The sequence below is a fragment of the Hippopotamus amphibius genome, chromosome 11 (genome assembly GCF_030028045.1).
Source record: "Hippopotamus amphibius kiboko isolate mHipAmp2 chromosome 11, mHipAmp2.hap2, whole genome shotgun sequence".
Taxonomy (NCBI): Eukaryota; Metazoa; Chordata; class Mammalia; order Artiodactyla; family Hippopotamidae; genus Hippopotamus; species Hippopotamus amphibius.
In genome coordinates this window covers 112,957,815-113,246,172 of record NC_080196.1, presented here as the reverse complement: position 1 = coordinate 113,246,172, position 288,358 = coordinate 112,957,815, and the positions used below count along the sequence as shown (strand labels likewise).

General features: G+C 49.2%; 3 protein-coding genes and 2 long non-coding RNA genes across 16 annotated transcripts; 3 read left to right on the top strand and 2 right to left on the bottom strand.

The window, feature by feature from the left end:
• Positions 1–28,947: 28,947 nt before the first annotated feature.
• On the top strand, positions 28,948–30,002 carry LOC130831602 (microtubule-associated proteins 1A/1B light chain 3B-like). The gene has a single exon (XM_057699867.1). The coding sequence runs from the start codon at positions 28,948–28,950 to the stop codon at positions 29,323–29,325; it is 378 nt and encodes a 125-aa protein (XP_057555850.1). The 3' UTR covers positions 29,326–30,002.
• A 45,712-nt stretch (positions 30,003–75,714) lies between these two features.
• On the bottom strand, positions 75,715–87,311 carry GALR1 (galanin receptor 1). The gene is made up of 3 exons (XM_057700515.1): positions 86,646–87,311; positions 82,375–82,440; positions 75,715–76,032 (listed from the first exon to the last, which is right to left on the bottom strand). The coding sequence occupies exons 1-3, from the start codon at positions 87,309–87,311 to the stop codon at positions 75,715–75,717; spliced, it is 1,050 nt and encodes a 349-aa protein (XP_057556498.1).
• A 53,766-nt stretch (positions 87,312–141,077) lies between these two features.
• LOC130831753 (uncharacterized) lies at positions 141,078–157,879 on the bottom strand. Of its 2 annotated transcripts, none has more exons than XR_009048104.1 (3): positions 157,848–157,879; positions 152,198–152,312; positions 141,078–141,604 (listed from the first exon to the last, which is right to left on the bottom strand). It is a non-coding gene; the product is annotated as an uncharacterized LOC130831753 (long non-coding RNA). The 2 variants fall into 2 exon arrangements; XR_009048105.1 differs by lacking the exon at positions 157,848–157,879 and adding an exon at positions 153,880–154,416.
• Positions 157,880–158,057: 178 nt separating this feature from the next.
• LOC130831954 (uncharacterized) lies at positions 158,058–163,266 on the top strand. Its single transcript, XR_009048150.1, has 3 exons — positions 158,058–158,391; positions 161,104–161,325; positions 162,660–163,266. It is a non-coding gene; the product is annotated as an uncharacterized LOC130831954 (long non-coding RNA).
• Positions 163,267–171,933: 8,667 nt separating this feature from the next.
• Positions 171,934–285,376, top strand: MBP (myelin basic protein). 11 transcript variants are annotated; one of them, XM_057698252.1, is made up of 11 exons: positions 171,934–172,098; positions 197,591–197,666; positions 225,592–225,679; positions 252,521–252,951; positions 259,458–259,535; positions 273,655–273,762; positions 275,027–275,062; positions 275,465–275,497; positions 278,777–278,896; positions 284,127–284,491; positions 284,845–285,376. In XM_057698252.1, exons 2-10 carry the CDS (start codon positions 197,616–197,618, stop codon positions 284,169–284,171), a joined length of 990 nt encoding a protein of 329 aa, XP_057554235.1. In that variant the 5' UTR covers positions 171,934–172,098; positions 197,591–197,615; the 3' UTR covers positions 284,172–284,491; positions 284,845–285,376. The 11 variants fall into 11 exon arrangements, with proteins under 11 accessions (XP_057554235.1, XP_057554228.1, XP_057554229.1 ...); XM_057698245.1 differs by lacking the exon at positions 259,458–259,535 and adding an exon at positions 225,805–225,904; XM_057698246.1 differs by lacking the exon at positions 259,458–259,535.
• The last annotated feature ends 2,982 nt before the right edge of the window (positions 285,377–288,358 follow it).

The window sequence follows — 288,358 nt, the reverse complement described above, 5'->3', positions numbered from 1 at the left end:
AGGCAGGAAATCCTGGGTGGTGGAGGTGAGAACACTGTGAGGAGGGGCCAGGACAGGACTAGCACCCTCTGGAAAAGGAGGAGGAGAGGGAGCAGCTCACAGGGCAGAGCCAGAGGCAGAAATGGAGTTGAGCTTCCTGTGGGGCACAGAGGGAGGGGCTGCCGGCCATCGAGGTCAGGATGTGGGGCAGGTGAGTCCAGCTGGGAATTTTAGGAGTGAAATGCTCGCTGCTGTATAACCATGGTGATACTTCATCATGCACCTGACCTTTATTGGGGGGAAACTCGAAGAAGAGGAGAGGGCTGGCTAAATTGGAGTGAACACCTTAGACATTCAGTTAAGTCTCTTCTTTTTTCCTGTTTCTAAGCTTATCAAGAAGCTTCCTGAATAGGCTCTGAGTCCCCGAAAGCGTTTTCCTGCAACCAAAGAAGGCAGCAGTCTATGGGCTCTGAGCCCTCCTGGTCGCTGTGGCAGTGAATCTGCACTTTGTGAAGCTGAACTGTCCTCTCCTGATGCTGAGAAGTGGTTTTCCACTTGGGTGGGTGGTACTGACAGATGTCATGTGACTGGTAAATCATGTGAGCTCGTTGCAAACAAATATGCTGAAATGTGGGTTTTCTATATCAATATTGCCAGCTTGATTAAATTGTGTCTCCCACTGAGAAATGCATTTGCTCTTGTGTGTTAACTGAATCAGAGCCCAGATAAGGGTGAACTGAAGAAGTTAATGAACGCCACCCCAGGAGCCCTTTGGGAAGCCAGCCTGAAAGCTTTGCCCACTTGCTATTAGCTGCACACCCCAGCTCCCTAATGGTCAGGCCCCATGATTCTCTTTGCATAGATTTAGGGTGTGTTCCAAAGAGGCCACTCAGTGGTCCCCAGGAATATTTCCTTTCCTGCTGCACACTGAGCTCCTGGCCCCCGCAGTGCACCCCAGAGTCCAGTGGCACAGCCAGGAACAGCTTGATCACATTAACCTTTATACAGGAAAAATAAGACCTTCTGCAAATGGCACACGCGGGTGATTTTTTAAATGGTGATATTGGTATATGAGTGGCAGCACTGTGGTGAAGTGGTTCCCTCACCCACAAAGAGCAATTGCAGGAAATTATTGGGATGCTGTCTTAGCATCTGTGCTTGAGTGATGTGTGTGACATTATGACGATCACAGGCTTTTTCACTTAGTATAATGTCCCCCAGGTCCATCCAAATACTGCATGACTCCACTTATATGAGGTGTATAAAATAGCCAAAGGCAGAGAAGCAGAGGGTAAAATGGTGGTTGCAGGGGCTGGGGCAGGAGGGGGAAATGGGGAATTGCTGTTCAAATAGATGTAAAGTTTTAGTTATTCAACAATAAGATCTAGAGATCTGCTATACAGCGTGGTCACTAGTTAACAACTTTACATTGCGCAATTTAAAATTTTGTTAAGAGGGTAGATCTCATTTAAAGTGTTCTTACCACCAAGAGGCACGTGAAGAGCTGCTCAACATCACTAATTATTAGATAAATGCAAATCAAAACTACAATGAGGGGGCTTCCTAGGTGGCGCAGTGGTTGAGAATCCGCCTGCCAACGCAGGGGACATGGGTTCGATCCCTGCTCCAGGAAGATCCCACATGCCGTGGAACAGCTAAGCCCATGTGCCACAACTATTGAGTCCATGTGCTGCAACTACTGAAGCCCACGCGCCTAGAGCCCGTGCTCTGCAACAAGAGAAGCCATGGCAATGAGGAGCCCACGCACCACAACGAAGAGTAGCCCCCACTCACCGCAACTAAAGAAATCCCACGCACAGCAGCAAAGACCCAACACAGTCAATAAAATAAATAAATAAATAAATAAATAAATTTATTTTTAAAAAAAACTACAATGAGGTATCACCTCACACTGGTTAGAATGGGCATCATCAGAAAATCTACAAAGAGTAAATGCTGGAGAGGGTGTGGAGAAAAGGGAATGCTCTTGCACTGCTGGTGGGAATGTAAATTGATACAGCCACTAGAGAGAACAGTATGGAGGTTCCTTGAAAAATGAAAAATAGAACTACCATATGACCCAGCAATCCCACTCCTGGGCATATATCCAGAGAACACCATAATTCAAAAAGACACATGCACCCCAATGTTCATTGCAGCACTGTTTACAATAGCCAGGACATGGAAGCAACCTAAATGTCCATCAACAGAGGAAGGGATAAAAAAGATGTGGTACATACATACAATGGAATATTACTCAGCTGTAAAAAGGAATGAAACTGGGACATTTGTAGAGATATGGATGGCCCTAGAGACTGTCATACAGAGTGAAGTGAGTCAGAAAGAGAAAAACAAATATCGTATATTAACACATATGCGGAATCTAGACAAATGGTACAAAGCAACTGGTTTGCAAGGCAGAAATAGAGACACAGATGTAGAGGACAAACATATGGACACCAAGTGGGGAAAGTGGGGGGAGTTGGGATGGGAAGAACTGGAAGACTGGGATTGCCATATATACATTACTAATAAAAAATTATCAAATTGTACACAAATATGTGCAGTTTATTGTATGTCAATTATATCTCAAAACAAGTTCTTAAAAAATAAAGTGTTCTTATCACAAAGGAAAGGGAAACACAAGAAAACTTGCAGAGGTGACAGTATGTTTATTATCTTGATTGTGGTGATGGTCCCACAGGTATACGCATGTGTCCACACTGATCACATCCCATGCATTAAATGTATGCAGTTTTTTGTACATCAGTCTTGTTTCAATAAAGCTGCTGAAAAGGAGTGAATGGCCTGTTGCAGCTCACAGCGCAGAGGAAAGACATTCACTACATCAAAAGTTACTGAGCGTGAGGACTTCCCTGGGGTGCAGGGATTGAGAATCCACCTGCCAATGCCGGGGATACGGGTTTGATCCCTGGTCCAGGAAGATCCCACATGCCGCGGAGCAACTAAGCCCATGCGTCACAACTGCTGAGCATGTGCTCTAGAGCCCTCAAGCCACAACTACTGAGCCTGTGTGCCACAACTAGTGAAGCATGCATACCTAACAAGAGAAGCCACCACACTAAGAAGCCTGTACACTGCAACGAAGACTCAGAGCAGTCAAAAAAAAAAAAAAAAATCAAGTTACTGAGCATGAGCCACGTGCTACGGTCTAGTCCAGGCACTGAGATTAAGCACTGAAACCTTCAGCAGGTGTGGACAGACAAATAAGGTAAATTCACTGTGTATTACATCAGAAGGTGCTATGTGCTTTGCAGACAGGAGGAAAGAGGGTGGATAACAGGCGTGCATGTTTAATCATGTTGAAAGGGCAACACAGCACTTGATCAAGGCTTGGAGGCGCTGCAGGAGCAAGTCTAGCAGGTATCTGGGGAGGGAAGAGTCCAGGGCAGACAGAATGTTCCAGAAGCTGTGTTCATGATTTAGCAAGGAGGCCAGGGGAGCTGGAGCTGACGGAGCAGGAGGTACAGGTCAGAGAGGGGACCCAGAGAAGGGGCTGCATCGTGCCCACCCTGTAGGTCACGTGAAGGACGCTTGTTTTATCCTGACTGAATCAGAGACCAATGCAAGTCTGCAGCAGAAGACACTCGGCTGCAGGAAAATGCTCCTCTCTGTGATCCAGCAGCTGTGCTCCTTGTTGTCTGTCCAAATGAGCTGAACACTTATGTCTACACAAAACCCTGCCATGAATGTTTGGAGCAGCCGTGTTCATGATCACCACCAACTGACGGCAACCAGGATGTCCTGTCAGCAGGTGAGTGAGCACGTACACGTACACCGGTAAATCCAGACTGCGCGGCAATGATGTTTTTAATGAGCTGTCAAGCCACAAAAAGACGCGGAGTAAACTGACACGCATGTTACTAAGAGGAAGAAGTCCATTTGAAAAGGCCGCACGCTGTGTGGACCCAACTATAGAACAGCCCGGAAAAGGCAAACCGGTGGAGACAAAAGCATCCGTCGTTTGCCAGGGGCTGGGGGAGAGAAGGGTGAATAGATGGGGCTCAGGGCATCTGGGGGCAGCGCAAGTCTCCTGTATGGTGCGGTGATGGTGAATACACGGCACTGCATATTTGCCAAACCCGTAGAAGGTTCCACACCAAGGGTGCACCCTAACACGCGCCACGGACTTTAGCCTATAATGATATGTCAGTATTGGTTATCAGCTGTAATAAACATACTACAGGGCAAGGCGTTAATGACAGGACGAACCGCGGGGAGGAGGAGAGGGTGTACACGGAACCTCTGCGCTTTCTGCACAATTCTTCTGGAAGCCCAAAACTGCTCTGAAAAAAAAGTGTACTAGATTTATTCAAATTTTAAAACATAGGGTTAACAATAAGAAAAAAAATTTTTTTAAGTGCATTTTAGGTTCTGTCTTGGGAATTGTAACTTGCATTTCAATGATTCCCGCCTAAACCAGGACTCCAAGGAGGAAATGGGGTGGAATGTGAGAATGAGAGAAAATAAATTTTGTTTGGAGCAGGTCAAGTTTAGTTTCCATCGGACTATGCAAAACCACCCCTTTTTAAATAATGGTTTAATTACCATTTACCTCTCCCACTTTCAGCAATTCTTTCTGATCAGGGCATCATTGTGACTCAGCAAAATGATATATTGTAGTAGAACCACACTATTTCATTACATTGAAAAAACCAATAAGTGCTAAGCAATATTAATCCATTTATCACAAAAATTGTAAATTATATATGCATCCCATTTTACAGCATGCTTTATAACTATGCTCAATAACTCACAAAAGCCCCCTAGATATTTTTAAAATAAGATCTACTGGGCCGGCATTGAAAATTGTCTAAGTCCCTGGGTTATTGCAAACATCATCTTTGCTTTGGCAATGTGGATACCTCGATTTATGGATTAAACCTCTCAGAGTTTTGGATTTTCACCAAATAATTGGATGAACCTGAAATAAATCCAGAATTCAATCAGCATATTTAAGGAAATTTTTAAGCACAGAATGCCTGTAAGAGGGGAAAAGCGGCTCCTTTTTGGGAAGAGAAATGGTGTTCAGTACAGTTGGCGCAGTTGGTTCTGGCACAAATGGAAAAGCATTACGTTTCTGTCTCCACTGTACACACGCACAGAACCACAGAACCGCACTATCCAGTTAGTGCAAGTATGAATGAAAAGACCTAATGACTTTTCTGGTCATAAATACTGTTTAGGTGGTTTATAATATCTCTGGGTATTACAGAATTCCACGAAGACTCCGTGCAGCCTAAATCACCAACCCATCTTTCTGCCATCACTGTAGCTCACTGTTTATTTTGATTAATTTTAGTTGGAGGCAGCCTGGTCAATAGGTCTGTAAGGGCAATTACTTCTCAGATTAATTATTTTTGGGGGGAAGAGTTAAATCTAATAAACTAGAACATTTTGGGCAATAGGACTGCTTGGATAGGAGTAATTAAAACCTGATTAGCTGTGAGCTGCAACTTTCCTTATACTATCTCTCTTTGCCAGTTCATGGTGGCCTGACCTGGAATTTGCTCTTTTCAAAGACAGGTGGTGATTTGAGGAGTAGGTTTTTGAACCAGTGACCACATGACCACCCTGGGGGTGCTTTTCTCTTAGGACTCTGGTTTTGGACTTTGAGGTCACACATGATGCTTGCAGAAATCATCTCCTGCTTCTGCAACAAGGAACATGGACTCAGTGCCTTTAATAAGAAAATAGCGCACTGTCTTAAAAGTAATAATAACAGGATGAGCATGGAAACCTCCGGGGGATGGGAATACACTCGTTCATCCAGGGCTTTACTGCGTCTATGATAACTGTCACATCAATTTTAAAATGAAATTTAGAGCAATTATAGAAATTTTATAATAAGCAGTAACAAAGCAAAAAGCATTCAAATATAATTCTAAAGACAGGAAGTACTTACGTTTAATACATTCATAAAATAAATACGCAAGCAGACAGAAATTATTTAAACAGTACCAAACCTCAAGGTATTTTGCAGAATTCTGTGTCATTATGGAATTTTCCATAACCTACTAAGTCAAGTTGTTTCTGCCAACAGACCAGCCAGTTCTGCCCTTTCCCTATAAATGTCACCTCCCCGGTGATGGGTAATCATCTTTAAAATGGGTGGCGCTCACTGCAGAGGATGACAGAAGAGTCTCAGCGGATCAAAACGAATGTGTCCCTTTCGGAAAATCCACCGAAAGTGGCATGCCTAACCAGCCGCACTGTGAATGTTTAGGTAGAGAAATCTCCAAAGAGTAGGTCTCAGTTAACGGAGACTGATTAAAGCTGTTCAGATGGACAGTTACTGGTGCTATGTAAAATGACAGGTGCAGGTGACAGTGTTAAAAATATATTTTAGGAGCCTTAAATAACCCTCATTTTTAACACCAAAGATCCTATAGATAAAGAGAACATAATACCTATGCGTGGGGAGAAAAGCATGGCCTCCAAAACAGACAAGTCTGTTTGCTAAGACAAAAAAAAAAAAAAAAAATTTGATTTTCAACTTCTTGCTAAACAAAATTTAGTTCTTAATTTACTAAATCTGAAGACCTAGGGCAAGTGACCCATGAAGGCCTGTTGGTATAACAGACCCCAGAGAGCCAGGACAGGACCGTCCCTTGAGACCCAAGTTGTCCCTGAACTTTCCAAGTAGCGCAGGGCTGCCGCATGAGTGCTTAGAGAAGAGATCCGCCTGATCACTGAAAGCGACGAATCTGTCTGACTTTGTCAGATGATATATAACATCCAAAATGTGTATCATCGATGTTTCATAAAGGGAAGAAAAGAGAGTGGGACTGAAAGTTTTTTGAAGGAAAAAAAACTGGCTGGAAACTTCCCAAATTTGGCAAAAGATATAAACTACAGATTCAAGAAGCTAAACAAACCCCAACCTGATCCACCTGAGTAGATCCGGCCAGGACACAGATGATGGGCAAAATTCTGAAAAGTGAAGTCAAGGAAAACATCTTGAGCACAGCCACAGAGCAAGGGCATGTTGACTGATGGGAAAACACCACTTCAAATGGCAGCAGACTTTCCATCTCAGGCAATGGAGACCAGAAGGAAGAGACACCAAAGAAAGGACGGAAAGGAAACAGCTGTGAATGTTACGTCAGGTGAAACTACATGAAGACATCCTCAGAGAAAGGAAAACTAAAAGCATTTGTCACTCGGATGGCGATAAACGGGTCACTACCCCAGGAAGAAACACAACAAACAATAGAGCCTTGAAATATGTGAAGAGTAAACCTGATGGAGCTGAACAGAAATGAACAAGTCCACAGCTGTAGCTGGGGACCTCCGCAGCCCCCACCCTCAGTAACTGATGGAACCATTGGACAGAAACCCAGCAAGCGTGTAGACAATGCAAACAGCACATCAACCAACAGGACCTAGCCAGACCTCCACTCTGCAGCCATCTGGAGTGGACGCCTCCAGGCCCCAGGTCTGGAGGCCAGTGGGATTATAATTGCAGCCTCACAAAACTGTATTCATCTACCCGCCTTAAATCTGCTGCCTGAGCATCTCATATCCAATCAGCCTGAAAGCAGTTGCTAAAGGACATTCTTCCCCTTGGAGCGCTGACCGGCGTCCGTTGGGGAGGATGTGGAGAAAAGGGAAGCCTCGTACACTTTTGGTGGGAATGTAAATTGGTGTAACCACCATGGAAAACAGTATGGAGTTTCCTCAGAGAAACTGAGAAAAGAGCTACCATGTGATCCAGCAATTCCACTTCTGAGTGTTTATCTAAAGAAAGTGAAAACACAACTTTGAAAAGATATATGTACCCCTAGGTCATAGCAACAAGCTGAAAAGGAAAAATTACATGATCATAACAATTGATGCACAAAAGGCATTTGACAAATCCAACACCCATTCATGATAAAAATTCTCAGCAAACTAGGAATACAGGGAATTATATCAACGTGTTAAAGATTATCTACAAAAACCCTACAAGCTTATATTATACTTAATTGTGAATTCTGTCTCCCAATATTAAGAAAAAATGAAGATATCTGCTCTCACCACTCATTCAAAATGGTCCTGGGAGTTTAACCACTGCAAAAGCAAGACAGGGAAACTAGAGGCATACAGATGGAAAAGGGAGAAGGGAAACTGTGACCATTTGCAGATGACATGCTTGTAGGTGTAAAAAAAACCCACGGAATTTACAAAAACTCTGATAACTAATAAATGAGTTCAGTAAAACCAGAGGATACGAAATAAAGTACAAAAATTACTTGCATTTTTATCACTCACAGTGAACATGAAGGAAATGACATTAAAAGCACAATACCTTTTATATTCACGAAAAAAAATGAAATCCTTTGTAAAACACGTCACAAAACAGACACAGGATCTTCATCCTGAAATTACAAAATGCCAACAGTGATGATTTTGGGGAAGTGATCATCTAGCCCTTGTCTGGATTTGACCAGAATGACATGGTCTTTTCAACATCCTTCCTGATACACGATATTGAAAACGCATCTTCCACTTCAGAAGGTTAAGGGAAGAAATTTAACTTCACATAGATCTTTTTAAATACCCCGAGTCAAGGTTACTTTATATAGAAAATTCATTCATTTATTCATTTATACAGTCAGTCAATATTTATTCAAATTGATCATATAATATGTGCTATGGGAAAACAGTAAAAATGTAAGAAGCAGCTCATCGTTTCAACAAGCTTTCCAAGGGAATACGAGACACGGGTAATAACAAAACTACCCATAAGAAAACGGTCCTTCTCGGGGATTTAATTGTACCTTTGGAAGGTTGATCGGCATGTAAGTATATATTCCAAGTCACATAACGTAAACAGTAGTGATGAAAGTTATATGTTTATAATCTCTTTGATTGCTTTCCTGCCAAAACCATAACTATGGACAAATTTATCCTCACATAAGCATCTGTGTATATTTCACTATAATTGTCTTCAAAGACTATTTAAAACCCTGGTTTCCATATCTAGCGAAGAGAGATATTCTTTCTTTTATTCACTAAACATTTTTTATATACATAAAACATTTTTTAATACACGCCTACCATATATTCTAGGCACCAAGGACAAAAAAAAAAATTCTTTATCTAAAAGCTCTGGTCATGCTGTCCTCTTCTTCCAGTTACCTTTACAAAATGTTTCAAAATATTCTAAATAAGTCCAGAATAATTTATTAAACATTCATTTGCACCCAACACAATCTGAGTAGAGTTAAATCAGTGAGTCCAGCTTTGGACATTTGTAGTCTAATACTAATGATGAAAAAAAAAAATGATGAATAGGAAACACAGTGAAGTTATAACCTTTGTTCATAAAAAAGCCACATGCATATTATGGGACTAGTTCAAAGTTTAGACCAAAGAAGACCTTACGGAGCAGGCAGTCTAAGAGCCTGTGAGCTGCTGCGATTCGGCTGCATCCCGAAGCGCTCCGAGACCGCAGCTCTAATTGAAGCTCTGGGCGGGTCATTAACGACTTGCTATCTCTGGCCCCCTCTGCGCTGTAGGCTTAATGAATGAGGGCGAGAATCTCATCGCGCGCTCTCTCTGTTTCTGCATCCGTAGAAGGCAGCCCTGCGCGCCGTGCAGCCCAGGCACCAGCGGAACCAGAGAGGATGGAACGTGAGGAGCGCCGCGCAGGTACCTCGCCCGGGAGAAGGTTTGCTCAGCTTCCCTGCAACATCAGACCCAGCTTCTCTCCTCCTCATCACACTGAGGCCCTGACAGCACCTGTGCGACTGATTCCTTCGTGATCTTTTTCTCAGCAGATGTGTGCCCACCTCCAACGTGGACCAGACAGCGCTGGCCATGTCCCCACGCCCCCTGGCCCAGAGCCTTGCCGCCATCCCCAAGGCATCCGAACCTCGGCCCCACCGGGAGCCTCCTGCCCTCGGTTAACCTGGGGAGACATCCTCCAGGTCCCTGATATCACACTTGCTGGCGCCCTCCATCGTGCAGACACACGCAGCCCCCGGCCAGAGTTGAGGATGCGAAGCTCCTTACATCTACCCAGACCTCAGTCTCTACTTGTGTCCCTGAATATTAGGAAACTACCTCCCCCCCCCACACCACCCCCGCAAATAATCCCTCAGCCTCTTATTCTTCCATGGATTTGTACTTTCTCATTCCTGGTTCTTCTCAGTATCAACACACACACCCCAGTGATACCTCCTGGAATCATCCTTACATTATAAACAAACTTCACTTTATCCTCTCATTTTTGCAGAAAAATCTCTCTATTTCTTGCCTGGCTGAAACCTGGCACTTCCCTGCAGCCCTTGAACGTGGACGCTTCTAATCCTCCCAGGCTCTACAGCCCCCAAAGTCAGAGAGGGCAATGGGAGAGGGACAGAGCTGGCATTTTCCTAACACCCCCTCACCCCACCCCCACCTCAGACTCACTCCATCCATCCAGAGCATCTTCTAACCATGACCATCGTATCACCTCCTGACCTCCTAGTCAGTGTCCCCAGCCATTCTCCACTGGAGACTGAAACCCTCTTCTGTACCCAAATCCTGTAAACGATCTCAGTGGTTTGTGAAGCCTCACTTTACTAGTCCCATTGCCACAACCCAAGTCATCCTTACCCTGGAAATACTCCCCAAAATGCTAAGCTCCAATGCTTATTCTCGACTATAACTTTGTTTTCTTGTAATGCTCTCTGATCCCCATTACTTATGGAGTCCTTAATCTCAGACTCTCAGCACATGACTGTAACTCAGCCTTCCTTACTCGGTCTCCTCAATCAGGTGAACTGCTCTTAAACGTGCTAAAATAACCCCATTTCTTCACCGTATTTGCCCAGGAAAAAAATGACCCCCAGTTAATGCTGAAACTTACCCTTTATGGATTCTACCACTAGGTATTCAGTAAAACAAATAAACAAACAAAAACCACACATGCATTAGAATGTCAATAAATACATACAGAGAGAGGCAGACCCCACAATATCCCCAGCACCATAGGTACTATGAAAAAGCTAGTGACAAAGATGTAATCCACAACTTCATAAAACTTACAGTTTAGGGACCAGATCGCTATAAAGCAAATAATTATAAAATATGAATCAATGACTGTAAGTCAAAGTGCTATAGATGAAAATGTTCTACCACCTTATTTTCAAACTTACTTTCAAGGTCAGGGAAGGTTTGCTTTATGAATAACTTTTTAAGTTGAGACCTGAAGATGTCTTAAAAGTCAACCAGGGAGAGAAATTAAAGAAACAATCTCCTTCACCACTGCAACAAAAAGAATAAAATACCTAGGAATAAACCTAACCAAGGAGGTAAAAGACCTATACTCAGAAAACTACAAGACACTAATGAAAGAAATCAAAGATGACACAAACAGATGGAGAGATATACCATGTTCTTGGATTGGAAGAATCAACATTGTGAAAATGACTATACCACCCAAAGCAATTTACAGATTCAATACGATCCCTATCAAATTACCAATGGCATTTTTTACAGAACTAGAACAAAAAAATCCTAAAATTTTTACGGAGACACAAAAGACCCCGAATAGCCAAAGCAATCTTGAGGGGAAAAAATGGAGCTGGGAAGAATCAGACTCCCTGACTCCAGACTATACTACAAAGTTACAGTAATCAAGAGAGTATGGTACTGGTGCAAAAACAGAAATATAGATCAATGGAACAGGATAGAAAGCCCAGAGATAAACTATGGTCAACTAGTCTATGACAAAGGAGGCAAGGATATACAATGGAGAAAAGGCAGCCTCTTCAATAAGTGGTGCTGGGAAAACTAGACAGCTACATGTAAAAGAATGAAATTAGAACACTCTCTAACACCATACACAAAAATAAACTCAAAATGGATTCAAGACCTAAATGTAAGGCCAGACACTATAAAACTCCTAGAGGAAAACATAGCAAGAACACTCTTTGACGTAAATAACAGAAAGATCTTTTTTGACCCACCTCCTAGAGTAATGAACATAAAAACAAAAATAAATAAGTGGGACCTAATGAAACTTATAAGCTTTTTCACAGCAAAGGAAACTATAAGCATGACGAAAAGACAACCCTCAGAATGGGAGAAAATATTTGTAAATGAATCAACAGACAAAGGATTAATCTCCAAAATATGGAAACAGTTCATGCAGCTCAATATCAAAAAAACAAACAACCCAATCCAAAAATGGGCAGAAGACCTAAATAGGCATTTCTCCAAAGAAGACATATGGATGGCCAAGAGGCACATGAAAAGCTGCTCAACCTCACTAATTATTAGAGAAATGCAAATCAAAATGACAATGAGGTATCACCTCACACCAGTTAGAATGGGCATCAGCAGAAAATCTACAAATAATAAATGCTGGAGAGGGTGTGGAGAAAAGGGAACCCTCTTGCACTGCTGGTGGGAATGTAAATTGATACAGCCACTAGGGAGAACAGTATGGAGGTTCCTTGAAAAATGAAAAATAGAACTACCACATGACCCAGCAATCCCACTGCTGGGCATATACCCAGAGAACACCATGATTCAAAAAGACACATGCACTCCAATGTTCATTGCAGCACTGTTTACAATAGCCAGGACATGGAAACAACCTAAATGTCCATCAACAGATGAATGGATAAAGAAGATGTGGTACATATGTACAATGGAATATTACTCAGCTGTAGAAAGGAATGAAACTGGGACATTTGTAGAGATATGGATGGACCTAGAGACTGTCATACAGAGTGAAGTGAGTCAGAAAGAGAAAAACAAATATTGTATATTAACACATATGCAGAATTTAGAAAAACGGTACAAATCACCCGGTTTGCAGGGCAGACATAGAGACACAGATGTAGAGAACAAACATATGGACACCAAGTGGGGAAAGCGGCAGTGGGAGGCTGGGGTGGAGGGGGATGAATTGGGAGATGGGGGTTGCTGTACATACATTACTAATGAGAAAAATATATCAAATTGTACACTTTAAATATATGCAGTTTATATGTCAAAAAAAAAAGAGTTAACCAGGGAAAAATAAGACAGAAGGCATTGTAGGTGTAGGGAGGAGAGTGCGTGAAGGGCCAGGGTGAGACACGCAGGGAGAGTGAAGCCAGGTGACAGAGCAGGATGCTCACGGGAGGAGCTGGGTGAGGGTCCGTCAGTGACTAGCGTGGGCTCCCCTCGGAGGCCCGGGTGTGGGAGAGCTTGCAAGAGCAGTGATGACCTCGCTCATTTTCAGAAGTCAGAGAATTCCTCAAACGGAGATGTCGTGTCGAGAAGGCAGGTGGAGCAAGGGGCTCAGGCGAGGGAGGCACAGGTAGAGATGTGGACACCTGGGTGCTATGGGAGCAAGAAGACTGGATGGGGACGTGCGGGGGAAGAGAGAAGGGGCCCACAGCCACGGGCTCCCACCGCGCCTTCCAGAGCCTCGGGGGCGGGGGTGGTGGTGAGCGAAACACAGGAGGGCATTCCAGCAGGTGAGGGACCTGCTCACAGGGTAAGCCGAGCACATTTCTTCCCTAATCACGAAAACAGTTCAACACCCGGAGGCTGCAGGGAAGGGGTGAAGGACGAAACAGACTGGAGTAAACATAGAAGAGAGAGAAAGGGAGGGAGAGACAGACAGACGGACACAGAGAGGGGGAGGGAGAGGAGGAAATGACACAGGGTTCAGGCAATATTCTTGGTTTGAAGAAATGGAAAAAGACAAAAGATAAAAAGGATGAGAACTGAGGAGAGGAGACAAGAGAGGCAAAAGGAGGGCTTTGTTTACATACAGGGAAGCACTTCAGTGCGGGTGAAGAGCTGGCACAGAAGGAGAGGAGACAGAAATGGCCTCAGAATACGGGGAGGGATCCCTTCCCCGCCGTGAACAAAACAGGAAAGATGCAGAGGCGCTTACAGATGCTCTGGAAAGAGGCTGAGCTACCTCATGTGTGGTATTTTTAATTTAGTAATGAACTAGGAGATGACTTCCTCTGCTGAGCGTGAAGGGGAAGGTTGGAGTGATGACTAGCGAGGTTGGAGGGGGTGCAGGAGGGAGACAGAGCCTGGGCGCGAGAACAGCTCATTTCTCCTTGATTCTGGTTGAATTCAGCCCCGTAAACAAGGAAAGAGAACTCTGTGACTCTGGAAACTGCTAACTTGCAAATAAGGTGTACCCTGGCCTTGGAGGGACGCACTCAGCTTACACTGCAAGTCGTGGGCAATGACATTCATCTAAGAAAACGTCCTCTCTCAGAGAAGCTTCACGTTAAAAGGGCCCACTCGGGCCAGAACACTGGGCACCGACGTCCTGCCCGCCTTTCTCGGGGCCTCAGCACCGCTGTCCTGAGAAGCTGCCCTCTGTCATCTTAGCTTTTCAAACGCTGCGCATCACTGTTCTGTCTCGCTCCAGACCATCGCAGGGGAAGGGAGTGTCATCTCAATCCTCCTCGCTTCCCGTCTCAACCAGGAGGAGAAATCAGCATTCCTCAGCCGGCAGAGCACTTTGTGTTTTCGTTAATAACGTCCCGGGGTGATTCGCGGAAACATCATGCCCCATGTCGAGTGCTTCAGGCTGAAGTCCAAGGACAGCCGTCAGGCCGCTCACCGTCATTTATCAGAAGAGAGCTGCTTCTTCTGACCGATTCTGAGAACGGCAGCATCACGTCTGCTCTCCCGCCAGGCGCCCGTCACCCACGGGTCCCCCTGCAGCCTTTGACTGCTGGACAGGACCAGCCGCGGTCCTCCTGGTGCTCCTGCCCCACGTGGGAGGCGGGGCCCCTCTCGCACCCTGCCTGTGCTGAGAGCTGTCCTCGCCGCATCTCACCACGAAGCCGTGTTAAGTCATCAGGGCTCAGGTGCTCCTCCCATCACGGGGGCATCTGTAACACGTGGGGAACAGGAGACAGGCACACGTCAGATCACAGCACAAAGGTCTGAGAGTGAATAAAAGCCACCTTCTTTTTCAGAGAAAGACAAGAGCAGGAGACTTTCGGTACCTTTTTTATTTATCACTCCTGCAGAGGACAGACAGAAAAATCTACAGACAAACAGCGACTCTCTGGTCATTGAATTCACCCGTGACATGCGACAGCCAGGGGGTCTCCCAGGCGCGGATTAGGCTTCAGCCCCTGCTCCAGACTAAACGGGGCGGGGCATTCAAGCCACCCCTCCCCCTGAACCAGTGCAGGAGCGGGGAGGGGACCGCCACTCTCCACAGGCTGTGGGGACAGGACAGCGTTAACCAGGATCCCACGGGGTAGTGACTGTCACTGTCACCTCTTACAGCCACAGGCGTGGAGGCGCAGAAGCTCCTGTGAGTTTCCGAAGCCGCATCGTTGCTGGTACGTGGTGGGAACAGGACTCAGCCTCAGCTGGCCTGCGCCTGCATGCCTCCCCACGCTGTGCGGTCTTCCTGTCGCAGGTGAACTCACCCTTTGTGTCCTGATACATGTGGACCTGTTGGCACAAGAGCCCAGTGCTGTTTCCTGGGGACCCGGGAGCCTCGAGGGCCTTCCCTGCCTGGAACCCCGGGCTGACGCACCAAAGGCAGCGCGGACGGAGGGCTCCGAGCCCGCCGCTCCCACAGGGGCTGGAGATTTTCCACTCGCACAGCAAGCAGACCCCCGGAAAGAAGAACTCGGGGAGTGAGAGCTCGTGGAGCAGAAACACAGGCCGCAGCCCTTCCCCGCCCCCAGGCTTCACTCCTGGTCGGCCCACCTTAGCTCACCATCAGCCTTCCAGGGAGGACAGCAAAGAACCTGGAGTCAGGTGGGAGAAACGCCGTCTGATCACGACACTCGCTGCACAGGACAGACTGCAAAGAAGGCAAATCCCTGTGACCAAAAAAAGAAAAATTAAAATAAAATAGGCCATTTCACAGGGAACTCAGAGCTTTTACGCCAAAAGTCCCACCTTCACGCCACCACCCATGGTGACTGGATCAAAGTAGAGCTTCTCCTGAAGGTACAAGGGTGGCCTTGAACTGCCTCCGCCCGGAAGTCGCTGTGCCCTGACTCCTTGGGGAGGAGACTGGCAGACTTGGCCACCTGAAAGCACCACTGGCCCCCTGCCATCACAGGATGAAGGCACCAGGGCCTGCGGCGGCTGAGCTTCAACACCCCCGCAAGGAGTTCAGGGTGGAGAGCAGGAGTGAGGCCTCTGTGCTCCAGGAAAACTGGCAGAACAGGCCTGCAGAGAGTTGGATGTTTTCAGAAGAATTTATGACCCAAGTTTCTTGCATCTTCCGACATCTAGAGAAACACTAACCTCCTTGATGAAGATGTCGGCTCCCCAGGACGGGCAGCAGTCTTCTGCCGAAACGCCAGCTGGACTGCATGCACCGCCCTTCCTAAAATCACGTCGACACTGCCCTCACCCCACCTCTCCGGAGCCGTTCCTCACAGCCGTCTGAGGCTCTGTCTCCTGGGCTATCGTCCTGATTTTGCCCCAAACAAAAGCTAACTCACAACTCTCACACGGTGCATTTTTTTTTTCAGTCAACAGATCAAAATGCTAGTGAGGTGCCGCAGAGATTTCAATACTGACATTTCTGAATTTTTTTAACAGGGTACAGTTGTTAGTTTCTACTGTACAGCAAAGTGAAGTAGAGTTCCCTGTGCTCTACAGCAGGTTGACATTTCTGACTTTGAGCTGCAACGTTTTACTGCCCCTGCCCCATCCTCTGAAACAGAACAAGGTACGAGAGGATGCGTGCGCAGAGCGAACGGCCGTCTCCGGGCCTCAGCTCCGCGGACGCTGTGGCTGGGGAAGAGCGGCGTCCCTGGGCCCCGCCCGCCCCTGCGGCAGCACCCCCTTCTCCCTGTCCTAACAATCAAGGGCGTCTCCAGACCTTGACTTCGCGTGTCCCCTCTATGGCAAAATCCACCCCGTTCAGAAGCACGGGAAGAAGCAACAGTGGAGAGAATATTGTCTCTGAGAGAACCCAGCCCTTCAGCCTCTCGCCTCTCCCGGCCGCGCGTGGACCGAGGGTGAGCTGAACAGCCCGTGAAGCTGGTCGCTGTTACACCGGTCCAGGGAAAACCGGGAAGCTCCGGCTTCTCCGCGCACGTCCTGCTCTGTGACTTTCCCCTTCCGCTGAGTCTCTCTTAGCACGTTCCAAGTTCAGTCAACCAGTGTGATGCTGGACATCCCGGGGCCTCCCCTGTGTAGAAGGAAGTGTTGACCTCTGCTCCCCAGGGAGCCCCCCAAGGGCCGTGTGGCTGTGAAGTCCCCAGGGCCTTCTGGGGAAAATGGCATTAGTCTCACTGCCTTAGGTCTTAGGGAGAAATAGTCTGCTTTTCCATCAATCCAAAAGTGGTTCTGTATAAAAGAATCACAAGCACCTGCTAGTAAACCAAACGCGTGCTCTCCGATAAAGCGCGTAGGCACCCTGCGGCTGCTGCTGACACCCCCAGGAACGCAGTTCTTCTCAAGAAGACGTCCAGCCCACCCACGTGTACTGCTGGCGAGCCTGCAGAGAAGGCTTGACATCACCATGACCCGACCGGCTCACCAGCACTAGGAACTGAACCAGTGACAGGCCAGAGGGCCAACCAGCAGAGGAAACACAGCGCTTGTATCCGCATCTAGTCTTCTGGGCAGATCTTAGGCGGGAATCAAGGGGCTGGAAGGAGTGAAGAGCGGGCCCCATTCATGGAGGCTTCGTGGTTCCGTGGTGCAGCCATCTCTGTAGAAAGCTCTACGCTGGATGTGATCAATAAATGCCTGGTGGTCGTGCCACACTCTGGGTGCAGGATGGGTGAAAAAGATGTTGTTGGCAGACCCAGAGGTTAATTCTCACAGCATGTTTTTTTCTATAGGAGAAAACAGCTGACATCACACAGCTTAATTGCTCGGGGGCTTTTAGGATCCAGCTCATGTGTAGCCGGTCATTTTCTGTAAATTGTGAGCTAGAAAGCACTTCAAATTTGGCCTGAATTTTGTGCAGATAATTGTTGTCATTAGAAGGTAATGCAGCTTAGAAAACCTGCATGTAAATGTGCCATAAAATCATCTCCGTATTGAGTGACAAGGACATAGACACGGTCACATGTAATTCTGGTGTGGAAAGCCTTCAGAAAAATGGGGGGGGGGGGCACCATTAACGAAACCGTCTGCTTTACTCTGAGAGTAGGACTTTATGCACATGCATATATATACTGTGTTAAAGCAAAGTTTTCTTTCCAGAAAGGAAACCTGAAATAATAGTAAGACATTCTACCCACGTAGGCCAAATTTATGAAAACCATGTGGTTGTTTTCCCTTTAAACTACATCACACCATTATTAAAAAAACATACCTATCAAGTTACTGAATAACCACAATGCAGGGTGACATTTTCATGAAAGGAACAAGAGCAGATCATTATGCCTGTGATATTCATTCAATAAATAGATTCGACCGACCTCTCATATGTGAAAGTCCATGACATTTTCAAATTTTGCATATTTGGGACTTTCAGAAAAGGAAAGCTAACAAAAAGTGGATTTTAAGCTCCAACATTTAAAACACTTACTGAGAAATTGGAGTGTGTCAAAAACTGAGAATATAAAGTATTTGAGGGGCTTCCCTGGTGGTGGCGCAGTGGTTAAGAATCCACCTGCCAATGCAGGGGACATGGGTTTGACCCCTGGTCCAAGAAGATCGCACATGCTGCGGAGCAACTAAGCCCGTGAGCCACAACTACTGAAGCCCGCACGCCTAGAGCCCGTGCTCCGCAACAAGAAGCCACGGCTCATCGGAACTAGAGAAAGCCCGTGCGCATCAACAAACACCCAACGCAGCCAATAAAAATAAATAAATAAATTTATTTTAAAAATAAAAATATAGCATTTGAGTACTTTTAATACCTATCTGCATACATGAATTTCACAACCTTGAAATACAGCTTTTACACTTGTAATGTTGGGACTCATGATCCTTCGAAGAGATGTCGTCGGAGTTTGGCTGCTGCTGGGGATGTGGAAAGCGAGTGGCTGATGTCACCCTGTGCTTGGAGGGGCCAGAGTCCTGGGGAGTTTCCCACAGGGCCTTGTCCACCTGCCGCTTGCAGCTGGGCCCAGACACACCTGCTCCAGAGGTAGCATCTTTCTTCAGGCTCGAGGTCCCCCCCTCGCGCGTGGGCTACGGAGCACCAGGTGCCAGGAACCTCAGCAGCAGGCGGGTGTGCCCCCAGGCTGTGGGGACAGCGCTCCTCTCCGCTTCCCCAGGGCAGACGGACTAGCTGGTGTTTCTGGTGGGTGCAGGAGGGAGAGGGTTTCCTTCCAGCAGCTGACACAATAGCCCATGACCTTGATGCTCGGTTAATAAAAGTTATATAAACTAACATACAAAGTGAAAAAAAAAAAAGAGTGAGGAAATTTAAACTAATAATAAGTGCAGAACCAGTGGGACACCACAGATGATTGCACACACGTGGGGTTGGTGTCCTCGGAGGAAAAGTGAGAATGAACAGGACCAAAGCAATATTTTCCAAAATTAAAGAAAAACCACAGATCTAAGAAGCTCAGGATATCCTGAGCAGGATAAATAAACAAACAAACAGACAAACACTTTCAGGTAAATGCTGAGGGGAGGAAAGGAAGGCGACAGAGAGAGCAGCCGGGAAAAAGAAACACTGCACGTTCTGTACGGAGGACACAGAACGTGGGCTGACGTCCCCCCACCAGCCATGTGAGCCGGGAGCCAGCACAGGATGCCTGTAAAATAATGAAAGAGGAAGTAATTGCCGGAGATCATTTTAAGCTCAGAGAGAAATTTTTTCAAAGAAAAGGTGAAATACGTTACCAGAGAGATAGAGGCTTTTCTCACAGGCTCCCAGGACAGGGGCACATGGTGCTGCTGAGAAGAACCAAGAAAGGTGTCAGAATTCGCCGTGTGTCACGTGTCGGTCCATGTATCCAAGCACAGAGACGCCAGGTCAGGCAGCACTTACAGCAGATAACAGGTTCACTCTTTTCACAAATTGTTTCTTAGCTGATATAACGTTTGCATGTGATCAGCCTGCTGGGTACGAGTCCCTGGGTATCCATGGGACGGGCCTGAGCGGGGCGCACCCTCACTGACGTTCGCCCGGAGGATGAGATATTCCTTGGTGACGCCTCCACGCAGCTCACTGATCGCAAACTCTTCCAACCTTAGCAATGGTGCGGCGGTGTACGCACAGCTGCTCCCACCTAAAGGGACAGTTTGTTCTTACAGGCTGACTAGACCTTAATCGGTCCATCAGTACTGTTCACATCTGGCCACCAGCTGACTGAAAGCGAACCACTCAGCAGTAAAAAAGTGCAACCCCGCAGGCCAGGCTGTTTGGAACATTCTTTTATGAGAGAAAGAAAAGTCTCTCAATTATGTACCTTTTGTACAAAAAATAGGAAGTTAATCTCTGTGCCGTATAGGTAACCACAACCTGAGTTTGAACCAGTATGTTTTGCAGAATTCAAATTTCGATAAATGAGTAAGAGTTTGCTCTTTCCACTGATTGAATAAATGCTGTTTGCAATTCAATTTCAATAACTACAGATTAATTCAATTTTATATAAATCATGCTGAAATGCGTTAATAAGAAAGAAATGCAAATTTTAAGGAGAAAGTTTACCAAAGATTTAGCAAGGGATTATTTTTGCTGTTTTTAATTGTTTTCTTTATTAAATATTTTTAAAGTATTTTTCTACGGAGATGTCCTAGGAATTCAGTATCACTCATAGGTTAGGCAGAACCTGATGTTCGATATGAAGGGATTTCTAGATATAATAGAGTCATAGGACCTGAAAGAACTCCAAGCTAGTCAATCGAAACATCTCCCAGGAGGCATTGCTCAGAGAAGTGAATGTCCATTTTCTTTAGAAAATGAGACTCTTTTAAATCAATCACAGTAATTGTGAGCCATAGGAAACACATAGGACCAGTCCATGATGTAAAATAACACCATACAACCATCAAGTGGAAGAGACAACTGTGCAACCTGGGACGTGTGAGGAGAGAGCCCTGGTGGACAGGAATAGCCTTAAGTAGAAAGAAAGTAGAGGGTAGCCACAGAGACACACCAGGATCCTGGGATAAGCCAGCAGCTTCCATGTCTGCTCTACTCTCCTGCCTCAGCGCCCTAGAGTCCACCATTAGATAGGCATTTCTTCTTATTTAAGGCATTATTTTCTCCTAGAGTTATTTAAAATGCAAAACTCACTCAACATTCTGACATGAACACGCTGGGTGAATTACTTCATTGGATCACTTTCTTCCATGAATGAAAGGGGCCTGTCTAAGGAATTCCTTGGGATAATTGGACAGCAGGCTTGAAGGAAGCTGGAAGTTGGGCTGTAAAACATGCACATGCCAGGTGTGTGGGAGGGAGGTGCCCCCCAGGCTCTCGAGATGCAAAGAAGAAAGCGTGGTCCTTGTTGCCAGAGGCTCACGGTCTCATTCCAAATACCAGACGCGCACAAAAGAGAACTAAACCCGGAAACGTACCATTTTCTGTGCCCATGATTGGTGCAAACAAGACCCTCCATAGAGAAGGGAAGGATGAAAAGATGACAAGAAAGTTTGCAAGGAACATTGGGTGATGAAGAAGCGCTGGCGGGGGAGTATTCTGACCCTCACTGAGGCATGACCAGCTCTGATCCTTGGCGTTTGAGAGGACATTTAACAGAGATTTGTTACAATGTAGCCTGTGTTCAAAGGCGCAGCCTCTGGCTGGACCTGCCTGTGCCTTTGAACATCTATCTCCAGGCAGGAAAGGTACTTCTTGAGCAGCTGATTCCAGTCCTGTTGTTAGAAAGGTCTTCCTGCCTTTACCTTTACTTCCTCCCCTTACACTTCGCCAGAGATGTCAGTGACCCTCGGGAGTTACAAGCATTTGGACATTCCTGTTCCCACTTGATATCCTTCAAATAGTTGAAGAAACGTGCAATGTCCTTTAGAATCTCCCCTTTCTAGGCTAAGCTTACGGGACATTTTCCACCAGTTTTTCCTTGGGATGACCCTGCAACTTGTCATCATCCCAAAGGTGATCCGTAACAGGGTAGGAAAAAAGCACGACCTGGTCCCTTTCTGTTTGGGCTTGGAGAAGGTTTGCAACTGTTAGTAAGAGCCAGAAAGGACGGGGACTTGAATGTCTGGCTGAGAAGCTTCTGCTTGGTCCACAGGCAGAGGTAGGTGCTAAATCCTAGCTACTGGAGGATGTGCGGTTGGAGAGGGACTTTTCAAAACGTATGCCAGAGGTCAACCTAGATATCAGAATTTTTGAGTTTCAGATGAGATTGGCCCCGATGCTATTCTTCCTTTGAAAACAAATCTCCTTTTATCCAGAAGAAGCGGGGCTGGCCAGCATCCTGCCTCCTCATCTCCGAGCTGAGTTAAGTTAATACACGCACACCACTGTTGAACAGTCTTCCCATTTCTGCACCACTTCACTTCAGGGGGACTAAGGATCCCTTTCCACGCCTTCCCTACAAAGGTCCTACCACGAAGCATTTGTGGGTGTTGCCAACCTCACTGGGTGTCTGTGACAACCACGGCTCCTCCGTCACTGTGTGGCCCTGTCCTCTCGCTTCCCGCCCCCCAACTCTGTTTCCCACGGTCAGCTCCCTCCCTTTAGGTTTTCTCAATAAACTAATTACCCTGGATTCCTGTTCCAAGGACATCAGGGTCACCTCCTCCGGGGCTCTGACTGAGTGACACAGGTGAGCGGATGACAGAGCAAGGAGACGTGACAGGTGTAAAATGCACAGTACCCTAAGACGGCAAAAGATATGCAACGTCAACACGTGGAAATCCCATGTGCATCTTTAAAACTGTCATTCTAAAAATAATGTCCATATGCCATCACCGTAGGCTCTAAACACTGGCCTGTCGGATTGAAACCAAAAGCAGAAGAACTTCTATTCCGCTGTGTTGGGTTTTTGTCTGTCTTTGAATGGAGTGGGGAGACGCTTCAGTGCAATAGAAACAGCCTCACGAAAGACCAGGCAACAATGTGGAAGGTCACCAAGGGCCGGTTAGGAAAGTGGTAAGTGCGGTTCCGTTGGCCATTTACAGTCAAGAAATAAGAGCAAACTGCAAGAAAGTAAGACACACTGGTCTCTGCAAAAGGCGAAGAGATTATTAAAGTCGACAGCTTCCCACTCTGGAATCCTTGCTTGATAACCCCACGGTGTGGAGACATGTCCCCTGCACACTGTGACAGGGGATGAAAAGCTTCTACACATGTAAATTGGAATCTTCGCAAACATCAAGAGAAAGGCAGACATTGTAAGGATTCTAGATGGAGCTGCTTTTATAAAAAAGACATACAAAAGAAGAAACATTCTTTACATTCAATAATCAAAACAGGTATATTTGGAGAAAGGCGGGCTTCACAGTGAATCTAGTCATAATTAGACTCTAATCATCCTGAGTCAGGGGCTTGTGGAGGCTCTCAGAGCTGACCCTTGGACTCAAGGCCTGGAAGTGCATAGTTTATTACTGCTTAAGCAATGACCTGCCCTTGGTTAGGTAGACACATAATTGGCCTGCTGTAAAATTGTCCCAAATCTTGTGTCCTAATGTAATTTATGTAGCGGATCGAGTTCTTATCATGTTAGATCTATTCACAATGAAGTCAGTTTTCTGGGGTTTCATCAATTTAATCTACAAGCACATCCATTCAAACAACGTGCAGAACAAAAGGGATATTTTTGCTTTGTTTAAAAACTAAAAATAAAAACAGAAACCATGCAGCTGTCTGGAGGTCTTGGGATGATTTTAAAACCCTCAAAAGAAAATGATGGAAGTCCTCAGTGGAACTGTAGCAGGTGGGGTTTGTAACCGGTTACATCTATTAATTAAGTTAAAAAATACAGTGACAATCAGAGACCAGGCCACAATACGGACGGGTCGTTTTGTGTGTGGGTTGGACCCAGAGCAAAGCCACAGCTCTCGGCGGCCGGGGGGATGGCTCCATCACTGTCATGGAAAGTGAACTTGACACACGCGCCCCACCCGCAGAGGGATGCAGACAGACAGACAGACAGACGGGAGGGACATGCCCCCCAGTCCTCCTGAAAGGGCAGAAGCAAGTCAAAGCAGGCCCACCTTTCAACTCTGCCTTGGTTTCCACTTCTCCACCTTTCCCCTCCCCACCCCTAGTCCCAGGAGTACTAGGGCACCAGGCACCACGAGTTGGATGGCTTCCAGAAGACCTGACGGACTTAGTAGAGTCACACAGAATTGAACAGTAGCTTCCCCCACTGAGACCCATGAGTCAACAGGGAAGATTCATAACATTCAATTTAGATTTTCTCCTTGGTTTTGTTACCAAGTCCAAGCTCGCTCTGCTCGCCACCGTGCGACAGGCCAATGAATCGGAGGTGAGGTGTTGAGGCAAGGGATACGGCTGACGGAGAAGATGGCAGACTAGTGTTTCCAAGCAAGCATCTTATCCGGGTTTGGGTGCCAGCTTCTTTTATAGCACAGGCAGGGGGACGGAGGTGAGGAAGCAAAGTAAAAAGGCCATAAGATTTGCAGATATCCCCTGGAATGGCCAGCCTCAGGGAGGGGACGTGTTCATTTCTTCGCTCCTGCAGCATCCACAGGTGCACAGGGCCCGGATGCTTCCCTGAACAAAGGTTCTTTGGTTTAACCTTCAGGCAGAGGGACAGGGTTCCCCAAGGCAGGCCATTGTATACAGACAGTGTCCTTTTAGTGAACAAAAGCAATGGGAAGCAAAGGTTAAAATAAAAGAAACAGATCCCACACGCGGTCAGATTTGGCTCTTCCCTGTTACAAGTTTACAATCTTAATGTCAAGAAAGCTTGAAAAGCCCAGGTTCATATTACAAGAGGCAATGCTGTCAAAGGTGATTTGGTGGCATCGCCTAAAGTAACACAAAGACACGGTCTTCCTCTTGAAACCTTAGGATCCAGGAAACAATGGCAGGAACCAGCACCATTTTTTTCCCAAGGATTCTCTGAATCCATAAAACATCTCTTAAGGAAAAGTGCCCAAATACTCCCAAATCACTCTTCCCAGATCCCGAAGAGCTATGTGAATCTTCTTCGTGGTCAGCCATGGCAAAGGTAGAAAAGCCATAGAACCACAGAATTTTAGAGCCTGAAAGACGTTACTGACCTGCAGACCAACTGCCTAATTTTACCAGAGAACCTGCTAAAATCTAGAGCAGAGAACTCAAATGCACCTGCAAGTTAAAAACTAAATTTGGGCAAGAGCCTAGGGACCGAGACTCTGATTTCTTATTTTCCATCCTGATGTTACTTGTATAATAAAGAACATCTCACCACTAATTTCAAGGTTTTTAGATTCCAATTACCTTTATCCTTCATGCCTAAATTTAACAGAAATAGTTATGGTAAGAGTTCACAGAGAGGACAGAAAGTCCCTCTTCAAATATCTCTTCTGGGTGACTTTCATGACATTAAAATCACTGGTAATTATGACAGAGAAAGAACTGGCCACTGATGGAACTTTTCTGGCACAGACATGATGAAAATGTGACTCTCACATGGGAATTTCCTCATTTTTGGAGAGACAGGAGGAAGAAATGCATACTGCACTGTAATTACGGTCAGAAATGGAAGGTTCACCCTTGTTGTGGACAGTGAAGCCCATTCTGGCCTCTGTACCCCGACACTATAAATCTCGGACACAGAGTTTTGGGTGAAGTAGAAAAGGATAACTTCATTGCTTTGCCAGGCAAAGGGGGCCACCGCGGGCTAATGCCCTCAAGACTGTGTGTCCGGCCCTGGAGGGGGTGGTGAGGACTTTTATAGTCATGGTTCAAAGAGGGCGTGGTCAGCTCACGGACACTCTTCTGATTGGCTGGTGGTGAGGTGATGGGGAGTCAGTATCATCAACTTTGTGATTCCAGTGGTCTGGGGTCTACATGCTGGTGGGCAGCATACAGTTAACTTCTCCCACCTGGCGGGGTTTCCGTATCTGCAGAAAAGCTCGAAGACATCATGTGTATCCCTTGAGAGGGGACCAGGACCTGCCCAAGGCTGCACTGTTGTTTCTTTCGAGTGCTCCTGCCTGGTCTCCGAATCCCCTCCTTCCCTGATGAGCACCTGTTTGAACCTGCCCGTTGGAACTCAGGGGAGGTCATGGAGGCTGCATGAAGCCTATTTCCTATAATCAAGAAACAGGGGACAAAGAAAGGCTTTTGGGCCCAGGAGCCCCCAGTGTCCTGCTCAGTTTCAATAACAAGGGGCCTGGCTGCCACACTCACTGTCCAAGTCCCCCACAGAGTGGACACCTGTGCCCTGTGCTACAGCATCCTCTTATGCTGACTTGATCATCAAGACTGAGTCAATCAGATGTTCTCTCCCAGTAAATTAAACTTTAGAATAAAAGTGCTCAGAAGCTGAGACTCCTCAGGGGTGCGTTGCATGTGTGGCAGCATCTTAGAAATCAAATATAAATGGATTAAAGAATTCAATGGAAAAGAAGCTAGACAAACTATAAGAGCACAGAGGAAAATAACAGAGAAAAGACTGATATATTCGACCACACAAATGCAAAACTTCTGTATACAGGAGATGGCACTAAAAAATTACAACATGAGGAATAGAATGGATGGAAATAGATACTATATGCATATCAGAGAATAGATCAATATAAAACACAACCTACAGACCCCTACTAAAATATCTACCAAAAATAGCCAAAAGGTATAAATTTTCCATGTCCACACACGAATCAAAAATGGACAAGAACAGATGGAGGGAACTAGGTGGGCTGCTGCAGTCTCTGGACAGGATGACTTGACCAGCCTGAGAACAAGGCAGGCAGAGTACTGAGGAATGTTCAGGAAATACTGTAGAAGATAACCATATCTTTGAGTGGAGGGTTAAACATCTAAGGGTGGCAGGAAAAGGAGGTCTCATCAAGGACAACTCCAGGTCAGCGTGAGCACCTGGGTAGGTGACAGCACATTTACTGAGAACACGGGCAGGGAGGCAGTGTGGTCTTGGCCGTGTTGCTGCAGCTCATTTTGAGAAGGCTTGGTAAATATGCACGTGAGGCTTCATTTTAGTCTGCATACCCTAGAAGAGTTAGTAAATATTTGAATTATTCTAATCCAGAATACACAGCCTAAAACCACCCTGGAGAGCTGCAAACACTTCAATTTGTTTGACCAGGGTGTGTGAATCAGCACAACAGATGTTAGAAGTAAGTCTTCACAGGTGAGGCCAGGCGCATTCAAGATCTAGGAACGGGACAGACACACCGCACGGCACTGCCGCCCGCGCACACACAGCATGGAGCGCTCCGGCAGGCGGCTGCACACCGGGACAGCTCCTCGCGCTCACGATCCCTGTGTCTGATACTTGTCACTCACAGAAAGTCATTCCTCTGGCCCTGAGCAGAAGGCGCCACATCCTGCCCCTAATACGGCTACATTTATCTCGAGGAAACCCTTGTCAGAGAGACTAAAAGAACAGAGGTGCTTCTTTATTCATTCTACCTCGGAATAAGGGAACTGAAGCAGAGAGTGGAGGAAAATCAATGAGAAATGGCAAGACGTGGGCTGGGAAAGTAAGTGATGGACGTACTGAGAAGCAGAAAAATGGAATACACACATCACGTTTAAGAGCTCAGGGCACGGCTTCCCTCTTGGAGGGCATGTGCTCCAAAGCAAGATGAGCCACCTGGAGGTCCTGCTCTGCAACCTGGTCCAGGCAAGTCTACCGCCGCCAGCTGGAGGCCGGGCCTGAGATCTTCTGGGACCAAGCCCCTCGGGGACAGTCATGATGCCTGAAAGCAGGTGTTCATAGCGAGTGATGTCTGCTGTCTGAGCGGTGCATCCCAAGGTTTACCAGAATCCCCTGGACGGCTTATTAGAACGCAGGTCACATGGCCCCAGTTTCTGACTCAGCAGGCCTGAGGTGGAGCCCGAGACCCTGCATTTCTGACAAGGTCCCTGGAGAGGCTGGTCCTCCTGGTTTGGAGACTTCACGTTGAGAACCTCTGGTTCTGGGAATCTGAGCAGCTTGCCTCGCGAAGAGGACCGTGGGTGCAGGTGTGACCTCAATGCACAGCGAGGATCCAGGTGTTCTCAGGGTCCCCCCCACAGAATCGCATCCCTGGGAGCTCGTGATGGACGTAGGCACTCAGATCCACCTCCGCTCTGCCCACCCGCATCTGTACGTGAACGAGATCCCAGGCGACCCTGGCTCCCTGGAGCCTGCCGTGTGCCACATCCCATGTGATGGGGAGGACGCAGTGCTGCAGGAGGGCTCCCTCGCTGGGTCTTGCCAGGTTAACCTTCCCCGCAGAGTGGGCCGCTGGCGAGGATAAACAGTGGCCGTCAGCGACTGCCGACGCCGGCCCGGCCCTCCCGGCACCTCGCTGGGGGCCCAGGTGCTCGGAGACACAGCCCCTCCCTGAGCCGCCTGCCGCTCCCCAGGCCGAGTTTGCAGCAACTGGAGACACGGCGTCCTCGTCAACCAGGAGCCGGAGGGTGTCCTGAGCCACCTTCCCCACCCCCGGGGCTGGTGAACGGCCTCGGTCACGGAAACGCGGCCAGGAGCCTCGGGGGAGGGGAGCAGGGCAGAGCTGGGCGGCCCCCCATCAGCAGGCTCTGGGTAGAGCCCACCGCGCTCTGCCGGCCCCTGACACCCGCCAGCCTCGGCCCGGCCTCCGACCCTGCAGGGCCGGAGCCGGTCCTGGGCACCGGCTTCAGGCAGAGACTCTGTGCTACCCCGTCACACGGGCTCCCCAAGGGCTCCCACGGCAGCTACACGACCTTCCTACGGCCGGTGTCCCTTCCTGGTCTCCCTGGCTTTCGGTGCCGGAGCTCACAGGCCTGTGCCCTCCAAGGCCCCCGTCCAGGACCTAAGCTTGACCGGGGCGGGCTGGACATCAACACAGTTCCCGCCGCTGAGGATGCCCTGAGTGTCCGCTCCGGGGGTCCCGTCAAGTCTGGGGCAAAATAGCCTGAGGGCTGGTCCATCCTGTGCCCACCAACAACCTCGCCGCCCCCGCCCAGCCTGCCGCGCCATGCCGTCGGAGAAGACCTGCAAACAGCGCCGAACCTTCGAACAAAGAGTAGAAGATGTCCCACTTATCCGAGAGCAGCATCCTACCAAAATCCCGGTAATAATAGAACGATACAAAGGTGAGAAGCAGCTTCCAGTCCTGGATAAAACAAAGTTCCTGGTGCCTGACCATGTCAACATGAGTGAGCTCATCAAGATAATTAGAAGGCGCTTACAGCTCAACGCTAATCAAGCCTTCTTCCTGTTAGTGAATGGACATAGCATGGTGAGTGTGTCCACACCGATTTGTGAAGTGTATGAGAGTGAGAAGGATGAAGATGGATTCCTGTATATGGTATACGCCTCTCAGGAGACTTTTGGAATGAAATTGTCTGTGTAAGAGTTTAAAAAAAAAAAAAAAAAAAGCATCTGTTCTAGAATTTTTTAAACCCTTATTTACCAAGGAATAAAAAAGGGATGTTACCAACTGATTGATCAGTTCATCTAATCACAGATCATCCAAACAGTAGTGTTCCTGCCTAGGAGTTTTAGGAAGTTGTTTTTTGGGACTTCAAGCAGAAAAACTGAGCTCCAAATGAGCACATTCAGCTTTGGGAAACTTTATTATTATTTAACCTACGCTGTCTTGCTTTCACATTTCAAGTTTAAAAATAAAATACTTTGCATTCTAAGTTGCCAATAAAATAGACCTTCAAGTTATTTTAATGTTTTTTTTCCCCCAAAAGGAACTTGCAATTTGAGCATTCAGAGAGACATTAACTCTTCTCTTTAGGTTCACAGAATCTGCCAACTTTTTATAGAAGGGTTTCTACTCACCTAGAGAAATCTCCTTTAGAAGGATCTTTAAGCATAAGTTGTCAGGCATAGCCACCCCGCCCCCACCACCCCCAATACATTTGCCATAATAGTTGGCAAAAAGCGGGGTGGATGTGGGTGTAATAGGAAATAAGAGAACAGACCTCTTGTCCAGGGTTCCTGATTGCTAATAAGTGTATTTCAAGACAGTGCTCTTGTTATGAAGTTTTCATTTGGTTTGTTCTCTAGACAGCTGTAACAGAAAAACAGCACTGCTCAACAGGAACCTTGAATAATTTATATAGTTTTGGCCAAGTTTCTCAAAAGGCCTAGAGAAAGAATGACATGTTTTTGTTTTGAATATTCTCTTAAGAGCTCAAAATAGTGCCTGCTTTGGCAAATAATCAGTTACATGGGTTTCATTCTTTGGGACAAAGGTAGAACGCTACAGGATACTGAAACTAAAAGCGTTAAAATTCAGATACACTTCCTCTACCTTTTGGCTTAAAGCTGTAGATGATCCATGTTTTATGTTAAGTATGTGACTAAAATATGTTATTAAAAAGCATTTTTAAGAGTATTTCAGTTCACTCTTAGGTCAGACAGTCATCAGAATTCCCCCACTCCCGTGTGCATGTCAGTTTTGAAAATAGCGAAAGGAAACACAGATTAATGACAAACTAAACATTTTCAGAGTCCAACTAGGATAAGTAACCAGTGCTTCCGACTACCTGCATGGGGTTTACTATGTACTATTTTTGTGAGAGCTGTCGCAGAAGGATCACAGACCCACTTGAGACTGTACGTGTAGCAGGTCACCATTTACCCTGTGTATTTAGATGTGTGTGGAAAACTTGTATCTGTTAGTGGCAGTTATTTACTGTAATTGAGGAAGAAAAAGCAATATTACTGCATATGGGCCCTCAACCCCGATCAACTACTCTTCCTGATGCATGCATCTGTCCACATGGCTAACTTTTAATATGTATATTTTTACATTATGTAAATTCTTAATTAGCCTGTCTTGTTTAGATTGTATACATCATTATATCTGACATTCTTGTAACGACTGTGTGATCAATAAGATTCCTATAAGAAACTCTGCTTTTTAAAGACAAAAATACCATGCTGAGAGGGGTGACTTACTTATAATCCCACATTAGTGCGTGGTTACTCTATTTATAGGATCTTTAAAACAAGTCCATTTTTAATGAACTAAGGTGAATAAAGGCACAACTAAAAACTGTCAAAAAAAAAAAAAAAAAAAAAACATTGATCCCTTGAGCACCAGGATATAATTCCACCCACAAACTAAAGTCCTCCATCACGTATATATTTTAAATATAATGTAGGAATTCAGGAGTTGAAAAAAATTACTATTAAAGAAAACTTCATGAATATCATTTTTCCTGAGATGATTTTATAGGGATCTTGGATCTTTCCAGAACTCTTCAGGTCTTGCCACAGTCTCTTCCCTTCCCTGAAGCATCCTCCCACCCATCACACGGCTCTTTAGTATGTGCTCTGCGTTTCCTTTAGTGCAATTTTCACACACACCCTTCGATTCTGTTGTCTTAACGATGAACTCCTGCAAAGACAACATTAGGCTTTTTTCTAGATGAAGGAAACGTTACTGTGAATAATCAATGAACTTCCAAACACCCTGCATATTCAACCTCATTCAAATTGACCACAGGTGGGGTCTCTTTCTTTTACTTCAACCTTTACCTCCGGTTGCTTTTGCTCACTAAAAGGACACTGTCTATACCTAATGGCCTGCCTCGGGGAGTGAAGGCACCCTGCCCCTCTGCCTGAGTGTTAAACCAAGGAGCCTTTGTTCAGGGATGCATCCGGACCCTGCGCACCTGTGGATGGCTGCAGGAGAGAAGAAATGAACACGTCCCCTCCCCAAGGCTGGCCGTCCCAGGGGACGTTTGCAAGACGTATGGGCTTTTTACTTTACTTCCTCACCTCCTCCCCCTCCCTGCTCAATAAGAGAAACTGGCATCCAGACCTGATAAGATGATTGTTCAGAGACACTAGTCTGCCATCTTCTCGGTCTGCCGGCTTTCCGAATGAAGTCCTGTTCCTGGCCTCCACACCTCGTCTCCGATTGTTAGCCGGTCGTGCGGCAAGCAGATTGAGCTCGGACTTGGTAGCAAACCTGCTTTCCTTCTCCCAACTAACATAACACATAAAACTCTCAACACATGCAACTTCCAGGCGCTGCTGATGTGCTTCTCATCGTGAGACACCTTCACGTGCTCCTCACTGCCCTCTCATACTGTTCACTGCGTAGGCTCCGTCCAGGAAAGAATGCGTCCCCAAAATATTGGTTTGCATTATTTGCTTTACCTGAGGGTGCAGCAACTAACAAGAGTTCAACAGAAAGACTCTCTCAGAATTAGTCGGCTCTTTTCCTTCACACCACTGTATACCGATAACTTTTGTCTCCACGTATACCTCTGCCATACTTAAAATGTTGACCCCAACAAACTGTATATTTGTTAAAGTTTGATCTTCCAACTTGCATTTTACAGAAATGAAATCCCTCCCTTATGTATGTTTCATGACATGATCTCCCAGATCAGTACAAGTTTACAATTTTAAATGAATTTTTTTCTGATCTTATTTTACTGTAAAATCACCAGAGATTGGGAAAATGTTTCCACCCAGTTGCTTGTTCCTGGAGAGGCAGAGTTACAATTGCATAGGCTCGGGGAATGCCCACCTATATATAAATCTCAGCTCTGTAATTTACTAGCTGGGAGATTTGGGGCAAATTATTGCATAAAGGGGATCAAAATGCCTGCATCACTGAATTGATAACATGACCCGAGGGCTCTCGAGCGCTGACCCTGTATGCCGTGAGCACCCGACACGTTACTACCTTGATGTCTCCCGATCCCAGGCTGCACGTGAGATGTTCACCCACACTCACCCTTCTCAGAAGACATCCTTGGACCCTGTACCAGCTCCTCCCCACACCTCGCCTTTCAGGGCTCTGGCGTGGGGTAGGCTCACGGGATCCGAGGGACTCTGTTGGTCATCACCAGGGAAGCGTGGACAAAGCAACAATGAGCGGACTCTTTCAACAAGGCGGAGTCAGTCTCCTCCCGGTTCTACCCACTGTCATCCGCGTCGCCAGGCACATCCAGTCCATTAGCAAAGCAGCCCCGAGACCGTCTCCTGGGAGGGGTCTTTGGGTCTTGCAGAATTTGATCCCACGAGAAACCAAGCACCACACTCAGAGAGTTGGGAAACTCAGGTTTATTGAGCCGTCGGCACCAGACGAGCTAACGCTCCAAAAATTCTGGGCCCCGTTTTGGGCCTGTTTTCTCCTTTTATAGATGAAGACATATAGCTACAGTCGGCACTAACTGATTGGTTACACAGTGTCTATACATTACAGGTGGTTACAGAACACGGGGGTTGCTAAGGGCTACAGGACGGGCGGGAGTTGCTGGGGTTACAGGATGCGGGAGTCCAGACAAAGGCGAGCAGAGGCAAGAACAGTGCATTTTATACTTATATCAATCATTCCTATGCAATTATGAACAGGCAGGGTTCACACAGCAGACCTCAAACCATAGATTTCAGATCCTCCTCATCATGGGGAAGCTTACCTCCTTTTCTGACACCGCCCATATCCAGCCCGATGTGGTGTCGCCAGTTACGGCAGGCTTTTCTGCCTGCACCCCTGGTGTTGTACATGGTCTTCCCCACGTCCAGGACACATGCACTGAAAACTAAATAACTGCACTGCAATGAGAGGGTTTTCTAAACAGACCCTGGAAGCATCTTGTGAGTGGTATACAGCCCCCTCCTCGGCACAGGCACGTAACCCACACTCAGCTTCCCACCGCCAGGGCTCCCTTCCTGCCACAGGAGGGGCCGTCAAAGCCACAGAACCCAGGATCTGCAAGGACTGACCTTCCAAAGCCCTGTCAGCAGCTGGCACCTCACATCCAGACAGCCTGGCCCCGCGGCGACGGCAGGTGCCCCCAGCAAGGGCACGTCCTCACCCGCAGGGGCGGTCCCTCCCCCAGCAGCAGACCCTCCCTCAGTGCCTGCCCACCCCTCAGACTCTGCTGAAGGAGATGGAGGGTGCGGACCCCCGGCTTCTCTTGGTGCCTCTTGGTCTAATGAAAGCCCCCGAAGACCTGCTCCTCCGGCCTCACCACGGGCTTTTGCAGACTTCACCCCACAGACGGTGCAGTTCAGGGGGTGACCCTCCAGCTCGCCCCGGCAGGCGGTGTCCACCACAGACACCCCGCCCGAGGGGACAGCTGCAGGACCAAGGAGACCAGGACCCCTGACCAGACACCCCGAGATGCGGCCTGTGGAGGTCCAGCCTGGACACACGCAGGGCCCAGAGCCCCGGGGGGAAGGAGAGGCCCCTGAGGCCCCGTCCTGCTGACCCTCTGAACTTCTCTCTGCTCCAAACTGAGCCCCCCTAACTCTGTGGACCCTGAGGAACCCACCCACTGGCTCATGGCTTCCAGAGGGGTCCCAGCACGGAAGCCCCGGTGGTTAAGGATGAGACTTAGGACATTTTGCAGGGGAACATGCGGGGGACCAGGAGACAAGTATGGTTTCAGGGATTTTCTTTTTTCCTTTTTTGCTTTGCTTTGTTCCCATGGTGGAGTCACTTAATCTCTGAATCTCCGTTCCTGATCTAAATAAAAGACAGATACAGCATCCTGCTTCTGCCACCCTTGTCTATTGAGAAACCCAAATCCCAACGAAACAGATCCCGCAGACGGGACCGCAGAACCCAGGAAGCCCCCAGGCGGCTCAGGGCAGGCCCCGTGGGTGTCAGCGCGCTCTCCCCGCTGGCCGGGAGGGGTCCTCGCCCACCAGCCCCGGGAGCCACCTGGCACCCAGCCCCAGGCCTCTGCAGGGCCCAGTCACCAGGCCCTGCTTTCCCGACAGACAAAACGCAGCTTTGGAAATCGGTGCCTCTTTAAATCCTTTCCATCTCTAGAATTCAGTTAATTCTGTTCCACCAAATGGAAGTGTCTGAGAGGCCATAAATGATTTAAATTGTCATTATTGCTGTTGTGGCTGAGTTAGCGGGCAATCTGGGCTTCCTCGGCGTGACCAGATTTTCCACCGCAGAATCCCCGGCAGGGTCCCCCGGGGGCTGGCATCGGAGCGCCATTAGCATTTTAATAGGAAGCTTGTGAAACCCGGAGGCCTCAGGACGCCAGGAGAGCCTGTCAGGTGTGTCCCTCGGGAACTGTTTGGGGAACGGGGCTCCCAGCTCCATCTAGGGGACCACCTGTTCCCCAGCTCAGTGCTGTAACCAGAAGGTCACGGCTGCCCCAGGGTCTGCACTCTGCCCTGTGGAAGCAGCGTTAACCCTGGGCCCTGGGGCCCTGCAGGCATCACACCTGCACTGGAAACCCACCTCCCTGCCTCTCTTTGCCCCCCACCCCCAATCAAGTGCTTCCCTGGTCCACTGGGAGGCAGCCCCACTTCTGGACAAAAGCCCTGACATCTTCACTCTCTCACCAAGTGCATGGCTTATCAAAGCCCAAGGTCAACCTTTGTCTTCCTCAAGAAGGGAAACAAGATGCAGAATCCTGTGATGTCCGATGGCACGGTGCTCTGTTCTTGGCCGTAACTTGAAACTAAACATTACGTTGTTTTCAGTTTTCTAAGCGTTTTGCATACTTTCCACAGCTGTTACATGTCATTTCCTCTTGCTCTTCCAACACCTCTTTATGAGAATAAAATCCCTGTCCCAGGCTTTCACCAGTGACATTTTGTGTGTGTTGGATACATTTCCAGTTTGCTGCTGCCCGTCTGTGATTAACCACAGGATTTACTGAGGAGTTATTGCATCACGTTCTCAGCTAAGGATGGACGCTCCCACTGAGTCAATAAAATCATTGCAATCACTTCCATCAAGCACTCAGACTTTCACCTAAGAAACAGCCAGGCTGCCTCCCCGTGCTGAGTGCACCCGCGTTGAGTGAACGGATTGCGTGTGGCTTAAAGGCACTGAAATAGCTGTTCGCTTCCTCATTAGAAAGTAGAATGTAGAATAAAGGCGGCGGCTCGCACCCTGCTGGGCAGAGTAGTTGTTTTTTTTTTTTAATTTTTATTGGATCATAGTGATTTTGGACGCAGGCAGCAGGAAGTGGCAGCGAGCCGTCGTTGGAATCAAGATCTTCATTCTTAGTTCCCAGACCGGGAGTCCTAACCACTGGAGCGCAGGGGCCAGCGGCCAGGGCCTGGGTCCCTAGGTCTTGCCGGCCTTGTCAGGAATGAATTCAGGCGAGGAGGCAGAAGGTAAAGAGAAAAGGAAAACAGTTTATTGGAAAAGCAAAGCACATGCGGAAAGACGCACAGGCGAGCTCAGGGAGAGTCCCCAGAGTCACGCCTTTGGGGAGTTTAAATTCTTTATAAAGGGGTGGTCTTCAGGGTCTTTGTCTTCTTCTTGGCCAGTCATATTGTTTTGCCCCCAGGGTTAATTTGCCTCTGGACCCTCGCCTGGGTATGCACGCACCCCTCTATTAAGATGGATCTTATCGCAAAGACCTCTGGGAAGGAGATAGCAAGACTTATTATGGTCTGGCATCCCCTGCCTTTTTGACCCCTTGAAGGCTTTTACGCGTGCATAGTGTCTCCCTTGTCCCAGGGGTGGGGAGGGTATGACCTCTTGATCTCTTAATAGGGTTTAGCGCCTCTCTGTCCCTGCCATAAAAGTGTCCAAATGTCCAGTTATTTACCCTATTTCTGTTGCTGTTTCTTCTATCGAGGTGCAGCTCTCAAAATAGAGACAGGAGTCTGGTCATAAACATGTAATCCGGAGCCCAGGTGTCTCTTGCCTTAGGAAATGTAAACAGGGGGCTGGTAACGGATGTCCGGCCTGGAGCTCATCTTCCTCTCACCTCAGAGGTGTGAACGGGCCAGTTGTAGACGCCCAGCCTGGATCCCATCCATCTCCCACCTAGTAGCTGATTCACAGCGTTGTGCCAGGTTCAGGTGCGCAGCACAGTGAATCATTATGCATATGTGTGTGTTTGTGTATGTGTATCTCTGTTCTTTTTTGGATTCTTCTCCCACGTAAGCTATCACAGAGCACTGAGCGGAACTCCCTGTGCTGGTCCACAGGTCCAGGCTGGAGAAAGCCCAGGACCTCAAAGCCTGGAGTGAGTGCTCAGTGCCCGCTCGCCTGCCGGGGGCACCTCAGGAGTGAGGGTCGGGTTGTTCCGGCAGAGGTTTTGTCCGTGCCCCGCAGACAGGCAGGATGGGCCGCGAGCTCCCTTCCAGAAACACAAAGGCCCACGATTCGGCTATTATGGCGCGAGTCAGAGCCAGGTTTCCTGTTAAGTCGAACATTCAGTCTGTCCGTACCGGACCGGCAAGGTCACATTGTTCCCTGGTGAACAACCACCTCCAGACCCAGGAAGAGAAAAGGAAAAGGCTTCAGATCAGAGCACAGGAGGCAAAGCCAGGCTCGCCACCCACCCCCCGCCCCCCCACACTGTCGGATCAGAACCGGGAGGGGGACGTGGGGTCCAGGTGCCCCCTGCTGTCCCGCAGCCCTGCCTCCCAGGGACCGGGTCCTCGGAACGCTGGTGGGCTTAGGATGAAGGTCCCTTAGGTCGGCTCCCAGTGACTAAGACGGTCCCGTGCCTACCGCTGGGTTCTAGTTTCTTCTATAGAGAACCCTCTCTCTGGTCGGGCTTCTCCCGAATCTGTGGCCGTGTTTCCTCCCCCGGGCAGGAGTGTTGTGACGGCAGGTCAAGTTCACCTCCCCCAAATGCTACGTCCCCAGCCTCCAGGACATCTTCTGAAGAAAGCTGCCTCTGGTTAACTCACACACAAAGCCGCTCACAGTGGCAATGATGACACAGGGAGCATTCATCCCTGAGTTAGCGAGCACACGGGCTCCTCCGTCTGTGCACACCCAGAGAGCAATGCTTTGCTACAGGGCCGTTCTGGTAAAGATGTCCGTGGTTTGGAGCTCGGGACAGGATATATTGAAGCTTATACGATTCTGGTGGCTCGAAGGACCACATGTGAGTTATCTGTGGCTGTGTAACAACTTACCCCCAACGCGAAGGCTTACACAGCAGTCACTTATTCTCTCACAGTTGTCCTGAATCACTGTCACTGAGCTGAAGGGAAGGGGACGGCTGGCAGGTTCCTTCTGGAGGCTCTTGCCTTTCCAGGGTCCAGAGGCTGCCTGCATCTTTGGTCCACGGCCTCTTCCTCCATCTCCAAAGCCAGCATTGCAACATCTTCCAAACTCTGTCCTCTCTCTCTGCTTCCATCTCCAAATCCCCTGCTCTGACTCCACCCCTCCTGTGTTCATTTCATAAGGGGCCTTGGGGCCACCCTGGTCCCCATGAGCATCCAGGAGAATCTTCCCATTTAGGATCTAATTTAAGAATAAAGTATCAAATTGTACACTTTAAATATATGCAGTTTATTGTATGTCAACTGTATCTCAATAAAAGTTCTTTAAAAAAAAAAGCAATGAAAAAAAAAGATCTAATTTAATCCTATATACAGAGTACAATACCTGTTTCCAGGAAAGACATCACTCGGTCCTGTGCTGACAGCATTCCTATTTCTTCTATCTCCAAAACACCTCCCAATGTTATGTCTCCTTGGACTATTGCAAGAGCTGCTGACGAGTTTCCCACACTCCGTTCTCCCTCCTCCCAGTCGTCCTCCGTCTTCCTGCTTCCAAGTCACAAGTCTGACAGGGAAGTCACACGGAGGGTAACGCGCACGGAGAGTAAGTCACTGCCCTGGGTCCCCATGGGCCGATCACTCCATTACACTCATTTCGCCCTGTGTTTACACACACGTCCCCAGTTAAATGATGACGCGGTTGAGGGTGACTGCGTTGCACAACTGTGGCCCAGCTGCTCCCTGTGGGGCAACCCCGGCTGAGCGGCACCGGGGCAGCCTCCTCAGAGCCAAGAACGCGGCTCTGGGACGCCCTGGCCCCTCACGGGGCGTCTGCGCGGCCCCCGGGCCTCACCTCGGGGACCACCCTCTCCTCCCAGTGCTGCTGTGCACGTTTCCTCTGTATCAGGACATGTGCGGTGTTCTGCCCCCTGACAGCCACCAGCACAGGGTCTGCACACACTTTACAATTTTTAGCCCAAGTCATAGCATCCTGATTGAAATACAGGCTCTGAAGATTTCCTTTACTTTCATTTTAGTTATGGTTTTTAATTACAAAATTCATATATTCTCGTGGTTTAAAAACAGTACAGGAATTTTAGAATAATAGTCAAAGCCCCTTCTTTTACCTTCTTTTCATCTCTGTGACCCTACCCTGGAGATGATCACTGTCGTCTTTTGAGAACTTATCTTTGTACGTATTTCCGACTAGAATATATGCGACGTAGTTCCAATATGCATTTCCAAACATGCCATTTTGTTTATAGGTGTGTATATTTATAAACAGAAATTCTGATATTCAGAATTTTCCATACAGCGTTGCGGTGAAGGCCAGCGTGCCTGCATCTCTCTGGGGCTGTGGCTCTTGTGCAGGAGAGCTTCCTGAAAGCACAGTGGGTGGGTCAAAGGATGCAGGGGTTGCAAAGCTGATAGAGTTAAATTAATCTTCCAAAAGACTGTACCAGTTTCTATTCCCACAAACAATGTGTGTGTGTTTTCTCATATGCTTATCAATCTGATGGAAGAAAAATGCATCCCACGGTTTCTAAAATTTACTGATTACTGGAGAGGTTGTAAAACTTCTCATATGTGTGATGTCCAGAAGATTTCATTTTGTCCAAGACAGGAAGTGGTGAAGGAAGGCTGGTGAACAAAATGTATGCGGTACCAAGGGCCAGGCCCTGACACAAGCGTTACACACAGGCGGTCAGTGACTGGTTAGTCCTTTCACAGGATGGCTCTCAGCTTGAGCTGCATCAGCATCGCCTGGAGGGCAGGTTACAGCACCGGCTGCCCAGCCCCTCCAGAGATGCGGCCCAGTACGTGGGGTGGGGTCTGGTGAGGCCCAGGGAGGCTGCCTTTGTTGTTCCTGGGAGCACCTTTCGAGAACCGCCCATCGAAAACAGATTTAAGAGTCAAAATAATTGCCACATCCAGCATGCATTTTTTTTCTTTATAAGAATTGGTACCTTTTTTACAATGAAATCCAATAAATACCTGAATCCAAAAGAAAACACATCAGGTAGGTGAGAAGAGCGCCTCTGGGGTGTAAAATGAACTCAGGCTCATTCATTGCACCTTTACTTGGGCAGTTTCCACACACTACAAATATCGTGCAAGTCAGTAAAACAATCCCTTTCTATTTATGAGTAAACTATGGGGGGAAACGCAACGTCAAGTCAGCTCACAAGGGTGGGTTGAGATGGCAGCTGACCTTTCTAGATCCTTCGGGGAGGAGTCACATTCGGTTTTGAGTTTTCCAGGTTAGCAGTAAGTGTACTTCTCATTTATCTGGTATTTTTCCCTCTTTACAGGTTTAAAGGAACGGAGGACTTCATGATAATTTCTACCTCCCTATGGTGTGTGGATGTGTATCTGTCTGTCTGTCTCTTCCACATGACCATATAAAACGTTGTTGGAAATCCTGTATGACAGTTTCTGAAAAATTCATTTCTGCTTTTAAAAATCCCATGAATGATTTTCAGTTCTCATTAAAATACTTAGCCTTAATAATACAGATCCTTTACTGAGAATATAAACCTAATGACCTAGACGTTTTGGAAGAAGGCATTCTTTTCCCAAAATTGTGCAGTCTATGAAACAGGGAATTTTTCATTTTATTTTTACCAGTTAGTAACCAACATGTCCTGAGATTTTACTGTAAAATGAACAATGTATTGTTGACGTAAAAATATATATATGCACAATGTGAGAGTTGCGAGTTAAGTTTTATTTGGGGCAAAATGAGGACTGCAGCCGGGAGGCAGCATCTCAGACAGCTCTGAGAAACTGCTCCCAGGAGGCGAGGGCAGGAGCCAGGATATGCAGGGGTTTTGCAACAAAGGACAGGTCGTCAGGAACCTCAAGAGAGTATTGTTAATTAAAGGAAACCAGAGGTCTCAAGTGAAGGAATTTGGCGCTTTTCTGTGTGTGGGAGGATGCGAGCTCTGGGCTCACTGAACTCCTTGCTTTGATGTGTACCTCAGCTCTCTGGGGCCCCGCATCCTGCATCCTCACATCCTGGGTGTCCTCAGGGCTCCCCGCAGGGAGTGACGGGCGGTGTGATGGCAGGTGTTCCCTTCAGCCAGGGCTCAATCTTTGATGACATGACATCCTCTGTTTATTGATATGGCAGGCAACATTCCATGTATAAATATTCCATTCATCAGTATTCAGTGCTTTGAAGAGACACACAAAAAAGTTTCCCTTCACACCTCACTTAAGCAAATAACCTGTTAAAATATGAATTAGATAGAAAAGTCAACCGTGGGACAAATAGGTATATATCACCAGCAGCTGCGACCACAGCCCCCACACGCGGGGGAGGAAGTGGCCCAGAAGAGAGTGAACAGCAAGCACACAAGAAATGCGGGGCAAACCTGCCTCCGCGTCGCCAGAGCTGTCCTGACATCGCCGCAATGAACATCAACCAATGAAGCAAAGAAGCAAAAGTAAAAACAGGTAAGAGAAGAAAAAATACATTACAAATTTAGATACGCATAAAAGCTGAATACGCCTGAAATCTAGAACCTGTCCTGGAGACACATATGTGGTTCGTCTGTTCAGATTCAGAGACACTGAAGCAAAGACACTGAGTTACAATATGTATTTATAGTCCAGAGATGCACGATAAAAGGAAAAATTGCATTGTTTTGAGGCAACCATGGAAAATTCATATATTAGACTAAAAAATGACTGAATGGTTTTGATCCAGAGGGAAAAAAATTTAACCCAAAATGATATTGTAATACTATAATGAAAAGACACAGGTCAGAAACAATAGTCTGTATTTAAAGTGAACAGTGATGCCAAGCTCAATGAGTTCATACATTGGTCTTCAAAATTAAAAGGTATTGCTCCTCTAAAGACACTTGTAAGAAAATGAAAAGATGAGAGCCAGACTGAGAGAACATCTTCACAAGCCCAGCATCTGAAAATAATCTGTTTCCAGAACAAAGAACTCTCAAAATCAACAATGTGAAAAACAGCAACTCAGTATTTAAAAATGGGCAAAAAATTTGAACAGGCTTTTCACCAAGGAAGATACTATATACGGATCACCAAAACCATACACGGCAAAGATGCCAGCGTCAGCAACCCGTAGGAAACGGTAGGTTAAAACGAGGAGACCCCACCGTCCAGCCGCTGGGAAGGAAAAACCCCCGACAGTCAAGTCCTGGAGACGATGCTGAACAGACCTCCCAGGCGCTGCTGCCGAAAGCGGAGCGTGCCGCGGCCTCGGGGATGAGCCGCCGGCCGTGCCTCAGCCGTCAGGCACCCTCGCTGGACAAGCGAGTCCCCGTGCAGGTGTTCACCCACGTGAAACGAAAACCGGTGCTCGTGCAGACACCTGGACGCGAAGGTTCACAATTTCATCAGTTTCCGCACACTGGGAGATCCGGTGCCCACCCTCCCTTCCTGGGGCGCGGCTCCCCAGCACGGGCCCCTCCTCAGGGATGGGACAAACCACAGCGCGCTGAGCCTCTGCCCGTCGCACCAGGGGAAAGAGGCCCCGAGGGCTGCGCACCGCCGGATGCATTTCCACGACGCGCTGCAAGGGCAGGATCGCAGGGACAAGGACCAGACCAGTCGCTGCCACGGGTCTGAGGGAACCAGGGATGGGCCTGCCGTGGGGCCTTCCCCACCCCTGCTCTGTCTGGCCATGCTGCAACCCCTCCCCACGTCCCTTAGTTAGAATCCCTCGTACGAGTTCACGGAAGGGAAATCCTGATTCCCTCAGCCAATCTTTCAAGTCAGGCCACCAGGCTCGGCCCCGGACGGCAACTGGCCAGCCTGGTTAGTACACAGGACATGCAGTAGGGCCACTCACGTAGAACGTGCAGACAGCCGACCCGAGCAGAGCAGTCACCCTGCTTTGTCTGAGACATTCAGAATATGCCCCTCACATTGCTAAGAAAAACAGCCAAAGAAATCACAATTCATATTGCAAAAGAAATAAAGTCAAAGAAACTGCCACGAGATACAAGCAAAACCAAACAGAAAAAACAACCCATCAATTACAAGTCCATATGAATGAGCTACTTTACAGCTTGAACTAAAATACTCATCATGAGAAAAAAAATCTCCAAAGAAAAGCAAGCATGTGGAAATTCTGCAAAATCTACTACCCAGGGCCCTCAAAACACAAAGCTAGTACAGCCAATATTTTATAACAACTATACATGGGGTGTAACCTATACAAATGTTGAATCACTGTGCTGTACACCTGAAACTAATACAATATTATAAATCAACCAAACCTTAAATAAAAAAAAAACCCACAAAGCTAAAATAAAAGAGGGAATTTAAAACTTAAAGAAGAGGTGAGTTAAACCAGTAAATGCAAACCAATAGGAAGGAAGTTCAGAACATTAATATCAGAAAATGCAGAATTCAAAATTCAGTGTATTAATCGGTACGTCAAAAGGTCGTTCTTATTGAAAAAAAAATGCCATTTGGACGTTAGGATAAAAGAATCACGATTTTTCTCTCTATCCAATTAAAGGGAAAAAAAAGGGAAAGAAGCCCAATAGCGGTGAGACTCATCTCTCAGCGGAGCAGACAAAATAAAGGTGAGGATTTGCACTGCAGGTCAGCTTGCTGCAGCTCACGAGCTAAATCCCGCCTTCCTGCTACAGGCGTGTGTCACGCCCGTGCTGTCAAAGCTGCTTTCGCTCTCCCGCCGTCAAGCTGAGTGGTCGAGAGGGAGATTTCATGTCTGGCCCGGTAGGTAAATCAGTCACCAACCCCTGATTTACACTGAAGGCTGATTTGAGAGAGAGCCTTGGACCTTCCTTCCCAGAAACCACCTCTCAGGCCACACAGAGAATCTCAATAAACTCCAAAATAGGGAAACTGTATAAGTTGTGTTTTTCTAGCCACACACAACAAGAATAAAAATTTATAACAAAAACACAAAGGGAAAAAAATCTCCACCATCAGAAGTTCTAAAAACACCAGCCTTGTTCTGACATTACCATAATTAGGATCAATAATAAAGTAAAGAAGTAAATGTAAAAATAAAGAGAACAAGAAAAAATACATTAAAAATGTACTATGCATGATATAGGCCTCATCACCTCTATACTTATCATAAAGTGAAAACAAATTTTGATAAAAGATTTAGTTTCTGTGAACTTCACTGTATTTTTATTTACAAAAGAAAAGAAAGAAAAGAAATCTAGTTATGAAACAATCGGTTGCATTAATTACTGTAAACCCATGCAAAGGAACAATGCAGGGTGCATCGATTAACAACACAGAAAAATGATCGAAACCCTATAAGTGGAAAGCAGATTATCAAACGCTGATAATGTAATTATGGGTAGTTTTCGATTGTCCTGTTCAAGCATTTCGGCCTATACTTGTCTTCTATAATCACATGAAAGCCATCGATATATTTTATTGTCACCAGAAATAAGCACAGTAGAAAATAATATGATAAAACTCTCAGCACATAGAATAGAATGAACTCTATTTGAATTGCATATTTTCTTATTCATATGGCCATTGAAATCCTTGAAAGTGAAAGTCATTTACATCAAAAGCTGTTTTTGATGTAATGTGACTTACATTTCCAATTATAGTTTCAAAGTTAAAAATACTCCCAGCAACAACAACAAAAAAGCAATATTGCATCTAATATAAATGTGATGTTTCTCTTTAGACGTGAAAGAATTTTTACTCTCAGGAAAAGCATAATTTACCGGTGGCTTTGCTAGGGGCTCGTTCCCCAAAATGGTAAGACCAGTTTGTGCTGGGGCTGGGAGGAGAGTTCAGTGGTCAGATGGCTGGAAGATGCTGAATCTAAGCCGGCTTCTTTCCTACAGCGTGTGAGGATGCTCACAGACTAAGAACACAGCCTACATCTCCAGGAGGGGGTACCGGATTCAGGGGCACGCAAAGCTTTTAGGTTTTGCTCAATTTTTGATTTTGGTTTTGGTTTTAATCCCGGACCCATTTTTTAGGAAGTAAGTAACTCTCACAGTTGGTATCCTGGCAAACGTGCGTTGGCAAACCCAGCCCTAAACAAATAATTCGGGCTTCTAAAAATGCTAGAGGATTTCTGGCAAGTCAACGGCAATAATTGGCTTTCTGGGTTTTACAAGCCCCTTGTCCCCGGCCTCCCACCATCACATCCATGGGCCTGGGGAGAACGATGTAAAAGTACCCAAAGCAAACCAGCCCCGGGCAAGCTCCCCACTGGACCAGAGCCTGAGGACCTCGGCAAGGATGCCGAGGGAGCCTGGGATCCACCAGACATGTGATCTGGGCTCAGAGGAGCCATGTTCTTCCAGAGTCACTGCACCATTGGTGGTGCCCAGGCACAGCCCTCACTCACATCCGCCTCACTCACACCCCCTCCACTCACACCTGTCTCACTCACACCCTCCTCACCCACACCTGCATCAGGACCCTTCCTTAGCAAAGACCCATTACCTGAGCGCTTCCTGGAGAACCGGGTACATCAGGTGTCGCGAACATTTTCTGCGAAGGGCTTATGGTACCTATATTGGGCTTTGCCTAAACATAGAACTTACTTTAGGCCCTGTGCTCTCTGACACACTGCTCGACCCTGCCTCGTGGCCCAGAAGCACCAACAGACAATGGACACGCCTGGCTGGGTCCCAGGAACATTTACGCAGGGGCGCTGAGATTCAAATTTCACGTCATTTTCTTGTGTCACCAAAGCTTCCTCCTCTGGCTGAGTGTTCTGGGCTGGAGGTGAGGGAAAAGGCAGCTCTCCTGAGGGCCGCACTCGAGCCAGATTCCCTCTGAGATCACAGCCGCTGCCCGTCGGTTGGTGTTTCCTCTGAGTGGGGTTGAGAGCACGACCGGTGCTGGGCGATGGAGGGAATGCCAAACACAGAGGCGTTTTCTGACCACCTCCACCTTTTATAAACAGTATTTGCTAAAGAATATGGGCGGTTTTGCCAAATAAACTTCTCCCATTCCTGTGTGCCTGAGACATTCCAAGCTGTGCTCAGAGCAGGCACACCCCTTTCAGCTCTCTGTTGCGTTCACTTTACAGACACACGTTCAGTGACGGACCCAGCCCACGCGGTCACCCGTGCGCGCTGTGGCCGTCCCTGCCTCGTCAGAACAGGCCCTGTCCCAATATGCCATGGGGGGTTATTTTGAGGCTTCTTCTGCTCTTACGGGATTACCATGAATATATTTGTTTAACTTTATATGGCCTTTTTCCTTGAGACTTATTCCCTGAGGTTGAACTTCAAATGAAAAAGTACTAGCAGTACTTACAGATAGACAGAACTGTCATTTTTTTTATATATTGCCACATATTTTTAAAAAGTGGATTCTGAAGGACCACACACGTGCATGACTAGAAAATATGGTCTTATACCTGAGAAGACGTTCAGTAAGGACACAAATGGAAAAAAAAAATCCCAGAAAATTAAAACACTCTAAAATCTGCTGGGGATAAATTGATAGTTTGCACACAAATACTTTTGTAATTGAGTTTCACTTGGGTTATTGTATTATTGTCTATAAAATGGAGCTGATATGTGACAACATGCAAAATCCCAAGGAATATTGGACACAGGCAAGTAACACTTACCCAGAGCAACTGTGAAAACTTCACATGCAAAAAAGAAACGGTAAAATATATTAGAATTTCACAGTTATGCAAACTAGCATGTCCGAAGGGGTTTGGTCACAGTTTATTTGCATTTTTACTTAGTTTTTATTCATAAAGTAATCAGGTGGGTGTGTGCCTTGTGGGTACAAGGAATAAGTTCTTAAATGAATAAGGGAATGATAAAAAAAAAATACAGATACTCACCGGGGCTGCTATCAAATGAACAAAAAAGTCTAATAACCCGGAGTGCCACAGGGAGGCAGTTTGGAAGCCAGTTATGGCTCCTTGCCTTGGTGGAAACCGGGTCTTTCCCTGTGTCTTGGGCCATCAAATAATGATTACATGTTATTAAAGCAAAATCAAATGTTAAAGTACATTTGTCAACAAGAACACAGCAGTATTCAGGGCGCCCCTCTTCCGAGAATCATGTTGTTATTACCGTAAAGCCCCCAGCGTTAAAGCTGGAGGGAGTCTGGGGAACACCCTCCTTCCTGTGCAGGTGAAACGAAGCCCACAGCTGCCCTGGGACCCGCCCGTGTCCCTGGGGAGCTGGCGGCAGGAGGGACAGACTGCCCTGGCCTCCTGCCTCCCAGACGTGCTCTCCTTCCATCCAGCTCCCCAGGAGGACCAGCAAGGGTACCACGGAGAAAGCTGACTTCTCTGGACTCCCCGGCACAATATGGGTTCCAAACACAGGAAGCTCTTATGGAACCGTCCACCATCGAGATTTTCTAAACAGTACTGGGCTTCAGTCTCCGGCAGAGCACTGGCTTCTTGAGCGGTAAAATGATTCAAATTGCGCAGAATCGGTCATTCTGCTGCTGTTAGTGCCAGCTGCAGACAAGGAGAGGGGAGGAGGCCTTCCTCCCTCTGCCCTCTGCGCCCCATTCCCCCATCTGTGCCTCCCTGCAGGCATCCGTTTGTTCTGCCCTTGCTTTTCTGGGGGATCACAGCTCTCGCTCCCTAGAGGGTCTGTGCGCCTGCTCCGGGTGAGGCCCAGGACCAGAGGGCAGGAGCAGAGGGGCCCGTCTCAGAGGTGGGGTCTGGCCAAAGGCAGAAGGCACCTCCTGTCAGTCAGCTGCCTTAGGTGACTCGCTGTAACAGGAGCGGATTCTGGAGCATTTAAGGCTATAGGGAGGAAATTCCCAGAACCAGTTGAGGAAGGAAATCTAGTTAGAATGACAGACAAAGAGGAAAGGAAGGAAGGAAGGGAGGGAGGGAGGGAGGGAGGCAGGGAAGACCTGGGCACCCTATGGTCCAGCAGGAAGGAGCTCAATCTATTATTATTTGCACATGAGAAGGACAGATAATATCTTTATGCTGAAGAAGCTTGGGGCACCTGGGTTACACGTTATATATACACACATATATTCCTTTTCCATTTTTTAAAACTATCGAGGTAGGTGAAGTATTTGCAGATACACAAACAGAAACTCAAACTAAGACCCATGCAGAAGGCAGACAGGGCACAGCCCCCATGGAACCTGCCTTATAGTGCTGCACAGACAATATGCATAAAATAGAAAGGTAAACAACGCACATTTCTTTGTGTGTGTGTATGTATGTGAACATGCATATTTCACATAGATGTGTTTTCACAACAGTTGGCAAGGGATTGCGGATCATTTTTACATTCCTCTTTGGGCTATAATGCATTTTCCAAATTAAGTTAAGAAATAATAATTTTCTAATTAGAAAAGCAAGACATCTGGTCTTTAAAAAAAAAAACAGAAAGCTAATTCGGGAGCAGAATTTCAGGTCGCAGCATGCTGGAGAGGGAGTAGGCTGAGGTCGGGCATCTTTGCTCCTTGTCAAGTAACCTGTTTTCCAACCTGGAAATTTCTACAAATTTTCCTTATTTTGAATTCAGAACAAGGTGCAAAGTTTGTCTTGGTATCGGGTTTTTTGTCCTGCTATTTCCTGGAATATACAAGACCCATTTAATATCCAGTTTTCTTTGGATCCGAAATTTTTTTCTTGTATTTCTTGATAAGTGTTTCTCTTCTACGATCCAGTTTCTCCCAGGGAAGCACACTGTGATCTCTCTTTTACCATCCTGCTCTCAGAGTTTTTAACTCTTAATTATTTTGTGAGCGTTTCTCGGATTTCTTCTCCACACCCAGTGTCCACTGCACACTCCCGGTCATGCTTTCATCCTTGTTAATGATGTTTTAGTTTCCTTCCCGTCCTTCCTCACATCTGTCTCCCTCTTTAGCTGACAGGGTTGTCTTTCCAACCCAGTCACCTACTGGTAACGCTTTATCCCTATAGTTGAGGTCTTCTTACATTCTATTAAGGAGTCCAGTTTCCCAACATTTTTAAGAAAGACTTAAGATTTCCTCCTTTTGTCCTATCCAATTGTTTTCTGGTATTTATTCTCTCAGACAGGATACAGAGAGCTGCAGAATTTAGGTTGAAGAGAAGAGAATCCTGATACTTGAGGTTACACATCTTCCCAGGTGATGCAGCGCTGGGTCTTTGCAAAGATCACGACGACGGTGACAGGTCTCCGTCCCTTCCATCAGACAGTCTCTGCTTCACGAGGCAAAACCAGGATGCAATGAATGAAAGCCTACATGTCAATCCAGCTGTTTTTAGATGGTAAAGTTTCCTCAGGAACTGGACATCAGGATGCCTGTTAGCTTTCAGTAATATTTCAAATTTCTAACTTTTTTTCCGTGAAGATATTTTACAGGAAAAATGAGGAAATTGCTATCAGAATTGACTCTCATCCAACCCAGTAATTCTACTTTCTAAGCCATCCAATTTACCTGATGTAGTACAATATATTACACTGCAGATAATTGAAAATGTTTAAATAATTCACCTAAAAACTAAGAATACATTAAACTCAAAGAAGGGTTTAATGACACCGTAATTCTATTAATGGTTTTGGTTACATGAAAACAAGCCAAGACTGTAACAATGGACAATTAATTGAAGGTGAATATGATATCAACGAGGAAAGTAACTTTTCCTTCCACTAGTAGACTTTGATAAGCTGACTTTCACCCAAAAGTTCCACGGAAGGGGACTTTCCTGGTGGAGCTGTGGTTAAGAATCTGCCTGCCAACGCAGGAGACATGGGTTCGAGCCCTGCCCCCGGAAGATATCACATAACACGGAACAGCTAAGCCTGGGTGCCACAACTCCTGAGCTCTCATGCCACAACTACTGAAGCCCACGCGCCTAAAGCCAGTGCTCTGAACAAGAGAAGCCACCATACTGAGAAGCCGGTGCACCTCAACGAAGAGTAGCCCCTGCTCTCCACAACTAGAGAAAGCCCGTGGGCGGCAACAAAGACCCAACTCAGCCAATCAGTCAACCAATCAATCAATTTTTTACGAAAGAACAGGGAAGAATAGAGCAACCCTTGTTCTGTCAATAGCTGTAAGCCTGTGTGGACAATTTCCTTAACTTCTGAGCCCAATTTCCTTCATCTTTAAACATGGAAGTCGATGGGGATATGTGTATAAAAACGGATGATTGAATCTGGTGTACCCCCCCAAAAAATAAATAAATAAATAAATAAATAAATTAAAAAAAAAAAAAAAAACATGGAAGTCTTTAGCAGGCTGATCCTTGAAGTCTTACTCGGCTAACCTTCCATCATTTCCCCCACACTTTCCTCATTATTTTATTTCTTCAAGTGAATCAAATATCTATGATGAGATCACCTGACATGAAGCTAGGAAGCATCTCACTCCTGTTGTAATGCAAAGCCACCCCAGAGAACGTTTTTATTTTCCAGAAAAACAGCTTTTGATTGAAAGGTTTGGATGGTGGCTTTGTTTCAGCACAAGCGATGCTGTCTGGATACCAGCGGAGCCATTTTGAGGGAACCTGGTTCCTGGTGACAGGCATTCCCCCAAGCTCCTTCACCAGGTCAGGACCCTGGACCACGCAGGCTCGGGGTCCCGGAGGGCACCGGTGCTCTAGCCCTCCACGTCACTGAGCTGGACCAGGGCGACTTCACACGGGAAATGCTGACAGTAGACTGGTGGTTTCTCCTCATCTTGGGGGAAATACATATAATAGCCTCCTCACACTGCATAATTAACAGGATCGTGTTAGTATTGTATACGCCATTGAGTGAGGTCCACGACACTTTACAGATTTCAAGAACTTTTTTCCACCTAACTCTGGAAAGGAGAAATTCACACACAAGAAACAGCAAACATTTCCAATATAATAAAAAAACATTTCTAAACACTCCACTTGGAATTAGAAAATTTAATTCAAACCTCACGAAAAATACCCTTGAGGACCAAAGTAGACCAGAAGCAAATGACCTCGTTTCCCTCAATTCTTAGGGCTGGGCAAGGGGACCTGGTAAGATTGTCCTCACGCTTGTCAGACCCCACAGCACCAATTACCTGCTTCTCGGTGTGTGTGTGTGTTTTCTTCCCGTCGGTCTCTATCACCAGGACATAAACCCCGGGGACTCTACTACCCTCCTCTCTCCTGTGCCCATCACTGCTTCTGCCACACAGTGTATCCAAAACACTGTTGAACAGATAAATGAACGCGAAGTATGAATGACTTCACAGTTGTGCCAAGACATTTTTCTTGTTGCAAAGGAATGGGATTATAGCTGTGACATTTTCTTGAGTGCACGGTTACACCAGAGGAGTCCTGTGGACATGACGGCTAAAAGATGCTGGCCAATTGAGGTTCACCGCAGGCCAGAACATTCCAGTTATGTCAGAGTTACAGCACGCTAAGTTCAAGGGATTAGAGTCAAGTTCCTACTCATTTCTGTCTGTTCCTGAGGATGCCTTCTGTAACACTCCTTCACTACAGGGATGCCAGTGAGAGGAAAGGATACAAATGATTAAGTATTTGGAGAGTTGGTGAAGTGGAACAAATACCTATGAAAAGTTACCTGGAAATTCAGTGATTTATAAATGCCTAGAATGGTATTCCCATCACATGAGTGACGTCCCAACAAGGGACACGCAGGTGAACTGGAATTGTAGGTGAAGTTTGGCAAAGAAGAGGCTGGGTCCCTAGATTTGTCACCCACCCTGACTAATTGGAATTTCGTAATCCTTTTCTCTTCATCCAAACCTCCATTCTCCAAATAGTATGACCTGATCATGTATGGCAGAATGTGGCCATCTCACCGTGGAAAACAGCATGGAGGGTCCTCAGGTAACTGAAGGTAGGGTTACCATGTGACCCTGCCACCCCACTCCCGGGTGTGTATCCAGAGAAAACTCTAAATCAAAAAGACACGTGCCCCACTGTGTTCACAGCAGCACTATGCACAACAGCCAGGACATGGAAGCAACCTAAGTGCTCAGTGGCAGATGACCGGATAAAGAAGCTGTAGCACATTTATACAATGGAATACCACTCAGCCATAAAAAAGGAGTGAAATAATGCCATTTGCAGCAACGTGGATGGATCCAGAGATTGTCACAAGTGAAATAAGCCAAAGACAACTATCTTATGACATCACCCATGTGTGGAATCCAAAATATGATACAAATGAACTTATTTACAAAACAGAAACAGAGTCACAGACACAGAACACCACCTACGTGTACCAAAGGGAAAGGGTGGGGGAGAGATAGGTTAGGAGTGTGGGGTTAACATATAGACGCGACTCTATATAAGACAGATAACCAGCCAGGGCCTCCTGTGCAGCACAGGGAGCTCTACTCAGTACCTTGTCATAACCTATAATGAAAAAGGTTATATATACAAATACATACGTATGTATAACTGAATCACTTTGCTGTACACTTGAATTAACTACACTTCAATTTTTTTTTTAAAGTAAAAAAAAAGAAAATAGAAAATCTCTATGTTTTTAAGCCAGCACCTTAAAGTGCAGAGAACCAGGAAACTTTAAGAAGTGAATGTCTTTTTGTATATCACTGTATGGAAGGGATATGGAATGTGGTAGTGTTGTTTAATAAATAATGTTAGGACAATAATTTTTAAAATATTGTCACGTCACTATACCTCATTGGTCAATGCGATGCATTCAAGAACACTGAAATTATAAATGTGAATCAACTAGACATATAAAAGTGCTGGAGCAGACTGCGGGTGAGTTGGGATTAAGCTTTGGTAGAGAAAGGCCTTTCAAAGCATCATACCAAAGACAGGAAAACCTAAAGGAAAGTATAAAGAAACTCAGCTGCATAAAATCACAATTTTTTTATCAAAGCAGCATGCAATCAAATTAAGAGACACGCACCAAACCTTTCAGTACCAACAACAGAGGTGACAGAAAGAGAAGGCCACCCCAGGGTGGTCTCTGCACGCGTGCCCAAAGGAAAGGCCACGGGAGGCCGCGGCGAGAGGGAGACCCTCTGCAAGCCAGCGAGAGAGCTGCCACATGGGCCCGCCCCACAGACGCCTGCGTTTGGACTTGCAGTCTCCAGAACCACGAGAGAGGGAATCTCTGGGCTTTAAGCCACGGGGAGTTTGGTCTGGTGGCCGGAGCCTACACACCACGTGGCTCTGTGAAACGTGTCTGCTGCAGTGGGGCAACGAGCGGAGCGGAAACGGGACAATTTATGACTAAAACAGGCCCCGTTTTGTAAGGGTGCCCACGTGCTTCAGTTAGAGAGCTTACGCGTTGCGTCTGGGCCCGAGCACATCCTAACTCAGCAGGAGGGGCTGCAGCGCGCCGGCACCCCCGCACCGCTCCGTGCTTCTCCACTAGACGCTGCCACCCCTATCCCTGGATTACTGGGTGATGACCCCAGGTTCCTAAGGGCCCCTTTGTCTGACTTATCTAATGTGTCCGCTTCGGCCGCAGAGCCCTGTGTCTCGGTGTCACTCTGGCTATTTGTAAAGAACAGCTCTCAACTTGGGCTGAGCCCAGGAGGGGCGCCAGGCACTGTGCCAGCCTCACAACGGCGCAAGCACGGCCGTCCGGGTCCCACGGACAAGGAGGACATCAGGCGGAGGGCCCAGGGGACAAAGCCCCGCTGTTGTCAGGGTAGAGCCACGCCAGCAGCCCTGGGAGGTAGCGGGGCTCAGGGCCGTGTTTCAGGCCACTGCACAAGGCTGCAGAGGCCGCAGGATGTGGGAGAGGGGCAGAAACTGTGTTGCAGGGACTCGCGTCCACACGGCATTTTGTCACCTCCAGTCTCCCCTCCAGGGGACCGGCGTGTGCCCTGGACGTGCTTTCGGGTCCCCCCTTCTGACAGCTCCGGGCGTCGCCTGGCAGCGTGCCCGCTGGGAAGCCCTCTGCGCAGCACGACCACATCCTTCACGGGAGCCCGGCATCCTCACTTTCTAATCACCTTACTGCTCATTTCATGTGGGAGGCGCGCCCATGCACAAGCACACACATACACACAGACACACGCACACACACAGACACACACACACGGGGGTGGGGGGGGGCAGGGGGAAGAGATCCAATACAGGTTTTTCCATTATTTTGCTTGGTATCATTCTTAAGTGGTTTATTCAAAAGAAGCACTTTAAATAAACTTCAGCACTTTTCTGTAAAACATTAATGTACACACACCCACACCATACACATCTGCCCTCTGCGACTTCACGTGGTGCCGGGTTCCTCATCTTCCCGGAGCTTCTTAAGCCCCAGCTGGGTCTGCCTGTGGCTTTTGCTCCTAATCCGTGTGTACAGAGGAACCGACATTTTTAAAGATCATATAATCTTAATAATTAGAATGATTTACTATGTGGAGAACAGTTAGCAAAGGAACTGGGGGGATATTCTTCCCTTCAGATCTTTTTAGAAAGGTATATTTCCACTTTAATCTCTCAGGGCCTGTTTAAGTCATAATTTTAATGATGATTTGTGATAGTTGGGGTTTTTGAAACAACGGTGAGGTGTGTCTTCACCCAACTCTTGGGATTATTTTTTAAGAAATGTAATGACAAGTAATAATACGTGCTGCTGGAACCACCCGGGAAGGGATTCAGGCTGGAGAGAGGATTCCAAACACCAGGATGAGGCTTTCCTTTTTGCTCCCTGGGTTACACCCCAACCGGCACACAGGAGTCAGTCCCTCTGTTACAGAAAGGGACGTAGTTCTACTTTGGAGCAAAATGAAATGTATCGCGTGGGATGGTTTTGTTTTGTTTTTTGAAGGAATGTGAGTCTTCTAATTAAGATTCAAATGAAAACTCAAACTGTTTTGAGTTTTCTTATCATGCTAGGAATGTGAAAATATATCCTTTTAAAATTCTAACAGTTTCAAAGCTTATTTTAAAGTATCATCTGTTTCCCTTCAGACCAATGAAAATTATCCCCCCAAAATGCAAATTCCTGCAACTAAGTATAAAGCGAGAACTGGGGGAGGGACAAATCTGTATGAAATGCGGATATCGAATCCATTGCTCAACGTCTTTTTTTCCCGCCTGTTGTAAATTTCTTTCTTAGACAAATTTTCATGAAAAGAAATATGAAAATGCAGGGCAATGAATCTCTGACCTTCTTGCAGGGAACACTAGAATTGTGGCCCTAATCATCTGTCCTTTCACGTAGTTCCCAGCAGATAAAGATGGAAACAGCAAGACGGAGCTTGTGAGTTACCATTAATCCATCCGTGTTACCAGACATCATGCAGCGGTGGAACCGATGAGCGGATGGTGATGTATTCATCCAACGCGGTTTCAGAGCACTGAAGACAGCAATTCCTGAGCACATTTTACCAGCTTCCATAAGGAACCCAGCAGCACAGACCGTATTGCAATGTTGGAAGTTTTAGTGAACACTCTTGGCATCACGGTGAAAAATAGTATCCTTCAGGATGCTCCAGATCACTGGAAGTAATCCCAGTACGTGCATCATGTCCGCAAGTCACGACTGTCACGTCCCCCACCGGGTGTCATCCTGTCTGGTCCCCTCCACAAGGTTCATCTCGGCCCTTCCTCTCTCCCGTCTTCAGGAAGTAAAGAGTCTTCCTTTGTGCACACAAAACCTGGGCACACCCAACGATTTCTTCTACCCGGCAGTCGACTCACGAAAACATCTCAACAAAGCATTTCTCCTTCACGTAATTTCAGCTCCATCGTGTGTTAGCAGCATTTCAGAGTCTCAACACCCCAAATCCTCAAATCCTTCTCCTTTCTCAGTCCACTTCCTGCTTGAAGAAATTGTGGGCTCCAGTATCATTTGAGATGGTGACCACTCACACATTTCGCAGTCCTGCCTGGGGCTGTTTTAGGCTCTGCGGCCACCGACAACCTTTGGAGGCTTCTCACCCACTTCATGTAAGTCCGTTCTGCGGGCAGTGGCCACACCCAGGGGTCTCAGGGCGCCTGGATAGAGTTCCTGGCTCTCAGTCTTCATAGTCATGCCTCTTTTGACCAGAGTGTAATAGAGGAAGAACAGAACTAACACCATGCTGAAACGCTCTCCCTCATTCTTCAGCTTATATATTCCATCACTTCAGCCCCGCACATCAACAGTTAAACATGAGAGAAACATTACTTGTGCCCAAATAGCTCAGAAAATCCCCTGCAGAAAGTTCCCATCCCACGTGGTCATGGGCTAGTTATGGTTACCAGTTGTTGTAGATACGTTCACGTTCAGCCTCGAAACCTTGCTCATGAGCAGAGAGAAGGACGGTAAAGTGAAAATAACTGCTGACAACTTGAAGATTTGCAGGACCTTGTGATCCAGCCCACGTGACCAAGCCAAAGAGCAAAGAAACATTATGCTTCCCTAGAAGGCCAGGTGCTCCAGGACGTCCACAGTCAGCTTCTACCTTTTCATCCTAAGCCCACCTGCTTCCCCGTTTCCATTAGCAGAAAAGAAGCCTGAATTCTAGTCCCAGTTAAGATGCTTCTTTCTTTTTTGAAAATAAATTTTTATTTGTTATCCATTGTATACATATTAGTGTATATATGTCACCCCCAGTCTCCCAATTCATCGTCCCCCAACAATGCTTCCTTAGGACTATACTAGTCCGCCATCTCCCCCATTTGCTGCCTTTTCAGATAAAGCCGCTCTTCTTTGCCCCAACAATAAGCCTCTCAACTCACTGGCCTGTCCTGAGGCAAAACGGACGGGCTTGCACGGTAAGGGAACGCGACACCTTGAGGCTGTCTGGCTTCTGAAGGAAGCCTTATCCCGGTGTCTTTAATCTGACCCTTTGCCCCAAGTTATTTTACTAATTCATAGGATTTAGTGGTACCACATCCTCCGTCTCACCTTTGCCCTGAGACAGCTGGAAGATGTTATCGGGGTGTCTGTCCTCAAACGCTTCTCATCTCATCTATGTCCTCAGGAACCAGAGCCGCTGGCGCTTCCACACGCGAAGGGCCCGGAGTTACTGAAGTTCCTCTGCATCCTTTTATCCCTGCTTCCTCTCCCACGCACCAGCCTCACAAACGCAGCCAGGAGCGAATGATTTCCTGCCCCGGAGCCCCCCGCCAGCCCCAGCCCAGGCCCCCTCTCAAGTTCACGGGTGCTTCGGGTGACATGCGTGGCCGCGGCCACCGCTGTTCCATCACCCCCCGCTGCTGGACCCCGAACTGACGCCCGCTCTCCGGGACCTTGTGAAACGGTCTGCACATGCAGTTTCAGGATAAGCCACCAAAACCCCCTCGTGTCCGCGGCTCACAGCCCGAGTTCACGTCTCCCTCGCCCAGGGCTGGGGGCCCAGGCGTCCCCTTCCGGGAGCTGTGCCGCCTGCGGACAGGCCTCCCACAGGCCACACGCCAGCCTGGCCAGGTGGCCCGGTCTCTGCGGGGAGGGGCGGCCGCTGGGCTGTCAGCTCCACGGCTGCAGCTGCCTCTTCCTCCCTCTCCTCGGGGCCTCCTTCTTGGGCTTCCCATCCGTCAGGCTCATTAGGTCTACGTGTGCGTATGCGTGTGTGTGCGTGTGCGTGTGCGTGTGTGTGGTGTGTATGACGTGTGATACGTGTGTGTGAAGCAGGTGCAGCTGGGCCATCAGGGGTGGAAAGCTACGAGGGGAAGATGGTGAGCTTGCCCCAGTGAATACCCACTGAGCCCTGTGGGGCTACAAAGATCAGGAAGATGGGACTCCATCCTAAAGGAGTTCAGAAGGGAATTACAGGGAGAGAAGGCCCTGTTCCTTCTGCCAGGTGTGTAAACTTCACCACAACGGTGACAACAGCTAACATTCAGAGCTTTGGCGCTTGACGGCGCACTTTGTGATGTCCACTGGCTCCCGTGACCCTCGCGACCACCCCAGACAGAGGCTTCGTGACTGCACCCTGCGTCGTGCCCTTCTTCCTGTCCTGCAGCAAAGGGACAACGGATGCTCCATCCTGTGCATGTCACCTTGTCCAATCAGCTGGACCGAGGGCCAGCCTGGCCTCACTCTCTTCACTTACTGGGCAGATATTAGTGACTGCATGTTAATGTCAGAATAAAGTAAGAGACAGAATACGTACTGAACATGCGTTTGGCAAATGAAAATGTGATGAACAAATGTGCAAGTCTTCTGACTTGTTTTGAAATCATTTTTTCAAAAATAGCTGAAAATGACTAATGACAATCAGGGAAAGAACAAAACAAGAAAGAGAACATTAAACAAACAAAAAACCATACACATTTCTCTGGTCTTTCCTTGCAGAACGTGTCCTTCATAGGTAATTGCATTTTAGGATCCTCTCAGGCAGAAAGATCCCCATCACAAAACGCAGGGCTTCGTCTGGGTGGAAAACAAATGTTACTCTAAGGACAACGTCCCCCCGTGCTGAGTCCGTGCGGGGTTGTGTGCCCACCTATCTTTCCCCGTGGCGGGACTGTCCACCTCTTTCTACATCATCACATTTCTGTGTGCAAACAAATCAACAGACAAAGGATTAATCTCCAGAATATAGAAACAGTTCATGCAGCTCAATATCAAAAAAACAAACAATCCAATCCAAAAATGGGCAGAAGATCTAAATAGGCATTTCTCCAAAGAAGACATATGGATGGCCAAGAGGCACATGAAAAGCTGCTCAATCTCACTAATTATTAGAGAAATGCAAATTAAAACTACAGTGAGGTATCACCTCACACGGGTTAGAATGGACACCATCAGAAAATCTACAAACAGTAAATGCTGGAGAGGGTGTGGAGAAAAGGGAACACTCTTGCACTGTGGGTGGGAATGTAAATTGATGCAGCCACTATGGAGAATAGTATGGAGGTTCCTTGAAAAACTAAAAATAGAACTACCATATGACCCAGCAATCCCACTGTTGGGCATATACCCAGAGAACACCATAATTCAAAAAGACACATGCACTCCAATGTTCATTGCAGCACTGTTTACAATAGCCAGGACATGGAAGCAACCTAAATGTCCATCAACAGATGAATGGATAAAGAAGATGTGGTACATATATACAATGGAATATTACTCAGCTGTAAAAAGCAATGAAACTGGGACATTTGTAGAGACATGGATGGACCTCGAGACTGTCATACAGAGTGAAGTGAGTCAGAAAGAGGAAAACAAATATCGTATATTAACACACATATGCAGAATCTAGAAAAATGGTACAAATCAACCGGTGTGCAAGGCGGAAATAGAGACACAGATATAGAGAACAAATATATGGACGCCAAGGGGGGAAAGTGAGGGAGGGTAGGGTTGGGGTGAGATGAATTGGGAGATTGGGTTTGCCATATATACATTACTAATAAGAAAAAAAATATCAAATTGTACACTTTAAATATGTGCAGTTTATTGTATGTCAATTATATCTCAATAAAAGTTCTAAAAAAAAAAGAATCCTGAATGATAATTATCTTGGGTTTTGCGATGGTTAATTTCGAGCCCACATGACGGGCCCACGGGGTGATGCCTGTTGAACTTTATTCTGGGAGCGTCTGCATGGCATGAACACTTGAAAGCCAGCCTGAGCAAGCCCCCTGGACTTCCATGTGTGGGTGGGCCTCCTCCAGTCCACGGGTGCCTGAAGGAAACCAAAAGGAGGCAGAAGGGAGACTTTCTCTCTCTTCCTGACAGAGTCACAGGACAGAGACGGGAAGATCCGTCACTGTCTCCTGGTTCTCGGCCTTCAGGCTCAGACCGGCACTGGCCTCAGGTCTCCCCGGCCTCCCGAGGCTTCTTCTCAGCCCCCGTGGCCGTGGGCCGACTCCTTGTGATAAATCTTTGTGCGTGAACCTGGTTCTGTTCCTCGGGCAGCCCTGGCACGTGCAGTGCTGTGCAGGCTGCAGTCATGTCAGGTTCATGGGCCGCAAAGGAGTGAACTCCTATTGCAGAAATTTGACTTTGAATTGCCTGTGGAGGAGGAGAGGAGATACTTCTAGGCAAAGAACTTTAAAATGATGGCATTCAAATCAATCACAGAGCATTACCACCCAGAGCCGCTGACTCTTTCCCTGAAAGCCCTCAATTCACTCCTGAGGCCTCGTAGACGTTCCCACCTTGCCCTTCTGGCCTCTATAAGTGTCCCCGACTCCTCCCTCTTCCCCTTTCCCCATTGGGTCACCTCCTCACCCCAAAGCCACTTTCCAACCTCCTTTCTACACCATCTTCCCGCCACATCCTCCCCGTGGGTTCCCAGCTCAGGGCATCTGCTCTGCCCACGTCTCCTCCACTTCCCACCCACACCTGCTGGGGCCCCGTCATGTCCCCTGCCTCTCGTTTATAGAAACGCTTTAGCTTCCTAGGCCTTCCCTGCGTTCCAAAGAGCAAATTTAATCGTGGAAGTAAGAAAATGCAGAAACACAGGAAAGCAGTTGAGCAAGACAAAGTAATAATAGTATAGCCTTAAAGCAAAGGCTAGGACCTTTAGTTCCTCCTCAAGAGCTACAGATGATAATAAGCTGAGCCACATCCTTGAGCTGTTTTGCGGATGCGGAAACCCTCACCAGGTGGAGAAGTTAACTGTATGCTGACCATCAGCACAGAGACCCCAGACGGGTTGGAACCAGAAGGTTGATGATTGAGATTCTCAAAACACCACCCTGTTACCTCGCCGTCAACCAACCAGAGGTCCGTCCACGAGATGCTCAGGTACCCTGCAACCCACATCCCTCATCTTGCCTTCAAAACCCTTCCCTGAAAGCCATCAGGGAGTTCGGGTCTTTGGGGCACAAGCCACCTATTTTTCTTGCTTGGTGACTTGTAATAAATGCTGTACTTTCCTTCATCATAACCGGTGTCCCTAGATTGGCTTTACTGTCATGGGAGCCAAGTGTGGTTCAGTGATACTCTGAACATCTTTTCAAAAGAATGGTCAAAATTAATAGTGTCACATCTCTAAAATCTGGAAAAAGCAAGAAAATGGATTATTTTCGAGAGGCCCCAGAAAGAAATGCAGTCCTACTGATGCTTCAATTTTAGTCCAGCGAAATCTGTGTAGGTCTTCTGACCTACAGAACTGTAAGATAATGTATTTATATTGCTTAAACTGCTAAATATTTGGTTATTTGATATATCAGCAAGTGACTACCACTACATATTTTATATATATATATATATATACACACACACACACGTATATAATATATACATATATAGGCTGCTAACATCATTTGTATCAAATAGAGAGGAAACATGGTAGATTGGGAACAAATTTTGCCTCCTCAAATTTAGTAAACATAGGACCCAGAAAACTGATGTGTTTTGAAAGTTGAACTTGAAAACAGTAATATAGTAAGTTGGAATTTAATTTCACTGAAAAAAATTAATAGTGTCATGTTGTCACCTTCTATTCTTTCTCTGAAGTTGGATTTTTCACTTGCCTTTTCTGAATAACCCCACTGACATCCTCGGCCACTGTGAAAGCTATGTTTTATTAACTGCTTCTTGACCGCAAGTGGGCTTTTGCTGCTCCAAGTTCTAGAAACTGTGTTTTATCTGTGACACCTCTTTCTTCTGATTCTCCTGGTGTCTCTGCCATCCCTTTACAAAGGTCCTACAGGGCCACCTCCTCCTCTGCCTGCCTTGAGTGGGGTGGCTTCACCAATGATTACCCTTGACCCCCTGGGTCTCTTGTCAAACCTGCAAGGTGATGACACCTGAATCCAGGTCTCGACCCAGACTCTTCCCCCAAACTCTAGACCCGTGGTCGTCAGAATGCAGCCTGCAGAGGTCAGAACGGCTTTCACACTGACACTGAGGTGGAATTTGCCTTTCTCAGTGTGTCGACATTTGTCCTGCTAGAACGTCAGTGATGGCAGGTGAAACCACGGCCTCCCAGCGCCAATCAGGCCAGCGGCATCCACCTGTGCTAGGGTCACCAAGGAAATGGGGCGTAAAACAAGCCCACTCCTCGCACTGCGGTATATACGTTTATATATGCATTTTTTTACAAACATGATTATCTGGGTTAAAATGAGTTAATTATAGTTATTTGAATAAACTAATATAGATATTTTAAATTTTCTGTGTTAATTTCTAATGTTGTAAATATGGAAAGATACAGTCCACAGAATGGAAAGCTCTCTGGGTCCTCACATCTGTAAGAGACGCACTGCAGTACACGTGTGCACGGCCCTGACAGCTTTCACAGGCACCTTCTCCCTTATCAGCTAAACAGCAGACTCTTGAACGTGACCTAAAGGACTTTGTACTGTGGTCCCCTCCCACCCACGCCCCTTTCTGGCTCGACCACCGTCCAAACTGACCCCCAAAGCATAAACTGCTGTCTCACTCCCTGCTTCCTTCACCTCCTTGCCTTTCTCCTCTCCCTGAAATACCCGCCCTCCCTTTTTTGCAGGGGAGGCGAGGAGGATGCCCAGGTGTTATCACATCACTATGTGCGCTTCTCCACACAAACCTCCCCCAAAGGGCAGAGACAGAGGTGGGGCTGTGCTGGGCTCGCAGCACGAGCAGGTGCACATGGTAACTGCCTGCTTGTCCGAAGCTTTAGTGCGGTCGTCCCGGGACTGAAGGGCAGGTGGGTTTTCCTTACTTACAGCTCACATATTCCTGGCACGTAGTAAACTCTCAACAGTTATTGGATGAAGAATGAACTATAGCCTAGATCACTGTTTTTTTCACAAGCTTTCCAAATGAAATTGACACATTTGGAAAATCATGTCCTTACACAGTCCATTAATAGATTTTTGCTACAGGTCTGTGTGTTGAATAATCTATGGATATGCAAAACAGACACGGGAAATGAGTGGCTGTCACCTGCTGAACGCACCCTCTTTCTCTGTGACTTTGCCAAAATTGGATAATAATTGTCCTTTTCTTTGAAAGTGAGGAAGATTCCTCCACTTTCTTCCTAAGCACCAGTTGCCATGATTGCAGCAGTGGCTCCAACCACGACCGTCAGTCAAGGCCAGTGGGCTCCGGAGGCTGAGGGAGCAAAGGACGAAAATTCTGCATCGTTCCAGGGCCGTTCTAGGGTCAAAACTGAGACGCGCCACACGAGGTCTTCCTGGGGGCTCCGCTTCTCCGTGGTATCCCCTCTCAACACATGGCTTTCGCTTGGCCACTCCTTCGCCCCTTGATATTTTGGGGAATTTGTTTTATGAACAATTTATCTTCTCCTGTAAAACCATACGGTTACCTTGCTTGGGGGGACAAGGGTCATGTCTCACATGATATAATACGTATTATATATATTATAAATATATCTTGCTGTAGTACATCATATATTATATGTATTTTTATACTTGACAATGCTTACCATGCTGAATTACACACAAATGCTGTTCAAAAAATGTTTATGCATTAACTAAATATGAGTCAACATTTACCTTTAGACCACAAACTAGGATTCATTACGGTAATGCATCATTATGAAGCACTTTCTACAAATGACAGTAACTCACACATTCGTAAGCATCACCTCCGCACATTCTTTTGTTTGGCAATTATTCCAACAGTGTAACTCGAGGATATGGATACTTAAGCTGCCAGTATTCTATACCTAGAGTGTAACCTCCTCTCTAGAAACAAATTCCTAGAATTTCATTCATTCTCTCTCCACTGTTCTTAAGAGACACATCAAAAACTGTCTCGCTAAGAGGTTATAATACACATCCTGTGATTAAGTTAGGCTTCAGAGGGTAGAGTGGCCCTGTTACATATGAATACTTTGATGTCAAGTGTGCACAAACATCTCTCCTCTCACAGTCAGCCCCACACAGTCAAATATGCTCAAGCTGCATTTTACTTGATGGCATGAAAGACAACGAGCCGCTTTAAGTGCACCGATTTAAGGTTCCTAAATGAGAACTCTGAAATGCGGTGATACACGCCTGAGGAGAGCTTTATGCCCGGAAGAAGGTAACTACCCACACAGGATTATCTTGTGAACTCAGCATCTCCGGCCTGGTCCTCAAAAACTGGAACCATGAATCTCAGAGTTGGAGGTTAATTTAGCAGATGTGCTACATCTCTGCAGGGAAGGAGGGCACCTGGGCGAAACGGGGCCACCAGCCTCAGAAATGCATGTCCTCTTCACTGCCTCTGGGCGCCCTGTGGTCATCATTACTGATGGTCAGGAAGAAAGAATCCATCCAAAGTCTACCAATGACACAAAAGAGGTTCATCCCATCAGCACACGGATGAGTGTCCTGGATGAGCACAGGTGGTTCTGAATTCACCAGATGCTGTGCTGGACCTCGAGCTGGGGGATCCAGGACAGACAACAAGCAAACCGCACCTGGGGCGATTGCAAGGGGGGGGGGTGTGAAACCGTCATAGGATAAGCTCTGATCATCAAGGGGGTGCTATTCCCCCAAAAATTAGTTTGTTGAAACCTAATCCCCAGTGTGAGTGTATTTGGAGGTGGGGCCTTTGGGAGGTGACTGTGTCCTGAGGGCAGCTTTTAGGAATGGGAATAGCATCCTCATAAAAGAGGCTCCAGAGAGTTCCCTCCCCTCTGCCGTGCTAGGGCACAGCAGGAAGACAGCCACCCGCCAGGAAGCAAGCCCACACCAGACGCCAGATCTGCTGGCATCTTAACCTTGGACTTCCAGCCTTCAGAACTGTGAGAGACAAATTTCTGTAGGTTATAGGCCACTCAGTCTATAGCGTTTTGTTATAGCAGCCAAAACGGATGAAGACAGAGGACGACTGATCAAAAGAACCCAGTGGAGTCCTGGGAGATACAGATGATACAGTTGAGTAGGATAAAAGGGTGTGAAGCCAGGAAGATGGAACCAACGAGACATGCGACCACGATGCGGCAATGGAATCTCAGGGATGGGTGGTCCAAAATACACCCGCGTGTTTATGTTTTTATCACCAGCACTGGAAGTTTTTACATTTTCAAGTGATATTTTACTATATCGTTGAATAGTATCTATACCTGGGGAAAATGTATTTTAAAATAACATTTATTGAAGACATAATTTTCTCTTAACTACCCAGTCTATTAATTTTTCTTATTTTTTCGCTTAAAGGAAACACAAATGACTCTCTAGTGTTGTTCATACCATCATAATTATAGTAATCGTTGTGCTGCTTTTAAGAGTTATCTTGACAATGGATGATGAAATCCATGGATCGAGATCTTTTCTCTCGTATATATAAGGGAAGTCATATCAAATTTGTGTGTGTGTGCCAAAGGAAAATGTGGGGCTTCCTCTTACTAAATAAAAAAATAAACACGCCAGGAAGTGGGAAGGAAAATCCAGGTACGACTGAACCCTCTGCAGCACCACAGATTTGGACACAAGGATTTACTATAGAGCAGAAAATATTAAAAAGCATTATTGCTAATTAATTATCTCAAGACAAAGCTCATCTCAGGGTCCCTCAAAATCACAATCATGATAAGAAACTACAAAGGAAACGTGAAAGAAAGAGGAGACTAGACTGGATGAACCTGGGGACCCAAAGCCCCGTGACCATGGCCAAGACCCTCATCTTAGGGGTACAAACAAGTCCCATGGTTGGATGCAGGGTGCTCTGAAGTTTCATCAATGATCAAGTTAAGTTCGAAACAGCATTGTCTGTAGACTGAATAAATTAGTCTCACTTTGTATTACTAGTTTTAAGGTATGGAGACTGTCGTGATTAATAAAATATAAACCATTTAAATGTGTAACTGATTCACTGCTTCATTTTTTTCATTTTGTATTTTGTGTGTTGAACTTGTATCCCATGACTTTGCCTAAATCCCTCATTAGTTCAAGGAGTTTTTGGTAGAGTCATTGGGATTTTCTATGTAGACGATCATATTAGCTACAAATACAGTTTGACCCTTCCTTTCTGATTTTACGCCTTATATTTTTTTTCTTGCTTTTTTCGGTGGCTAGAACTTCTGTACTAAGTTGACTAAAAGCAGATGTCCTTGCCTTTTTCCTGACCGAAGGGGGAAAGCATTCAGTCTTCCTTTATTAAGTGTGATGTTTGCTGTAGGTTTTTTGTAGATGTTCTTTACCAACTTGAGAAAGCTTTCCTAGTTTCTGAGTTTACTGAGTTTTTAATCGTGAGTGAGTGCTGGATTTCATCAAATGCTTCTTCTATGCCAATTATGAGTCTTTGGTTTTGGGGTTTTTTTACGAGACGGTTAATGTGGTGGGTTACATTGATTTGCTTTTGATCCAACCTTGACTTTCTGGAATAAACCCTACTGGTCACAGTGTACAACGCTATGTAAACATTGCTGGATGTTATTTGCCAATATTTTACTGAGGATTTTTCTATGTTGATGAGAGATACTGGTCTTTTTCACTTTACATTTTCTGCATTAATATATACTAAAAGCATAATTGCTCTTATATGAAAGTCTGGTAATCATTTACATTTTAAAAAGTATCCTTACCCTCCAAATGGTTGAAAAATCACTGTCAATCCAAATGGTACATAATCACCAGTATCCCTTTCACTTTTGTGGAAACATAATTCAATTTGGGACGACTACTCAGACATTGGAGAGTGATGAAAAGACCCATCCTGGTGAAAATTCCAGGCATCAACAGTAACTTAAGCAGGCATCCAAGAAGAAAAAAAACACTGGTTACTTAAACTGCAGAGACTCAATGTACCTTCCAACTTCCTCCCAACATTGAAAATTCTGAGCAGAGTCTAACATGCGATAAATAACTCAGGCACGTAGTGCATTTGAGACCTTGGGGGAACCAAATACCGCTCAGTAAGGTGAGTCCAAATGCAGAGCTCATGAAAGGGGAGAACATTTTTAATGCAAACCATTGGCAAGCAATATATAAATTTAAATGTAGAATAAAGATTTTTGAAAGATAATTTTCCATGAGACAAAAAAATAGATGCCGTCTAAAACTAAAATGTTTTTATAGTTATAAACAATGACTGCAGTTCCTGTCAACATTTCACAATCGTTGTTTTTAACTTGTGATGACGAACCACTTAAAATCTAGCAATTCTCCCCATTTCACTTCATTTTGGTTTTTCTCAATTAAATTCAAGTAAAATTAAAGTTGATGGTTTTGTTTATGAATCATCTGCAGTGTGTGATGCAGTCTTTCAAAAATTCCTTCCCCTCCGTCCATCCCTCCCCCCCATTTTTATATTCTTTGCAGACAGGTCTAGACAGATACTCAGACGACGTTGGCAATGGCTATTTTTTGATAATAAAATTTTGGATTAATGCGTCTTTCTAATTTCTTGTAGTAATTTTGTGACTTTTTATAAATACAATAGACGTATTCTTTTTAAAAAATAAAGAGAAAAGGGAGAGGAAGGAGGAGGAGGAAACCTTTGCAGATGTAGGTACCAGCCTTCCACCCACGTGATCCGTCTGCGTTCCCCATGACAGCTCCCAATGTGAATGGAACTAATTTAGTCCAACGACTTCACACTGTGTTCCCATACTAGGGAAACACCTCACGAAATAGTGCAATCATGCTTTGTTTGAAAATAGCATACTCGTAGATAAGAACACTTTGAGGAACAACTTTTATTTTCACTTCAAGAAAATTGATCCAAATTCTAGATTCCAGCTAGATTTCATGTAGAACACAGAGGAAGGCTTTAGAATGACTATATTTGCTACCAAGTAAATTAACATCACCTCTTAATGTGGGGGTTTTGGCTTTGCAAGTTTACTGTCATTCACACTATGTTTATACATAATATTCATGCATAGAAGATGAAACACGTTTCAGAGAAACAAACTTTAGAGAAGAGCTGTGACATCGTCTAGGGTAAGAGCCATGCTAGGCGTCACTTACATAGCCGAGCGTAAACAATCACATCGGTAACCAAAGCACAACACACGTGGATTTCCTTCCTTATCCATGCTACTGTGTTATCAGGTGATATTTAACTGAGAAACTTTAAACATAAAGGTACATTTATCTCTTAGAGATCATAACCTAGTTAAAAATTAGCAGCCACACAGAAGGACATGCACATATTTAATTTAAACATTGAGTTCAAAAATTCACACATAACGACTTTGAATACTGTGTTGACCCCTCCATATTTTAGGGGAACAAAGTGAATGTACAGGTGCTCTTTTCCACCAAGTCATCTTACTTCATGCTCTCAAAGGAAAAATGACAATAACCTCTGAAAGTCCTGCATGTAAGTTATCAAACTCCTTCACGCTCTTGAAAACTGACAGATTTCTGCAGCTGTGGTCATGTAATCGTTGAACAGATATTTCATGAATTTGTTCAATGTAAGCTATAAAAATCTGAGTGATTTAGGTCCCACAGAAGCACTTTGTTTTCACAGAACCACAGAGGTTTCGACTTGTAAAGGGCCGTCTACTCAACCTGCTGATTCACAACACCTGCGGCGCACCTGCAGCCTCAAAAGTGCCTGCGCTCCACTTCTAGACCCATCACAGCAGGTGGCGGTTCTGAAAATGTGGTCCCTAGACCAGCAGCATCAGTGTTACCAAAGCGCTTGTTAGATAAGTAGATTTGGAGGGGCCCACCCCGTATCTACTGAATCAGACCCTGTGGGGGTGAAGCCCTGAATCCGAGTCTAACAAACTCTCCAGGTGGTCGGATGCTCGGGAAAGGGTAAAGTTTGGGAACCACTGCCCGAAGCTGAGGGCAGAGCAGCTGGACCTTCTGAAACTCCCCAGCTCATTCAAACGTGCTGCCCATCTGGGGACTCATTCCACCTTTCCAAATTCTTCTTTCATGTGAGGATATGGAAGACAGCATCTCCCGTAGCGATTTGCCAGAAGAATTCAACCAGATCTCAAGCCCTCTAATGTCTGTTACCTTTTCTACAACGCTCCAGAACTCTCTTCCTCACTGAGGCAGAGGTAGGGTGGGAAATGAAAAGCTGTGGTCAACCATATTCAAGAAATCTTTCGATTTCTATCCCCTGCTGTCAAATCTTCGATCGTTATAAAATATATGGCAGTAAAACATGGCTCTTGGAAAATCGACATATGTAAAATAATATTTATGTATCCCCTGCAGGCTCATAAATATTCCTAAACTATAATCAGATTTAATTTCAAGAGAAGTATGAAGTTTAATTCTTTATCCATGCTAGCCCTATTCTGAAAACATCACAAACCCAGGAGTCTGCTCATTCACTCAGTGTCTTCTGGCGAAAGTTCCTCTGTGGGGCCTGTGAGGCTGTGGAGGTGAGCAGGAATGGGTGCCCGAGACACCCCTGATCCCATTTTGTGTTCACTGACCTGAGCTGCAGCACTGAAACTGATTTTTTAGCTACATCTACATACGAGCAACAGTCTCTTTAGAAGAAAAGTGACTCACTTCCCATTTTAAACAATATCTTCTCACAGTGAAAGCTAGGAGGCCCTGACAAAATGCACCCAAACTGCACGCTTGTGCTGATTTTTTTTTCTTTCTAACGAGATGGGGAGATTTCCACTGGAAATCCATGTGACCCCCACCCACTTCTGCTTTCTCGGATCTTTGCTGTTTCTAAGTGGAGATCTTGCTTTACTAGTGGTACCTACGATATCAGGGGAAGGACAAGACACCTGTTCACGTTCTGATTCTGAGCCTCTCATGGTTGTTCTGTATCCCAAAGTCCCACCCATCCTTTATCCTCACTCACGAGAGACCAGAAAGTTCTAGCCCAGGGATGGCTGACTCTCCTCGGAGACGATTAGCAGCTGGAGCAGGTCAGGGACGAGGACCCACACAGCCTGACGGAGTAGCTCAGGGGACCCGCCACAGCCACGGGCAGAGCCCAGCCTCCTGGGTCATCCCGCCGTCCGCTGAGTCAGAACCTCTCAGAAGTGACCAAGGCCGCTCCCGGGAGAGGAGCTCATATAGGTGCAGCCCCAGAGAGGGCCCCTAGGATGGACCATGCCAGCACACCTCCTCCACAGCCTCTGACTCTGTGCAGAGATGGATCACTGGTGCTGCTTTAGAAAAGTGATTTGCTCTTAACACCTGTATCTCCGATACCTCACTGTTAAAGGAAGAAGTGTTGGCAGGGTAACCAGGAAAGTCATCTGCCTAGCCGAAAAAAACAAAATGAAGATATGGGAGGTCTAGGGTCCAGGCCATGCATGAGCCCATCGAAGATGACAAGATTCAGAAGATCTCAAGCGTAAAAGTAATGCTTGACCTTAAGGAGCCAGGAGAATGAAAAAGGGCGTCTACGAGTCGTCGAAGCAGGGAATGAAGGAGTCCTCAGAAACCGTCAACCTATTCAATGGGTGACAGAGGCCTCGGATGAGTGTTCTTTTCTTCTCAGTGAAGCATTGCGTGGAACCCGGAAGGCAGACTAAAGCAGAACTCCTCCGGCTGAGCTGGAGAGGAGGACCTGGAGCCTGCATCCCTCCCCCCCCAGCCCCCTTCCCGACTCCCCTCCTCAGCCAGCGGTCCCGAAGGAGACCTACGGATGCCCCAGGGCTCCAAGGAGCAGGCTCTGTGGCCAACATGTGGGTGATGCTCTGTGATTTCCTGAACAATCCGGCTGCCCTCTAGAGCCCTGGCCTAGCCCGCTCCATCCGGAGAGGCTTCACTGTCTCTTCATATCCCACACAGAAGCAGGGACACCAGGCTTTTTCCTAGAGTCTGACACTTCCTCGAGTTGTGACCAAGCTCTGGGCTTCCTTTGCTGCGTAAGCTCTGTGGTCACAGGTGCCGCTCACCACACAGATGCAGACTGTTCCCTCCAGGTTTGCCTTCACGGCCTCTGTGGGGCCCGAGGTCTGCGCTGCACTGGCTCTGATGCTGAAGGGCCGTGAAGGACACTCTCACATCGGGTTCAGCTCCTTCTCTGCAGCCCCGCTCCTGGACCATCCACGTGTCCACCCACCACGGGACACGTCAGCGTGATGGCCCCAAACAAGCTCATCAAATGGGGAAAATGAGCTTCATGGACCCACAATGGCCTTTAGAACATGAAGAGTTCCCGTTTCAATAGGCAACATCCCATCTTCTGAAATAAGGTTCTGTAATACATGCTGTCCCACAGAAAACCTACAGCAGACCACAAAATTCATCCCAAATTCTAAACCGCCTTACTGATCACCACTACCTAGGAGTCTAAAGAATCTGAGTGGTGGATTCCAGTTCTAACCTATTCCAGCAGCCAGTGGCCTGTGACTTCTCTGAATGCTGAGAATTGGGGGTTGTGCAATACACCTTAAGACTTCCAGAAAACTGTTCCCCAGCAAAAAGCATGGGGCTTGCATATGACCCAACAATCCCCCTCCTGGGCATATATCCAGAGAAAATTCTCATTTGAAAAGACACATGCATCCCAACATCCACAGCAGCACTGTGTACAACAGCCAGGACACGGAAGCAAGCTAACTGCCCACTGGCAGATGAAAGGATAAAGAAGATGTGGCACATATATACAATGGAATATGACTCAGCCATAAAAAGGAACAAAATAACGCCATTTGTAGTAACATGGATGGACCTAGAGATTCTCATTTTAAGTGAAGTCAGTCAGACAGAGAAAGACAAATATCATATGATATCACTTACATGTGGAATCTAAAATATGACACAAATGAATTTATTTCCAAAAAAGAAAGAGACAGACACAAAAAACACACTTATGGTTACCACAGGGCAAGGGGCAGAGGGATAAGTCAGGAGTTGGGATTAGCAGATCCACACGACTATATATAAACTAGATAAGCAGCAAGGCCCGACGGTAGAGCACAGGGAACCAAACTCAGTATCTTGTAATAAGCCATAAGGGAAAAGAATCTGAATCACTTTGCTCTACACCAGAAACTGACACAACATTGTGAATCAACTATATTTCAATGAAAAAAAAAAAAAAGGCAGAGAAGGATAGGCTTTCCACCCCAGAAGCTTTAGCTACAGGATCAGCTCTTCACACAATTGTCTGAACACGGCAGACTCGGACAGTGTTCAGACAGATCCGGAGAGAAAGTCCAGCTGAGGTATTTCACCAGGTACACAGAAATAGAGCACTTACTGGCCACCTTCCTCTCCCACCCTCCATCAGTGAGATGTCCCCACCGCTGCGGCTGCCGCCCTGGGGACAAAACCCGTGCTCTCAGGCCTGCGGGAGGCACAGAAGCATGAGCGCAGGACCCAGAGGAGGGGGCGGCGCCCAGGGCCTGCGAACATTCCTGCAAATCTTGTCACACAAGCAGAAAGGCCCACGTCCAAATCCCAGGATGGCAGTCCAGGTTCAGGAAGCGGGTGTGCGTGCACCTGACACTCACACTCACGTATGAAAGGAAACCGCCATCTGGACCATCTGTGGAGCTTTCAAGAGTGAATAAACAGACTCCTGAGCAGTGCAGTCAATGCACAGCATGCTCCCCTAGATACGTTCTCCTGACCTACACGCAGCCCACATCAAGGATGCTGAAGCTTTTAAACTGTTCTGCAGGCTTAATTTTCCACTTCGAAAAGAGAAAATATTAAAATACAGCATAAATTAAATCCATTTTGTAATTTGTTTTCTTTCCAAGACAACAAGTCACCATCAGCACTTTAGGCTACCTACCCTACACAGAGACTTTCTAAATAAACGCGTCCTTAGATAAACAAGTCATGAACACCTGCTTCACAAATAACTTAATATGTCAGGTTTTTTGATGGCCAAGGAGAATATGATTACCTTAAATAGAAAGTCACTTACAAATTTAAAACCGGAGGATATCTGTAATCAGTGCAGTTGGAAATTGACAGATTTCAGATGGTAAGTTTCCAGAAGTAGCCACCTTGATGTTTTGACTCAATTTACATGACTATGTGGTTTATATCCGTGTTTAATAAATTTTCAAGCAAAAACGTGATGAAGCTGCACAGTACTTTGCTTTACACAACGTAAGGCTGCTTGACCACAAGCACTTGGGATCATACCGGAATCTACAGCATCTGTGGAAAGGGAATGAATTCTCTCCTGCCCAGAAGCCTGACCTTGGGTTTCAGCTGACATCTCGGAATTATTTCTGCACCATCTCAATGCATCTGAGACACCGAGCACACGCAATTTTCTGCAGGATCACAATTCGAAGTTGAGTCACGAGAGGCTTTTAGCATCGCGTGACTCATGCAGTTCAGACATCCCTCCACGGGGACGCCTGGGTGAGGAGGAATTTTACTCTTGTCGGAGTGAGGGACTCCAGGTAGGAACAAGTGAGGGCAGAAGCACAGGAGTTGGGGATTCCGAACGTGTGCAGTAAACAATTCCATTACAGCAGAGATATTTCCCTAAGAAATTCAGAAAAGGGCCTCAGTCCCCAGGTTGCTGGGCACATACGTGGTCAGAACAGCGGAGAGACTACCTAAGCTCTTCCTGGGAACACAGGACGAGGCAGCCTCCTCAGCCGCGTCCCTGTGGTCCTCAGTAGGGAACCGGGACTGCTGCTTCTGCACAGGAAACAGCCAGCATGCCCGCTGTTTAAATATTCCAGAGCTGTCGCCCCACGTGAACGCAAAAGGCCCAGAAAAATAACAGCTGCCTTGGGGCACTAAGGCAGCCACATCTAAGGAGAAAGCATCAATTTTCTTTGAAGTTCACTGAAAAATAAGGTTTATCCAGAAGCCAGACTTCAAAGGCGCCCCGGCTGTCTCTCCTTCAGCCTGGCTGCTGGGAGGAAGGGGTGGGGGTGGGGGTCGGGTGAGTCAGGGAGAGGCAGCGGCCTCTGAATGGGTCCCCGTTAATTGCGCGTGAGGACGTCGGCGCCCCAGGGAGCAGCTGGTTGGCAGATGCAGTACAAGCGCTTCTGGAACCCCCCACTCAGGAAACTTTACGTGGTTTTACATCTTTGCAGGCCTATGTCATCATCAGCAACAAAACCCGTCAGAGGAGGAGACAACCTAAACCCTGAACAAGAGGGATCGATTAAAACGACGAAGGCAGGAAGAATACCCTACGTGACTATAAAATGACGCGCTCGGCGCTTACATCAGCACACTTGGGTTCTGCAAGGCAGTGATCACGTCATCTGGGAGGGACCGGCCATGAGAGGGGAAAATACATTGTGTCGAAGCCCATTCGCAACACTGCTTAGGAAAGAGCAGTACTGGCTACTGTATTTGTTTTAATACTTCGTGCTGGAAACAGAAGAGGAAAACAAGCGAACACGCGTGCAAGTCCGAAGGCAACCAGGAGGCACCTCTTTGTGCAGCTGCGTGTCCTCACACACCCAGAAGCTGTCCTGGCGATGGTAGCAGCAGCTTCGATGGTAACAGCAGCTTCGATGGTAACAGCAGCTTCGATGGTAATGGCAGCTTCGAGTTCCGCAAAGCACGTGAGGGATCATCGTCAGGACAGAATGTTTCCGCAGCTACATTTGAATAAAGTGCAAAAAAACTTTCCGTGCAAAGGACTTACATTGTTCTTAAAAATACTCACATTTATATACATATACACATTTTTCTCCCTGGCCATCAAACATGAAAGCTCAAGATTTCCCATCCTCTGACGATTTTCTCCTATTCTGTCCAGGGAACTATTTATACCATTGCAAATGTAAACGCAGTTTGCTGGAGGAATATAATTAGTGAAAATAAATCCATGAACTAGAGAGGTTAACATGCAAAGACTTACATCGAGTTGGGTTTTTTGATCTAAAATTTGGTATTTCACATGAAGTCCTGATTTTACACAGATGTACATACACAAAACTCTTTAAAAAATCTTCTTCCTTTTGTATCATCCTAAAATATATCAAAGCCTTGCAGTCTGAAAATTATTTTCTAATATAGGATCATTCAATCTTTTCATACCTTTTTCTCACTGTAAGTATGAAATCGTCACAAAAACTGCATTTGAAACTCAAGTCATGATGGTTTGAACCCCGAACTAACATTTCCAGAGGGAGTGATGTTTGGGGTAAATGTGCATTAGACTTCACTACAAATTTAATGGAAAAAAAGCATTTGTTTGTACAAGATAAGAGACCCCTAGGTATATCCATTCATAAGATTTGTTTTCTTTGCAATTTAAACCAAACATTTAGTATGCTTTTCTCACACGGCATGGCATTATGAGATGTGCCTTACTAAGTTCTGAATTCATGGAAATTATTTACTGTATATCATCTTCACTGACATTTTAAAAATTCTCTCCTTTGGGTAGTTTCCATTCAAGGCATAGCTAATACCTTGACCATATATATATATAATTTTAATGTCCAGTTTCATTCTCAGAAATCCATTCACAGCTTCCACTATTAGAATAGTTGCAGACGGTGTTTCCCCTGATTCTCTTAGTCAGCTCAACAAAGACTACGTTCACAGGATAGTTTTTAATTGACATCCCAATGGGTGACACCCAGGGTCATGGCTGCAGCACCTGCTGACCTCCTGAGATAAACCTAATGGACCTCATGATTGCAGACAGATGCAGCACACCTCAGAAGCCCTGTCCACTATTTACAACTGGGAGCACATGTGACCTGTGCACATAAACTTATTGCCATCAAATAGACGTGTCTCAATATAAATGGTCACAAAAATAAAACTCAGGGAAAACTTTCATGTGTCCATGATCATATTTTAACACATGCAGTTTTAATATTACCCCTTATTCTAAAATTGAAGGACTAAAGCATAAATGTGTTTTCTAAATAAATTTGCTTCAAAATGTAGATCAGAAATATTCCTGACCGTCTTTCTAGGTCCTTATTCCTTATCCTATGAAGAATTAAACAAATCTAGGGAATTCTATTAAACTTTCATTTCTTAAGAGGTATAAAACTATATTATTCTCTTTTGTTTATGCAATAGAATTTAGAAACAAAATAAAATTTAGAAATAATCTTCACTAGACCTAGGGATTTTCCAGGTAGATCAAAGTACTCTTTAAACACAAGTGGAATTTAATTAATGTAATATGAATTCAGATAACAAGTCGCTGTCTTGCATAACACCTTGTTGTATTTTTCGTGCGTCTAGTCCACATGTATGGAAACGCCATGAGAAGACTACTGTAATCTTTTTTCACACTTGAGTACAATTGGTTGATGGTGGGGTGTCTATTCGACTTTTATTCTCTTTAGTGTCATTAAGAGGTGACTTATTGCGAACGTGGCACTTGAACACTTGCTTATAAGCTTTCCTGAAATTTTCAGAAAGAAACGCGTAAATGATAGGATTCACAGACGAATTACTGTACGCCAGGCAGTGGGCGGTGATCCTGAAGAAGAAGGAGGCGGGGGTCAGTGGGAAGACCCCAAACTCAGCCCAGAGGTGGATGACGTGGTGTGGCAGCCAGGAGACCCCAAAAACCACGACCACCACCAGCACCGTCTGCGCCGTCTAGAGGAAGAAGGAGAGAGGAAAGGTGTCCATTACAGCAGCATTTCACTACACGCCCTGAGAGGATCTGCTGTATCACAGGATCAAGTAAGCACTAAACCTGCCATAGGTGTTAACCTTCACTTTGTGTAGCAGTTTTGTTCAAAACCTCCCCAGGACCGGTCTCGATCCTCCATAGGAACAATTCTACCATGCGTATGAATCACATGTGGAAACAGGAAGTGTGCTTTGGGCCATGGCATCAGGAACACATAGACTGAAACCGGAACTTTAAAACTCGATGCATGGCACACAGTGGGACCGTGTTCAGGGAGGCAGTGCGTGGACCCTGGTCTGAAGAGTTGCCTCAACAGACAAGAATAGATGTATATTTCTCTTCGTTGAACTCAGGAAAACTTGAAGACCCCAACACATGCAGTGGGTCCAGAAAGCCCTTTCAGGGTCCGTCTCAGGGCCCGTCAGCCCTGCTGCTCATCTCCTAACCCTTCCCCATTGCTCCTAAATCTGAAACACCTGGAAATCAGAGGCAGAGTCCATGCGGTCCTTTGAGATTTCTGCTGAGCACATGATGGGAGAAGATCTTGCCTGAGCAAGAACCTCGGCACGAGAGGAGCCTTCCCATGCACCTCGTGTGTGCATCTGTTTCCCCATCTGCATCTGCTCTGAGTGCCCGCACACGACCTCCTCTGCTGGCTGCAGACCTGAAGGGCTGGGATTCAGTCTTAGGACACCACCGAATCAGGACTCATTGAAAAGCTAACCACGTAATTAACTGAAAACTCCATCTCTAGAGATTCAAACAAAAGACAGTGGGCTATTAACATTTTTTAAACTATAAAATAAAAAATGATCAGCTGATTTCTTCCTTAAAAGACTGTAAGCTGGGCTCAACTGCCTTACGGCAGAACCAGGGCCGGGTAGGAGGCAACCTCGCTGACTGCTGGCTGTGCCTTCTCCACTCGCTGCCCCCACCAACCCAGGCAGACCCCATCATGATCCGGGTGTAGATGAGGACACTGAGGCTTAGCAAGGCTAGGACAGTGACTGGTGCGCCATGGTGGGATGTGAAGTGAGAGCTGCAAGCCGGTCTATGTGACCCCAAACTATGCTCTGAACAGCCAGGCTCAGGGAAAGAACATCCCACAAGATCTACCTGGTACCCGCAGCTGCCTCCCTGTCTCTGCGCACCCAGGGCTGCCTGGACCGCAGAGCCTTAGGGCAGCTACGTGGGCCCAGTCCTGTAACTGAATCACGGGGGGCATTTCCCAGCTGCCTGTCCTGCTCCAGGGCCCACACCCCCTACCCATTCTCTTCTAGGGCATTTGCTCCTCGAAGGTGAAGGGAATATTAAGGCCATAAGAGAGAGATGCTTTCAGCCCCTCGCTGGAGGTTGGGAATCCGGTAGCCTCTCTTCCTCCTCAGATCTGCTCTGCCCAGGCTGGGATGCTCTAAAGACTGTGCTGAATATGCAAAGTGGAGGCAGGACCGTCCGAAGCCCTGGTTGTCAGGGCACCTCCCGGACCAGGAGAGCGTGTGTGCACATCACCTCCTCCCAGTCACGACCCTAAAGCAACTGTAAGTGCTGCGGGGTGGTTCCCTGTCCACGTTCCCCCCTAGAGAGACACGATCCTGACTACTATGGGGGGGCAGGTCGAGGGGAAGGAGAGGGAGAAGGAAGGAGGCTTATTCCTCCTACAACCTTGCACCGTGAAGCAAAGTAATTCCACCACTAGGAAACCACTGTGGCCCCACACATTCTTCTACAGGAGAAGCCCGGATCCCCGCGCTGCAGGAATGCACCCACATGACAAAATGCCCTTCCTATAACTTCCCGGGAATTAGAATCCTGCTCTTACAGACAACAACACCCACCACGTAAGGACTAAGACAGCAGCTCCTCCAGCAGGGATGCGAGGTAGCAGACTGACTCGGAGAAGAAGTCTGTCCAAGAGACAGGCTGGAAGCCAGGAAACCCAGGCAGAGATGGGGGAGGACATGCTCAGACCTCAGGTCAAGGTCAAGGCAAAGGCGGTGGTCACGGGGCCCAGAGATGTGTTCACTTCACCATCGGAAGGTGCACGGATGGTGCAAAAGCCAAGGACCGACATCAGCCATAAACGGGTTTGACGACGTTTGAAAAATGATGTCACCTCCCTAGGCCTCACCTTCCTGGCCTGTGAAGTGGGTGACCCAGGGTTACGAATCCCTGACTGGGCCCGTCCACTTCAACACTTCAGACAACTCAGGTACACACCTGATGACAGGTTTTTATAGGGTGGCAGGTTTACAGATTGAAGCCACCCATTGCATGACAGGCAAAGCAAACAAGCATCTGCTCACATGTATTCAGGGACTGTCTGTGGTCAATCCATTTATGCATCAGCATATGGGATGCATTCCTAGATGATTTGATAAAAGCCATCTAGACATAATTACACCTACAAATAGAACGGAGCACGTCATATGTTCTTTCTAAGACAATAAACATCTCTGTGCGTCACAAAATGAAGACTCTCTGGGTATTGTGTTTCGCCGCTCCTTTTAGGAAGTTTCTACTAAGCACCAAGCTTAGGGCAGAAATACATCCCAGCAGCTTACTGCTCAGAGCCACACCGTATCCTTGTACCATTGTAGGGCGATGGTCAGTATGGTATGTTCTCTGCGGAGTGTTTGTTACTGTGCGTTTACCCAAGTTCATTCAGAATCTACCTTTTAGTTTTAGCAGTTCCACTGATCTTTTCAGAACCAAGAACGAGGTTCTTTTTCTTGGTCTACCTATAGCTTTGTAATGTGACTGGATTACAATTACAATATAAATCAGTAATAGAATGTTTGTTTAGTAGAGTGTCTGTGCTCCCAGCTAAGTGTCGGGAGGGTTTACTATTTGTTTTCTGCCTGTTTCACAGGCATCTCAGCCATCAGAGCTGGTTCAGCAGCGGGCATCCTGCTCACGGGCCCTGGCATGCGGCCCCGCAGCCTCACACCAGCCACAGCAACATGTTCGGGGAGCGTGTCCCTGAGAGAGGGTAGAGATGGAGCACAGCTTCTTCCTCTGTCTCCCTTGCCACAGAGGCTTGTTGCAGACCCCTGTGGGTCCAGGGACCTGGGAGGATGCGGGAGGGGCTGCAGGAAAGAAGTCCACACCCTCACCCACCCCTGCTTCCAACACCCAGCTCAGAAAACAGGTGCCTGGAACACGCCAGCTCAAGGTCAAGATCTGGTCAAAATAACACGTTGTACTAACAACCCCACACCCGGGCTTCCAGCAGATCATCGCACAGGGCAGAGCTCCACGAAAATGCAGGTGTCCAGGCCTCGTGCCCAACGGCTCTGCTTCCACGGGCTACAGGATGAGGGTAGCTGCCTGGGAACTTGCCTTTCTGAACATCTCAATCGGGTGTTTGAAGAACCGTGAAGAATTCCACAAAAGGCACAACAAAAGCACCCAAGTGAAAGGCCAAGGGACTTCCTCAATGTTGACAGCGCCTAGGCTGGCCCACACTATCTCCTAGGAAAGATTCTCAAAAGCTGCTTCCTCTCTATCCCTTTGACGTGTCGGCAGAGACGGAGACAAGTCCCCTCTGTGGGGAATGAGGCTGTCTTCATTTCTTCCAGTATCCTTTGCCTCAATCACAGATGGATTTACACCCAAAGCACCTCCTACTTTCCCCATTTGTCCGTGTAGAGTGTAGAACCACAGTATCACCTTCAGATAGAGAAGAAGTCATCATTTAAGGTTATGCGCTAAACCTCTATGCTAATTCTTATACTTGAGGTTGGGCCCTTTATCAGCCTGGCTTCTTTTTACTCCTCAAACTGAAAGTATCTGGAAAATAGTAACTTCTCCTCTTCTTGGGAGATGCTCTTTTTCAAGCCATTCTGAGCCATTTGGGTTTTCTTTCTTCGAATAATTTTACTCATAATCCGTCTAATGGAACTTGGCAGGGAAGAAAAAAGTAACTAAAAGATGACAGTGATGAAAAACATTTTGTAAATTGTATAAATGACAGCCAAAAAGCTTGCTGAATTACTTCAAGCCGGAAGGGGGGAGAAAAGAGCAGCTGTTAAAAGAGCCTTGTGGATGAGAGGGTACAAAAAGGGCCTCGAATCTACTTCCCTAACAGAAGGAACCATCCGGTGGGGATATCTATCCCACTAGGATGTCTTCTGGAAATTGTTTAAGAATCTCAACTTAGTCTCTCATCAGCCTTGTGCCAGAAAACGTCTCTTTGTGTCCAGCAGAGCCTGGACTTCATCAAGCACAGGGCTCTGTACTATGGTTACTACTATTTTGGCACCGGAAATCACACTCTTCTTTTGCATTTTCCTCCAAACATGCAGGATAACTGTTCAGCACGTTTGTGAGGAAAGACCTAGCCCTCCGCCCCGTGAGTGCTACCAGCCTTAACACTGAGGGGCCCCTGCGTGGGTGGGCATATCACAAAGCAGGCACCGCCCTCAACCACTGAGGGGGCAGCTGGAAACAGATGCAGGTGAGATGAATAAACTATCAAAATCACATCACATCAGCCCATCACCCACCAGGAACACTGTTCTGTGCCAAGCCCCGCGGGAGCATCACCGTGAGCCGGGGGTCGAGCTGGCTCTCCATTCGGGACCTGCCGCTCCTCCTCCTCTGCCTCCCCTCTCCTTGCCTGCCTTCCCCTCTCTCTCCCATCTGTCTCCCTCCCCCACCCCTGCGCCCCTGCCTAGACACAGGTGCGCACACACGCGCTCACACACACACACGCACACACACACACGCACCACACTCTATTTGTTCTGTGCAAACAAGGAGGCGATGAAATATATCAAAAGAGACCTGACATCTGTTCAGTGGTTATTAAAGGTCCAAGGTTGCGAGTGTGGAAGAGAAGATCTTCCTATGCCCTTCTCCCATGGTGAGACCTGCATTTACACATGCGCATATACTATGTACATACACCCCGCCCATACACACACATGTACAAACAAAACCAGACAATGTAAATGTGAAACTAACGCTCATCTTTAGACCTTTTTACTGTAAAACAGAAGCTTTTCTAATCATTTCTTCCAAGACCTATTTTCATTCTTGTAATCACTTTTTCTTCTCTGGGACTTCCACAGTTTCTCTCCAACACTTTTCAAATGGAGAGACTAAAACTAACCATAGCATGAAAATTAGATCCAGGAAATGCTAAAGAGACGTTTTATTTCCTTCCTTTCAGGAGGCGAGGATCTTTGGCATCTGTCACAAGCATGTGTCAGGTCCTAAGGGCATCACCTCTTCGGAAGTTCAGCAAGGACCCTCCCCCTGCAAAGGCGTTAACCTCTTCAGATGCGGCTAAAGCCTGGGCCTTTGAATGACCTGCCTGCCACTTCTTCTCATGGACTCTGGGAACAGATGTGTTTGTAGCCACATTATTGTTTATAAACAAGGAAAGTCAAGAAGGGCTGTGCTCTATTTATGCAGGTTTTTAAAAATAAATATGACGATTAAACTATCATTTGTGCAAATTATGTGTCTTTGACCATAATAAATATTTAGAAGGAAAAACAGGTATGTTAAGATGTTATGAGTAACATTTGTGGGTAAAATGTCCAGTTATAATCTCCTCCCTAATCACGTGGTCTAATAATCTCATTGACTTTCATTCGACTTCTAAAAATCAGAAATGATATAGATATTATCTGAGTAAGAGGTAAATGAATCCTGATTCATAAAATAGTTTTTCTTCAAAATGTGAAATGTAATAAACCACATGTAATACTCTTAAGGAGAAGCTTGTGGAATTCGGGATTCACTGGACCAGAAAGACCATTAAAACCTGGCTGAATTCCCCGGAGGCCCCTCCCAACTTTAGTACCCTCCCCTCGGGGCCAACGTCAGCTCAAGTCCGGGAGGAAGAGAAGAACATTGCCTCTGCTTCTGAGGCTTTAGGGAGAGATTATAACAACACTCTCCCGAAAGATAATTAAGGCAGGCTCTTCTGGAATCACACCAGAGAGGCTAACACACAGTACAAGGCTGCAGGTTCGTGCAAATTGTGGGTCCAGCCACCTGACACTGTCCCAGCCAACCTAGAGGCACACCTTCTCCAGAGGCTCAGAACCCGGAAAACACACATGTCCCCCCTCCCGAGAGCTCCACCCACGTTTTCGTTCCACACGGTCACCTGCCCCACCCTCAGCAGCTGACTCCCCATTTCTACCATCTGCCTCATGGTAGGAGGTGCATTTCAAATCTCTGTACCCAGGAAACAAAATGTCATAGGCATTGCGTGGATGTGAGGACAGCTAAGATCATATATAAACGGAGCTCTAGCAACGGCACATAGAACGTACGCCCATGAATTTTACCTTTTTCTTCGATGCCTCTGACTTCTTTGACACGTTCTTCAACTTTTTATGCAAGTGGTTAAGGACCTGAAAAACACAGACTAATCAAGTCGGTTTGCCTCAGACCGTACAGCTCATTGTCCATTTTGCATTGACATTTCTTGACGTTCTGCAATGGGACCACCAGCATTTACAAAATCATCCAAACTGAAAGAGGTGGTGGGGTGACAAGGACTGTGGGTTGCCTAGGACCCCGGTTCCTCTAACCCCGAGGTGCACCCAGGTGCCACCTGCGGCCACCGCACCTGTGGGCAGACAGTTCTGGTGCACGTAGCTCTTAGGTTTTGTCCAGAAAGAGCCACGCCGCCAGCCAAACACGCATCCTTGTCGGTCTCCCTGCTACCTGGATCCCTCTGAGAATCCTCAGGTCCTGCTGTATATTAAACCCTAGATATACAGAAAAGCGACAGACTGCCCTCCAGCGTCACTCATGACTCACAGACCATTCAGCAAGGTTCTCCAATTAGTGTCCGGTCGGGGAAGCTTCTGGGGAGACACTGGTTTCCCTTCTTAGAGAGACTAGCTTTGTCTTCTCTCGCCAGTGTAATACTCAGGAGAAATGATGTGAGTCACTTTGGTTCTGCGTAAGAATTTACAACATCAGCTATGTGACAGGGTAAGACGGTTGTACATACACCACACTGGTCTTGAGGTCTTTCTTATGTCCCATCTGCGTGGAAAATCTAAGGAAAATTAGCTCTGGGTGACGAAGAGCTTTAGACGGTCCATCAGTTGCTCTGTGAGTCTCTCCCAAAACTGGAAGCAGTGCTCCAGGCCCCTCTCTGCCCCCCAGTAGCACCGCAGCATGGAAATTAGTCAATCGAACTGGACTTCTTGTGAAAGGCCGCTCCGTCCGGTGGGGGCAGCCCTCCTAGAGTCATCAGCCACTCCCTGACTGCGAAGCCACAGGACTGACACACCCCCTTCACGATTCCCGTGCAGGTCCAGCAGCCGTCATGGGGGTGTGAATTTCTGGCTCCAAGTTCCCAGCTCTACGGAGATACGTCTCACTTCCTGCAGAGGCTCAGCTTCCTCTACGAGACAAGCCTTCCACTCGCTGCAGGGACCCTGGGAGCGCTCTCAGCACATTGGCGATGGGTTAGTTTACCGTTCTGCCAACAGAAACTGGGGTATTAAAAGCTGAATGTGAGGCAACGATAGAAGAGAGGCTTGTGCAGGAATAAATGAGGGGACATTTCAAGGGGAAGGAAAGGGCTGGACAGGGTCCTGCCTGGAGAGGACCCTCCTGGCCAGGTTCCTACGGGGCAGCCTTCCCAGAAGACGACAGGAGGACACTGGCCACTGAAAGCAAGGGCCGAGGGGTGGGGCAGCCAAACAAAATCAGGGAGGGCTGCCTGGAGGGGACTCCACACGGAAAAGTCAAATGTCACCTGCTTCATAACACCGCCCGGGGGGCTACTCATTCCTTCCACAAACTCGGTGGGGGGATCACATCTCGGTCACTGCGAAATGCATCAGGAGTGTTGCTCGGTGGTCAGTGGAGAAAACACCCAAGCATGTGGCTCTTTGCTCTGCTGCACTTCAAGAGCCCACACTAGGAACCACGTGACAAACTGGGATGGACCCCAGCCAAGGTCTTGTCACCAAAGGAGAAAACTGTGGGTCGCACGATGGGTTATGGCTACATTTCTCTGGAAGATGATGCCTGTGGCCTGGTGGCATTTTTCTCACCTTTCTGCACATTTAGGAGTATGTGTAGGAAACGCCACACTCACACCTGAGCCACGGTCATCCTGGGCGTCGGATGTCTCTGGGGATGTGGGGGAGCTTGGCGGGTGGGCCTGCCGAGAGTTCATCCTCTTGTCAGGCCAAAGGAGGGTCCAGGACAGGAATTCCCTTCTAGGGCAGCGAGCCCGGTGCCAGCCGTGGACAAGGCCAGGCCCACGCAGCAGAGGGAGCCCGGGAGCCACTCTCCAGCCCACGCGTCTGCGTTTCCCAGGGAGCCTCCGCTGCAGAGAACCTTCCACGCAACCCTCCTAAGTGCAGACGTCAACTCTGGAATGCAGTTCCTTTGTTAAGTTTATTAAGAAACATTGCGATGTTAGATACCTTCTGATCTTTGTGATTTTTCACAGTGGCTAGCAGACCTGGGCCTTGGAGAAATAATCAGTCCTGAACGTAACATTCAAGGAGCAAAATCCTTCAGTGCCGAGCAGACACTTAATGACTGAACCAAAGAAAAGCAACTGCAAGTTGTTAATCTCTACCTTTACAAGCCCTGGAATGAATATGCAAAGATTACCTTTTATTCCAAGGAAATTTCCAGTTATGCTTAAAACCAAACTATTTCCCTATAAAAAATATCCCAATGAATATTTATTTATTGAACTTTTGAAAATTTTAAAATTTTGCCCTATGTGTGATTTTACAAATTCTCAAAAGACAGAAAAGTAACCTAATTTATTCCTGGACATTTACCTTGTTGTTTCCATTAAGAAGACCTGCATCACGTTCCCCAAAGACTTTTGGGAAATGAAGGCAGGCTCTGCTTCAAGTCTAAGCCATGCAATGAGGAATGAAGAACCAATATTGTAAGAATCCCTCTAGTCCGGGGTCCATGCCCCCCAGACCCTCAGCACCTGCCCCTCCCTCAGGGGGCTGGGAATGGCTGCACTGAAACCCTCGGGAACCCTTCACCAGCTTCATAATCTGGGTCAGCTGCTTCACTCCTCCAAAACCCTCTCTCCTTTTCAATAAAATATGCACAATAGCTCCAACCCACTGAGTGGCCTGCAGATTAAGTGAGACAGTGCACACTTGAGACCACCGTGCTGTGGAGACCAAGCTTCGATGTGCATTTGCAGAAGCAAAGTGAATAAACCAGCCATTTACCAAAGAGCTAAGCTGCAGTGATCTCCCACTTTCCCTGTCTTTGCTGCATCTCTTTATGTATAATAACCCTTTGATGCAGGACATGCTTTCAGATCATATCCAGAAATACTACCATTCGAAATAGATGTTACTCTACATAGATGGCATGCGGGGAGGGGGCAGAGGCAGATAAAACCAACATATCTGCTGGGGAAAAAAAAAACTCTATGAATTGCATATGAGAAATGACTGCTGTTGTACCTCATCTGATTATTCAGAGCCCTGGAGTCACAGCCTTATCACAAATAGCATGAGAGACACGGAGAGAGAGATGAAGATAAAATGGTGGAAATTTCAGAATCTGGTTACAGAAGTGTTTTTCTAATGGTGATGGGACATGGGGAGGGTGTGTCACCCCATAAATCACATCTCATCATTGTTAAGCATATACTTTTAATTCAACAATGTGCAAAAGATGCAAGACTTTTAGATGAGTATAAAATCTTCAAAATCATGTGTTATTAATGAAAGAGAATGTGATTGTGCTGAGCTGGGGGGGCGGGGGGGGGGGGCTTGCACAGGGAAGTTGAGAGCAATTTTCCTAGCAAGGATGTGCAGGGGTAGGGGGACCAGAGGTGTGTCAGCAGGGTGTTTCTCAGCTGTGAGACTTTAGACCTGCCACCTGAATCACTTAATATTCCTCACCCTTTCCTAAAAGGACTGAAAAGGGAAACAGCAGCTGGAAATCCATCCATCCGAAGTTCTCTGGAGACTCCCTCAAGACTCCGTGAAGAAATGCTGTGTAACCACCTGGATCTGTAACGCCTAACTTGCGTATAAAATAAAATTCAAAGCTCTGTCGCCAAGAGCAGCTGTTTCGCGGAGCCGGTCCCCGCCAGCGCCCCGCTCGGCTTGCGTGCATCCCTCGGGCAGGGAAATCCCCCCCATCCGGCCCAGGTGAGGGCTGCGGAGGGACGCGGGCCCTCCACCCGGCAAAGGCGCGCGCTCAGGAGGATGGAGCGCTCGCCGTGACCCTGCGGCCGCGCGGGCTGCTCCTCGCGCAGGCTGAGCGGCCAAAACCGCGCGGGTTTCACCTACTGAGAAGTGCGCGCTGAAGCCGCCTTCCGCCGGGACAACCTCAGAGCCCAGGGCTGCGGGGGCAGGAAGGGCGCCCTGTAAGTGACCTGCAAACTTTCCCCGGCGTCGCCCAAACTCCGAGTAACTTTCGGGCGACATCCATCCAACCCGCGAGCCCAAGCCGAGGCGGGGGGAGAAGGAGCCGGTCCCCGCGCGGTCCCCGCAGAGACCTCGGACAAAGGGGCGAGGGCGCTGCGGGGCCCGGGAAGGGGTGCGGGGACGCAGGTGCCGCCTCGGGGCCCTCGGACCCGCCCCGCGCCCACCTTGGCGTAGCAGAAGCAAATGAGCAGGAGCGGCAGCAGGTAGCCGAAGACGAAGGTGCACACCACGTAGGCCTTCTTGTGGCGCTGGTTGGGCCACTGCTCCCAGCAGAAGGTCTGGTTGCTGACGTCCCGGTGGAAGAGGCGCTGGTGGTAGGCCACCGGCGAGGCCATGGCGATGGACAGCGCCCAGATGACGCCCACGCCCAGCAGCGCGTTGCGGGACACCCGCAGGGCTGAGGAGCGCCGCGAGTGCACGATGGCCACGTAGCGGTCCACCGACATCGCGGCCAGGGTGAAGATGCTGACCAGCATGGACACGGTGAAGAAGTAGTGGGTGAACTTGCAGGCGAAGGCGCCCAGCACCCAGGTGGGCAGCGCGTACACGGTGGCCTGGAAGGGGATGCAGAAGAGCAGGTAGGCCAGGTCGGCGATGCTCAGGTTGAGAATGAAGAGGTTGGTGGTGCTGCGCGGCTTCCCCGGCTTGCTGCGCGCCAGCACCGTGATCACCAGGCTGTTGCCGAGCACGCCGAGCGCGAAGATCAGGCCGAACACCACCAGCGTGATGAAGTTCTCCACGCCGATGCCGAAAAGCGGCCTGGGCTCCGGGGCCGGGGGCGCGGGCCCGCTCGCGTTCCCCTCGCTGAGGTTCCCGGCCGCCAGCTCCATGGCCCGCGGAGGCGCCCGGGTCGCGGCGGCGAGGGGTGCCGGCCCGGGGGGCGGAGGGCTCGGCGGGGCGCCGGGGCACCCAGCCGCTGGCACGCAGAGCGCGAGTTTCTGAGCCTGAGCCTCCCTGATGGGCACGCGCCCGGGCTCCCGTGCCTAGTGGCACCGTCTTTTTGGACAGGGCCGCCTGAGAGAGGACCCGGACGGGAGCCGGAGCTGGACCTTCCCGGACCGGGGCGGCTGTCCGGAGAGCGCGGGTCTCCCTTTGCCCAGGCACCACCGCCCGCTGATCCGCCCGAACCGGGGAGGAGGGACCTGCCGGTGCAGCCCCGGGGTGGAGAGAGCCCCCTCCGCGCCTTACCGGCTCCGAGCCCCTGCAGGTCGTCTCCCTCGTCCCGGGAGTGGCTGCCGGCTGCACCTGTTGCTCTGCGCCGCTCCCTTGCCGGGGCGCTCCGGGGACACAGCCCGGCGCGCAGCAACGCACCGCGGGGTTCGTGGAGAGGGCTCCGCGCGCCTCCCGCCCGGCCGGCGCCTCGCTCCCCTCGCAATTTTTGGTCAAACGGGCGAGCGCTCTGTCTGTGCCTTCGCGGTCATCGGCAGGGGGCTCTCCGTCACCACCGAGACGCAGCGAGGACTCAGCCCGGCTGAAATCCGCGCCCCCGGGGCCTCCCCGTCCCCCCGGAAGTCGAGGCGCGCGCAGAGACTGGACGGATCCTGATGGGATGGGTCGCCGCCCGCCTCCTCGCCACGATCGGCCGCGCGCGCTCTCCTCCGCGCGGTGCGGACCTGCTTGCGTCCAGCGAAGGCCGCAGGCGCCGGCTGCAGCCCCGGCCCCGGGGGGATGCGGAGCGCGCTCGGTGGCGCTGGGCGGGGAGGCGGCGGCGCGCAGGCCCCCTCATCCGTCCACACTGTTCACCTGCTCCCCCCGCGGGCGGCGGGCGGGGAGAGCGCTCCCAGCCCCAGAAATAAAGCCCGGGGAACCAGTGATTGGCCCTGAGGCAACCCGGAGTTTTGGAAAGTCCCGAATCCCCACCCCTCACCCCGCCCGCCTCTAGGGAGCAAATTAGCGCGAGAGGAAAAGGAGAGGCCTGTTTGAGTTTTCTTGATAAATGTGGATGAGATGAAAGAGGCAGATGTCACGTTTACATCGTCCACCTTTTGATGAGTTTTGCCTTATGTTGCTCACCTGAGTGACATAAATAGAAGACGTGAAGTATTGGTGAAGTGAAAAGAACATGTTTAATACCACTGTGGTAAAATGTGGGCCCGCAAAAAAAAAGGAGAGAGAGAGCTGTGTCCAGTAGTAGTGTCAGTAAACAGTACCCTTGTTTACAATCTTCTAGTTCCCAGCCAGAGAGCTGAAACTGATTCCTTTATTTGCAGTGTCTATGATTTGTCCATATTCACTTTCAAGAATCTGGGTACCCTGGACTTCCTAGGTGGCACAGTGGTTAAGAATCCGCCTGCCAATGCAGGGGACAGGGGTTCGATCCCTGTTCCAGGAAGATCCCACATGTTGCAGAGCAACAAAGCCTGTGTGCCACAACTATTGAGCCTGCACTGTAGAGCCCATGAGCCACAATTATTGAGACCATGTGCCGCAACTACGGAAGCCCATGCCTGTAAAGCCCGTGCTCCGCAACAAGAAAAGCCCACGCACCACAACGAACTAGAAAAAGCCTCTGTGCAGCAATGAAGACCCAACACAGCCAATTAATTAATTAATTAATTTTTTAAAAAAGTATTAAAAAGAATCACGGTATCCTTCAGCATTCTCCAGATGATGCCTGAGTGTCCATTATGCAGGCAGCAAGGAATACAAAGATGACCGGGGAGCAGCTTTCCCTCGGGCAGGTACTGCAGTGGAAGTGTGCACCCTGAGGCCGGGCTGCCTTTGCCTGGGGAAGTCTGGGAAGTATGTGGTACCTAATTTCTCGTTGACTCTTATCTCGCTATTTCTCTTCTGCTTCATTTCCAGAAAGATTGAACACTTACTGTGTACCAAGCAAGTAAACTTTACCTGCATTCATTGCTTCATTTAATACTCAAAATTCCCTTATGTCCACACACATTCCCCAAAGGACAAGATGGAGTTTAAGTAACTTGCTTATCCAAGTGTCCTGCTGAAGCAAGACCACCTTTGCCTTCCCCAGGAGGATGTTTGGAAAGCTCATTCCGTTGTCTTGCCCATCCATCAGTATTGCTTTTCTTCCCAAGGGGCGCTCCCACCTACACTCTCATGGCAGCTGGGGTGGACAGCCTGTTGCATCAAAAGTTGTTTGTGGTTAGATCTGGGGAAGGGTTTTCTTATTATTATGAACTATGTTCAACATGGAACAGATATGATAAAACTGTATGAAATACTCATGTACCCACCATGCAGCTTAGAATGATAAAAGAAACTTCAATAGAGTTGAAACCACTTTTATATACTTCCCCAACACAACTTCCATCCCCCTTGTCTCCAGGTACCCTAAATGCATCATCTGTCAGTAATTTATTTATACATTTATGGCATATGCATATGTTCTTACACAGTGTACTGTGGGTTTCTGCCTTATTTTAATATTATACGGTTGGGATTATATTTCCCTTAAGATGTACTCTGTCTGTAATTGCTATAGATATACCAACATTCTTTGCATGTCATTGGCTGGCTCTATCTTTTGCAGTCTTCCTATGTCCTGTGATTTCCTGGTATCTCTTGGAATCAGCACATAACTGAATTACTTTAAAAATCCAACTTGATAATCTCTCATTTTTTAACTGGTGAGTTTAGTCCATTTACATTTATAGTTATAATAAGTTATTATAAGTCTAACCTATATAGACATTTTTAACATTTTATTTTATACTTACTGTTTTCTATTTCCGTGCTTCTTTTCCTCCTCTTTTTTGACATCTTTAGGGTTGCATTTGAAGGTGACTTTTTCCCTCTTTTTGAAAGGAGAAAGGATGTGGTCTGTTTTTATTCTTTTACTAGTTACCCTTGAGTACCAGTTATGTGCCCAGCATTATTTTAGGTTCTGAAAATAGAGCAACGAACAAAGCCAAGTCCCCTATTTCATGGATCTTATCTCTTATTGTGGAAAGAAGATATTAAAAATAAATAAAGCTATGATACACCATACGGTACATACTATGAAGAAGGAGAAGGCAGGAGAGGACAGAATGACTGGAAAGTGAATTATATGGTAGCCAGAAAAAGCAAGGAAAAGCGGGAGTCTGAAGGAGGTAAAGGAGAAAGCCTTTTGTCTTAGTCTGTTCAGGAGGCTCTAACAAAATACTATAGACCAGGCAGCTTATAAAGAAGAGAAACTTATTTTTCACAGTTCTGGTAGCTGGAAGCCCAAGATCCAGGCACCCACAGATCAGGTGCCTGCTTCCTGGTTCACAGATAGCTGTCACAGATGGCTGCCTTCTTGCTGCGGCCTCACAGAGAGATGTTTCGAGGAAACTCTGTGGCCTCCTTTTTTCTTCTTCTTAATAAGTTTGTTTATTTATTTATTTATTTATTTATTTATTTATTTATTTATTTATTTATTGGCTATGTTGGGTCTTCGTTGCTTCACATGAGCTTTCTCTAATTTCGGAGAGCGGGAGCTACTCTTCATTGTGGTGCACAGGCTTCTCATTGCAGTGGCTTCTCTTGTTGTGGAGCATGGGCTCTAGGCTTGCTGGCTCAGTAGTTGTGGCACACGGGCATAGTTGCTCTGTGGCATGTGGGATCTTCCTGGACCAGAGCTCGAATCCCTGTCCCCTGCATTGGCAGGCGGATTCTTAACCACTGAGCCACCGGGGAAGCCCCTGTGGGGTCTCCTTTATGAAAGCCCTCATCTCATTCCTGGAGCTCCACCCTCCTAACCTAACCATGCCCAGAGTCCTCACCTCCTAACACCAGCATGCTGGGGCTTGGGATTTCAACATAGGAATTGGAGGGGGAGGTGGGGGAGTGGGGGGTGGAAATTAAGATCATAGCACCTTTTGCATATTGAGTGTAGAACATCCTGGCAAGAGGAAAAGCATCCTCTTTCCAAGGCAGGAACATACTTGGCATGTTTGAGGGACGAGGAGGCCTGAGTTCCTGATGTGGAAATAGCTGGGAGATTCCTAGGTCATGATGTCAGGAAAGATCAGATGGAGAAAGCAAGGACAGAGGCTGTCAGACCTTGAAGAGCAAGGAAGGAGTCTCAGAATTTATTCTGCGTCAGACGGAAAACCACTAGGGCAATTCACTCTGCATTTTACAATGATTGCTCTGCTTTCTAGAACAGATTGCAGAAGAACTAAGAAAGAGAAAGAAGGCCAGCAAAGAAGTTTGCATTAATCAGACAGCAGAAAATACCAAAAGGGACTGGAAGAGCTCAGATTCGGGATATTTCAAAGGTTCGGTCAGCGAGTTTTGTTGGCAGGTGGATTTAAGGTGGGAGAGAAAAAACCAGTAAAGAATGACTCCCAGGGCCTTATGCGGACAACCTGGACAGGGGAACCACCATTTCCTGAATTAAGAGAGAGTGAAAGGAGTGGGTATAGAGATGGGGAGATCTGTTAAATCTTAGATGATTATTAAACATGGAATGGGTTAGTCTTGAATTACTGGGGGAGATCAGAGCTGGGACGTGGGCTTAGAAGTTACTAAAACCTTAACAAGCGATAGAATTTTAAATTAATTGTTACCATTACCAAACCCCACAATGTCTTAGAGTGTCTTTTTAACTTCAGTCACCCTTTCTCAACCCACCTTTCCGTCCTCAGCCCTGGTTTTGTTGTCCAGCTTTTCAGTTCCTTGAATTGCGCCTCGAATGGGGCTTCGTTAGGGTTGGATTACACAACCGTATCCCTCTTGCTCATCCACATGCCTGCCAATCACAAGTCCACCCTCCTGTGCACTTCTTAGGCCTTTGGGGGAGGTCGTTTTCCTTCTTCTTAAATAATATATTTCAAATTTTCCTTTAGTAGGGGTCAACAAGAAAAATTGCTCATTTCTTCCCAAAACTGTGGTTGGTTGGTGCTGGTGGTCGACCAGATGAACGGCTCTTGGCTGTCAGCACATTAAAGACATTATTTAATGTTTCTGGGTTTTTATTTTGTTCTTGAGAAGTCAGGCCATGCTATCATCATTCCTTTGTAGGTAACTTGACTGTTTTCTCAATTCTCAGTATCTTCTCTTTATCATTGGTGTTTTATCATTTCACTTTGTTGTGTTGATGGTTTCCATTTTTCATCCTTCTTGGGGGCTGTCGAACTTCTGAGGCTGAGGGGTACTATGTTCCATCAGTTTTGGAAAATTCTCAGCCATCACCTCCTTCAGTGTTGACTTTCCCCATTGTTACCATTCTCGTCCTGGAATTCCGAGAGACACCAGTGAGGCCTTTTCACTCTCGGCCTCAGTCTCTCTCTCTCTCTCTCTTTTCTTTAATTTTATTGAAGTCTACTTCATTTACAATGTTGTGTTAATGCTTGCTGTACAGCAAAGTGACTCGGTTATACATATAAACACACTCTTTTTCATATTCTTTTCCATAATATTTATCCCAGGATATTGAATATGGTTCCCCGTGTTCTACAAGTATCTGCCTCGGTGTCTCTTAATCTCTTTTTCATAATTTTCATTCCCTGCTCTGGGCCAATTTGTCTGTTTTCTTTCAGTTCTACAGCCCCCATTTCACAATTCTCTCTTGAGTTGTGATAGATTTTTTTTTTCAAATTCGCCAGGACTCGTTTTATTAGCTTTTTCTTTCTCATTGCTCATGTTTATAATGACCTCTGATCCCTTCAGGTGTCTCAAACGTGCTGATGTTATGCTCTGGAAATTCTGAGCTCCTCACAGGGCGAGGCTGCTGGTCACCGTCTCTGGCCCCTGTTCCCGTGGCTTCTGCCCCAGTGCTTGTGTGGCACCATCCTTTCAGCTCCTACTTGGCCAGAAAGTGTCTGTGGGAATTTTATGAGATGTGGGCTGAGAGGACACTCTCACAGGAGTAGCTGTCTTTGCGTCTGCCGTTCGCCCCCACAGCTCCATCAGCTCGGGATTTCTTTCAGTGAATTTCTCAGCTCAATGAGCCTCAGAACACACACATAAATTCAAACCCTATGGGAGGCGGGTGATGTGGGCATACATTCCCAGAGAAGCCCTTTTTTCCCTCCTGGTCCTGAGGCTGGCACAGTGCTTTCTGGACCTTTCTTCCGGCAGATGGTTTTACTGCCTTCACCACCTGCCTTTACCTTGAAACTGTCTATGCTGCTCTCAGGTGCAGAAAGGAGCCCCACCCAGTTCCCTCAGGCCTTGGTCCACGAAACCCACGTGTGACAGCTGGAAGGTTACCAGAGCTAAAGGTTTCACGGATGCCACGGACCCCACTACTTTGACCCAGGACGGCACACCCCAGATGGGAGGATTTTTTAAAGTGAACTTTAATGCTGTATAATGAATATATTGGGGGGGGGGGGTGAAAGTTAGAAAAATATCCCTAAAGAAAGATGTGAAAAGTTCCTGGGAACCGAAAGAAACAAATCGTAAAAAAACAGGTCCTCATCCAGGTACTGCCGCTACATGTCCCCCTATTACGGGGGACCTTAGGATTCAACGTTTACGTCCACGGGCTTTCGCTGTGTGTCCTGTGTCAGGAGGGGACCGCTCTGAAACGTGGTTGGGGGGGGGGGGGCGGATTTATGAGCAATTGACAGCTACCAGCCTGGGTTTTTAAGCAGGACGTGAGGGCGGGCGTGCCAACGTGGGTCTCCATCGGGCCGACGCCGCGGATTACCTTCCCGAAAAGGGGCTCCATCCGGCCGGTCCCGCGTCCGGGCCTCGCCGGCCTCCTCCCCGGGCCGCGGGTCCAGCGGCGCGAGCTCGCCCCCGCCCCCGCGCACACCTGCATCCCCGCGCGCTCCTGCATCCCCGCGCGCTCCTGCATCCCCGCGCGCTCCTGCATCCCCGCGCGCTCCTGCATCCCCGCGCGCTCCATCCGCTGAGCGCCGCTCCTCCCATCACACCTGGGGAGTGTTTGCTCCCCGTGCGCGCCCGGCCACCCTGCGGCCTCGCTCCTGGGGTGCCTTTGGCTTTCCGCTTGGGGCGGGTCACCCATCCGCCTGCTGTCTCCTCTCAGAGCCCCCGGCACACGCGTCCTAGCTCTGCGTGTGGCGGGCGCGCACTTCCCGGTCTTAAATGTCCGGAGTCTCCTCTGCGCAAACATTCGGATCGGGTCCAGGTTCTCTCCTCCGCGGGGTCACCCTCAGCCTCTGGAGGGAAGCCCTGTTTCAGCTCCACGTCTGACCAGGGCAGGACTCCTCTCGCCCTCTGTGGACCGGCGGCCGCAGCCCCCCTGCAGCCCTGGCTGAAGCCCGGCCTCCGTCCTCCACCTTCGTGTGCCCTGGGCGCCCTTGCTGCTCACCCCCGGCCTCCCCGGGGCAGCTGTCTGCTCACCCCCTGGTCTCCGTGGGGAGGGTGCGAGCTGGCCTGGGGACCCTGCTCCCCTCCATCCTCTGAGACCCAGGAGAGGCCGTCCTGCCTGCTGTCTCGCTGCCGCGGCCCCTCTGGGCTGCAGAGTCCGCCCGCCTCTCCTCTCAGATTCTGAGATGACAGTGGCTCGGACACCAGGCCCCTTGCTCGTGGGCCCCAGGCCCCGCCACCTGGGACTCTCAGCTGGGCCAGTTCCACTCCGCACATGGTATTCGTGATGTTTACAGTCTTGTTGATTATTTGGGCTGTGCCTGCCCTGGCATCTGCAGTGGGTGACTGTCTCCTCTAACGTAAATGCACTGGGATCCCATCATGTAGAAACTCCTGATGGGAGTACGTGCTTTATCTGCCCAGGGTCCCTGGCAGGTGCTAGGAACATCACGGGCACCATTCTGGAATAATCCTGATTGATCCTCGATGTCCTCACCTGGCCCCAGAATGAGCACCTGCCCAGCTTGGCCCATCATAAGATTCCAGAGGCTGTGCCGCCCCTGGTGTCCCAGGCTGTGACATCTCCGCAGACTGAAGTTGCCTTTCTTGCCATCAGAAGCGGACCCCTTGAGACCACAAAGCATATGAAGGAAAGCAAAGCCCAAGGATGGAAAGAGAGGAGCCCAGACCACACTCTACAAGTGCTGGATCCGGCCATGCCTGAAGACTTCCCAGCCCATTTGAGATAATGAACTCCTGATTTTTTTTCAAGTGAATTTGAGTCCAGTTTCTGCCAACTGCAAAAGGCCTGATATAGCACTGCCTCATGGGAAAGGTATATAACACATCTCAGCTATTTAGATATTTACGCTCAGTTTGAGAAATAACATATATATGGGAGAGAAAAGATTATATAAGTTGTGATCTAATTTATATCATAACTCATATAATTTATATAAAATATGATATAAATTAAATGGATCTTACTTGAAACCAGTTATTTTTGGTCTGTTCTCCAGATTAAAGATTTCTAATTTTAAAGTTTTTAGTCTTCTTGTTTATTTCCCTTTATTCACATTTAAGGTAATCATTATGTTTCCCTTTAACATTTCTAAGAAAATCCGGCTCAGAGAGTAGTGAGGAGCCTCTCAACATTCGATTTAAAATTCATCTTTGTAAAGAATTTTTCTTCCTTTAACGCACCGATTCATTCCTTCATTCCCTGAAGGAAACCAGCTAACTCATCACACAGTCCTCCCACTAGGAATGAAATGTAGAACATTTACATCAGGAAAGGATTACTCTTGGGACTTCCCTGTCTGTCTGGTGGTTAAGACTCCACGCTTCCAATGTAGGGGGTGTGGGTTCCATCCCTGGTCAGGGAACTAAGGCCAAAAAATTAAAAAAAAAAAAAAAAAAAAGGATTACTCTCTGTGCAGCTTTTTCTAAGAAACATTTCTTACTGAATTGTAATACATACGCACTCCCAAAAGTGTGCAAGTCATACGTTTACAAATCAACCAATTTTCAAAAAGCCCTTTAATACGTAATGAAAGCTGCATTCCTAAGCCTCCTGTAAAGCGCAAGTCACTGTGCTAGATGCTGCCAGGAAATCGAAGATGAGAGAAGCATGGGCCTTGAAATTAAAGTCACTTGCTTGTATAGAAAGGGGACTGGGTCCCGTGACACAGAAAGCGTAGGTGAGGCAGAAAGCAACGCATCCTTGAACGACGTTACTGCCGTCCTGAAACTCCTCATTAACCTCATCAAAAGTGAGCAAAATGTTCTCGCGATAACTTGGGCGAAAGTGAGAGTCATGAATGAGTTGCTTCCTGACTCCTGGCTGCTAGTACACTGGGCGGGGAGCGGGAGGGGGCTGATCTTTCCGCATCACAGATGCGACCATGAAGCCTGTGGTCGACTCTAACGCACATAGGCTTCCTGGCTAATCACCCTGAGGAGATGCCTCACCGTCCACTTACACAGCTGATACTTTATGATGTTCGACCTTGTTCTTTCTGAAATACATGTTGAACTTCTTTAATTTCCTTCTTTAAAGTCAATTTGAATTTCAACATTTAAAAGGTGTCACTGGTTTCATCCACCCAATGATAGTCATCAATTTATGCCTTTAGCCCCACTTTTCCATTCTAAGCTGTTTGTTAAAGAAAGCAATTGTGCTGCTGCTGCTCTGTACACCGAGGCCAAATAGAAACATGGAGACAGAGATTTTGGAGGAAGAGAGAGAGATGGCTTTATTCTTCCGCCAGGCAGAAGGGAAGACACAGCAGGCTAGCGCCTCAAGACCTGTGCCCCCCCCCCCAGCTCGTTGGGAGTCTTTTTTTATATGTGGGAAGATTTTATATGTGGGACTTGCACTCCGGGTAAATGATAAGAGTCCAGGTGGTCAGGATCTTGCATTCTCTTCTTCTGCAAATTCATGGCCAAAGCTGGTATCAGGCAGCACAGCAACCAGGTCTGCTGTCCCTGAAGTTATCGGCCCATGACCTTCTTTCTGAAATGAAAAGTGCTGCAAAGGAGGTAGGGCGGGGGGTGGGGGGCATGCCAGGTGCAAGGTGTAATTTCTATGGAATCAGAAAGTAATCAGCTTTGTGAAGGACAAGTCCAGCTACAAGTGTTTGGTAGTAGTAACAGCTAAAGAATAACCAAGATTGTTTAACTCTTTCAGGCCGGGTTATCTTTCTCCTCTAGCCTGTTTGAGGTTCTCTTTGTTTTCCTTGCTCTCAAGAGGAAAAAGAACAATCCCTTCTATTTGCATTGCAACAACTAGGGAGAGCTCTGTCCTTCGTATCAGGAAAAGCATGACTCCCCAGCACTGAGGAGAACCATCCTCCCCTCACCTGAATTTTCATCCATTTCTCTAACACTTACCTATCCAGGGATCAGGGGTCAGGGGTCAGAGTCAGGGAGCCTGTCCATGCCTCGGGAAGTGGGTCTGCTGAGAGTACGAACGACACCCACTCTGATGGAGACAGGTTCTGACTGCCAAGGAGACAGCACAAGGTAATAATTTCTGGAAGCACCTGAGCTTTGGTATTTTGCCAAATGTTTATAGTGTAGCTGTGGCCGTTGACTGTTCCAAAGTGCAGAGGGGCAGAGTCCGCAAAACTTAGTATTCATGTAATTACATAAAGTGATAATATTTCATGTATACAAGCTCTTGCTTATTTGTGTTCCCCTGATGTTTGTTGAATAAATGAAGAAAAGCTTTCAAACTGCGCAGGTTGGGTCTGTCAGTCATGATTGTATTTTCCTAAATGACAGAATGGGTGTAAAGAATTAGGAGTTACAGGCACTATCATGAAATGTCATCCAGATCTAGCTAAGATAGTTCAGGAAGGTGGCTACACCAAACAACAGCTTTCAGTGTCAGTGAAACAGCCTTCTACTGGAAGAAGAGGTCATCTAGGACTTTCATAGCCAGAGAGGAGAGGTCACTGCCTGGCTTCAAAGCTTCAAAGGCCAGGCTCTCTTCTTAGGGGCCACTGCAGCTGGTGACTCGAAGTTGAAGCCAGTGCTCTATTACCATTCCAATAACCCTAGGACCCTTAAGAATCCTGCTAAATCTATGCTCTGTACCTGGAACAACAAAGCCTGATGACGGCACACCCATTCACAACACAGTTTACTGAGTATTTTAAGCCCACTTTTGAGACCTACTGCTTATAAAAAAAAAAGACTCCTTTCAAAGCATGACTGCTCAGTGACAAGGTACCTGGTCACCCGAGAGCTCTGATGGAGATGGACAATGAGATGAATGTTGTTTTCATGCTGCTAATACAACAACCATCCTGCAGCCCATGGACCAAAGAGTCATTTCAACTTGCAAATATAATCATGCAAGACATACATTTTGTAGCTGCCATAGAGAGTAATTCTTCTGATGGATCCGGGCAACATAAACTGAAGGCCTTCTAGAAAAGATTCACTATTAAGAACATTCGTGATTCATGGGAAGAGGTCCAAATATCAAGATTAACAAGAGTTTGGAAGAAGTTGATCCTAACCCTCACGGATGACTTTGAGGGGTTCAAGACTTCAGTGGATGGAGGAACTGCAGATGTGGTGGAAACAGCAAAAGAACTTGGATTAGACGTGGAGCCTGAAGATGTGACTGAGTTGCTGCCGTCACATGATAAAACCTTAACAGACGAGGAGTTGCTTCTTATGGATGAACAAAGTGATTCCTTGAGACGGAATCTCTGCTGGTGAAGACGCTGTGAAGATTGTTGAAATGACAGCAGAGGACTTAGACTATTCCATAAACTTAGCTGATTAAGCACCGGCAGGGTTTCAGAGGACTGACGCCAGTTTTGAAAGTTCTGTGGATAAAATGCTGTCACACAGCATTGCCTGCTACAGAGAAATCATTTCTAAAAGGAAGAGTCCATCAATGCAGCAAACTTCACTGCTGTCTTATTTTAAGAAATTGCCGCACCCACCCCAGCCTTCAGCAACCACCACCCTGATCAGTCAGTAGCCCGCGACATCCAGGCAAGACCCTCCACCGCCTAAATGATGACTGCTTGCTCAAGGCTCCAATGATGCTTAGCAGTTTTTAGCAATAAAGGTAAATTTTGATGAAGGTATGTACATTGCTTTTAGGCGTAATGCTATTACACACGTAGCAGATGACAGTGCACACAGTGTACACGTGACTTTTATCTGCACTGGGAAACCAAAACATTCACGTGACTCGATTTCTCGTGATGCTTGCTTTCCTGCTCTGGAACGGAACCCGCACCATCTCGGAGGTCGGCCTGTAAGGTCCCTGCACGTCCACAGCACTGAACTCACGGCAGAAACTGTGGAAACGTTCCCAGCACGGTGAAGGCACTAGAGCTGCAAAGAGCACGGCTCAGCGGATCTGCAGCCACGCCCAGCCGACCCGCCGGGGGCCTGGAGCAGCCGACTCCACTTTTCTAGGCCTCAGTTAACCGAGCTGTAAAATAGGCTTGTTTTCATCGCTACCAGAGAGGATGCACGTGAAAGCCCCGCGTGTGGACAGGGTAACAGCCAGCAGTTCCCCAGCAGAGGCGGCACTTTCCCTCAGAAGGTGATGCCGCCCTGGACGGCGCTCAGCAGCAGCTCAGCGGGAGGCCGCGGAGCTCCCCCCCGACCCCGCGGGCCTCCCAGCGGGGGGTGCACGTGGGAACGCAAGCTCAGGACCAGGACCTTTAAATGTGGGGTCGTTGCTTCCGAAGAGAGACTGAAACCAGAGTCTGCATGGGAACCGTGAGGCCGTGTGTGTGAGATCCCAGGGTGCGCCCCACTCACCAGGACCTGCCAGACCCTGGCCTGCCAGACGCCTCTTAGTGCAATTAATGGCCCAGAACACAAACATACGCGGGCCTCCGAGGAAGTTCCTTCACCTCTGTACTCAGGCTTTGCAGGAAGTTAACGTCCCCAAAGTAATCCTTAAACCCTCAATCCTTAAATCGGATATTCACCAAAGTAATCCTTAAACCTCATATGTAAAGCCTTAAATCTGGAAATCAGATGTTTCCTGCTCCATTGCTTCCACCTGGGCGCTGAAAATAAGTATTAACCAGGAACAGTGTCTGTTTACTGTCACTAAAGCTTTTGGCAATATACCTGTGAAAACTACACTCCAGCCCAACAAAGCCTGCCTATGTGTGGATAAATAGTAACTGTCAAAGTGGTACAAAGTTTCCGTCACACAGGACAGGACTTTTCCCCTCTGAACTTGCCCAGCATTCAATCTTGCTTGGGACTTTAACCAGCACTTCAGTCTTTGGGTGTGAGGTCTTGATCCATTTTAAATGGATCTGAGAGAGAAAGAAAGAGAAAGAGGGGAAGGAGAGGGAGGAGGAAGAGGAGAGGAGGGGCGGAGAGAAGAGGAGGGGGAGGGGACGGGGGAGGAAGAGGCGCAGAAGAAGGGAAGGTGGTAGAATCAACAACGCGGTCCTGATGGCACCCCAGAGTACAGAACGAGCACCCTGGAGTCCATGCTGATGTAAAACATGAACGTTCCCATACGGAAGAATCCCAAATACTTAAGTGCATTCTGCCCCCTCAGAGAGATGGACGCAACTCTCCTCCCCTTAAACGTGGCCTTTTGTAGTGACTTCCTGCTTCCTTCCAAAGACCACAGTACGGAAAGGTGAAAGGTGGCAGAGAGTAATCTTATGCTGAAGAAACCTGGCTGGTGGAGAAACCTGACAGACATCACCTCAGCCAGGTGAGCAAGGTGAACATCCGCCATGATGCCGTGCTGACGGGATGTGCCCTTAACTAGGATGCGATGAAAAGAGCACTTCACCTCTAGGTCTTCTTCCCAAAACCCGTCTCCCCAGTGTAATTAACCATGGGAGAAAAAACAACTCAAGCTGGCAGACATTCCGCAAAATATGCAGCGGTCCTCCTCCCAACCGTCAATCATCAAAAACGAGGAGAATCTAAGAGGCTGACACTGCCAGCGACAAGGGCTTAAATGTCATGTGGTCCCTGCACGGAGTCCTGGGACAGAAAGGAGGGGAGTTAGCACAGAGGCTGGCTGGTAATGATCTATCCGCCCCGGTCCATTATGGTGACAAGCGCGCCGTGGTGACAACATAAGATACCAACACCAGGGGGCACAGGGTGTAGGGTACACAGGAACCCTCTGGACTTGCTGTGCAAATGTGTACATTGAAAACTTTCCTCACATAAAATGTTTATTTGTTAAAAAGTAGGAAAGGAGTTGGCCCAGGAGGCCAATTTGACCCACTCTCAGCGTTCAGCTCTGAGCCGCTGGTGGTCCCCATTCCGAGCTGAGCATGGCAGGAGGAGAAATGGTTAACAGTGGGCACTGTCAAGGAACACACAGTCCCCACGGGGAAAAAAGACAAAAATCTGTTATTTACAGGATGATAGTTTCCATTACGGAAACAGGGATTCCAAGGGGATACAGACAAAGGAGAGAAGACATATTGACAAGAGAAGTAAACATATACTTCCTAGTCTGAAAAAATGAAGGAAAACTTCCAAAGCTCTTTCCAGAAAAGTGTCATTGTTTCATCTCATAGGACTCAATAAAGTGAAAACTACAGATAGAAATTCTTCTTTTATAAGAAAATCACTCAAAATGATCTAAATGAAAAGTCATTTAAAATGTCATCAAACCAGAACTCCAGGTTTGGTACCGAATAGCGGGACCTTCTTATGGACCAGATGGGCTTGGGGGCTGCCCTGAGCCACTGACCCCGTCCACACACCCGTCCTCCACTCCCAGCTCAGGACACAAAGCACAGGAACCCTGGGCGCAAACTGGACTCCATGGAGCAGGTGAATGAAGTCCTCCTCTCCCGCCCACTTCACTTCCAAGTGCCTCTGCGTCCCGTCGGGGCAATGGGTGCGCACCCTCCTCCCAAGCCAGTCTGATGCCTGGTTCCTGCAGCTCCTGCCTCCTCACCAGCAGGTCCCTCATCAGTGATGCCAACTCCTCCTGGAGTGGTCCACCTCTGCTCCGCTGCATTTCCTCAGTCTACACGCATGCAAGACCAAGTCATCCTGGAAGAAACTCTAATTCTGCCTTCCCTCCAGCTCCTCCCCCCACCCCCTCCACTGTCTGTCTTCTCAGAGTGCCGTGAGCTGCAGACTCAGTATTATTCAAACGTTTCCCATTGGAATTTTGCCCTGTCCCTCCAAGGAAACCAAGGCTTGGGTCCCTGAAGACCTCTAGGAGAAGAGCAGCCCCACTGCCTTGAACAAAGACTCAGAATACTGTCTCAAACAGATCTCTCTTTGATAGAGCCATTGACACCGTAGGGTCTGCTTGCTACAGCCGCCAGCCCACCCTGATTTACATCCCTGGCAGAGGTCAGACCGCACAGCATGTACAGAGTGGTGGGAAATGATGATGCATGACCAAATCTCAAGGAATCCTAAATTTCCAGGAAGAAGAATATAAGAGAGCAAAAAAGAGGGGGGAGAAGGGATCACCCTAGACATAGCAGGAGAACACGAGAGAGACAGAGACAGAGAGACAGAGACAGAGACAGAGAGACAGAGACAGAGAAGGGGGAAAACTTGAACATACAGAGAGCTGCCAGCATCAGTCATACTTTCAACAGCTCAGGAAGAGTGAGGATTGAAAGTAGATTGAGTAACTGCAGATTAGACGAGTGTCAGTTTCAGTGGGTTTTTTAAAAATAATTACAAACATAGCATCCCTAAAAGGATGCACCCGGCTTTTATTTGCTCAGTCCTAAAAGAATTCCTGACATTGCTCTATGTTCTTATCAGCTCTCATTTTTAATCCACTGAGTGGATGGACAACAGTTTACTTAGTCCTCTTCCTATTGTTAAATATTTAGACTGCTTATAATAATGAAACATGGAAAGCAAGGTCACAGTGAACAGTTGTGCTTACAGAAATTATTTCTTGTGAAGGCTTATCTCCTTAAGATTAAATACCGAGAAGTGTGCTGGTTTTATATGTGGTGCTTAGAGCCAGTGCAATTATGCCACCCAAAATTATCTGTTATTTTTTGCTAATTTAATATATCAAGTTCTTTTAATTTCTTAAAGTAGTTTAACAATTTCATTGAAAGCTGTGGAAGGAATCTCTCACGTTTCATGACCCAATGTTCTAATCAGCTTGTTACAGTGAAGTTTCACTTAATTAATTGTTGCATATTAATGTGCTAATAACCCCTTTCCATGATGTGCCCAGTAACCTGCCTAATAAAGTAACATATCACTGGGAATTACACAGAAATAAGTGTCTTCTTTTTATTTGAAAGCAGTGGTACATTGGTTCATTCTCTGACCCAGGTATATTCAATTATCTTGTTCTCCATGAACTCATGTAAAATAACATTTGTTGGGATGATATCAAGACAGAAAAGCGTAGGTAAGAATTGAAAATGGGCCATAATCCTCATGCCCTCATAATCCACACTGACATTTTGTAACAAATGAAATAACACATGCACATGGTTAGAAAATTCAAGTCATAATGAAAGGCATAAAATTGAATGTACCTAAAACAGGCAAATTCCTAGAGACAGAAAGTACATTAGCGGTTACCGAGGGCTAGATAATTAAGTGTCTAATTGGCACAGACTTTCAGTTTGGGACGTGACAAAAGTTCTGGAAACGAAGCGTGGTGACAGCTGCACAGCACTGCCAATGTGCTGAGTGCCACTAAATTATACACTTAAAATGGTTAGCGTGGTAAATTTCATGGCATGCATATTCAAGCAAAGTAAAACAAACTTTAAAAATTGGCAACACAGAGAGAGAACAAAAAATGGGTATAAAAGCCTCCTCTCCTTTAGTCTTTGCCTTTCCCCCCAAACAATCATTTAAATGGTTTAACAAGTACCCTTTGAGAAAAAAAAATTATATGATATCTAGAAATACATAACATAAACATATTTTATTTACATGAATGGGGAGATAACATATAGGAAAAAAACCTCTAGATTTTGCTTCTCTTTCCCTGATTACTTCTTGAAAATCTTTCACATCAGCAAGTGAAGATCCACCTTATTCTCTCTCTCACCTGTGTCTTTGCCCGTTTTGTGAATTATCATGATTTATTTCACTAGCCTAGGCTACTGCCAATGCATGTTTAAATTGGTTCCCCGTCTATGTAGCAATAGGATCTAAGATAGATGATAGATATTTCCAGGTTGCAATTGCGAGGGTTTTTAAATGATACTAATGCCAAAGTGGGTACCATTTCCATCTTGATAATGTTGACACTCACTGCTGTTTTGATGGCCAAGATGTTATCTCAGTAAGTGGCTACTTAGCTCCTCATATAGCCTCGTATTAAGAGGCAACTGTATGACATTCAAGGTTCCCTCTGGTTCTGTCTCAATCAAACAAGAAATATTTACGGAGTGCCTGGCACATGTCTGTGTCCTAATTATTGCAACTACAATATTTAAAGTGATAAAAACCCTGCCCAGGAGGGCTTTGTATTCTAAGGAGAGAAGGCAGACAGTAAGCAAATAAACAGTGACCGCAGACCTTGATAAGTGGGTTGAGAGGCTTCTACTGCAGGCAGGACATCAGGAAAGCCTCTCTGAGGAGGTGACAGGTGAGCTGAGACCTACCTGAGGAGGTGACAAGAGCCACAGAAAGGTCTGGAAAGAACAAAAGCAAGCAGGAGATGGGGCAGCGGCCCCGACCCACGGTGGGCACATCCGGGACACAAAACACCTGCCAGAAGCAAACAGGGGCCAAAGCAAGTGAAGGGAGGTGAGGCTGGCAAGCCGTGCCCAAGGAGGTTCCGGCGGCTCCAGACTTTATTCTAGCTGCAATGGGATGGTTTGTAAGACGGGAAGTAGGGGAGTAGCAGGAAGTGATGTTTTAGCTTTACAAGCACCTTCTAGTGATGCTGCGGACAATGGCCTTTACAGGGCAGGAGAGGGCAGGGGACCAGGTGCAAGACTGTCCAGGAGCCCAGGTGAGACCTGGCGGTGACTTGGCATCAGATTTTAATAACAAAGATGGAAAGAAATGGTCAGACTTAGAATATGTTTGGGAAAGAAAAGCAGGACAATTCCTAGGTTTGGGCCTAAAGAGTTTAGATAGTGGTGTCAATTCCTGAGATAAAGACAACTCCAGAAGGAGCATATTTGAAGGAGAAAATCCGTCGTCCTGATTTTGGAGCGTTCAGGGTCAGATGCTACTGGGCATGCGGTGAAGGTTCCAGACGGACGGTTCTGAGCTGGGAGGTGGGAAGCGGTGTCAGGAGGCATCCTCACAGAGTCGGCCAAGGTCAACCTGGGAAGGCGCCTGGGAGGGAGGCGTCCGCAGAGACTGCCAAGGAGGAGGGGTTTCCCGGCCAGAGGGGAACTCCGTGAGGCCTCCTGGGGGGGGGGGGGGGGCTTCCCGCAGAAGGGGCTGGTCCTCTGCTCCATCTCTTTCCGGCTCTGACTCTGTGTCTTTTGCTCACACGATGATGAGGACCCAAGTCCTTCAGGTCATCCTTCTCTGATTTGATGTCCTATTCTGCTAGTTCCGCATTCCAGATGGTTCCACTGTGTGAAGAATAGTGTAACCGCCCAGTTCTTTGGATCAGATAACTTGTGCTTTTCTGATCAACTCTTTTTAGAAGTGCTGCTGAGATCTCAGTATTGATTAGTACCTGACCCGGAGCCCGGTGCCTGGGACACCTCAGAATGTCACCATTTGCTTGTCCTGCCATGATTACACCCCCTTAAACTGAGTGACCTCTGGAAAATCAAGTCACTTCAGAAATGTAAGCACTTTGTGTTTCTACGGGGATAATATCTACAGTGTTATGATTAATTAACAGGACAGGTAATAGCAACAACAGGGACAGATCGACCCTTCAGATTCACATTTTGTTAAAATTAGGTTTTCGTGTCAGATGTGGACGGACCAGATGACTGGTTTTGGATGTGGGCTGAAACTCTTTGCTAAAACAATCATTGATCAGTCATTAAATGTTTACTGAACACTTGCTACTCGCTAACAGTGGCAGGTGTGTTACGCAATCTGTTCTGTCCTAGGCGAGGTGTACGATCTCCTCTGAGAGAACCTACGCGTTTGTTTGTAAGGCATTCGTGATGGTCCTACTTAACCGTTTCATATATTGACCTTCTTTTTTATCAGCCAGGAAGCTAAGAAACTTACTGATTCTTCCCATTAGGCTTTGTTTTTCAGTCTGAATGCTTCTCAGTTATTTCTAGAAAACATTCTGAGATTTATGTAGAAGCTAATTAGTTTTTTTGCTTTACATTTTATGAAATTGTTATTCAAGTTGACATGTTTTAAATACTGATATGTTTACTGATAAACAGACATAAAAATCTTAACACATTTTAAAATGTCTAACATTTTAAAATCTAACAAATTTTAAAAGGATGTGTCCTCTGGACCTCCTTGGGAAAATGCCCCCCTCGTGGCTGTTCTGGCTACAGAGGGTCTCCACCCAGCTTGCCCCCACTCCCTCAGCCTCTTCATCTCCTCCTGCACCGCGGCAAGTCTTCCACTTCGACTTGCAGAGTGGGCTCTGTCCATGGTATTAAATCCTGTGTCCTGGGAGCCTGATCCCAAGTCAGTCCTCTCTCCCTCCCCTGGCAGCTGCAGAATCCCATCCCACAAGCACCCATCTCCCACCTGTGTGTTCGTGCAGATCATACAGCTCCCTTGGGCTGTGGTCTCTTTCCTTCCGTACCAGGACCGGCCTGTCCCCACACGGGCCATGCGACACTCAGCCCCAGCGGGAGGAGAGTGGGGGGTCCTGCAGAGGAGAGGCCCTGCCTTTTCTCCCAGCAACACAGGGTGCTAGCACTTACCATCTCTGCAGGTTCAGAAGGTTTAACAGAGTTTGGGGGCCAAAGGCTTCATGGAGCATCCAACCCAGATGTCAGGTCTGCACCCAGGCAACTTGTTGTCTGGTGGATCCCAGGCAGGTTTCACAGACGGGCGTCTTGCATACATGAGCCTTATGAAATGTTATTCAAAACCCATGCGCAGCAACCGTCCCAGCCTCATCAAATCCTCAAAGATGTCAATGACTTGGTGAAGTTAAGAGCCACTGGGTCCGGGAGATTTCCTGAGTAACACCTTAGGAAGCCCAAACAGGCAATTCTGACGTGGTCAAAGTACCCTATTCCACTGGGCAAGGGAAGACAGGGGCTTCTTTTAATAACAGCACTGAGTTCAGTTTGAAAATGGACCCAGTTCAGAATGGAGGTCATAAAGCTTCTGTGACTATTTTGACTCATCTAGGAGAGGACACCCCTAAAGTCAGCCATGTGAGAAATGTGATCTGATCAAAATGTCATCACATAGATTATTGGCTGGGAAAGGAGCATGAGGATAGAGTGCTGTCATATTTGAAATCTAGGTCTGAGAATACTTATAATGAAGCATAAAAGAACAAACTTCTTCATTAAGTGATTGAAAGTGGTCAACGAGCAGTGCCTGAAATAGGAAGCTTTAAATCTCTATATAACATAGTAATACAGGTGTGGGATTGAAACTGTCCACGTTCAGATCCCAGCTTTGCCACTCAGTACTGTATGACATTAAGAAACAATTCCAATTTGGCTAATAGGTACAATCACCTACACCCAGTGGAGTGACATTGGCATGGTGAGATAAGACACAAAAACCCTCAACGGCCATAAAAAAAGAATGAGATTCTGCCATTTGCAGCAACACGGGTGGACCTAGAGATTATTATGCTCAGTGAAATAAGTCAGACAGAGAAAGACAAATACTGGATGAGATCACACAGGTGGAATCTAAAAACTCATACAAACAAACCTATATGAGAAATAGAAGCACTCACAGATATAGAAAACAAACTAGTGGATACCAAAGGGGAAAGGAAAGGGGCGGGGTGAGTTGGGGTAGAGGGTTAAGAAATGCAAACCATGATGTATAAAACAGGGGAGCAACAAGGATATATTGTGTAGCACAGGGAATTATTATCTCATAATAACTTTTAATGGCATATAATCTGTAAAAATACTGAGTCAATATGCCATACACCTGAAGCTAATATAATATTGTAAATCAACTGTACTTCAATTAAAACAACAACAACAGAAGGAAGAAAAAGAAACGTATTCCTTCTGCGCCCTCATGGTGTGTCTGAACACCTGCGGCTGCTGATGTTGGTGATGCCTCTGAGGGCAGTGGTGATGACACCTGACCAGAGGATGCTGCAACAGCGAAGCGGGCTGGTACACACAGCCGGGGAACTGAGCCAGGGACCCTGCTCTGGGCCTGTCCATTTTGAGCTTATAAATGATGTCATTTTATCATCCATGAGTTTAAATCTATTCACAGTCTATTGGAACAATATAGCCCCAAGTCATCCTCTTCTGTTTCATTGAGATCACCTTAGTATTTTTATAGCCTACATCAAACGATGAGCTTTTTAAATGACTATAACACTAACAGTGACTAATGTAGCATCAATCCAGTATTGAATCTAAGCAATTAACATACATTTTGTTTGTTTGTTTGTTTGTTTTGGTTGTGCCGGGGCTTAGCTGCAGCTCACCGGCTCCTTAGTTGCCGCATGTGGGATCTAGTTCCCTAACCAGGGATCAAACCCGGGCCCCCTGCATGGGGAGTGCAAAGTCTTAACACAGGACCACCAGGGAAGTCCCCTATGTGTGTTTTTTAAAAAGTGGTTAAGTTACTGGAAATAATCAATGGCTCCCAATACTCTAGAGCTGGGAAAAGAAATTGAACTTAGGAAAAGAGGTAAGATGTCTTTCAAAAGGCTACACGTATAAATCGCCTCCTAAGAGCTATGTTTTTAGGGATGCACCCGGTAACTTTTTTTTCCCAACTGCTTGATTGAGAAGATATTTCAAAGATGTTCATGTTATTCAAACTGTCTAGCAACCTCATCTGTGATGTTAGTCTCTGTCCTGTGGGTATGAGACAAGATGTCACTAGAAAAATAAAATCTTCAACAGGTTTAGTGTAAGCCAATAAATCACTTCTTCACCTGACCATTATTAAATAGTTTACCATCATATTTCATATATGGAGAGTATTGTATCCCAGATCTGAGATAATTCTTTCAAGTTAAACAAAAGTGGTTTATTAATACATCATAAATATATTACTTGGTCATAAAAACATGAAATAATGCCATTTGCAGCAAGATGAATGGATCTAGAGGTTGTCATCCTAACTGAAGTAAGTCAGACAAAGACAAATATGTGATATCACTTATGTGTGGAATCTAAAAAAATGATACAAATGAGCTTATTTACTACACAGAACAGACTCACAGACATAGAAAATAAACTTGTGGTTACCAAAGAGTAAGGGGAGGAGGGGTAAATTAGGAGTTTGGGATTAACAGATACACACTGCTGTACATAAAATATATTAACAACAAAGACCTACTGACATCACAGGGAACTATACTCAATATTGTGTAGTAACCTATAAGGGAAAAGAATCTGAAAAAAAAGTATGTGTGTGTATAACTGAATCTGTACACTTGAAACTAACACAACATTGTAGATCAACTATACCTCAATAAAAATAAATAAATAAACTTTGCAGTCGAAGCCAAATCCCAATACTTATAAGGGATTTGAGCCCTGCAGATGAGGTCTCCGTGCTGTGTTAGAGTCTTGCCCCTCAGCTCGGCCGTATCTGCTCCTTCCTTTCTTCTTCACAGACTTTTTCACCAGCCAGAGTTGACGGCAGCAACCGTAGCATCTTTATTTCAGAACAAGTTCTGGTATAGCAACTATTAAATAAATAACATGATTAATCTTGACATTCAAGATTTTGTGTGTTTAGGAAAGAGCTAATAGTTTCTAGAGTGTTAAGGAGTATTCACTTCATTTGCAACCTCTAATAAAGTCTCTCCCAAATTGCAGCAGAGTGTAAACCTTAACAACACCCAAAATGAAGGCTGGCCATCAAACTAATACCAAACTCTGGAGAGAAATAAAAATAAACAAAAATAACCCTCATGAAACACCCTCAAAAAATGAAACTTCCAGAAAAATTGAGTGGAGTTGACAGAAGCTTTATAAATCCCAACACACCGCTCCCGCCATTAAGAAGCAGGGGTGACGTGGACTAGAAACGTGGCCAGGCATCCCCTGTCCCTTACGTGCTGAGCAGTGCTTTGCTCCGCATATCCGCTCTGGCCACTATTTCCACCCCTTACCCCCATCCTTCTCTGTTCAGGTACAGCAGATGCCAGACTTTAAAAATCTGGAGGAGAAATAGGGTGAAGAGTGGGGCATTTACGGATGACTGTGGGGTTACAAACAGAAAGGCGTCACCTGCAAAGGAGCTTAGGAGGTCAGCACCAGGCTCGGAAGCTACTCGTGGACACGCAACATGGGACTTTGAACCACCAAAATCTTCACACGCTCGGGGTATGAAAGACATGGACATCAGGGCTTGAAATGGTGCCTCTCAGCAAACCTCAGAGGGAACAACTAAGATATACTCAGAACCAGATTGGCAGCTGTGGGGATGAACCCAGAAGGAGGCGGGACCACACTTGGTGATGGAGGTGGGACCACATCTGGTGATGGAGAGCAGGGCCCCAAAACGGCCACATCACTGGCGGAGCGTGCCTCAACTTGCTCAAGGAGAGGAGTGTATCATGAGATTGAGGCTTTGACACACGCAAGCTGGAAAATCAATCCCGTGTAAATGGGTCATCAAAGACCATCCGGCGTGTAAAGAAAAGGGGTGACCTGGGAGTGAAGGATCAATAAACACTGACACGGGAGAAAAGCCGAGACAGCTCAGGGAATAGGAAAAAATGAACTTAACTAATATGCCAAGAGATTCAAGAAGATATTACATTCACGGAGTGAATTCGTGTGCTAGTAAGTGCAACAACCAGAGAAGAAAAAGCTTTTTCGACATTAAAATATGCAGGTAACTCTTTAAACGTGTAGCAGGTTTGCAAAATAGAGTCAAAGAGGTATCCCAGAGTGAAACAGAAGACAAAAGAATAAGAAGGAAGAGAAAGAAAATGGGAAACAGAGGTAGAATCTCTGTCCTCCGGTGTCTGATGTTGGTGACTTCAGAAGAGATAACAGAGGTGAAGGAATCACCAGGGAATAATGGAAAAGACCTGCCCGGCACATCTGAACAAGAGAAAAATTTTCAGACTGAAAAGCTCCCCTCAAAGACAAGTGCAATGAATTTTTCAAGACTCATCTTTAGACGCATCCTGAGAATTTGGAGACTAGAAGGAGACAATGGCAGCTTCCAAAGAGAAAGCTGACCCCAGGTGACCAGGAAAGGGCCTGGCATTGACCATTCCATCAGCCCACACTGGCCTGGTCTGAGCCTACCCTACACCTGGCTAAACGATCAGTCACAGGTAAGGTTAAATAAAGACAATTTTAAGTGGGGAATAACTCAGAAATTGTAGTCTTTTTTATGTAACTTCTTGAACATGTTATAAAGGGACGTGATTCAGGAATAAAAGATACAGTGCAAGACACACTATAAGTAAGATGCTGGGTGCATCTGATCTGTGTGAGGGGACTGTGTTTCTCTCGTCAGTGAGAAGGAAACAAGCAACTAGAAATTCACAGGGAAAACTGTGAATTAAACTGTCTCCATGGCAGAATTTTACGATGGAGACGTTCTTGGAGGGGGATGGTGTGGTGCTGCCACTGTGCACACTGACCCTGCAGTAACACGGCTGGGCCAGCGCCAGCCTGCAGGGGAAGCACTGCCGTCTCCGTAGCTTCTGTGTGCTGCTGTGATCCTGCAGCAGGTGACAGCGTGGAGTCTGGATGCCAACCTTTCAGATTCAGACCCAGCTCTACCCTTCAGTATTTGAGAGACCTTGAGAAAGTTACTAAAATTGTTTTGTTGTTTGACACTCAGAATAAACTTTTAGGGACTTCCCTGCTGGCGCAGTGGTTAAGAATCCCCCTGCCAATGCAGGAGACACAGTTTCAATTCCTGGTCAGGGAAGATCCTACATGCCACAGAGCAACTAAGCCCGTGTGCCACAACTACTGAGAACACGTGCTGCAACTACTGAAGCCTGTGCACCTAGAGCCGGTGCTCCACAACAAGAGAAACCACTGCAGTGAGAGGCCAGCGCACCACAACAAAGAGCAGCCCCCACTCGCTGCAACTAGAGAAAGTCCGTGCACAGCAACGAAGACCCAAAGCAGCCAATAAATAAATAAATAAATAAATTTTTTAAAAAAACTTGTTTCAAATACATAGTTTTAACATTTTTTCTTTTAAAAAGTTTTATTGAGATATAATTGACATACAATAAACTGCATGTATTTAAAGTGTACAATTTGATATGCTTTTTCTTATTAGTCATCTGTTTTATACATATTAATGTATATATGTCAATCCCAAAGTTTTAACATTTTTAAGACACTATTTTTTTCTTTTTTTTTAAAGCATGGATTTGTTCACACTCTTTTTTTAAATTCCTTATAGCAATTTTTAAAAATTAAAGGATTTGGAACTTCCCTGGTGGCACAGTGGTTCAGTCCACCTGCCAGTGCAGGGGACACAGGAAGATCCCACATGCCATGGAGCAACTAAGCCTGTGAGCCATAACTACTGACCTGCGTGCCACAGCTGCTGAAGCCCACATGCCTAGAACCCGTGCTCTGCAACAAGAGAAGCCACTGCAATAAGTCCATACCGCAACGAAGAGTAGCCCCCACTCATCACAACTAGAGAAAGCCCGTGCACAGCAACAAAGACTCAACACAGCCAAAAATACATATTAATTAGTTAAAAATAATAATAATAAAATAAATAAAAATTAAAGGATTTAATTTTCTCTCTCTCTCTTTTATCATCTGTTATATTTTCCAGACTTTTGTCCATCTTTTTCCTCACTGGATTCTATAGGACTAAAATAATTTATGAAATGTTGTACTTAATGATACTTAAATACTAGTTTTGAAAGGATATTGAGTAAAAATGTATATGCCATTCTATGTTATTTAATAAGTAAGTTTAATAATGACGGCAAAATGAAGTAGTGTGAGTCCCTATGGGGCAAAATACTAAGGCATCAGAGGAAGTCTGTCAAGTTCCCAAGGAACTCAGCTTTCTTTGTTGTGATTTAAACTCTTTCAGAACAAAGGGAAAAACAAAACTTTCTGAAATACTTCTGGAAAAGAGGCAATACCACCATCTGGACAAAAAAGAATCTGTAAAACAATCTCATTGCCATTAATGGAATACGCCATTAATCTTATATGCCATCAGCGGAATATGGCAAGAATAGAAACAAAGAGATTAAAGCACTGGAAAGGAGAACAAAACTGTCATGTTTTCACACGGGGGGGGAGATTGTATAAGCGTCTAGAGAAACCTCTTTTCGAGGTCATTCCTACAGAAATACCCAAATATCATTGTCCTCATACGAAAGGATGCTCACTGCTCTGTTACATAACAGTAAGAAAACTGGAGATTATCTAAATGCCCATCAAAGTAGGCTGGAAAAATTAATTATGATACATTCGCTCTGTGGCCTCGCATTTGTCCATTGGAAAGAATAATACCTGTGCAGTGCACTGAAAACTACTGAATGACATGTCTAAGCCTATGCTCACAGGGAAGGACAGCAAGGAACATACTTAGGAGTAAAAACATCAGGTTACACAACAGTATCTACAGCCTGGTCACGTCTTTTTAAACACCTGAAGTGTGAACATAAATATTTTTACATGTATTGATATATAATTGTATCTGTATGTGAACTTAGAAGAACCCACCCCAAACTCCAGGGAGGGGAGAGAGTGAAAGGATGAAGGGGGTTCTCCAGTTTTCACTAAATACATTGTGTATTGTGTGATTTCATTCATTGAGTGGATATTTTGTCATTTTTTTAACGATAAGAAAGGAAATTTTCAATTACTCAGTAATTTTAAAATATTTTTCTATATACAAATATAACCAATTGCGATTCATCAGAGCATTTGTAACTTAGTGACTTTTGTCTAATCTGACAAACAACTCACCAACTTCAACAGATAAAATCCTGTGCATCCGAGGTTGACACAATAAAGCCCACAGAGGACAATTCTGACTTTCCAAAAGACACCTCTTCCTGTACGCAAAACACACAAACAAGACCGGCCGCCTGCTCTTTCCATCGTGGTTCTATAGTGCCCCCTTGAGCTCATTCTGAAGAAATCTCTAGAGATGCTCAACTTACTGAAACAGCTCAATTACTGATGACGTGGATGTTTCTAAAAACCGAAAGTCAACATTAATCGCTGAGAAAACTTTGTCAAAAATATTTATCTGAAACTCAGAAATGTTGTTCGAATAATCTTAAAATTACTCAATTGAGACGTTTATTTTGTGAAAGAAATAGTACTTATTTGACCGACTGACTTGCTCTCGGGACAGTCAGGCACAAAGCATCTCATAAGATTCCCTGGGGCCGGGCGCTTGGCTGCCCCTCCAGCCTTGCTTCTCACGGAGGTGTCTGTGCCCACCTGGCCTCTGGCGAACACGCATCCCACCGGCTGCTACCCTGTGGGGACCTCTCCTCCCCGTTACAGCCAGAGGACCCGGCTCCCCGTGGGCATCCACAGCAGCACCCCGGGCCCTATGGTGCTGCCCCTGCCACCTCAACCGAGCATCCCTTACAAGCCAGTGAGCGGAGTGTCCCCTGGGCCCCCTCACAAAGGCAGAAGCCTCCATCAGGGCCTCTGCCCGTGGGGTCAGTGCCATCTGTGTGGGAAGGCCAAGGGCAAGCCTCTGCACACTTTCCCCAGCTTGGAAAAATAAGGAAAATCAAAGATGACACAGGAAGTCCTTGCTTTGCATTGTGTGCTATGCACGTTTTAGTGAAACACACCACCCCCCAATGTGTTCATCAGGGTTCTTCAGAGAAACAACTAGTAGGATGTGAACATATATGTGTGTGTTCATGTACAGATGTGGAGATAGAAGGATAGAGAGAGAGAGAGAGAGAAAGGAAAATAGACAAGTGCTTTATTTTAAGGAACTGGTCGTGTGATCACGGGGGCTGGCAAATCCAAACTCTGCAGGGCAGGCAGGAGAGTCAGGGGAGAGTGAACGCTGCAGCTCGAGGCTGACAGCAGAATCCAGGAGCCTCAATCGTTGCTCTTGAGGCCCTAAACTGATTGGACGAGGCCCACCTTCACTGTGAAGGGCAATCTGCTTTACTCAAAGTCTACTGATGGGAATGTTAACCTCAACTAAAAACCTTCACAACGATGTATACATTGGTGTTGGACCACACATCTGGGTGCCATGGCCTAGCCAACCTGACATGTAAAATTAACCATTAACCCCAACAACCCAGCTCAATTTTCAGTTACCACAGATGATTGACTGTGAGTAACTGTATGAAGTGCAAACATTGCTACTGCCATAACTGCCACATAAATAAGATGTGTGTCATGGTCAGCGATTAATCACGTCACTTCTTTCCAAACATCCATCCGTTACTAAGTTCACGCACAGACAACAAAGTGGGTAGAAAAACATTTGTCAAAATCAGCATCCCTTAATGATTAAGAAAAACACCAACAAATTTGGAATAGAACAGAACTTCCTCAGCCGAATAAAGGACATCAAGAAAAACCCCACAGCTAACATCATGGGCATCGGTGACAGACTGACAGCCTTCCTGCTAAGGTCAGGAACAGGGGAAGGACGCCATTCTCACCACTGCTCTTCAACATTGCACCTGAGGACAACTAGGCAAGAAAAAGAAACTAAAATCCTTCATATTGGAAAGGATCAGGACAGACTTTTCTCCAGAGAAGATGTACAAATGGCCAATAGCACATGAAAAGAGGCTTAACATCATTTGCCAACAGAGAAAGCAAATGTAAACCACAATGAGATACCACTTCACACCCACTGGGATGGCTAAAACCCAAAAGACACATAGTAACAAGTGTTGGTGAGGATGTGGAGGAACCTGAATACATGAGGATACATCACTGGAGGGAAAGTAAGATCGTGCAGCTCCTTCCAGAAACGGTCTAGCAACCCCTCAAATGGTTAAACATCAAGTTTCCATATGACCCAGTAATTCCACTCCTACGTATATACCTAATTAAGATAAAAGCCTACATCCACACAAAAACTTGAACACAAATGTTTATAACAGCATTATTCATAACAGCCCAAAAGTGGAAAAACCCAGTGTCCATCTAGAGTTGAGGGGATAAACAAAATGTGGTCTGTCTACACCATGGTATATTATACAGCCATAAAAACAACAAAGTATTGATATGTGCTACAAAACTGAAGATCCCTGAAAACATTATGCTAAATGAAAGAGGCCAGACACAAAAAGCACACATTGTATATGAAATGTCCAGAATACGAAAATCATAAAGACAAAAAGTAGATTCTTTGCTGCCTAGGGCTGGGGGCAGGGGTTTGGGGAGAGTGAGGAATGCCTACTAACAGGCATATGGTTTCTCTTGAGAGCAATGAAAATATCCTCCAGTTAGACTGTGGAGACAGTTGCACAACTCTGTCAATATACTAGAAAACGTTGAACTATAAACTGTAAACTGATAAATGCTGTGATTTGTGAAATATAACTCAATAAAGCTGTTGTTTATAAAAATATCCAGGGACCCACTCCATCAACCAAGGTTGCAGCCCAGCAGACTGAGGAGCCCAGGACATCCCTGTCCTCGTGGCCAAATCCAACGGGAAATTAAGAGCAAACATTCCCGTCATATGCTCCCTGCCGGTGAACCTGGAGAATACGGCACAGAGCAGGAGGAGGAGGATGGGGTCAGACCTGGAAGGGCGAATGGAAACGTCCAGCATGAGTGACCCATTACAGGTTTTGAAGGCAATTTGGTGCATTGTGACCAATAGTTGTTAAGTGATAGAAGAGGCTAGAACTGGTAGTGAATTAAACCACGAAATCCCACTTATTGTGAAACAATGTTAAATGCATCTCTTACTGTGGGTTACGGTCAAACAGCTCTTCAAACTACTGTTCTATACATTTTCGAACATATTTACTTCTGGACTTAAAAAGATCTAAGGAATCAGTGAATATCAACCAAAAGCTGTTATTAAGATTACGACTGGGGGACGTCCCTGGTGGTCCAGTGGTAAAGAATCCACCTTCCAATGCAGGGGATGCAAGTTCAATCCCTGGTCAGGGAACTAAGATCCCACATGCCACGGGGCATCTAAGCCTGCGTGCCACAACTACTGAGCTCGTGCGCCTCAACTTGAGGGTCTGTGTGCTGCAAATACAGAGCCCATGCACTCTGGAGCCTGCGCACTACAACTAGAGAAGAGAAAACCCACATGCCACAACTAGAGAGAGGCCCACGTGCCACAGCGAAGGTCACACGTGCCACAACTAAGGCCCGACGCAGCCAAAAATAAACAAACAAAAAGATTACGATTAAAAAATCATTTTTTATTAATCCAACCACAAAAGGCTGGAATAAGTTGACATACAGAATGTAATTGTCTTATCATCTGTTAAAGTGCCTTCTGCATGACAGTTCTAACGCATGTGGCAGCACACCAAACAAACAGTGCTGGCTCACAGTTTCAGTCACCGGACTCCACCTCCACGCAATCCTTTGACCAGTCTTACAAACAACAACATGGTTTAGACCCCACTTCTCCACTTTCTTTCAGGAAATCGTGCTGTAGCAGAACAAAGCTGAAGCAGTGAGCTCAGCTGAATACAAGGTCAAATCTTGAATGTATTTTTCATAAATAATGGATTTTCTGCAATTCAGCTTACTAAAGTCCTAAGCCTCTCCTCGATGCCTTTCAGATTTCACTGACACGGAATCTTTGCTTTAAGTAGCTCACAATCCTCCCTGAACAAGGACCTTTGGTCAATAGCACCTTCCTGAAAATAACTGTGGGTGATTGAACGAGAATTTGCCGGAGGATGTGAAATTGCAAAGCACAGAGCACTGCTTCTCAGCCCAACCTTCGATGGGAGCCAGAGTCCCCGGGAGGGCTTGTCCCACCCAGCCAGCTGGGCCCACCCCTCGGGGTCCTGACTCAGCAGCTTGGAGGCCAGGCCCAAGGTTTATATCGTGTTTCCAGGCACGCAAGACTGATGCTGCCAGGCCAGGGACCACAGTTAGAGGTCCTCTCATCCAGTGCTCTTTTTCACCTCATTACTTTTTGAAGAGACTTCATCTCTTGTCACCCATTCTATTTGACTCTGTCTGGCTAGAGCTTACACAGTTCAGTTGGTTTGCTAAATCTAGCTGTCACAAATTCTTCTTAGGAAAGACTACTGACCTGTTAATGATTCATTCTGAGTGGCAAGACTCTACGACTTTAAGATTTCCCCACGTGTCATGTTTTTAAAGCACCATTTCAACTGCCACACTGGGATAGATCAAAATGTATAACATAATTAATTTTTTGTAACGTTAAGGGCCTTTTAAATGATATTCCCAATATCAAACCCATCTGACCCCCTCACTGCAGCACGTCCGGTACCCCAGAGCCGTTTGCTCCTGCTGGGCGACCAGCTGAAACCAGACCCCACCAGCCGTCCGCTGTGCTGGCAACATGCCTTCTCATTAAAGAACGAAAAGTTATGCAACAGCTTCCAGAAAAATACTGCCACTGTAAGGGAATTTCCTGGTTTCTTCTCTTCACAGCTGGACATGTGAATAACCGGAGGATATTTCTACCTCTGAGAAACTGAGTTGTTTCTGCAGACTTTGCCCATGATTAATTGTTGTCTGAAATGAATAAATGTGTGGTGCTGGTCTTGTCCATCAGTAATTACGGAGATGTGCAGAATTCCCAGCCCAGGCAGCTCTCCGCAGCACTGACCACCTCAGGGAGTCTGCAAATCCCCCTTCACAACCAGGTCTCGCAAAGCGTCGCGTTCGGCCTGAGCAATTATGCGGACTGAAATTTCATCTAAGGTTCCATCGTGGACGGTCCACAGTAAATTTTCACAACTGACGCAGCCAGTGTGAATCAGGGGAAAATATGATGTGAAAATCATTTTCAAAGAAATTCAGGTCCATTACTTCCAAATATGCCTCAGATCTTCTTTTCTTGCTTTCGGTTTTATCCCTTTTCGGAAATGTCTAATGGCATCCCTGAGGTAAGAGGAATTCTCCTAAAAGACAATTTTCTGTAAAAGAAAATAGAAAACCTTCTTTGCATTTAATCCTCTTGTCCTCAGGGTGAAGTTCAACGTCCCCAAGGAGGCTCCCAAATCTCTTTATCTTCATCCCGTCTCTCCACGGGTCTCCGTCAGCCTCTACCCCAGAGCAGCGTCTGCCCGCCACACGCACACGGACACTCGGCACCCAGGCAGCACCCCATGTCCTCTCCCAGCTCCCCAGCTCTGCACGGGTCTGGCTCCCAGGGCATGTGCAGACCCCCTGTTCGCCCTGCTCACTGCTGGCCACCCTTGAGCGTCCACGTTCTGGAACACAAGTCCTGGACACACTCTCAGCCTGGGTCGGGGTGAAGCGCACAGGTCACACCCTCAGTGCCGCCAGCGGGGAGAAGGTTAAGAGACGGTTGAGAGACATTTGAGATCCTCCAGTCGGGGCCTGGTGTGGATGAAGCTGCTACAGACATTGATCTGTGGGACTCTGTGTGGACACACTCCTGCTTGTCCTAGGTGAACACCCAGGACTGGTACTGATGGTTGAGTGGTAGGCATGTGTTTAGCTTTGTAAGAAGCTGTCCATCTGTCTCCCAGAGCGGCTGCCCCATCTTCCATCCTCAGCAGCACGTGCGAGGCCACCTGTCGCTCCACAGCCTGGTCAAAACTTCGTATTGTCAGGTTTTTTTTAAAAAATGTTAAGACATTCTCACTGATGTGCAGCGTTATCCTCATCTGGCTTTAATTTTAATTTCTGTAATAACTGAAGACTCTGAGAATCTTTTCATGTGCTTCTTTGCTATCACAGTTTTTCTTGATCAAGTGTCCAAATCTTCCCCCCACCGTTTTTTTGTTTGTTTTCATATTTTTGAGTTGCGGGCATTCTTTATACATTCTGATTATTAGGTTGGTTTTTTTATTCACATGTTTTCTACAAATTTTTTTTCCAGTCTTACTGCTTGTCTTTTTATATTCTTAACAGTGCCTTTCAAAGATCAGAAGTTTTTAAATTTTGATGATGTTTATTCAATTTATCGATTCTTTTATAGTTTGTGTCTATTTCATCTTATCTATGAATGACTTACTTATCAAACGGTCACAAAGGTTTTCTCTTCTGTTTTCTTTCAGAACTTTTTTTAATCTTAGGTTTTATGGTAAGGTTCATGGTCCACCTCAGGTGTGTAGGATATAGGCCAAGGTTTATTTCACACATAGAGATGCCCGGTTGAGCCAGAGCTCTTTGTTGAAAAGGCTGTCTCCTCTTTATTGAATTAGCTTGGTACCTTTGTCAAAAAACAGCTGACCACACGTGGTCTTTTTCTGAACTCTGTTCTGTTCTATTGATCTGTAAGACTAAGCTTCACCAGTATCACAATGTCTCGAGACCAGGAATTACAAGTTCTCCTGTCCTTGCGTGTATGAAAGCCAGCCCCCACAGAGCTTCTTACTGAGATCTGCCCAGAGGAAAGTACAGCAGGGGTTACACACAGGACCTCACCACACTCCCCTGGACACAGCTCAGAGGAAGGGGCTCATGGGAGGCCAGCAATGGCAGGCACGTGGCCAGAAGTCTCTCCAGGCCAACGGGGCAGGGGGACGCTGGTATGCTCCAGGAAGAATGGCCAAGTGTGTCTGTTCGTGTAAACTAAAGAGCTTTGGCCCTGCGAGTCCAGCAGGGAGCACTGCGTGGCCTGGGCAGGGGTCAGGGCAGCATTGTACAGACCACGGCACCGTGGTCACAGCAGAGGCGGGGCCGTCCGTGCAGGGCCGTCACTGGGCACATCTTACAGCTCCCACCTTTGGAGGCATAGCTGACTCCTCTGGACAGTGGAGCACGTAGATGTCAGATTTAACAGTTAAACAAAGCTTCAGGAGAAAAACCACATTGCCACTTTGATCATTGAAGCAGCTGGAGCTCAAGAAACTACTTTTTTAATGCAGCTTTTTTCGTACCAGACTCTAAAGAAGCATTAGATCAAATCACATAAAAGTGAAATTTTTTTCATTCAAAAATGGTAGCATATTGGCAATTTCATATGTTTCGAATTCATAAGTTATGTCAGTTTCATTAATAGACTTTCAAAAGATCTGCCCTGCCGTAAACCCACACCCGCTTATCACACATGACTCCTGCCTTGGAAGAGTTCTCTGTTTTCTCCTAACTGATTTGCCATCTGTTTTCTTCCCACCAGCTTAAGAAGGCTGTTTGCTATTTCAGAAACATCGTACACTAAATTTTAAAACCAAGCCTCCCCTGCTTCCCTCTGCATTCACAGCATTACCCGCTCTGGTCGGATCCTGTCCTGTTCCTGGACTCACTGCGCTATTCTGTACAGTGATTTCAGTGATACTGTCCCTTCCTATCGAAAAATAGTTCAAAAAATACTACAGGATTCCTACAATCAGTCCCTAACGAGGACATTTTTTTAGCTTTCTGTAACCCCTTTAAGAACTTTACGATATTCAACCAGGAGTTAAGAAGGCACTAAGATTTATTAGAATTTATTTACTTTCCTTTCTGACAGCAGACTGCTGGGGCGCACTTTAAGCTAATGAGCTGAAGATAGTAAGCAAGAAGAAAAACCGCTCCAAGGGTGAGCTCGTTCACAAGCTGAGCTGAGAGCCGACAGGACCTAAATGAACTTGGAGCTCTCACTGAGATTCCAAACACACTGGAGATGAACTGAGTTTTGAATATTACTCTCAAGAGAAATTCACTTAACTTGCAAAATTGTCACAACACGTGCTTTAATGGGCAGACAGGGAAGGTGGGTGTCTAGGGTTATGGAAGGAAAAGATGAGGTGGTGCCTTGGATGGCCCGACACCAGGGTGGCCTGGGCTGACCACGGCCCCACAGGAGGACAGCAGAGCACAGAGCAGCTCCAGGCCCTGGCGTCGGAGAGCAGTGGTCACACATCTGCACTCTGGAATCAGACAAGCCAGGTCTGCCCGCTTGCTTTTCCGATGCTTCCCGAGCCTCACTGAGCTTCCGTGTCCACATCTGTGCGCTGGCGGTGAGAAGAGCACCAGCAACACGCGACAGCCATGAGAGCGCGGTCAGAGGAAACGCGTCCAGCACTCGGCCTTTTGGGGCGAGAGGGAAGATGGTGACACACATGATCAGCTGCAAGGTGCGAGCAGCACAGAGCGTTTCACAGGTGAACCTCTACAGCCTGGGGGAGATTCTGGGGCTCACCTGCCTGGGACTTCACTCATTCACTTATGCGGAAGGTTACTAGTGAAGGACATATTTCAGCCCATAAGAGAAACCCAAGGGAAATACCAGACATAAACTTGGATTTAGATAGATGGCTGTACACACAGACTGCCTCCACTGTGTGAAAGGTGAACAGGGACCGAAAAGAAATGTGTCCCTTTTACAAAGAGATCTCACTTTCTAAAGAGTAGAGAAAATAAAGCATCTTACTCATCTCTCACTTGGAGATGTATTCACACGATGGCTGACAGGTCCACACCAGCACTCTAGAAAACCACCAAAGCCATCTGTTAGCTAGATAAGTAATTCTGCTTAAGAGAATCTTGTCTTAGAGGCATACAGGCACATACACAGCTTCAAAGGTGCATGTATACTCATTTCAGCAAAAAAGACTGTAAACAATTCATTGTCAATGAAAAAATGGGCTAAGTTGAAATCACATACATTCAGCAAATTTCAACTCATGCTATAGCAGCAACAGAAGAGAGTGAAGAAGGTCCTCATGGCTTGATATGTGAATATCTCCGATACATAGTGTTAAGTGAAAATGGCATAAGAATAGACAGACAGACCAATGGAATAGAACTGAGAGTCCAGGAGACTGGAAAAAGATGGCGGAGGACTAGGATGTGGAGCTCACCTTCCTCCACACAAATACATCAAAAATACATCTACTTAGGGAGTGGCTCCTGGAGAATGCCTTCCGAATGCCAGCAGGAGACCTCAGGACCAACTTCCCGTACAGCACACCTCAGACTCACACTGACCTCTGCTGCTGCAAGCACTCCCGCAGATTTCAGTTAGACTGCTATATCCCTCCCTACCCCCTGACCTGAAGTTGCAAGTGAGCCCCAATCACCCTCTTTCACTCCCTCTTGCCTGGGCGGGGAACCGACTCCTGAGAGCAACCCACACGCAAAGTAGGGACCAAAACCAAAACTGATCCCCAAGGACTGCAGGACCAAAGAAGAGAAAGAGAAACAGCCACAGGAGGAGCAGATTTAATGCCCACAATAGGCTTGAAAGACCCTGCATTTGTGGATCACCTGATTAGACGAGTGTTTCTACAACAGAGACTGCAGACATAGGGGACAACTGGGGACTGTGGGGACAAATACACACACAGTCTGAGCTCTGCACAGTCCTCTCCACAGCAGGGGCAGAGCCATAGCTAGAAGAATTGGAGGACTTCTTGGTATGCTTATCTTGTTTCTGGTTTTAGGTATTTGTTAGTTAAATTTTTACTATGTATGTGTATGTGGATTTGCTTGTAATTGGTATGAGTACTCTCTTCCTTCTTTTCTTTGCTCTCTCTTTTTCTCTTCTCTTTGGTTTCTTTTCCTCTCCTCTTTTTGCAAGTGCAAGTGTGCACATCTCCTTGTTTGATTTTGACTGATTAGAGTTGCTTTTACCACCAGTCTTGGGGATCTGTCTGTCCTTTCCCCTTCTTCCCTTTTTTCTTCCATTTTTTCTTTGCTCTCCTTCTACCTCCTTTTTCTCCATGCTGAGAAGCTTCCAGGGTCTTCATGCCCCAGCCAGGGGTCAAACTTGGACATCTGAGACAGCAGAGCAAAGTCTAGGACGTTGGACCATCAGAGAACTCCTGACCCTGAATATTAATCGGCAAGTGCTCCCTCAGAGTTCTCATTCTCAACACCAAGCTCCAAATCCAACCAAAGGTCAGCAAGCTCCAGTGCTTGACACCTCAAGCCAAACAGAACAGAGATAAGAGGAATTTCTACTAGGCCACATAGGGAAAAGAGGCAGCAAATCCTATAAATTAGACAAAATAAGAAAAGAAAGAAATGCCTTGCAGGAAAATGAGCAAGATTAAAAACCCACAAGACCAAATAAATGAAGAGGAAACAGGAAAATTGCCTGAAAAAGAATTCAAAGTAATGATAGTAAAGATGACCCAAAATCTCAAAAAAAAAAAAAAAAAAAACAGAGAAAATACAAGCAACATTTAATAAGAACCTAAACAAACAGTAATAAACAACACAATAACTGAAATTTAAAAATCTCAAGATGGCATACACAGCAGAATAACTGAGGCAGAAGAATGAGTGAGTTGGAAGATAGAACAGGGGAAATAACAGCCACAGAGCAGGAAAAAGAAAAAAGAATAAAAAGAATGGAAGACAGTCTCAGAGACCTCAGGGATAATATTAAGCATACCAACATTCGAGTTATAGGTGTCCCAGAAGAAGAAAAAAAGAAAGGGTCTGAGAAAATATTGCAGGAGATTATGGTGGAAAACTTCCCCCACATGGGAAAGGAAATAGTAAACCAAGTCCAAGAAGTACAGAGAGCCCCATACAGAATAAACCCAAGGAGAAACACACCAACACACAGATTAATCAAACTAACTAAAATTAAACACAAAGAAAAAATATTAAAAGCAGCAAGAGAAAAGCAACAAATAACATATAAGGGAAAACCCATAAGGATAACAGCTGATCTCTCTGAAAAAACTCTGCAAGCCAGAAGGGAGTGGCAGGAGATGATTAAAGTTATGAAAGAGAAAAACCTACAGCCAAGAATACTCTACCCAGCAAGAATCTCATTCAGATTCGACAGAGAAATCAAAAGCTTTACAGACAAGCAAAAGTTAAGAGAATTCAGCACCACCAAACCAGCCTTATAACAATTGCTAAAGGAACTCCTCTAGGCAGTAAACACAAGAGAAGGAAAAGACCTACAAAAACACAGCCAAAACAATTAAGAAAATGGTAATAGGACCATACATGTCAATAATTACCTTAAATGTAAATGGATTAAATGCTCCAACCAAAAGACACAGACTGGCTGAATGGATAGAAAAACAAGACACTTCTATATGCTGCCTACAAGAAACCCACTTCCGATGTAGGGAAACATAGACTGAAAGTAAGGGGATAGAAAAAGATATTCCATGCAAATGGAAGTCAAAAGAAAGCTGGAGTGGCTATACTCATATCAGACAAATTACACTTTAAAATAAAAACTATCACAAGAGACAAGGAAGCATACTACATAATGATCAAGGGATCAATCCAAGAAGAAGATATAACAAGTGTAAATATCTATGCACCCAACATAGGAGCACCTCAACACATAAGGCAAACGCTGACAGCCATAAAAGGGGAAATCGACAGTAACACAATAATAGTAGGAGACTTTAACACCCCACTTACACCAACGGACAGATCATCCAAACAGAAAATAAATAAGGAAACACAAGCTCTAAATGAGACATTAGATCATCTCAACTTAATTGATATTTATAGGACATTCTATCCAAAAACTACAGAATACACTCTCTTCTCAAGTGCACATGGAACATTCTTCAGGATAGATCACATCTTGGGGCATAAATCAAGCCTCAGTAAATTCAAGAAACTTGAAATTGTATCAAGCGTCTTCTCTGACCACAGTGCCATGAGACTAGATATCAATTACAGGAAAAAAGTTGTAAAAAAGACAAACACATGGAGGCTAAACAATATGCTATTCAACAACCAAGAAGTCACTGCAGAAATCAAAGAGGAAATCAAAAAATACCTAGAAACAAATGACAATGAACACATGATGACCCAAAACCTATGGGACACAGTGAAAGCAGTTCTAAGAAGGAAGTTTATAGCAGTATAATCCTACCTCAAGAAACAAGAAAAATTTTGAATAAACAGCCTAACCTTACACCTAAAACAGTTAGAGAAAGAAGAAAAAAAAGAACCCAAATTGAGCAGAAGGAAAGAAGTCATAAAGATCAGATCAGAAATAAATGAAAAAGAAAGGAAAGAAACAATAGCAAAGATCAAATGAAACTAAAAGCTGGTTCTTTAAGAAGGTAAACAAAATTGATAAATCATTAGCCAGACTCATCAGGAAAAAAAGGGAGAAGATGCAAATCAACAGAATTAGAAATGAAAATGGAGAAGTAACAACGGACACCACAGAAATACAAAAGATCATGAGAGACTACTACAAGCAACTATATGCCAATAAAATGGATAACCTGGAAGAAATGGATACATTCTTAGAAAAGTACAATCTTCCAAGACTAAACCAGGTAGAAATAGAAAACATGAACAGACCAAGCACAAGCACTGAAATTGAGACTATTATTAAAAACCTCCCAATAAACAAAAGCCCAGGGCCAGATACCTTCACAGGCGAATTCTATCAAACATTTAGAGAAGAGCTAACACCTATCCTTCTCAAACTCTTCTAAAATATAGCAGAAGGAGGAACACTCCCGAACTCATTCTACGAGGCCACCATCATCCTGATACTAAAACCAGAAAAAGATGTCACAGAAAAGAACATTACAGGCCAATATCACTGATGAATATAGATGCAAAAATCCTCAACAAAATACTAGCTAACAGAATCCAACAGCACATTAAAAAGATCATATGCTGTGATCAAGTGAGGTTTCTCCCTGGGATGCAAGGATTCTTCAATATACACAAATCAATCAATGTGATACACCATATTAACAAACTGAAGGATAAAAACCATATGATCATCTCAATAGACACAGAAAAAACTCTTGACAAAGTTCAACATCCATTTACGATAAAAACCTCTCCAGAAGTGGGCACAGAAGGAAACTACCTCAACATAATAAAAGCCATGTATGACAAACCAACAGCCAACATCATTCTAAATGGTGATAAACTGAAAGCATTCCCTCTAAGGACAGGAACAAGACAAGGGTGCCCACTCTCACCATTATTATTCGACATAGTTTTGGAAGTTTTAGCCACAGCAATCAGAGAAGAAAAAGAAATAAAAGGAATCCAAATTGGAAAAGAAGTAAAATTGTCACTCTTTGCAGATGACGTGATATTATACATAGAAAACCCTAAAGACTCTACCAGAAAACTGCTAGCACTAATTGATGAATTTAGTAAAGTAGCAGGATATAAAATTAATGTGCAGAAATCTCTTGCATTCCTATACACTAACAATGAAAGAGCAGAAAGAGAAATTAAGGAAACACTCCCATTTACCACTGCAAGAAAATGAATAAAATACCTCAGAATAAACCTGCCTAAGGAGAAAACAGACCTGTATGCAGAAAACTACAAGACACTGATGAAAGAAATCAAAGATGATACAAACAGATGGAGAGACATACCATGTTCTTGAATTGGAAGAATCAACATTGGGAAAATGGCTATCTTACCCAAAGCAATTACAGATTCCATGCAATCCCTATCAAATTACCAATGGCATTTTTCACAGAATTAGAACAAGAAATTTTGTGATTTGTATGGAAATGCAAAAGACCCCGAATAGCCAAAACAACCTTAAGAAGGAAAGACGGAGCTGGAGGAATCAGGCTCCCTGACTTCAAACTATACTGCAAGGCCACAGTGATCAAAACAGTATGGTACTGGCACAGAAAGAGAAATATAGATCAGTGGAACACAATAGAGAGCCCAGAGATAAACCCATGCACATATGGACACCTTATCTTTGATAAAGGAGGCAAGAATATACAGTGGAAAAAAGACAGTCTCTTCAATAAGTGGTGCTGGGAAAACTGGACAGCTACATGTAAAAGAATGAAATTAGAACACTTCCTAACACCAAACACACACAAAAAAAAACTCAAAATGGATTAAAGACCCAAATGTAATGCCAGACACTATCAAACTCTTAGAGGAAAACATAGGCTGAACACTCTGGGACATAAACCAAGGCAAAATCCTTTTTGACCCTCCACCTAGAATAATGGAAATAAAATCAAAAATAAACAAATGGGACCTAAGGAAACAAAAGCTTTTGCAGAGCAAAAGAAACCATAAAAAGACAAGAAGACAACCCTCAGAATGGGAGAAAATATTTGCCAACAAAGCAACTGACAAAGGATTAATCTCCAAAATATACAAGCAGCTCATGCAGCTTAATAGCAAAAAAAGCAAATAACCCAATCCACAAACGGGCAGAAGACCTTATAATGGGCATTTCTCCAAAGAAGACATGCAGATAGCTAACAAACACATGAAAAGATGCTCAACGTCACTAATCATTAGAGAAATGCAAGTCAAAGCCACAATGAGGTATCACCTCACACTGATCAGAATGGCCATCATCAAAAAATCTAGGAACAGTAAATGTTGGAGAGGGTGCAGAGAAAAGCGAACCCTCCTGCACTGTTGGTGGGAATGTAAATTAGTACAGGCACTATCAAAAACAGTTTGGAGGTTCCTTAAAAAACTAAAAACAGAACTACCATATGATCCAGTAATCCCACTCCTGGGCATATACCCAGAGAAAACCATAATCCAAAAAGAAACGTACTGTAATGTTCATTGCAGCACTGTTTACAATAGCCAGTACGTGGAAGCAAAAGATGAATGGATAAAGATGTGGCATATAAATACAATGGAATATTACTCAGCCATAAAAAGGAATGAAATGGAGCTACATGTAATGAGGTGGACAGACCTAGAGTCTGTCATACAGAGTGAAGTAAGCCAGAAAGAGAAAAACAAATACCATATGCTAACTCATATATATGGAATCTTAAAAAAAATGGTACTGATGAACCCAGTGACAGGGCAAGAATAAGGATGCAGATGCAGAGAATGGACTTAAGGACACGGTGGTGGGGGGGCGGTGAAGGGGAAGCTGGGACGCAGTGAGACAGTAGCATTGACATATATACACTACCAACTGGAAAATACATAGCTAATGAGAAGTTCCTGCATAACATAGGGAGATAAATTCAGTGATGGGTGGTGACTTAGAGGGCCAGGATAGGAAGGGTGGGAGGGAGTCATGGGAGGGAGGGGATATGGGGATATATGTATAAATACAGCTGATTCACTTTGGTGTACCTCAAAAATTGGCACAACAGTATAAAGCAATTATATTCCAATAAAGAGCTTTAAAAAGAGAGAGAGAGAGAATTGAGAGTCCAGAAATAAACCCTTACATTTATGGTCCATTGATTTACAGTAAGTGTGTCTAGAGGAATCAATGGGGAAAGAATAGCTTTTTCAACAAAAGGTGCTGGGACACCTACAAAAGAACAAAATTGGACCCTTGCCTCACACCATATACAGAAATTAACTCAAATGGAACTAAGACCAAAACGTAGGAGCTAAATACAATTCTTAGAGAAAAACACAGGCATAAATCTGAATGATTAGTCAATGGTTTCTTAGATATGACACCAAAAGTACCAGCAACCAAAGGAAAAAATAGATAAATTGGACTTCATCAAAATTTAAGAATTCTGTGCTTTAAAACACAACATGAAGAAAGTTAAAAGACAAGGCATAGAATGAGAGAAAATATTTACAAGTCATATATCTAATGAAGGCCGTATATCTAGAAGATATAAAGAGCTCTTGCAGATCAGCAGGGAAAAAACAACTCAATTAAAAATGGGCAAAAGATCTAAATAGACATTTCTCCAAAGAAAAAATTCAAATGGCCAACATGGAAAGAAACTCAATATCATTAGCTATAAGAGAAATGCCAATCAAAACTCCAAGCAGATACTGCTTCACACACTAGGATGGCTGCAATAGAAAAGGCAGCGGGACTTCCCCGGTGGTGCAGTGGTTAGGGCTCTGAGCTTCCACTTCAGGGGTCCATGTTCCATCCCTGGTCATGGCTCTGCAAGCCATGTGGCATGGCCAAAAGAAAAAAAAAAAAGGAAGGGGAAGGTCTGTAACCGTGGTACGTGGGTGGCGGGAATGACAATGGTGTAGCCACTTTGGAAGAGAGTTTAGCAGTCTTCCAAATTGTTTTGGCAATTTGAGTTTAATTCAAAAAGGTAAACATAGAGTTTCCATAAAAGCAAGCAATTCCACTTCTAGGTGTATACCCAAAGTACTGAAAAGCCTACATCCGCAAAAAACACTTGTATGTGAATATTCATACCAGCCTTATTCAAAATGCCCCAAGATGGGGGGTGGGGCGGGGAACAAAGATGAACTGATGAATGGATAAACAAACTCTGGTATATCCATAAGACGGGATACTATTCGGCTACAAAAAGGAATGATGTACTAAAACAAATTATCAAGGAGGTGAGAAAATAAAAGGAATGAAGTATTAACTCACCCCACAGCGTGGATGAAGCTTGAAAGCCTTATGCTCTAGACACTGCCGGTCACGAAGACCGCATATCACGTGATTCAACTCATGCTAAATGTCAGGGAGCAGATTACTGGTTTCCAGAGGCAGAGCAAGGGGATACAGAGTTCATTTCTGGCATAAAGAGAAACTATAGTGGTGATGGTTGCACAACTCTGTGAGTAAACTACTGAACTGTAAACTTTTAAAGGGTGAATTTTACGGTGTGTCAATTATACCTCAATAAAACTGTTATTTAAAGAAATGATTGGACATGAAACAACAGTTTAAAAATATTTTATGTTAAAATCTTAGTGAACAAACATAATCAAATATTAGGATACAAAGAGTGTTAAGTGAGCCAAACATTCATCTCTCACATCACAGAGTTAGTGGTATTGTCTGAAGCTACAAATGAAAAATGCATGTGAACATGTTCTCTAGATGTATGGAGGTAATTTCCAATAGAACCGAAGACAGCAGCTCAACGCGAGTTAACGGGGAGACATGCAGTGTGACTATGACACTTTGTCTTAAGCCCTTTTGTGCTACTTCATTTGATACCAAGTAACATATCCTGTTAGAGTTCAAATTTTAAATAAACATGTGAATGTCTTAATAGAGGGCTTGGAGACATAACACTTTCTAGTTTCCAACTCAACTAAAAAGTTCAGATCAGTTAACTATGTCCTACTGTCACCACTTGATGGCAACAAAGTTAACCTACGGGGCCGTCACGGACACGGCAGCCTCCGAACTTGTCTACAGCTGTTACACAGGTGACTTCACGGCTCAACACAAATTCACAGGGACAGGACAATTATTTCAGACCCTTCAAAATGATTGCGTATAATATTGGCCTCTGCTTTCTAAAAGATCAAGCAACACTTTTTGGCATTCTCAGGAAGCAGGAAGAAAAGATTGCCGGGAACATCCAGAAAAACTTTAATTTGTCCAGCTGCCGTCATTGAATTTTTATTCACAAGCCATATGTAGAGAATTACAACAGAATGTGCTTAAGTTAAAATGATATCTTTGAAATGTCATGTGCAAAATTAGTTTGTAATACACAATATTGTCCTGCCCTAATGGCGAGTGCATTTGGGATGAGGTGCAGCTAAATGAAGTTTCCACTGGAAACATCAAAGCCTCATCCTCCCCCGAGAGTCTCCCTGCGGGCACGCTGTCCACAATCCGTATCTCTCAGTTTTAATATGGAACCTTCAAGGAAGAACGGACCTGGAAGATGCAGCTGCGGCAAAGCAGGAGTGATCCCGTGAAGGCGCGGGCAGGACCGACCCCTGCAGTGAGGTCCTCCACCCAGGGATAAACCTTCTCATTTTCAACCATTGTATCAGGGTTTTCCAGAGAAGCAACCAGTAGGAGATGCTTCTGGGTGTGTGTGTGTGTGTGTGTGTGTGTGTGTGTGTGTGTGTGTGTGTGTCTTATTTTAAAATTTTATTTATTGGCTGCGTTGGGTCTTCATTGCTGCGCACGGGCTTTCTCTAGTTGCGGCAAGCAGGGGCTACTCTTCGTTGTGGTGCGCGGGCTTCTCACTGCAGTGGTTTTTCTTGTTGCAGAGCACAGGCTCTAGGTGAGCGGGCTTCAGTAGTTGTGGCACGTGGGCTCAATAGTTGCAGCTCAAGGGCTGTGGAGCAGAGGATCGGTAGTTGTGGCTCACGGGCTTAGTTGCTCTGTTGCATGTGGGATCTTCCTGGACCAGGGATCAGAACCTGTAACCCCTGTACTGGCAGGTGGATTCTTAGCCACTGTGCCACCAGGGACGTCCCTGTGTGTGTGTTTCTAAAGAGACTTATTGTTAGGCATCAGCTCACATTACCTATCATGCAAGCTGGAGGCCCGGCAGAGCTGGTGGTGGAGTTTGAAGGCCCAGGAGCTGGAGACCTGAGGGCAGGAGGAGACCAGCATCCCAGCTCAGCCGGTCGGGCAGAGCAAACCCACCCTCCCTCTGCCTTTCGTCCCAGGTGGGCTCTCAGCAGACAGGATGAGGCCTGCCCACACCAGGGAGGGCCATCTGCTATGCCAAGCCCATTATTTCAAATCCTCATCTCTCCGGAGACACCGTCGTCACACACACACCCGGAAATAACGTTCAGCCAGATGTCTGGGCAGCCATCCCTTGGCTCAGCCAAGCTGACATACGAAATTAATCATCACGACAATTTTCTACTCCCTGGATTGTAAGTCAAACTACAAGTAAGGAAAGTGAACACCATGGTTCAGTACTCTGTGGGCTGAAGATTGAAATTGGTGGAGTTTGTGTGCTTCCTAGCTGTGTCCTGCAATAACCCCACGGGACAGCAGACAGAGACCCACTTCCCACCAACGCCATGGCCAAGGACAGACGAGGCCACCCTAGGCTCAGAATGCCTTCAAGTTCTTTGTACTAATGTTGATAATTACGTAGCCAGCTACCAAGGACTGCAGGCCTCAGAGTCAGAAAAAGAAGAAGTGGAGATGAAAGTCCCCAGGCAGCGGGAGAGCACACACCTCCTTCCGTTTGGATGTGAAGACGTCCAGGCTCCAGGGAGACTGTCTCCTGTTGCCTTGACAGAGACCCCACTGCCGGACTAGGGGTCACCCAGGGACCAGTTATGGGGACTCAGCCCCATTCGCGGTATTAAAGACAAATTCAGGGCAGGCTGAGCAGGGAGCCCCCACCCGCTCTGAGCAGCAGCTGGCAGAGGAGGCGGCGGGAGGTGGGCTGGTGGGCACCCTGCTTCCCCCCTTCCCTGGCGTCCTGTGGCCCCGGGGAGCTGAGCTTGCATGCTGGTTCCAAGGCAAGGAGGCTGAGGGGTGGAAGCGCCCACACTGAGAAAGTATCAGAAGGGTCGGGTCCAGGGAAGTTGCACTTCTTCCCCAATGGTCTGCATCCCATCCGTGTGCTCCCACGATGACCAAGCCAGCAGGAACACTCCACTCCAATGAGGGACCGCCCGCTACAAAGGAAGATGGACTAGGACCCGGGCCTCCCAACGCGAGACCCAAGTGTCCCAGCTTCGGTCCCAGATCATCCATCACACGAAGAGCCAGGATAATAGCAACTCGGATGGTGAAGAGCAGTCAGCAGAGCACAAACCAGGACGAGCCCAAGAGGGACGTCAGCACAGCCTTCGTGATGTGCTTCGGCAGCTGGCAGATTTCCTCCCTCGGCACTCAGAGCCTCGCCCAGGGTCCACGCTGACTCCGCTCTCCCAGGAGAGCCCTGGGTCCTGGGCAGGTGAACAGAGCCAGGCTCTTGGGTGGTTCTGATGCCTTGCACAGGTAGACAGAGCGGATCCTGCCCATAGAGCCGGGCCCCGCCCCCCAGGCTACGGGGCTAAAAGGAACAGGTGAGTCGGATGACAGGACGATGGGGGCTCTGGAGAGCTGGTCCTCCCATAGGCCAGAGGCAGCCAGGGAGAACGAAGACGCGCCAGCAAGGAGAGCACGTCTGAAGTCGTTCCGGTCGTCCCACTGTGAGGAGGGGGGCACTGGCCTCTCCTGGATGGAGGTCACAGGTGCCGCTGTCACAGACAAGGTCCAGGATTCACCACCACCCCCGCCCCCGTCAGAGGTGACCTGTGCCAGTGCCAGCTGTGCTACAGCCAGAGGGGTGTGATGGCAAAGTCTCTCTTATGACCATTTTCCCTGGCATAGAATCCGCCCCAACAGCCCTAGGGAGGCTGTTGTCAGGCCCTGTTGGGAAGCCTCTGCCCGTGGAGGGGCCATGGGAGTGAGGGTGGGGAGGAGGCTAGCCCTGCCCCTGCCCCTGCCCCGGAGAGGGGATTCGCTCCCTTCTGCTCCGCACCCAGGGCCCCTACCACCGCATCCATTCTCAGGGGAGAGTGAGGGATCAGGGACGATGCTTCCTTAAGTCACAAGTTTGGCACTTCTTACCTCGCAGGCACAAGGGAAACCTGCATCAACCAGCCACTAAGCCCTTTGTTCCAGATATAATACACTCTGACGCTGTGATTCTGTGACTCAAACAAATGATACCAAGAAACAATATTCATATGGTACAGCAAGAAACCATATTTATATTGTAGAGCCCATATTTTAGCATAACAATAAATGGAGTATAAACGTTAATGATGTTGTACACCTGAAATTTATATAATATTATACATCAGCTGTACCTCAGTTAAAAATAAAAGAAGCAATATTTACAGCTTTAAGAATTTTACTAAGTGATTTCCATTTGGGAAAGACACCTTCTGAACAAACAAACAAAAATGAAGTCCGGGACTTACCTGGCGGCACAGTGGCTAACGCTTCGCACTCCCCATGCAGGGGGCCCGGGTTTGATCCCTTCTCAGGGAACTAGATCCCACATGCCACAACTAAGAGTTTGTATGCCACAATTAAGGAACCCACATGCTGCACCTAAAGAGGTGGCAAGCCACAACTAAGGAGCCTGGAGCCACCGCTAAGGAGCCTACCTACAGCACCTAAGATCCGATGGAACCACATAAATAAATAATTAAAAAAAATTAAGTTCAACTAATTAAAAACAGAGATTTGCATTTTAAAATCATAAAAACTCTTTTGGAAGCACGTGCACACACTTAGCTGGCTGAGAGGCGCTCTGGGCTCGAGTGATCAGCTTTTTGTGATGCTTGTTATTTTCCCCTTTCATAGGTTTGGTTCTCTGATTTCATCAGTGAAAATGTACCAGGCCCTTCCAGCTCTAGTCCGGCAGAATACACGCATTTGTGACTTTTCAGAATTTTTTCCAATAGAATAAAAGCAAGGAAATAAACCCCAACTCCACTTTTAACCACACTAGGGACATCTGTACTTGCAAATCACAAAATATAAAGACTAACAATGGGTGCAGAAATGGTAGAAGATTTGGGAGACAGAAAGAGAAGACCCAAGTGTCTGCAGAGAGGTACCCTTAGAAAGGCTCAGAATTTGGGGTGCAGTTGGTCACCGGGTAGGACACAGAGCTGAGATAGCTCCTAACACACGTATGTGATAACTATCCCTCTCCCGCTTTCCAAAGAGAGAAAATAGATTCTCAGAAGACTTAACCAGGGAAGGAATTAACCAGCCCAGAAAGAGCATCAGCTGTAAGGTAACACACAAAATAGATTCCTGTTATGAAGATTCCCTGTGCCTTGTTTGGAGATCTTAAGAAACACCCAGTTGGGAAGAGTTAATGATTAATTTTTCTTTTTAAAACTGCTGGGAAGATATTCAGACCAGTGGTTCTCAATTGGGGCTGTTTTTGTCCTCCCAGGGGACACTGTTGGGGAAAGGATGCTAGTGGCATCCCGTGTATGGAGTCAAGCATGCAGCTAAACCTCCCACAGGGCACAGACTGTCCCTGCAGCCCAACAAAGGATTATCCAGCCCACACATCAATAACGCCGCAGTTGAGAAGCCCTGGTTTAAACCTGCAAACTTTTGAGCCAATCCTATGATACATGGGCTAAAGAAAAAGCACGGTGCAGAAAAGGTATAAAGGGGAAAAGCAGCATCATTCCCCTGTTTCCAGGGACACTATGTATTTTGGTCTCTTTCTGAATCATATTCAAGGCAAAGGCTAAGGTCGCATGACTAATGCACCATGATCTCCTTCTTTCCTGGGTGAGTAATACCTAAAGCCCCAAACAGCCTAACGAACTGAACGCATGGTTGCATGTGACAATATAGACTCAATGCTTTAAAATATCCAATGTGGTAGAACGTGCAGAGAGAGAATAGGGGCTGGAGGATCTGTGGTATTGAAACATGCTAGTAATCGGGGATGTCAGCCTGACTGATGGTTCTGAGAGGTGCCCTCGCTCCACGGGCACATAGTTCCACCACCTACTAGGGTCCCCACGCTCCCTCACCAAGTCCACACAAAGTTTACACCTTAGTCAGTACACAAGGATGGCAGGGCCCTGCAGAATCTCATGAAGTCCTACTTTTGAATTCTCTTGTTAATTTCTTTAGAAGTTAAATGCTGATAGCTTCAATGCCATCTCTAGAGCAAATGTATCCTATAAGAAATCCTAGAATGAGAAACCTTAACTTTAGGAACTAGAAGTAATAAAATAAATACTTTCAAAAGAAAACAATGACTAGGAATTTGGTTCAGAAAGAAAGTATAAAAATGGGGGGAAATAATCTCATGAATTAACTGAACTGCCGAAAGAAATATCTCAATTACGTCATCTTTCTTCCTATTAATTACGTGTCTGTAATCATGCGTACATACCTGCTCCCAAATTTTATTTTATATTCTTATAATTTGGGGGATCAGAAGACCTGGGTTACTCCAAGCTTCACCCATTGCTCTCTGTATTCCTGGAGGAAGAAAGTTACATGATTAATTCTTCAAATTAACCTTCAAGTTTTTCTTCAAATTAATTCTTCAAGTTCTTCGAACAACCACTAAGGTAACAAGAATGAGGTCCTCTGTAAAGTGGTATATAAATGGTTGTTTGAAGCAGCTTTACTAATAATTCCCCAAACTGGAAGCAACCAAGATGCCCTTCAGTAGGTAAATGGATAAACGATGGTCCATCCAGAGAATGGAATATTATTCAGTGATACAAATAAATGAGCTATCAAGCCATGAAGAGACATGGAGGAGACTTAGATGCACATCACTAAGTGGAAGAAGGCAATCTGAGAAGGCTACATATTGTATGCTTTCAGCTCACCTATATGACGTTCTAGAAAAGGCAAAATATAGACAGAGTGAAAAGACCACTGGTTGCCAACGTTGGGGGGTGGGGGTTGGAGGGATGAATACGTGAGGATAGAGGACCTTTAGGGCTGTGGGTTGCTACAGTTGGTACCAGCTCATCAGCAGCAGTTGTTCAAACAGACGACCAACTCCATGTTTATGAAGTTCCCCAAAGTAATTACAGACACCAAACTGCAGATCCAGGGAGCACAGGGAACACCAAGTAGGACACACACGCGCGCACACACACACACACAGCCCTACACTTAGGCATATCATATTTAAAGGAGACTATCTAGAAAAAAAGCCAGAGGAAAAACTGTCTTATGCATAGAGGAGCAGAGGTAAGAATTACAGCAGAATTCTCGTCAGGAACCATGCAAGCAGAAGAGAGTGGAATGAAATATTTTAAATCTTTGAGGAAAAACAAAAGCCTACCAACCTAGAATTTTATATCCAGAAAAAGTATCCTCCCCAGATGAAGGAGAAATAAGGCCTTTTCTCAGATAAATAAAAATGGAGGGAACTCGTTTCCAGCAGACCTGTCTTGTAAGAAATGTTAAAAGAAGTTTTTCAGGTAGAAGGAAGGTGATATAGGACAGAAATACACACACACACACACACATCAAAAAAAAATGGTGGAGCATCAAAGAAAGAATAAATGAAGATAAAATAAAGTATTTTATTTTCCCTTTTCTTTGTTGATTTAAAAGATAAATGCTGATTTAAAATAATAAAAGCAACAGTTTTAGGTGATTATGACACAGACAGGTGACATAAGTGGCAGCAATGTCACAGGAATGGGAGGGAAGAAGTGAGAATGTTCTGACACAAGGAATCTGCACGACACCTGTTATTTGAAGGTGGACTTGAAGTAATTTAAAAAGGAGGATATATACAAAAGAAAAATTCTTAAAGGAATGTATTTGATATGCTAAGAAAGGAATTAAATGGACTCATATAAAATGCTCTTTTAAAACAAAGGAAGGTTAAAAAAAAAAAAAAGGAAATTCCTTGACGGTCCAGGGGTTAGGACTCTGCACTTTCACGGCCAAGGGCCCGGGTTCAATCCCTGGTCAGGGAACTAAGATCTGCAAGCCACACAGCGTGGCCCAAAATAAAAAATAAAGCAAGAGAAGGTAGAAAGAGACTGTGGAAAAGAAGTGAAGAACAAATGCAATGAATAAAAGCAACTACAAACCTGGTGGACACTAATCCAACTATATCAATAATCACTGTAAATGTGCATTGTCTGAATATATTCATTGAAAGGGATTGTTAGAGTGGGTTAAAAAAACAGATCTAACTACGTGTTGTTTATCAAAGAAAGTAAATTGTGCTGTCAAAGAAATTCATAGATTTCTAAGGAACTCAAAAACATGCAAAATGGGATTTGGTGAGCCATTTGTTAGTTTATTTAATATCTATTTACTGCCTACCGTGCCTCACTCTTTGCTGGGGACACAGAGCCAAGGAGGACAGGGCTGGTACCCTTCATTCACTATAAGGAGATGAACATGCATATGTAATAAAGTTCTGTAGGTTTTATGGCAGGTAGGCACAAGATACAAAGTTCAGAAGGAAACCAGAGACGGCCCAGGCCACTCAGGGGGGCATGGAGCTCCCAAATCCCTTCTTCTGCAACCACAGGACTAGCTGCACCAAATAAGAGAGCGTGGCGCTCCCGTTCCTGCAGCCTCGCACGTGGTCTCTCACTGCTCTTTGTCCCGCCTCCGGCATCCCCTCCCCTGCATCTCCCTGCTGTGCCATTTCTCAGGCTCACATCAGCGCTTGCCCAGCATGTGATACTATAGCCCCCCTCCTGACTCCTTATCTGCGGTTTCCCTTTCCACTGTTCCAGTCACCCTTGGTCAACCAAGATCTGAAAATGTCAAATGGAAAATTCCTGAAATAAACAATTCATAAGTTTTAAATTGCCAGCCGTTCTGCCTGGCATCACAAAAGTTCCAGCTGTCCCACTCCGTCCTGCCCAGGACGTGAATCATCTCTTTGTGCAACTAATTCACACTGTCTACACCCATCAGTACAGGGGAAAACACAGTGTACACAGGGTCTGGTAGTATCCACGGTTTCAGGCACCCACTGGGGGTCTTGGGATGTATCCCCTGTAGATAAGGGTCGGCTACTGTAGCAACCTGACTTGGTCACCCTGCCTCCAGTCCTACCCAGCCTACACATAGCAGCCAAAGAGATTTTTCTAGAACCCCAAATTTATTTCATGGCGTGAAAGCCCTCCATCAGTTCCCGGTACCTCTGATGTGCACTTCCCATCCCTTAGTGGCTAACCCCACCCAACCTGACTTAATCACAACCTCGTATTTGTTGACACGGCTCTCTGCCAGCCTCTCTCCCCCCATGCCACCATCTAGAGGGATGTCGGGCTCGCACTTTGTGGGGTTTCTGCACAGGTAGCCATCGGTAAATACCGGTTGAAGGAGTCAGTGATGGACGGATGAGTGAGTGCACTGCTTTCCCAGGATTTATCTGTTGCCGGGCTTTGCCTGTCTGCAAACCTACTGTGCGCCCAGGAGCCCCAGTACCTTACACTTCCGTGGACCTGCTCTTTCACCCGCACAAGCCCTTGGCTGAGCTGCTGTTGGCCTAGGATGCCCCCACCGGACCCACCCTCCACTGGACGGACCCCACCATTCCTCCTGGCTCTGCTTCAAACATAACTTTTTCTGGGAATCTTTCCCCACCCATCCTAGAATATAAAATAGCTGAGGTTTAGATTTTTTTTCAATTGTTGGCTCAATCCTTTACAGCCACTGTTCTTTTTGTTCATTTTGTTTTCCTTTTCTTTTAACATCGAGCTTTGTTTTTCAGCGACAGAAGGAACTGAACTTTTCAGGGTCTCCTGCTTATTACAGGCTTCATCTGCTATTTCAGAGAGAGATTTTGAAGCAGCTAACCATCCACGGAATTTTTAAATCTGATCTTCATTTTGTGCTGTTAGAGAAGATCTCACATAGATTTTTCTTTTATTTCATTTACCTTTAAATCTTGAGGGTCACTTTGGAAATGGCGATCTAAAATAACTGCAAAATCTTTAACCCAAGATGACAGGAAGTGACCAGGGTGAGAGTCACATCATGTATCTCATTTCTCAAGTCTAAAGCTGCAGAGTCAGACTGTGCTGCCTGACTTCTCTGGTCTACAGAAGACAAGCTTCAAACGCGTGTTAAACATCTCTAAATGAATTGAAATGAGTGCCTTGTGGTGAAGGATGGGATGTGGGTTCATGAGTTCGCCAGCAGCTCTGCCAAAATGAAGCAAAGCTGATTAGCAGCCAACAGTCCGTCTGTTCCCAGACTCCCGGGGGAAGCAGGATTAAGAGATCAGGGAAAGGTGAGAGGAAATAAACATGTTTTCACCATCGGGGAAGGAATTTTGTGCTGTTCTGCCATCCTTCACCAGGAGAGGCGTGAGGAGTCTCAATGCAGCAAACAAAAGCATAGTTGCTGCAGCCAGAAGGAGGACGATCTGGTGATGGAGAGGTCAGCAGGCCATTTAGGTTCCAACTTCAGAAAACTCCGATTCTGGAAACGGTTATCCTCCCATGTTATAAAGGAAATGTGAAGCTCTGTAGCCCTTTTCAAAAGCAGTGTGACCACAGATGTTTAACAAAAATACATAGACTCTTCAACCCCAAAATCTCTTAGAATCTATCCCGTAGAAATTACGTAGCTAAATAAAAAAAAAGACGGTTTACGAGAGGTTCATTTGTTGTTTATATTGACAAGAACTGGAAATGAAGAGAATATCCCTCAGTAAGGGGCTTTCTAAGCCCTAAAAACACCTGAGCAGATTAAGCCGCCTCACTGAAGCAAGAGATGGGGACCTCATCAATATTTAGAAAGCTAACTTGAAGCAGGAGCGACACGAATTTGCAAAGCATGAAGCTGGCAGAGGTGAAAGAAACCACCAACTCCAAACCTAAGTGGGTAGCAAAGATACTTTGGGGGTGGAGCTAGAAGACTGCCTGCCCCCAAGGAACGGTTTCACTTCACTTCTGCAACCCTAGGCTAAGGTCCTGAGGCCACGAAGGCTGGCTGGAAAGGACCACCCAGGAAGCCCAGCAAACAGGAGCGCCACATGCACCAGCATCCAGCCACGTGTCACCTCCGCTCTCGTGGGCAGAGCCGTCTTAGTCATGGGAATGTGACCTCAGAACGCATGGATGAAATCCACCTGCTGCAGGGAGACAGCAGCCGCAAGCCCCTGCTGCCTCTGCTGGTCCTCCTGCTTCGGAGCTGGAGTCCTGGGTCCTCACCACCTTGTGTCACGTAGACATGTGGTCTGTGGAATCAGGCAAATATCTTCACTGAATCAATGCAGCACCATCAAATCTCAGTCAAAACCGGGGAAGCACATTATATATCACAAAACTCCTGTCCTTTACTGGGTTGTCATTAGGTCGGTAGATTACCACCGACAGAGGGAGCGCTCTTTTCCGGAAGTATTTGAAAAAACAGCACAGTTCCTAAGACCTCTTTCAATAATTTTTTATGAGTAGAAGTCAAGGAGAGAATTGTAACCCTAGAAGAGCAAGCACATTTTATGTTCCAAGGAAGAAAATCTTAAGAATTCAAAAGAGATTGGAGACAGGGAACTTTGGGTGGTAGTTGCATACAAGTAATATTAATGTGAACTAATTGAACACTGTAACGAACAAGTGATTCCCTTGAACCTGATTAATCAGCTAATCAATCATTCCATACACGGTAGAGAGAGTCTCAGCGAGAACCTGAGTAGACGTCCTCGTCTCTCCCAGGAGGAACCTGAGTTTCGGAGCAGCTGTCACTAGCTCACCGTCCTGAGGGTCCTGCTGGCTGCCGGCACGTGGGTGACACGTTTTAAAGAAAGCACTCATTGAACATGATTCTTTTCAGCCTGTAAAAGTCTATTCATTTACAACAAACATTCAATACCATAGATTATTGTAAGAAATATCTTCCAGGAGGAGTTGCAGTAATATATATAATTTACATGCCTTATACATAATATGCTATGATACATATTTGGGGGGTCTTGCCTTCAAAAAAGGGAAACAGGAGTCAGAAAACGCTGTCAAATAATATACAACTTAAAAATATATGTGCAAGGTTGTCTTCACAAGACAGTCATTTATCATTGTGAAATTACTAGTCTCTCTAGCTTCAGAACAGACGAATTCTATGGGAAGCACCTGCAGAAAGTCAGATAATGGAAAGAAGGTTAATATTAAGCTACTGCCCTGACGTTCAGCTCACGCAAGAGCAGCCCCCTCCAGGCCCTCTCAGGGTTAATTAAGTATCCCCTTCATTACGCTGTGAGGGAGGCAAACTCAGTGATTCCGCTGAGCCAGTGTCCGGCTGGAATGGAACGATTCTCTTCCTTATCGTGGGATCTCTGCAAGTTTCCCTGACGTGCAGATTGGCCTTAGAGGAAAGCTGCTGATGGCATCAGCATTCTTGGCCAACCTGCGTGTCTAGGATATAAACGTGCCAGGGGGGATTCCCTGCTGGTTCAGTGGTTAGGACTCCAGGCTCCCACTGCAGGGGGCACGGGTCCGATCCCCGGTCGGGGAACGAAGATCCCGCAGGCCACACAGCGAGGCAAAAGAAAAGAGCTAAGATGAGATGGAGAAACATCTGAAATTCATTTTCGTTCGTCTCACAAGTCCCCGGGGGGTTGTGACCAAGACAGTGGAATTGTCTAGTTAACGGAACGTTATCTCATTAACAAACCAACAGGACTGGATTTTAAACGAGCATGAGAGGACGTACTGAGAAATGGGAAACTAGTTAGTGGCTTTTTGAATAATAATAACTGTTGTTCCTATTTAATTAGTAGTAGTGTTGTTGTTACTTTATGTCTTCATTATTATTTTCTGAAACTATCCATTCCGGGGTGCCCTAATAATCTTCAGGTTCTCGTGCAGCTTGTTGATTTTTTTGTGATCGGTGAGGTTTGATCATGACTGCATAATGGTTTTGCTTATAAATTCCTCGAATTCGACTTAGAATAGTTTAGTCTCACGTCAGACCCAATCCTATGGAAGGCTTTACGCTTTGCAGAGAATTGAGAAAGCACCTACGGTGGCCACGTCTGTGATGGAACGAAATGAATTGCCCTTTTTGAGGTCTACTCTACTACCAAGTAGCTTGAGATGGATTTCTGTCCCTACTCACAAGAAGGCCTTGGTTGTTACGCCAAGCAGCTTAGTATGCAAGACGTTCTTTGTGGTCTTTTTCTCAATACTGCAGTGGATTCCATGCTATGATGGGCCAGCTGGTACCCTGTGCAGTCTGGTGAGCAAGAAACACATCACACCGTCTGCAGGGACAATTCACCACGATTTGGTATCCGCCGTGAGAGACGGTTCCGAGCATCAGGACTTTCGTGTTCACACGTGGGGACGTACAGACAAGAATAAAGAGCTGAAGATGCTAGCATTATACACAATGACTCATTAAGAACGTGGGGTTTCGATAGGAAAATATTCTCCAAAACGTCTCATGAGTAGTCAGCATGTTGTGACGTGATGGCCATGGGCGTAGCTGAGAAATCAAAAGAGACCGCTGTTTGCGCACCCTTTGTTTTATAGGTGCCGTTGTTCTGCTAACGGATACCTGTGTCATTCTATGATGTGCAGAGCGAGTGTGATGTCTGTCCTGTCCCAATGTATCTACACAGATTCAAAAGCCAGCAACGTCTTCACTTTGCCATCTGTTAAGCATCTCTCTTTTGGTACATTTAAGCTCCAAATAGACAATAAAGTACCTTACCAATTATTGCCTATTGTGCAAGTAATTAATGACAAACGATAACTAGACTTATAACTGGATTTTCTTGGAAAGTGTTAGCTTGGATTTCCAGTCTTAGTGCCCTACCTTGGGAGGATGTGATTATGTCTGGGTCTCTCGTGGATCACCCAGGCCAAGCCACCAACATTCCCGGTCTTGATCGCAATAACTTCCTAGCTGGTCCATCAGCTCCCACTTAGCTCCCTACAGATGACTCAGGGGGGTTTTACAAACTGTGAATTTCATTAACAGAACCCCGCTCTGTGGTGTCCAGCCAGGATGGAGCTGATAGCAGCCACCAATAACCATCACTGGCTAATGCCCGCTCTGAAGAGGGGAAGCCAAAAGCCTCGTCGGGGGCTTACGAGTTCTCATGTCCCGTTGGTTTCAAGCTGCAAACGAGGACTTTTTAAAAACCACACACATAGAGCACTATAATAAAATAAATAGGCTAATAAATGATAGGCTGCGTAGATTGAAGATAAGGACTTCTCCTTGCTGATCTCTGCTGTAAACGCACGCAGCGGAGATGGCAAGTGAGCTAAAGCACTTCACCATCAAGAGTACGATCCCCAAGCTGTGGGTTGGCGCAGAGCACCCACCGCCTGAGCAGTTGCCATGGTTTCATAGAAATCAGCTGTCACAGAAGAGATGGGTTATAGGAATCTAATACGTTGCCCAGGGAAAATGGACTACTCAAAGACAGCTTAAATAAAAGATAACCAAACAATTATATCTAAAAGCCTTAACAAGAGGCGTCTTCAAAGTGGGCTTGAAGCTAACATCCTCATACTTAAGAGTTGGAGCTCTCTGCTCAAAGCTCAGATCTCGCGATTCCTATTATGGAGATATGTACACCTGGACGAGAATTAGAGAGGTGTGTTTTTCTACCCAGCTGAAAAAACCTTCAGAAATATACGCAAACATCTCTCTCCTTCACCCCCACATCCATCAGCAGGGATTCCTAAACACACTCAAAAGCATTTGAGAATGCCACTAAAGAGTCAAATAATTGGGAAAGGCAAATTATTAACAAGAAGATACACAAATTAGAAGTAGAGAGAAAAGCCCTGGTAAGGACCGTGGGTATCTGTGCCAGCTGAGTGCTGTGGAGTGGGTGGTCTGGGTGTGCAGACAGCAGCTTCCTTTGCTGTCCAGGCTGCCTGGACGAGACTCACGGCGGAAGCATTGACAACACAGACCCGGGCCGCACCCCCAGAGGCTCTGGCCCCCCAGATCCAGAGGGCATCCGGGACTCCCCACTTAGGGAACCACTGCTCTGATTGGCTCTTATGAATACTTCTCTGTTTCAAGTTCAGAGTGGTGCCGCAGGAAGCGCCCTGAGCTTAGACTCAGACACAGATTCATGTTCAGACGGCGACCATCAGGTGCACTCTCTGAGCCTCAGTTCCCCCATAGGAAACAGACATACCACTGCACACCTATCTAATTTGCAAGGGAATGTCATCACCGTTGTTATTATTATTGATGCAGTATTATCAATTATTTCCATTACTGATATTCATCATATTAATAAAGGTGGTTTATCAAGAACCATGGGCATTATCTCATTAAATTCTCATGACAACCCTACGTACCAAGTACGATTATGCCCAGTTTATAGGCTAAAAGAGGTTAAGTGGCCCATCTTTAAGATAATTGTGATGAATTTAGCATTAAAGCCGAATCCACAGACTCTAAAGATAAAGGCTGACCTTACTAGATAAGATTTTCCCTTAAAGCCATCCGCCTGCCTTGGTCTGGTTGAACGTTCAAACAACTTTCTCATCTAATTAGAACCCATCTTCCTCTGGGAGCAGCTGGCCTGCCAACGACTGCCAGACCCGGTTTCCCTCGGCAGCAAGAGTTCTCCTCTTCTGTCCAAAGGGCCCTCAAGCAGAACTGCCACGGCAACAACACATCACCACGCGTGGACGATTCCGACTCGAGACGTCTGATCTTAATCCCACAGATGGCAGCTTGGTCCCCTTTTGCTTCGGAGCTTTGCACTTGGTGAAGCAATAAATTGGGCCGCTCGGGAACAGACAAGCCCTTGGGGGTTACTGGTCACTCCCTGGCCTCAGTCACCTCTTTGTTAATCTAGAAGATCCCTTTTTCAAAGCTCCAGGTCCACGGGAAGCGACGCCACCGCACAGCAACACATCCAGGGTTGTTTTGGGGAGAGCGGTCCTCCAGGGGGGGCAACTTACCCCAAGGGACACTGGGTAATGTCTGGAGCCGTCTGGGGCTGCCATGACTGGGGGGCTTGCTCCTGACATCGAGGGGCCGGGCGCCGGGGACTCCCTGCAGTGGACAGGGCAGCCCTGCCACGGAGAAGGATTTGCCCCGATGGGGACAGAGCCCAGGGTCAGACGGCTGTTTCAGGGTCACCCTGCTCCCCACACATGCCCTCCCTCTGCAGCCTCCCCCAAGGTGTGACACCACCTCAGGTGCCCGCTCACGGGGCTGCAGGGGGCATCTTCGGGGTGGGCAGCCTCACCTTTGTGGACCCCCATGTAATTGCTGGTCCACACTGACCCAGCAGACAGGACAGCACCGTGTCCAGGATAGGCGTGCGACAAATGTAAGGCATTTTAATAAATACCCCTGTACTATGTGTACCTCTAATGCCAACAATATTGTGAAGAAATTGATCCAATGATAATATGTCCATTGGAGGTATAAATTGGAAGTAGTACTGAGATAAAAATGTCAATATTCCTATCCCAAAGGTAGGAGTTTGGACCCCTATATAAGGCATCATTTTTTAATTAAAAAAAAGATCCTAAAGGATTATCATTAAAATGATAAAAATGAATCTTAGGTAAGGAGACAGGGTGAACTTTGCGAAGGGTTTCATCAGCTGAGTACAAGGAGGGCCTTACGATTTCCTCTGTGATCACAGTGGGCACTGCTGTTTTCACCTGCCTCTAGGCCTGTCTTCCAGGGACTGGTCATCATTTCATCCACAAGCCACGGCCACTTCCACACGGTGCTGAAACTGGGACTTAAGCCTAAGACACAATGTCTGCTGCCCTCAGGGAGCACACAGTCAAACTGGGACAAACAAAGGTAGTCATGAGAACGTTCTGTAACTAAGGAGCGTGTTTCCATTAGTTGCCTGTGGATGAAAAATACAGACACGGCTTTACATATTGCATGGTTAGGCTTCGACCAAGCAGAAAGAGTGACCGTAACTAACTATGTGATGGAGAAAAGTCTTCTTTCTAAACGTATTGCTTGTTAAGGTTCAAGAAAGGCGCCACAGCCTGTGTTATTACGCACAAAACGAGAAATTGCAAACGCGTATCCATGCATAAATGCCGATCTGCGTCTCTGCCTCTGCATGTTATGATGTTAAGAGAAAATTGCGTGGAAGCAACTAAGTCAGTATATTTTCAAAATATTTCTTCCAGACATTTATAGGGAGAATCTACATTCTGTCTGAGAAAAATGAGTATACGACGCTAGCAATTGGCTCACTGATAGATGAAGTTCTTAGGAAAGTAGTACATTGTATTAGTTTGCTCTAGAAATGCAAACATTTTGCACAAATCCCAAAACATTTAAAGTTTTGATGCTCAATCATTGGCACAAAATACCAGTGAAACAAAATCTATTCATATTCTCTAACCCGGGGCACAGCACTGAGAAGGTGACCCCCCACTTTGAAGAAGACTCTATCTCCTCTTCAAGAAAAAAAAATATTTTGAGTTGGCGCACAGTGAAACAAATGCATATTAAGAAAATTTTAATGTGGAAAGAATGATAAAGGAAAATTATCACCTTGTCCCTCTTCTCTACTAATTTATTGTTAGTTCTTCAAAGGTAAGATAACATGAAAAAAAAAAAAACCTTAAAAGAATTATTTGCAAAGTAAATCTAAATGAGGTCAAACTGTAGAACATTTTTCTGCTAATAAGGCACTAACTTGTTCTGAGATAAATGCCATTTTAGTGAAAAAATAAAATTAATTAGTCAACGCCCCCACAAATACAGCTAAGCTAAATAACCCAGAAGTCCATCCGCCAAGGAATGCATTTTAAAAAGGTGGCCCATCCACACAGTGGAACCCTGCTCGGCAACAGCTAGGAATGAATGAAGTGCAACTCAGGCTGCAAGAGGAATGAACTTCAAAAATCCTATGCTAAGGGAAAGAAAGCAGCCACAAAAGATCGCCGATTGCATGAACCCATTTATACAAAAAGTCAACAAGAGGCAACTCCACAGAGTAGACCAGTGGTTGCCTGGGGCTGGGCCTGGGAAGGCAAAGCAGGGAGGGACTGCTAGGAGGTATGGTTTTATTTCCTAGGACAACGAAAATGTTCTAAAAGTAGATGACGGTCACGGTCAACATACTAAAAATCACTGAACCGTGTACTTCAAAAGCAAGCCTCTTACAGCATGAAAATTATATCCCAGTAAAACTTATTTTAAAATCCAATTAAACTATAAGGTAGGCCACGGGGGTGTCTGCAAGCACAGACAGGCTTTCCCCTGGGCTCTGTCCCGATGCTTGAACAAATTCCGCTTGAGTCTCCAGATGCTGGTCATGTGCCCGTAGAGCACGGCAGGGATCGTTCTGGCCAGAAAGACTTTCCCACCAAATGCCGTCCTGTCTCATCCAGAAGAAGGAAGACCTCAGTAGAGGTCCCGTGGAGCACTCCTCTTCTGGGCAACGGGACCTCCCCTCGTGCTCCTGATGCGGAAAATGTTCACATTTCGAGCCATGGGGACGTCATTCTGGCTTCTACGTGGTTCAGGCTGAACTTGGTGTGAACTCAAGCAGCCTGACCGGGGACTTGTCAAACACACGCAGCACATCTGCCTTAACCATTAAGGTAAAAAGTGTCCGTTTCTAATCTAAGGCTGATTACCCCCCTTCCCGCGGCACTCAGGTTCACACTCCCGCGAGGATAAGGTTCCCTTCCTAGACACGGCTCCTGCTCTCTTGCTGTAGACAGACTCAATCTGTCTCTTTCGCAACCTTGAAGGATGCCCCCCTGTCACGTCTGACGTTCTTCGCTCTGGTAAGGTATAAGACTGGGTGGAAACCAGGCTTCAGCCACGCGGGCCTCAGACCTATTGAGAGGCTACCTCCCAGGCTACAGTCCTCAGTCTGACTTGCATAAAACTCTGCTCCATTTCTTATCACGGATTATTGATGTTTTGAGTGAACATCATCAAGAGGAGAAATCACCAGCTTTCTAAAGAGGTGAGGTGCCTTACAAATTTATTTACCTTTCACCAGCAGTGAGCTGGAGAAGAACTGCCTATGGTTTACACGCATGGCTCCGAGTGCCCGGGACCCCCGTTCCGGGAAGAGCACCCTCCCCCCATTTCCTGGAACTACATCGTCACTTTCTATCCATATGACTGGCATAAAAGCTGCTGCTCTTACACTTGACTTTGCTCCCAGGATTTGTTGGGGGAGGGGAGGGGTAAGGGAGAGCCTGAGGCTAGACCAGGTAATTACAGTGTCTAACCTGGCCAGTAAAAGGGAGCTGCGTTCCCTGGAATGTCTAGGCTTGCGCTGTGAAGTACGAGAGCCCGCTCTCTGTTGATTAGCTGTGCAACAAAATCCAGGGAGCTCAGAAGCCGGGGAAGAAAGCTGGGGCCAGAGTGAAGGGGGAGCTGGTGTGATGACCGTGCCTCACTTATTACTGATACTTTTAAAAGTGGAAGATATGATGAGTTCATTACAAGAATAACCAACTGGCAAGGAACATAGCTGCTTTTCTGGCTTGCGGCACGAGAAAACAAAATAAATCCACACGCGTTTCAGACAAAGTATCTATCAACATGATGATTAGCGCTCTATTCAAAAAGCGTGGGTATAGCATCTAATTTCTAAAAATGGATGAAGGTAATCTTTACAGAGAAAAATATCTTCAGACGTAACATATAACAACCCTGACACCCTGTACAACGAATAGGCTAAGAATGTATCAAGAGTATCAAGGAAAGAGGTTCTCCGACCTGGAGTAGGTCCCAAACACCTGAACGCTGAAGACTGCATAGGTAAGCCACGCCAGGCCCCAGCTGAAAACCGCTGGCCAATAAAATGCTAGATTCAAGCTGAAGAAGTAAATAAAGCTGTTACTTAACATTTTAGGTGGTAATTGAAACTATGGCTGATATCGGTCTATTGTTCTTGCTAATCTTCCGTCCCACTGGCTGGGACACGGACGCGTGGACACCTTTTGGACATCAGAGACGTGCTCCCAGATACCTCCCATGCAGCATGAGACCCTGAGAGATCTGTGTTTACAACATTTTACCCGCACAAATTTAACCTGAGGAGGGCTGAGCATCCTTCTGGTTTCACGGTGCTCTCCACAAGAATTATCAGTAATAACACACCAAATAAGCCTAATTAGTTTCACAAGTCAGAAGAGCGAGCCCCTTGTGATTTCCAGGGGCCCTCTGGGAAATCCCAAAGACAGTTTTCCTGCCAATATTATCATTTATCAATGATTTGGGGGAAGCAAAGCATCAGAAGTTGTCAGGATTCGATTTTGCGTTTCAGCACTAAAAAAAGAAAAAAAGAAAAAAAAATTTGTCAGGAGACTTAAACACTCACTTCAAGATAGGATCATGGTTTACTAAGAAGCAATATATGGTGACCTATTTAGCCAAAGTGGCCTTAAAATTTTTTAAAGGAATTACAGGAGTAACATAACTTGAGACCCTTAGCGCCTTCATAAGCGAGAAACCTGTGTTTTCTCACACAGTCAGGGGCACAGCGCAGTCCACGTGTACCCTGGAAGGCTGCTCTGGTCAGACACAGGCTCCGATATCCACGTGGATTACACAGAATTAAAGAATAACCTTGTACAACCTCTTATTTAACAGCAAACTAATAATCCCATTATTGTCATTTTCACAGATAGAAAACCAAGTTCCAGTTTTGCATCCATATAATATTCTATATTAAATTTTAATTTTGTGTGTGCTAACAAATCTTACAGATAAACCTTCTCAAACCTCCGCCAGCTTTGAGCACAACAGATAAGGTTCCCTTTTAATGAAACTTCTGCGAGTTCCTATGCATATCCCTTACGGTAACATTTTTCAAAATGAACACATTTAATGACAGGTCCAAATATATATTTATAGCCTCTCTGAGGATATAAAACTAAGTAAAAATATATAGACTTAAATTATGGTTAAAATCAACATTTTAGTGTTCTATTTTACTTACAAATGATCTGTGTATCTGAAGAATATCTGTTCATTAACTCAGTTTAACACCAGTTCAAGGTTTTAAATTACAGAATAAGTCAGAACATTATCTTCAAGTTAATGTGATTACTATTGAAATAAAGTTTGTCAGAATAATGCTTCAACTCTGGTTAAGTGTAATTTTGCATTTTTCATAATCTTAAAAATTTATTAGAAGCAATGCTAGCTTATTCAATAAGTCCTATATAAGCTTAGGAAAAATATACCCAAGTAGAATTAATATATATTGTACTTAACACTCATAACGCAGAGAATGCAGTTTGTTTTCATTAAAACAATGTTAAACTAGTCTAGTTTGCAAAGACCTGTCTAAATTATGTGAGCTTGAATTCTTAAAACATGTTCAAATTATTTTTCAAAAGAATAAGTTTTTTTTTCACATTGAAAGCATGGGAGATTCAATTTATTTAATTTCTAGGAATTTAAAAAATTGAAGTGAATTTATATAAGCACTTATTTATCTGCAAACTAATCAAGATAGAGCTTCATTAAGAGACTTTATAATCTAATTTGGTAATATCCGCAGAAGGTAGGGAAATACCAATACTTACATAATAAAAAAGGCCTTTCTGAATTAGATATATAAGTCTATAGACACAGAGGGAAAGCTGGCAGTGTTATCCCTGAAATTGCAGCCAGGGACCAAGCATAAACACAGAAAACACAAAATTTACCACTTCTCATTGGGCATGAAATTCTTAACTGATTTGAGCACAAAATAGACAAAGAGATCACCAAGTGGTTAGACCACAAAGCCAAAAGAATTCAGCATCCACACTCAGGTAAGAACCACACTCAAACCCACACCAGGCGGTCGGCGGCAAAGGGTCCTGAGCACAGGACCAGGAGTGAAACTCACCATCCCTGGGTGCCCTGGCAGGAACAGAGCACAGAGGGCCCGAGAACCTCGTCACCCAGGCGGGGAAAATGCAGATCCCAAGACCAGGTCCAACCCATCCAAGTCACGGCACCAACTGGAAAGACAAAAATGCACCAGACGATTGAGTAGACAGTTTTATTCAGGTTGTTGTGATAGAGAGAAGTGCACTAATGAGAAAGGTTTCAAACAAGAGGGAGGAAACCTGGAGTTTCTTGAAAAGAGAGAATCCTTGGGGAAGGTGTAGGTTGGTCTCATCTCAGAATATGCTCAGCCATTTCCCAGAATGCATCACCGCCTTCTGGGAGAAAAGGGCTCAGATGAATTTCAACATCTTCAATGTGAAGAAAGCAATTCAATAAGGGTTAATCAGTCAATCTAAGAAAGAAATGGAAATTTTCCTTTGAGCCAAATTGAGGATTATAACCATGGAACAGCACCTCTGAGAACTGCTCTCTGTTAGAAGTCAAAGCACAGTTGTATTTTTTGAGACAGAGGCTGTATTTTAAATGATATATTATTAACAGTTTACACAATCCAGATCTTCAAGGACAAAAGGGTGGGTCATCGTGACCCCTTGCAAGATCAAGAAGGAACGTTACCTTTTAAAGAGTTGTCCTGCTGATACTGGGAGAACGTTGCTCTTTACCGTTGAGCAGGTATTTCTGCTGGTGGGGGAGGTCTGGTCACTGCACAAGGCAGGTACACAATGCACAGTAGAGGGGACAGAGGAGGCCAAAGGGCAGAGAACATTTTTATGCTTAAATTTTTTCTTCTCCTCCCATAAAATACAAATTTTATTTCACAACAGGTACAACAACCAAATCTGCCACCTGCTAACAGCAGTCCAGGGAGGCGAAGACAGAGACGTGGAGCTGAGGGGGGTCTTTGATGATTTTGTTACAGAACTCAAAGTCTGTGTGCCCCAAACTGTGGGAAGACATTCAGGAGCCTTTCTGAAACCTTGAAAATGTTAAAGTATGTGGGCCGAGCGATGGGATTCAGAATGTCCTGCTTGAGCAGTGGAGGAGCTGAGGATGCGGGGCGTGGAGACTATGGGGGCATAGGCAGAAAATTGACCCTCTGGGGGCGCAGCCTCTTTCTCACTTGCACACCTCATATCACCCTGGTTGGCCCTGAAGGATGGCTGGTTAGCCAAAGACGGGTAAGATTCCTCAGGGGACGAACAACCTAAGACAGGCACAGCCGCAGAGGAGCCAACAGGGGTGGGGCATAGAGCCTTCCTCTTATCACCCTGTTTGGCCCTGGAGGATGACTGGTTAGCCAGAGACGGGTAAGATTCCTCAAGGGAGGAACAACCTAAGACAGGCACCGTCGCAGAGGGGCCAACACGGGTGGGGCACAGACCCCTAATCCATCTGAGAGAGGTCTCCTGCCCCCAGGGCTGTTTTGCTCTCCACGCTCAGCTCAGATCCACACCTGCTCAGCTCGGACCCAGGAGGCAAACAAGGATCATTGCCCCAGTCATGTGAGGCCTTTGATTGTTTATGGGAGTAACCTGGGAGTGTTAGCCGAGAAACCAATAAAAGCAATGTGGGATGAGTCAGCAAGGCTCTTCATCCTAGACGTCTTGAGTCCCCCGGTCCCATCTTTCTCTTCAGTCTGTGTCTGTTTTCTTCAAGCTTGCGGCACCCGTCACTCACCTCAGGTCGCCGAGCTGGTCTCGGCACCAAACAAACTACAACGTCAGAGTTTGGAGCAGAGAAGTGTTTATTGCAGGGCCAAGCAAGGGGAACGGGTGGCTTGTGTTGAAAAAATCCTGAACTCCCTGATGGTTTGGGGGAGGAGAAGTTTTTATAGGCAACATTTGGGGTGAGGGCTGCCGGGTGTGTGACTTTCTTCAAATTGGTTGGTGGTGAGGCAACGGGCCGGTGCCCAGGACTCCTGCGCTCAGCCTGAAGCTACCTTCCTCCACCTGAGTGGGGGCCTTAGTTCCCGCAGGAGAACTCCGAGACATCATTACCTATATTCCTTCAGCAGGAACCGGGACCCGCCCCACGGGTGCACTGCTCTTTCTTGACTGCTCCTCCCTGGTCTCTGCATCACCTCCCTTCCCTGTTGAGCTCCTGTTTGGACCTGCCCACTGGAACTCAGGGAAGGTCATGGAGGCTGAATGAAGCCTATTTCCTACAAACAAGAAACAGGGGACACAGAAAGGACTTGTACCCGGGAGTCTCACAGGGTCCTGCTCGGTTTTAATCTCAACAAGACCAATTTTATTCCAAGATGGGAATAAAATCTCTTATAATTATCAATTTTACATAATTATTGGTAAATCAGTTTTTCCCTCAGCATTTCGAAGTCTAGAAAGTGGGATGCTATACCGTCTTTATATAGTTTGAATATTTATTTGCAAAGAAATGTAAGTGTTTAGCCCATAACAGTATTTATTCACAAATAAGACTCAAGTGTTTGTCTAGTCTCATGTAAATAAAAATTGGCCTTGTGTCATGACTGTCACAATTTTTCAAGTTTATACTATTTATATTCTTCAATTTTTAATCACTTATTCTGGCCAGGATGCTGAGGAACAGCCAAGAATTCACACAACACGTTATTTGAATGCATTACTTTCTGTCGTGTTTGGATGGGCCTTACTTTCTATCAATAGTATTATTTCCAAGCAAAGAACATGCTAAAAATGCACCCAAAATCCATTATGTGATTCATAATCCTCCTGGTTTCTTACTTTATAAGCCATCATAGCACTAAAGAAAAGTCATTTTGTAACATATAAACTTGCATTTTAAACAGGCTTGCCTGAAAAGAGGAAGCATTTTCTCACACAACCATAATTACACAACAAAAAAAGAAAGTGGTGATCACACTGCCTTGCGTTTAAACAGTGCTTTCTTCAGAACTGTAAAGTCATAGGAATTCAGAGCTGCAAGGACCTTACAGAGAGAAAATCAAGTTCAACCTACCATTTAAATGATGGGAAATTGAGGCCTAGAAAAAATTAAGTGATTTTAAAGACTTAACTTTACCGGATAATGGCTAGGATCGCCTAAAATAAATGAACTTCCAAAAGTCCTTGCTTGGAGTCATGTAATTAAGCTGTGAATATTATCACCTTAATTCTGAGTGGCAGAGGAAATAAGTTGGAAATAGATGACTATAATGTATCAAAATTACAGAGTAGCAAAATGAGAGCTCAGAATTCTAAATTCCAGTCCTCACTTGCAGTACTGAGTTGCACTGATCAGTTCGTTCAAATTTACGGTTCAGTTTTCTACCACCCTTCTCTTAGAGTCATCCTTCACTTAGGATGTAAAGATGTGAGGACAGACAGTTTGTATGTCTTTATCAATCACATTTTCGGGAGAATGTAAGGGCACAGAATCAAAGACTGTCTACAGATACATCCACCTCACAGGGATGTTTCCTTACAAATTCAGGAAGCCTCATTGGAGGGCCTGAGTAAACCCAGCTGCCAGCAAAGGCTTAAATATGGGTCCATAGGCAGGAATGCCAGTGATCAATCTTTGCTTTCAAACTCCTTGCCTTCTTGTTTCATTTTGAGAGCCCTGGGTAACAGACGATAACGATGAGAGGTGTGTTTCTCAGGCGGCCAGAGCTTCTCAGAGTGAGAAAGAAGGTCAACAGGGAGGCTATCCTGCAGTAGCAACGCTGGGTATGCCTGGGCCTTCAGGAAGCAAATTCACAAAAACGACTGCAAAGGCCTCGGGTTCAGATCTCACAGAGGTCCTGCTGAATCGCCAATGTCACTAAATTTAGAAAGTAGGTGGGGAAAGTAGCACAACTTGAAAAATGGTAAAAATCATAAAGTATTTCTGTATTGAAGAGTATTTTAACTTTTAAAAATTATGTTAGCTTCCTCTTCCAGGAAAATGGAGTAGTATACTACATCTCCCTATACCCCCAGGTAAGTGCAACTAAAAATCCTGGATGGAACATGCACAACAAAACAAAACAGTTCTGAGCAGAGGCTAGGAGAGGAAGACCGGTCAGGAACCGAGGAACAACACCACGTGAGCCACGCATTCCCTTTTGGCCACGTGTGTCCCTGTCTTTGAGCTGAAGAAGCTACAACCGAGACATGGCAACGGAAGCAGACAGGAAAAGCCACCACAGCTGAAGCCTGCTCTGTCTGGTCAAAGGCAGGGGAGGGGCAGCCAATCAGGCAGAAAACTTTCAGACAACAGGCGAGAAGGGCTCCAGTCCAACTAAAATCCAGAGACAATGGTGTCCGCCGCACCCCCAACTGTGCAGGCTAAGCAGGGGGCCAGGACGTCCCCCACACAGGCTGGGACCCATCACCCCATCTGGGATGTTGTCAAGGAAGTCAGGTAGGAGCAGAGACTCTCATACCCTCGGCTGATAAAGACCACCCACGCTGGCCTGGACCACCAACTTAAACGTCAAATTACACGTTTAGGAAAAACATAAAAGCAAAGCTTTGGCATCGAGGGTTAAGCAAAGAGTTCACAGACTGACACCAAAGCATCACTCATAAAAGGAAACTGTGATAAACTGGCAATTTCACCAAAGTTTAAAACTTTCGCCTTGCAGAAGACCCTATCCAGAGGATGAAGTTACAACCTACAGGACGAGTGAAGCCTTTGCAAACCAAATATCCAATATAGGACAAGTATCCTGTATCCTACTGAGCTTGGGGGCAACTCTAAAATCAGGAGAATTTTTTTTAACAAATAGGATGGCGTTTATACCTACAAAAGTGTCATCTTTCGTAACTGTCACCTTGGGAAGTTACACAAATCTTGAGAAGTTACATGCTCAGAACATGGCTCAAAACATTGTGAAGCTCCTCCTTTGGAATTACCGTCAAAAACTGCTAACAAAAAAGTCATGTCATTTTTCACTGAGAACAGCATCCGTGCTCCGTCCATCTTACCGGTTCCTCAAAAGACCACAGTGTGCCACCGTTACCAAGTCCAGCTCACTCTGCTCGCCGCACAGCAGGCCAAAAATCAGAGATGAGGTGTTGAGGCAAGGAATATGCCAGCAGCCCCAGAAGATGGCAGACTGTGTCTCAAAAGAACCATCTCATCAGGGTCTGGATGCCAGTTTCTTCTATAGCACAAAGAGGGGGAGGAGGTGAGGAAGTAAGTGAAAAGCCCTTATGCCTTGCAAAGGTCCCCTGGAATGGCCAGCCTCAGGGAGGGGACGTGTTCATTTCTTTTCTCCTGCAGCCATCCACAGGTGCACAGGGTCCGGATGCTTCCCTGAACAAAGGGTCTTTGGTTTAACCTTCAGGCCGAGGGGCAGTGTTCCCCGAGGCAGGGCATGGTATACAGACAGTGTCCTTTTAGGGAACAAAAGCAATGGGAAACAAAGGTTAAAGTGAGAGAAACAGATCCCACGTGTGGTCAGATCTGGCTCTTCCCTGCTGCACCACTGCCAAGAACAGAGATGAGATATCACAACTAACAAATATGTTTCAAGAGAGTAACCCCCCACACGATAAAAAGAACCGTTTTTTCCAACTCATATCACACAGAGCTGATTTCCCTAATGCAGAATTTCTAGAAAGCACTAAGAAAAAGGCCAGTAAACTCATAGAAAACCACAGTTAAAGGCCACGAACAGCTAATTCACATAGGAATTAATAGTGTGCAAAGAAGCTCACCTCACCCGTAATGAAAACCTGCTTTCACCTCTCAGGTCAGCACGTCACAGTGGGATGGATTCTTAAGCAGGCAACTGGGCAACATTTATCCATTTAATGTAAGTACTGTTGGTTTGCAAGCCTGCCCGGACACGGAGGGCAGGGAGAGGCCGAGGAGCGAGGCGGGCGCCCCAGGCCGTGGGCGGCTCGAGTAAGGAACGAGCAGCTCACAGGCTGGTCTCTGCACCCGCCCTATGGAGCCTCCATGTTTATCCAGAGGCCTCAGTGGGGTCCAGGCATGGGCTCAGAGGGGGTGCTCTCAACGCCACATCCCTCTCTGAGGCTGCATCGCTGGAAGGGGTCCACACGGCAGGTGCAGTGGCCCAACCCACATCCTGAGGACAAGGTGGAAGAGGGGGGAGGCTTGGAACCCCCTGGGGCTGGCTTGCAGGTCAACCCGCAGACGCTTCCTCTCCGTGACCTGATGACCTCTCCAGCACACGCCTTTGACCCAGCAACAACCCCACAGTTACAGCTTCATGTGCGTCAGTGACATAGGTGTAAGGTATGTCAGCATTACTTGTTATAAAAGATTGGAAATAACCGACAGGCCTCTCACTGTGGGACTGATAAAGAAATTATGCCACATTCATAAAATAAAATTTTATGCAGATGTTGTGAAAGGAGTATATTCCTCAAGCACTAATATGTTGCCAAGTGTGGGAAAAGCCGTGTGTGCAGCAGCTTATAAACTTTATATGATAGATATAAGCTTTATGTCATGCCATAGGTGTGAAGGAGGGAAATGCATTTCCATATGATATATAGGTGTAATATATACGTGATGTCATTATATGTAAATAACGCATACAGGAGGAAACCCACAGTCATAGCATACGTATTTCTGGGAGGGCATGCCGGACACTGATAGCTTGACTGCCGGGGGGACTGAGGCTGAGGATGGGACGTGAGAGCGGTGCTTCTGCATCTGAGCGCCCGCGAACGCCGAGCTGTTGGCAGCCACACTGTTTGCTGATGCGCTCTCCTAGGGCCTTATAGCCTATGACTCAGACCACATTTTAGGCAGCCTTTCCAAATGAAGGGTTGTTACAAAAGTACTTTGAACAATGTCACGACTTTTTGAGTACTCTATATAACCTCCTGGGGTGGCTACCAAGGTGACATCTATAATTTTTACATTAAATTTTTCAGTTGCTCATGTCACTTTAATCTCCCTCTGGTACAAATACATAAATCACTGATGTGGAGAAAGTCCGTTTTTCCATTGTTTTGTTTGGCTTCCAATCGTCAATAGACTAAATAACCATGGTAATAGCTTTCCGTTTATTTCTCATAATAACAGACTGAACCTCAAAAAGATTAAAATTATAGCCCCTAATTCATGCTTTGTAAATTATACTCAAAGATTCAGAAATCTTTTCTGACATGCTCCTGTTTCTGTGAGGTTCCAACTGTTCATGATTTCTCTAATACAACCTCATAGTGGTCCTGGATATGTACATACTTTCCCATTCTTCGTTGTTTTTATTTCTCTGTTTCACATGCAATGGTTCTCCAGGCATTTTCTGACTAACTAAGGATTGCTGGGTGTGAGAATCAGAAAACCACTCAGATCAGCTCAAGTGCAACTGGATTTTCTGAGCAGACACAAAGGAATTACCCAGAAACAAAGTCCATACTACAGCCGGACCCCTGGGAGGGATCTTTCTTGAAAATGAGTCTCTCCTTTCTTTCAATCTGCATCAGGCAGCCTCATAAAGCCAGGTATCCAAAAGGGTTATTCCAGAAATTGATGTTTGTGTCCATCATTTATGTAAATATTTAAAAGGTATTGCATCTTTTCCTGCAAATATGTTCTCAGACTGCCTCGCCTGTAACTTTTCAATGGCTAGTGGTTATCCTCAGTAGAAATCTCAGAGCCGTGAGCATTATCTTCCCTCCCCTTACCTACCCACCCTTATTTCGTGATATTCCCCCTGCCCGCTCCACACCCTCCCTCAACTTCCAGACCTTTCTACATCCTGTAGAAAGGAACCGTTGGCACTTTAACGTCATATAAATTACCCTGAAATACTTTCTATATTTTTAAAAGCATTTGCAGTCAGGTCTGTTCTGGATATAATTGGGAGGTCGGGGCAAAGATGGTAGGTAGCACAACTGTCTCCCGTTCTGCCTGCCTCTTGAGTCTACACACACTCTCGGAGAGCTGGTTCACGTCCACCCTCGCGAGATCAGATCAGGGAAGATCTGAAACCCAGTCATCCAAATGAAAATGGTTGAGAGTTTCCATTTCATTTACCTCCCGGTGGTATTGGCATTTTATCATGAATCAAAGCTTTAAAATAAAGTTAAAACGTGAGAATGTTAGCATTTCCATCATCAGCCAGGAGAAAATTGATATTATTGGGAAGGCAGGCGAGGGCACTTCAAGGCCTCCTCGCTCAAACCATATTCTGCCTTCATAAAAGGCTGACCTTGGCTGCACTCTGGATGTCGAGAAAGTGTATATCGCACTGATAAATAAACTGAATTTCTCATAAAGCTGGTCATTATTGCATCTGCCAAAGCAGGGTTGCAGAGCTAGCCATCAACACACAGCTCAAATGAGTTTCCACAGTAGGCCAGAGATGATTAAGTAATTTTTGTAGAACAGCATTTGAAATTTTGCTTTTATCTATATTTTTTTTATAATAGTCCATGGAGAACGGATTGCATCCCTCCGAGAAAAGAATAATCTGGCACTTTAAAGAAGTTCCGAGGCTCACATTAGCACAAAAAACCCATCCTGCCCCAGTGTGTCAGGCACACACATCTTAAAGGCCTCTTCAAGTACTTTATCTTTCAGCTTTTCCAAGTGCTATTTTTTAAAAGCATCCAGATGTCTATCCTAAAGGCAATTATTTCCTTAAAGTTCATAGAGAGTCGGAGACAAAGGAAAAATACATTTTAATGTTTGTGTGTTTGTCCCCCGGCAGTAGAAGTTAAACATCAAATTGCACGATGGCTCTAAAAGCTGTAAGGAAAAAGGGACCATGGATAATTTAGTCAGTGACTTTAGGAAATCCGTGTTAGTCGAGAAAGTCTGCACAGATCCTGGCAGTTTCTTCTGAGATATAGTCAGTGCCTCCATAGTGGGCAAATACATGTCTCCTTGGCTAGGCCAGAGGGTCCAGTTTTCCCAGCAAACACTAACCTAGAGGTCGCTGTAAAGATACTGTGTAGACATGATTAATATCTTCAATCTGTTGACTTTAAGGAGGTTACCCTTGATGATAACGGATGGAACGCAACCAATCGGTTAGAAGCCTTTGGAGCAAAAACTGAGGTTTATTGGAGGGAAAGGAATTCTGCCTCCAGACCTGAGCATCAGCTCCTGCCTGCTGACCTGGAGACATACCAGCCCCCACAATCTTGTGATCCAGTCCTTGAAAGAAATCTCTTTATAGGTGACAGTTCGGCCAAAATGATCGGCCGATAGGTAAATGTCTGCATCTTTTATTGGTTCTGTTTCCCTGGAGAATCGTGACTAATACACCTTCCCAGACTATAATGCTGATTAATTTACATGCCACATCTGATAGTTTTTGCAAGGATAAGAGCTCTGTGAATATATTCAGACATATCATCTAAGTGAATAGCGTATTTACCGCATTAAATCAGCTTTTTCAAGCCATAATCCCAGAGTCCTACACAGATTGCCTGAGTGACTCGAGTGGCCAGAAGAAGCAGGACAGCTTCTAAATGTCCCTCTGTCATTTCCAGGATGAACCTGAAAGCTCTGATTCATGGCTATTGGTGCTGGGTGCTCCAAATGGAGAAGTTAGAGCCACGCAAATGGAATTGACACACTGTAAACACAACACAAGGCGCCAGGCTAATCTTTATGTGCTTTCCCGATGTTCCCAGGATAATGGGAGCATGTGCTGATACTTCACCAGCTCTAACTACGCTTCTCTGCCACCTTGATGATTACATATCTGTCTCCTCTTCCCAATTTAGGTCCTCGCAGTTAAATTCAGATGAGCCCATGAAAGAGCCTCCTTTACTCTTCGGAAGAGCTATGCTTAAATAGTTTACTCTCTGCCAATAGCTTCTCTTTAGCTAATAATGCCTGTAAACATTTTAAATGAAAAGAGGGAATTGTGAATTGCCTGCAGGGAGATTAACCTTCCATTTTCTGGAAGATGGAGGCACCAAATATTCTTATATAAAGAGAAACCAGCACATCTGACAAGCGATTTCTCCACCAGCCTCTTACACCTCACAGAGCTCTCACCTTCGTCACCTCCTACAGTATGACAGGTTACAAGATACTGTGATTTCTGGGCCTAAATCCATAGGATCTATGATTTTATAAAGCCAGGTTGGAACTATACGTAATTCACTTGAAATGAATGGATTTTTCATTTAAAAAGAATCTTACTTTTTTAATTCTTTTGGTAAATCTGGACTTTTGCTGGCTTTGCTCAAAGCTGGGGTGAGGTGGGTGGGAAGGGTGTGTATTCTAATACAATGTGAGGCCTTAGCTGACTCAACAAGCCCACCTGATAAGTAACTCAAGCTAATTAATCACTCTAGCAATATTCACTCCATGGTTACTGCCAAAACCACCATGAGTGCATTTACCTCTTTTCAGAGTGAGTGTTTCATCTAAGACTCCTGGGTAGATCAATCAACACAACTCTAGACTTTTTGTTATTATTAGGTAACAGCAAGGATGTCATGATTCCATCGGTTCTTCAAATTTTGGTTGTACTTTCACACTCATTTTCTTATCTACTACTCACAACATCCTCTAATTTTACTTTACAGATAAGGAGGTGGTGCCCTAAAGAGAATGTGTGACTCATTCTTCAGGACTTGATAAATCAGAGGAGTCAAAGCAGGACCAGACTCCAGGCCAGCATCCTTCCCGTTACACCACATCACATTCCACAGCCCTGACTCCCATCCGAGCTCTTCCCGGACACCTAACCGATCCACGGCCCACTCAAGGGCTTCCATGCAAGGGAGTTTCCTGTCCTCTCTCCTCCCCATGGACACCTGAGGAGGGGTCTGCACGGACAGGTCTTTATTATGTTGGCTCTAAAGTGTTACTCTAGTAAGCAGCTACTCCAGTGACACCTTGGAAACCAGGCAGAATAAAGAGGGACTGGCTCATGTGAAAGGCCTCGGGACTTTCCAACCACAGACTCACATGTAGGAACCTAAGTCCACAGCAAGGCCACCAGCCAGTCCCTGAGGGCCACAGTGAGCAGTGAGCATGCTGGCATCTACTCCCAGGAGAGATAAGCTTAGGATACTCTGCTAAGTGGAAGAAGCAGGTTACAAAGTAATCGTTACAGCACCCTTGCAGTTTTATAAACAGAGAGTAACAATGTCTGAAAGCAAAAATGCACACTATGTCCAAGTAATTATTCCTCAGTAGTATAACCTGAGAAATAAAAACATTTTTATTGTAAAAAACCTTTTTCTGCATTTTGTAACTTTCAACAATAAATAGGTAGTGTTGCGAAACATAGCATTGAAAAGGCACCCAAAGTTCCTCAGTTCTCATCAGTCGTGGGTAGGTTACTCGCTCTACCAACCACCCTCAGGCCAAGGCCCCCCCTTCCCAGCCGGGGGTCAGGGCATGAGCGGGCAGGGTCGGCCCTGGGCGCCCGGGGATGAACACAGACCAGGGTGCGACTCTTTCTCGGGCGCTCCCAAGCTTCTCTTCTTCATTTATAAAGCTGCTCCTAGTCTGCAAGGTAACTGTCTTCTGACTTCTCCAGGATGGGGAGGGCACATTCTCTTAAGCTGACAGCCTACGGTGACATTGCCAGCACCAGAGAACTGCCACCCATTCCCACCTGTGGCAGCAGCACTCAGGCCCTCTTGTCAAGTGGCATTCACAGCTACATAGCTATAGAGAGAGATGCACGGGAAAAAGGCAGAGAGAGGAAGAAGGACCAGGAAATATTTGGAAAAGCCAGGGTGGAGCCAGCATAACTCCCCTTCGAAGTGTTAAAGATGTAGCTTCTTTTTAACCAGTGAGTGGTCTTGTCCGACTGACCTTCCATGTTGTGTGACCTCGGAGCAAGTCTGTGCAGGAAAAAGGAAGGAGAACTGTGAGTCCTCTCTCTTCCATCCACGGTAACATCCACCACCTGCCTGTGACCTGGCGAGAGGGTGCTGTCAGCCCCGCAGAGGCCCAACTCAGCTTAGGGAAGAACCTGTACTCATCACGTGGCTCTGACCCGGAGAGCTGGTTCCCAGAACTCTGGAAACAGCAAATGCTTCTCTTGCACTTGAAATCTGTGTAATTTCGAATGTCATCAGTTCTGAATTCATGTGCAAATAGTACATGATGTTTCAAGGAAAATGTTCCACCTGCTTTAGAGAATAAACGCTTTAAGCCGCTACCCCCGCCCAATGTTCCTCTGCACGCACCTTGGGTAATAAGAAGTAGCTACTGTCTTTATTACTAATGTTTATTCATGGTTAATGAAGCCGTTCCCTTGAGGCCTCTATTCAGCTACAATCCACTTCCTGGCTGGGGATTATTCCTCGCCCTTTAAACTAATAGTATTTACCTCCGTTCACCTATGAAAAATACACAGACACACAGCAAACACTTGGTCTTTACTACGTACCAGGCCCTGCTGAAGCATCTTCCGCATCTCGTTTACTCCTCAGGACAATTCTAGGGATAAGGAAGTGTTACTATCACCATTTCACAAATGGAGAAAGTGAGGCCCGTGGAGGCTAAACCACTCACCAGGGTCATGGAGCTGGTAAGGTGCAGGAAGCTAGGCTGTCCACGGTTTTCCTAGGATAAACCTCTACTTGGCATGTCACAGCGACAAACATCGTTCTCATGTGAATGTCCATGTGTAAATGTGAGCTCCACCTTCTGGGGAAACTGCTCCCAGCGCCTGGTGGGGCTAGACGCTCCTTCCCAAACTAACCAGACTGATTCCATCTGCTCTGATCCTCCTCATTGCCTCATAGGTGATCACAAAATCTTGGCTGGCCCCACCGGACTAAAGCCCCAGGCTTTTGTTTGAAGATTGAATCTAAATGAGAAAGCGTGAGTTGCCATCAGCCCTTGGCAAAATGAGAGAATCCTGCCAAGAATGAAATTGCTCCTGAGGAAGCAGAGTTACAAAGCAGAGAGAGTGAAGGTGACCCTTGTCAGGTCATTTCAACTGCCAGATCAAGCCGCACCTGAAGGCAGTGTCCTTCTGAACTTTTTAGTGGCACATGCCATGGAATCCTTTTATTGCTTAAGTCACCACCTACACTGGTTTTCTTGTACTTGCATCCAGTAACTAATTTAGTCCAGGAGTGGGGTGTTTATTACAAACAGCCTTTTAAAGATGGAACTGGCTGAGTTGAAGACAGGGCAGTGATGGTCATCCTTGACATCTTAGAGGTAAGCACATGGCTAAGTTACTCCCATTGTGTGCTGACACTTGAACAATGTCTGGCTGCAGGCTAGAAAATAATGGGAAAATTCCAGATGTGGGAGAGCGAATCATTTCAGGAAAAAGATAAGGCTGCTTTGGAACGTGTGAAGGCAGAGAAGAAATAGCCCATGGCTTGGTGGACAGAGACCTTTCTCCCTACAGCCTCACAGGAGTTTCTACCCTCAACCCCAGCAGGGGCAGAGAGCTGGGATTTAATCAAGGGAAGATGGAGGCGAAGGAGAAATCTGATCACCAAGCCATGGCCAGGCAGCTTTGCCTTGCAGCATTCAGCTTTCTCGCCTTAAAAGCCTTTCTTTCCCACGGCTGCAGGATCTTAGGGAAATTTAACATTTTGTCAAGGCTGGAGTAGGACAGGCTGCTTTTCATTATGCAAACCTGATCATATATTTCGCTGTCAGAGAGATAAAAATCACTGATCACACCGTATAATCCGTGCTCGTTTACATTTATTTAACAGCCCGGGATGCAGGTCGTTTCTGCAAACGCAGAAGCAAATTGTATTGTCCTAACCAAAGGAAGCTTCCAAGGTGTGGCTTTTGGTTGCCATAAGAAGAGACACATTTAAACGTTCAGTCCCAGAAGCAGCAACACAGACGTGCCAATTCCCTGAACCAGTGTGTCTTCTACTTTCACCAATTAGCATCGAGCACACTAAGAAGCGGCAGAGTTGGAAGCCAGAAAGAACCCTCATTCAGTTAAACCCCCTGGGTTCCACTTTTCTCACACAACTTAGCCAGAAGCTTCAAATACAAAATCCATTTCCCACCACTGGTGGCGGCGAGTGTTTTATAAAACATACTGGGAAGTGGCGGTGCTCCCCAAAGGCTGATGGGATTTGCAAAGTGTCCCGTGACCCCTAGTCCCATGTCAGTTGGTCTGGGAGGAGCTAGGTCACAGAACACTGGACGCTAGGTCCAGGGAGAGACATAAATGTGCGGCCAAGGAGGGACCAACAAGAGGGGTTTGGGCCTCAGCTTTTTCATCAGCGCTTACCTGCCAGGACCACAGAGCTGTCAGAGGCGGGTGGCCGGGAACATCAAGGTCCCTCCCACACCTGGACCTCACTGCACTCATAGTCCTGTGTTCTGTTTCCTATAAAGGGCTCCCAGATTTTATGGGCTTTGGGCCCCAGCAAACTTGGAGGCACCCTTGTGCGCACAGCACAAAAGAAGGTTAAAGGGTGGACGTTAATTTTAGACACTGTCTTTAAGAAACACTTTCAAACGTGAACACAGGGCACAGGCGATCCTTCTCTCTGTAAGATTCCGACCAGTGTTCAAACATGCTGTACCTCCTCTCACCTTAAAATGTAACCCTTTCTCTCCTCCCCTTTACACAAACTCCCGGGGGTGAGGGGGTTGCCGGGCCCCACCCCGTCAGGCTGCCCCCTGTCCCATCTGGGCAAGGTGCAGAGACCTCCACGCACTAAAGCCCACCGCCCCGTCAGCCGTCAGCATCTCTCCTCCAGAGGCCCCTCCCGCACATCCTTCCCGCTCCCCAGCCGGTCCCTGTCTGCCTAGTCTCCAGTGTTGGAGCGAGTCGTGGGATCCTCTGTTCTCCAGCATATCCACTCCCCAAGTGACCTCAGCCTGTCTCCAGACTCACAAAGCACCACGTAAAGGTCAACTCCCCCACTGTATCTCCCACCCAGACCTCTGGATCAAACACACGCACCCCACCTCCATCTCCGCTTGGACACCTAAGCGGGTGGACTGAAGGAGAGCTCCTGACCTCCCCACCTTGTTGGTGGCAACTGTCATCCCTCCAGCTGCTCAGACCGAGCCCCGGGGGCATCCTGACCCTCCTGCCTTGCCCTCAGCCCACCTGTAATCTGTCCGCCCGTCCTGGCTCTACCTGTAGGAACACCCAGCCCCTGCACCCCCTCCACCCTGGACCGCTGCGGCGGGTTCTCACCAGCTCCCTGCTTCTGCTTCTCCCACCTCCGGTCTATCCTCAAACTTCAGCCCCCGCCAAGCGAGACCCAGAGCAGCTGCAGTGGACGGCAAGGCCCTCTGTGTGCCCCACCCCTGCCCCGAACCTCTGACCTGTTTCCTAAAGTGCTCCCCCTTGTCCTCCCCCCTCCAGCACAGTGGCTCCCATGGTTCTCTGAATATGCAGGCATCCCTGCCACCCCAGGGCCTTTGCACTTGCCACTGAAGTGTCTTAGAATGCACTTCCCCCACCGCAACCCAAGACAGGCGCACGGCCGCTCCCTCACTTCCTTCCCTGTAGAATAGCAAGTGTTCCCCTCCTAGCACTTCCTACCCTGGTCCCGCGCCCCCCACCCCGTTACGCCCTATTGGCACCTCCCACGTCCTCCCGTTCCTGCTCCCACGGGCTGCTACCCACACAGAGGCCGGGCCTCGTCTTCAGGCAGGCCCTCCCTCCCGCGGTCCTTCGGTGGGTGTGCCCCGTCGGGCCCCACAGTGTCTCTCTCGGGCCTCCCTTCCCTCCTTCATCCCACCCCCCCGTGGCTTCCATCATCGAGCTGTCCATTTCCACGTTCACATAAGTGGTTTTCTTACGTGAGTGGCTGGTCCTCTGTTTTCCTTGCTGTGACTTCATGAGTTCGTTTCCGGGGGCAACCGGATCAAAGTGCCACAGACCACAGGGCTCAGAACACAGCAGCAGCCTCTCCCGGCCCCGGAGCTGGAGTCTGAAGCGGGGTGCGGGCAGGGCCACGCTCCCGCCCCATCTCCAGGGCAGGTCCTTCCCGCCGCCTCCTGGTCCGCATGGCCCAGGCTCCTTGGCCTGCGGCCCAGTCAGCAGGGTCCCTGCCTCCCCTCCGCCCGGTCTCCTGTCTCGTGTGAGGACACCCAGGGCTTTGGTGCAGGGCCACCCCAATGACCTCATCTGAACTCGACCCCGCCTGCAAAGACCCTATTTCCAGAAAAGGTCCCACTCACGGGGACACAGCTCTCTGGGGACACGATCCAACCCACAGCAGTAAGCTGTTCTCAGCAGGAATGAGGCTTCCTCACCCTGCAGAAGAGTGGGGGGGGCGGACGAGGCCTGGGCGGCAGGAGGGGGGCCGCCGCGCCCCCCGCGCGGGCCCTTGTTGTCTCCAGGGGCCCTGTGCGGCTCCGTCTCCTGTCACACAAGCATCTCCTCAGCCCACGCTGTCCCCTCCCAGAGACTCCTTCCTCGCCCCCATCCCGACCGTCAGGCCCTCCCTTCAGAACGCCTCCAGGGACCCCCGCCTCCCCACCGCCTCTCGGGGGCTGCCCTCCAGGGTGCTGGGCCCCTGCGGTCCCCTCGTCGGTCTGGCTTTGGGGATACGGCCGGTGTACCTGCCTCATGAACAGCTCTGAGTGAGTGGGACAGAGTGGAGGAACGCAATGCTTGACAAAGAGGCTGTCGGTTAGGAGGGTACTGTCCCCTCTGGCGGGGAGCCCGCCTCATTTACAGGGAGCGGGGTGAGCCGCAGCCTGGGCGGGGGCGCCCACCCCTCGGCCCTCAACATCCCGGGACCCCAGCTTCCCTCCGTCGCTCTGACCAGCCTTCCAGGCACAGCGACTCCCCCGGACCTGCTGCAGCAAAGCAACCATGTCACCGTGCTCCCTGGTGTCTGGGGGCCCAGGAGTCTGGGACGCACACTTCCTGCTCCGTGAGGCCTAGGAGCTCAGCTGCGAGACCCGGAGGCTGAGGGAACGCAGGCAGGGGTCCTTTCTGAAGGCTGTGGGCATCTCCTGGGCCGGCACAGGCCACCCTTAGAGGACGGAGGCGGCTTCTGAGGGCGCTGGCCCGGGGAGGAAAGCAGAGGGCTCAGCAGTGCTGTGACCTCACCCCAGAAATCCAGAGCCTGACTCTGCAGGCGGGGCCACCGCAGGGTGCCCCCAGGGTCAACGGCAGGGACACACCCCCTTCTCCATGGTACCCGCCTGCCTGGAAGTCACAAAGGAAGGAGAACATGGGATCTGTGGGACTGCGACGGCGCTGGGGCCACGTGCGGAAAATGCACCTGCCACACGGACACTCAGGATTGTAAAGCATCTGCTTGTCAGCGCAGGTGAGCCCCAGAGCTCACAGGGGTGTTGCAAACAAGCCATTCATGGTTGAAATCTCCCTGGAAAACAGAAATTCTAGAAGCAATTAGAGTGGGAGGATGATATCTATTGAATGTGTACACAGTTCCTTCAAAAATACACTGAATCCAGAATATACTTCTGTAGTTCAAGACTGACTTGGATCTTACAGAAAGCTGTTTGCTTTTATTTTTATTAATAAAATTAGGGAGCTATAGTCAAAGAAAAATACTATAGATACATGTGAAAAACAATACCAACAAATCGATGGTAGAAAAACGTATGAAAGATTCTTTTCTTTCTTCCCACGTGACCAAAGTCATACAAATCTCCTTTCTTTTTTTCTTGGATAAAAAGAAGCGAAGTGACAAGCACCTTTTGGGTGTGTGTGGGGGAGGATGTTGTAGTCTAGAGGCCTCCCTCACACGCTTTCCTTCTTTACATAATTTTTGATGTTGCCCTTCTGAGTTCAAGCACCCAGTTTTCTGGCAGTCATAACCACAGTGGAGTCTGTTCAGTTATTAACCGGAATTTACAATGAAGCAATCCAGCCTCAACAGTGTACAAGGGGATTATCTACTTTGTGGCTATCGCCAGCAAACTACTCATTATACACTAGAGATGAAAGTGATGTGGGGCCTTTTCTAAGCAAAAATGTAATTACAAAGGTAAGCCTGTTGTTGAAGAAAAATTTTTAAAACCTCTACATGCACGCACTCAGGTCTCCTGGAAATGGACTGAACAAAAACGTACCGCCGCCCGAGCACCATGCAGGAGACTCCGTGCTCCCTGCAGGAGACTCCGTGCTCCCTGCCAGGACATGAACCGCGGAAGGCTGCAGCCCCCGTTGTGTGAAGAGCAGTGAGAGATGGAGGGGATGGCCATGCGACTTCCTTAGAAACCTCAGAGGCAGTGAGGTTTGGATCGTTTATCTTTTACCCGCCGAAAGACCCATTTCAGTTGTATTGAAATGAATAGAACGAACCTCTGTCCCTGAGCTCAAAGATGCAAGGCCATCGTCGTGTGAAGCGCGACACCCCCACGGGGAAGCACCTGCCCCTGCCGCCCACCCTGGGTCCTTTCCCTGGCACAAGGGACTTTCCAAATGCCCACCCGTCGCTTTACTAAATCGTGTTCCTCACTCTCTCACACACTTTCTCCTTGAGGTTCCCATGAATGTGGGGGCATTACATCACAAAAATATGCATGGTGGGGTTTTATAAATACTTCAAGAAGAGTTTCAACTGGAGCTTGGCAAGCCTGACATTTGCAGTGACGGTTGTTGGCACTTGTGAAGTTTCCACACAGCACAAGCAAGACAAGTCCTGCTGTTTCCCCGTGGCCAGGACTCCCCAGTATCCAGTCTTCACTGATGTCTGTAGGGCAGGAGCCCCTTCTTCCCAAACCCCAGTCACCCCAGGAAGAAGCAAGGAGACATGTGGGGGGAGGAGAATCTGTGATCCTAAAACCAGCATCCAAATGGAACCCCGTATGGCCCGCCTTTAAGAAATATTGGGGGGTGGGGGGGAGTGGACGAGTGACTCGCGTCGGGGAGCTGGGAGCATCCTGGGGCAGCGCCAAGGCCCCGAGCGCCCCTGGGCTCCTCTGGCCCCATCCGTCCATGCCCTGCTGCAAGCGAGCTGAAGGCTTGGGACAGAAAACTGGGACACAGACAAACTTCATCCCTGCCCTGCCGCCCTGCCGCCCTCCCCCCTCTAACTCCTGAAACCCCCAGGCCAGTCTTTTCTGAGGAAAGGATCCAATACGTCTGGGATGGTGGACGCGTTCCTCTTCGAGTCGCTAGCGCCCGCACGTGGCTGATAGACCCCCCCAGGTCTGCGTGAGCGGCGGCAGGCGGCCCTGAAACCACGCAGGCGGGCTGGGGGTTCTTCTGGTCCCGTAAGGCCGGCCCAGGGGAACTGGGCTGAGTCCTGCCAAGCACCAGATTCCCCTCCCCTTACCGTGTGGGCCCCGGGGGCTTCCGGGAGGCGTCCGATTCAACTCCTTGACCTGGCGGGGGTACCAGGGTCTCGGTCAGCGTCTACCCCCCACCCTCCTACTTTCCCGCCGTCGGGAGGAGGGGAGTCTCCAGGGGAAAGGCGCATGTGACCGTGTGCGGGTGGCTGGTGTCCCAACAACAGGCTTCCCTTGGCCCAGGAGGACGACACCGCCCACGAGCCGACAGGCGCTTCAGGCCCCGGCGCCGGGGTCCTGCCCTCCCGCGCCGCGTCTCCTGCTCCGCTGTGCGCGCGCCCCCCGCCCGCCGGCCCCGGGAAGCCTGCGCCCTGCGGCGCGGCCCCTGTCCGGGCGCTGGGGTCTCGAGGGCCCCCCGGGGGGGCTCACGGGGCCAGGCCGGCGGGGGGGGGGGGGGGCGCGAGCCCGGAGCCGGAGGCGCGGACGCGGAGGAACGGGGCGCGGAGCCGCGGCGGCGGGTGCGGAGGCTCGGCCCCCGCGGGGGCGGCGAGAGCCGCGGGGCGCGGCCGCGGGGCGGGGCGGCGGGGCGGCGCGGTCACCTGGCGGGCGGGAAGCCCGCGGGCCGGGGGAGGGGCGGCCCGGCCCCGGCGGCCGCCGCCGTCAGTCGCCGCCGCCGCCGCCGCGCGCCCGCGAGGACGAGCCTGCGGCCCCGGCGGCCCGCGGCCCCGACCCGGAAGGCGGCGCCGGCGCCCCGGGACCCCGCGCGCTTGGGGCCCGGGCGGCGGGGAGGCGGCCTGGAGCCCGCGGCGCCCTCGGCCTGGGGAGCGGCCAGCGAGCGCGGTGCGTGACCCTCGCGGGCGGCGGGCGGCGGGCGGCGGGCGGGCGCCTCTGCCTGCGCCCTCGGCGCGGGCCCCGCGGGGACCGGGGCGCCGCCGGCGGCAGGTGGCGGCCGCCCTGCGGGGGGGACGCGGGTGTGGACGCGGGTGCAGCGCGGCGGGGCCGTCCCCGACGGGGGTCCCGGTGCGGGGCCGGGGTCGGGCGGGGGGCGGGGGCCGCTGCGGGCGGCGCGGGGCCGGCGGGGCTGTGGGGGCGCGGGCTGCGGGCGAGCCTTCGGGCGGGCGGGGGTCCGCAGGCTTTAAGGGCTTCGCCGCGCCAGCCCTGGGGCCCAGCAGACGGCTCCCCCCACCCCCCACGAAGACCGCTTTCCCTCCGGGCGCCCGGGGCGGCGCCGGGCCGCTCGCCGGCTTCCGCCTTCCGGAGGCCTGTCCCGCCGCGGGCCGCGCCACCTGCGCCCGCCTGCGCCCCCGGCGCGAAGCCCCGGGCCCGGCGCCGGCTCGGGTGGCCCCGAGGGTGCCCGGTGCCCTGCGCCCTCCCCCGCCGCCCAGGTGGCTCCCGGGCCTGTGGGCTTGCCGGGGGCGGTGCCTCATTGCTTTTGGGGTCTCCTCCCACCTCGTTTCGGAGCGCGGGGTGAGGTTTGGAACACCCTTTGAGTGTCTTCGGGGATCTCAGGAAGCTGGCAGGAAACGGGCGCGTTCGGGTTCCTGGTTCTCTGTTGTCCAGAATCGGCCCCGTGTGTGGTTTGCCTCTGCAGCCGTGGGAGGCCCGGCCCCAGCTGGGGGGGGGGGTGTGAGCGCGGCTCAGGGGGGCCGCTGGCTGTTCTGGCCACAGGACACCCACACCTGGCCTAGCGAGGGAGGTTTTCAGGGGAAGGGAACTTGAGTGTGCGTCCTGTGTAAGACCTGCGGGTGTTGGAGACCATGTTAGCCACACACACACCGCCCGCGCAGCTCAGGGAGATAACTTACAGAGCGTGGTTGACAAGTATGAGACCCCCCGGAGTCGGGCTCAGTCCTGCTGGGCTGCTCCCTGGCAGGGCCGCCTGGGAGTGCGGGGGACCTCCTCGGACTTGGGGACCCGGGTGCAGGGCCAGCGGCCGCCTGGGACAGGGCAGCCCTTCAGGGAAGGATGGGCCACATGACCCCCAAGGGGGCCGCAGCCTCACAGCTGTGTTTCTCCCAACCCAGGGGAAGTGCCCATCCGTCCTGGTAGTTTTTTCAAGCGGGAGAAGCCAGCACCTGAAGGGAGGGAATCCAGTTCAAAATGATGGTGAACTGTGGGTTAGCAGTAACTCCCGAGGGCTTAACTGTTGGAAATGACGACCTTTATTAACTCAAGGTTAAACGGAACTGTTTGGTTCACATCCACTTCAGAAATCTTTCTAAAGTATCCCATTTCCGCCCAAAGATAAGAACATTTCAGAAAAGCCATTTGTTCTGTGAGTTGGCATTGAACCACTCCAGCCTGGTTTCGGTCGGGAATGGCCCCGACCACGGACTCTGATGAAAGGCTTCTGCTGAAAGTGGGGAAGGGTAGAGACTGATCTTTTTTGGTGATTTTTCTTTTTCCTCCTGAATTGTTATATGTTAATTAGAGGTTCTGTTGTTTGATGTTTACTTTCTCTTTAGATTCTTTGAAAACTTGATGCCGGGTTAGCACTGTCTCTGTGCCTTCCCCACCCAGGTGTGGAGGTGGCATTTCTGACCATCTGCGGATAGCCAGGCTGTCTTCTGAGAGCCATGTATCGCCTCGCGGATAGGCCTGATGCCCTGCGAGACCCTCGTTTGCTATGACTACCCTGTCAGTACCCTCATTTTCACCGACTTGGAAACCAAGGCACGGAGACACCCAGGGCGCCCGGGGCTCAGTTCCAGGAATCTGCCACCAGCTCCTCGCTGCTGCCCTACAGGGCGAGCAGGACGCCTTGCAAAACCCCCAGAGCCGCCTTCCACTTCTCTGTCTTTTAAAATCCCACCGCTAATGAGTGGCCACACCCAACAAAATATGCTTCCTCTTCAGGACGATTGGCCTGGGAGGCTGCTGTCACATCTCTGCTAGTCATCCTCTCCTTAACTTCCTCAAGGAGGTTGTCAGCAAGGAAGGAAAGACGGTTCTCTAATTCCTCACTACGCTCTTCAATGAGTAGTCATTAAGCAGTAAGACGCTTCCGTGGGTCCATTAGAGCCACTGAAAGAAGCTTAAATCTGCCTGAGGTTGGGGGCCGGGGAGGTGGGTTTACAGCAACAGTAATCACACACAGGGAGGCCCTGGTGGTCCCCCTCGGCACAGACGCCAGATGCGTAGAATTCACATCTCCTCCTAAACACGCAGCCGTCTGCTTCAGCCAGAGACACAGAGCCAGTGGGAGATGCACACGAGTGACTTATCATGAGGAACTGGGGCTGGAGAGGCTGACCAGGCAGGAGGAGGCTGGAGCTCTCAGGTGTGAGCTGAGGCCACGTCCAGAGACAGAATCGCCCTCACACCGCAACCAGGAATAGCCAGCAATGCGTATGCTGACGCTTCTCGCACCGTCTCAAGAGTCGTGAACTGTTAAAAATGCATAAACATGAACCTGGACTCTGTGAACACCACTGAGTAAGTGCGAGGCTCTATTATTAAAAAAAAATAGATGGATGCCTAGAGAATGAAGATAAACTTAGGTAAGGTGTCCGGAATGTATCAAACATTCTAAAATTCAGCAATATAAAGCAAACCGCCCAATAGAAAAAGATGTCACTGAACAGGCTGGCCTAGAAGGGAAAACCCGGGTGGGCTAATACAATATGAAAAGATGTTTAACCCACTAGGTCTCAGGGAATTGAAAATCACATCAATGGGATAACTTTTCATATCCATCATACTGGTAAAAGTGTTAAGCTCTGACCACAGCACGTGTTGAGGAAGATCTAGAGAGGTGAGAACTCACGTTACTGTGAGAGGAGTGTAGAGAAGAATCCAGAACAGCCAACGATGCACATTCCCTGTGACCTTGTGATTTCACTGCCAAGTGCACCGTCTAGGCAGAACCTGGTCTAAGTGCACAGGGCGCATACAGAGGTTGCTGAGGGAAGCGATTTTTTGAAACTTTTTATTTTGAGATAATTGTAGATTCACATGCAATTGTGAGAAATAATAGAGACCCATATGCACTTCATAACATCTTGCAAAACTATAGACTTTATCACAACCAGGAAATTCACATTAGTACAAGCCATCAACCAGGTTGAGATGTCAGAGTTCATTAATTTACGTGTGTGTGTCCGTGTGTAGCTCTGCGAGATTTTATCACACATGTACAATCGTGTGACCTCCCACGTCAGGTAGGACAGCTCCATCACAAGGTCCCGCAGGCTGCCCTTTATGGCCACAGCCAACTTCCCCCCTCCCCCTCCCTACGCCCTTGGCAACCACTAATCTGTTCCCCATTTTATATAATTTCATCATTTCGAGAATGCTATTTAAAATAGTCATGCAGCCTTTCTTGATTGGCTTTTTTCACGACGTGCAGTTCTGTTGAGATCTCTGCAAGGCGTAGAGTATACTGTTAGCACATTTTTTTATTGCTGAGTGGTATTCCGTGGAATGGATGCCCCCCACCTCGATCCCGTGGTTTTTTGGTTTTAATCATCCACCCTTTGCGGGTTTCCAGTTTGGGGCTGTTTGAGTAAAGCTGCTGTGCTCATCCATGTGCAGGTTTTTGTGTGAACACAGTTTTCATTTCTCTGGGATAAACGCCCGAGTGCCATTGCTGAGTCATACAGCAAACGCGAGGTCCCCGTCACGAGAAACCGCCCTCCTCTTTTCCAGGATGGCTTCAGGCTTTACGTCCTACCAGCCGGGTGTGAGTGCCCCAGGATCCCCCCAGTAGCCTTTGGCACTGTCACTGTTTTTTATTTGAGCTGTTGTAGCAGGTGTGCGATGCTACTTCACTGTGGTTTTCGTCTGCGTTTCCCTCGTGGATAACGATGCCAGTCTTTGCACATGTGCATCTGCCATCACACATGCTCTCAGTGAGCAGCCTGTTCTTGTCTCCGCCCGTCTTCCGATGGGGTCGTCTGGTCTCGTAGTTCCTTGTACGTTCCAGACACGGGTCCTAGTGGTTTGCAGTTATCCTCTCCGTTTAGCTTGACTTCATCCTCTCCACAGAGTCTTTTGCAGGGAGAAAGATTTTCATTGTGATGAGATCTAGTTTATTAAATTTTTCCTTTTGTGGATTATGATTTGGGTGTAAAATTCAATAACCCTTTACCTAGCCTAAATCCGGAAGATTTCCTCCTGGTTTTTGTTTCCTGCAAGTTTATAGTTTTACGTTTTACGCTGAAGTCTGTGGTCCGTCTCCAGTTAGTTTTTGTATAGGGAGTGAGGTTTAGGTGGAGGGTTTTGGTTTTGTTTGGTTTCTGTTCCTACCTAGGAATGTCGCTTTGCTCCAGGACTGTTTATTGAGAAGATGATCCTTCCTCCACAGAACTGCTTTTGCATCTTTTTCAAAATCGTGTCCACATATGTGTGTGGGTCTGTTTCTGGGCTCCCTGATCTGTTCCCTTGACGGAGGTGTCCGTCCCTCCGCCAGGACCACCCTGTCTTGGTTACTGCACAGGCTGGCCCTTCCCTTACGTCAGGTGGCCAGAGTCCTCCCACTCGTTTACTCTTTATCAAACTCCTGTCAGCTGTGCGAGCTCCCGCGCCATTCCATATGTTGATTTTTTCCCCATACGTTTTAGAATAAGCTTGTTTGTGTCTACAAAATCCTTAGTGGAATTCGTATGGAATTTCATCAAATCTGTAGATGGACTTGGGGGGGAAATTAACAGTTTTACTGGGTGGACTCTTCCATGCCATGATCACAGGTTGACTCTATTTATTTAGATCTTCTTGTGTTTCTTTCATCGGTGTTTTGTAATTTTCAGCATATGGATTCTGAATCTGTGGGGTTTTTTTTTAAAGAGTATACTTAAATATTTTTTTGAATTATTTTTAAGTGGTGTCATGTTTTTAGTTTCAGTTTCTACATTTTTGTTGTCAGTTTACAGAAATGTGGATGGCTTTTGTGTATTGAACTAGTATCCCGCGACCTTACCTAACTCCCTAGATAAGTCTGGGAGAATTGGGGGTAGATATCCATGCAGCCCCTCATGTCATCTGTACATGGGGTAGTATTATTTCTTCCTTTCCAATCTCTATCTTTTTATGTTTCTTTTTCTTGTCTTATTGTGCTAAAAGTTCCAGTGCTCTGCTGAGTAAGAGTTGCAGGAGTGCACATCCTCGTTCCTCATCTAAGGGGTAAAGCACTCCCTTTTTCACCACTAAGTATGATGTAGCTGTAGGGTTTTTTGTAGAAGTTCTTCATCACGCTGGGGTGGGTCCCCTCTTTTCCTAACTTGCTGAGAGGTTTCCGTCATGAACGGGTGTCCTGTCGGATCCTGTCAAGTATTCTTTCTGTCACGTGACAGACGCCAGTGATTTTTCCTCTTTAACCTGCCAGTAGGATGGATTCTCTTCATTAATGTTCAGGTCTGTGTTGAACCACCTTGCATGTCTGAGATAAATTCCACTTAGTCATGTGTATAATTTTTTATGTGTGTCTGGATTCACTTTGCTAGCATTTCGAGGATTTTTGCGTCTAAGTTCATGAGAGAGATGGGTCTGTGGTTTCATTCTTTGCACAGTCTTTGCTGGTTTTGGTGTCAGGGTAATACTCGCCCCATAAAAATCAGCTGGAACGTGTTCCCTCCTACTCTGATCTCTGAAAGGGGTTATGTCAAAATGACATTAATTCTTCTTTAAGTGTTTTCGAATTTTCCAGTGAAACCATCTAGGGCTGGAGATTTCTTTGGGGGGCTTTTTCTAATTACAAATACAGTGTCACTAATAGTTGTACAATTATTCAAGTTATATATTTCATCTTGGCTGAATTTTGTAGTTTGTGGGTTTTGAAGAATTAGTTCCTTTCTTGTAAGCTGTAGAATTTATGAGTGTACTGTTGTGCACAGAGTCCTTTACTATCCTTTTAAGGCTGCAGGGTCTGCAGAGATACCCCTGGTTTTATTCCTGATAGTGGTGACTTGCGTCTTCTCTCCTTTTATGTGTCAGTCCCGCTAGGGCGCGCTCCATTTTATTGATTCTTTTCAAAGAACTAGCTCTTTGTTTAATTGATTTTTCTCTGTTGTTTTCCTGCTTTTGGTTTCGTTGGTTTCTGTTCTTACCTTTACTCTTTCCTTCCTTCTACTTTCTTTGGGTACATTTAGGGTTTTTTGTTTTGTTTTGTTTCTTAGTTTCCTGAGTTAGAACTTAGGTTATTGATTTGAGTACCTTTCCTGTTTTGTGTCAGCATTTTAGTCCTGTGAATTTCCCTCTCAGCACTACTTCAGCTGTGCCCACATATTTTTTTTCAAATGTTTAAATGTTTATTAAATCGAGATTTTGTGTGTTCAAGATCAGGTCAAAAAGTGAATAAAATGTGCAAAGGGTCAGCGGGTTGATGGCTTCCGGAGGGAGAGCTGAGGTTCAAGGTGCTGCTCTGCCAGGCTCCGTGTGGGGCTGGGGCTGGTCTCGGTACAGGTCAAAGTTAAACCAGCTGCTTTGAATGGAAAACAGCCAAGGGGCAGGTGAATAAATACAGTATGATTTTATTTATTGAAAAATCTTAAATACGCAGAAGAATGCTGCATGTTGTGATGACATGCAGATGTAATAAATACCGAAATCCCACAAACGGGACTATCCACCAGCCTCAGGAAGCTGCTCTCCTGTGTCTCAGGCAGGACGGGTTTGTCTGAAGGGAAGGGAATTTGCTTTATTTCTGAAACATTTTGAGGTTTTAGGCAAAGAAGGGAATGTGTCACTTCTTTTGAGGGAGAGGGTAAACCAGCTGTGTATTTTTCTCTGTACCTCTTGTTTATAATAATTAATCACTTACATCAACAATAAAGAGGCCAGTGCCAAGTGTGGGGGGATGACACTGAAGAAGATGAAATGATGGAAAAGCTGGGAAGATGAACAGCGTCGAAGAAGAAGCTGGAAGTAGGTCGTGGTGAAGTTACTGAAATTAGGTAAAAGTGAGAGCACAGAAGAGCGTTGGAGAACCTCCTCGTCCCCGTTATCATTTGTAAACGGGGCAGAAATAAGGAAAACCAGAAGTGGAGTTCAGTAGGGTGATCTTAGAAGAAGGGCTGTGTCCTGTGAACCAGCCAAGGGCTGAGATTTGGGGCGGGCGGGGCCACCTGGGAGGTCCACTCAGCCTGTGAACTCAACGTGCGATCTGCTCTCCTTCTTTTGAGAACCATGTACATCTGCATAAACGCGAGTTCTCAGCGGGCAGCAGACCTGAGGGGTTGTGTGACGGCCAGGGTGTCCTCTGCTCTGTCCAGGGACACGTGTGACCGCCAGCGATGCTCGCCCTGTGCTCCTGAGGTCTCAGAGCACGTGTCCGAACCCAGTCGTCCCTACACCCGTGTCAGACTGCAGCCTCTCCAGTCACTGTGCCCTGCGTGGGAGAGGCGGTGGGCCCGCCCCAGGCCTTGTCCCCACGCTGGTCACGTGTGCTGGGGACCAGTCAGAAACCAGGGGCTCTTGTTTTAGAAAGAGCTCATTTTTAAAGGAAGGAATCAGCCTGAAAAGATGCGAGAGCAGCGTTTCTCTTAGCGGTGGTGTGACGCCCCACATCAGAGCCCATGCTGGTTTTGAAAAGGGGTCGGTGGCTGATAGCCGGGGACTGTCAGGCTGGAGGGGGTGGCGCCCTCCAGAGTGTGAGGGAGCTCCTCGGAGGCCCGAAACCACAGCGCTTTACAGGAAATGCGTTTCTGCTCAGAGCCCCTTGGCCGTTGCTCTTGCAGAGGTGACGCTTCTCCTTAGCATTCTGTCCATTCTGAAACGCGACCGTGGTTGCAGGAGCCACTCGGTGTGTTTTCCCGAACACACTGGGTTTTCACTTGGTGCTGATTCTGATTCCAGAGTAGTTAGGCTCGGGTTTGGTTTCCGCCTCCCGAGTGTTAAAACCATCTAGAGAACAGTGACCAAGGTGGATGCTTCTTCTGAGAGGGAGTGAACGTGGTGCGTTCTGCATCAGGTCTGGCTTTGAGCGGTGGCCAGCGTTCCGTGCTGAGCGCTGCCGGGAGTGCCAGGCCGCGCCCCGCGCCCCGCGGACAGCCGCTGAGCGCCGAGGGCCCGCCGAGGTCCCGCCGTGGCCCCCGCGGCGGAGGCTGCAGCTCAGCTCAGGGCCCGCGAGCTCTGCGGGGCCCACGGCCGCCCCACCCCAGCTGGAGCGCGACGTCCTATGAGCCGTGGCTGGAAAGGCGGGCAGAACTACGAGGGTGACGTGTCCCTCTGTCGTTCTGTTTTCTGAAACGTTTATTTCAGAGAATGACTCCTGCAGTGCAGTTTCCCCGTGTCTCATGGGAGACGGGTAGGAGGGTGGAAGCGGTTGAGGGTTTGAGTTTTGTCAGAGAGGGTGGGGAGCCTGGTGGCCTCATCCTCGATGTTTTCAGGAAAGAGAGGCCCCCGTCGGTCTTGTTCACCACGGAGAGCAGCGCCCGCACGTGTCGGGCCCGCCTTTTGGGGTGTCAAGCGACAGAGGATCCCCCCCAGGCCACATCCTGCGCGCCCCTGCAGTGAGCCCCCTCTGTTGCTGCAGCCCTGCAGGCAGGAGTGAAACGGCAGATGCGAGGGCAGCTCCTGCAGCAAAGATGGGCAGACGCACAGCCTGCCCCGCCTCGGCCGCCAGCCTCACCAGAGGCGCAGGACAGCTCAGATGGCGCTCGCCTCCACCTGGAGTCTGATGGGAAGCCTGCCCGAATCCGTGTAGACGGCTGGCAGGGCCGGGACTGGCTGGGGGCCACCCCACCAAAGGGTCTGCCGTGGCCAGAGTCCAGCTCCAAGTCCGCCGCAGGGCTTGGACGGGGATGGCGCCAACCGACCCCCTGGTGGCCTGCCCGCCACCTGCCTGCCTGTGGTCCAGGGCTCTCGTTACGTGCAGAGTCCTAGGCCCCGGTCTCTGGACGCCACACCACAGTCTTCCGGGCTCAGGAACGTGTATTCTAAGGAGCTCTACGTCACGAGCAGCACTGCTCAGTGAAAGACGGAGACGGGTGAGGCGTGCCCGACGTGTCTGTGTGACGCGGAGGTACCTGAACGCACCTGCTCGAGCTCACAAACATCCCCCTTTAACGCGGTCGAGAAACTGGCTTTCACTGCTGCACTGACTTCACATTCGAAGAATGACTCATGGAAAATAATGTTCTGTATGGATGATATGTTCTTATTTGTATCCTGTATGTGTGATACTCTCCGTGTAGAGGATGACATTCTCTTTCCTGCCTGCGAGCTCTAGCGGATCTGACTAGGAACGTTTAGGGGTGTGTGTCTTCTCCATCCGGTTCCTTGGAGAGTTGGAAGCTAACATTTTTGCTAAACTTGTTATGAAAGCAAAAAATACAGAGCTGTGTGGCAGGCTTCCCAACGAGAGCAAGCGCACAACTGATTCTTGAAAATTCCCTGATTCTCTGGGATAGGCAGCAGGCCACGCGTGTCTTTCCAATGTACCCACATAAAACAGACGTGCCTCTGCCCTGAAAGTGATGTAGAGCATTATTAGGGCACGTGGGGGTCCACAGGTAGGTTTCCCAAGACACAAGGTTTGCTGAACACGCTGCCAGGTGTGTAAACAAAGCCCAGGATTCCTGATGAGGGGGCTGGGCCGGCAGAGGGGGGGATGCGGTGCTGCTCTCTCCGTCCCAGCAGCCCGCGCCCCCCCCGCGGCGTGTCTGGGAATTCTCTGGACTCTTCCCTGAATTCCCGGCTAGGCTACGTGTTTGGATTGGCTGTCCCTTCAGGGCTGTCCCCTCACCTGTTTCCAGGATACCCACCTTCCCGCACGGCTTTTCACCGCAGCGGCTCTGGTCTCTGGCTCTGACCACGTTTCGTCTGTTGGGGGGACAGTTAAACAAGTTGTCCTCGTGTCAGCCGTCTGCGTGGTGCTCCGGGGGTGTGTGTTGCACCCCGATGGCCACTGACCCTAACCATCAGCACCCGACAGGTGCCCAGCAGAGCCTGAACTCTGCCAGAGGCATCTGCCCAAGTCCGTTCTTCACCAGCCAGGACGTCGTGGGATGTGATTTATTCGGCTTGCTGTGTTGCCTTAAAAGAGCAGATGAAGCAGGAACTTAATCAGATAAGCAGACATGATTCTCATATCTTAGGCGCTAGGTTTCTCCTGGAGTGGCGGGGGGCAGGGTGCGCTTTGGTGGTTTTTATTCTGGTTCTTTCCGATGTCTGAAAACGTAACAGCCTTGGACTTACTGATACCAGGGACTTATGAAGTGCAACCCCCAGCTGCCGTGGTCTTCCTAGAAATAGAAACAGGATCGATTACATTTCAGAGCCAGGCCTAATGCACCTCTAGCTTCAGTGCCTCATTTTATGCGGCTCTAGGGAAGGTGCTGTCCCTTCTAAAAGGCCGGCAATGATGCTTTTATTCTGTCATTATCTCTGTATGTCGAGACTTATTTTTGAAGAGAGAAGGATTTAAACCAGACGGTAAAAGCTAGCCTGGGACTTCCCTGGCGGTCCAGTGGTTAAGACTCCACCCTTCCTCTGCGAGGGGTGTGGGTTTGATCCCTGGTTGGGGAACTAAGATCCCACAGGCCGTGTGGTGCAGCAAAAAAAAAAAACAAAAACAACAACAACAACAAAAAAAGCTACCCTTATTCATTTCAGCCAGTGTTTGGAAATTGTTATGTGAAGGAAAGAAGGACATAGATGTACCAACCTGGCAGACAGCCTTTCTGAAAAGGCCGTGAAATGCCATGTTTCACGTTACATAATAGACCTAACACTAAAAATATTGGGTTGGCCAAAAAAAGTTTGTTTGGGTTTTCCCCTGGCATCTTATGGAAAACCCCAAACAAACTTTTTGGCCAACCCAATATATATATTTACGTAAGATTAGCAAAACCAAAAATAAAATGTGGGATGGGAAGTTAAAGTTTCATGTGAAGGTAGATTAATACCTGGACAAATTTTCACACCCCTTTTTTTTTTAAATCACATTTGTTCGTGAAGGCAGGAAGGGTCCCAGGTGTCATTTTTGCGTGGGCCAATGTAGCACAGCCATCAGTCAGGAACCTCTGAGACCACTTCATCTGCTTCCATGACTCGTGTGGAAGAAGAACTTGGAAACCGTGCGCCAGACTCAGTCCAGAGTTTGTTCCTGACCTCCTTCATGGAGCTGTACTTAGTTACCGTGGTCCGATGGGGCTCCGAAGGGCGTTCAAATTCCACCATTTCCCCGTCTTTTTCTGAGATTAACCTTCCCAGCCACTCTCTCTGGAGTTTTCAGCACAGGGCCGATGTGGGTTTCGTGACTAACTGCACATGTTCTGGGGTACGTGGCGCAGACCCTGGGGAGGCAGGTATAAAAACACGGGGAGGAAAGGGGTGGGGGGGGGGGAGTGTCCGTTCATCCCTCAAAGCAGGTGAAGCCCGGACCCAAATCGGTGCCTGTGGGCCTCTGGAAAGAAAGAAAAAAGCACCAGGCTGAGGTCTCTGCACAGCATAGGCCTGGCTGTCTGTTGAGACCCCGTGCGTGTAGCCTGTCTGCATAGCTAACCAGGCTGGTAACCAGGTAACCAGGTTGGTAACCAGGCTGGTAACCAGGTAACCAAAAGTCCAGGCGCTGCTCCAGACGCTGTGTGGACTGCCCTGGGTTCAGAGGTTTCTCTTCCAACCTCTGGACGCAGCTTACATTCGCGCATGATTTGCAATTAGCACTTTGAAAGGTAATCAGTTCATTAAAAACCCTCCCCTACCCCTCCCCCTCCCCTCCCCCTCCCCTCCCCCTCCCATCTATTGGTGCCTGGTTTCCAGGGATTTTAACTCAGGCTTGTCATAGCTGGTCATCCATAAGCTGATTGCAGATCCTTTGCTTGTTGGTCACAAGTCTTCCCACCTTCTCGAGGGATCCCCTGGCCTCCCCGGAGGGTCTGCGTTTGCCCCTGAGGGTGGGTGCCCTTGGGCGGGGCCGTGCGCGGGGGAGGCTGCTGGTCCAGCCCCCGCAGCCGATGGGCTGGTGTCTGATGTTCCAGCCTCCCTGCCCTCCCGTCCACGTGCTGCTCCCTAGGCTCTGGGCCTTGGAGGCGTCAGTCCAAAGTGAGGGAGGGCGGGACACCCCCTCTGCCCGCCGCCTTCCGTGCTCTGCACCCACCCTCGGAGGCAGCGGCAGGGGTGCCGCCCAAACGTCCCTTTTGTGGTGTCCTTGGTTCCTTCTGAACCAGGGCTTCCGTTTCCAGGGTACCCTGCACCTAGAGAGGCCCTCAGCCCTCCTGGCCCCTAAGCTCCCCTCCTGGTGGGCTGGGCTGCTCCATCCGGCCACGCCGGTCCTCACGGCCCCACCGGCATCCCCAGTGCACACCTGGCTTTGGTCAGAGGAGATGCCTTGATCCAGGGATGGGTCTGGTGGTCTCCAAGCCCACGTGTGCTCTGTGTGTGTGTGTGTGTGTGTGTGTGTGTGCGTGTGTGCGCACAAGCACACGTGGTTTGGGGTGGAGGGAATAACTTCAGGGCTCTGTGCTGCTTCTCTCATTTGCTTCACAGCTGTTTGCTGAGCACCTGCTGTGAGCCAGTCAGTGGCGTGGGGGCCGGGGACCCCGCAGTGGACAAGCCCCAGGCCCCCTGCAGCGCCTCCCTCCCAGGGCGCTCCCCAGCGGACAGTTCCAGCGGGGGGAGGGTTGTGGGGCGGGTGGCACGGACCCCCAGGTGAAGCGAGGGGTCCAGCCCTGCCCGGGGGGAGGGCGCGGTGGTCTCAGGCCGCAGGAGAGACCCTGAGAGGCCAAGGCGGCAGGGGTGAGTCAGGCCCCTTCTCTGAGCTCCTGCAGGTCCCCTGCCGGCCCTCCCTCTTCTTGGTGGGGACAGAGCAGGACCGCACGGCCAGGGCCCCGGGCAGGCAGGGTGCCCCGTGGGTCCTGGCGTCCCCGCGTCTGGGCCCTCCCCTGACCCAGTGTACGCGGGTGACCTCTGCTCCCCCTGAGGGCGGGCCGCTGGGGACCCGCCTGCTCTCACGGTCCTTACCCTGCCCCCCCGAGAAGGATGGGAGGCGGAGGGGGGTCAGCTTAGACGAGGGTTCTCTCCCCGAGGAGAGTTCCCGTGGTTCTTCTGGTGCCACAGAGTCACAGAAGAGGCGCGGCGCACACACGCGTACAGGTGTGTGAGTGTACACCCGCGGGTACGCATGTGTGCGTGTCTGCTGGGCCCCAGCTCCTCTGCCCCCCCCCCCCACCCCGCCGCACTCACGGGCACCCAGATCCTCAGGTAGAGTCGTGTCCCATCTCTTTGGACCCGGCCCCCAGCTTCGGGAACCCAGCTGTCCACGTGTCGGACACAATACAGCGGCTTCACTTAAACCGCGTCGGGAGGAGCTGGATGTTTAAAGATCCCAGGGTTGCAGGTGTGGGGAGCGCACGCCATTCCTGTGGGGGTCCGTGCAGCCACCACCGTCCCACCCCGTCCAGGCCCCTTGCTCCCCCAGTGCCGAAGTCCAGCTCTGGCAGGTCCAGGAGTACCCAAGGGATGAGTGGCGTCGGCGCAAGGAAGAGACGGGGAGGCCTGTGTCAGCGATGCAGGATCTCTCCATTTATTGTCAGAGCTTTGTGTGTTTATATAGTGAACATATCTCAGAAAAAATTTTTTATGGCAGAGCATATTGTCCCTCAGCATCTACCAGTTTCTTTCTTTCGTCAGGTTTGGCTTGCAAACCCTGTAACTCTGAGATAAGCATATGTAAATAACTTCTTAATCTTATATCTAAGCAAACTATAGCCCTTAGTACCCATAGGAAACCTTGTGACTCTGAGGTACGCATATGTAAATTACTTCTTATATCTAAGCAAACTATAGCCCTTAGCACCCATACCTATGCCTAATGTCTACGTCTATACGTATGCCTGCAGCAATCATACGCGTTACAAAAAGAGCCACCCCTCCCTTTTCTCCAGCATTTAGTAGCCTGAGGTGCCCGCCTTCTCCAGGAAGGGGTGGTGGGAGGGGACTTGGTGGGGCAGACGCGGAGAAAGAATGTGTCAAACCCTGGTTCCTTCCTGGGGACATAGACACAGGGAGGGGACGTGGGTGGTAAGCACAGTATCACAGAGAAACAAAGAGCAGAATGTACAGTGGGTGGAGATGGTCTGGGGCCTGTCCTTGCGGAGCGGTCGCCTTGCGATCCTTCTGCTCCGAAATGCCCTTCCAAGGAGTGCTCGCCTTGCGGTCCTCCTTGGAGCCTGGTGACCTTGTCACAGCCTTGGCTTGTGCAGACGGCTCCCGACACCCCAGAAGGACCGTAGACCAGGTGACCTGTCCAGGGCCATCCGGCTGCTTGTGGCCGGTAAGACTAGGACTCAGGCTTCCGGCCCCCAACCTCCATTTCCCTCACCTTGTTTGGTCCTTTAACTCGGTCCTGCACTGTCTGTGGATGTTACCATCCCTAAACGTCAAATAAGGAATTACTTATCCACAAATGCCATGCTTGGGGGCGAGGATGCGTGATTAAGACAGTTTATTATACTTTCAGCATGGTCACAGTTTATCAGATAAGCACAATATTGTGAATATTCTCTGCCAAGATGTTTTCATTTTTCATTTATTTCCTAGAAAAGGCATTCTGGACAATCGTGATTTTGATGGAGAAATAAAATCATAAGGCCTCCACCTTGTGGCAATAAAGCATTGCCTTCTGAAAGGACACTGATCTTTTTTAGGCCTTACAGATACCACTTAGAAACTAAAAAGCATGAAAAAACCAGGTGAAAAGTTCAGGTTCAGACTACAAGCTTGTGGGCAGCCTTGTGTTCATCATATATGTTGTGTTCTGTAGATATTTGTTATTTACTTATTACAAAGAGATTTAAGGGACTTCCCTGGTGGTGCAGTGGTTAAGAATCTGCCTTCCAGTGCCGGGGACAAGGGTTCAATCCCTGATCCGGGAAGATCCCACATGCTTTGAAGCAACTAAGCCCATGCGCCACAACTACTGAGCGTGCACTCTAGAGCCAGCGAGTCACAACTGCTGAGCCCGTGTGCTACAAGTACTGGAGCCTGCACACCTAGAGCCCGTGCTCCACAACAAGAGATGCCACCACAGTGAGAAGCCTGCGCACCGCAACAAAGAGTAGCCCCTGCTCCCCACAACTAGAGAAAGCCCACACTGAGCAATGAAGACCCAACGCAGCCAATAAATAAATTTAATTAATTAGTTAAAGAGATTTAATTTTATGGTGTAGTCTTACAATGCACCATTGTTTCCTGTTGCTCTGCGGTGGTTTCCACCTTGGAGGGAACGGGATTCAAAGGCTCCGTCCATGTTGTCGTTAGTGTCTGTCGAATCATCAGAAAGTGCATTAAAACGTGTGAAGTAAAGAAGATGCTGCCCCTCTGTCCTTTCTGTGCAGCTCTGTTCCTTAATAAGTCCAAGACTGAATGCATCCAGCGTCCTTTTTCTGGAGAAATTAAGTGCCCACGTCACCGGGCCAGCTCACGGCTGACCTTGAACCAGTGACTGTGAACTTGGGTTGCCTGGTCTTTCTAAACCTCAGGAGTCTCACTGTCTGTAAGACGAGGAGCATCCTAACAGCACCCCCTCTGCCCGGGGAGGATGGACTTCTGAAAAGGTCACATCCCGCCTGGTGCGGAGGAAGGAGCGTCCTGCTGGCCGCCCTCTGAGGCCTTCAGTCAAGCCCTCTCCACGGGGTCGTGCTCTCCTGGGTCGCGTCTCCCTCCCTGTGCTTTAACCGTGGCTGGCACCTGCTCACATCCTTCATCCTCTGCAACGTCGCGCGCCCGTGTGACGGCGTGGTGTCGTCAGATCAGCTCTGAGCCCCGTGCCCCGCGGGACCGTGGTGGGGGTGGTGACCATGCCTGTGTTCTTTTCCCTGATCAGCACCTGGAAGGTTCTGGAAGGAGGTGCCCGTGGGAGACGGCCCCTCCTCCGTGGTGATTTGAAGACGAGAGCAGAGATCAGCAATTCTAGAATTTAGATGTCCTCTGTGTTTTCAGGAAGATTAGGATCATTTTAGTCAAGACTGGGGCTGTAGCTCTTTTGGCCGCAGGCCACACGCAGACCTGTAGTCTGAGTCAACACGGTTCTCTCCCACGCACAGCTGTCAGGCGCTGTCCAGCCAGGGAACGTGTGAGCAGTGCTGGAGGTGGTTGAAAATACATGGAGTTCCACACGCCTTCTGCCCTTTGATCACTGGCTGTGGCCTTGAGCAAAGCCCACAAGGTTCACACTCCCTCAGTTATCGGCACCAGCGTCCTGGTCGTGGGCACACAGGGACCTGTAACAGGGGCACACGTGACCCCCATTGCAGGCGGTTAGTAAAACATTAACCAGTCATTTCCACACCCCCTCCTGGAATGAATGTTTACCCTCCGGGGCCGAAATCTCAGAGCAGGCGGCAGAGAGCCTACGGGAAGGGGCACCGCTGGGGCCTGAGCTCTGTGACGTCCCCTCTGGAACCCCTGCCAGCAGGACTTTCCGGCGGGCAGGCAGCCTGTGCACAGTGAGGCCAGGGGCACCCTGTGTTCATGCCCACGACCGAGCTAGGCCGCCAGGACTGGGACGTTTCCAGATGCCCCACCTGGCGAGGGAAGGGTGTGCCCTGCATCCGAGCATCAGAAGCGCTGCCTCCACGAGACTGTGGGCCCGGTGGGCCCGGGTTAGCCACCCTCCCAGCTTCCCGGGATCTTCTGTTTTTACACGGAGACCTTCCTCTCTCCCTGCAAGAGCTACAAGAAGCTAAACGTGTTACCTGATCGCAGACTTGTGTGAATGTATGGAGAAATTCTAAACGTTAATCTCACTTAAGCATTAATGAACGACTGTTTGATCTGCTTCTTTTTTCCCTCAAGAGAACGCTTTGTTGTCATTGGAAAAGGTGATGTTACAGCAACACCTCGAGCCCCGGGAACTCGAGAACGTCATTTGCTTCCCGTCCTGGTAATGGCTTTATCTGCAAAGTCAGCGGATGCCCCGAGGACCAGGCTCAAGGGACCAGTCAGACCCCAACCACGTCCACCCTCTGCAATCCTGTAATTTTCTTTTTAAATGATTTGGATAACTTTAAGGCAGTGTTCTTCTGTGCTGTGACTCTGATAAGCCTGGGGAAAACAAAGGGTGGTGATAACTGGCGTGTGAGGATTCACTGGTAACCCACAGCAAAACTTCTGTCCCCCCAAACCTAGAAGCGGATTCTTCTGGCACTTCCTGGGTGAGTCCAGGCTGGGTGCTGGGTCTGTTGCTAAATGCCCTCAGAACACTGGCCGGTGCGGGGTCCTGAGGACGGTCGTGAGGCCGGATCCCACCTCACTGTCTTGGGGAAACGTTTCCTAGGACAGACGTGGGCTTCTGCGGTGCCCTTGTACCCCGTCCTTCTCAGGGCGTTACGAGCGTCGTCCGCTCAGGCTGCCATAACAGAAAACCACAGACTGGGGGCTCCTGAACAACGGACGTCCGTTCTCACAGTTCTGGAGGCTGGAAGGCCAAGGTCAAGGTGGCGGCGGATTTGGTGTCTCGTGGGAACCAGCTCCTGGGCCACAGGCGGCATCTCTGCACTGTGTGCTCACAGGGGCGGTGGGGGGAGTTGCTTTCAGAGAGCTGTGATAAGGTTCGTGAGCCGCGTTGGGTGGGACGGGAAAGCGGACTTTCTCTTGAGGTTCCGTGTTGAGTTTGCCACATTGACTGGCAGGTGAATTGCGACCTGTGACGCGTGGGTCTGTGCGCTGTACGCCTGAGGGCGGGAGGGAGTCTGGGGAGGCCTTGATGGTCTCCGAGGTCGGCTGTCACACGCGTTCCTGAAACTCGGTGCGGCTTCCTAAGCGTCCTGCCCCCGTCCCAGGCATAAAATGGTCTTCCCTTTTGTCCTGTGCACGTGAGTGTGTGTGTGTTCATCTTGGAGTTGTTGTTTTGGTGGTGTTGGTAGCTGTTTACTGTGTTCTGAACACAGGGTGTTAGAAGGATGTCTCCGACCTGAGACATAAAAATGACCGTCTACAGAAACCAGGCATAGATGCTTGGGTCCTGGTGGAGAGAGAAAGAGACAGAGGAATGCAGTGGGCGGTGGGGGGGGGCCAGGGGGAAGGAGAACCAGGAGGCTGTGAACGGGTGGAAGCCCTTCGTTTAGTCTCCTTCTTCTCTTTCAGGTTCTTTTGTTTTCTTTTATATGTGAGTTCCTTGCGCTTTCACCTTTGCTCTCTGGGTTTTCTTTTAAAGGTCAAAGAAGCAGAGTCATGTACTCGGTCCTTCTGACCCTGTGCCCCCTCCCCCGCCCGCCTTTTAGGGGTGGTGGGATCTGTTTGGTCTCTGCAGGGGGGATGGGCAGAGTCCACGCCCCGTGACAAACCACACCAGCCACGGGAGGGCGGCTCGGAGGAAGCGATCTCCATCGGCTGCCGGTTGCGGGGTCCCTGGCGGGGGCGGGGAGGGTCTCCTGCAGCTCTGCAGCGGGCTCATCCTGTCCTGTATTTGGCGGTTCCCAGAAAGGACACGAGGGTGCCCCTCTGAAACGTTCCCCGTCTCCTGTTCCATGACCGGGTGCAGTTACTCCATTCCCGGCTCACTCCGTCCACCCGTCGAAATTCTCGTTTCCCCTCAGCTCCAGGGTCAGAGCAGGCCTTTCCAGCTAGTGCAGATACACAAGCATCTCTGCCTTCACGTTCACTCTTCTGGAAGGGGTGGGTTAGGCCACCTCCAAACAGAAACCATGCTCGCAAGCGCCTGGTGGTTCCAGCCGGCGCTGGCGGTTGGTGTATTTCGTCCCGAGGACCGTGAAGCCCCTTCAGCGTGGAATTCACCAGTAAAGAGAGGCTGAGAGCCATGGGGGTCCAGCTCAGAGGTTACGTACAAATGTAGCAGTAGTCGCAACCGTAAAGTTCATTTACCTTTAAAGCCTGGAAAAAAGGTACGGCCCCGTTAAGGGCTGACGGCAGAGCACGTGGAATTTTGGAGATACTGCTTTAGTGATGTGCAGCCGCAGAGAAAGCAGAAGTTACCCCCCTGGTGGGGTTTTAATTCCGCTGCCCTCATTGCATGTTAATCCTCCTCCCGGGCGGGGATGACTGCATGTGGCCTCCCGAGGGCTCGGTGCTTCTGTGGTTTCTCACCTGACCCGCCCCTGTGCCCCAGGGCGACCTTGGCCCCGGCGGCCTTCTCAGCCCCTCCCCACAGAGGACATCCCGATGCTGTTTGTACGGTCGGTGTTCACACGCACAGAGGTGCCAACAGGACAGAGGGAAAATTACTCTGAGCTGCTGTACATGAAAAAATGCACCTGAGACGGATGAGAAAGATGGCTCTCTGGCTCTCTGCTGATTACGGAGCAGGGCATTAACAGCATTTTTATTACAAGAACGTTGAACTCTGACGGGTAAGGTATCTGAGGATGATTAGCCCTCGGGCTGGTTCATTGCTTATTTGTCTCATCCTGCGGTCGGCGCCGCTGTAACACACAGGCCGTTCTCTAAGGGAGGGGAGAGAAGGCGGCTGTGTTGTCGATGTGCTGTCAGGGCCAGGGGACTTCGAGTCTGTTACCTTACTGAATCCTCTACAGATGCTCTGCAGGTATGAGGATCTGACTGTACAGATGAGAAGTCAGGGACTCGGAGGGATTTCCTGAGCTCTGCGGTAAATGGTAATTGGCATGCGTGGAATTAAAGCCCAGATACTGCCTTGCATACGTTTTTCAGCAGCTGTTATTGTACGACGTTAGGCAGGAAATTAAGAGCGTCGCCGACATTTTCCTTATTAATCCTGGGTATCTACGTACAGGTGTTTATGAGGAATAAGTTGTAATTCAGCTATTTTCTCAAGGCTGTTTGTGAGAGTGGAGACTTCTCTTTATCGTGTTGATTAATAATCTAGAAATGGGTGATATCCTAGACCTACCGGCACACTTTTTTCCACGTAGGGCATATTCATGGTGTAAGTAACGTCCCGGTGATCCTTGTTTTTACCTGTGCTCTATTCCTGGAGGCGGTGTTATACGCATAGCTAGGTGAGTCTTCTAAACGTTGCTCTCTCAACTGTAAGATGGGAACAAAGCTACAGGGTTATTCCTGTAATTCTGTAATTGAAGTGATAAAGCAAATCACTGTAAAATTAACCCTGTATCTCCATAAAAACATTAATTTTAGGGTTGCTTTTAGGAACATGGACCCCGAGCAGGAAAGAAAAAACTATTGTACAATCTACAAAACCTTATGAAACCAAAGCCTAAAGAACTGTGTCTGAGCGTAACACACCTGTGACCGTTTCCTAGAACCTGGATGTAAGTACAACCAGACCGGTTGGTTCCTAAGGAGCCCAAACGCGCAGTGAGAGCAGACGCCGTGATGACCTCTGCCCCGTCAGGCGTGCGGCCACGCCTGTGGCCACGCGTGCGACCCCACCCCCGACGCTCCTCCCAGCCCAGTGCCAGCACTGCCCACTGTGACCTCCTCCCATTTCCGAGGGTTTGGGGAGGCAGGTAGGATGCTCTGGGGACCACAGCTGTTGAGCAGCTGTCTGGGGGGGACTTGGACCGAGGCCTTCTCTCTCCCACAGCAAACCTACTGAGACAGAGATTTCATGATGACCCTGCCGTCAGTGAAATGCACTCAGAGGTACTTGAGAAATAGCCAGCTCAGCCTGTTAGTGTCTCCCAGGGTCTCCTCCTCACTTTCTCTTTTCACCGCCCCCCACGCCAGTCTGCAAGCAGGAGAAGTCGCACTGCGTCGTGCGCAGGGCCGTCTGTGCTGAAGCAGGAGCGCTGCTTATGGGCTCGTGTGGGACCTCAACTCTGGGCTTCTCAGGCACTGGGGTGCTCACCCCTTTCTCCTCCCTTGACCTTGGAGTTTAAGAGTGGATTCCACACACAGGGGACCCCACGTGAAGGTCTCTGCAAGGGCGTGCAATCACAGATAGCTGGACCGCCAGAAGATGTTTTCTCAGCTGGGGACCCCATGTGAGGGACGAGAAAAACAGAAGCTGTCGCCCTAGAACTCACCCTGACCCCACCCCTGACCAGCCCCTACTTCGTCCTCAGCACAGCACAGTGAGGGAGCTCGTATTGCTTCCACTTGATAGGAAACTGAGGTTCAGAGAAGTGGAGTAACTTGCCCCAGGGCACCCAGCAGGAGCCTGGATTCGGACCGGGGTCTCATGTGCCGTGTTCACTCTGCAAGTCAGGACTTCTGGTGGAAAGCAGGTGGTTACAGTGCTCAGGAGCTCGGCGTCCTCACCTCCACGCCCAGTGTTTCAGCTTCCCCATGCACACACCCCTGTGCACCCAACGTGGCTCATCTGTGACACCTTCACAGTCTCCACCAGGCACTACTGAGGCGTCTCAGCTGCGCTGAAAGCAAAGGCCACGCAGTTGAGGCTGGGTTGCTCTCCAGGGAAGCCGGGTGACTTACTTGCACTCTGTGCTTAATTCTCGCCACCCATCCCCTCCCCCCCGGCCCCCACCCCACCCCACCCGTAACAGAAAGCATGGATGGCCATGAGAACGTTATGGAAAGTTTCAGTAATCCCAGGGGCTCTTTCGAAATCTCATCTGGGATTGAATTGCAACCTAAGGAGGACGGGGCAGGCCGGATATAACCTGAAGTCTATCCTGCTGCCAGCACTGGCCCTCCACTTCCCCTCCCACCACGTTCCTTTCTTATCATTTCCCAAAAAGCTTCTTAATAACCCCGAGATGCTTCAGAGTCAGCCTGGGTCCCAGCGCATTCCACATGAACTTTCCTCCTGCTCTCTCAATTTGATTAATTGCAAAAATGAAATGAAATAAAGATGACCTCCAAATACCCAGCTCTTCTGTCTGCAGATGGTTCTTTTCAGCTTATTACAGAGACCAGCTGCTGGGGAAGCCTTCTGTAACCCCACCCTCCCATCTCTCTGTGGCAGAGGTGGGCAGAGTCACCCGGAAACAAGCCCACTGTCCATCATTTTCACCGCAGGGCTCCACCACACACCTCAAGTATTGATGGTCCCACAGATGAGGGCCCTGATCTGAGAACTGTCACTCTGTTTCTCTTGTCTTTCGTTTCCTGCCAGTGTGTAAAGTGTGCATTTAAGGCTAGAATCTGCCTACTCGAAATGACACATATAAAATAAACTCTCTTCCTGTTAATCTGAGACGGGAAGTAAAAGTTTGTACACACTCAAAAGCCTGACCTGGACTTTGTTATTTCAGTCTATTCTGTGTTCAGTAGTCTTGAGGGTTTTTTTTATACAGTGATTAAAATATATCATGAGCAATCTCACAAGCATAACCTAAAGTTTTGCTTTTAGGGGTGATACAGTTCTGACCAGAACACACTGGCTTGGAAGAAGCCTCCCGTCTCCAAGGAGCCGTGCAAGCATCTTGTGGTTCGATCAGCCTTGTTTCAAAGCCCTCGATCCAAAAATAGCTCTCTCTTTGTCCACAAGAAACCCCCCAAATATTCACATGTCCCACACTATTCCGATTTAGGTCAAACCCTTAGAGATTTGTTTTCTAGAAGGAGAAAACATTGTGTTGGGGTCTGCCCAATACCTGCAGGGGAGGTGACAGGAGGGTGAGGGAAAGATGGAGACGGGAGGAGGTGCGGGATGCTGAGCTTGAGATTCTGCCCAGGTGAGAACAGAGAGCGTAGTGTGGGTTCTTTATGTCAGGGCTGGAAAAACCCCCAAAAGTCCAAGCTGTCAACGCGAAAAGAAAGTAACTATTTTTGCCTGTGTTTAGTGTCAATATACCAATTCTTTTTTTTTTTTTTTTTGGAAGTAACTATTTACTTTGCTTTTATTTTATTTATATATTTTTTATTGGAGTACAGTTGATTTGCAGTGTTGTGCTAGTTTCAGACATACAGCACAGTGATTCAGTTTTATACATACTTTTTTTTTTTTTTTTTTTTGGCACACGGGCTTAGTTGCTCCGCGGCATGTGGGATCTTCCTGGAGCTGGGATCAAACCCGTGACCTCTGCATTGGCAGGCGGATTCTTAACCACTGCGCCACCTTGGAAGCCCCATACATATTTTTTCTAGGTTCTTTCCTTTTATAGGTTATTACAAAATATTGACTGGAGCTCCCTGTGGGTCTTTACTGGTTATCTGTTTTATATATAGTCATGTGTATACGCTATTCCCAACCTCCTGCTTTATCTTTCTCCAATCAAAGACACCAATTCTTATTTCTTAAATAGGGAGGTAGATCCGCGGAGGTTACATACACACTGCAGGTTATCAGTACTTACTCAGAACCTGCACGGGGTCACAGGGCGCTCACAGGTCAGAATGACCCCCTCTCCGTCCGGCGTTCAGACCGTCATCCTACACAGAGAACATGCGGTCGTGCTTCTCTGACGGCAGTTCAGTCCCCAGGAGGACAAAATTGAATCCCCTCTTGCCCATTCTGTGCCCATTCTTATCAAGTAAACTAACATATGTGCCCCCACCTCCAGTTTCCTGGTGAGGGTTCCCACAGAGGTTCCTGAGGGTGGTTACTAAGGAAATTGGGAAGGTGGGTGATAGGATCACACTGAATCCCGAAATTATCTGCCAAGGTGGACTTGCATTTTTAAACGCATACATTTTATTTATTTGTTAGAGCATACATTTTATCTTTTAATTTAAAAAATGCTTCATTCAGATACAGAGAATGGACTGGAGAACTCGAGGTATGGGAGGGGGCGGGGGGTGAAGGGGAAACGGAGACGCAGCGGGAGAGTAGCACAGACATATATATACGACCAACTGTAAAATAGTCAGTGGGAAGGTGTTGTATAACAAAGGGAGTCCAACTCGAGGAGGGAAGATGCCTTAGAGGACTGGGGCGGGGAGGGTGGGGGGGACTCGAGGGGGGGGCGTCAAGGAAGGGAGGGAATATGGGGATATGTATATAAAAACAGTTGATTGAACCTGGTGTACCCCCCCCCAAAAAAAATGCTTCATTGCTAAAAAATGCTAACCATCATCTAACAATGCAGGGTTTCTGTAGAGGCTTAATTTGTAAAAAATGCAATATCTGCAAAGAGCAGTAAAGCAAAGCACCGTAGAACGAGGTCTGCCTGCATACCGTACAGTGCCGTTAACTGTCGTCACCGCGTAAAAGCGTACCTTTTAAAATATTGGTTTTTTCACTCTCATGTCACGATACACGGAGCACTCACGTGATTCTTCGAAGCCACCAGTGTTTTCATCACCACTAGAACCATGTCTTTGATTTACCAGAGCACACCACCCCCATCTCGATCTAAGTCGTTTGAAGCACAGCACTGTGTAAGCCCTCCCTCTGCGCGGTGCTCTGCCCAGTTTCCATTTCCAAAATACGAAGGCGGGAAGGGTTTGCACTCCGCAGGTGCATGGCTGCCTGTGGTCTCCACCGGTAACAGCTCACCGTACCCCACACGGGGAGGTGATGCTGTAAGGTGCCGTCACTCCCCTTCTCACCAGTTCACCTGGGGAAGGGCACAGGCGTCCTTCCCAGTCACTGAGGAGATGCCAGGTATGGGAGACTTTGGGAAAATTCAGATGGTAGGCAATTCCCTCTTTGCTGAAGAGTGCCTTTGGGGAAACAAACCTTGCCTTTCATCAGGCATATGTAATATTTTAGCACTCCTTCTCATTTTTAGAAGACGATTCAATTTCATTTTGTTACCTTTCAAGGAGAGCCATCCCTCATTCAGCAGGGAGCTGGTACTCGCATGTTCTTTGGAAAGGATACTTCGTGGATGATTTGAATTTTGCAGCGGCCCTGAAAGGCTGGTCACCTGCAGCCAGGTGACAAGTATTCGGTGATGGTGCAGGTGGCCCCCCTGGTTCGTGCAGGGCCAGGGATAAGGGTGGAATGAGGGATCGTGTGGAATGAGTTTGGCTAAATTCTTCAGTCTTGTGCCTTTCTGGAGGAAAAAAATAATAAATTTGCTGCTAAAGTTTGGGTTAGAAAATACAAATAAGGAACATGTGCTTTTTTAAATCCAACGTTATCTTCCCTACAAATTCTGCAGATTCCTGGGACGCTTGTCCGATAAGCAGGACTTGGTCGGGTCTCGCTCTTTCTGTGCCCACACCATTCCTCAAGCATCGAGCTTGTTATTTTTACTTTTAGGAGCATCTGCGCTTTTCTGCATCTCTGATACTCTCCTTCTATTACCCGAATATGAGGGGTACCTCCGTCTGTCCGTCCGGGCTCGTGCACAGTCTGTGAGAGCTCAGGAGATGGGCTGGTCTGCTTTATGGACGAGGAAGCACACTGAACCGTGTTTGTCGCTGGACAGAATCTGCGTTTGGGCAGCTGTCGAGCTTTGCAGCTTTTTGCCAGGAATCAGAGGACAGTGACACTCACTCATGAGACTTTGGGCGCCTCTTGAGTTTGGGGGCTTTTGTTTTCTTTTCTCAGAAATGAGATGGGATTGTGCTGATTGAAAAACGATTTCGAAAACTCTGAAAGTACCAGTTTCGAGGCTAACGGCCTCTCTTTTTCTTTCAGCATCTTAAGACCTCCGGGGCTCAGGATGGGGAACCACGCAGGGAAGCGAGACGTCGGTGCCGAGAAGGCACACAAGGTAAGAAGTGATCCGGGTCAAACACCCTTCCAACGCGCCAGCCCTCCTCACGTGCCCTGTGGCTGCAGGGCTCTCCGCTGAAACCGTTGGCTTGTTGTCCTCCTGCCTCAGAAACTCCTAGGGCTCAGCTCGCTAGTCCTCAGCACACACACCAGGAGCCGACTTCCTCGGCCAGGACCCCAGGCCACTGCGATCTCACCGTCCCTGGCCTTTCCGGAGGCCTCGGTCCCCACTTCCCGTGCCACACTGTTATTGTAGGATGTTTGGAACATGCAGGAGAGCAAATGGGAAAAATGCAAATAAAAATCCCCCGGATCCCCCGGCGACTCGGCGTGCACCTGCTGTGCGCTTCTGGCCTGGCCTCCGCGCGCTCCGCCTTAGTGCACAGGCAACCCCTCCCCGTTTGGTGCTGATTCTCTGCGTCCCCTTGGATCCCCCCGAGTGACTGGGAAAGTCGTTCTCAGCCTCTTTCCCCCTGAGCCACTCGGACCCATGACCCGTCACCAGGGCACCTGCTGGCCTCATTCTCTGCCCACCAGAGAATCATTTCAGATTATGAGGAAACAGGCCTGACGTTGTGTGCAGAACTGCGAATCCACCCTAGTTTGTAGGGGGAGAGGTTAATTGTTCCAGTTCTTTGGTCCTCTGACTCAGGACAGGTGACCGTTCAGAATGTCACGATGCTAAGGATGGATCCCAGCCCCCCGTGCACAGAGAGGTGCTTCACACACGTCCACTGGATGGAATCACGTGACCGTGTGGCCACAAGGCCTCTTTGCCGAGGTTCTGTAGTACAGGTTTTATCTAATAATAATGAACTTTGCCCCCGTGGGTCCTTCTCTGATCTGCATTTGGACTCAGTTTCTATCAGCCAAGTGGGTAATTTTCCATCGTTTACTTTCAAGCCATTCATGTAAGTAAATGATTACATACCGTTTTTGTTCATATTTTGTCTTATAAAATGTTTTAAACACTTGAGAGAGCACATTGTTTATAAAACAATGTTACAGAGTTTCTTTCCTAAGGACCTCAGGCCCAAGGTCAACTAGAAGGGGTTTACATGTTTATGATGTTATTATTGATTTGGAATTCTCCCCTCCTTGTTGAAAGGAGGACCAACTTTCTAAGTATGTAAAGTGTCCTAGTGATGAGTGAATGGGGAGTCACGTGTTTTCTGTAACTTGCGCCTGAACTGTGTCCCTGGTCATCGCGCTGTGACTCTGAGCTGCGACTGTGTTCCGTTGCTGTGAAGACCGTGGGTCTGGGCGTCGTCTGCACCAGGAGGATAGAGTCTCAGCTGAGAGTGAAAGTGGAAAAACAGCTCGTCTCAGAGAGCCCCATCCTGTTAACACGTGGTATTTTAAGGCACAGAGTGACTGATTTGAAAGTCTGCTTCTCAAAACCTCTCTGTGGCTTGCCGTTTCTTTCCTGTCCTTGGATGTTGCAACACACTAAAATACAGTTTCCCCAAAACATAGTTCACCAAAGTCAAATTTCTGAGCAACAGTAGAGCCCATACTTTTGTTTTCTGAAAGCTAATTTTTAACATTCTGAGGATTTTTTTCTAAATTGGGCGTTTACCACCACGGGTTCCCGCCGAGAGCTGTGACACGTCGCATCTGTCTTCTTTTCATTGTTTGTCACTTGATAGACAATGTCTGAGGCCTGGTGGAGGGAGTGCTCTGTGGCGTCACGTAGCCCATCGACTTAAACCAGAAGCGAAGACATCCCGTGAGCGCGTGCCCTGCTGTTTGCTTTTCTGCACGTTTCTGTCGTCATGCTGCGAGGCTTTTTTCCCGCTCACGCGCGCGCGGATGGAAGGCTGTTGCCTGTGTCCGAGAGCTGGTTGTTGACCTGCTAGCAGAGCGGGTGGCTGCAGGGAGCAGGGGTGGCCCCCGCGCCTCCCCCCAGCTCTGGCCTCTTTGCTGCCTCCCCCCGGGGGGCCCAAGCCCCTCCTCCGCTCCCCACGCCCATCTCCTCCGTCAGCCCCACGTCCTCACGCACTTGCCTGCTACCTTCCTGAAACGTGCAGGCCTGCGGAGGGTGTAGGAGACGGTGGTCTCGTGTCCTGACCTCCTGCTCTGCTGGGAGCCCGCTGCTCCCCTCGGCCCGGCTGGGGAAGGCGCCGCGGCCGCTCCCCGCCAGGACCACGCAGCCTCCGGCTGCCGGGATCTTCCCCGTGACGCCCCACTGCTTTCCCACGGGCTTCTCTCTCCTCCCGAAGAGGACGTGTCAGGATGCAGGAAGGAGCCCGAGACGGAGGGGCTAGGTCTGGAATTTCCCTGTTCCAGCCTCGTGTGTTAGCACGTGACAGAGTCACACCCAGGCAGCGGTCAAGTTGCGAGCCCGGCCTCGGGGCCCCGTCAGAGAGCAGAGTGTGGGTGGCGGAGGTCAGGGAGACCCCGTCCCTGGGGGCAGCCAGAGGCACTCAGGGAGTTCTCTCTCTCAGAGATGAAGAAACCCCTGCCGGCCTTGGATTCCCTGATTCCTGAAGGGTCCTGGTGGCCTTGGTTTCTAGAAAGCCCCGCTCCGTAATTCACCGGCCCCTTGTCAGGCGGTGCGTTTCCACAGTGGTCCTTCGGCAGAACCGGGGAAGGACACGTCGGAGCTGCCACGTCCCAGGGGACACAGGGTTCTCAGGGGCCCTGCCCGCGGAGGCTCCAGGAGGAAAACCGGTTCCAGGAGCTACACATAGAGCCCCCGCCCTTGGGTCGGCCGTGCCCGCAGCGCCCGGAGCCGGGGGGCCCGCGGGCGGAGGAGATGAGGGAGGCGTTGTGCCCACCGTCGGCGCGGCAGCGGGGCTGGCCCGCGGTCCTCGGGAGAAGCAGCTGGCGCTTAGGCCGTGTCCACACCCGTCACGGAGGCGGCGGCGGGCTTTGGTCTCGTTCGGCGTCGCTCTGACCGGTGTCTGTCTCTGACCTGTGGGTTTGCTCGTCGGGTGTTCCGGCGATGCCGTGGGGGACACGCCAGCTGCTGTGGAAGCCGGTGGACGCTGAGCGCCCGTGCCCGCCGGGCTCCGGCATCCGCGCCGGGGCTGCTGCCACAAGGCCCCCAGCCCGAGGGCTGGTCGACAGGCGGTTATTCCTCCCCGGCCCCGGAGGCTGGACGTCTGAGATCAAGGTGTGGGCAGGGCTGGGTCCTCCCGAGGCCTCTCTCCCCGGTGTGTGGACGCCGTCCTCTCCCTGTGTCCTCTCCTCGTGTAAGGACACCAGTCCTGTGGGATTAGGGCCCAGCCTGTGGCCTCATTTTACCTGACACCTCTGTAAATACCCGTCTCCACGTGCAGCCACCTCCTGACTCCTGGACGGTTAGGACGTCGACGTGAGGGTATTTGGGGAACACGCGTCCGTCTGTCACGTCTGTATTATTTGATAAAGCCTGGAAGTGAGCGGGAAGTTTGTGAGGTTAGAGAAAGACGTGTCTCCAGCTCTTCCTGGTGTTTGCCGCCAGCCTCTGACCCGTCACCCTCAGGGGACACTGCCGCGGCCCTGGCCCCTCCCCGTCATGAGATTGGGGCATTCGCTTCTCCCCTGTTAAGGTGGTAAGGCCTCCCTCGCAGGCCCCTTAACCTCTCAGGCCCCAGATCCACGAGCCATCACCCCCACTGCCTCTTAGGATGTGGGGCCCGTGGTCCAGAAGCTTCCCCGCCCGGCTCTCACTGCGCCCATCAGTCCCCACAGCACAGTGGCTTAGAGATTGTGTCCTCCACGTGCTGCACTCACGCAGCCAGCCCTTCTCCGCACCCTGACCCTCTAAACATCACCTTCATCTTACCCGTGACGGTCCCTCAGAGTGGCCCGGGTGGCTTGCCCGAGGCCAGGTGACGGATGAGAGGAGGAGCTAGCCTTCGGAGGCAGCTCTGTGTCCCTGTAGGTCGGCATCAGCCGCAGAGATAGAAGGAGAGCCACACGTGGACATCTACATATTCTAGTAGCCACACAAAAAGTAAAGAGACAGGGAGACATTAATTTTAATGTATTTTCTTTAACTTAATATAGCCCAAATTATCATGTCAGCATATAACAACTATCAGTGAAGTATGTTACAATTCTGACTCACAAAGTTTCTCCAAAGGTGCCAGCCCTGTTTCTGGAGTTTTCGATTTAATCTGCTTAAGAAAACAGATACCCCATTAAAAAACAAGGTCTGAGAGCAAGTGCAGAATTTAGATTTGTGTCTGAATTTTACAGCGGGGAGTAGCCTGTTGGTCTGTTTTGTGTTTCCAATTAAACTGATGCGCTATTTGAGCTGTTCTTCAAAGCCTGGTGCGTGCTGGCCGCCTGGCCGCCTCTCCAGGGAAAATCACGCCCCTGGGGAAGCGTTCTGCATTGAATCACCGTCAGACCCCGTCGTCTGGTGAGCTGCTGGGCTGCTTCCAGGAGTGAGAGGTGTCGTTTGCAAACTCGCAGAGGCACCCAGCAGCTCAGCCCTTCCCCCCAGCACAGAGATGGAAAAGGTAGATTTGATGGGAAAATACGGCTGACACCCCAGCTGTGGGACGGCTGAATCCCGCCCGGGGTTCATCCCTCAGTTGGTTTCTCTACAGAACCGTAACCTGCAGCACCTGCTCCCAGGTGTGCAACGCCCTCAGTGGCCTCACGTGTGCAGGGGGCCCTGTGCTGGTCACACCAGCCTCGGGAAGGAGGAATCCTCCTGCTTTAAAGCAGTGCTGTCCTCCCTTCTCCCACGTGGACGCTCGGTGCCGCGGGCGTGCTGCTCGTGGATGTGTCTCCTCGGCGCCCCCAGTGCTGCCGTGGGGGGATCCTAACTGACGGCCGCCCGGGTGTCCAGCGTGCCCTCCGCACCACCGGCTCCAGGCCGGGCGGCTGCTGGCCGGCTTCCCCTGAGGGCCCCAGCCCAGGGCAGGCTGTCGTCCCCCCCACCCATCCTGAGAACGGCACACGTGGGCCCCTCAGAACCCCACATCCAGCGTTGTTTTCTCCCCACATCGTGCCTCCTCCTGCAGTTCCTCATTAGAGCCGACCGCTGTCACCATGGCTACGTCACAGAAGGGGAAGCGGGTTTGCTAAGAAACTTCCGTCCCGTCGCCCAGGCCTGCGTGATGGGGCCGCTGCACCTTCGAGCAGGGGACCCACTTGGAAATTTTACGTGTCTGATTTGATTGCAGCGTGTCGGCAATTGTTAGACCCACCCCCGTGTAATTCCGTTGTCTTAGGCACGTCCCATCAACAATTATTTTTTGAGAACTCAGGTAGTTCTTAAGTTAATCAAATAATATGTGTTTATAAGCTTAGCAGGCTGAAAAGCAGGAAGTATCTCCCCGCAGCCACTCACCAACCTAGTCTGATATTCAGATAGACGGAAAGATCTAGTCAACGTCTAGTAAAGTCTTAGACTGCGAGGTGCAGGCAGACTTTCCCTGTATTATGTCTGTCTTCAACAGTCCCAGAGCCCTTTGTCTGTCTGTCTGTCTGTCTGTCTCTCCCTGCCTTTCTATTTGTGTCTCCATCTGTATCTCACACACAAACCCATGAAGAATTCCCCTTCACCTCAGCTGCACAGCATTAAAGCATCTTCCAGCAGGAGATGGTGCGCTGTACCAAGAGCTGCCACGCCTCTGTTTCTCACCCTGCAGACCCCCCATTGCAGCCCTGACCCAGGACCATCTGCCCTGTGCCCGTGCCACCCAGTGAGGCTGTCATGTGGCTGAGAAGCACGTGACATGTTGTTGGTACAACAGAAGAACCAAATCTTTAACGTTATTTATTTTGAGATAATCTAGCTTTAAAGAGCCGCCTGTGTCAAGGGGCAGTGCAGTCCTGCCGGGTGCTGGATGCGTGCGCCTAGTTCTAGGGTCCCCAGAACCCTGCCATCCGCTCCTTCTTCTCGGTGACAAAACTTGGGTCTTTCTCCGAGTCATACAATTTCATACAGAAGTGAGCACTGAGTTCAGAAGGTGAAATCCTCTGAAAACACACACCCTTATAAATAAACACCAGCAACTGCAGAGGACAGCGCTGTGAGCACTGAGCTCCAGCAGACGGGGCGGGTCTCGCCTCTGCCCACCTCCGCCGGGAGGGCCTCACGGCTGCCCCTGAAGGGGGCTGCCTGCTACAGGACTGGCAAACACACGTTGAAAAAGCATCCATTTATGTAACTGCTTCTGAGTTTCACGCACATGCAGGAGCCTACCCGCTTGACTCAGTGCTTCCAGGAGAAGTTCAGTGAGCTCCTAAAAAGAGAAATAAAACAGTGTAGAAAATGCATCCTTTTGAAGAGGCCTCCCCAGAATCAGTAACCTCCTGGTTACAGTCGTGGAAAACTCAGCACGGGATCTGTCTCTGACTTGAGGATGAGTCACTGGAATATAAATGAATATCTCACTCCTGGTTGGCTTGTGAAATCGCCTCTGAAGGGGGTGCGGCCCCCCCGGCCGCCGGGGGTGTGTGCCCCGCGGGACGGCTGCGGTGCCCCCGGGGGGAGAGGGGGGCTGTGAGCACAGCCTTACCGCGTCTTCCTTCACGGCTCGTTCTCCGGCGTGCCAGGTCAGCACGGATTTGCCCTCGGATGAAGCCGAAGTCTCTCATCACGGTCTCGAGCGGCAAGCACGCCCCTGAGGTCACGTCTGATTTGGGCACGTTGTTTCCTCGGAGAAACTGAGGACGCTCGCACCTTTGTCAGCAGGTGTTAGGCGTGAGGCCTCACAAGTGCAGATGCGAGTGAGGAGTAGCCGTGGGTGTCATTGCCAGCAAACCGCCCCCTCAGCAGCCCTTAATAAAACTAATGGGGCGATTATGAAGTGGTGCCCCGGGCAGCAGCGATCCAGCAGGCGGGCACGCAGCGCGTGGGCTGCGAACGTGGCCGCTCCCGCCCGGCCGCTGCACTCTCCCGGCCCAGCGCCCCATCCTAGGGAGGGCCTTGTGGACCCCGGCCCGGGGCGGGGGCCCCCCTCCGAGCTCAGCTGCTAAGGGAGGAGCCCCCCGCCGTCAGTCTGCAGGGACCTCGAGGCCTCCGGCTTAGGGGTGAGGGCTCGAAAACCCGAGGCCCTCGGACTCCAGTGAGGCACGTCTTCTGTGTCCTTTCACCCTATTAAAGGGCTTATTAGGGGTGAGAGTTAGTTTGCAAACCTAGTTTTTATCAGAAACCGTGACCAAATTTGCAAGCAGCTGGCTTTAGGCCACAAAAGTCCTTCAATAGAACGGATATGTTTAACCCTGGATATGTTTAACCCTGGATATGTGTAACCCTGTCGTTAACTTTATAAATGACGTGACGATGAAACTGTCCTCTGGGTGGGAACTACAGCCACAGCGGACTGTGCCCCGAGGGGACGGCTCTTGGATATTCAAGCCGCCCACACGTCTATCCTCACGTTCTTGGGCCTCCGGCAGCTGGTTACGTGGGATCAGGAGCCCAGTGACCGTGGGACGCACCTGCTCCTCCTCTTGTTTCCAGCTGGACTCGGAGCAGTCCTTCCGCATTGCTTCCCTCTCCCCGTCATGGCCCCTGGTTCCTGTGTCCTTGTGGCTGGGACGCTAAGTCATTTATGAGAGCTGCCAGGACGGGGGGAGGAAAGCCAGAGCTGTCGGCCTGTCATCAGACACGCTGCACAGAACAAGCCAAGGCAGCGCTGACTTCATTCAATAGGTTTTCTTCAAGCTGGGCAAGCGTTTGAGCTCATGATGGACACGCTTTGCATGAGAGTTTTCAGGCTCAGGTTGGGGTTTACTCTCGACCGAGGACGTGATCCTAAGGCTTGCGCTGCGGGTACGCACTCGCGGGCTCCTAGCGGCTTGAGAGAACGTGCTAGGGCGCGAGCTCTCCTTTCCAGACGGTGGATGCGTCAGACCTCCTGGGAGTGGGAAGTGTACTGAGTGCCCCCCTGTAGGTGAGGGGGTCCAGGATGACGCACGGGGGAAAGGGCTTGGGGGTAGGTTGCTTTAATCGCCAGTCTTTGGAGGGCTCGCCGCTCTGTGTGCCCGCGGGAGCCTCCCTGAGCTGCCATTTCTCATCCCTGCCAGGTAATTTCAGAAAGGCCACCATGTAATTTTATCTTTAAAGACAAGTTTATTTCAGACTCTGAGAGTGAAAAGCCTGTCGTCGCGTAGGAAAACTCTGGGCTTGTTTTGTTATTAAGGAAGAACTTTTTTCTATATCTAATCAAACCCTCTTACAATGTTTTAAGTGAAACAAGACCTAAAAATCCAGGTTTCAGAATGACGCTAACTGTCTTTTCTCACTCATTTACTAAGGCAATATGGTTTTAAAAGTTTAAATTTGGAAGTGAGAGATCTTGTAGGCTGGAATACGTTTGTGAAAACGTATCCTTCTGTGTTTGCGTGTGTGTGTGTGTGTGTGTGTGTGTCTGAGCACGTGTGGCATTTTTCTCGCCCGCCTGCCAGCCTCCAACACCGCAGAATGTCCGTCGGCAGCTGTGTGGACGCCTTCTGAGCCCCAGCCCAGGCTCCGTGCTTGGGTGAGTCTACCGCGCCGCTCTCCTCATTGAGATTTGGTACCCACGTTAAATTCATGGTCATACAGGTAAACAAAAATCTCGATAAAATCCATTATTGTTTCTGTGGCTTTTGATACTTGCAAAACAGACTCTGTTATTTAATCCGTCCTAAATCACGCCTTCGCACACGTCGTCTGTAACCAAACCCACGCCGTGAGGAAACAGATAAGGCGCGTTGGGAATTATGTTGATCACGCGTGGTGAGTGAGGAGGACGGCAGCCCGGGCGGTTCACAGATGTGCGTGTGTTCACCCGTCACCGTCTCGGAGCTGCGCTGCATCCCTTAACAGAATACCCACGTCTTGGAATTTAAAAGCAGAAGGCGTGCGTCAGTGTTGTTTTCCAGGGTGTTGTTAGGAATCTGCCTCTATCAGGAAACAGTCTGAGGCGCGTCCCTGCTGGCACAGCCTCGAGCTCTCCCCGTACCCAAACCCGCGGGGCTGGCCTCTGCTGCCCTGCCCCCCTCATCCCCCGCTCCCCTGCCCCCCCGCCCTCCTGTCCCCCTGCCCTGCCCGCCGCCTGCCCCCACCGCCCGCTCCTCTCTCCGGCTGCTCGCCTTCCTCTCCTCCAGCTGGCGTCCCACCCAAGACATCGGGTTCCCTTTCTCTCTCTGGCTGGTTCTGCCTCCCCGGCCTGGAATGCAAGCCCTATGGAGCAGAGACTGGCCCACTTGTGCCCACCTCCCCGGGGCCCCTGGGCACCGCACGGCCAGCGGGTCGGCTTATGTGGCGTCTTCTCAGTGCGCGGCGTCCAAGTTGATCTCGGTGGTGGACGTCAAACCATGCTGGGGCTGGTTGCTACTACTGGAAGTACCTGCTGGGAAGGAGACGTCTTCAAATACAGCCCCAAACTGCCTCCTTTGGATGAAGTAAAAGTAAGAGGGACTTCCTAGGTGGCGCAGTGGTAAAAAATCCTCCTGCCAATGCAGGGGACATGGGTTCGAGCCCTGCCCTGGGAAGATCCCACATGCCATGGAGCAGCTAAGCCCGTGAGCCCCAACTATTGAGCCTGTGCTCTAGAGCCCATGAGCCACAACTATTGAAGCCCATGCGCCTAGAGCCCGTGCTCCACAACAAGAGAAGCCACTACAATGAGGAGCCTGCACACCACAATGAAGAGTAGCCCCCACTCGCAGCAACTAGAGAAAGCCCGTGTGCAGCAACGAAGACCCAATGCAGCCAATAAATAAATAAAAAAAAAAAAAAAGTAAGAGGTGTCAGCATTATTAATAAGAAAAAAAATATCAGATTGTACACTTTAAAAAAATACTTTAGCATTTAGAAAATCCATAGCAAAGATTTATTATTTACTATGAATGTAGGTGTTATCAAAGTAAACAATACATCCGGAAAAAATAAATAAATAAATAAATAAATAGAGGTGTCCGGAGCCAACGTGTTGGCACAGAGTCACATTCTGCTGCCTCCCAGGAACCAGGGCGGTATCTTACTAACAGAGTGTCAGAAGCGGGCCCCATCAGCCGTATCTGCTCACCAGGGCCCCGTGGCGGTGACTCCGCCCGCACCGGCTGGTATTGAAATCGGGGAGACAGAAAATAAACACATCAACATGCGCGCAAGGCACTTCCGAGGGTGACAGGGCTCAGGAGAGAGATGTGGGGTTGGGGGCTGAGGAGGGCAGGGGTGAGGGCCACCTGGGAACCACCACGATGGGGCGACACCGAGCAAAGGCCGGGAAGGTGGAGGCGGGAGCCCCGCAGGTCTCTGCGGACAGAACAGCCCAGGTGGAGGCCATCGCAGGCGCAGGAGCCCAGCCAGCCACTTCCTCAGTGCATCAGGAGAGGCGGCAGGCCTCACGCAGGGCTGGAGAGGGTGAGAGGGGAGGCCGGGTGGGCAGGGAAAGGCCTGGATCACGGTGGGCCGGAGGCCGTGCCGAAGCCCCGGGAGCTGTCCTTCTGAGAGGTGATGGTGCCCGGCCCGGGGGGACGGTAGATGCCTTGAGAAGCGATCAAGTTCCAGCTACCTCTGAAGCAAGAGCCGGTAGGATCTGCTGATGAACGGGACGTCAGAGAGAGAAGGGAGTGAAGGGCCGGTCGGAGGGTTTGGGCCTGGGCTTTGGGGGCTCGCCTGTGCGCCGGTGAGGACGCGTGGGCAGGGTAGGCTGGCAGAGGGACAGGCGAGGTTGAGGCGCTCCTTCCGTGCTCACCTCGCGAAGAGCATCAGCAGAAACGTCCAAGACACGTAAAGTCTCAGATCAGCTGAGGAGACGGGTCTAGAGAGGAGCCCAGGTCTGAGGCCTGGACTTCAACCTCTGGGACCAGAACGGTGAGGGGCACCCACAAGGCAGACCCAGGCGGGGCAGCCGAGAGCTGGGGGGATTGTCGTGAGTCATTAGGTCCGGGAGGGAGTGTCAGAAGCATCTCACCGGTCCGCGAGCACTGAATCCAGCTCAGAAAAGGACAGAGGGTTGACTGTTGGATGGAGCAGCCTGGGTCCCTGCTGCCCGGGGCTAGAGATGTTTTGGTGGCGTGGTGGCAGTGAGACCCGATGAGTAATCGGGGAAGGAGACTGGCGACAGTGGCCCAGAAACCTCCTTGAGAAGTGGTGAGGAGAAGAGGAGCCGGGATGCCGGGCGTGGCTGGCAGGGGCATGGAAGCCCGTCGGGGCTGTTTTGCTTTTGATGTTGGAATTCTAAGAGAGCGTTCATCGGCTGATGCAAGCGGCACCCTGGAGAGGGGACCATCGCTGAGGGTGGCAGGGGACGCCTGCTCTGCTAAATGGTGGTTTTGTTTGGAAAAGGAGGAAAGGGGTTCATCTCAGCCTAGGCAAGCGCAGGGCCAAGCGTTAAGATCTGACCCCGCGTCTGCACCCTCCTTCCCAATGGCAGAGGCCCTCCGGCCAGCCGCCACCACAGCGTCCAGCGAGGAGAGTGGCGGTGGGACAGCACGACCGCCACCCGGAGGCACTGCCTCCGGTTCAACTGCAGCAGGAGAGTCGCAGCTCGTATTTTAGGAAAGCCTACCAAGGTTGGGAAGCGTGCTGGCCGTGCTGTTGTGTCCGGAAGGGAATACCTGGCTGTAGGATGGACGCCAGAGACCCAGCTGAGCAGCTGCCCCCAGTGAGCTGGGGAATCACATTGCCCTGCAGGCGGATGCGTCCCGGGTCAGGCGCGAAGGGCTGAGGGCCTGGACCCGTCCTGTGGTCACCTGCTGTGGGTGTTTCAGGCAGACGCTTCAGCCAAACTCTCAAAGCTGCGTCCGTGCTGTCAGGCCACAAGGAAAGTATTCCTGAGAGGCGCAGTGGGTGGTACCTTCCAGCCTGAAAGACAGTGCAGCTTCCTGGAGTATTGTACTAGCTTCTTGTGGTTGCCATGACGAATCAGCACCTGGAAGGTGGCTTAAAGCAACAGAAACTCATTTTCTCACCGTTCTGGAAGCCAGAATTCCAAAATCGAGGTGTGAGTGGGGCCGTGCTCCCTCTGGAGGCTCCAGGGAGGGGTCCTTCCTGCCTCCTCCAGCTGCTGGTGAGGAGTGTCCCACAGGAAATCTTTTTTTTTTATTCTATTCTACTTTGTGACAATTTTAGTCTTTTTTTTAAAGAGATTTATCACAATGTTTTTCAAGGTGAAATATGACATGGGATTTGTAGAATAGTCCAGGAGTTTATAACCGTGCTTTATTTTTGCAGTCTGGGTGTAGTCGCTTCACAGCTGTGTAACACTGCTTTTTGATGAACCACTCTTAATGGGGAGATTCCTCTCATTTCCTTGTTGGAGAGGAAACATTTAGTTACTCTGTGCAGGAACATTGTGTCTTTTGCCTTTCTTACCAACCCTCTGTGTTTAAGAGAAATTCCATCTCTCCTTGTATGTTTTTGTTTTTGAGCTTATAAGCATGCTCTAAAAAATTAGGAGGCTGAACGTGACTGTTTTAGGTCACAATTCCTCTGGTGCTTAAAGTAGAAGTATTATTTCATGAAGAGAACAGAGAATCCATTTGATCTGCATCTTTCCTAGACAACTTAGTTGCCACCTGACCTTCAGAAATGAGTTGCTTCCTCCATAAAGAGGGTTTCCAAAATATTTTTTGTATCTTCTCCTAACTGTACTCTGCCTTGATTTTATTGTCAATTATGAAACAAGGTCTGTGGCCTGAAAAACCAGATTTCCCTGAATGTGCGTTTGCAGAGAAGGTCGCATGCCCTCTCCTAAGGAATCGATCGTGTTAGTCTTGGTGGTCGGCAGCTACAACACTGTGTGCGTGAAATTCTTGAGACGCACGTGGTTTCTTAATCAAGTTCAGGTGACTCATGCTGATCCTGAATGGGTGGAAACCAGCTTTGGCCTGACTGTTTCTCCATCTCCTGGAGCAAGTCTGAGCAGGTTTTCTGTTTCGGTGATTCGCCTCGGTGATCACGGATACAGCACTCAGCTACGAAGAAAAGCACCTGCCGAGGCAAGTGACAGTTGCATTTTGCAAAACGAGTTTGTTCCTTTCGAGCATGGGAACCAGAACACAGGTACAATCAGAGTTCTCTGTGAAATTTCTCTTTTTTCTCTTTTACTTCTCAGTCTTATTGCATTGACATGCACATTAAAACCTGATTTTTTTACTTAAGAAAATTTTATTTCCACCTTTACTAGAATGTGGAAAATAGTCAGAAGATGCATAAGTGTAAAATAAATAGTGGTGCTGTTCCAGCGTTGACTGCGCTGGCTGAGGGTCAGACACGGCTACAATCACGACACGTGTGGACCCATTTCGTGTTCACAGTGACCCCACGAGATAGGTGGTATCGTTATGCCCATTTCACAGTGAAGCAGGAAACGGAGGAGGCTGAAGAGATTGGCAGAGCGGAGGTAAATATTCAGAAAAGCGGTCAGACTCTGATATATCAACGTGTTTGTCCTTTGAGCAAAGGTACATCTTCCAGTCCTAGACTTTCACCCCTTCTACCCTGTCTGCATCACAGGAAGCCGTTAAATACCTGTGTGCAGGCGTAGGAGAGCATGTTCAGGAAAATTAAGTAGGAGAGGTTTTCATTATATAAAACTAAGGAAATGTATTTACTTTCAAATTAAGAAAATCAGAGTTTTCCATTGCCTTATTCTGTTTTTAAAAATGTAGAATCTCTTTTTGGACTGAATGAATGCCCTTTTGTGAATTGGCTTTAAGTGCATTTTAATTAAACTTTCAGTTCACCCGACCATCAAGCTGTTTTTCAGTAAAAGAGCTGCACTGAACAAAGCCCACCACCCTTCCTCCCTCCATGAGGCACCCTTCCTGTGTCACTATCCTTCTCATCCTCTTCATCAGCTGATAGAGCAGTAACTTCCAGGAATAAATAGCAGGATATTTGTGTTCCTAAAATAGACGTTAGAATGTCCAGTTACATAACCAGCCTCGGTAAACATTTTTACTGTGACACTAGTTAATACTTATTTTGCTGTGACCTGTAAACATCGGTGTTAAAGTCCTGCGCGCCTTTCTTTGCGTTCATTATTTAAAGAACGCTGCGAACATACAGATGGCCAAGAGGCACAGGAAAAGCTGCTCACCATCGCTAATTATTAGAGAAATGCAAATCAAAACTACAGTGAGGTATCACCTCACACCAGTTAGAATGGACACCATCAGAAAATCTACCAACAGTAAACGCTGGAGAGGGTGTGGAGAAAAGGGAACGCTCTTGCACTGCTGGTGGGAATGTAAATTGATGCAGCCACTATGGAGAACAGTATGGAGGTTCCTTGCAATACTAAAAATAGAACTGCCATATGACCCAGCAATCCCACTACTGGGCATATACCCAGAGAACACCATGATTCAAACAGACACACGCACCCTAGGGTTCACTGCAGCAGTATTTACAGTAGCCAGGACATGGAAGCAACCTAAATGTCCATCAACAGATGGATGGATAAAAAAGTTGTGGTACGTATGTACAATGGAAAATTACTCAGCTGTAAAAAGGAATGAAACTGGGACATTTGTAGAGATGTGGATGGACTTAGAGACTGTCGTACAGAGTGAAGTGAGTCAGAAAGAGAAAAACAAATATCGTATATTAACACATATATGCAGAATCTAGAAAAATGGTACAAATCAACCTGTTTGCAAGGCAGAAATAGAGACACAGGTGTAGAGAACAAACATATGGACACCAAGTGGGGAAAGCGGGGAGGGTTGGGGGGAATGAATTGGGAGATTGGGATTCCAAATTGTACGCTCTAAATATATGCAGTTGATTGTTAACTGTATCTCAATAAAAGTTCTTAAAAAAATAAAATAAAATAAATAAAATAAAATAAAATAAAAAATGAAGAACGCCGCGACCTTAATTATGCCACAAAATGGTCTTCCAGAGAGTGCGGCTTTTAAACTAAGTAGGAAAAGGACCGTTTCGTAATCCAGGATAATAGCTTCGCAAACACCTCAGACATGTAGCTGTAAACTCCCTTTAGTGATGCTACAACGTTGTGTTTTAACTACCTTGCGAACTAAGCATATTTTAAGGTTTTTAAAATATCTTTATTGAGATGTGATTCACATGCCATACAGTTCACGCATTTAATGTGTACAGTTCGGTGCTTTTTCAGTGTGGTCATAGCTGTCTGGAACTATCACAACAGTCGATTTGAGAACGTGTTCCTCGCCTCACAAAGGAACTGTATGCGTCAGCTATCACCCCTACAGCCGTCACCACCCCACCAAGCCTCCCAGCCCCCAGCCCTGAGCAACCGCTAGTCTACTTTCCGTCTCTAGAGGTCCCTATTCTGGACATTCGGTATGAATGTATCATACAATACATGGCCTTTTCTGTCTGGCATCTTTCACGTGGCATAGTGTATTCAATGGTCTTCCACGTTGTGTGTCAGTGCTTCATTCTTTTCTAAGGTCAAATAGTATCCCTTGGTAAGGACATACCACATTTTGTGTATCCAGTCATCTGTCGATGGGCAGTTGGGTTGCTTCCCCGTTTGGGCTATTATAAATAACGCTGCTGGAGACAGAAACTTATGGACACGTTTTTGTGTGAACATATGTTTTCATTTCTCTTTTCTAGCTTCTTAATTTAAAAAAATCCTGGATTTCCATATACTCATATTATCAAAAGTGCTTCCTGTGTTTTCCAGACAGAGCTAGAAAAGGGGTCCTGGATTTGAAATCTCATCTCATTGAGAGTTGTAATGTCATCATTCTTTTCCTCTGGGGTCCACAATGTTGAGTAGGAAAAAAATTTTCAGTGCCTTTAGTCATAAATCTATTCAGCTTAATCATTCTAGCCCCTCCCCACCCCACCCTACTCCCAGCCCCAGGCCACCACTAACGTACTTTCAGTCTCTATAGATTTGTCTATTCTGGACATTTCTTATATAGCAATCACAAAACAGGTGTGTGTGTGTGTGTGTGTGTGTGTGTGTGGCTTCTTTCACTTACATAATGTTTTCAGGGTTCATCCGTGTTGTAGAATGTGTCAGTACTTCTTTCCTCTTTACTGCTGAGTAACATCCTACTGTCGGAAATCGCCGCATTTTGCCTACCCTTTCACTAGTTGGTGGACATTTGGGTTGTTTCCACCTGTTGGTAATACAAATCATGCAGCTGTGAACATTTGTGTACGAGTTTTTGCACGGATGTATATTTTCGTTTCTCTTGGGTAGATACCAAGGATGCATCTGCTGAGTCAGATGGTAGCTGTTTTTGAGGGACCATCAAAGTCTTTTTCCACAGCGGTTGCACCATTTTACTACCAGTGTAGGAGAGTTTTGACGTCTCCACATCCTCACCAACAATTACTGTTATGTCTTTTTGATTGTATCCATTCTAGTGGGCATGAAGCAGTATCTTGCAGTTTTGATTTGCATTTCCTTAATGGATAAGATGATGAGCATCTTTTTATGTGCTTATTGGCCATTCATACACCTTCGTTCTAGAAATGTCTATTCAGATCTTTGGCCCACTTTTTTTTTTTTTTTTTTTTTTTGCAGGTGAAAAATAGTTTATTTTTTAAATGAAAGACAACATATTAAAATAAAATAGAATACAGGTGAAAAATATCAACCTTATTGCTCAGAGAAACCATAAGTTTTGTTTCATGAAACAGTTTTTTTTTTTTTTTCTGTGTTTGTTTTTGTTAGGTTTATTTTTTTTTATATATATATTTTTTTTTATTATATTTTTTTTGGGGGTACACCAGGTTCAATCAACTGTTTTTATACACATATCCCCATATTCCCTCCCTTCCTGGACGCCCCCCCCTCGAGTCCCCCCCACCCTCCCTGCCCCAGTCCTCTAAGGCATCTTCCATCCTTGAGTTGGACTCCCTTTGTTATACAACAACTTCCCACTGACTGTTTTACAGTTGGTAGTATATATATGTCTGTGCTACTCTCTCGCTTCTTCTCAGTGTCCCCTTCACCCCCCGCCCCCTCCCATACCTCGAGTTCTCCAGTCCATTCTCTGTATCTGCTTCCTTGTTCTTGTCACTGAGTTCATCAGTACCATTTTTAGATTCCATATATGTGAGTTAGCATACAATATTTTTGTCCTTCTCTTTCTGACTTACTTCACTATGTATGACAGATTGTAGTTCTATCCACCTCATTACATATAGCTCCATCTCATCCCTTTTTATAGCTGAGTAATATTCCATTGTATATATATGCCACATCTTCTGTATCCATTCATTTGTTGATGGGCATTTAGGTTGCTTCCATGTCCTGGCTATTGTAAAGAGTGCTGCAATAAACATTATGGTACAAGTTTCTTTTGGGATTATGGTTTTCTTTGGGTATATGCCCAGGAGTGGGATGACTGGATCATATGGTAGTTCTATTTGTAGTTTTTTAAGGAACCTCCAAATTGTTTTCCATAGTGGCTGTACCAACTTACAGTCCCACCAACAGTGCAGGAGAGTTCCCTTTTCTCCACACCCTCTCCAGCATTTGTTGTTTCCAGACTTTGTGATGATGGCCATTCTGATTGGTGTGAGGTGATACCTCATTGTGGCTTTGACTTGCATTTCTCTGATGATTAGTGATGTTGAGCATCTTTTCATGTGTGTGTTGGCCATCTGTATGTCTTCTTTGGAGAAATGTCTATTTAGGTCTTCTGCCCATTTGTGGATTGGGTTATTTGTTTTTTTGGTATGAAGCTGCATGAGCTGCTTGTATATTTTGGAGGTTAATCCTTTGTCCGTTGTTTCATAGGCAATTATTTTTTCCCATTCTGAGGGTTTCCTTTTAGTCTTGTTTATGGTTTCTTTTGCTGTGCAAAAGCTTTTAAGTTTCATGAGGTCCCATTCGTTTATTCTTGATTTTATTTCCATGATTCTAGGAGGTGGGTCAAAAAAGATGTTGCTTTGATGTATGTCAAAGAGTGTTCTGCCTATGTTTTCCTCCAGGAGTTTTATCGTGTCTGGCCTTACATGTAGGTCTTTAATCCATTTGGAGTTTATTTTTGTGTATGGTGTTAGGAAGTGTTCTAATTTCATTCTTTTACATGTTGCTGTCCAATTTTCCCAGCACCACTTATTGAAGAGGCTGTCTTTTTTCCATTGTATACTTGTGCCTCCTTTGTCAAAGATAAGGTGCCCATATGTGTTTGGGCTTACTTCTGAGTTCTCTATTCTATTCCATTGATCTTCCTTTCTATTTTTGTGCCAGTACCATACTGTCTTGATCACTATGGCCTTGTAGTATAGTTTGAAGTCAGGAAGGCTGATTCCACCAACTCCATTTTTCCTTCTCAAGATGGCTTTGGCTATTCGGGGTCTTTTGCGTTTCCATACAAATCGTAAGATTTCTTGCTCTAGTTCTGTGAAAAATGCCATTGGTAATTTGATCGGGATTGCATTGAATCTGTAAATTGCTTTGGGTAGTACAGTCATTTTCACGATGTTGATTCTTCCAATCCAGGAACATGGTATGTCCCTCCATCTGTTTGTGTCATCTTTGATTTCTTTCATCAATGTCTTAAAGTTTTCTGCATACAGATCTTTTGCCTCCTTAGGCAGGTTTATTCCTAGGTATTTTATTCTTTTGGTTGCAGTGGTGAATGGGAGAGTTTCCTTAATTTCTCTTTCTGCTCTTCCCTTGTTAGTGTATAGGAATGCAAGAGATTTCTGTGCATTAATTTTGTATCCTGCTACTTTACTAAACTCATCAATTAGTGCTAGCAGTTTTCTGGTAGAGTCTTTAGGGTTTTCTATATATAATACCATGTCATCTGCAAAGAGTGACAATTTTATTTCTTCTTTTCCAATTTGGATTCCTTTTATTTCTTTTCCTTCTCTGATTGCTGTGGCTAAAACTTCCAAAACTATGTTGAATAACAGTGGTGAGAGTGGACACCCTTGTCTTGTTCCTGTTCTTAGAGGGAATTCTTCCAGTTTTTCTCCATTGAGAACAATGTTGGCTTTTGCTTTTTCATATATGGCTTTTATTATGTTGAGGTAATTTCCTTCTATGCCCATTTTCTGGAGAGCTTTTATCATAAATGGATGTTGAACTTTGTCAAAAGCTTTTTCTGCATCTATTGAAATGATCATATGGTTTTTATCCTTCAGTGTGTTGATATGATGTATCACGTTGATTGATTTGCGTATATTGAAGAATCCTTGCATCCCAGGGATAAACCCCACTTGATCGTGGTGTATGATTTTTTTAATGTGCTGTTGCAGTCTGTTAGCTAGTATTTTGTTGAGGATTTTTGCATCTATATTCATCAGTGATATTGGTCTGTAGTTTTCTTTTTTTGTGACATCTTTGCCTGGTTTTGGTATCAGGGTGATGGTAGCCTCGTAGAATGAGTTTGGGAGTGCTCCGCCTTCTGCAATATTTTGGAAGAGTTTGAGAAGGATAGGTGTTAACTCTTCTCGAAATGTTTGATAGAATTCGCCTGTGAATCCATCTGGTCCTGGGCTTTTGTGTGTTGGGAGATTTTTAATCACTGCCTCAATTTCTGTACTTGTGATTGGTCTGTTCATGGTTTCTATTTCTTCCTGGTTCAGTCTTGGAAGACTGTATTTTTCTAAGAATGTATCCATTTCTTCCAGGTTATCCAATTGATTGGCATATAGTTGCTTGTAGTAGTCTCTCATGATGTTTTGTATTTCTGAGGTGTCCGTTGTGACTTCTCCTTTTTCATTTCTGATTCTGTTGATTTGCATCTTCTCCCTTTTTTTCTTGATGAGTCTGGCTAATGGTTTATCAATTTTGTTAATCTTCTCAAAGAACCAGCTTTTAGTTTCATTTATTTTTCTTATGGTTTCTTTCCTTTCTTTTTCATTTATTTCTGCTCTGATCTTTATGATTTCTTTCCTTCTGCTCACTTTGGGGTTTCTTTGCTCTTCTTTCTCTAGTTGTTTGAGGTGTAAGGTTAGGTTGTTTATTCGATCATTTTCTTGTTTCTTAAGGTAGGACTGTATTGCTATAAACTTCCCTCTTAGAACTGCTTTTGCTGCGTCCCATAGGTTTTGGGTTGTTGTGTTTTCGTTGTCATTTGTTTCTAGATATTTTTTGATTTCCTCTTTGATTTCTTTAGTGATTCCTTGGTTGTTTAAGAGTGAATTGTTTAGCCTCCATGTGTTTGTATTTTTTGCAGTTTTTTTCCTGTAATTGATATCTAGTCTCATGGCATTGTGGTCTGAGAAGATGCTTGATATGATTTCAATTTTCTTGAATTTGCTGAGGTTTGATTTGTGACCCAAGATGTGATCTATCCTGGAAAATGTTCCGTGTGCACTTGAGAAGAAAGTGTAGTCTGTCGTTTTTGGATGGAATGTCCTATAAATATCAATTAAGTCGAGATGGTCTAATGTGTCATTTAAAGCTTGTGTGTCTTTATTTATTTTCTGTTTGGATGATCTGTCCATTGATGTAAGTGGGGTGTTCAAGTCTCCCACTAATATTGTGTTACTGTCGATGTCCCCTTTTATAGCTGTTAGCGTTTGCCTTATGTATTGAGGTGCTCCTATATTGGGGGCATAGATATTTACCATTGTGATATGTTCTTCTTGGATGGATCCCTTGATCATTATGTAGTGCCCTTCCTTGTCTCTTTTAATAGTCTTTACTTTCAAGTCTAATTTGTCTGATATGAGTATTGCTACTCCAGCTTTCTTTGGACTTCCATTTGCATGGAATATCTTTTTCCATCCCTTCACTTTCAGTCTATATGTATCCCTTGGTCTGAAGTGGGTTTCTTGTAGGCAGCATATAGAAGGGTCTTGTTTTTGTATCCATTCAGCCAGTCTGTGTCTTTTGGTTGGAGCATTTAATCCATTTACATTTAAAGTGATTATTGACATGTGTGTTCCAATGACCATTTTCTGAATTGTTTTGGGTTTGTATTTGTAGATGTTTTCCTTTTCTTGTGTTTCCTACTTAGAGAAGTTCCTTTAGCACTTGTTGTAAGGCTGGTTTGGTGGTGCTGAATTCTCTTAACTTTTGCTTGTCTGGAAAGCTTTTGATGTCTCCCTCAAATCTGAATGAGATTCTTGCTGGGTAGAGTATTCTTGGCTGTAGGTTTCTCTCTTTCAGGACTTTCAGTATATCCTGCCATTCCCTTCTGGCCTGCAGAGTTTCTGTAGAAAGGTCCGCTGTTATCCTGATGGGTTTTCCCTTATATGTTGTTTGTTGCTTTTCTCTTGCTGCTTTTAGTATTTTTTCTTTGTGTTTAATTGACGTTAGTTTGATTAATATGTGTCTTGGTGTATTTCTCCTTGGGTTTATTCTGTATGGGACTCTCTGTGCTTCTTGGACTTGGTGAATTATTTCCTTTCCCATGTTGGGGAAGTTTTCCACTATAACCTCTTCAAATATTTTCTCAGACCCTTTCTTGTTTTCTTCTTCTTCTGGGATGCCTATAATTCAAATGTTGGTACATTTAAGGTTATCACTGAGGTCTCTGAGACTGTCTTCTAGTCTTTTTATTTTTTTTTCTTTTTCCTGCTCTGTGGCGTTTATTTCTCCCATTCTATCTTCCAACTCACTTATTCGTTCTTCTGCCTCAGTCATTCTGCTGGTTATAGCATCTAGAGTATTTTTAATTTCAGTTATTTTGTTATCCATTGCTGTTTGTTTTTCTGAGTTCTTATGAACTGGTTCTTGTACTTTCTCTATTTTGTTATCGAGATTTTGTATCATTTTTACTATCATTACTCTAAATTCTTTTTCAGGCATTTTTCCTATGGCCCACTTTTTTAATTGGCTAATTTGTCTGTATGTTGTTTATTTGTAGGAACTCTTTATGTATTCTGGACACCAGACCCTTATCAGATAAGTGATATGCAAATATTTTCTCCTATTCTCTGGGTTGTCATTTCACTTTCTTGATGGTACCATTTGCAGCACAGAAGTTTCAGATTTTGGCGAAGTCCAGTTTATCCATTATTTCTTTTGTTGCTTGTGCTTTTGGTGTCACATCTAAGAAACCACTGCTTAGGCAGCACTTGCTGTAATAACTAACTTAAATCTAATTCTCAGTCAGTCTCTAATCCTTGTCAGATGGTCCCTGCTTCCAAATTATTCTTTAAAAGTGGAGTTTTGATGACTCAAAAAGTATCTTCGTGAAAAACGTATCACCATCTTATATGTTTGTAAACGAACTCACGATTTTCACTCCCTCTCGGTTACTTCTCTTTGTCTAGACCAGTGGCTGTCAGCCAGGGGGACCCCCCTCCCCATCGTCAGGACCTTTGTCTGTATCTAGAGACATTTCTTGTCATCACAGCTGCAGGGGCTACTAGCATCTCCTGGGTAGAGGACCAAGAGGCAGCTAAACATCCATGACACACAGGACAGCCTCTACCCCACAAGGTTTATCCAGCCTAAAATACCAATCATGTAGCATCAAGAAACCCTGGTCTAGACAGTCTGAGGTCTCCCTGTTGCATGAATATCTCCATCCTGTTCTGATTCTGCATAAAAAGGGACATGCCATTGAGATGAGTCAGTTTATGTGCCTCTGATTTTCATTTTTCCTCATATTCTTTACTTTCATCCCATAAGCTTTCAGTGTTTTGCTAGTATCTTCTGTTACTTGTCCAAGAGCAAGAGTAAGACTATAATTCTTGTTTATTTTAAGAAATAAACCAAACATGTTGAATAATAAGTGAAAAGTAATGGGAAGTATTTTTATATACTTATTACTTCGTACAAGCAATACACACACACATACGTACACACAAGCACACACACTCATAGACATACACACACACACACACACACATGATTTTCTCTGGTGCTGATACTTTAGTACTTTAACGGTTTCAAACAAAGTTTATCACCAGATTTAAATAACAGGAATATGCAGCAGGATGTTTTCACCCGCAGAAGATACCAGCAGATTCGCCCTCCTCACACGCACTGGTCCCTGCAGCCCTGGGCTGATGGTTGTTGGCCGGATGGTTTCACGGCTTCCCTGTCCCCCTCCGGTGGCAGCCGAGAACGCTGAGATTTGATTGGAGAGCAGTGCTGTAGGAATTTAAGCCAAACACGTGCACAGCTGGCCCGTACGGGGCCTGAATCTATTCTGAGCGTGAAAGGAATGATGTGCTCCTAAAAACAAAAAGAGAGAGAGAGAGTTTCCCTCAGATTCCACAATGTTCCGTGAAAACACAAAGTGTTCCCAGAGTGAGGAGCTGACTGGTTAGCGTCCCAGCCTGCCCCCCAGGTACCCGCACCGCAGGCCGCAGCCCCTGCTGGCTTATCTCCTTCCTGGGAGGATGCTGGTCCAGGGTGTCCTGGGAAACCCCCGTGGCCGAGCCTCTGCCGGCTCCAGGGAGTCACGAGCAGGAGCAGGAGCGGGGCGGGGACCTCCCCGGAGAGGGGTGACGTCCCAGCACCAAGGCTGCGAGTCAGCCCGTCAGGATCCTCATTACAGCTGCTGTGCACCCTTGGCTTGAGTCCCCGGAGTGACACCTCCAGGGAGAAATGAGTGGGACGAAGGCTTGTGTCACAAGGTGCGTCTCCGGTCAGTGAGTCCGCAGAAGATGGACGAGATGCTCCTCTACCTTTCCTCTGATGCAGCCAGGATGTTAAAAGTGTCCTCAGTTCACAGAAGTTCCTAATCAGACGGCGAGAGACCTCTGAGTTATGACTTTCATTCCACACTTGAGCAAATGAAGTAGAGGGAACTTCAATTGTTTTCCCAAAATCACCCGGCTAGCAGTGGGGGAGCGGAATTCACGTCTGGGAAATGGGCTCAGACACCAATTTCTAGCTTTTGTGCAAATAATGATTTGGTGCAGCAGTCTGTGTGTCGCGGATCCTAGGCCCCCAAGCTATTTTCAGCCAATTTCTGGGTGGGTTACATCTATCAGCTATGGTGAATATAGCAAAAGATCAAGGAAAATAAATATTTATCTTTTAGTAACATCCCCTCCACGGTGACCTAAGGTCTAAGATATGTGTGGTGCCCTTAGAAACAGCAGGCAGGCTCTCCTGGTACTTAGATGAGGGTGAGAAGGCCGGACGGTGACTGGTACCCAAAGCATCTAAGCAGGCTGTGTTCTGGAAGGCAAGGCCGCGAGGCCGAAATGTGGACGAGGAGGGTGATGAATGACTGGGTCACTGGTGGAGCCGTCATGAAATCTCCGCCGGGTTTCTTCTTTCTTCTTTAAGGTGACGTCAGTCAAGCCTGAGGTGCAGAAGGAGCAGTGGGGAGGCAGGCGGGCTGAGCAATGCCTCTTATCCTGCTCAACACCCGAGGCGTTCAAAATGGGGAACCGCTCAGTACTCTTCCCCAGGGATCTCAGGAGAGGCAAGCGTGATGCCGGCTCCATGAGCGGGCTCACCCCGGGCTAGTTTAAATGGCACTGATCTGATAGTGGTTGGCTTGATGGTTTTCTGATTTTCTTTTTGAAACATCCGTTTTGTTTACTGCCCGTGAGCTCCCCAAGGAGGCCCCACATCTCATCTCATTTCCCTTTGTGACCCCAGCTCCTACGACAAGGTCCGCATGGGAATTAATGAGTGGATGGGAATAGAATTGAGGAAGGAGAAGCAGATAAGACTGTCCCTGTGTCTAAACCCGTGGTGCCCCCTCAAGTTTTGTGGCATCTCATGAAATGTCTTTTTTAAGGTACCGCAAACTTCTCAAAATCAGTTCTCACTTCTCCTTCTCTCTTAAGCAACCTGTAGTTGACCGTGTCTCAAAGACTAACATAGAAATGGTTTTTCCGTTTAGAATGTCACTTTTTAAATGTTTCACACCTTTTCTCTCCTGATATGGGTTTTCTAGTTTGAATCAGAACTTTGTTAGCTTTTTAACTTTTTAAAAATGTGACTGCGGTGTTTTTTCCCTCTTCCAGAGCTTTCTTGTTATTTTTCAGAAGTTTCTTTATTGATTAGAAACTTATCCGCTGGGCCAGTCTTCCTAAAGTTGCTACCTGGAGACCACCAGTGTTTTGAAAAGGCTGATTAAAAGCATATTTTCCTCTATCCTCGTGTGTGTGTGTGTGTGTCAATAGCTGCACCAAGTAGAAGAAAATCTCTAAAAATGGCAGTGATGCACCTGAATGACAGGGTCTGCGGCCAGAGGATTCAACAAGATGGTTAGAAAATTCGGCAAATTGCTTAAATTGTAATGAATATTCGGCCGATGTTGTTGAATGATGAATCTCACTCAGAAGCATTTTAAAGTCTGCATCGATAATTGTGGGGGTTTTGCTTGTGCTTTCCCCTAAAATTCACAGGGAGAGGGAAGTGGTTCTTACCTATTTAGGCTGATGGAAAGAAAAACTGGCACAAATATTATGAAGAAATCATTATGGCTTGAAATGCCCTCAGACGCTTACAGTCACAGCCACAGTTCAAGGATCGGGACGCACTGGGACAAGGACAGTCGGGGAGGGTCCAGGTCAGGGGCCTGACCGTCTTGGAGGTCTGAGCATTTTATTACATTTTCTTATTTACAGGAAGTCTTATTTCTTTATCATGAAAATTCCATTACATTTGACACACATCATCTTGATTTTGTTTGTGGACGTTTTGCTTATTGAAAATGTGTTATTTATAAGGATGTTTTTTATACATCCTTATGTGGAGTAGCAACAGTATCAGGTCTCGGAAGCAAACTTTTTATTTGGACAGAAATTAGTCAGTAAATTTCCCAGGGCAACATGTACTTTCCGCACACCCTCCTGCACCACAGTGTGGAGGAGTGGTGTTTACTCAACTAGAGGGTTGGTACTGAGAAGGGAGGAGATGGGAGGAGATGGGGTTTGAGGTCCTGCCTGTATCACCACACAGGGCTACACCTGGGGCCGCTTTAATGTCAGGATGTTCTGTTGTCACAGCCCAGAAGGCTGCGTGAGACATGAGTGTAAGACGCAAAAGTCTCTTCGCCGCGATGCCATTCCAGCCTCAGCAGTGGACGTGGGGAAGTTGTGTGACCATATTGTCAACCTCCACTCACTGAAAGCAAAGTGATTTGCTTTAAAGATCAAGCTTTTGCTCTGAACCTGAAGCACCGTCATCCTGGACCCTCAGCGTTGTTTCACAAACACTCTCAGCTCTAGTTGGAAGATGCTGCTGATTTGTAAGGAGCATCCTGATTTTACAGATGTTAAAGTGTGAAAAAAAAACCATATCCACAACTGTTTACAATGGCAGCTAAATTGTATTTAATTAATTACTTCTCCAATAAAGCTTATAATTTGTAGTTAGTGAGGATGATATTGAGACCAGCATAGATGGGAGATGTGGACCAAACATACATGAGAGGGGTTTACAGCTGATGAAAGAATCTATCAAGACATTCTTCCTCTTCCAAGTTTTACTCTCCTCTAAAAATAAGTAGGTAGACATAAAAAAATATACACTACACTACCTTTGGCTCCCTCTGCTGAAACAGAAATTATCCATTTTAAGGTATCCTGAAACAGTGTAAATTGAAGTTTTCTCTCCAGCACTTGCTGGGTACCAGGCACTGTGCCAGGTTTGGGGCCAGAAAGATTTATCGGGCAAGGTCCCCATTCTAAAAACGTTCACAGTGTGGCAGGGAGACAGAGCAATGTTGGCGACGGCGTCTACGTAGAGACCAGCTCAGATCTGGGGGCGGGGGGGTGGCAGGGGACAGGAAGGGGGCTGGGGGCAGGGAAGCCACTGAGGCGGGGCTGGGGGCCGGGTGAGCTCAGAGTTCCCAGAGGCTCTGACCTCTGCCCGGACCCCCAGGTCAGGAGGAGGGGTGCGGTCCAGGCAGAGAGGCTGGTCTGAGAAAGAGGGATGCAAACCAAGCATTGAGACCGGAGTATGAAGTGGCGGGGAGGGTGTCTCAAGAGGCGGGCCTCCTGTGGGTCTGGCCAGAGGCCAGGTTAGGTGCTGTCTTTAGCAGATTGTGGTCTGACTCATCCAGTCTCCAGAAACGTATCTGGTACACCGTGAGTACACACGCATGCACTGACTTCGCGTCAGTCATAACTGCAGACGAGGCAGCAGGGCACCGGGTCCTGGGCGGGAGCCTGGTCAGCTTGGAAGAGTGGTGGAGTGATGAGGTGCTGGGTGCCTGCTGAGCAGGGCCGTGTGGGCCACGCTGTGACTCCTGCTGACGCGACAGAGCAAGACGCAGAGCAGAGTGTGGTGGCATTTACGTAAAGACATGAAGGAGGAAGAAGGACGTGAACATGTGCAGTGGCTTGACTGCGCCCAGACAGTTCTGGAGGAAGACAGAAACTGGAAGCACGGCCACGGGGAGGCGGGTGGTCGGGGGTGGGGTGCCTGGGGAGCCGGCCCTTCTCACCGTAACCCTTTCAGTACCTGTTGAATGTGATGTCAAGGGCAGCATTCCATAGGAAAATAATTAAACTGGACTTGGAATAGAAACTGAACCGCGTCGACGCTGTGCACTTAAAATTTTAAACTCAAAAAACATCCTGGAGCTCCATAAAAGAGCAGAAGGGAGTAGGGTGGGAGGGGAGTGAAGAAACGTCCCCTCTGAGGCTGCGGGGTCCCCGAGAAGCCGGGGCGGAGGGGGGTGCCCAAGCCCTGCGGCCCAGCCCACGTGGCGCCCGCCCCTCCCTTCAGCGGGCCAGGTGGGCCGGCGAGCATCCTTCCTGCCCCTGCGGGGGGCTCTCCCCCAGGGCTGCCACTGAGCAAAGTTGGAATTCAGGGGAGTCAGGTTTGGTGTCAGTTTCACCCCAGGCTTTCAACTCACAACCCAAAACAGCGACCAAGCGGACAGGCTCCTGGAATACATGGGATGATGTTTAGGTTGTTTGGTTTAATGACTTCAGTTTCTTTTATATGAAAGTATATCCACTGGTGCGAGAGAATGCTTGTGTGCTCAGGCAGAGGAAACAAGCCGGAGCTGAGAACCCTGCACAGAAAACACACCCTGAACCAGGATTCTGTCTCATACCTTGAAGGCAGATATGAAAATGTGTTTAGTGACTCCGAAATGGATCAGGAGAAAAACGCATTAAAGCTTTTTGTTGATGAAACACTATATCTTAAGAAAGGGTGGTTTTGTGTTGTTTTTTCCAGGATGGTGGAACTAACAGAGGAGAATCTGAAAAAAAGGGAAACCTTCGTGACCTTCACCAGGAGACCTCGGAAGACAATGATGTGTTTGGTATGTAACATAAAAATTAGAAGGTGTGATTTCATATGGTAATCGTGTGCGAACCCATGCTCATTTCGAGAAGGTCTTAATTTTTTAATTACGTGACTAATCTGTGAATCTGTTCTCATTATTAGAAGCACAGACTCTGTAGACACCTGGAGGCCAAGCTCCCTGCATTGGCCTCTTGGGAACATCCATCCGTTCTCCCCGATGGGACCACCCTGGCCACCCATGGTACCCGTCCTCATCTTGTTTTTGCCTTTGGTTTTGTTTCGCATGCCTTTTTGTACCCACAGATGTTGGAAATTTCCCAGACATTCTCTTGCTATACGATATTTCTCTAATCATGTGCTTGATCAGCTGGGTGTGGACATTACCCAGCAGTGCTGGTGAAAGACAGCTAACCAGGAAGGGGAATTGTCCCAGAGCCAGGACATGGTGGTGTTTATTTTAACTACGAAGAGTGACTCAGGAGGTGTTGTGAAATGTGTTTTCTGTAAAAGTTTAGTTTTTCATCACCCTAGAGACCGAGATTGCCTCTCACCCCAGAAGTGCACGGGCAGGTTCCCACACATTCTTGTGTTAACACTGTTGGGTCCACCTCTGCCCCGTGACAGTGACCCTGGAGGACTTGCCCAGGACCACAGGCCACGCCGGGACGTGAGCAGATCTGCCCGTGGGCATCGTTTTTTCTCCATGTATTCGTATTCCCGGGGTGTGAGGACTGAAGGCCTCGCTTATCAAAAGAAGAGAAGCCGGTTTTCTGGCTGCTAAGATAAGCCTTAGCCACGGTTCGCCCAGCCTGCAGCTTTGACCCTCGAGGAGTGAGGCCTCACCACCTTATCCCTGGCCTGGTGTCTGTTTATTTCTGGAGGGTTTCTTTACACTTCACTTGTCAGGCAGGAAAATCCACCCCAATTTTTTTTGTTCCTGATTTACCTGCCTTTTTTTTTTTTTTTTGGGCTGCGTTGGTTCTTTGTTGCTACGCACGGGCTTTCTCTAGTTGTGGCAAGCAGGGGCTACTGTTTGTTGCAGTGCACGGGCTTCAGTAGTTGTGGTTTGCTGGCTCTAGAGCGAGGCTTCAGTGGTTATAGCACATGGGCTCAGTAGTTGTGGCACATGGGCTTCGTTGCTCTGTGGCATGTGGGATGTTCCCAGACCAGGGATGGAACCCACGTCCCCTGCACTGGCAGATGGATTCTTAACCACTGCGCCACCAGGGAGAGCCTCATTACCTACTCTTTTTGAAAAATCCTTTCCTTTTCTAAGATTCCATCCTTCTTGAGCAGCACACGTAATTACAGAAGTACCGCTGCCCACTTTTTCAGTATCATAAGCTTCCATGAAATTGAAGGTAACCCAACGGCCCACAGACAAAACACTGAGGACCAGCTGGATGGAAATCAGACAGGAACTCAGAGCTCACGTCTCTCTCCCGGATTCTACTTGCTTCATGTTGATCTCCATAGGTATTTTCTTGGGCCTGGACATAGTCCAGTGCCTCTAGGTAGTAGGGTTTCCACTCCTTAGGGGCAGTGGAAGGAGTCGAGGGTGGCATCCTGGCTCAGACGGAGGACAGCGTGTGGCCTTTGGAATATAGAGGGGGCGTGTCTGAGTGTCAGTGACTTTAACACTAAATCTGCCTGTAAACCTCCAAAATAAAGGTGTCTGTAGTCCCATATTCCAATTACATATATATATATATATAAACACATAAAAGAAAATGACAAAGTAGAAATGTCCATATCTAGTTTCTATGGACAAATAAGAGTAAGTTATGGACATTTTTTTTTTTTTTTTGATTAAGCGTACTTATTTTTAAAGCAAGCAACATCTTTACCATTATTACCCAGATAACAGCTTTTAGGATTGTTCATGACAATGCCAGCCATTCTTTTACTATCACACACACACACACCCCCCACAATTATATATGCATATATAGAATACCTGTGTGACACAGCATGGAAAAGATCTATTATAAGCCTTTTCCTTAAGTTATAAACATGGTGTGATTCCCGAGGAACTTTTAAAGGCAGCCCTCTTTAACCTTCTCAAATACATATTCAATTTGGAGAATTTTTCTTATTATCTAGAGTTTTTTTATTATCTCCATGTGAAAACCAAAGGAAATGCAAATATTTCAGTCCTGCCACAAAGTTAGATTTGCCTTTTAATGGGAAGAGTGATGCCAGAAGCCAGCCTCTGCCTGTCTGGTCTGCTGTGGCTCCGAGGTGCCTTGGACAGCAAGACAGGCTGGAGTGCCTGCTGGCTGGAGCTACCGCCCGCAGGCCAAGCTCTCAGCCCCTCAGCGTGGGTAGCGGGCAGGTCCCTGATCGTCACCTTCAGGGCGCGTGCAGCTGGCAGCGCTGAGTCACCGCGGGGGGACGTGTGACCATGAGTGAGGGTGGCCCGGGCCACCTCCTGGGCTCCGCACAGACATGGGCCCTGCAGAGCCATCAGGCGTTGGATTTGGACTTCATAATCTCCCACTCCTAATGCTTCCTCGGGGTCCAAAGCCTCCCCAGTCTAAAGGTGCAGAGTGATGAGGGGGAAGAGGCTGAAATCACCTTGGCTATCCATCTTGCCTACCTACTCTTGGAGGAAACGCACACGAATTCCTTTTAAATCCAAAGTGTGTACAAACGTCACTCCACGTGAAATCAGCAGCTCCCTCCCACTTTACGAAAAGGTCTTTGCCTGACTTGACAGACATTCCCTGAATGTAAGAAGAAACCACGCTTTCCTGATGCTCCGTGAACCACGCGGCCCCGGCGGCCACCTAACGATGCTCTTCAGGCTCCTGGTCCTCGTTTTGTCCCCGTGTCAGCAGCACCCGGGGGGCGGCGGCGGGGTACAGGGAGCCCGGTAGGCTTTCCCTAACCCTCGCCTGCAGGGCCGGCCTGCGCGGGGTCTGGGTGGAGGTCGCGGAGGCCAGCTCTGTGAGCATCCTGCCGGGGCAGCCGGGGGCTGTGCGGCCGCGTGGCCTCAGCGTGGGGCCTGCGGCGCCGGCGCACGGGCCAGGAGCCACGGGTCGCACAGCTCCGCGCAGGGGGCTTCCTCCGTCTGGTGCACGCCTGCGGACAGACTTCGCAACGCGCTGCAGGGTTTTATTTACTTTTTCGTTTCCTGGGAAATTTTCTCGGAAGGATTTAGATCTAAGTAAATAACTCATTGGAGCACACTTGAAAATCTCTTCCTGTAATTTCTCTTCTGGCCGCAGAGGCCACACTCAGGACCGTTTTGCCTGGTCGCCCAAAGAGGAAGGAAACCGTCTCGGGCTCAGGGGCTGCACAAGAACCAGTGCCTTATGGGCTTTGGGGAACCAGGGTGTTTTGCGTGGGACAGTTACTGAGCTTTTTGGAAGCTCACACCCACACACACGGCACAAGCTGGCTTTGCGGTTTGAAATCCAGGCAGGAAGGAAGGTAGGCCTCCCCCCGCCGCCGCCTCCCCCAGAGCTCTCTAGTCGGGGGCTGAAGTGGGGGCAGGTAATTCAGCTGCAGGGAGTGGAAGCCTCAGGTCTCCCTACCTATAGCCTCGAAGGAGAGACATCTCCAAGAGAGGGCACCCCTGCTCTTTCCAGAGCAGCTGTGGTTCCTTCCAGACGTGACCCTCATCTCAAAAGCCAGAGCAGAGGGATGAGGGCCTGTCACGTTGGAAGAACGCTGGTGCCACCCCACAGGCTCATGGGATTGTGAGAACACGGCCGCGTTGCGTCAGGCCAGAGCGCCTTACTCGGCGAAGCCACGTGCGCATTGCGGGGATGGGCAAAATCCTGGGAAAACTGCTAGTTCACTGCTCAGGTGAGGGAGACACAATCGTCTGTGTTTAATGCCTAGGGGGAAAGTATTCCTGTTAGAAACATCCGAGGATATGCATAAGTATATAATCATAAAGTATATAATATTATATGTTATTAATTGTGTAATTATATGTTTTAAGTGGATAGAAATATATGTGTGTGCATGTATGTGTCTATTTCACAAGGCTTGAGTTAGCTCACAATAAGAAAACACACAAAGAAACAAAATACAACAAAACATAAAGTGGAGATGAAGTAAGGCCCATGCACGTTTGTTACCCGTACAGAGTTGCTGCAGTTGAACTTGACATTTAACCTGGAGCGTCCCAGCTGCCTGATGGAAAGCGAGACCTCGTCAGCTTCTCCTTTTACACAGGAGGTAGCGTAGCCTCCCCCCACCTCCACCTTTTAGCTGTGTGGTTTGGGGCAATATACTCCCTCATCTTTCTGTGTCTGGTTTCCTCACCAGCACGAAGGGGTGATGACAGAACCGCCCGCGAGTAATAGACGAGCTGACACCTGTGGGCTTGCAGGACCTTCCCATCGGCCACAGTGACAGCTGTTATCAGACAGATGTCTGCACATGCTCTCGAAGGAAGCAAAGCTGTACTTAACACATTGTAGCAATTTTTTCCTGTTTAAATTTTTATCACAGATGATCTCGTCATCAGTGACCTCAAGGTATTTTTATGGTATGTTGGTGATTCGTTTCATATGCAAATTGTAATAAACTGGATAATGAGCTTCCTTGCAGCTCGGAGCCAATTCAAGTCCCGTGTCACCAGTACACTTGTGACCTGGTGTACCATTCCCGCCACACCCCGAGGCAGCTCAGCGTCCAGCGAGGGGACGCGGGTGCCGCCCTTGATAGGGAGGACCTGTGAGAACGTGTGCAGCCTGAGACAGTGCTTGGCCAAGTCCCGAAGGTACTCTGCCCCACGCAGATATCCTCCCTGAGAATTATCATGTAGCGTTAAAAAAAAAAAAAAAAAAAGCTGCATTTTTTTTGTTTCCAAGAAACTTCCACAAGGAAATCTTTTTGAGATGCTATTTAGGTAATATTTAATGTATTCGGATTATTGGATTAAGTTACAAAATCAGTAAGTAGCCGTCATGACTGATGTAAAACTCTATGTCAACTCAGTAACGCATGCAAGCGATGGACCCATTCTGTCCTTCCCTGCAGACCCGTTTAACTGTGCCTCCTCAGATATCCTCAGTGTCCTTCAGAAATGATCGCTGCACAACCGTTTTCCCGAGAGTGTCTGATGGTAGCTTAATGTGTTGCTAGTTATGATTCAGTTGCTGCCTGAGGCCTTGTGTTCCTCTCTAGACAAGGGATAGAGTGGGTACTGTGCACCTGTGTCTTTGGGGTGGATAAAATCATAGAATCAAAACCGCAAGTTAAGCCCTTGAAGTGATGTTGGAAACCATCTTGTCCACCCTCTCATTGTGTCCATGAGGCTCTGACTGCCAGGACAGTTAAGACAGAGGCTGGGGGACACAAAGGCCAGATTGCAGCCCGGGGCCCCAGGCCCTGCTCTGAGCCCCACCAGGAAAACAGTGGCTTGTCCTGGCAGGTCCTTGGAGAACCAGGGGCACCTTTCATTTGACAGATGTGTTACAGCAGTGAAGCGTCATAACAGGTTATTACTTCTCTGTGCATTTGAGAGAATATTGATGTTTCTCTGTGTCTTTAAAGTACCTGTCTGCCTATTTGCGCCGACTTGCTGTACTTGCCAGGCAGCCCTGCGGAACACACGCTTCCCACCCTCAGTGTACGCATTTCTGGCTGACGCCCCCGCTCCCAGAGGTGCTCAGGTGATGCCCCCAGGATGCGCGGAGGCGTGTGTACAGCCGGTGGAATGCCGGTTCTGCTCGGCAGCCTCCAGCGTGAGCCGTTGGGCAGATGTCTTGGCATCTAGGATTGCGTCGTTCCTTGAGTGAGGCCGTGTCATCTAGTAGCTGGGCGTGTGGCCCCGTGCGCCGGGTCCTCTGCCTTTCCGTGGTTCCCGCTCGCCTGCGCGCCTGGGGTCCCGGTGCCGCTGAGCTCCAGGCTGTTGAGAGGGGTACGTGCGGTCAGCCCGGGAGGAGGCGGCGGGTGCGCGGGCCGGGGGCGTGGCCCTCAGCGCCTCCACCCGGGGTGCCTGCCCGGAACGCTGCTGCCTCCCACGGGCCCGGCCTCGCCAGGGAAGGGGCCCCGCCCCCCACCCCGAGACCTTCTATAGTCCACATGCGTATATGGCATTCAATCATATGTACGATGGTTAAATTACATGTATGTGCACGCATGTTGGTTTCCTCTTTTTCTGGATTTTCTGCTCTGAGCCGCATTTTCCTGAAGATGAAACAGATCATCAGAGGAAAACAGCAGAAGAGAGGGAGCCCCTGGTGGTAACTTACCGGTGCCTCCAGGAGCCTGAGCACCCACTCTCTTCTCGCCCCTTTCCCATGAGGACACGGTGGGGCGTGTTGCCGGTGTGTCCCTCTGCCGAGAGCCCTGGTCCCTAGTCCCAGCACCTGAACAAGCTCGTCTTACTCATGGAGCCGGTGCCGGCCCGACCCCTATCGTGTCACGTGGTCCAGGCCACCAACAGGGCTCCCCTGGATTCCTTCAGGAGTCCCAGCTTCCATCCTGACTGCCGCCCGCACGCCCCCCCCCCCCCCCCCCCCCCCGCCGTCTGTTCTCAGCAGCCCTGCTCAGAGCCCTCCCACCCTCTCCACAGTCTGTAGGGCCCTAGAGGCCGGCACCCCTCCGGTGGCACTTCTCACCCTCCTCTGCCTCCTCCCACACCTGCTCCTGCTCACTGTTCCTGGAGCACAGGGCCTTTGCACGGGCTGTACCCTCTTCCTGGGATGCTGCACCCAAATAAACAGCCCACGTGGAAGAGAGCTGCGTTCGGACGGGTGGGCCATGCAGACCTCCGAAATGAGCTCCCAGGTCTCGGAGCTCAATGTCATAACTCCCCTGGTGTCCCGGCCCAACGGGGGCAGGCAGGAGGCGCCCCGTCAGCAGTGACTCAGGGGCCCGGGCTGCTTCCATTTGGGGGCGGGGACCAGAGGCACGTCCCCTAAGGGGGGCAGCGTCCATCACGTCCACTGAGGTTCCATGGGCCAGAAGGAGTCACGGGACCTGTCACATGACCCAGTCTGGCTGCGAGGGCTGCGAGGAGGGGAGCGGAGGTGCCTCGGCGCTCGGCTTGCTCTGCGTCTCGTATGTTGTCTGCCATCCCAACCCCCCCCATCCGAGGCCCGTAGCAGCTTGGTCAGCGTCTGCCGATGGTGGAGGGGTGGGTGGGACCCCACCTCCCCCTGCAGCCCTGTCCCCTCCTCTCCTGAGACACCTTTGCAAACTGCTGATTTTCCCCAAAAATGCCCCCAGTGTGACCTCAGGCATCTGCTCTTTATTCCTGAGAAGCTCTGCCTCGGGGCCCCTGCTGAGCGAGCGAGGTCAGCCTGGCGGGTGGGAGGAGCCCAGGGTCCCGGCGGCTGCCTGCTGCTTCCTGGGAGGGGACCCCCAACTCCGAAGGGCTGGGGGCCGTGGTGCAGGAGGGGACGAGGCCCCCAGTGCCTGGCGAGCTGGGGGGATCGGCCGGCCGGGCGATCAGAGTCACCGAGGCCGCCGCTGGCTGCCCGGGCGCGTCCCCCACCGGTCCTGGCCTTCAAAACAGAATGTGCTGCGAAGGGTCACTTGAGGCCAACAGAGTCACAATAGGACAACGGAACCATTTCCAGAACAAAGGGGAATACAGGCCGCGCGGTGGTACAAATAGCAGCTGTGATGGCTTGGCCAGCGCACGGCACCGTGTCCCAGCCGAGACCCGGGGGCTCAGAGCCCCTCGGCCCCTCTCGTGGACGCGTCCCCTTATCCCGGCCACACGTGAGCCTTTTGGGTCTTGTGTCCCCAACCTGAAAGCACCCATGTTGGCTTCCATCAGGAAAAGGGAGCCTTTCCAATGTCCACCTCAAGGCAACCCGAATCTGTAACGTGGCCTTGGGGAGCTGGTGTGTGGCCGGGGCGCTGTCTCCTCCCATTCCCCGGCCAGTGGCCCCGGCAAACGCCAGGACCCTCACCTGGAGGACAGGCTCCGGGCAGAGCAGGGCGACTGCGCCTCCCCTGGCTGGACCCTCCTCCTCCTCCGGCCAGTTCAGGAGGCGGCCGTGGCCTTGTTTGTACTTATTCCAGTGGTGGGGGGGCGCCTGCGTCCTCCAAGAATCCTGGAGCGGTGAGCCCCCCCTTCTCTCGTTCCCACCAAGGCCATTACCATCAACGCTTTCTAACTGAGGAAAGAAAGTCTTCAGAGAGCAGCGTGAGGCCCTGCCCCGCCCACACCCGGATCCCGAGTCCTGCAGGCCACACGCGGGCCGCCCGGGGGTGGGGTTAGACGTGCTCCATCAGCAGGCCTGTCGCCGACCGTCTCTGCTCACCTCTGTCTCTGAGGGTGAGAGCCGTGGTGGCCGCCCTGCCCCTCGGCTCCTGAAGGGTTAAGGAGGAATCAGCCCTGCATTGGGCCCAGGCTCCACGTCCTGTGTCCCCACAGTGTCACCCTCCCTGTGTGAGTCCAGACCCAGGGATGGAGACGCAGCCCCGCACCTGCAGGTGACTGGGCAGTACCTGACCTGGGATGACAGTGGCAGGTGGGCTTTTACAATAGACCCTGGCCGTGACTCCGTGTTGGCAGCTTTCATGTTGTCATTAGAGGGTGACAGGCGATCGGAGGTATTCCTGTCGTTCCCAGCAGGTGAACTCCAGGTAAATGGGTATGATTTAGGCACATGGAAATTGGGATGTTTTATCAGTAGACTTTTTGTATCCAGGCCATTTTTATTTCAGGGCTACAATATAATCATTTTCCAAGTTATATAAAATTTACATAAGAATGTAATTCTACTTTTATTCTTGTCTCTCTAACAGGGCCCTACCTGGATAGTTGAATTTTATACACTATCTTAATTAATTTGAAAATTACCTCTAGCTGAAATCTTGTATTTAAGTTGCTTCAAAAAAATCATGTCTTAATATTTCTTTTCTCTTTCTGGAATCTTTGTTAAGAACCAAAGACACTGTGGCCCAGTATTATAACCAGAGGTTCCGAAACTAGAAGGGGACTCTGTACAAACATCCGTTTTGCCCCAGGTAGGGTCCCGGGAGCCTTCCCTCCAGGCGATAAGACACCGTGACGCCCTGTTCGCGCGGCAGCTGCCCCGATGCTCTGTGGTCTCTAGGGGAGGCCTCGTGAACGGTCTGTCCGTCTTTCCTGAAGTAAATGCGTCTCCAGCCACAGAAAAGTGAAATTTGACTCGCGTGCTCACACACACACTCGTTCACATAAACACACTGTCTCTCACACGCTCACACGCACACGGGGGAAGGCAGGGCGGGAGGGGGGGCGGCCCCCCGTCCGAGCCGTGGAGGGAGGGCTCTGCTTGGCTGCACGCTTCCCGGGTGGGGACCGTGAGGACCACGCGTCTTCATTTGTGAGCGAAGAAGGTCAGGACAGCTGTGCCCACCTGGGGGTCATGGGCAGAATCTTCCTGGCAGTTGCCTTGCAGGCCGTTGTTTGCCTGTAACTAAAGAGGAGAGGGCTGTGAACTTTCAGGAGGATGGGAAAGGCCGTCTCCCAAGGGTGGGCTTCGGAGAGTGGGGAGTGTAGCATTCCTGTCCTTGCTGAGATGCCTGTAAAGGATGAGGAGGCGCCTTCTTGGGGCACTTGTAGGTCCTACCCGTGTGTCCCTCGTGGGCTGCCGTTTCCAGCCCTGGCTCCTCTGGTCCCCAGGGGTCTGCCTCGTGGTTTGGGGGAGGCTGTCCAGTCCTCAGCGTCTTTCTCACTCACCTTCAGGGACAATGAATTAGATAAGGGAACCCCTGAGATGTGAGGAGGGGAAGCCAGCCTGGGGTCAACGGGAGAACAAAAAAGAAAGTTTCAAAACCAGTAGCTGCCCTGCAGTCCAGGAGGGAAGGATGCACGGGTCTGACTCTGAGCCACGGGGTCAGAGGCAGCCACAGGCCCGTGTGCAGTGAGGGTGTGACCCGACCCCAGGAGCACTTGGGTTCCGTACTTGCTCTTTACAGGTTTGGACGCCTGGAATGATCAGCTGCACTCTGACTCACGTATAGAGACATCCTTTGAAAGCCGGTACAGACCTGGCGTAACTTCTTCACACGTTGGAAGGTCTAAGCCATTCAAATAGCAGCATTTATTCAGAAAGAGCAGGAGGTGTGTGTGCAGTCGAGTTCCGGGGCCAAGAAAGCTGCTTCTGAACAGAGCGGGCCCCAGCGGAGCCCAGAGAGCGGGCAGTGTGCCGGGGGCCTGTGAAATGTAGAGAGGATGCTGGTGGTGTGTTTCAGAACGCCAGTGTCTTCAAAATTATAAAAAATTACCTACAGTTTTCAAATCTCTTTTATTTTTGCAGCTGCTTCTCTCTTTAGCGAAATACCGAGGGCAGGAGAGGAGTCTTCTGTCCCAGGCCCGTCTCAGTGAGTCACTGCCACGTCTGCAAGTGTCTCCCTGGGACAGTAGCGCTCTCGGGTCGTGTAACTTCTTGAGGTCAAGAGAGGAGCAGGAAGATGGAGACAGTGTCGCATCCTTCGTGCTGCTGCTGCTGCTACTCCACTAAGAACATCAACGAGGACAAACCCCGTGTTTAGCAAAAGGGCAAAACAGCACTTGTTTCCATGGCGACGCAAGTGCGCGTCCTCTGGTCGCTGGTCAGCCAGTGACAGTGACTCTGACACATCCCAGGCCCCGTCTGAGCCACTCAGATGGCTTTTCCCCTAAACATGCAGGAGCTTCAAGGGACAGAAAATAAAACCAGCCTTTGCTTTGTTAGGGTTTGAACAGAGACCAGACTGTTAAACCCTCCATCTCCGTAACACAGGCACAGGGATGGTTTTATTGTTTTGAAACGAGTTACTCGTTCCACAGATATTTGCTGAGCCATTTCTGTGCGCCAGGTCCCAGAGCAGGGGTGCAGCAGAGAGCAAGACCGGAAACCCTGCCCTCGCGGACGTGCCTCTTGACCTGGGTTCTAATCCTGACTCCACTGCTTAGTCAGTGTGTGGGTTTTGTTTTGGCCTTGCTGAGCCTCAGTATTTATGGGGTGGCCGCGGGGGGTCCAATAGAGAAAAGTACCAGTAAAAGACCTCGCACCAGAGTCCGTAAGGATGAGGCTCGCTTTTCCTCCTTTCCGTCGTCTTCTGCTTGGCCTGGAGCCTGTGTTGAGCCCCGACTTCCTTAACCAGGAATCAAGCCGTTTCTGAGGGTTCTGTCCCTGTCTTTTCTGTACTGATGTGTCAACCCCCAACTCTGCGGAGGCAGGACGTGCAAGGGCCTGTCCAGGCGAGCGATGCTGTGAAACCAGAGAGCACAGAGGGAACCTTGATCACCTTCTCATCCAGGGAGCGAGTCCCCCAGGGGAGTGTACGTGCATGCAAGGAGCACGCGTCCAAGTGCAGAGTCAAAGTGGCTCAAAGGAGAGAAGAGGCACCTGTCACCCTTAAATCTGTAGTCCTACACTTGGCGGCTGGTGTATTTCTTACTGGTGTTGCTTCATGGTCACATTTTAGAAAATTAGTTTTTAGACTTCTAGCTTTTCAGTTCACTGTTCTCGTCGGTACTATAATTGCAGATTTTGCACAGAATTTTCCTCTGAGGAGTGATAGGTCTAATCCCAGCCCCTTTAGGACATCGTACATACATTATTCGTTGAGATATCCTGATAGACACCTAATCATCACAGATGTGTTAATTCCCTGCCATTTGGAATTAAATCCTAAATGACTCTTTGCTTCTCCCAGTTGCCTTCAGAATAAGGTTGAATGCAACCCCTTCATCTTCTGATTTCTTTTCTGTTTGGTTGAAAAGTTCTATTGAAGCAACAAAACAGTAAAATGAAGACTTCCTTGATTGCTTTAATTCTTTAACAGGTTTATTGACATATAATTTACGTATGATAAAGCTCACCCGTTTTAAGTGTACACATGAATGATTTTTAGTATGTTCATAGAGCTGTGCCGCCCTCACTGTAATCTAATTTTAGAACATTTTTCCACCCCACCAAGAAGCCTGGTCCCATTGTTGGTCCTTCTCTGGCCCCCAGCCCACCCCACTCCGGCCCCTGGCAACCACGCACCTGCGCTGTCTGGACTGGCTGACCCCACACGCCACACGTGGCCTTCGGTGGCTGGCTTCTTAGCCTGAGCACAGCGCTGTGAGTCCATCCACGCTGGATCGTGTGTGCGTCGGTGCATCATTCTTTCCTGCAGTGGTCCGTGTTTGCTTGTCCTCCCGTCGGCTGCTGGGCGATTGCATGGCTTCCGCATCCTGGCACTGCGGGTGGTCCTGCCGGGAGCCTGGTGTTCAGGGCTTCAGGGGGCAGGCGCCTGCCAGGGTGGCGTTATGGTCTTGTCTGTTAGGTTGCGCTCCGGAGGGCAGGGCTGTTTGCTCAGACCTGCATTTTTATGTGTGTCCTTTGCATTTGGGTGTTTTGTAAACATCACCCCCCAGAGGTGAGCTCCATCCTAATGTCTGAGTCACCTAATCCATGACGTGGCCGGGCCTGCCCGTGGCTGAGGCTGGCAGACCCTTGGCATTTCACTGCCTCAGAGATTTCTTTTCCATCCTCCGCAAACCCTTAGAGTCACTGGATCATCGGTCATACCTGAGTCCACTGACCCACCGTTACAGTTCATTTCCCTAAGCCCATACTTACCTGCACTAAAGCAACCCTCCCCCGTCTTCCAGAAGCTGCCTCTCCCTAAACCCAAGGAAAGGCCGGAACTCTAAAGAGAGGCCCCAAGACTGGGAGGAGCCACAGAACAAGACCGATGGTCATCGAAAGTCTCAGGGGACGGTGATCCGTCCCCCCCAGCCTCCCCTGGGCACGTGTGGAGGGCCTGCCTGGCCCAGCCCCTCAGCCTCTCTGCCCGGACTCCTGGTCCACAGAGGGCCGTGGCTTTTAGGGAGAACTCAGGGGCAGCGGGTTGATGGGTGACCCTCCCGGCCCAGCCCATGCTCCTCTGGCCCTCGTCCTGAGCCTGTTCCTCGGGAGTGGGTCGTTTGCATGGCGGATGCACTCAGAGCGGGGGAGAACGGGGGCAGTGATTGAAAGCGCTCTAGCAGCAGTGGCTGTTTCGCTTGTGCAGGAACACGGCCCTGTCTCTGCGAATGTCCCCAAAGAGCCGTCGTGCCAGCTCACTAGCAAACATCTCCGGCGCTCCTGAGACACGTAGGGACCCCGGGTGTTTGTGTCACCACTAAATAAAAGTGTGATATTTAACAGGTACACACACATTATTATCTGTAGTTAACTTGCAATGTGGTCTAGCAATTTGAATGGGTAGATCATTAAGTATTCAGTTAATAGTTAATAGTTTACGCCAATGAAACACTCTCCCTCTGTGTGTCCCTGAAACGAACGTCGCATCCAGTCACAGGCTGGCCCCTGACCCATGCTTCAGCTTTACAGCTAAATTTTGCAGTGGTCCCTACGGCCCCGTGTGCTCTTTGTAACCCTGAGCAGTGCTCCCTCAGAACCAACGTGGGGTCCTTCCATTTCTTACGATTGTACGGGGGGCTCAGTTCTCCTCCTTCCAGCGTGTCTCCTACTTACCATCGTGTAGGCAGTTTCACGGCCAACTCGCACTTTTTCTCATCGGCAGGAAAGAGGTTAAACCCAGAACGGTAATTTTTTAACTTTGGAAACGGCTTTGCTACAGCAGGTGGAACACACTGAGACGTGTGGGATTTTGCCATTGTTTATCCCAGCGATCCCAGCCCTGCGGGGAACAGTCTAATCTGCAGGGGGGTGCGGACGGGCCCCGGCGGGGGCGGCAGGGGCGGTCCAGGCACTTTCCGTTAGGAAGCCTGTCACTTACCTGTCTCTGCTGGGCGACTGTCCTCAAGCAGTGATGCTGATCTGCTGCACTCAGGTACCGCCGAAATGGATCCGTTAATGCCCGCATCCGTGTTGCATTATCCGTGGCCGGTGACATTTACGTGGAGATTAGGGAGGCCGGGGCCGTGCCCTCTGTCCATTTGCTGTCCTCAGAGGCGGCTTTGTTACCCCGTGGCACCATCTTCTCCAGCCAAGGCTCTGTTCCTTTTCTAATGGGAAAGGATAAGCAGGTTCACTCCAGACACACAACCTGATTGCTTCGAAAGAAACCTCGGTCATAATACATCAAGAGCATAGTTACCCACGCAGCAGCACGTCAGGAGGCATCTTGTTACGGAGGGCAGTGTTTACCCGTGGGAGTGCGTGCACACACGCACACCCACACTCTCACTCACACACACTCACACTCTCACACTCACACACACACTCTCAGACACACTCACTCACACATGCACTCACACACTCACACACAGACTCACACTCACAAACACACACAGACTCACACTCACACACACTCACACACTCACACTCACACACACACAAGACAACAACCAGAAAACCCCTTTCAGCCATCCTAACCATTGTTGTTAAGGAAACAGACATTTCTATTTCCTGGAAGTAAATTTATTGAAAAAGAAAAAAATTACAACTCTTTTTAACGTTCAAGTTCTCCCTTTTAAGTTTAACTTGACTTTAGTGTTTCCGATCTGACTTTGTCTGTCCACACAGCGGATAATTGCTGGGCGCCCTGAGCTGTAGGTGAACAAGGACCCCTCCCCGCCCCGTGGGGGTGACGCAGGCTGGGCGGGGCGGCCACCCCCACCCGGGCCGGTCCTGAGCAGGGGCCCGGCCTCTGTCGGAGGCGGCAGGAGGCCTGGGGGACGGGCCGCCGAGCCGCCCCTGGAAACGTCAGGCCAGCCCGGCCATTCCTGGTGTCCCCGCGGGGCAGCCTGGGGCCAGGAGGCCGTGCGGGCAGGGCCGCAGGAGCGGGTGGAGCCGACACCTGCAGACCCGCCGGAAGCGGGGTTTGCAGGCCACGCGTGCTTGGCTCAGGCGCCACAGCCGTGAGCGGGCTCCGAGGCCTGAGCTCGGCTGACCGTGACTCTGTCCTCAGGGCTCTGAGAGGACCGGCCTCGGGGACGCAGGTGGGCGTGCAGAGCTGCCGGCCCAGGCGCGGAGGAGCTGTGGGGGCGGAACAGCCGCGGCTCCTGCACGTGCCTTTCCAGACGGTTCCCCAGGTCGCTGCCATGTCCCCTTGCTCTCGGGCCACACAGAACCACAGTCCCGGACCTCCCCTCCCTTCCTCCCTGCATCCTCCAGCCGCCCTCCTGCCCGGTCTGCCTGGGCATCTGCCCGGCTCAGCGAGGTCCACGGGGCCTGGCGGGTAGGCAGCTTGTCCCAAGGGGGTCACGGAAAGTCATCAAGGTTACAACCCTGAAACCCTTCAGCCACCTCGACCTGAAACGGAGTGGAGGGGCAAGTACAGTCGGCATCCAAAGATCAGCCCGGGCACCAGCGCCCAGGGAGGGGATTCACATCCTGAAGGAGGTGGGGTTTGCACGGCCACGAGGCTGGAGGTGAAGAGCAGCAGCGTCAAAGATTCACAAGTCCAGACACACCTGATGCAAGCGGGGTGCTAGGACGGCAGCGGGAGTTGGGGTCAGGAAACGTCAAGTAGAGTGACTGGGACAGGATCCGGATCCGGGAACCTTCGGGTGCTGGGCTGGTCGACCTGTGCGATTCCTGCCCCGCACGTCCGGGCGTGAGGGTGTCACACATTAACTCGGCGTTTAGACACGTGTGGGTAGATCAGCCTCCACGGGGTCGACGTCCCTCCTCGCTCTGCTCTGGGGACTCTTGGAAAGCCCTGGGATGAACTAATACCCGCACACCACCACACCAAGCACGGCTCAGCACCTCACAATGCACAGAGCCTTTGTGGGGATGAAACGCTTTATCCTCAAGCAACCGCTTTCTAAGGATGATATTTCACGCCCTGCATTTGGACATGTGTAGAGATTCAGGCCAGAAGGGACTTTGCCGCCTGCTCCGGCCCTGCTGTGAGCAGTGCTGGCCTTGGGTGGTCACAGGTGAGCCAGGCAGCAGCTCCCCCACGGCGCCCGGGACCCGCCCCCCGACGGCGTAGGTTACGCCGCCGCGCAGTTGTGTCCTTCAGATTCCTCAGAAGAGGGTCCCTCGGAAACAACCCAGGACGTGTAACAAATAATACCTAGTTGTCTGTGGGATAAAAATGTAAAATGGTACAGTGAGACTCGAGGAGATCATATTTTCTTCAACTTTGGAGAACTTTGTAATACGTATCCATATACATGTGTGGATGTATTTTCCTGATGCAGAAATGCTGACTTTCTATGTTTGATAATTTCCTTATGAAATTCAAATTATTCAAGATTCATGCAACAAAACGTAAAAATAGGTCATGAGAAGCACCCATTGTAAGTTAGAATTTTCATTAAAAAATCTTTTAAAGTGTCTACCTCTACTGTACTAGTAGGTAGGGAATATTTTCCATTTCTTCAGCCGGACACTTTATAAAATGTAAATGGTGTCTGATTATATGTTCATCATGAATTGTTTCAAAAGGATTTCTAAAAAAGAAAGTAAACAAACCAAAAAGCATGAAAATATTAGCATGCAATGACTAAAGCATTATGTATCTGGGAACAGTTAAAGCAGCAGATAGAGAGTGTTTACCGGAGACCATTTTTATAACTGATATCTTGGAATGTTTCCCTTATTTCCATTTATCTAATTGTTGCATCACCTTTTCTTAAGCTGAAAAACTCATGTTTTATTGACTGACCTTTTTTTTTTTTTTAAGTATTTCACTGAATATGTCTTCACTTGCAGAGTTTTCAAGTTATTTTTATCCTTAAAAAAGGGCGGTAGCTGACACTAGCTGGTACCGGACTGGCACTTTCTCAGTGCTAGGAGGCTGCTTGTGAAAAGCAGACATTGTGTGACGCACCCCCATCTCTGCCGCTAGACATTTGACAGCATTGTTCCCGCGGCTCCCAGGGACAGACGGTGCTGCAGGACAGATCTGCAACTGTGCCCAAGAGAAGATCTAAAAATAACGCTCTCATTTACTAAAACGCCCGGTAGCAAATGTATCGATTATTTTTTGCGTTGTGAGCTGTGGACGATGCTGTCCCCTCAGCTTCTAGAGGCCAGTCTCGGACGCTGCGCGTGGTCCTCCCATTTCTAAAGCCAGCAACATGCTCCCCATCCTTCTCATACCTGATCTCAGGTCTCCCTGACCACGGCTTCTGCAACCGGCTGGAGAAAACTCTGCCTTCCAAAGGCTCCTGTGGTTGGTGAAACAGTCCCCGAGAACTTCCCTCTTGCTGTAAGACATGACCTGATTGTAAGTGATACCTCGTCATGTTCACAGCTTCCACACACTCAGACAGGAGGCGATTGTGCAAGGGTGAGGGTCACTGGGGCTCGTCCTTAGAGTTCTGCCTTCACAAGCGTGATATGAATATTGGATGGGTGGATGGATGCATGGATGGATAGATGGACGGATGGTTGGATGGATGGTGGCTGGGTGGATGGATGAGCTGATGGGTGGGTGGATGGAAATGTGTGGGTTCTTACACAAGGTATTCCCAAGCTAGTTTTATAAATATCATCATAATAGAAACGATAACAAAAGCCCCCACTGAGCATTCACCGTGCCCGGGTGCTAAGAACATTTATTACACGCACCGCACGTGCTCGTCCGAACAATGACCTGAGGAGGCTCCGCGCATCCGTTCAGTCTTGCCAGTGAGGCACCCAAGGCACCAAGAGATGAAATCATGTGCAGAGGTCACATAGGAGGTGGTAGAGCCAAGAATCAAAGTCAGCTGGGTTTGACTCCAGCAAACTCTGCTCCTGTCGTCCAAGTTCAGTTTAACGCCCCCGGGATTTAGGGAGCACAGCCGTGTGAAACGGGCCTAGAGGTGGCAGCACATTTTTTAGCCTACTTGGTCCCCGCTGAAGAGCAGTTGGTGGTGGCACTGGTGATGCCTGCCTCTCGGGGGAATCCTGCAGCCTCTGCAGGTCTGTGCAGAGCTGCTCTGAGAAGCCGCACAGGCTGCACAAGGGACAGAACCGGGTGAATACTGAGCTCTTTGGAATCTCATTATCTTGACACCAGCTGGGTTTGGGAAGCCAGGCGTGTGGCCCGTCACCCCTGTCGTGCGATGGAGAAGGTGCAGACGCAGCGGGGAGCCCCCCTCCGGCTCCGGCTCCCCCCGGGGCCGCCTCACAGTGACCCCGTCCCCACTGTGGGAGGGTTCAAAGGGCCAGCTATGTAGAGCAAATAAAAACTGTATGTTCTGGGTCCACAAAGGAGGCCTTCGTGTGAGATGGGTGGGTTGCTAAGATTCGTTTGTGGCGAAGTGTTAAAGAAATCTCTGCGGGCAGCCTGCGGGCGGCCGCGTGCCTCTCATAGATGCAGTTTCTGCCGGAGCAGACCCACGGCCACAACCATGGGCCTCTTTGTTCCTTTTCTCCCTGGTGACCCCGAGCGCAGCGTGCCAGGGACAGAAGTATTCCACAAACAAGGAGGGTCCTCTTCGCCCTGGCCCACACTGGCAAATTCCAGGGCTCCGCAGGCCAGGGGCGCGGCCAGCTCCTCTGCAGAGAGCAGACGGGTCACATCAGAGACTCGCAGGTACCCCGCCCGGCGTCCCTCCTGCTCAGGTGGGCGGCCGGCCAAGCGCAGCGGGTGCTCCTGCCCTTCACCCGCCAGACCACACGCTTGTCCCCGTCATTTTAATGTGAGGCTCTGTCCAAGGCCCTGAGATCACAGCCTGACTTGTGGCCATCAGTTTAAGGCAGGCCCTCGCAGGACGGGAGCTGCAGAGCCTGCGGGCTGCTCTCCGCAGCCAACGCCTGGCCTTCCCGGGGAGGCTGCTTCAGCGGGGAAGGACGCCGGATGCCTGTTTAATTGGAGCCCAGCCGACCCCACGCCTGGTGGCCAGGGCGGTGCCTCCACCCCCACCTGGATGGAGAGGGGCTGACGGTCCCCAGACGGGGTGGGCGCGGTGCTCTCGTGTGGGACGTGAGATGGGACAGGATGTTCTTGTGTCTGGTGCATCGCAGGCCCGGGGTTAAGAACCCCACTTAGAGAAAAGTAACCTGCAGATTTGGCCAATTTCATGCCATCAACCAAAAGTGAGAGTCCCACCAGGGCTCGGGTCTACCAGCTGAAACGTCTGCCTCCTTCTTCTGTAGCTTCCCTAGAGCCTCTGCTCAGGGTGGACAGGAGCCCGTTTCTGTGGAAGGAGGCTGAGGTTCTGCGTGGTCACGGATGGGCCGGGAGGGGACAGGCGGGGCGGGCGAGGGTCGGCAGGAGGCTCTGCGGAGTTACCGCTGGCCCGCAGACCTGCCTCCGGTAAGAGCCCTGCAACAGCGGGTGCAAACCGTCCTCTCCCCAGAGGAGCCAGCTGAGAATCGAAAATGACACAGGCCACTTGAGGAAAGCCATGTCATCTATTTCAGCTTCGTGTTCTGAGCTTCTGCCTGGTTTTTCTAGGCTTAGGAAATCCGATCACTGTCTCTTGGTTGGTCGGAAACAGGACCTCTTCTGCAGTGGGCTGAAGTATTGGATAACTTTTCTTTAGTTCTTACGACCATCTCTGTATCCCTTAAGGTTTTCTTGACTCTGAAGAACGGTGTGTGACTTCAGATTTCCTCTCCCCTTCTGACCCATGTTGCCTGCCCCTGAGGGACTTGACCTTGGGGTCACACACAGCCAGGTCAGCCTGTCCCGGTGAGAGAGGGCCCGTAATAGTGTCAGCTGTGCTAGTTTACGTTGTATGGTGGTGTCGATGGCCTTAATGATCTTTAAGGTAAGATTCGATGGAAAAAATATGGAAGAAAAGTATGTTATAAAACCTGAACTTAAAAACAGCACATCGAAGACCAAGTAACTAAAGATTTCCTCCGTTTTGTGGATTCCACAATGATCGCTCCTTTACCCGTTCCATGCTGCCGCTTTAAGTTAGACGCTAAGAATTCCTGTGAACAGTTATGAGAGTAGAACCTTTTTGTGCTTTGGGGCCTGTGGATTTCTTTTTGGATAATATTTCCTAGAGCGATTGGGGGCTGGGAATCCAGACTGCAAACCACTTTAGGAGAAAAGTGTGCGGTGCCCCAGGGCAGCGGGGCTCATACGCCCTCTGCGTTCCGCCCTGTGCGTGTAGAGGGAAGTGCGCGCGCGCCCCAGCACCGCGCCCCACCGTGCGCCATGCCCTCCCTGCCCCATTCCACGCAGGGTCGCTGTGGGCTCGGGCTCTGGGTAGTTTCTGCCTCGAGTACCACACAGCACTGCAGCAGGGAAAGTGGAAAGTAAAGGATGAGATGGCGAGGTCCCCGTGACTTCCGTGGGCCTCCTGAGCACCACCCGAGCTTCTAGGAACCCTGGTACCAGCAGCTTGGCCGTGAATGGTACGAACCCCAGCAGTTCCTTAGGCAATTGTCTGCATTCCAGACCCTGTGAAAAACAACCAGGAGGCGACTTGCGGTGGGCTTCTGTGGGGCACCCAGAAGAGACTGTATGCAGGTACACTGTGTGTGTCAGGCCCACCAGAAAGCAGTGGCAGAGACAGTATGCTGGAAATCCATGGTTTTGAGCTAGGAAAAATCCCTGTGATGGGGACAGACCTGGCAATTCAGTGCAGTTGTGACTTTGGTTTTTGGGTGATTTTTTTTTTCTGTAATTTAAAATAGTCAACTAAAATGATAGTCTGGGCTATAGACCTAAGTAGATAAGCCACTGAAAATAGTCATTTTTAAAACCAAGGGGGAATAAATGTAGGTACAACCAGTGAGTCTGATCCCTCAAAAGGAAGAAACAAATTTTATTTTCTATCGAAATATCTGATGGATGCCATGTGAGGTGTACATAACATACCAAAGGCACCTCGGTGGGAGGTGGTCAGAGGTTGGTGGCAAAATGAGAGCTGTGGGTGCAGAGTGGAGGCAGCGTGGTACCCAGGGTTTGGGGCTTTTGCACAGGGCAGGGAAGCCTGTTGGAACCCTGGAATCCTGGCGTGTTCCTGCCCTGCCCTGCCCTGCCCTGCCCAGGAGGCCACCAGCCAGGCTTGACCCACGGCCTCCACGCGGGTGGGCCTGTGAGGCATGTGTGGACAGATGTAGCTTCTTGGCAGGAGGGTGAAAAAGTGACCTGAATGCATTCCACAGCCCTTTACACTGAGACGATGCCTTTCCTGTTCTTTTGATACCAAAATTCCCTTTCTTCCTTTCGTGAAATGTGGGCTGGTACGTGGTAATTTCTTGTTTTCTCTCAATGTCTTAACTGGCAAAATAAAAGCTTGTCTAGGTTCTGGATATGCCCGTATGAAGACCTCACCCCTAATTTTTGCTCTTTTTCTGATCTGTGAAGTCCGGGAACCTCCCCTTAGATGGGGATGCTGTGTAGAAATAAAATAAAGCACCGCTGGTGCTGAGCGGTGGGCTGAGTCTCTGCCTCACATTTTCAGTTTATTATTGGCAAACCGCTGAGCAGGTGAGTGACGATCATTTGTATTGTTTCCGATCTCATTAAAGATCTGATTGGCCGTGAATATGAAATCTTATTAAACTTCCCTGATGAAATTATAGTTGGATGATCCCTTATGGAAAAAACATTAAATCAATTGCCGTAAAAAAAGAACACTATAACTTACATCTTGTCGATAGAAGGTTTTCGTTTTGTCGTTAACTGTGGTGGTGGACCCGCATCACCAGAGGGGGTTTCTGCGTTGGGTGTTATTCTGGCGTGATGAGCTGTGCCGTCCTGCTCTGAGAAAGTGAATGCATACTTTCTGTTCCTGTTGAGCTGAGAGCCTGTGGCATTTGGAGAAGCTGGGGCCGCAGCCCGCGCTCACGCTGGCCTCACCTGACGGACCCAGGATGCCGTGAGCGCGGCTCCCACGGGGGTGGGAACAGAGCCGCCCGCCGGCCTGGGTCAGCTCAACGCTGGGAAAAGCCCTGCGTTCCGGCCGGACAAGCGCCTTCCCCGGGAGAGGAGGCAGGGGCGGCCTGCCCGTGAGAGCACTCAGGGCCACGGGACACCGAGGGTGGGGAACACCGCCCCCGCCACGGGCTCAAGGGCACCCGCATCTCTGACACGGAACTTCCCTGGTGGTTCCTGTGCACGTGAGCGCGGGTGAATGGCCGGTGTCGCTGACTGCGCACAGTGCTGGGTTAAAGGGCGAACCTAGCCGTTTGGAGGAGGAATAACTCGCCGCCCACTCCACCCCAGCCTGCTAAAACAACGTAGACTCGGGGGCCATTGTCGGCACTCTGACTTTTTGGGTCTGCGGGGTGCCTTGGCATCTGTATTTTTTTCTCAAAAACACACGTGGTTTTGATGAAAGCTGGTGATGGAATATGATTTCCATGGCTGTGATGGAAAAGAGTGGAAGACACATGGTCTAGACAAAAACAGTCATATTTAAATGTAGAACAATATTCACTTCCTCACCACAGTTTATTTGAGACGACCTTGTGGGAATATATGATGTGTGTCGTTTTCTGATTCTAGCAAAGGTGACGGGTAAGTTAAACACGCAAGGACTTACTGTGCTCAGAGCTTCTACACTGTTCTAGGCTGACACGTCCACTGTCCGAGTCGAAACACGGTGTTCAGGGCTCCTCCACTCAGCCTTTCTGGGTGTTGAACGGTCATCACGTATTCTGCCAAGGGCAGCTGACGTAGTAAGCTGTGAGCAGACGGTTATGCGTGTAGGTGGGGAGGGGGTCTGGGGGAGGGGGGAACAGCGAGGCAGCCCCTCCCGCCCTGCGGAGCGCAGGTGGCATCCAGGGCCCTGTGCCTTGCATGGGGGCCCAGGCTGGGCTCCGAGCTCAGGACGGCGGTGCTCTCGAACGTCCCCCCACGTCTCCCAGTCAGTCCCTCTCTGTGAAACAGAAATGTTTAGCCACCGGTCATCTGCCGTTACACGTGACCCTGAGAGGCAAAACCTAGTGCCATTTCCAGCCAGTGGGGGCTGGTGCAGGCCCGCATGGGGCGCCCAGAGCGGGGCACGGTCCACAGCTGGCAGAGCAGAGACGGCAGCTGGGGACCTGGAACGAGCATCACTTCCTCCATCGAGTCCTGTTTCACTTTTCTCTGCCTCGGTTTCCTCATATGAGTAAAAGGGCTCGTAAAACGACCTGCTTCGTAGGGTCACTGGTAGCACAGGTAGCGCGTCCAGGGGTCACTCAGCTTCCCCTCCCGGACGGTGGCCGGATGCTGCGTTTACGGGAGGGGTGGCCCTGGGGGACACCCAGCACGCCTGACCCCAGAATGTGCTGCTGAAAGGGCCTCAAGGTGCCAGACACAGGCGTGTGGCTGCACCTCCCCGCTCCTGACCGCAGACACCACAGGTGGCTCGGGGCCCTCGGCTACAGGGGGGGGTCAAAGTCAGCCTGCAGGGCCCTTCTCGGTGATGCCCTGCAGGCCCTGACCCTGGGCTGGTGGGACACCAAGGACCCACAGGCCCCTTTGTCTCCATCCAGTCTGCAGGGTGTCTCTGCATTCCAGACACCACCCTCCAGCGGCCACGTCCTCTGCTTCTCAGAGAGGGTCCGGGAAGCCATTTGTAACTTCAATATCACCACCCCCAAAAGTCTGGTGCATTTCCCTAAGTTTCTTGGGGTCATTTTAGCCATTAGATGGAGGTGGGTTTTTTTAAGACGTTTTCTTGCCATTTCCTGTAGAATTTGTACAAGAATAGAGAGAGGATTATAGGTGCATATTCGGGTAAAGCCAGTTCCATGCCTCTCAGATTGTGTGCTGAAGGCTCTGCTCCAGAATTAGAGTGTAAACAAGAATGCTGCACCAGGCTGTAATTCGATTAAAGCTGTTATTAATTGACAAATTAAAACTGCACTTGTCCTTACCCGACATGCTGCAGAGGCACAGATTCTGGCTTCTCCCTGCGCTCCTTGCGTGCTGGGAGAAGCTACTTGCAGGACACAAAGGCCCTTCTCTGTGCCTCATACACAGCGACATTCAGAGACACAGTGGCCGACTGTTGTAAAGATATCAGTATTCAGATGCGCCTGTGTTTCATCGCTGCATTTAACCACGTACAACACTGCCGCTGTTTCCCCTTCACATTCGCATTAACGTGTATTAGCCACGGAATCTGAAGCACAGCTTGAAAATCAGACTCTTCCTGTGGCAACCTGTAAACCATGATTGCGTCCCTGCAGACATCCACAGCTTTGTGCTGGCCACGGCGTTCCGCACGGGGCTTTTCCGCGTCGCTACGATGCAGTGAGGGACTTCATACGTGATAAATGTTGCTGTTCTCGTGTGGTTAAACTAGCCAGTGGTCATAGAAGATGTGCCGTGTTCTGAGTGACATATGTGGAAGGTCTGCAGCCCGGCTGGCATTAGGCACGTCTGACAACTGTGTGTACCATCTTAGGAGCTGGAAAAAGACCCCAGGAGCCCGGGGTCTGGCTGCTTGCCTGGGACCTGGTCTCCAGCAAACATTTATGATATCTGTTGGGAGTCAGTTACTCTGCTTTGGAAACATAGGTCAGTAGATTGACCACACGAGGAGTGTCACCCATGGGACAGTCTCTTGACCCCTATGATGTTGTTAAAGGAGTGTGCAATCATTCCGTTTTTGTTATTTATAGATTTGTGGACGTACGTGTTGTAGATATAAAAACTTCCCTGAATACACATAATAAAAGGAAAGACCCTCCTTGTTCTCACCCCCAGATTGGCTGCCCCTTCCTGCCGTCCCAGGACATGACCTTGGCCCCTGCACTCCATCTGTCCCTTGACCACGTGCCCCTCCCACCTGTGCTCACCTGCAGGTGGAGCTTTCTTCCCCTTGGCGTCCGGCCCCGCCCACACCCCGTTTCTTGGCGGTCTCTGGGCGCTTTCTGAGAAAAGAACCCTTCACCTCACCCCTTGAAGCCCCGCACAGTCATCCTCCTCTCACCTCTTCCCCCCTCTGTCCCCCCTCACCTTTCCTCCATCACCCCGCCCCCACCCTCCCCCACCCTCGTACCCCCCCCACCCCGCCCCTCACCATCTCCCACTGGCCAGCTCCCTCTCACCTCAGGCCCTGCACCCTTGGGCTCCAGGTCTTCCTGCTTCTCCCGGGTGAACAAGCCCAGCTCATTCCCGAGGACTCTGTCCTGGGCGTCCTTCTCTGCAGAAGCACGTCCAATCCATCCCCCCCAGCTCTCACGAGGCCCACACTCTCATGTCATCCAAATGTCCCCTCAAGGGACCGTCCTGACGTCCCCCTGACTGTCCCACTTATCCTGCTGTCTCCTTTCATATCATTAGACATGAAATTACACATTGCACCTGTTTCCTGTGGCAGCCACAACAAATTAGCTCAAGCCGGGTGACTTAAAACAACGGGAGTTTCTTCTCTCTCAGTTCTGGAGGCCAGAAATCTGCACCCAGGGGTGGGTAGGGCCATGCTCTCCCAACAAAGAAGGCTCAGAGGGCGGGTCTGCCCCAGGTCTCCCACCACCCTGTGTTCCCAGCAACCCTCATCTTGTAGACACACCAGGCCACGGTCTGCTTCCACGTCCCGTGGCCTCTGTGTCTGCATCTGCATCCAGATCCCCCTCCTCTCACAGGGATGCTGGTCTTTGGGTCAGCGCCCACCCTACTCTCATGTGACCCCATCTTAACTTGATTACATCTGCAGAAGACCTAATCTCTAAACAAGTTCACATTCTTAGGTGCTGGGAGTTAGGATGTGGACATACTCTTCAACCCATAGCATTCACTTTCATCCACGTTCAAGCGACAGGGACCACTTCTTGTTCACCTGGTGCAGGACATTACACTTGCTAGGTACTCGGTAAGGATGGGTGACCGGGTAGGTGGATGGATGGGTGGATAGGTGGATGGATGGATGGATGGGTGGATGAATGGATGGATGGGTGGATGAATGGGTAGATGGGTAGATGGATGGGTGGATAGGTGGATGGATGGGTGGATAGGTGGATGGATGGGTGGATGGGTGGATGGATGGATGGATGGGTGGATGGATGGATGGATGGGTGGATGAATGGGTAGATGGGTAGATGGATGGGTGGATCGGTGGATGGATGGGTGGATAGGTGGATGGATGGGTAGATGGGTAGATAGATGGGTGGATAGGTGGATGAATGGGTAGATGGGTAGATGGATGGGTGGATAAGTGGATGGATGGGTAGATGGATGGATGGGTGGATGAATGGGTGGATAGGTGGATGGGTGTGTGGATAAGTGGATGGATGGGTGGATGGGAAGGTGGGTGGATGGATGGATGGTGTGGGTAAATGTCAGTGAATAGATTGCTGGGCGGATGGTTAGATGGATGGATGGTATTACAGGAAAGTGTGAGTAAGCCCACATTTTCGTAGGTAATTAATCAACTTCGGAGAGGAAACTAACTACATGATGTTCGTTTATACCCACCTTGTTATAATTGAGAGCAGGATGGAGGTATTGCCACGCTTGAGAGAAATACTGTGTATTTTTGTAAAAAGCTAAGGGAGGGTAGTATGCCACATGAAATGCCCCGTTTCCACTGAAACTTTCTGACTGTTGCTGCTTACAGAAGAGAAGCCAAATCAAAATGTTCTGAATAAGCAGTTTTCTCATGCAGGAGGCCTCTTGTGGAATCTGGGAATTAAAGAATTCTAAATGCCCCATTTCTTTAAGGCACAAATTGCAAAAGACGTGGGCAGCTCCAATTTTACCATAACCACTAAAAATACCTTTTGTCAAATAAATGCTCCTAACACGCTGTGCTTAGGCACCAGTGGCCTTTCAGATGATAAATGTGCCGTCAGGGCGCCCACGACCCTGGAGCCTCCCAGGGGAGATGCGTGCACCACCGTGTGTGCTCAGGAAGGCCCAGTGCCACATCTGGGGCACCTGAGACCAGGCCCAGGGCCTCTGAAAGCAGAGCCGCCGCCGGGGGGCTTGGGCCGGGTGGGTTCTGCCCGAGGAGGTCAGGGGCCGCGTGGAGCTCCCTGGCGCCTGCACGCTCTGCGCATTTTGTAGGAGACGGCCGGTCCCCCAGCCCCGGAAAGAAAGCCGCATTGTCCGCGCCCCGCTTTGCACAGCCGTATTCATGTCTCACTGTTGTTTGCAGGAGCGGCAGATGTGGACCAGAACAATGGGAGCCCCTTGCAGGACACAGCGGTGACAGACTCCAAGCGCACAGCGGACCCAAAGAATGCCTGGCCGGATGCCAACCCAGCTGACCCGGGGGGCCGCCCCCACTTGATCCGCCTCTTTTCCCGAGATGCCCCGGGGAGGGAGGACAACACCTTCAAAGACCGGCCCTCAGAGTCGGACGAGCTCCAGACCATCCAAGAAGACGGCGCGGCTGCTCCTGAGGGCCCGGGTGTGATGGCGGCACAGAAGAGGCCCTCCCAGAGGTCAAAGTACCTGGCCTCGGCAAGCACCATGGACCACGCCCGGCACGCCTTCCTCCCCAGGCACAGGGATACGGGCATCCTCGACTCCCTCGGCCGCTTCTTTGGCGCGGACAGGGGCGCGCCCAAGCGGGGCTCGGGCAAGGTGAGCTCTGAGGCGTAGAGGCGCACGCAGGTCGCGCCTCCCCAGAGGAGGAAGGTGGAGTCGGCCGTGAGAGGAGCTGCAGCCTCTGTGCTGTCTGGGGAACCGTGTCGTCCTTGCTGGAGATGCTTATGGGCCCCTGGGAGGGGCCTGGGTCGCTGCTTTTGATGTTTCCACCCTCTCTCCCTGCTCACCAGGGCTGCGGTCAGGCTGTGGTTCAGGCATGGAGAATGTTCTGAACGCGCGTCTCTAGGGTGGCGTGGGTGTGGGCGCAGCAGAAAGAGCGCCGTGTGCCGGGGTCTACTGTGTCTTATGCTTGGGGGCTTTAGGGCTAGTTTTGCTTCTGCTGCCCACGCTTTGGGGTTCAGCGTGGTCTATGCTGATTTTTCTTGGACTCAGTGCTGCTAGCTTCGTGTTGCTTTGCAACAATGATGTGATTGAGGACTTTTGAACAAACTCGAAATTGACACTCGCCTCGGGCAGACGTTCTCTTTTGTCTGAGTCGTCGAGGGGAATAAATGAGTGTGGGGGATTAAATGAGTGTGTCTGTGAATCAAAACTATTATTTTGTTATTCCATTCATTTGAATATAGACTACGTGAAGTTTCGTTATTTAAATGTTCTGTAGATAAAAATGTATCGCAAGAGGCAGTTGCTCCTGCTGTGGTCCGGTTTGCGGCAGGGGCTTCCGGACTCAATTGTGAATAGACCGTCTGTGGCTGATGTTTCATGGAAAAGCTGATCCCAGGTGGCATCCTGGTAGCAGATACACAGCATGCGTGGTACCTGATTTTAGAGTGTTGGAGGGCTGGGCAGTTTTGGAAGGAGTGAGGTTTTTCAAGAAAGCCCTGGTTTATTGGATGTGCTCACAAAACACCCAAGGTGCAGCTTTGCTTCTGGCTGTACTCTGTGCCGACTCTGAAAGGCCTTCAGGAAGGTAAGAGGCTTTGAGTTGACTGTGCAGCACAGGCCCTTGTCACGGACCTATGACATCATCAACGCTGGGGCACGGGGAGTTCAGGAGCTTCTTGAATTTGCTTTAGTCTCTAACTACATTCTTAAAATTATGGGTGATCCTGAAATTGTTGGAGATAAACACAGATGTCAGCTGCGCCTTTTGTATGGTGTTCAGTAAGGCTCATTGAGGTTTCAGGCACCTGCTCGCAACAGAGATCTGTCACGTGACATTTGGCAGGCCTTCTTGTGAATAACTCCATGTACCTTTTGTGCTTGTAGAATTCATTTTCTGATTGGTTCCTTCAGTGTCCTGTACTTTGGGGCAGTCTTCCCTCACCCTGAAATGTGGGTCATCTGACCTATTTCTAATGCTCATTTCAATCAGAGATGCTTTTTGAAGCACAGCTATCAAACCACACCACACCCTGACTGCCTAACCAAGTCTTGCTATTATGCAAAGCACCCTGTATGCAGGCAGCGTGGCCAGTTTTGAAACCTTAAACTATCCTGCTTAACTCAAAGAACAGCAAAAATATATTTAAACTGTGCAGAAGAGACTAAGCGGCTGGATAGCATAAATGATAAAAAACAAGCTTCATTTCAGCGGTAATGGGTTAAGTTAAAACAAAATTGTGAAAGCATTTATGTCAATTATTGTGACCTTATCTCAAAATGAATATACATTAGACATACATGTTTTTCTTCCTTTATGTACAAGTACAACCTTGATTAAGTCTTATATTCTTCAACATTTTCAAAGAAAAGATTCCAGCCTCAGAAGTAGGCCTCCACTTGGTAAACTAGTCTTGCTAGATTATCAAGGATCTGGAGCTATCCAAACATTTTCACAGGATTTTAAAAAATAAAAACAATGTTGAAATAATTGACTTCGAACTTCTGAAGGATCAGTTCTGTTCACTGCCGGATATTGCATAAAGAAGATTTTTAAATGAGCAGCCTTGCCCTTTGAAGCCAAAGAAATCCATTAGAATGTGAATGTAAAGTCACACCCGTCGTTGCTTGTTGCAGGGATACAGTCCCGGCGAGCACCTTCGCCCCAAATGTGCCGTGGGGGCCGCTGGGAGCAGTGCTCAGCTCGCCAGCGTTCCTGTGGCTCCTCACCCGGCAGGTGAGAGCGTACCGCACCCCACACCCCGCGGCTCCCCCGCCATGGCCTAGGAGCCTGGCGTGTTTATTGGTGTGGGCCTCTTTTGGGGTTTGACCCTATTTTTGCTTTGCTCTGTTTATAAATCAGGAGAGCCCTCATTTTAAGAGATGCTAGAAAGGTCCTTTGGATTGACGCGGGTGACACTGAACACAGCCCTTGGCTCCTGGAAAAGGGGCTGTTTGTCCCCGGCCCCACCGCCTCTGAGGGCACGTGGGGCGGCCCCGGGATGAGCGGCGCCCCCAGCCCTGGGAGTGCACCAACACGCCCACCCTTTGCGCGGCCGGGAGCTGACATTCGAGGAAGGTGCACACATTCCTCGAGGAGGCATGTTCTTTTGAGAGCCGTGAACGAAAACTGCATTCACGGAGACCACGCGCCTCTGTGGAAGCAAGAAAGAAAGACGGGGTTGTTGCCTTTGAGGAGCAGGTTTCCAGGTCCCTGGAGTGTGCGGCCCTGCGACAAGTGGGCAGGCGTTTAGGATGGGGATCCCACTGCGTTAGGTCAGTTTTAGGAGCTGGGGGGGGGTCTCCTGAGCTGCCCCCCGCCCGCCCATCACACCCGCCCGTTCCTGGGCCAGCACTGCATCCTCAGGCTTAGGACCAAGACCGTGACCCATCAGCTTGGACAACAGCCACGGTGGCCGCCGTGATGTGACACCTGGACAAGCCCCAGTGGGGACGCGAGGAGACAGGCCTGTCTCACCGTCCACCACGCCAGTCCACTTTCCCACAGGTGTTTTAGAGCAAGTTCCGGTACTGGTGGTTACGCCTGTTTTCTGCCGTTGACTTCACAGTCGGGGCCGCGTTTCCCGCCTGCTAGTCTCAGCATCCGCCCGGCAGCAGCACCCGGCGGCCCTTCCCTGCCTCTGCGCTTGACTGTGTGGGACCAGAGCCCTTGGGGTCCTGGGGCACACGCACTCTTGCAGCCAATCATGATGTTCTGTTTCCTGCCTTTTCTCCACTGCGTTTTCATTTCATTGAACACATTTTAGTTCCACAGTAACTTAACCCCTCCTTGTTAGCACGGTGCCCTAGTGTTGGAGACGTATTCCGTAATCCCCTGGGGAGGGTGGGGTTTGGAGGTGACCTGAAGGGCACGGCAGGAGCTGTCAGAGTAGGGTGCCCCTCTGCGTGCGAGTCTAGCCCTGAGGTCGGGGCCGGGGAGCTGCCCTGGCTCCGTCCAGCCCAGAGCGCGTGCGCTCACAGTGCAGCGAGGCGCCTACCGTGGGTCTCAACGTGGCCGCCACCCAGCCACTCAGTACATCCATTTGCCAAGAGCCTTGGCCAGAGATCTTTCTAGAGGAAAATCCCTATATGCTGGGCATACGTGTTTCTGCACCCAAAGAAACACTTTTTGAGATTTCCTAGAGGAATTCCTTCTGAAGTGTCATTCTCCTGCTCAATTACGGATCAGCCGCTTTTCGGCCCCCAGCGCTCTGCCGCGTCCTCCGTGGTCCCCACGCCCTCCGCTCTGCGCCGCTTCTCCCCAGGCGGGAGGGGAGTCAGAACGTCCCGCCCCCTGTGTTGGCGCGACTGGGCCGCATCCTCTGTCCGAGTGAAACGTTCGTAAATTATGTTGATGTATTTAATGCTGATTGCCTTCCGGTGATTGTATTCCCACCTGATTTTGTGATGACCTTTTGCTTTTTATCTATTTCTTCCTTTTTATGCATTTATTAAACATTTTAACAGACTAATCGCATGTGGTTGTTTTTTAAGCTGTCATTCTGGGTGTCCCTCCCTTACTAAACACACTGTGTAACGGGTATTGCCGTGGCCTCCGGACACAGCAGCCAACCGACAGGTGAGTCTGGGGGCCCGAGCACCCCCTTCTGCACACCGTTTTCACACATCTGCTTTACACGCAGACGTTCTGTTCTCTCCACCGGACTTCGGTGTCCTGGTCTTTCTGTTAGGACTCTTGTCATTTCTGCCTGAGGTTTTTGGTGTTTCTCGCAAAGCACCATCCTGCACATGCTGGGGGAGAGGACGGTATCCTCCTGTGTGTCCGGGACACGGGACCCTCCACAGCATTTACTGAGTGACTGAGCACAGGAAGGACAGCCCCACCTGGGCTCCGTGGGAGGGTTCATACCAAGGCGCCAAAGACACAGCGGGGCCTCTGACTGCAGAGGCGGGCTGGCTCTTTTGCGGCTGACAGTTCGTGTGTGCGACAGGGTGAGCGCCAGCTCGCTGGTAAACTAGACGTCATCGCGAAGGCCTGGACTCAGTTTTGCTCTGTCTGCCATTCGTCCGTGCCCGTAGCTGCCACCAGACCCTGTCCTAACGCGTCTCCCGTTCCGCTCACTTCCACTTTATGCCCCTGCTTTTCCATCATCACGGGTGTTCCTTTTGATAAAAGCAGCAGGTTAATTCTTCCTGGTTGAAGGAGCGTTTAGCGTCACATCTGGGGGACTATCTCGTCCTTAGGGAAACGACCACGCGCTAGATCCCTGGTGGAAACCGCTGCGGTATGGATGTAGCGTTCCAGAGCTGGAGAAATCTCCCCTCGCACTCTGGTTTCATAGGTATCTTGGGATTTTTCCGTTACGGGCGTCTCCACGCTCCTAAGCACTCGGAAATCATCCTGCTTCGTGAGAAACAGTGAAAGGCGGGCGGGGCGGGGGGACACACGACTTCCGGAAGAGGCCTCTCCTGCTCCTGCTGTGCTGGGCCCCCTCCTCCTCCTTGCTGTGGCCCGGCTGGGGCCTCCACTTCTTCTGCTGCAGATGCTCTCCCTCTTGATCCTGAGATGTCTGGACGTGAGGTGGAGAACCTTGCTCTGCTCTCACACAGATGGAGAGAGCTGTCTCCCCTCCTCCTGCCCCTGCGGGAGGGGCAGGCCATCGGGGAGGCGTCCGGTGGACGGGTCCGTCGCCCAAGGGGCCGCCCTGTATCAGAGCCTGCGTGGCCAGAGTACGGGAAGCCAGGGGTGGCCGTAGAGGGGGCTTAACCCCAGCCCCCAGAGCGGCCTGAAAATGTCACAGAGGGATGACCTCTTCATTGAGAAGGGATGTGGTCTTAAATGAGGACTAGAAAATTCTTCTTTGCCTTTGGACCAAGGGTAAGCAAGGACTTGCCCGCAGGCCACTTTTGAGGGGTTTCACCCTCCGTGGGGACAGTCAGGCCTTGTCAAGGCCAGGAATCGGCGGCCTTAGGCACTGAGACGTGCTCCTAAATAAATCCCTGGCGTCTTACTCATCTCGGTACCGATACCCAGTACTTCTTGCTAGTATAGAAACAGCGTCTCCCGTGTGGAGAAAGTCGATTGTGAGCTGCACAGCTAAGCACACGCTCACCATGGATTTGCCTCTGGAATCCCTAGTGTGTTCACGTTACGATAATACTTCTAGAATGCATTCATGTCTTCCTGTGTCACAGCTACTGCTTATTCCCATGCATAACCGGCTGTTAACCTGGTTTTTAAAAATCCATTTCATCGATAGCCATAATAAGACATCTCTTGAAACCTGTCACACTAATTTCATCTTTTGACCACGGTGAGGCTTCCTCTCTCTCTCACCATTTTGCTATGGCCGGTCGAAAGAGAGGACCTTCCTGCAGGCCCCTTACCTTGGTCCTGTGATGGCATTCTCTCCACCACATCCCTCAAAGTTCGTTGATTCAGCAGGAACTGTCTCGTAGATAATAGAATAGGGGAAACGCACTCAATTAGGAACAAATCCTATTTAGGAAGGTTTATCACAATAGAGTTCAGGGTCTTCATAGCTCATGAAGGAGTATTAAGTCCCTATTAATATTAAGCTCCTAGATGTCACCAACAGCAGAGAAGAATGCCCGTGGGAAAGTGTAACTCCACGTGGTCGGCGAGAGTGGCTTCTGAGCTCTGCTGCTCTTACGATGGTTTCCTCTCACTCCGGAGCGGACTGAGAGGACGCAGCAGCGACCCCACAGAGCAGGAAAGACTCCATGTGTAAATCCAGGGCAGAGGCTGCCACACTTGCTCTAAAAGAAAAATAAATAAAATAAATAACTCCACAGAGTGTAAAATCAGTTCCATTACAGACTTGGAAAAGCCCTTTCAGCTCTGCACGCCACGCTCTCTTGGAAACCTTACGTGTCTCGTGCCGGCGACGTTTTTAAGAAAACTTGGTCACATAATGAGCTCCAGGCCCCTGGAACAGAGTCTAGGAAAGACTCGTTCCCTAAGCCTTTCTCCTTGTTCCTTCCTCTCTGTCGTCCTTCCTTCCGCCCCGAGCGCCGGCCTCCAGCTGGTCCGTCTTCATCGCCCCCACGAGCCTCATCCCCTCATCTTCATCCCCGCACACACCCCCTCCCCTGCGCCCGCTCAGGGCTCCCCCGCTGGAGGGTGTGGGGCTGCCCGCACCCGCGTGGACTCAGTCGCCGCTCTGTCCCCCTGGCAGGTCCCGTGGCTCACGCAGAGCAGGAGCCCTCTGCACCCTCATGCCCGCAGCCCAGCCGGGCTGTGCAACATGTACCAGGTAAGACGGCGCCTCCTCTCGGCCACGGCCACGGCCACGCGGCGGGGTCCGTGCCGGCGCTGCCGGGGCCTCGCTCCCGACACAGGAGCTCCTGAGGGGAGGCGAGCGAAGGAAGACGTGCACAGACAGAGAGAGGAGGGTCCTCACGAGGGATGTGGGGCCTCGATTCTGGGGCAGGGGTGGGGGGTCCTGCAGGGATGCGGGTGGGGCCAGGGCAGGGACGAGCCCACGGAGCAAGCCTGGCCCCCAAAGGTGCCCTGTGACCGTGGCCTTGACCCGCCTGCCGTCCCGTGTCCTCTGAAAACCAGCGCAGAGCGCTCACCAAATACACGGTGAACTAACGCTTCCAGGCGCGAGCCCCGTGCATCCCTCGGGTGGAGGTGCGCCTGTGACCTGTCCTCCGTCTCGCTCCTCCTCAGCGCTCACGGGCCCTTGTAGGGACCTTGGGGCAACCCCGGGGGAGGCAAGAGCTCCAGCTCAGGTCGGGCTCTGCGCGCGGGGCAGCCCGACCTGGCGCCTCTCTGGGGTCTGGAAGGCGCTTGCTAACCTGGGCAAAGGCAGGAGGTCGAAACCACGGGACACGAAACAGGAGCGTTCGTTCTGACTGAGCCCCGTGGGTGAGGGGTGGGGGCCCGGGACTCCTGGCGGTGGATCTTGTTCAGACACGTGGGTGGGGGGGCAGGGAGCAAGGCGGGCGGGAGGGGCGCCCGCGGCTGAGACCCCGAGCTGGGGAAGGCCAGCTGTCACCCCCCTCCACGTGATGGCGTGACCGCAGGGGCTGCAGGACCCTGGGACCCGGCTAATCCCAGAGGAGAAGCAGGTCCATGAGAAGTAAAGGCCGTGTCCGTGGGCTCCCGGACGCAGGCCCGGGGAGGCTGGCAGGGCGGCCGCGGAGCCTGGGGCCAGACGCTGTCCGAGGACCTGGATGTGAGCAGTGACGGGGCCTCTGGCTGCGGGGAGGGACGTGTGGTCAGGCCCCTCGGTGGGCCGGGGCGGATCTCCACGCGACGCTGCGGGGGGGGAGGGATGCCGCCCCCAGCCCGTGTTCCCCGGGAATCGCGTCTCAGGTGTGGTCATCAAGCGCACTGTGCAAAGGGCCCCTCTGTGGCTCCTTCCCAAAGCAGACACCCCCACCCCCAGGAAGGTGGCGAGGGCCGTGTCCCCCGGAGGCACACGTCTCGGGGCTCTTGGGCCTCGGCCTGGCCCGGACTCCGCCTCGGGGAAGCCAGGGCTGGGCCCCGAGGGCCTTCCTGGGGGGCCCTGGGCTCCCAGCCCGCGTGGGGAGAGGCGGGGCAGGGCTCGCCGTCCGCCTGCCGCGGGGATGAGGCGGGTGGGGGCCGGCGGAGGGGAGGCCGAGGCCGCGCCAGAGACCCCACGCTCCCTGCGCCCTGAAGCCGCCGGGACCCCATCCTCTCCTCCACAGGACAAGTCGGCCTCAGAAAGCAGGGCCTCTGCACCCAGAGCAGAGACTCTGCCAGAAATCCCAGGCGCGGGGCAGAGCGGGGAGCCCGGAGGCGAGGGCTCTGATGTTCAAGGATGTTAAGAAACGTTCAGCAGAATGTTTGATGTTTTTCTTTTGGTGGAAAAAAGGCAGCAGCCCTGCCTGCCACATCTTCAACCCAGACAGCCCTCTGTGTCTACACGTACAAACCCGGCTAAGAATGCAGGCGTGCCGCACAACACCTCCAGGGGGTGCCAGGGCCGGCCTCCGCGGCCTCCAGTTCCGGGCCTTGGCCTTTGCTGTTTGTTCCCTGTGTCTCCCTCCAGCACGTTGGCTTCTTCATTATTTCAAGAAAGAGGTGACGCTTCTGGGAGCATGAGTGGTCTCGGGAAAGCACTGACGGGCCGGGTGCCCCGCATGGGTCTGAAACACCACGAAGGCCGCCGAAACAGGCTCGCGGGGGGCCAGGCGCCCTGGGCGAGGCCGCGGCTGGACGGCCGGCCGGGCTGGGAACCTTGCTGCCAGGCCGAGCGGCTCAGGACCAAAAGCTCCCTCCTGCCTCCCCTGCGGCTCACAGACTCGGAGAGGGTGAGCCATGTCAGGCTGCCGTCCTGCACCCGGACCTCCTCTCTGTCTGTCTGTCTGTCTCTCTGAACAAATGCACCAGGAAGGGTGAGAAAGCCCCTCCTACTACACGTCAAGGAACAAGCGGGGTTCGTGCGGCGGCGGCCCTTCCAGAACGGGGCTCCCCACGGGGAACCCTGTGGTTCCAGGAGCCCGAACGCTTCTCTTAGTTCTGACACAGGGCTGACCTCGAGGGCTGGGACGGGACCGCGGAAGCTGGGAGCCCACGTCCACGCACGAATGACGTCTGAGGACCCAAAAGCAAGTTGGAAAAGCACCGATTCCCAGGGAGAAGCAAGCAGCAGATACACAGCAGGGAGGACGGCTCCGCGGGGAGACAGGCAGCGCCTTCCTCCGCTTCTCCATCAGGCCACGCGGGCGCTCACGGCTGGCCTCTGGAAGCTGCAGAGCCCAGAGCGCCTGGTGCCTGTGGATGGAACGGGCTGGAAAGGCGGCCAGAGCGGGGAGCAGGGAGCAAGTGCCTTGCCTGGGCCTCCCCCCTCCCCCGACCCCCCCATCACACCTGCACCTGCACAGCTGGGCCCTGGAGGTGCAGGAAGAGCAGAGGGGAAAGCCTCTGCTCCCGCCCCACCAGCTGCTCTTACTGGTGTCCTTAAGCCCCCCTGCCTGCATCCTGCAGCCCCCACCCCCCAGGAGCCGGTCCTCGCAGCCTGGAGAGGACACTGTCCGGCCGCCCGGCTGGGGCGGTGCCCAGAGGTGTGTCCAGAGCCAGCCTCCCGGCTGTGACCCCACCAGCAACCGTCCCCAGGGCGCTGGGGGGTTAAGGAGTCAGACTCTGGGACCCTGAGAGGCGCAGAGCGTGGAGGGGACACGTGCTGCAGGTCTGATGCCACCACCCAGCCTCCGTGTGTCTGCTCGGAGCCTCCTTTCCCGGCCTGTAAAGCAGCCGCAACGTCAGAAATAACCATCTGTCCTGCCCACGACCCGGGATCCCATGCTGATGGAGAGAGCGAAGCCCCCAGCGCCGGTCAACACAGGCACATCCCGGGCGCATCAGGCCCGCCTCCCACGGGGACCCTGCGAGGCCGCCCCAGCGCCGCCCGGCAGCCCCTGGATCCTGCGCTCAGGCCTGTTTCCTCACCCAGAAAACAAAGGTGCCAGAGTCGGTGGCTGCAAACATCTCTCTGAAGACTAAGACTCAAGTCTCCGGGGACCTTTCGTAACGGCGTGGACAGCACAAGCCCCTCCAGCCGCGAGGTGCTCAGGGGGGGACTCCGCGCCTTAGGTTATAGGGCCTTGTTCTGCTCACGAGAGCACAGCCCCGGCCCCAGCCTTCCAGAGGCTTCCCTGTCCTTAGCCATTGTGTTTTCTCAACCGGTTTCTTCATGATTCCCCAGTAAATGGCTCTGGCCGGAGGTGGGTGGTTTTAACGGGCCTTGGGGGTCTGGCTGCGGGAACCCGGAGCAGATCAGGTTCCACGGGGACCCGGCCGACACGGTGCGGGGGAGGCCGTCTGGCTGTCCCGGGGCCTCGCCTCTCCCGGGGGCCCGTGGTCTATTCTGCCCCCCGAAGGGAGGCCTCCCGGCATAGCCACGTGGGGGCCCACAGCCTTCACTGGCAGGAAAGCCTGCTGCAACCTGGCTTTTCTTCCAAAGTAATCTTCCAGACTCTGCATCCCTTCAACTGCTTGCTGTCATTCTACGCAAGGAGACTATTGAATTCCAAGCCAAGCGAGTCATCCGGGCGACTGCTTGGTTTACGCCTCTCCTGAGATGTTAGCTTGATGTTTATGCTGGAAATTCTTCTATGTACTTTGGACACTCGGATGTCTTTAAAAATGGGGGCCCCGGAGATTTCGTTCTGCCCTTGCCAGGAGGTCTCTGACCCCCACCCTTGGATGGCCGCGCCGTGGAGGCAAAGCCATTGGTGCGGAGGAGCCTGGGGCTTCGGCTTCCTTGTTTCAGGTGGAACCTCGCAGAGGAAAACGGCAGCCGACGTGCCCCCTGCAGCCCACTGCCCTCGGCTTCACAGTTTGCCAAGAGTGGGAACTCTCCGGCTTGGAAACCAGTCCCTCTAATCTCGGCCAGGCGACAGTTCCAGCTGAGCAGAGCAACGCCCCAGCGACACAGAGCGCCCCACCAGCCACGTCTATGCTGCAGAAGCCTGCTGACGTGCCAGTAGCCGAGAAGAAATGTGTCACCAGAACAGGCACCTAAACCAAAGGTCTGCCTATGAGCCTTTGGTGTAACTGAGAAAAGCCTGCTTTTGATACCGCATGGCCTTCTCTCAAGAAAGAAAACGCCTATGGCTTTAATTAAACTCCTTCGAGTCAATGATTCGGGGACAGACATATTCTTAAACTTGCCAAGGGCGAAAACCCAGGGCCAACTGCGTGGATCGTTCAGACAGAAAGGAATTCTCTCCAGATTGCAAAATCTAAATGCCTTGACCTTGCCAGAAAGAATCTGACGCTCTCTCTTGAGGCATATTAGAAGCCATTTGACCAGAAATGGAGCAGCTGTTTCCTTTGAAAAAAATATATAAACAAAACGAGGAGCGTGGCCAAAAAGCCCAAGAGAACCTCGTGGCCCAGTGATTTCTGGGAACGGCCAGAGCATCGTGCGGTCAGGGTGTGGGGAGGAAAACACGCCGTGCGCATTGGGACCAGCTCTGAAAGGGGAACCTCACAGCTCGAAGAGTTTCCAGCCAGATGTGTCACGTCTTCTGCAGGCTTGTGACCTTTGAGTCACACGTTCTGGTCCGTACTGTTTATTTCACTGGCGACCAGCTCAGCAGCTGGACCCGTCGCCACGGGGTACAAAGCCCTTCCCTCCGCAGGGCTACAGGGAGGTGGAGGGCAGACAGGGCGGCCTTGGGTGAGAAGACGCTCACGCCGCTGCCTCCTTCAGGGCGCCCTTCAGGAGCGCAGATCACCGAGAGGAGAGTTCCGGGAGGTGAAGGATTTCTGCAAGCCATAAAGGAAGTGCGACGCGAGAGGAAAAGAGCTGAAAAAGTATATCCGTCACACAGTGAACTACGTTTCGTGGTTCTTAAATAAAAAGAAAACAATATGGAAGAGGCATGTTTGGTTTTCTTACCACTTTCACAAGAAAACCACCATTTTATCGCTCCCAAGTCTTACTCTGCTGTTCTACCGTGTCTCTGCCAGCTCAGGAAAACAGCAACACCGTTAGAGTCTGTGGTGCCAAACAGGTTAAACAGATGAGCCGCTTAGCTGCCTGGATCTGGGGCTCAAAGATTTCTCTGGGGGACGAGAGCAAAATGCAAAGTCCTCCGCTCCCCGTCTCTCTAGACCACTGGTGAAGCCATCTCAGGAAGGCCCGTATCCTTAGCTCCACTCCGTGGATATGAGCACAGTTCCGCCGTGTCCAACCTGTAAATCGAAGGATTAAGTATCTGAGATGTTTGTTCGTCAGACGGCTGGTTGGTTGGACACTTTTAATCACATGAACAAAAGAGAACGTTGTAGACAGTACCGTCCGCTTGGGTTGAGGCAGAACTTTTCCATTGAAAGTGGGAGCCGATAGAATCCCAGGTTTAATAACGTAGACCTGCATCCTTTAAAGAAACAACGACCCTGAAAAATCTCATCTCTCACTAGACGCGCATTTGTCACATCCAACGACCAGTATTTACCAAGATGAGCAGGAACTCGTTTTCTAGCAGAGCAGCGATGACAGCTTTCCCAGTTCTCCAGATGTTCACCATCGCTGATGCCACCAGCAGACACTAGTTTGCTTCTCTCACATCCGAGCACATTGTGTTTCTCACGCATCACACCTTCACCACTTAACAGGAGGTGAGTCTGCACACTCTGAAAAAGAAAAACAGGTTTTAAAGCCCCTCCTTCTCCCTTCCATTCAGTCACGCGGCTGGGCCGTGATTTCTCCACCTGCTGCGAGTGTCAGGTTTGGGACAGTCCCTCTCATGCACGTGGAAACCACAGGCCTCTCGGACAACGCCGCAGATTAAGACGTGGAGCCGGGGCTGAAAGGCAGGGGACCGGCAGGCACTTCACTTGACCCCTTCATGTGCCCACTTCCACGGCTGCAAAACGAGGTGGCCACACGGAGCAACACTTTTGGTCGACGACCAGCCAGGGTGAAAATAACAATGTGTCTGCCCCATGTTTTAAAAGCAAGTAGAACCACTTTCTTTGCTCCTTTTTTATGTTGGATCCTTCTGGGGACGTAGGGAGAAACGGGTGTTCCCAGGGCTCATATGATCGACTTGACTGAGAAAGTGCCTGTAAGATAATGGTCCCTGCTTTTAGCCACTGGATGACCATCTGGACGTATCTGAGACAGATCCACGGAGAGGCCCCTCTGGGCTGCGTCACCAAGGGAGGCGGGCTGCACGGGGCCTCAGCCGTCTCGGGTTTCCCTTCACAGGATTAGGTGTTTGCTGATGGGCCAGGCCAGGGGCACCTCGGACGCAGACGGACGGCGGGTTGAGGTGCCCTGGCATGAGGGCGCCTATGTCACTGACCTCCACGAAAATGCTCGATTTCAACTTTAAAAAGGGCAGCAGTTTCCACAGAGCTGCTCCACACAGAGCTCGTGTCTGTTCACATCACATAGAGAAGGTGGAGCAGGTACTACCAACACTCGTTATCAGATGCACGTTGTCTTTGAAGGACCCGTTTCCCCAAACTAGCACACAATAGGACAGAGTAAAAGTGCAGGAACAAAACGCGCTTCTTGCTGCTGCCTGTGATCCGAGGGAAGCCAGGGTGTGCTACGATATTTTACAGACAGTCTCACCTTGTAATGCACCTCAGAGCCTCACATCGGGTTTTAAAGTACCAGCTGGTGCTGTAGCAGCCTCACCGTCTCCTGTGCAAGTTCTATAAGCCGTGAGTCTACCCCCGGGTGGTCCTCAGATGCTTCTCCTGACACTTGTGTACCTAATGATTTGCTATTATTCTCCTGGCCCCGCCTTTGAATCCAACCAATGTCATCCATCCAGAGGAGAGAGGCCAGCAAACTAAGACCTGGGCAGAGAGAGGAGAGGGAGCCGGGCTCATAGGGCCCAACAGGGAGCACACAGGTGTGTCTCAGGTGCAGAGCCCGGGAGGGGTGGACGCGGCCGGGGGGGGGGGGGGGGGACACATCCCGGAGCTCTGGATTTACTCTGATTTCCATCACTGGCATTCTGATGGTGGATTCCGGAAAGAGTTTAAATTCCTCTCGCAGACGAGAAATAAAGCAAGCGCTGGAGCTCCTTTGCTTCCCCATAAACACAAAACCCCAGGCACAGGGAGTATTAATTTTTTCACGATGCCGCATTTTCTTCTGAGAGAGAATGACTCCATCCGTTCGTCTCTAATCAAATCCAAATGCAAATGGTGAGGCGGGCAAATGCCTCAGCCCTGTTTTCATAAAACAGCCACTAGCGTCCAGGGAATGAATCTTTACTCAGTCTGATGACCATTGATCTTCAGATGTGTCAGGCGAAAACTAATCTCCTGTTATTACTTGCAAGCTGAAGGACTCCCAGCCCTCCAGCAAACTGGAAACAATTCGTTAAGAATCCTTCCGGGTGTCTGGAGACGGGACTGGAAAGGAGCCGAGAAGCCAAGTGCACGCGCTCCCCCTGCTGGTGACAGACATTATTACACGCGGAGGGAAATGAATCATAATTTTTCAAAAACTACAATGAAACAGGCTAATGGGGGGAAACAATTTATGTTAAAAGTTAATGAAATGGTTGTTCTTTATCCCATGGCTTTCCTCCCATAGAATTTAAAGTTTTTAGCATAATGTTTTATTTGCCACGGAGAAGTTTGTTGTTTTGTTAATAATGATGCAAAAAAAGAGTAACGTGTCAGGGCCACGGGACCCTGTGCGTGCTGCAACCACGTGCCGAGGCCCCTGCACGATTCCGGTGTTCACGTGTGCGGAAAGCCAGGGCTCCACGTGGTTCCTCAGAGGGTGAACCAAGGTCACCCCTAAGTGGTAGGATTTCTTCTACAAACTTCTTCATTTCATTTTCAATCCCTATGTAATAAGCACTATTTTTCTAAACAACTGGAGTTTTCATTTTTAGAAACTGGACTAATTTTCTGATTTCACTGGTACCAAATCTTCAGCTCCATGTACTTTGGAGATACCGTGTCCACGTCCTAACCGTGTGTACAGACGGGGGGGTGGGGTGCAGGTCCCCACCTCCGGCCCCTTTCCCTTTTCTGACCGCTCATGGTCCAAGGGGACCTGCCGCCCGGGGCGGGGGGCAGTTATTTTACAGTAGGACCAACCTTCGAATTCCTTCTTAGCCTTTAATCTCCTACGAAGTAGACAAGCTCCTTGGAGAGCTCGGGAGAGACAGGGCTGAAGGGACAGCACTCTTGGCAAATAACTAAAACGTGAACAGATCTGGCTTTTCTGTGCTTTCTGACCACAGACAAGAAGGGCTTCACGGGAGAATCGCTAACCCTCCCTGAGGCAGCCAGCCGAGTCCAGGGGCTCCTACTAAAGGGAACCTGGTGTGTCCTGGGTTCTGGGGGCAGGGGCTGGGGACACGGGGTGAGAGCGCAGACGCAGGCAGGGGACTGGCCGTGGCCCCAGGGGTGTCCACGGCCCTGCCCGTGCTCGCTCCTCCTGGCACTGGGGCCACCTTCGCACCCCTCTTCCCCTGCCACCCCTTCCCCCTCCAGGTTGCTTCCCCCAGGACACACCTGGATCCCTTAGTTTACCGTGAGGCATGGAAATAAGTACCCACTCCCCACGAATTGTGAAATACAACACATAAACCCAAACCCACTGTTTTTAAAGTACCTCACCGTGCCTGCCAGAGGCTCCCGCCACTACCCGGGCGATGAAGGCTGGCCCTGCTCTGCCCATGAACTGACCATCAATGGCAGAGATGCCCTGTGCAGCCGCAGCTTCCCTGCCCGGCGCCCCTCAAGCGGGGGGCGGACCCCTTTCCTCCGTGCAGGCTGGCCTTCAGTGTGGCCTCTGAGTCACAGCCACCGTGTTCATTCAAAGAATAAGGGATAAGGGATGCTCTTCAGGCTGTGGGGAAGGAAGCCGGGGGCCTGCGTCCCCTCTGCCACCTGTCGGAGGCCGGACCACATCAGCATCGCGGGGGCCGCGTCAGAGCAGGTGACTCAGCACAAGAGCCGAAGGGTGGAGACGACCCACGTGTCCGCTGTGGATGAACGGCTGAACAAAACGTGGTTTACACGGGCAATGGGCTGTGACCCAGCCTTAGCAGGAAGGAAATTCTGACACGAGCTACAGCATGGCTGAAGCCCGAGGACACCGCACCAGTGAAAGAAGCCAGTCGCCACAGGACAGACACGGTGTGATCCCACTCGCACGGGGTCCCTAGAGCCGTAGATTTATAGGGAAAGTAGGATGGGGCTTTCAGGGGCCGGGGCGGGGGTGGGGAGCTGGTGTTTACTGGGTGCAGAGTTTCAGTTGGGAAGAGGGAAAAGTTCTGGAGGTGGGTGGTGTCGTGGCTGCACAACACTGTGCATGCACTTAATGCCAACTGTGCACTTAAAAATGGCAAAATGGTGACTTTCACGTTAGCTATGTTTTACCACAATAAAAAAAAAATTAAGGGTGACTCAGACACAGCGCCCCCTCCCCCACCACGCTGTAAGGGCATCATCGCCATGGCAACCGAGGCGTGTTTCTTAGCTCCTCTTCCTGTGCTCACCATGGAACTTTCTAGTGATGCATGAGTACACAGATTAAGTACCGGCCCTGGAGTCCTGGGAAACACCCTGATGTATAAGCATCGATGGAGCTGGAATTACCTTTCTTTCCTTGGCAGCGACTCACAGGTGGCCTCTTAGTCAACGTTTAGAGCTGAAAATTCTCTCAGTGAGTCTCTGCTTCAACCCCATGGTTTCACATGCGAGGAAACAGAAGCCCCGGCGCTTGACGTGCTCAGTTCACTGGGGTTTTGGTGTCAGGACCAGAGCTCTTGAGCCCCCAAAGGCTTGCTTTTTCCAGGAGGCCCCAGTAGAAACAGAGTTTCTTTGTTCCTTTGTCCACTTCTATTTGCTGAGCCAAACTGCCAGAAGTTTTGGGGATCATGTAGAAGTTTCTTTTTTTCCTCCAAAAGATTAAAACCTTGCTGGAGATGTAAGGTGGATGTAGGGAGAAGGCCAGACTCGACGACGCGTAGATCTCCAATGGGAAATTCATGGAATGACATAAGGTTTCCAGCACCAGCTTTTGGCCACATAATGACAGACTGTGTTAAATGGCCTTATTTTATAAATCAACATGCAGTAAAATCGGCTTGTTTGTGGTGTACAGGCCTATGAATTTTAACACGCGTGTCGTTTCTTGTGGCTGCCACCACAATAAGGATGTATCACCCCAAACCTCCCTCCTACTTCATGCCACACCCTTCCCTCCCCCATTCCTGGCCCCTGACAACTGCTGCTCTGGTCACCCTCCCCGTAGGGAGGTCTTTGGAAGAAGGTCACGTGTATGAGATCGTACAGCATGAAATCTTTTTGGAATGGCTTCCTTTACTCAGCTCGATGCCTCGGAGAGGCCTTTGAGCTGCTGAGTGTATCAGAAGTCTGTTTCACTTCACTGCTGCTCAGTGTGCCACTGTATGGACACACCACAGTCTGTTTATCCCTTCACCCCGTGACAAACGTTTGGGTTGTTTGCAGAGTTAGTGATTACGAATTGAGCTGCTATAAACACACATGTACAGGTTTTTGTGTGATCATAAGTTTTCATTTAAGATTTAAATTACTTCCACGAAAAGATTGGAGACCAATAGATTCATTATAGAAATCACTTCCAAAAATATGTAATTTTTCTTTTATCATTCAAAGCAGGAAGTGGGATTGCTGGGTCATGCGGTACGTACCTGGTTAACTTTACAAGAAACTGTCAAATTGTTTTACAGAGTGAGGGTACCATTTTGCATTCCGATAGCAATGCACGCAAGTTCCAGCTTCACCACCTTCTAGCTAACACGTCGTGTTGTCAGCATTCTTTATTTTAGCCATTCTAACAGGTGTGCAGTGGTGTCCTCTGATGGTTTTGATTTGCATCTTACTGATGGCTAATGATGTTGGGCATCTTTTCACGTGCTCATTTGCCTTCTGCTCATCCTCTGCAGTGACGTGTTTAGTCTAGTGTTTTCTCCGGTTTTTTAACTGAGTTGTTTGTTTTTCACCATTGATTTTTGAGAGTTCTTTACCTATTGTGCTTTCAAGTCTTTCGTTATGTATGTGATCAGAATTATTTCCTCCTTCTGTAGCTTGTCTTTTCATTCTCTTAAAGTGTCTTTGCACAACAAAAGTTTTAAGTATCGATCAGGTTCAGCTTATGCGTTCTGTTTCCTTTGTGGATCATGCTTTCGGGGGCAGCTCTGCAAACGTATTGGCTCCCTCACGTCATGAAGGTTTTCTCCTACTTTCTCCTGTTTTCTCCTAAAATTCTGTATTTACAGGGTAGATAGAGATCCATGATTCATTGGGGGGTTAATTCTTGCATGGGCTGTGACTTTGGATTGAGACTCCTGTTTCTGGCTACGGATGTCCAGTGGTTCCAGTACAATTTGTTGAAAAGACTGTGCTTTCTCCATTGAATTGTCTCTGCACCTTTGTCAAAAATCACCTGGTCCCATTTCCGTGGGTCTACTTTTGGACTCTACTGTGTGCCGCTGAACTGTGCGTCTGCCCCGCCTCCAGCACCACACTGCTACGACTGCTGCCGCTACGGAGGACATCTTAACACCGAGTTAGGCCATTCCTCAGACTTGATTCTCCTCCTTCACACCTGTCTGGCTATTTTGGTTATGTACAGTTTTCAAGGTTGGTTTTTCTATATCCAAACACAAGCCTGCTAGGGTGCTGCTTGGAGGTGCATCGCATCTGTAGACCAGTTTGGGGAGAACGGACATCTTTACTATGTTGAGTCTTTTGACCCATAACTATAGTAGGCCTCCCTCTTAAGTCTTCTTTGATTTTCCTCCACTAGCATTTTCTAGTTTTTAGCATAAAGATCCTATACACGCTTTGCTAAATTTGTAACTGATGCTTTGTTCTCTGATGCTATTATATATGGTAGTGTTTTTAAATTTGGGGGTTCGTTCATGGCTAATATAGACCCGTACAACTATTACAATACAGCTGTAGTAACTCTACAAGTACATCAAATTATCTGTGAGCACGTATAGCCAAAATTCCAAGTCAGGGTCCTAGCTCAGTCACTCTTCAATGCATATGTAACAAAGGAAGCCGGTGATGATTGTTCTGTTTACTTAAGATCTATTCCATGTGTTGGGCCCTGTATTAAAAGTGATCTAAACAGTCAACCTGTTAATTCAACAGTGATGCTTACTGCACGCTTAGTTCTGTGCCAAGGGCCATAGATAAACCTATTGCCTTTTTCACGAACAGTTCTGACCCCAGATTCCGAGAGCTAGAAGACAACTTACCAACCTGATGTCTTCCTTAAAAGATGTAAATCACTTCCTCCTCAAAAGATTGGTGACCAATGTATTCCTTATAAAAACCACCAAAATATATGCATTTTCTTCTAGCAATCAAAGCTGGTAGGCATGATAAATGTGTGAAATATTATGATTAGCTAATGATACTTCATTGACTATCTCAAAGCATAAGTTTTAATAATATCAGATCTGCATGACAGGACTGGACATTCATTTGTTTAAAAACCTCATTGTAAAGTTTAAAAGATTGTTCTAGTTTAATCACAGAATTGGGTGAATTAAAATGCATGATGTTTCAGTGACTCAGAATCCAACACGGCAGGAAAATGGTGTATAAACAACAAAGGAAGGGCAAGTGGTACTCAGCTGTGAGCTGTTTTAATTACTTTTGGCCTTTATGATGGTATCTAACAAATAACTTCACTTGGCAGACACTGCAGATGCTTGAAGATCTTTTTCTTAAAGTAAGTAATGTAAACAGTTTCCTAGCTCATCTGTTTTCTTTTTTAATTCTTAATTTTACACTCTCTTTCATTGGACAAGAATGTGTGAGGTTGGCCCGTGGTGGCTGAACCTGACTGGTCTGTGAGTTCAGAAGGGCCCTCGGTGACAAACAACCTAGCGCGCAAGGGGAACCAGGTTCTCTACGTTCTGGCCACACCAGCAGAGAGAATAAGTGAGAGTGGGGGCGGGGGTGTCAGCAGTCCCTGAAATGCTCCAGCTCCTCCCCCGAGGCCGACAGCTTCAGGTGCACATGCCCACGGCATCCGCGTCTGCCCAGGCCCTGGCATCCACAGGGCAGCTCGATTCCCTGCGCTTCCTCCACAAGGAACCAGAACACAGCACGGTCCTCGCCGGCGGAGGAGAGGCAGGCTCAGCGCGCCCCAGGGCCCGCGCTCCACCCTCCAGGGAGGCTGCGCACGAGCTCTCGGCCCAGGCGGCTCAGGAGAGGCGGCAGGCGCGGCCGGGCCAGGTGGGCGCGGGCAGAAGGAAGAACTAGAACTTGCACTTGAAGGCTGAGCAGGTGTAGAAAGTCACAGGGAAGCAGGAGGCCTGGAGGAACATGGGCACCTCGTTCAAAGGACAGCGAGGTGGCCAGTCCACTCAGCGCCAAGACAAGGTCTCAGAAAGTGGAGACAACCTGGAGGTGCTGTACGGTGGCAGGTCTTGCCCCCCGTCCCCGGCTGGAGAGAGGAGGCTCCGTTTGTGAGGCAGAGGCAGGGGTGGCTGTGGGGGGAGAGAGGAGGAGGGCACCCTCTGCAAATGAACCCGGGCTGGAAAGGGAGGCAGCGTCCGCTCGGCCGGGACTCTGGGCGCCTCCCCGGCTCTGGGACCACGGGCGCGCAGGCTCCGGGCGCTTTTGCAGGTGGAGGCCGCGTCTGGGGGGGCTGGGCCGGGCCTGGCCTGGCCGTCGGGTGGGCTCCCGCGGAGGCGTCTGAGGTGGCCCGCACGTCAGCCAAGGAGGGGCCTGCAGGGCTGCGGCGACAGCACCCCCACCCTCCGCGTGCCCAGGTGCGTCTTGTGGAGTCAGGTCTGTCTGGTTCCGAGAGCATCAGATCCACAGCGGAGCAGAGGCAGCTTCCCCGGACAAGACGGGGTCCTGCCTGTCCTGAGACCCCATGCCTTGTCTTTCAGGATGGACACCATGCGGCCAGAACCACCCACTACGGCTCCCTGCCCCAGAAGGCCCAGCACGGGCGGCCCCAAGATGAAAACCCCGTAGTGCACTTCTTCAAGAACATCGTGAGTGGTGGCCGCGGGATGGGGCGGGGGGCGGGGGGGAGGGGATCGGAGGGGGAGGGGTGCCCGGCCCTGCCCCCGTCCACGAGGCCTGAGTACGTCCCCGGGTGGCTCAGCTCTAATCCATGGGGAGAGGTGGTCTGAATATGTCCCCAGGTGACAGTGAGCTCTGGTCCACGGTAGGGGTGGGGGGTGTCCGAGTGTATCCCCAGGTGACACAGTTGTCATCCACGGGGGGGGGATGGTCTGAGCATGTCCCCAAGTGCCTCCCACTCGTCGGGGTGCGGTTGACCACGGGAGCTCAGGCCCAGCACCTGGTCCCAAGGTCCGAGCCACACCTGTCACCCACGGACCTTTGTGTTCTACCGAAGAACACACTCCTTTTGAGATCAAACTACTAGGAGATGCCTAGTTCAAAAATACAAGCGTTGTAAAAGTCTGGAGACAGTGAGAAGATGAGGGCTGCGGGGGCAGGTGGGGTGAGTAGACGAGCAGCATGCGGGACTCGGGGGCGGGGGGCCCCTCTGAGCGACCCTGTGGCGGCGGAGACGCCACACACGGTCGTCAGCATCCACAGGACGTGCAGCACCGTGAGCCCGGCACGCACCGGGCCTCGGGGAGCGTGCGGATACTGGGTCTCCGGCTGCAGCAGGTGGGCCACACGAAAGCCAGGGGCCTCGGCGCACACGACAGAGGCGTCGGGAGAACTCTCCGCAATTTCTCTGCAGTTTTTCTAGAGACCTGAAACTGCTCCAAAAAATGAAGTCTTAGAAACAGAAGCAAACCCACAGGCTCTCTCTATACACGTCCTGTGCGGAGCACCTAAGATGGCATTTTCCTGCTGATGTGGGAGGTTAGGAGTCGCACCCCCGAAGCTCTAAAGACCAGGGGCACGTTACTGCCCGCCCCAGGAAGGAACTCGGTGACATTCACCGTCTCCGGCAGCACACGCCACGAGGAGTCGCCTCTGTGGCTGCAGAGCCTTTGGCGTGTTTCCCAGCCTCTCACACACTTTCTGCATGTTCTGGAAGATCTGGCTAGCGTTGGATACTTTCAGATTCTCGAATCCTACATTCCTCCCTCAGCCAGGACAGAATGGGGGGGCCGGGCAGAGACTGCGTGGGGGGCTTCTTACACCCTCCGGGCAAGCAGGAGCTAGCTGGGAACTAGCGACAAGCTAGGTGACAACGTGAGGTGACAAGGTGACAGTGTGAGGCTGCTGTGAAGGAGGGACCCCCCAGCTCACCACTCTCCTGTGTCTTCGCAGGTGACCCCTCGCACACCTCCTCCATCGCAAGGAAAGGTAAGCGCTCCGGACGTGTTGCGTCATCGTCCCTGTAGGGCTCTCCCCTGAGACCCCTAAGTGGACCAAAAAGAGAGCTGGACTCAAAGAGCTCTCGGACTCCGTCCCAAAACATCTTGCCACATGGCGCCCACGTAGCATAGGCTGAGACGTGCGTGGCATCCCTTCCCACCCGCAGCCGGGCAGACAGTGCCCGCCACCGCAGCTCCCTTCCCTCTCAACCCCGATCCGAAATCCCCCCTGGGCAGCTGCCGGGGGCCACGGCCAACCACGGATACGGCGCGTGTGACAAAACCTGTCTGCCGTCTCAGCGCTGTGTTGTTTTGACGGTGCTTCCTGCTTTTTGGAGAGAACGTTGTTCCCACACTGACCACCATGTCACTCTTTCTTTTCCTCACACAGGGGCGAGGACTGTCCCTCAGCAGATTTAGCTGGGTAGGTGACAAACGCACGTGCACCCGCTGCCTCCCCTTCCCGGTGCTCATGGCCACTCAGCCGTTCTGCTCTGCTCTGTTTCAGTTGCCCTCTGGGCCCACTTTCCTTCGCATCCCGCGCAGCCTGTCCCTGGCTGCTGCCCCGCGGCTGGCCCTTCCTACCAGCTGGGGTCACACTCCCGTCTCTGCGTCCCGGGGCCCAGGCACCAAAGGGCTCCGAGGAGACACCACTGGGCTCCTCCCCAGGGAGGGAGCAACTCCACGTTTGAGAAAATGCCTGATTTCCTTCCCAGAGGACAGATGAGGAAAAATCGGTCCCTGCAGTCTGCATGTGGACCTGTCCAAATAGCCAGCGCCCCCACCCACACCAGATGTTGACATTTTGTTGAGAAAAAATGACCCTGCTAACAAGACAGGAAGATTCTACCTTCGGTTATTTGGTTTATAATAACCTAAGTGATCCAGAAGAGTTTGGTTTGGGGTTTGATTTAGTGATAACTAAAGTTTGGATACCAAGCCATCCAGGAAAACCTTTTCAGGAATTTCTGAGAACAAAGTGTCCGTGAAGATTTTAAATGGTGGAATTTGTTCCTTTTCTAGTAAAATTTGGTGTCTGAGCCAACTTTAAATGCCTATCTGTATTTTAACCAAATCTATTGACCATAGTTGCTAGTAAATATTAGATACTGTTTTTATTTTATAAAATTTCCAGAATAGAAATAGAACCACTAACCTTTGGGCCAGGAACTGTTTCTGCCTTGAGACACAATGTCCTCATTCTCTAGTGCAGAGCCTACATGCACTTGATGCTGAATTAATAAGCATCCTAGAAATGAATGAATGGATTTAGGATGAAAGAGAAAGGGGTGGGGGGAGGGCAAAGGCAGAGGAGGCTTCCACGAACTGCTCCAACACATCATTACACTGAAGTATGAACTGAGATATTGGCTGGAACATTTCATACGCATCCACAAGAGGCTTTTCCTGATCTAACGAGTTTGCAGAAAGGTACAATAATGTGGGGGATCGACACGGGTCAGCCCTCAGAGACAATTGATGATGGACCTTCTGTGCAGCAGGAGACAAAGATGACATGGAAGAGGGAAATCCATCTCTGACCCAGAAATCTTATTTTAGTAACCGCTTGACCTGCCTGCTAACCTTGTAGGCGTGGACCAGGGCAAAGCCATCGCCGAACGCTGGGGGGAGGGGAGGGGGAAGAGACCATTTTTCTTCCAGTCGTTTAAGACCACGTCAGCCCAGCAGCTAACAGCACGGCCTCCGCATGCCTCCATGTCCCACTAATGTCTGTTAATTTTCTCTTTTTTCCCAAAGCAAAATCCTCCTCTGTATTCCGTGAGCTGGTTTGTCGGTTTCCCAGAGCCACAGGACTGTCCTCCCGTTTGGAGTTCCTGAATGTCCCACTGCTTTTCTAAACTACATTGTATGTTTTCTGGTAAATTCTAGGTTGTCCAAAGATATAAGTGACCAAGAATTTGAAAGGAGAAAAATTAAGCAGATTATTAATCTGAAAACCAATCCTTGAATTTACTTCTCAGAAGCTCTTTATTTTTGGAGAAAAACAACAGAGTAAGAGAACGATTTAGCTTTGTGTGGGAAAGCGTGGATGTCTACAACGCTGTGTCTGTCCTTCGGCTCAGTCCTCTTTAACCGTCCCCCCCAAACCCCCAGACCGTGATGGAGGGAATGTGTCCACGGAAACCTCTGGGATTCAGGGGCAGCGCTGGGCTCCTCTCGTATGTGGTCTTGGATCTTCACTGCCCTGTCCCTTGAAACCAAATCTTCATATGGCAGTAGCTGCCTTGGTTCTGAGTGGCCAGTGTCTGTTCCCAAGCCTGGGATGAAGAGAAGGAAACCGTAGAAGTAGCTCGGGGGGTGGGGGGGCGCCTGGACAGATAGCTCCGGTCCAGCTTCAGTCCAAACACGAGAGAGGTGGACTGGAAGGGTGTAGAACCCCCTAGAGCACACCTCCAGCACCTCTAAACCAGAGGGATGGGTCCCACGGTTTCCCAAGCTCCCTCCAGCCCTAAGACCCGCCTCGTGAAACTATGAAAGGACTGTAGGCTCAGGCAGAGGGTCCTGGGGTCTTGATCTGGAGACGGTTTTATTTTGTTTACAGAATTCTCCGGAGAGGCCCAGACAGAGAACCTCCCACTTCTTGTTGGCAAAACACACCGTGAGACCTCAGAGCCTGTCCGCTGCATAAGATCCTTGAGGCAGACGGGCTGTGCGGTCCGCCCCGCCCTCCAAGGGACACTGTAGCCCAGGCTGGACGCCGTAACCCCCAAATGCCAACATTCATCTTGTCTGCGCACCGGAGTTTCCCCCCTTCCTTTCTCGTGCTCACAGTGCAAGTTTCCCTTTGAAGCTAAAGTGCATTAGATGCAAACTGGTCCTAGAGACACACATATCCTTACATTTCAGAAATCGTTTACCATTGCTACATGCCACAAAGGCAGCTTTCCCCGTCTGCCCTGAAGTGAGCGGGGAGGCTCCTGGGGCAGCTGGAGGCCGGGGTGGGGGCTGCCGGGAGGGGCCCTCCCATAGCAACAGCAGGAGCTACAGGCTCCGTTCCCAGAGCAACGTGTCCAGTGTCCCCGTTTTATAGAAGAGGAAACTGAAGCTCCGAGAGGGTCCAACACTTGCCCAAGGTCACACAGCCAGGGTGTGGGGTTGCTGAGACCCGTCCAGGCTGCCGGCGCTGGGGCCGAGAGCCGGTGCACAGCCTGGGGGGCGTGGCTTCCCAGCCGGGACCTGCCCCCGCCCCCCACGGGGAGCGGCCCCCTGCCCGGAGCCCCGGGTGCCGCCCCGCTCCCCGTTCCCCGCGCGTGCCCGGGGCACCCACGCCGCGGCCAGGGGCGCTGGCCCGGGTCCCCCAGAGGCTCCCCCAGGCCGGAGAACTGGGCATGTTGCCTCCGCAAGTTAGCAAGGTAGGCGCCCCAAAGGTCACGGAGCCGTAGGTGGTTGACGGCTCCCGGGAGCAGAGGTGAGGGGCCTGCCCACGCCAGAGGCCCCGGCACCGGGCAGCGCACCCGCTCCGCTGCCCCGGGCCCCCGGCCTCCAGACACGGCGGGCAGAGGCGCTGCAGCTCGCTGGGCGTGGTGTGGGCTCATCTGCTCTCGGAAGCCACGCGGCGTGGAGAAGGGAGGCCGCCGGCGGAGGGGAGGCTCCGCCGCCCAGGCCGGGCCGGATGCACGTGGCCCCGGGGGCAGGGCCGCGGGCGCAGCGCCCGACTGAGCGCGGCCGTCCTGTCTTGCAGGGAGCCGAGGGCCAGAAGCCGGGGTTCGGCTACGGAGGCAGAGCTTCCGACTACAAGGCGGCCCACAAGGGCCTCAAGGGGCACGATGCCCAGGGCACGCTTTCCAGAATCTTCAAGCTGGTAAGGCACCTTCTTCACGCGCGCGCGCGGGGCGGGCGCGGGGCGGGCGCGGGCACAGCACCCCCAGCCCAGCCTCTCGCCGCTGCCCCGGAGCTCCTCCTCCGCACCCCGGCCGCTCCCGGGCAGGTGCTGCTCCGGGGCTCACCTGAGCAGGTGCGGCGCCAGGTACCAGGCCAGGACCCCCGGGGAGCTTGAGGACGAGGGGGGTCGTCGTGGTTACAGCCGGACCCGGGAGGGGTGGGGGCCTGGAGGGCACCCCCACCCCCGTCTGCAAGGTCGGGCAGCTTCCTGGACGAGGCAGCAGCACCTTCGCCCCGGAGGAAACCGGAGGGAGCCAAGGTGACAAGACGGAAAGATGGGTGGATGGACGAGAGGCCCCCGGGACCACGGGCATCTGTCCTGTTGGTTAACGTGGACGTCGGAGCCACACAGACCCAGGTCCCCCGTCCGTCAGTCAGTGACCTTGGCGCCCGGCCTGCCTGAGGCTCAGTTTCTCGTCAGTAGGACGGGGTGACGTTGGCTGGAGCCACTGTGACAGTGGCGGGGGTACGATGCCATCTGCAGGGCGCCCTGCCCCATCCCCCATGAAACGGGCCCTCACAGCTATGACAAGACAGCCTCACTCAGAACATCTGAAATCTCAGAAGGGGCTCTGATAGGGGACGGGGCACCACACCCCCAGCCTGAGCCGCCTGCAAGAGGGAAGGGAAGGTTCTGGGCTCAGACAGGAGCAGACACCCAGGCGGAGCTCAGAGAGGACAGCAGTGACCCCTCACACGAGGTCTCTCGGACGCCTTCCTCCCGGAGCTGCCAGGGTGCAGGTCTTTCCCGGGGTGGTGGGGAGCGCCTACGTCCAGGGCTGTCTTCTGACCCAGGCCAAGCTCACCTGTAAGGAAACTGAACATCCCAGAGGCGGAGGGGCCTGGAGCCAGGACGCTGACTGCGGGGCGGGGCCCCTGCCTCCTCCTCAGACAGAGGAGACCTGGCCGTCCCGACGGGCAGGGCCCGAGCACCCAGGTGGGGCTTGAGAAGACAGGGAGAGGGCAGCGGGCTCTGCCCCTGCGGCCGCATCGCGGGCGTCCCAGGTACCTGGCCAGTGGTGACTCTGCAGTTCTCCGCGTTCTGCCCCTGGGTTTGCTGAGCACCTGCTCTGCACAGTTTCAGGTGCAGGGAAAGCCTCACACACAGAGGCCAGCACCGCCTCTCGTGTGGTCGTGAGGGGGGCCACAGCTCAGACATGCCCCTCTGTGTCCACGAGGCCGTTAGGATTCCAGGCAGGGGGCCAGACATGGCCTGGCGGAGCTGGTGGCAGGCGGCAAAGATGCAAAGGGGGTGAGGGCTGGCCTTGCACAGGGACAGGGCTCCCGGCTGACGGAGGATGGGGAGGCCTGACTGAGTCCCAGGAGGAGGACGGTGGCCACGGTGAGTGGCACCAAGTGACGGGGGGAAGGGTTGGGGCTGCCCCCACAGAGGGTCCCGTGACCCTCTTGAGGGCTCTGACCTTGGTCCTGAACAGGGAGGTCCCTGGGGTCTAGCGACATGGTGTGACTTATGTTCTAATGTTGAAAGACCATCAGGCAGAAACTAGCAAAAATGGGACTTGATTTTGCATTGCCTGGACCAAATAACAAGGGAGACGTGTGTGGACTTCTGTGGCCGTCCATCCAGGGCTTTGACGGCTGGGCCTAGGCTCCAACCACGTGTCAGCATTTCAGGCTTAAAGCTGGAAGGGGCTTGGGGTCAGGGGTGACCCCGCGGAGCCACAGCGAGCATCCTGCACAGCGGGGGCCGTTTCCACGACGACTCGAGGCTCCCTGAGGGCAGGGTCCATCCCTGATACAGAACTGTGTTCACACAGCAGCCTGGCAGGGACGGACGTCACCAAATCCAGGTCCCACTTGTCTTCTCGTCAGAGTAACAGCCCAGCTGCCACTTTCGCTGACTCTTGATCCAAATAAGGCCGTCACTTCCCTGCCGACGTCCAACTAGGACTGCGGTCCTGACCATTACAAGGGCCCAGCCAACTCCTCTTCCAGCCGGAAGAGATGTCATAATGAAGACAGACACCAACCAGGAAAAGACAGAGTCCGTCTGTTATGACAGGAGCGGCATGGTAAGGACATGACACCCACGCTGCCCTCAGCACCATCGGGTGCTCCCTGCGGATAAAGGAAACCCGTGGTCGCGCAGCAGGAGGGGAGCCAGTCTGCTCGGTTCCCAGATGTTGGACCGTCCTGCGTCCTCAAGCATCCTGGTGTCAGTATCGCATCCCAGATTCTCACCCCGTGGGGCAGCTTCTTCCTCCCCCACCCATGCATGTCCTCAGCCTGTCGGCCATCCGGGGAGCTGATCTCCCAGGTGCTCGTGGTCTCGGATGAGAACAGGAGCGCCTCCTGGGCGACATCCGCCGAAGGCACGGCAGGTCACAATGTGATTTAACAGGAGAAGGTCCCGAGGTACCTGGCCATGGTCATGTCACCAGGAGATCTGACAGCCCCACCTGCCCTGTCTCGAGGGCTCAGTCACCACCAGCAAAGCACGACGGCTCCTCAACCCGAATCACCTCTGACCTCTGACCTCCGACCAGCGGAAGTGTGCTTCCCACTTAGCTCACCAAAACGTTGATATTTTGCAATTGCTGGTGAAATGATTTCTTTGGGTCAGGAACCCAAAGACTCATCAATTTGGTCACCTAATCTTTAATTCAATATCAAGTCCCATGTGTGGTGTGTCAGGGGGTCAAGATGCACCCATGGCTCGGACAGACTCAGCGACCCAGATTCCAGAAGGTGCTGGACACTCGTGGGTGACGTGAGGCAGGAGTCAGCTTTGAGAAAAACCTGAAGTACGTGAAGTGAGTGGTGAGTAACCCATTGCTAAGTTGGTTCGTGTCAGATGAAATGCAGGCAGGACTCACTCTTCAAAATGTCAATTCTGAGGCTAATCTGATAAGGAAATAAATTCTATTCCAAACGTCCAAGCAACAGAGACCATCGCGATCTGTGTGTCTCCATGCTGAAACACGGCAACGAGATGGCGAGCACGCAGATCCTGGAGGGGCTCTGGGTCTAAACCCGGGACTGCAGGGTTTCCACCAGGGACCCCAAAGCTGGCCAGGGGGTCGCCTGCCATGCCCAGACCATTGCTGGGCCCCCAAGACTTCCGAACCAGAGTGTCCTCGGGCGGAATGCAGACATCTGCAGCTGGAACGATTTCCCTCCTCATCAGAGGTTCTGACCCCGGCTCCCCTTTGGCTGACTGACTTTGAGGAAATCACACAACCTCTCTGAACTTTGGCTCCTCTACTAGGCAAGGGGGATGCCGAGAACACCGCCCTCCAGGGTGGCTTACTCATTCACAAGAGGATTTAGCTCATGGGAGATACTCGATAAATTGTGCGTACAATGATAGACAAGAAAACCCATACATTTGCCATTTTTCACTTCAAAAGGAGCCCTAAGGACATCCCGTGGTGTCTCGTGTGGATTGTCTGGCAAAGGGTGTGGGGAACTGAGTCTGTCCCGCACAGGTGTGTTATACTTTGTCGGATGGAGCAGTGGTGCTCCTTCCGTGCAGGAATAACTCACACTTTCAGGGGAGCCCTACGGGTTAATCTCCGGAAATTCAGGACAAGGTGGGGCCCGTGCAGACTGGATCAGGGCCACTCCGGAGCGGCTCTGAGGACTCAGTGGGCAAAGCGGAGCCAGGCTCGCACGGTCCAGACCCGAGCCTCCGCTGAAGCGGTTGGCCCCGAGGCAGGGGTGACAGAGCCCCTTCCCTGGGCGGGAGCTTCTCCGGATGATGCCTGATGCTAGATTCCTGATGCCTTCAGAGGCTAGAATTCCACAAACCGTCTCACTTGTGGAAAAAAAATTCCTAGAGCGGGTTGTTTAGCAACATACGGATGTTTGTGGAAAAAACAAAACCCCAAGAAATCAGAATTACCATCTCTCTGGTTGACTGTAAACTGTCAGGATGTGGGCTTTAGTGCCTATTTCTGGGCACCGTGGGGGGGCAGAGCCATGGACAAGGCCCCTCAGTGCCCACCTGCCATCTGGTCAACAGCGTATGTCCCGTCTTTCTTGCTTTCTGAGGGCTCGCAGTCTCAAGGGAATCTTTGAGAGGTCAAGTTTTCATTCATAACCTAAGAGAAAAGGGAAATCCAAAGAGACTAAAGTTTGAATGAAATTTCGAATGCAAAAAAGAAAAAAAGTGCCCTTCTCCAGCTTAACCTAAGTGACATCTGGGGTGACAAGCGCTAACTTCTCGGAGCCGCCGCCTGGCCACGCTCCGTGGATGCAGCCAGCCTGCTCAGCCATCTCCACCACCACGACTGCCAACTCTTTTTTTTTTTTTTTTAATTGCAAATTGTATTTGTCCAGAAAACACATCAATTCACATTTTTTAAGACCCTGAGGTCGAAATTTGTGGACGGCCCCTCCAGGAGGCTGGTTTTCTTGGTGACACAGAATAAGCCTCACAGGAGGGGACTGTCCCCGGGGGAGACCAGCTGAGTGGTGGGCCCCTCCCTGTCAGCACCTCAGCCTCCCACAGATGAGCTTCCCCTGGTCCCAGAAATCTCAAGGAGGAAACAAGGACTCATTCCAAAAACAATGATGGGACTTCCCTGGTGGCGCAGTGGTTAAGAATCTGCCTGCCAATGCAGGGGACATGGGTTCGATCCCTGGTCCGGGAAGATCCCACATGCCGCAGAGCAACTAAGGCCAGGCGCCACAACTACTGAGCCCATGTGCTGCAACTTCTGAAGCTCGCTTGCCTAGAGCCCATGCTCCACAAGAGAAGCCACCGCAATGAGGAGCCTGTGCACCACAACGAAGAGGAGCCCCCCCCTCGCCGCAACTAGAAAGTCCGTGCGCGCCAAAGAAGACCCAACGCAGCCAATAAATAAATAAATGAATAAATAAATAAATTTATTAAACAAACCAACGAAACACAATGATACATCAATTGAGCTTTTCAGCCCCGGAAACGCGGCATTCTCAGACGGGGCGCCCGCTCTCTGTGTCCGCTTTGCCCTTGGATGGCGCTCGGATGCCCGGTGAGCTAAAGGATGCTGTGAGGCACGGGGTCAAAGGCCAGCCCCGGGCGGAGGCATCCTTTCTAGCAGCAGATCAGAGGAAAGAGGCCCCGCGGCTGTGGCCCGGGGAGGGCCGGACGCGGGGCGGGTGGGAGGCCCCGGCGCCCCTAACGCTCTGTTTCCTTTTCTCAGGGAGGAAGAGACAGCCGTTCGGGGTCCCCGATGGCGAGACGCTGAAGCCCTGCCCCCCCTCCCGGAATCCCGTCCCCAGCTTCTTAATCCAGCTGCCTGGAAGTTAACCGCGTCGCGTAGATCCCTAGTGTAGACGCTGCCCCTAACCCCGGCGACTCCGGCCAGCCGCGCCGCCGTCGCCGCGCCCTCGGAGACGAGCGGCATCCCCGGCGCGGGGCCGGCGACCCTCCGCGCTCGCCCTGCCCCCGGGGCGGCCGCGGGCGCGGCGACGGCGGCTCCGGCTTCCTTCGGGGTCCCCCGGGCCCCTCCCTCCCAGCCCCCCTCCCTAACCCGGCGGCACGGAGCGGCTTGGCGGCGGGCGCTTGGTACGTGGCAGGCGGCGGCAGCTGGGAGGGCCCCGCGTGGCGGCGCGGCTCACGCCGCGGGAGCCGGAGGCGCCGGGGGAGCCGGAGGGCGGAGCGCAGAGCGGACGCGGGGCGGGCGCGGCCGGGCCCCCGGGGCCCAGGCGCGGGCGGCACAGGCGCGGGACCTGGTCCCGGCCCGGCGGGAGGGCGGCAGGGGCGCGGCTCGGAGCGGTGGCACGAGGTTCCGGGAGCCTCGCGGTGGCGGGCGGGTCACCGCGAGCGCGAAGGTGACAGGTGGCGTGCTCAGCACGGCGGTGCACACGGCGAACACTAACCCTCGCGGAAACCTAACCGTCCCGTCCGCTTCCTCCTAGACATCCACTGACCAGCGCGCTGGCTTCTCCCCAGTCGCCGGGGGACTGCGGCCCCGGCCAACCACGCGGGGATGCGGGCGGCCCCCGACCCCACTCTCCCTAACGCCAGCTGACATGCCCTGCGCGCCCCTCCTAACCTACTGATTCCTGCCTTTTGATTTCAGCATCTCTCCTACAAGCCCTCCAAGGAGCCCCTGCACTGGCGTCAGCCCCCTTAGGACGGCAGTGAGGGAGAGTCCACGTAGCGCCCAAACGCGACTCTTAATCCCCTTCTAATTCTGAATGCTTCCTGTGGGTTTCATATAATGTCTATTAATATATAGCCTCAATGATTTGAGAGGGTGAGAAAAAAGAGAAATACAATTTCTGAAACAAAACCTCCAAACTGCTCGACACACACGCTGCATCTTTGAGCGGACTGTTGACTGAGTGACCTCCATCCGTGGCTACACCCGGCAGCAAGAGCTGTGACCATGGGTCTCGTGGAAAGTATGCACTGTTCTTGAATATTGAAATAAAATAATACACGTTCACTGATATTTGCATGGCTGTCTTCTTTGACTTTTATCCCGGTCTGCAGGATGTGAGCCCATGTAGGGCAAAACTCAGAGCTGATGAGAGTAGGTGTCTTATTGTCACAGGACAGAGCTGTGTGTCGGCACCAGTTTGAGGAGGTGAACTGTCAGATGGTTTGTGTGTCGATAAGAGAAAGTGGAGTAGAGGTCACTATTAGGGCAGTGAGTCTCTAACTCACAAGGAAAATAACTCTTAATTCATCTTTAAACAATCTTTTAAAGTATATTTACATTTTATTATCTTACCAGTGTAAGATCCCTGTTAACTTGAAGTGAAGAATCTTTGAAAAATCACTTTTTGCCACGTGGAGACACTGGCAACAATAAGTCATTTCAAAAAGATAAACTGAGATCTTTTGTTTTGCTTGTAACAAACCACTGCTTCCCTTCTGTCTCAGGAGCAGCCCTGAGAAACTCAGGAGTCCCAGCAAGGGAAGCCCCCTCCTGGTGGATTGTGGGGTGACACCGGCCACCCTCGGGGAGCCCCCAGGCTCAACATGCCCTGCGCTTCCAATCTGACAACAAAAGCCACCCCACTCAGTAGCCTGAGGCCCCACCCGTGGGGGAGACAGACTCCAAGCCATGCCAACCCCCAAACCCCTTCAGACCGAGGAATTTGGAAAAGCATGCAAAGACCACATTTTTCAATTCTGCCCTTCTAGTTGACCTATTTTAACATTGCATGTATAGAAAATTCATTAAATGGTAAGCCAAGGGGTGTCCTAGAATAACACAGCATTTACCATGATAATGCGACATTAAAATAAAAAATGCAAAATAGGAAATGAACCACAGAAGGTGTGTTCTCACTGAGCATGTATCCAAAGAGGTCTGTGTTATCCCTGTGAAGCTGAGAGAGGGACTTCCTAGGTGGCGCAGTGGTTAAGAATCTACCTGCCAATGCAGGGGACACGGGTTCGAGCCCTGCTCTGGGAAGATCCCACATGCTGTGGAGCAACTAAGCCCGTGTGCCACAACTATTGAGCCTGTGTGCTGCAACTACTGAAGCCCACGTGCCTAGAGCCCGTGCTCCACAACAAGAGAAGCCACTGCAATGAGAAGCCCACGCACCACAACTAGAGAAAGCCCGTGTGCAGCAACAAGGACCCAACGCAGCCAATAAACAGATTAATTAATTAATTATTTTTAAAAAGCTGAAGGAAAGTTAGTTTACCAGGTGGAGCTCCGGGAGAACAGAGTGCTGGAGGCCCAGCCGGGACACTCTTCCTCTCCTCACGTGCTCACCCCGAGGACTGCCGCTCAGAGTCCAGAGGTGTCCGGAGGGTCTACGGAGCCGAGGAAGTCTCTTTCCACCAGAACAGCAAAGCACAGCGATCACTCTTTCCAAGACATCGTGTCAACCTGCACAGCCGTGTCCATGCCACTCGGTCCAGACTGAGAACCGTGTGTGGCCTCCTGCCCATCCATCCAGGCAGAGGACGGTCCAAGGAGCTGGTCGAGGGTCCCCAGCCCGGAGGAAGCAAGCTCTGGACGGAGGGTCGAGGTCAGGAGCAGGTTAGAGGTTATTGGAGAGGGTGTTGGCTCCATGCATGGGACCTGGCTTTATAAATTGGGTGCGTACCATAAATTGGAATTGGGATTTCGTGAGCAGAGAGATCTGGGGCCCGAGGAAAACACTGAAATGGGGAAAGAAAAGTCCTCTTGTAGCAACTGAAAACAAGGGAGCCAAGCCTTTACTTATGTCTGTTAGGGCTGTAGTAACAGTGGACCACAGACTGCGGGCTTAAACAATAGAAACTCTATTTCCTCAAGGGTTCCGGTGGCTGGAAGCCCAAGGCCAAGGTGCCAGCAGGGGGTTCTGGGGAGGCCGCTCTCCTTGGGCTGCAGACGCCGCCTGCCCGCTGGGGTCTCTCCTCTGCGCACACGATGCACCCCTGGTGTCTCTTCTTATAAGGGCACCAGTCCTCACCCTTATGACTGCACCTAAACCATAATTAGCACCTGGAAGTCCTGTCTCGTGGGGAGTCACGGCTCGGACAAGTGGATTTGTGCGGGGAGGGCACCACGCAGTCCACAACCGCTTGTGTTTTTCTCGTGTGACAACAAATATTTCCTAAACCCCCATTTGGCAAGTGTTTCAATTAAATCACAGGACATTGCAGTGAGCCCGGGCTCTCCCTTGCCTCCCCCACAATCTGACTTTGTCCCCGGGCGAGGGTGAGGGCTCCTCCCCTCCTGTCTCTTCTCAGCTCGACTCCCTCCCCCACCCCCACTCCCCACCCCCCGCCCCGTGAAAGAACACACATTCACCCAGCTCCCACATCTTACAAACTCCGGGAATTCACGACTCAGTCAAGACCCCAGAGCACGCATAAGGTAACCAGTCCTTCAACTGTATCCAGACCGGCGGGGCCCTGCTGTTTGCAGCCCAGTTCCAGCTTCTGGTGGTAAATTCAGGAGAGAAGATTCAGAGGACAGTGCGGTCAGAGCGACAGACAGGGTGCGGAAGAGCCCCCGAGGGGTGTCCTGGCGGCCCGGGAGGTGCTGGATTGGGGGCCGGGCCCATGGCTCCTGCCTGTCCCCTCCCAGCTCGGGGTCCCTGCACCAGCAGCAGCGCAGCCCTGGAGCCAGCAGAGCCTGGGGCCCTGCCCACACCTCCAGGGACAGAACCCGTCCTCTAACAAGGCCCCCCGGGGATGGGGGGGTTGCAGGTGGAAGACGCCCACTGGATCCAGAGGTCAGCAGCCGGCCGGCCTCCCTTGCCACGCATCGTGGAAAACCACTTACGATGGTGGGGCTGCCGCACAGGTGGGCAGCGCCCTGCCCTCCTGGGAGACGCCTTTCTCTGCACTGTGGCAGCCGGACCTCAGAGCGACGCGCTGCACCGACCAAGGCCGGCGACCCAGGGTGCTCGTGACGGGGTGTGGAGGACCCGGGAGGGGAGGGGGGCGGGGCCTGCAGGCGGACAGGAAGCAGCA

What these genes read in the sequence shown, in the direction of transcription:
- GALR1 (XM_057700515.1), bottom strand. Translation starts at nt 87,311, where the DNA reads ATGGAGCTGGCGGCCGGGAACCTCAGCGAGGGGAACGCGAGCGGGCCC. An exon ending in TTTGCTTCTGCTACGCCAAG is followed by an intron (nt 82,441 to 86,645) that starts GTGGGCGCGGGG and finishes TGTGTTTTTCAG; the next exon opens with GTCCTTAACCACTTGCATAA. An exon ending in CAGAGGCATCGAAGAAAAAG is followed by an intron (nt 76,033 to 82,374) that starts GTAAAATTCATG and finishes TTCTTCCTCTAG; the next exon opens with ACGGCGCAGACGGTGCTGGT.
- LOC130831602 (XM_057699867.1), top strand. Translation starts at nt 28,948, where the DNA reads ATGCCGTCGGAGAAGACCTGCAAACAGCGCCGAACCTTCGAACAAAGA.
- MBP (XM_057698241.1), top strand. Translation starts at nt 225,593, where the DNA reads ATGGTGGAACTAACAGAGGAGAATCTGAAAAAAAGGGAAACCTTCGTG. An exon ending in GGAAGACAATGATGTGTTTG is followed by an intron (nt 225,680 to 225,804) that starts GTATGTAACATA and finishes TCTCATTATTAG; the next exon opens with AAGCACAGACTCTGTAGACA. An exon ending in TTTCCAGAATCTTCAAGCTG is followed by an intron (nt 278,897 to 279,771) that starts GTAAGGCACCTT and finishes CTTCTGACCCAG; the next exon opens with GCCAAGCTCACCTGTAAGGA.